The sequence below is a fragment of the Lithobates pipiens genome, unplaced genomic scaffold (genome assembly GCF_037356315.1).
Source record: "Lithobates pipiens isolate NorthernLeopardFrog02 unplaced genomic scaffold, aLitPip1_a1.2 Scaffold_19, whole genome shotgun sequence".
NCBI lineage: Eukaryota > Metazoa > Chordata > Amphibia > Anura > Ranidae > Lithobates > Lithobates pipiens.
In genome coordinates this window covers 357,208,342-357,496,699 of record NW_027507764.1, presented here as the reverse complement: position 1 = coordinate 357,496,699, position 288,358 = coordinate 357,208,342, and the positions used below count along the sequence as shown (strand labels likewise).

At 43.7% G+C, this 288,358-nt stretch overlaps 3 protein-coding genes and 1 pseudogene across 4 annotated transcripts; 2 read left to right on the top strand and 2 right to left on the bottom strand.

Annotated features, from left to right (window-relative positions):
* Positions 1-71,289: 71,289 nt before the first annotated feature.
* On the top strand, positions 71,290-171,171 carry RANBP9 (RAN binding protein 9). Of its 2 annotated transcripts, none has more exons than XM_077492219.1 (14): positions 71,290-71,535; positions 122,087-122,198; positions 132,377-132,429; positions 137,210-137,377; positions 140,735-140,757; positions 143,775-143,950; positions 146,941-147,053; positions 152,926-153,034; positions 153,208-153,299; positions 155,898-156,045; positions 160,545-160,666; positions 163,472-163,620; positions 164,988-165,099; positions 169,899-171,171. In XM_077492219.1, the coding sequence occupies exons 1-14, from the start codon at positions 71,388-71,390 to the stop codon at positions 170,027-170,029; spliced, it is 1,656 nt and encodes a 551-aa protein (XP_077348345.1). In that variant the 5' UTR covers positions 71,290-71,387; the 3' UTR covers positions 170,030-171,171. The 2 variants fall into 2 exon arrangements, with proteins under 2 accessions (XP_077348345.1, XP_077348344.1); XM_077492218.1 differs by having other exon boundaries at positions 71,292-71,535; positions 163,469-163,620.
* An 11,191-nt stretch (positions 171,172-182,362) lies between these two features.
* Positions 182,363-218,003, bottom strand: NOL7 (nucleolar protein 7). The gene is made up of 8 exons (XM_077492217.1): positions 217,832-218,003; positions 212,981-213,041; positions 209,403-209,461; positions 207,368-207,408; positions 200,951-201,002; positions 198,377-198,498; positions 185,234-185,311; positions 182,363-184,790 (listed from the first exon to the last, which is right to left on the bottom strand). The coding sequence occupies exons 1-8, from the start codon at positions 217,942-217,944 to the stop codon at positions 184,726-184,728; spliced, it is 591 nt and encodes a 196-aa protein (XP_077348343.1). The 5' UTR covers positions 217,945-218,003; the 3' UTR covers positions 182,363-184,725.
* Positions 193,906-194,021, bottom strand: LOC143998520 (5S ribosomal RNA; annotated as a pseudogene).
* Positions 218,004-234,875: 16,872 nt separating the features above from the next.
* Positions 234,876-286,549, top strand: SIRT5 (sirtuin 5). Its single transcript, XM_077492216.1, has 9 exons — positions 234,876-234,982; positions 247,050-247,176; positions 249,773-249,906; positions 265,473-265,698; positions 266,483-266,570; positions 267,724-267,777; positions 267,910-268,033; positions 268,267-268,382; positions 284,423-286,549. The coding sequence occupies exons 2-9, from the start codon at positions 247,068-247,070 to the stop codon at positions 284,496-284,498; spliced, it is 927 nt and encodes a 308-aa protein (XP_077348342.1). The 5' UTR covers positions 234,876-234,982; positions 247,050-247,067; the 3' UTR covers positions 284,499-286,549.
* The last annotated feature ends 1,809 nt before the right edge of the window (positions 286,550-288,358 follow it).

The following is a 288,358-nucleotide window of genomic DNA, read 5'->3' as shown; positions in this document are numbered from 1 at the left end:
GAGCTAGAGGGGACATCCCCCCTCCCGCCGCTCTTACCGGGGCTCTCATTCCATCGGGAGCCCCGATCAAACATCCGCCACATCTGGCGGCTAGGGACAGACTGGAATGAAGCCATAAGCGGCTTCATTCCAGCCTCCTAATTGTAAACATGGAAGCGACGTCATGACGTCACTTTCCATTTACTCGGCTGCAAATGGCGCCGGTTTTAAATGAATATATAGTATTCAGAATCGCCAAAAATGGCGATCTGAATACTTTGAAGTGCAAAGGAGGGATCGGGGGTCTTTTAGACCCCCGATCCCTCCATAAAGATTAACTGTCACAACCTATTGCTGTCACAAGGGATATTTACATTCCTTGTGACCAGTGGCGGAACTACCACCATAGCGACCCGTGCGGTCGCTATGGGGCCCGCAGCTGAGAAGGGCCCGGTGAGCGGGCGGCGGGTGAGCCGCCGAGCTGCCTATCCGCTCAGCTCTCGTACAGTCACACTGACTGTACGAGCGGGCGGAGGCAGCGGCGGCGGCGGCGGGGGGGGGCGTGGCGGGGAAGCTGCCAGCGGGGAGGCTTGGTGGGTGGCCAATCAGCGAGTGGCGGGGCAGAGAGATGACATCTTCTCTCACCGCCCAGCGCCCGCCCTGCGAACTGCCAGCTCCACCCTCACTCACTGTGCTGGCAGCAGAGAGATTACATCATCTCTCTGCTGCCTGAATCTCTCTGCCAGCTCCACCCTCACTCACTGTGCTGGCAGCAGAGAGATTACATCATCTCTCTGCTGCCTGAATCTCTCTGCCAGCTCCACCCTCACTCACTGTGCTGGCAGCAGAGAGATTACATCATCTCTCTGCTGCCTGAATCTCTCTGCTGCCTGACTCAGACGTGACAATCCCATTCCCCACCTTAAAAGGAAAGTGACAATCCACAACTTGTGGTAGGTGATGTGGCAAGTGGACAATCTGCAATGGGTGGCAGGTGACGTGGCAAGTGGACAATCTGCAACTTGTGGCAGGTGACGTGGCAAATGGACAATCCGCAACAGGTGGCAGGTGACGTGGCAAGTGAACAATACGCAATGGGTGGCAGGTGACGTGGCAAGTGAACAATACGCAATGGGTGGCAGGTGACGTGGCAAGTGGACAATCCGCAACTTGTGGCAGGTGACGTGGCAAGTGGACAATACGCAATGGGTGGCAGGTGACGTGGCAAGTGGACAATCCACAATGGGTGGCAGGTGATGTGGCAAGTAGACAATCCGCAACTTGTGGCAGGTGACGTGGCAAGTGGACAATCCGCAATGTGTGGCAGGTGACGTGGCAAATGGACAATCCACAATGGGTGGCAGGTGACGTGGCAAGTGGACAATCCACAACGTGTGGCAGGTGACGTGGCAAACAGACAATCCGCAACGGGTGGCAGGTGACGTGGCAAGTGGACAATTTGCAATGTGTGGCAGGTGACGTGGCAAGTGGACAATCTGCACCTGGTGGCAGGTGACACACTCGGGGCTTCCACTGATTCTGCATTATGGTGAGTTGAACTATAACAATGTAATAATAGAAATAATGTGTTTCAATCATCCTTACACCATAACACAAATGGTGCCGTGACAATTGAAGCGCCAACATCAGCCATTGCCCCAATAAATTGCCCCCCCAAAAAAGTATTTTTTATCAGTGCCCCTCCCGAGACTAGACTCTGGATCCGCCCCTGGGTGAGGGGGGGGGGGGGGGGGGCCCATACAACATTTTGCTATGGGGCCCTGTGATTTCTAGTTACGCCCCTGCTTGTGACAGCAAAAAAAGTGATCAAATTTTTATTTATTTTTTTAAAAACAATTTATTAATTTTAAAATAAATAAGGATTTTTTTTTTAAAGAGCCCCCGTCGCCCACGAGCTCGCGTAGCAAAGAAAACGCATACGGAAGTCACGCCCGCATATGTAAACGGTGTTCAAATCACACATGTGAGGTATCGCCACGATCGTCGGAGTGAGAGCAATAATTCTAGCATGAAAATTCCTCTGTAACTCTAACCTGGTAACCGTAAAAAAATTAAAGCGTCGCCTATGGAGATTTTTAGGTACCGTTGTTTGTCGTCATTCCACGAGTGCGTGTAATTATAAAGCGTGACATGTTTGGTATCTATTTACTCAGCGTAACATCATCTTTCACATTATACAAAAAAATTGGGCTAACTTTACTGTTTCATTTTTCGTGTCCCTTTTCCCAAAAAGTTGCGTTTAAAACCCTGCTGCACAAATACCATGTGACATAAAATATTGCAACAATCACCATTTTATTCTCTAGGGTCTCTGCTAAAAATATATATATATATATATATATATATATATATATATATATATATATATATATATATATATGTATGTATAATGTTTGGGGGTTCCAAGTAATTTTCTAGCAAAAAAACTGATTTTAACTTGTAAACACCAAATGTCAAAAATAGGCTTAGTCATGAAAGGGTTAATAACTGTATATAATCATATACATTATACATATAATTTTAATGGGAGATAGTTGTTAAAATGAATAGTCTGACGACAATGTCTCGTTAAGCAGGGCTAAACTGATCTGATAAAATATTGGGTTATTTCAGGAAAACTGTAAGAATTAAAGTGTTATCAAATGGTGGGCATTTAAGTTATGGTTTTAGACTTAGTTAATCTGTACAAAACCTATTAAGCTCCCACTTCAGACACTGGGTTCTTTCATGCTTTCAGTGTTGACTCTGTGTATTTTTCTTCAAACAATTCAAGCCCTAGGAGTGAACAATCATCCCTCTGAGCCCTGGAGCCGGTGCTTTGTGTGTTTCTCTGCCAGCTCACTTCCAGTCAGGATATACAATGCTGAGCATGAGGAGCCGGCTCATGACTGCCTTTTAAATCACACTATTTATCCCCACCCCCCAAAAAAAAAAAAATCAAGAAAAACTTGTCTTTTACTCATCACACAAGTCAGCCATATAAAGGGCAATATGTATTGCTTAATACTGACATTTCAGTTTTTGGTAGATCCTAAAGCATTAAATCAGCCGACAATTTCTCATATCTATTGAGGACTCCAATACTGATGTAGCACTTACCCCCAAAGGAGCAGCTGAAATTTTCTGGGCTTTCCTTATTACCTCCACCAGCTCGTAACTCATTGTCCTTGTCTAGGGGTTCCCAGGGTTGATGACCCAGTAACTGTAGAGACCGACACCTGAATTCCTTTTTAGGATTTTATTTGCATAAAACAGTTTAACAAACTCAGTCTCTTAGTTGGGAATAGAGGGCATAAGGATAAAGTTTAGCTCAGGTGCTTGGAACTGCTGACTTCAATGAAAGTCTCTCTGTACATATAATCCAGGGAATAGCCACTCACAACTCGATTCTTTAACTGTTGGATAAATCCTTGGTCTTGGATCTAGCAGCCAACAAATAATTCTAGCTTTGCAAAGTCTCTCACACAGACTTGGTTGAAAAACTTAGTTGTAACCGGAAGGGTAAAGGTAGGAACTTTTCTTACTGTGCCAGAATCTTTCAGTAGTCAGGCAATATCGTAAGAAATTGTGGATTCAATCAATGTCCATGGTAGCTCAGCTTCCAAGCTCTTACCGAGCAGCCAGCCTCGTGTGTGGCTCTCTTACTGAAGAGTCCTCCCCTGGTTGCATGTAGAGTTGCTGGGCCTCTCCAAACCCGAGACAGCACTGGAACACCTTAGAATCTGCCTTCCAGTTACTGTGCCTCGAACTAGCCAGTTCTGAGGCTCAGAAACGGATGGCTCCGCACCCCAGGCCATGAGGGCCTCTGGGGGCTGGTCAGGAGGACCAGGACCACGGAGTCAGCAACAACTTCTGGACCAGAACCCAGAACCACGTGACTTCAACACCTTAAGTACCCTCTCCCGGAATACACAGCAAGACAAACGCGCCCACTGATTGGCTCAGAGAAGAGATTGGTACCCAATGCGTCCAACCAGACTGCATTCTAAGGCCTCTCACAGGTGCAAACCCCACTTATGACTAGGCAGAACCTCAATACAGCCCAGCCAAACTGATGCCAAAGTATAATTTAGAACAATTAACCCCAAAATTCATCAGGAGTGCTGGCGCTACACTGAGATCTCTGCACACCTGCTGTGCACTCTATAAGAGGGCATCATTCTTCACCAGTCCTCCCCTGGTTGCATGTAGAGTTGCTGGGCCTCTCCAAACCTGAGACGGCACTGTAACACCTTAGAATCAGCCTTCCAGTTACTGGGCCTTGAACTAGCCAGTTCTGAGGCTCAGAAATGGATGGCTCTGCACCCCAGGCCATGAGGGCCTCTGGGGGCTGGTCAGAAGGACCAGGACCACGGAGTCAGCAACAACTTCTGGACCAGAACCCAGAACCACGTGACTTCAACACCTTAAGTACCCTCTCCCGGAATACACAGTGAGACAAACTCGCCCACTGATTGACTCCGAGAAGAGATTGGTACCCAATGCGTCCAACCAGACTGCGTTCTAAGGCCTCTCACAGGTGCAAACCCCACTTATGACCAGGCAGAACCTCAATACAGCCCAGCCAAACTGATGCCAAAGTATAATTTAGAACAATTAACCCCAAAATTCATCAGGAGTGCTGGCGCTACACTGAGATCTCTGCACACCTGCTGTGCCCCCTATAAGAGGGCATCATTCTTCACCAGTCCTCCCCTGGTTGCATGTAGAGTTGCTGGGCCTCTGCAAACCTGAGACGGCACTGTAACACCTTAGAATCAGCCTTCCAGTTACTGTGCCTTGTCCGAGGCTTAGAAACGGATGGCTCTGCACTCCAGGCCATGAGGGCCTCTGGGGGCTGGTCAGGAGGACCAGGACCACGGAGTCAGCAACAACTTCTGGACCAGAACCCAGAACCACTGTTTAACTGTTGGATAAATCCTTGACCTTGGATCTAGCAGCCAACAAATAATTCTAGCTTTGCAAAGTCTCTCACACGGACTTGGTTGGAACTTTTCTTACTGTGCCAGAATCTTTCAGCAGTCCGGCCCACTATAAGAGGGCATCATTCTTCCCCCCACCCCCCATTGAATTTTGTAAAGTACATTTCAGGGCTGCCATTGCTTCCCTATTGTTAAAAATACTAGTTACCTGGCTGTTAGGCTGGTACACTGACTTCAATTAGTCACCGACTTAAAATAACTATGTAGATCAATAAAGTAATCCAAAGTAAAGTCTGAAGTCCTTATTTGCATAACTGGATCAGTTAATCAAAGTATTAGTCAGCATGACAGCTAAGCACCTAGCATTTATTGAAGACAGCAATGGCAGCCAACATTTTTCTCTGATAGTAGGCTTTCTTAAAAATATGTGTAAACCCAATCATTATGTGTTTAAAAGCTTAGTCCACATTACAAAAAAATATAAATAAATGCACATATTTTTGCAGGGAAAAATTTGAATTTTTTTTTTTGCACAGGAGCCTGTAAAGTAGTTGGCCTGCAATCAGTTGATCTGGGGTGCAATTATAGACTCCTGCAGACACTTCCTCCAACTCTCTGTCCGTACCCAGGTAGGGGCTTTCAGATCAAGAGATGGAGGAAGTGGTAATGGACTATGAGTGCTGTGATTACTCTTGTTATATTGGGAATTACAAGTCCATCTTCGGCAGTGGTAGATGAGACATTGTTCGTTCATTCACAGATCTCTCTCTTTCTGTCTCCCAGTTGTACCTCTGGTGTTGGCACCCTGGCACATGAGAATCTGAAGCAGCCAACAAGTGGCTATTTCAACACACATTATGCAGGCATGACCATCTGCTGTCACCATCCGGAAATCTTCTCTGAAAAATGTCATTCAGGCATTTCTAGAACATCTACATGTTCTGGAAGGGGATGGTGAGAGAAGAAGAGAGGGCAGGAGAAAAAAAAGAGAGCCAGTGTAGAAGAGATGGTGAAAGAAGAGAGGTTGAGAGAAGAGAGGGCCAATATAAATAAGGGGGCCAAAGAAGAAGAGAGATGAGAAAAGAAGGGAGGGTGGGTGAAGAACAGAAATCCAGAGAAAAAGAGAGGGTGGAAAAAAAAAGAGGGTGAGAGAAGAGACAGCCAGAGAAGAAGAGAGAGTGAGTCAAGAAGAGAGGACAAGAGATGAAGAGAGGGTCAAAAAAGAAGGCCAGAGAAGAAGAGGGGGTGAGAGAAAAAGACTGTGTGAGAAGAAGAGAGGATGTGTTTGAAGAAGAGAGCAAGGGAAGAAGAGGGGGTAAGATAAAAAACGAGGGTGAAGGAAAAAGAGAGGGTGGGAGAAGAAGAGAGGGCAAGAGAAGAAGAGACGGTGAGAGAAGAGAGTGCTAGAGAAGAAAATAGACCCAGAGAAGATGAGAAGGTGAGAGAAGAAGAGAGGACAGGCGAAGAAGAGATTGTGAGTGAAGAAGAGCGGGCTGGAGAAAAAGAAAGTGTGAAAGAAGAACAGTGTGTGAGACAAGAAGAGAGGATAAAAGAAAAAGCGCAAATCAAAAAGAGAGAGCCAGAGAAAAAGGAAGGGTGAAAAAAGAAGACAGGGTGAGAGAAGAAGAGAGGGCCAGAGAAGAAGAGAGGGTGGATGAAAAAGAGAGTACTAGATAAAAAGAGAGGATGGGTGAAAGAAAAAGATAGTAACAGAGAAAAAGAGATGGTGAAAGAAGAAGAGAGGGTGAGAGAAAAAGGAAGGGTGAAAGAAGAAGAGAGAGTATGAGAAAAAGAGGGCAAGAGAAGAAAAGACGGTGAGTGAAAAAGAGAGGGCCAGAGAAAAGGAGAGGTGGCCATTGGAAAATAACTGGTCATTGGAGGACCGGTGGCCAGTGCAGGACAGGTGGCCATTGTAGAACAGGTGGTCATTGCAGGAGAGGTGGCCATTGCAGAATGGGTGGTCAGTGAAAGATAGGTGGCCATTGAAGAACAGGTGGACATTGCAGAACAGGTGGCCATTGCAGGACAGGTGAACACTGAAGGACAGGTGGCCAATGAAGGACAGGTGAACACTGCAGGACAGGTGGTCATTGCAGAACAGGTGGCCAATGAAGGATAGGTGGCCATTGCAGAACAGGTGGCCAGTGCAGGACAAGTTGCCATTGAAGGACAGATGCCCATTGCAGACAGGGTGGGTGAAGAAGAGAGTACAAGAGAAAAGGAGAGGGTGAGAGAAGAAGATGGTGACAGAGAAAAAGAGAGAGTAAAAGAAGAAGAGGTGGCCATTGAAAAACAGGTGATCCTTGAAGAGCAGGTGGGCATTGCAGAACAGGTGGTCACTGAAGGACAGGTGGCCATGGCAGAAAAGATGGCCATTGCAGAACAGGTGCCCAAATGAACAGCTGGCCATTGAAGACCAGGTGGTTATTGAGGGACAGGTGGCCTTTGCCGAACAGGTGGTCAATAAAGAACAGATGGCTGATGAAGAACCGTGGCCATGGCAGAACAGGTGGTTATTGACGGACAGGTGGCCATTGCAGAAGAGGAAAAGGACAGAGAAATAAGAAGGGTGAAAGAAGAAGAGAGGGCAAGAGAAGAATAGAGGGTGAGTGAAGAAGAGAGGGCAAGAAAAAAAAGAAGGGTGAATGAAGAAAAGAGGGTAAGAGGAAAAGGAAGGGTAAAAGAATAAGAGAGGGCAAGAGAAATAGGGAGGGTAAGTGAAGAAGAGAGTGCAAGAGAGGAAAAGAGGGCCAGAGGAGAAGAGGGTGAGTGAAGAAGAGAGAACCAGAGAAGAAGAGAGGGTGAGTGTAGAAGATACAGCCAAAGAAAATCAGAGGGTGAATGAAGAAGCGAGGGCCAGAGAAAAAGGAAATGTGAAGGAAAAAGTGCGAGAGAAGAAGAGAGAGCAAGAGAAGAAGAGAGGGTGAGTGAAGAAGAGAGGGCAAGAGAAAAAGGAAAGGTGAAAGAAGAAGAGAGTGTGAGAGAAGAGAGGACTAGAGTTGAAGAGAGGGTGTGTGAAGAAGAAAGGGACAAAGAAAAGCAGAGGGTGAATGAAGCAGTGAGGGCCAGAGAGGAAGGAAGGGTGAAAGAAGAAGAGAGTGTGAGGAAATAAGAGAAGGCAAGAGAAGAAGAGAGGGCCAGTGAAGAAGAGAGTGTGATCGAAGAAGATAGGGTAAGAGAAGAAAAGAGAGTGAGTAAAGAAGAGAGGACAAGAAAAGAAAAGAGGGCTAAAAAAGAAGAGAGGGTGAGTGAAGAAGAGAGGACCAGGGAAAAGGGAAAGGTGAAAGAAGAAGAGAGCGACAAGAGAAGAAAATAAGTCCAGTAAAGAAGAGAGGATGAGAGAAAAACAGAGGGTGAAAGAAGAAGAGAGGGTGAGAGAAAAGAGTACAAGAGAAGAAATAAGAGCCAGAGAAAGGGAGCAGGTGGAAGAAGAAGAGAGGGTGAGAGAAGATAGGGACATAAAAAAGAGAGGGTGAAAGAAGAAGAGAGTGTGAGAGGAAAAAGAAGGGTGAAAGAAGAAGAGAGTGTATGAAAAGAAGAGAGGGCAAGAGAAGAAGAGACGATGAGTGAAAAAGAGAGGGCCAGAGAAAAGAACAGGTGGCTATTGAAGAAAAGGTGACCACTGAAGGACATGTGACCATTGCAGGACGGTTGTTCATTGAAGGATATGTGGCCATTGCAGAACAGGTAGCCATTGAAGGACAGATTGACATTACAGAACAAGTGGCCATCGAAGTACAGGTGGCCATTGAAGAACAGGTGGCCAGTGCAGGACAGGTGGCCTTTGCAGGACAGGTCGCCATTGCAGAACAGGTTGCCATTGAAGGACAGGTAGCCATTGCAGAAAAGGTGGCCATTGTAGGACATGTAGCGATTGCAGAACAGGTGGCCATTACAGGTTAGGTGGTCATTGCAGGAAGTGTGGCAATTGCGGTGGCCATTAAAAGACAGATGACCACTGCAGAACAGGTGGCTATTGAAGAACAGGTGCCCATTGCAGGACAGGTGGCCATTGCAGGACAGGTGGCCATTGAAGGACAGGTTGCCATTGCAGGACAGGTGGCCATTGCAAAACAGGGGGCCACTGAAGGACAGATGGCCATTGCAGAACAGGTGGCCTTTGAAGGACAGGTGGGCATTGCAGGACAGGTGGCCATTGAAAAACAAGTGGACATTGCGGGACTGGTGGCCATTGCAGAACAGGTGGCCATTGAAGGACAGGTAGCCATTGCAGGACAGGTGACCATTGCAGAACAGGAGGCCACTGAAGGACAGGTAGCCATTACAGGACAGATGGACATTGCAGAAAAGCTGGCCATTGCAGAACAGGTGGCCATTGAAGGACAGGTGGGCATTGCAGGACAGGTGGCCATTGAAAAACAAGTGGACATTGCGGGACTGGTGGCCATTGCAGAACAGGTGGCCATTGAAGGACAGGTAGCCATTGCAGGACAGGTGACCATTGCAGAACAGGAGGCCACTGAAGGACAGGTAGCCATTACAGGACAGATGGACATTGCAGGACAGATGGCCATTTCAGAACATGTGGCCTTTGAAGGACAAGGGGACATTGAAGAACAGCTTGCCATTGCAGAACAGGTGGCCATTTAAGGACAGGTGGGCGTTGCAGAACAGGTTACCATTGAAGGACAGATGACCATTGAAAAACAGGTGGAAATTGCGGGACTGGTGGCCATTGCAGAACAGGTGGCCATTGTAGAACAGGTGATAACTGCAGAATGGGTGGCCATTATATTACAAGTGGCCATTGCAGAACAGGTAGCCATTGAAGGATAGGTGGCCATTGAAGAACAGGTGGCCATTGCGGAACAGGTGGCCAGTGCAGGACAGGTGGCCATTGCAGAAAAGGTTGTCATTGAAGGACAGGTGGCCATATCAGAACAGGTGGCACTGCAGGACAGGTGGCTATTGAAGAACAGGTAGCCATTTCAGAACAGGTGGCCATTGAAGGACAGGTTGCCATTGAAGGACTGGTGGCCATTGAAGAACAGATATCATATCCATCTATATCTACACACAGGATACATTATCACACAGTATCCCCACATTCCAATACTTAACATGGCGTCTAGATCTATGATTATTTCTGCTGTACATTTTGATGACCTTGTATTGGGCTTTATCCATCATTTTGGAATAGGGACATTTTTTTTTTGCCTTGCACTTTGTACCTCTGCCTCTAAGATTTTTTACTTTAAAAATTATAATTAAAAGAAAAAAAGAAAGCAAGTATCTTGATGCTTATTTACAAAATAATAGTTGGAAACCCCCATATGCAGATCCTGTTTTGCAAGCTATACATTCTACAAGAGAGAGTAAGGTATACTACAACCAGTAGAACACTTAAAGACAGATATTGATTACATGATTTTTTACAGAATTGTTTTTGGTCCCTCCATTTTCTGATTTTCACTCTTGCCCTTGGTAAAGTATATATAGATTCTGGCTTACAATTATTGACAATATCCAAACCTCCTGAAAGAGGTAGCAACAAAATGTATAGGAGGGAGAGGAGGAGGGGGAAGAGTAGAACTTCCTCTTTTGGGTGAAGTTCTGCTTTAACCTCCCTGCCGGTATGATTAGTTCTGGTTTTAGGTGCTGAAAGCGGTACAATTATTTTGCATGGAAATTTGGCATTTTATATTGTAGTCCTGTAATTCTTAGGAATAACTCTCTTAAATCTGTTCAAACCAGAATCTAGCAGACATCCCGGGTATGATAACGTTTATAATATAATAAATAATAATAAAAATGATTCAATAATATAATCAAATCCAAAAACACAGAAATTTGCTCATTTGCAGAATGGTTGCTGTCATTAGATTTAGTGTTTGATGACGAATTTCCCCACAAATCACTATCGCTCAATTCGGCAAGTGATTGTAATTTATTATCGCTGTTTTCTAGTTGGTCTAAAATCACTTTTGACATAAAGGGACACTTTTTGGTTGCTATGGGCCATCTCCAAATTCCAGGCAGAAAAAAACAGTATTTATAATATAAAAGTGCATGCAGGGCACTGGACAGACCACTAGGGACAAAGGGGATGTGTAATTTTTTTTATATAGTACTGTAATCTGTAAGATTACAGTACTGTGTGTGTTTTGTGTGTTTTTACTTTTTTGAATTTGGCGCCGATCTCCACTCCCGTGCGCCATAACGTCGCAGGGAACGGAGCTCGGCGGCACTCGGGCACTGTGAGCGGAGGACAGCTCGATCACACAGCGGGGAGGACATCGCTGGATCCAGGGGACAAGGTAAGTAACCTCTCCCTGTATCCAGCGATGCGATCCCGAGTCTGGCTTAGGGTTACCGCTCGTGGAACTAAAATCCCAACCCGAGCCAGACTCAGGATCACCGCTAGGGAGGTTAAGGTAAGTGAAAAAAAGTATTTATGAGGGAGGGTAAATTTAATCCCAAAGTTGGGCTTTAATTAACAAACATTTAATCCTTGCAGTAGGGGGTTCTACTGCAAGAGTATTTTTTTATTTAAACCTGGAGTTCAGAGATTGCTCAGTCTGACCAATGGCTGAATCACAAAAAGCATAATCTAGGCAAGTTAGCTGCTCACAGACAAATACAACTAGAATCAGAATTTTTTTTTTAAAATGTGGGAATTCACAGGCATAGAAAACAGACACAAGAGTGTTATATGAGAGGAGAGAACAGAATTGGGACTTTAAATGAAGCACACATCAGTAAGAGAATAAGTCAAGTGACTGCAATGAATATTTATTTTGTATAGTCCATGATAAGTCATACAAACATTTTGGGCATCAACCTCTAAAATGCTCTGGGCATACAGCCTCCATACAATGAGTCATGGACTAATATTTCACAATAATTTACAATCCAAAAAGCATTCTCATAAAACACAGAAAAAAAAAAAAAAAAAAAAAACAGTATGCATGTATATACATTATTTTACTGTGGTTGAACCCAAAATGGCCAAGATAACCATGGTAACTGAATAATAAATAAATAAATTAAAAATGCCTGAATAGTAATTAATGAAGAGGTTGATGCCCAAAATGTTTGTATGACTTATCATGGACTATACAAAATAAATATTCATTGCAGTCACTTGACTTATTCTCTTACTGATGTGTGCTTCATTTAAAGTCCCAATTCTGTTCTCTCCTCTCATATAACATTGATAGGGATGGAGGCAGGCATTCCTTTAGTGCCAGCCTCATTTAAAGTCCCAAAAATCCTCCTTCTATTTTTTATCAAATACCCGGGATGGAAGCACACATCAGTAGTTTGCACATTATTTTTACTAGTATGTATGGGCTGTTGTTATAAATGGTCCTATTGTTACTATTTATTTAGTTTTAACTAGGCAAATGCGTCCCGCTTGGACTGCATCCGCGGGCCCTTGGCGGTGACTCGGGTCTCGCAGACCTGTCCGTCATTGCCGGCCTCTATGTGCGGAGGTATGCTTTGTGGATTTCCTCCCCTCTCCCCGCCTGTTGGTCACGTGGAGGGGCGGATACTTGGTCTCCTTTCATGGACGTCATGCTATATGTGCCGGGCACTAGGCGTCCTCATGGCGCGCTGGTGCCGTCGGATTGCCATCCCTTAGCGAACACACTGGGGAGATGGACCGGCGCTAATCGCCAGACGGCTGAGCCGCCCAGGTGAAGGCGGTCCTACTCTCCGGCAGTGTGGTCGCCAGCGTGGCGCCCGTGTCTGGAACCAGGATGGTTCTCCATTGTGGGCACTTCACAGGTTGGGCTATACACCTTTCCTTCCCCTTCCCAGCACATTCACATATAATTTTCACACAAACTTCCCTTACCCTATCACATTAGGTTCCCCCTAAGCTCTCACTCCCCATTCTGTTTTCCCCCCTTCTTTTCTTTTGTTATGGTGGTCTTTGTTCTTTGTTAGTTTGATAGTTTTATCACGGTTTTCCTTTTTGCCCCTTTGTCACTTCACCACATTTATTTCCAACACATATATCTTACACACAACACATATACAGATCCATATGTGGTCTGTTTCTCATAGATCTTTCACATAGATATCTTCATTCATTCCACAGACCCTGCACCCTCTACCCACCCTGGGAGTGCCCATTTTGATGGTTACCTGTTCTGCAGGCTGCCTCGGTGCTTGGCAGCTATGCACTGCGGCTCTTTCTGCGGACCCTGATGCCGTTTTACTGGCCCGCTGATGCAGACGTGAGTTGGACGCCTAGCCTTCAAATTAATTATAATTATTAAATGATTTTGCTAATTTTTACCTAATTTATATATTAAATATATTTTTTTCTTTTCATACATTTTGTAGAATTATGCCATGATGTATGCTCCTGATGAGCGGTTGGAATACCGCGAAACGCGTAGAGCTTTTAGTCATTATGATCTACCCCAATCATGGAAAATCAAGATTCATATGATCTTTTTTGATTAATTAATTACTATTCAGGCATTTTTAATTTATTTATTTATTATTCAGTTACCATGGTTATCTTGGCCATTTTGGGTTCAACCACAGTAAAATAATGTATATACATGCATACCGTTTTTTTTTTTTTTTTTTTCTGTGTTTTATGAGAATGCTTTTTGGATTGTAAATTATTGTGAAATATTAGTCCATGACTCATTGTATGGAGGCTGTATGCCCAGAGCATTTTAGAGGTTGATGCCCAAAATGTTTGTATGACTTATCATGGACTATACAAAATAAATATTCATTGCAGTCACTTGACCTATTCTCTTACTGATGTGTGCTTCATTTAAAGTCCCAATTCTGTTCTCTCCTCTCATATAACATTGATAGGGATGGAGGCAGGCATTCCTTTAGTGCCAGCCTCATTTAAAGTCCCAAAAATCCTCCTTCTATTTTTTATCAAATACCCGGGATGGAAGCACACATCAGTAGTTTGCACATTATTTTTACTAGTATGTATGGGCTGTTGTTATAAATGGTCCTATTGTTACTATTTATTTAGTTTTAACTAGGCAAATGCGTCCCGCTTGGACTGCATCCGCGGGCCCTTGGCGGTGACTCGGGTCTCGCAGACCTGTCCGTCATTGCCGGCCTCTATGTGCGGAGGTATGCTTTGTGGATTTCCTCCCCTCTCCCCGCCTGTTGGTCACGTGGAGGGGCGGATACTTGGTCTCCTTTCATGGACGTCATGCTATATGTGCCGGGCACTAGGCGTCCTCATGGCGCGCTGGTGCCGTCGGATTGCCATCCCTTAGCGAACACACTGGGGAGATGGACCGGCGCTAATCGCCAGACGGCTGAGCCGCCCAGGTGAAGGCGGTCCTACTCTCCGGCAGTGTGGTCGCCAGCGTGGCGCCCGTGTCTGGAACCAGGATGGTTCTCCATTGTGGGCACTTCACAGGTTGGGCTATACACCTTTCCTTCCCCTTCCCAGCACATTCACATATAATTTTCACACAAACTTCCCTTACCCTATCACATTAGGTTCCCCCTAAGCTCTCACTCCCCATTCTGTTTTCCCCCCTTCTTTTCTTTTGTTATGGTGGTCTTTGTTCTTTGTTAGTTTGATAGTTTTATCACGGTTTTCCTTTTTGCCCCTTTGTCACTTCACCACATTTATTTCCAACACATATATCTTACACACAACACATATACAGATCCATATGTGGTCTGTTTCTCATAGATCTTTCACATAGATATCTTCATTCATTCCATAGACCCTGCACCCTCTACCCACCCTGGGAGTGCCCATTTTGATGGTTACCTGTTCTGCAGGCTGCCTCGGTGCTTGGCAGCTATGCACTGCGGCTCTTTCTGCGGACCCTGATGCCGTTTTACTGGCCCGCTGATGCAGACGTGAGTTGGACGCCTAGCCTTCAAATTAATTATAATTATTAAATAATTTTGCTAATTTTTACCTAATTTATATATTAAATATATTTTTTTCTTTTCATACATTTTGTAGAATTATGCCATGATGTATGCTCCTGATGAGCGGTTGGAATACCGCGAAACGCGTAGAGCTTTTAGTCATTATGATCTACCCCAATCATGGAAAATCAAGATTCATATGATCTTTTTTGATTCATTAATTACTATTCAGGCATTTTTAATTTATTTATTTATTATTCAGTTACCATGGTTATCTTGGCCATTTTGGGTTCAACCACAGTAAAATAATGTATATACATGCATACTGTTTTTTTTTTTTTTTTTTTCTGTGTTTTATGAGAATGCTTTTTGGATTGTAAATTATTGTGAAATATTAGTCCATGACTCATTGTATGGAGGCTGTATGCCCAGAGCATTTTAGAGGTTGATGCCCAAAATGTTTGTATGACTTATCATGGACTATACAAAATAAATATTCATTGCAGTCACTTGACTTATTCTCTTACTGATGTGTGCTTCATTTAAAGTCCCAATTCTGTTCTCTCCTCTCATATAACATTGATAGGGATGGAGGCAGGCATTCCTTTAGTGCCAGCCTCATTTAAAGTCCCAAAAATCCTCCTTCTATTTTTTATCAAATACCCGGGATGGAAGCACACATCAGTAGTTTGCACATTATTTTTACTAGTATGTATGGGCTGTTGTTATAAATGGTCCTATTGTTACTATTTATTTAGTTTTAACTAGGCAAATGCGTCCCGCTTGGACTGCATCCGCGGGCCCTTGGCGGTGACTCGGGTCTCGCAGACCTGTCCGTCATTGCCGGCCTCTATGTGCGGAGGTATGCTTTGTGGATTTCCTCCCCTCTCCCCGCCTGTTGGTCACGTGGAGGGGCGGATACTTGGTCTCCTTTCATGGACGTCATGCTATATGTGCCGGGCACTAGGCGTCCTCATGGCGCGCTGGTGCCGTCGGATTGCCATCCCTTAGCGAACACACTGGGGAGATGGACCGGCGCTAATCGCCAGACGGCTGAGCCGCCCAGGTGAAGGCGGTCCTACTCTCCGGCAGTGTGGTCGCCAGCGTGGCGCCCGTGTCTGGAACCAGGATGGTTCTCCATTGTGGGCACTTCACAGGTTGGGCTATACACCTTTCCTTCCCCTTCCCAGCACATTCACATATAATTTTCACACAAACTTCCCTTACCCTATCACATTAGGTTCCCCCTAAGCTCTCACTCCCCATTCTGTTTTCCCCCCTTCTTTTCTTTTGTTATGGTGGTCTTTGTTCTTTGTTAGTTTGATAGTTTTATCACGGTTTTCCTTTTTGCCCCTTTGTCACTTCACCACATTTATTTCCAACACATACACTACCGTTCAAAAGTTTGGGGTCACATTGAAATGTCCTTATTTTTGAAGGAAAATCACTGTACTTTTCAATGAAGCTAACTTTAAACTAGTCCTAACTTTAAACAAATATACTCTATACATTGCTAATGTGGTAAATGACTATTCTAACTGCAAATGTCTAGTTTTTGGTGCAATATCTACATAGGTGTATAGAGGCCCATTTCCAGCAACTATCACTCCAGTGTTCTAATGGTACAATGTGTTTGCTCATTGGCTCAGAAGGCTAATTGATGATTAGCAAACCCTTGTGCAATCATGTTCACACATCTAAAAACAGTCTAGCTCCTTCCAGAAGCTACAAAACTGACCTTCCTGTGAGCAGATTGAGTTTCTGGAGCATCACATTTGTGGGGTCAATTAAACGCTCAAAATGGCCAGAAAAAGAGAACTTTCATCTGAAACTCGACAGTCTATTCTTGTTCTTAGAAATGAAGGCTATTCCATGCGAGAAATTGCAAAGAAATTGAAGATTTCCTACAACGGTGTGTACTACTCCCTTCAGAGGACAGCACAAACAGGCTCTAACCAGAGTAGAAAAAGAAGTGGGAGGCCGCGTTGCACAACTAAGTAAGAAGACAAGCACATTAGAGTCTCTAGTTTGAGAAACAGATGCCTCACAGGTCCCCAACTGGCATCTTCATTAAATAGTACCCGCAAAACACCAGTGTCAACATCTACAGTGAAGAGGCGGCTGTGGGATTTTGGGCTTCAGGGCAGAGTGGCAAAGAAAAAGCCATATCTGAGACTGGCCAATAAAAGAAAAAGATTAAGATGGGCAAAATAACACAGACATTGGACAGAGGAAGACTGGAAAAAAGTGTTGTGGACGGATGAATCCAAGTTTGAGGTGTTTGGATCACAAAGAAGAACGTTTGTGAGACGCAGAGCAAATGAAAAGATGCTGGAAGAATGCCTGACGCCATCTGTTAAGCATGGTGGAGGTAATGTGATGGTCTGGGGTTGCTTTGGTGCTGGTAAGGTGGGAGCTTTGTACAGGGTAAAAGGGATTCTGAATAAGGAAGGCTATCACTCCATTTTGCAACGCCATGCCATACCCAGTGGACAGCGCTTGATTGGAGCCAATTTCATCCTACAACAGGACAATGACCCTAAACACACCTCCAAATTGTGCAAGAACTATTTACAGCAGAAGCAGGCAGCTGGTATTCTATCGGTAATGGAGTGGCCAGCACAGTCACCAGTAGTGATGGACGAACGTTTCGCCCGGCGGTCGTTTCGCGGCGAATTTCCGACATTCGCGGTCCGCACGTTCGAACGCCTTTTTCCGTCGTTCGCCGCGGCGGACTTACGTGTTTAATGTATACAAGAACTTTAACCTTTGGTGACACGTTTATCATGTGATACAGGACAGCCAATTGAGACATGACAGCACATGGACACTTGGACATTCCCCCTAACCTATAAATACACCCGATCCGGTGGCCATTTTACATTCTTTCTTCTGTTACGATAGGGACAGGTTCCTGTGTGGAGTAGGGAGAGATAAACCACTAGCTATTTGGTACACAAAAGTTCTTTTCAGGACTGGTATAGGTGTTAGGTGTTGATAGGTTTGCTGTGCTGCTGATTCTTGCAGCAGCCTGAGTGTCTTTTGTTAGTTTAGAGAAAGGGAAAGGACGGTGTATGCTACAGGGACAGCCAGATTAGTCTTTCATCATCATCATCATCATCATCATCATTAGCTGTTACTATCAAGGTCCACAAAAGAGCTGTTCCAGTAACCACTAATCGTTCTCTTTTTTTGCCAATTTGTATAGGGACAGGAAGGAAGCAGTGTTGTCAGGCAGTGAGGGTAATTTTAAAGACTTGCTGTTATTATTAGTTCCACAAAGGTTCTTTTCAGGACTGGTATCAGTGGTACAGTAATAGGCTTGTACATGTATAATATTCTTTCTTCCAAATATAGAAAGGATATTATACTTGACTGCTGCCCTTCTGCTGCAGTCTGCTAAACATTCACAACTCACTTGTTCCACAAAAGTTCTTATAAGGACTGGTAACTTGGTATAGGGTGCTACGGTACATAGGCTTGAGTGCGGTACAGTCTGCTGTTCTGTAAGGACCGCTATCGGTCCACAATAGATAGGGTTGACGTGCACCACTGCTGACCGCTGCCCTATACTGCAGCAGTCCTTCAGCGGTATAGGGACTGACGTACAGTCTGCTAAACACTAATACACAACCTGCTTGGTCCACAAAAGTTCTTATAAGGACTGGTAACTTGGTATAGGGTGCTACGGTACATAGGCTTGAGTGCGGTACAGTCTGCTGTTCTGTAAGGACCGCTATAGGTCCACAATAGATAGGGTTGACGTGCACCACTGCTGACCGCTCACCTATACTGCAGCAGTCCTTCAGCGGTATAGGGACTGACGTACAGTCTGCTAATCACTAACACACAACCTGCTTGTTCCACAAAAGTTCTTATAAGGACTGGTAACTTGGTATAGGGTGCTACGGTACATAGGCTTGAGTGCGGTACAGTCTGCTGTTCTGTAAGGACCGCTATCGGTCCACAATAGATAGGGTTGACGTGCACCACTGCTGACCGCTGCCCTATACTGCAGCAGTCCTTCAGCGGTATAGGGACTGACGTACAGTCTGCTAAACACTAATACACAACCTGCTTGGTCCACAAAAGTTCTTATAAGGACTGGTAACTTGGTATAGGGTGCTACGGTACATAGGCTTGAGTGCGGTACAGTCTGCTGTTCTGTAAGGACCGCTATCGGTCCACAATAGATAGGGTTGACGTGCACCACTGCTGACTGCTGCCCTATACTGCAGCAGTCCTTCAGCGGTATAGGGACTGACGTACAGTCTGCTAAACACTAATACACAACCTGCTTGGTCCACAAAAGTTCTTATAAGGACTGGTAACTTGGTATAGGGTGCTACGGTACATAGGCTTGAGTGCGGTACAGTCTGCTGTTCTGTAAGGACCGCTATCGGTCCACAATAGATAGGGTTGACGTGCACCACTGCTGACTGCTGCCCTATACTGCAGCAGTCCTTCATCGGTATAGGGACTAAGAGTTTTGTCACAGGGTCATTTAAAAAATGACAGGCAGAGGAAGAGGCAGGCCCTTCCGCAGGGGTGGTAGGGGTAGGGCAGGAGCAACAGGCTTGAGCCAAAGTGGGAAGTTGCAGAAGGTGCGTTCAATTACTTTAAAGGATGCACCAGACTTGGTTGAGTGGCTCGCTCAGCCTTACTCTTCTGCACCCTCCTCATCCTCTCGATCTGCACCCTCTTCTTCACTCTCTGCTATGTGCACCCCCAAAGACACTACCACCAACAACACGACCACCACCACCACCACCACATACCTTCCGCTTGAGTCACTGGAATTATTTTCCGATCCATATCAAGAGGACATTTCTGATGCGCAGCCACTCTTGGTATTGGATCAGGAAGAGGAGGTAGCAACAAGCGCTACTCAGCAGTCTGACGACAGTACCCAGATCAGCCCAAGGAGGAGGTTGGTCCCCGGTGTTGCTGCCTACTCCGAGATCTCTACTTATAGCGGTGGGGAAGGTGACGTTGATGATGACGTGTCTAGTGATGTCACGTGGGTGCCCACAAGAGAGGAAGAGGAGGGGAGTTCAGAGGGAGATATGGACCAGCAGATAGGGAGGAGAAGCAGGAATAACTTACATTGCACAGGAGGGACAAAGCAGACTGCAAATGTATCAGGAGCGAGTCATCGACCATGTACGGTCACATCTGGCGCTCCCAGGACACCGGCACATGGCTCCGCAGTGTGGGCTTTTTTTAACGTGTCCGCTGCTGACAATAGCGTTGCCATCTGCAATCTTTGCAGTCAACGCGTTAGTCGCGGTAAGCCCAATACTCACCTAGGGACGACCGCCTTAAGAAGGCACATGAGCAGCCATCACCGAGCCCAGTGGGAGCAACGGAACACACAAAGCCACACTGCAGGCTCTCACCGTCCAGCCTCGTCTTCTACTTCTCCTTCTCCTCTCTCCTCACAATTGTCCTCCACTCCACCTTCCATCACGCCAAGCTCACATTTTTCTGCAAAAAGGCAGGCTTCCGTGGGCCTAATGTTTGAGCGTAAAAAAATGATGACGCCGGATAACCCTCTTGCCCAACGGTTGGCGGCTGGCTTGTCAGAACTCATAGCCCGCCAACTACTGCCATATAAACTGGTGGACTCGGAGGCCTTTCGCAAATTTGTGGCCATTGGAACACCACAATGGAAGGTCCCAGGAAGGAAGTATTTCTCAGAGAAGGGCATCCCAGAGCTATATGGCCATGTTCAGCGGCAAGTGAATGTATCTCTGGCACACAGTGTCGGTGCCAAGATACATCTGACCACAGACACGTGGTCTAGCAAACACGGGCAGGGAAGGTATATCAGTTTTACTGCCCACTGGGTGAACCTTCTGACGGCCGTCAAGCATGTAACCCGTGGCACCCGTGTAGATTTGGTTTTACCGCCACGGATTGCATGCAGGCCTGACTCTTCTTCTCCTCCTCCTACTCCATCCTCCTCCCTCTCCTCCTCAGCTGCCTCCTCCTTTTCCGCTGCTAGCGTCTCTTCCGCTGCACCGCCCAAGCTCCCCAGAACCTATTCCACATGCCAGGTGAGACGTTGCCATGCCGTGCTGCGTCTGTTGTGCCTGGAAGCAAAGAGCCACACTGGCCCGGCACTCCTTTCAGCTTTGCGTTCACAGGCAGATGAGTGGCTAACACCGCTCAATTTGACAGTTGGTAAAGTGGTGTGTGACAACGGTGCCAATCTGCTTAGCGCATTGAAACAGGGCAAAATCACGCACGTGCCGTGCATGGCACACGTCTTAAACTTGGTCGTGCAGCGATTCCTTGTCAAATACCCTGGGGTCCAGGACATCTTGCGGCAGGCAAGGAAAATCTCGGCCCATTTCAGAAGATCTTACACGGCCATGGCTCGCCTTGCTGACATTCAGCGGCGACACCATCTGCCGGTCAGACGTCTTATTTGCGATTGCCCGACGCGATGGAACTCAACCTTCTATATGCTTGATAGGCTGCTCCAGCAGAAACGTGCAGTTAACGTCTACCTGTATGAACTCTGCGAAAGAAACGGTTCTGGGGAGCTGGGTTTTTTTTCACCGCGCCAGTGGCTGCTCATGCGCGACACATGCAGACTTCTGCGGCCATTTGAGGAGATCACCAAACTGGTCAGTCGCAGCCATGGCGCCATCAGTGACATGGTACCTTATGCCTTCTTTCTGGAGCGTGCATTGCGTCGTGTCATTGATCAGGCTGTGGAGGAGCAGGAGCGGGAAGATGAGGAAGTCGCAATGCTGGATGAATTCCCAGGGGGGGCTACTCTATCTGAGACAAGTCAACAACAGGAGTCTGATGAGGAGTCAGAGGAGGATGGTGCCGGGGCGGATGAGCAGGAGCAAGAAGAGCATGCTTTAAACCTTTCTGGGATCCCTGTTGTGCGAGGATGGGGAGAGGAGAATGAAGAGGACGACATTATCCTGGATGATGAGCAGGAGCCAGGCCACCACACCGCTTCCACTTTAGTGCAAATGGGGGCCTTCATGCTCCAGTGTTTTAATAGGGACCCCCGTATAAAAAGCATGAGGGTCAAGGACCAGTACTGGGTGGCAACGTACTTAGACCCCCGGTACAAACACAAAATGGCGGAAATGTTACCGCCGTCGCAGAGGGCTGTCAGAATGCAGCACTTCCAGGCCTTGCTTCGAGAAATGCTGCATTCTGCTTTTGCGTGCGCTGGCAGAGGAGCAATTCCCACTCCCAGAGAAGGATTTGCGGGTACCAATCCAACAGCGCCTGCAAGAAGAGGCCGGTTTGAAGATGTGTTGGTGACTTCGGATATGAGGTCATTCTTTCAGCCGACCCATCGACAGGTGTCATCCGGATCCAGCATCAGGGAACGCCTAGACCGTCAGGTGTCCGACTACATTGGGTTAACGGCCGATGTGGACGCTCTGAGGAGTGATGAACCCCTAGACTACTGGGTGGGCAGGCTTGACCTCTGGCCAGAGCTTGCCCAATTTGCAATCGAACTGTTGGCTTGCCCCTCATCCAGTGTCCTGTCCGAAAGGACGTTCAGCGCAGCAGGGGGGATTGTGACCGATAAGCGTACTCGCCTAGCTCACGACAGTGTTAACTACCTCACATTTCTAAAAATGAATGAGGCATGGATCTCGGAGGAATTCAACACATGTGACCAGTAGACCATGTATATGTCTATAAACTATTTTTTTAATCAAGCACACAGACCTTCTTAATTCATTTGGCTCACTTCCTTGACCCAAAAAAGCACACCGTACTATATGCCCCTACCCTCCTCTTTGAAGAGGTTGAGCGGTGTCATATTTCTACTGGGGCTGCTTATGATATCCCTGTGCTGTGCTGACTTCCTCCTGGGGGTTCTTATTATGAAGGGATCACACTATCCCTGTGCTGTGCTGACTTCCTCCTGGGGGTTCTTATTATGAGGGGATCACACCATCCCTGTGCTGTGCTGACTTCCTCCTGGGGCTGCTTACGGTGCTGCTGTCAGTGCTGTATGTCACGGTGCTGCTGTCAGCGCTGTATGTCACGGTGCTGCTGTCAGCGCTGTATGTCACGGTGCTGCTGTCAGCGCTGTATGTCACGGTGCTGCTGTCAGCGCTGTATGTCACGGTGCTGCTGTCAGCGCTGTATGTCACGGTGCTGCTGTCAGCGCTGTATGTCACGGTGCTGCTGTCAGCGCTGTATGTCACGGTGCTGCTGTCAGCGCTGTATGTCACGGTGCTGCTGTCAGCGCTGTATGTCACGGTGCTGCTGTCAGTGCTCTGTATTACGGTGCTGCTGTCAGATGCCTCTATCACGGTGCATGTGTCATTCCGGTATGTCACGCTGCTGGTGATCATCTCCTGCACCCTCTTCTTTGCCTACCCTGGTCCCTGACCTTCCCTCTCCTCCATTGCCTTCATTAGCTCCATAGTCCTGAATTGTTAGAACAATTTCCCAAATAAAATAAAAATGCTTGTAGTTATCGATCCCAAATTCACCTCATACATGTATTATGTCATTGTCCAGATGGTGGGACTACGTTTTACCCCCTAATAATTACCACGTGGCCGCAAATTCGACATGAAGGTTTGCAAAGTTCGCCTCCCATTGAAGTCAATGGGGCCCGCGGCGAACGTTCGGTTTCGCGAACGTTTGAGTCCGTTCGCATTTCGCTTTCGCGAAACGTCCCGTCGGAAGTTCGTCCATCACTAGTCACCAGATCTGAACCCCATTGAGCTGTTGTGGGAGCAGCTTGACCGTATGGTACGCCAGAAGTGCCCATCCAACCAATCCAACTTGTGGGAGCTGCTTCTAGAAGCGTGGGGTGCAATTTCTCCAGCTTACCTCAATAAATTAACAGCTAGAATGCCAAAGGTGTGCAATGCTGTAATTGCTGCAAAAGGAGGATTCTTTGACGAAAGCAAAGTTTGATGTAAAAACAATGTTATTTTAAATACAAATCATTATTTCTAACCTTGTCAATGTCTTGACTCTATTTTCTATTCATTTCACAACGTATGGTGGTGAATAAGTGTGACTTTTCATGGAAAACACAAAATTGTTTGGGTGACCCCAAACTTTTGAATGGTAGTGTATATCTTACACACAACACATATACAGATCCATATGTGGTCTGTTTCTCATAGATCTTTCACATAGATATCTTCATTCATTCCACAGACCCTGCACCCTCTACCCACCCTGGGAGTGCCCATTTTGATGGTTACCTGTTCTGCAGGCTGCCTCGGTGCTTGGCAGCTATGCACTGCGGCTCTTTCTGCGGACCCTGATGCCGTTTTACTGGCCCGCTGATGCAGACGTGAGTTGGACGCCTAGCCTTCAAATTAATTATAATTATTAAATTATTTTGCTAATTTTTACCTAATTTATATATTAAATATATTTTTTTCTTTTCATACATTTTGTAGAATTATGCCATGGTGTATGCTCCTGATGAGCGGTTGGAATACCGCGAAACGCGTAGAGCTTTTAGTCATTATGATCTACCCCAATCATGGAAAATCAAGATTCATATGATCTTTTTTGATTCATTAATTACTATTCAGGCATTTTTAATTTATTTATTTATTATTCAGTTACCATGGTTATCTTGGCCATTTTGGGTTCAACCACAGTAAAATAATGTATATACATGCATACTGTTTTTTTTTTTTTTTTTTTTTTTTTTCTGTGTTTTATGAGAATGCTTTTTGGATTGTAAATTATTGTGAAATATTAGTCCATGACTCATTGTATGGAGGCTGTATGCCCAGAGCATTTTAGAGGTTGATGCCCAAAATGTTTGTATGACTTATCATGGACTATACAAAATAAATATTCATTGCGGTCACTTGACTTATTCTCTTACTGATGTGTGCTTCATTTAAAGTCCCAATTCTGTTCTCTCCTCTCATATAACATTGATAGGGATGGAGGCAGGCATTCCTTTAGTGCCAGCCTCATTTAAAGTCCCAAAAATCCTCCTTCTATTTTTTATCAAATACCCGGGATGGAAGCACACATCAGTAGTTTGCACATTATTTTTACTAGTATGTATGGGCTGTTGTTATAAATGGTCCTATTGTTACTATTTATTTAGTTTTAACTAGGCAAATGCGTCCCGCTTGGACTGCATCCGCGGGCCCTTGGCGGTGACTCGGGTCTCGCAGACCTGTCCGTCATTGCCGGCCTCTATGTGCGGAGGTATGCTTTGTGGATTTCCTCCCCTCTCCCCGCCTGTTGGTCACGTGGAGGGGCGGATACTTGGTCTCCTTTCATGGACGTCATGCTATATGTGCCGGGCACTAGGCGTCCTCATGGCGCGCTGGTGCCGTCGGATTGCCATCCCTTAGCGAACACACTGGGGAGATGGACCGGCGCTAATCGCCAGACGGCTGAGCCGCCCAGGTGAAGGCGGTCCTACTCTCCGGCAGTGTGGTCGCCAGCGTGGCGCCCGTGTCTGGAACCAGGATGGTTCTCCATTGTGGGCACTTCACAGGTTGGGCTATACACCTTTCCTTCCCCTTCCCAGCACATTCACATATAATTTTCACACAAACTTCCCTTACCCTATCACATTAGGTTCCCCTAAGCTCTCACTCCCCATTCTGTTTTCCCCCCTTCTTTTCTTTTGTTATGGTGGTCTTTGTTCTTTGTTAGTTTGATAGTTTTATCACGGTTTTCCTTTTTGCCCCTTTGTCACTTCACCACATTTATTTCCAACACATATATCTTACACACAACACATATACAGATCCATATGTGGTCTGTTTCTCATAGATCTTTCACATAGATATCTTCATTCATTCCACAGACCCTGCACCCTCTACCCACCCTGGGAGTGCCCATTTTGATGGTTACCTGTTCTGCAGGCTGCCTCGGTGCTTGGCAGCTATGCACTGCGGCTCTTTCTGCGGACCCTGATGCCGTTTTACTGGCCCGCTGATGCAGACGTGAGTTGGACGCCTAGCCTTCAAATTAATTATAATTATTAAATTATTTTGCTAATTTTTACCTAATTTATATATTAAATATATTTTTTTCTTTTCATACATTTTGTAGAATTATGCCATGATGTATGCTCCTGATGAGCGGTTGGAATACCGCGAAACGCGTAGAGCTTTTAGTCATTATGATCTACCCCAATCATGGAAAATCAAGATTCACATGATCTTTTTTGATTCATTAATTACTATTCAGGCATTTTTAATTTATTTATTTATTATTCAGTTACCATGGTTATCTTGGCCATTTTGGGTTCAACCACAGTAAAATAATGTATATACATGCATACTGTTTTTTTTTTTTTCTGTGTTTTATGAGAATGCTTTTTGGATTGTAAATTATTGTGAAATATTAGTCCATGACTCATTGTATGGAGGCTGTATGCCCAGAGCATTTTAGAGGTTGATGCCCAAAATGTTTGTATGACTTATCATGGACTATACAAAATAAATATTCATTGCAGTCACTTGACTTATTCTCTTACTGATGTGTGCTTCATTTAAAGTCCCAATTCTGTTCTCTCCTTTCATATAACATTGATAGGGATGGAGGCAGGCATTCCTTTAGTGCCAGCCTCATTTAAAGTCCCAAAAATCCTCCTTCTATTTTTTATCAGACACAAGAGTGTGTTTTATGGTCTAGGACAATTTACTTCATAATACAAATTCAAGTGGTTAAAACAAATTTACAAAACCATGTATTCTTTGCAAAGACCCAGGAACATGGAAAGAAAGACTTGCAAATGAGTTTTACCGGATTTTAAAACTAAAGCCTAGTACACACGGGCCGGGGTTCAATGGAAACTGTCTGACATTTGGCCCGTGTGTACTGGAGTCGATCTGACAGAAGCCGGGCGTTAGGTCGGCTATTGTCGAAGAGGCATGACTGAAAAAGGACTGCTGATCGACTCCCAATCAGCGTTTTCAGCCAACGGCCGAGAGCGCTGACTGGAGTGTTCTGGCGGGGGAGCCATTCCCCTGTCAGAACACAATAGAATAGCATTGATCGCTGTACTAACATCAGATAGTAAGTACAGTGGCTCCTCCTGAGCTGGCAGTTTTTTTCTGTTCAGCCGTGCTGGGTTGAACAAAAATATAACTACTGGTGTGTACTATACTTTAGAATTCAAATCAAGTGAGCCCATAGAATGGGCAAGTTCTGTGGTCTTCGGCCGGCCATACACAGTTCGAATCTCTGCCATTTCAGCAAGCTGAGTTTGGAATCGTTAATGGGCAGGCTAAATGTGCCAAGTTGTTCGATCGATAAACTTGGGTACAACCAGCCTGCCAGATTCTCTTGTGATTATCGCTAGCAGCTGCTCCACAGCTTCCCCTGTCCACCCACTGGGAGAAGACAATGGCCCAGCAAGAGAGATTCCCACATCAACACTGTCTGTGTTGATGGGGGAATCGAGTGAACTCCTGCAACCCGTGGCCAGTCTTTGTTGTAAATCCACACACATAGGATCTACAGATTTCCCAGAACCTCAGAGGCCTAAATGTGGCTGTAGGGTGGAACATTTTCAAATGCCAACACTGGAAGACATATACAGTATACAGCTGGCTAATGCTTATTACTTTGGTGTCTGGATGCCCGGGTAGGGTAATCATAAATAAAGCTAGATAAAGATATTTACATAAAAACAAAATTTTATAATGTAATGTTGTAGCAAGGAAGGCACTGCCTTTCTCAAGTTTTTTGGCATTTGATTTGCACATTTTTTTCTGAAATTAAGCAGATAAAACATGTAACAACTCAAAGAGGTTAACTTTAGGAGTACGTTTACAAAGGTGCAGGTCGGGAATGTGTGCATAATCGCACGTGTTGCTGACCTGCAGGCAAAATGGGCTGCTCTTTAGCAGACGTGCAGGGTTTGGCAATATTTTTGTCCCCTACCTGCCCTGACCCTTTGCTTTGCTCCAGCCTCCAGCTCCACTGTCTGGACCTTCGCATAGAACATAGAAAAGTGAAGGCAGAAAAAGACTGATTAGTCCATCAAGTCTGCTCATTTTTTTCTCCGTTAAATTTATTGTCTTTTTATAGATCTAGGTTTGTCCTAAGCACGTTTAAAGCACATTGTACCTTTCTGCCCCAGACCTATTTCCTGGTACCTTCTTGTCTCCAAGTCCCTGTTCTTGAGTAGAGTGGACCTGGGGGTTGCAACCTGGAGTCAGCATGTAGCAAAACCCATATGCACCAAGAGGAGCTCTGATGAGGACAGGATGGCCCTTAGACTATGTGCCCTAGGCGATCCTATATGCCCTTACTCTGCGAGCTGATCCTACTCCCCAATCTGTCTTTCCATGTAGTGCCCTGCTTTGCTGTGAGCTGCCTTTCAGCCTACACTTCTTGGGTAAACCCACATCTCTTGTTGGTTTACCCTTTCCTCCCGTGTAGCTAGAGGGTTTACATTGACGCAGACACCTCCTTGATACCACCTATTTTGGTGGGTTTTGGGTACACAGTCTCTTGCTGGTTAAAACTCAGTGTCCCTTCAGGTGAAGTCATTACCCATTGGTATATTCTATATTTGAATTTCTGTGTCCCTCGATGCATGATAAAAGAAAACAAGAATTTTTCTACCGAAAAAAATGTTTCTTGTAGTCCATTAAGAAACAAGGGTCCCTCCGTTTTCTGATTTTCACTCTTGCCCTTGTTAAAGTATATATAGATTCTGGCTTACAATTATTGACAATATCCAAACCTCCTGAAAGAGGTAGCATAACTCAAACGCATTAGAATTCTTGTGTCCTTCAATGGAATACAAGAAAAATTATTTGGAGCAAGTGCAAAAATTATACTTTTTTTCTAGACACATGAAATTCTTAAGACATTTTTAAAACTCTTGTTCTTAATTTGCTTTAACAGAATCTTAAAGGTTGATCTTACATTAAAACAGAGTGCACATATCCCCCTTCCCCGGACCTAACCCAACCAACACCTTCTCTGTTAGATGCATACTTACCTTGATCCAACAGCCATGGCTCTGCAGACACATCCTGCAGTGCAAGTCTTCACTGTCCTGTCTACACCTGCTGACTCTCCTCTTTAGGGGTCTTAGTTTATTGCAGTTACTGGAGTCACCTTTGCTATATTTGTATATTGTAATCATATCCCTTCCTAAGCTTCTCTTCTCCAGAGTGAATAACTGTGATCTATTAAATCAATCCTCATAGCTGAGCTTCTCTATCCACCATCTCTATCTACAAGCACCCAAACCCAAAGTGCATTTGCATGTGTATTTTAGTATACAAGTGCGTAAATTTACATTTCTCAATATATCTAGGGATGGGTCGAACGACCACTTTTCCGGTTTGCACCAGAACTTTTGAACATCGCAAAAGTTCGGAACCAAATAAATAACCCCATTGAAGTCTACGGGATCCGAAAAATTAAAAGTGCCCATTTTGAAGGCTTATATGCAAGTAATTGGGCATACAATGGTTATGAGGGTCTGGGTACTGCCCTGGGGGACATGTATCAATGAATTTTTTTTTTGTAAAAAACTTTATTTTTAAATGAGCAGTGATTTATTGATGCTTAAAGTGAAAGCATAAAAATTAAAACTTCCTTTCAATATAGAGCCTGGGGGGTTCTCCTTATTCCACCTGTAAAGTGGCACATTTGTACCATATATAGAAGCTGCTGCCGCAATAATTGCATTTATAAAGCCAACAAAAATGATATTTTCCCTACAAGTTTTCTTTATTATTTTGTAAGCAATGGCTTTGGTAGTCAGTCTGGGGAGGCCACAATTTAGTGCACTGGGAACAAGATTAGAGTTTTTTTGGATAAATTCTGGTGTCTTTTCCATAGACTTTGGATAGAAGTAACAGGTGTGGAAAAATTGGTCTTTGGTTGTCAGTGGCACCTTCACACTGTAACCCTATAGAGGAGGTACTCTTGATGAAAGCAAGAATTGGCCTTGCTGTCAAAAATTGAAATGATATGCACCTGACAAACAGGTGTGGAAAAATTGGTCTTTGGTTGTTGGTGGCCCCTTCACACCGTAACCCTAATGAGGTACTCTTGATGAAAGTAAGAATTGTCCTTGTTGGCAAACATTGCAATGCTATGCACCTGACAAACAGGTGTGGAAAAATTGGTCTTTGGGTGTTAATTGTGCCCATGAAACCTAGACCAAAAAAAATCTTCCAGATGAAATCAACACTCACAACACTAGGCAGCCTAGAAGGCCTTCAGAGATTTCACATGCCAAAAACACTTAATCAGCGAAATCTGCATCAGGGGCTTAATAGCTGCTGGTAATCCGGGACTGATTCATTTTGATAAATGTCAGGCGGTCCACAGAGTCTGTGGACGCATGCGTTCTATTATCAGTAACAAAACCTCCAGCAGCACTGAATGCACGTTCGGAAAGCACGCTGGATGCAAGGCAGCCCAGCAGCCCAAATGCATTGAGCCATCGACTGGAAAGCTCCCCATCTCTGTTTTTGCCCGTAGATAATCATCCACCATGTGATGCAAACGCTGCAGATGGGATGTGGAAGCTGACAGCCCCGGAGCGGCGAAATGCATCACTTATATGGCCGCCTTCTCCATCGCCCCTCTCTTGACCAACAGGAGCCTCAAAACTACAGTTTCCATGACACTGTAACCTACCAGAGTTGGCCCCGAGACAGTCATTTATCAATACTCTCTGGACCCATTCATGTATCTAGTTTACTATCCATGCAAATACAATTTAATTAATTCCAACAGACCTTATCAAACACTACAATTGAGCCCTTGATTCCAGTCTCTACAGTATATCATACAAAAAAACTGATTGAACAGCATTGGCCCCAAGACAGAATGTTGGGGCACACCACTCACAACTTTAGACAATTCAGAAAATGGGTTGTTTATCAAAACTCTCTGGACCCAACAGACCTTATCAAAATCTATATTAACTACATCCAGTGGACTTCCACCATCTAATTTCTCATTTACTTACTCATAGAACAATAATTGTTTGACAAGAACAGTCTTTTATAAATTCTACCTTTTTACAAAGCAATACCCTAAGGAAGTGGATTGTCCCTGTTATGGACCTAGCCATTTACTATCTTAACAAGGCTCTTACTGACCCTGTTAAAAATATCCCTGGTGGATAAAAAGCTAGACCATGCGACCATGTCCCTTTGGCAGACCCTAGCCATATGGTCCAAAGTCATGTGCAGGGATTGAGGATCTATCCCAACAGATCTTTCTGTCCTCCAGCAGCTGGAGCTTATGCCTGTGCCCTTACTCTACTATGTTTATGGGCTAGAAGATTTCTTAAACCGAATATTCCCAGTAAAAATGCTGAGCTCAAACGTTGGTCTGCAGAGCATCAGTGCAATAAACACCTCTTGTGTATGCCCTTTGATGGAGAATGCTACTTTAGCAAATCTCTGGACAACTTCATTAGGGAGGTCACTGGGAATAGTTTTGCCCCAGAAAAAGAAAGCAAAACCTCCATCGGGAAACCTTCTACTTAGGAGGTTATGAAACGTTCCATTAGTTGCTTTTAGGCCTTCATATCCAGGATAAGGGCATCCCCCAAGAATTATTATGATTATTGTTGTTGTTATTTAAAGGAATTGTGTTGCTTTTTAAGCTTTATTAAAAAAAGTACCTTGTTGAACTGTATCTTATTTAACTTATGTTTTTTTTGTTTATGCCTAGTCTGTACTGTTAATCACTTTTTATGCTAAAATGTGTTACTACCATTGTTAATCCACTTTATGTGTGCTTAGTTACCAACCATGTTGGGCAGCAAAAGATTAGGTTTGCCTTTACTACCTGGTTTGGTGCATGTTTTTTTTTTTGATAGAGCACTACTATTGGGTACTAAGTATTACTTTCAGTGATTTTCTGTGATATTGTATGTCTGTACACTCAACTTGATATGTCAGAGGTGCTGAGGTTCTTTAGAAGGTTCAGGCAGAGGTTCAGGCAGAGAACAGGGGACCCATTCTATGCAGAGGCTCCTACAGGGGTAGCATTCCATTAACAAAATCTTGACTGTCAACAGAAGCTGGCCATTCATCCGACTTCTTTCGAAGGGGCATGACCGAAAAAGGTTTGCCGATTGGCTCTCAATAGCTGAGAGCGCTGACCAAAAGTGTTTATTGAAATCAGTCAGGTGTTTGATAATCTCCCTGACTTGAGACCGATAGTTGGCTAGCTTTTTACAGGACCAAAAACGTGGAGAATAGTTCTCCTCCTTGCAGCGCCTGTACATGTTCGTAGCTTTGGGGTAGAGTTTACTCAACTTAACAGTACAGACTAGGCATAAACAAACAAAACATAATTTAAATAAGATACAGTTCAACAAGGAGATTTTTTGAATAAAGCTTAAAAAGCAACATAATTCCTTTAAATAACAACAACAATAATAATAATAATAATTATGGGGGGATGCCCTTAACCTAGATATGAAGGCCTAAAAGCAACTAATGGAACATTTCATAACCTACCAAGTAGAAGGTTTCCCGATAGAGGTTTTGCTTTCTTTTGCTGGTGCAAAACGGAGCGACAGCACTGAAAGCTGAAAAATGGCTTGGGCAGGAAGGAGGTGTAAGTGCCTGGTGGGCAAGTGGTTAAACAGGCCCATGCCACCCATCATTCAGCCCATGTGTACTAGGTTATAGGGGTACTTACTGCACAACTCTGACCTTTTTTAGGAAACAATATAAAAACTCTATATGTTGGTCCATCTGTTGAATGCATTTCGGGCCTCTATACTGATACTTTGGAAGCAGGAGACCTCCCCTTTGCTCTCCTTGTGGTTTACTCAATGAAAAGCATCATTACCTCGATTCAGGGCATGGAGGAGAAGCCGTAGGTGGTTCTATTGGACCCTGTTTACCTGCTCAAAGGAATATGAGTTGATCATGCACTCGGTGAGTGAAATTTCCCTTTTCATCTCCCCCTCTCCCTTCCCTATTTGCCCCTCCCCTCCTACTTTTTTTTTTCCTGTTTCCCCTTTTTCATCCCTTTTTCTTGCCTGTCTCCCTTTCTCTTTCTTTTGTCAATATGGTTTTATCTGTTTGGTACCATGTTGAAAGTTTGTTTTTTGTGTTCTATTTTTATAGAAAAATTCAGATGGGATGCATATTTTGTTTAGCTCTTTATCCATGTTGTGTTCCTGAAGGCAGTTTTTACATTCTATGGAAAGATTCTTGTTCTGTTTATTTTGCCATATTGTGTTTGGAATGGCTTACGTTGAATACTGTAACCACATTTGTAGCATTCCTAGCTGTATGTAAAATTGTTAAGTAAAGAGTGTCAAAAAAAGAATAATGCATTATATTATGCCTTTTATTTTCTCTATACATTTCTGTTGATTTTTACAATGTTCTTTAGAAAAATGAGAGATTTAACTTACTGTAGTGAACACTAAGTGACATTGTACAGGTTAATCTATTGTTTTATAATATTACTTGATTGTTCAGGCTGTGGCTTAAAGGAATCCAGCCTCTGAGGCCTAGAAACAAAACTTAAAGTGTTACTAAACCCAGGACCCTGCATTCACTATACCTGGTCTTCCACAGTACACAGAACATGGAAATGCAATTATTTTAGTAAATATAAACTGCTAAATAACTTTTCTCATCAGCAGCATATAGCAGTCTTGTGACTTCTTTCAGTGTCTGGTTAAAGCTTGTAGGAGTTGTTTTCTTTTTATTCTGACACCTGGAGATGCTGGATACTGGCTTTTGGTATGATATATTCATAATGATAAGCTATTGCCAAGTTGAGAAGTAGTTCTCAAACTGGTGTTTTTCCTCGCGATATGCATGTTAAAATTACAAACTTCATGCTAATCCACAATGTATTAGCAAGGAGTCTGTGGTTTGCCCATAGCAGTGAACAAGAGTCCTAATTTTATTCTATACGTGTAAAAAGAAAAAAACCAAGTGAAAATCTACATAGATGTTATAGAAAACACTGAGACTGGGACCCTGTATGATATACAAACCTTTTTTGTGCATTTGTATATGATCATAAATGTCTTCATACATCTCATGTATGGCATTAGTGTTCAACTTTTCTAAAATTGCAGCACTTCAATTATCAACTCCACTACCATGTAGAGCAAGTGAGATGTAACCTCTACCCAAAAGTCATGTAAGAGGTCAGGATATGCTTTTTGGGAGAACTTGTGTATGTTGTGAGTCTGGGCTGTGCCAGGCCAGTCCAATCTGTCAGCCTTTTATGGCAGAATGGCAGAATTTAAACAGGATCACATCATCAAGAAGTTTCAAAATCAGCCAGGTCATCTGTATCAACAAAACACAATGGAAACGTGCCGAGTCGTTCTTCTACTCATTTTGTGGTTCTTGCTGGAGCTGCTGTTCCTGGTGTTGCGTATTTGCTTCTTTATGGATTTCACTACTACCACACTTTGGCAACAATCTCAAAGCCTGTGGCCTTCTCTGCAACATCCCAAATCCCACAGGAGTGCAAAGGCTTCCCTTCTGTGAGACAGTTTGAGGGGCATTTCTGCATGTTGCCTGGCTGTCAGGTTTTAATTTCTGTCTGTGTCCCTTTTGGGGAGATTCACCCCCTCTATTTGTACTGTGTACGAGAGTGAAAGTGAAAGAAAATTTCTAATTTGGGTTGTCACTAGAGCAGGAATGGAGAGGAAATCTTAAAATGTGGATACTAGTTCTGGTCTTTTTCTCCTCACTTCTTCCCACTTTATATTTTTGCTATGGGACAGTAAAGCAAGGAAAATTTCCCCAATGGGACATAGATAGCAAAAAAAAAAATCTGACAGGGGATATAAGGGATGATAAAGGACTATATACAAGATTTTAGTAAGGAGAACAGTATCATTAGCAGTAATCAGCAAAGAATCATTCTTGCCAAACCAATCTATTAACCTTCTCTAAGGAGGTGAGTTGCCATCTAGATATAGTAAGGCCCGTAGATATGATGTATCTGGATTTTACAAAAGCATTTGACACAGTTCCCCATTAATGTTAATGTACAAAATAAGGTCCGTTGGCGTTGACCATAGGGTGAGTACATGGATTGAAAACTGTCTGCAAGGGCAAATTCAGAAGGTGGTGATAAATGGGGAGTACTCGGAATTGTCAGAGGTGGGTAGTGAGGTCCCCCAGGGTTCTGTGCTGGGACCAATCCTATTTATTTTATTCATAAACTACCTGGAGGTTGGGGTAAACAGTTCAATCTCTGTATTTGTGGACAATACTAAGCTAAACAAGGCAATAACTTCTCCGCAGGATGTAGAAACCTTGCAAAAAGATCTGAACAAATGGGGTGGGCAACTATATGGCAAATGAGGTTTAATGTAGAAAAATGTAAAATAATGCATTTGGGTGGCAAAAATATGAATGCAATCTATACACTGGGGGGAGAACCTCTGGGGGAATCTAGGAGGGAAAGGGACCTGGAGGTCCTAGAAGATGATAGGCTCAGCAATGGCATGCAATGCCAAGCTGCTGCTAACAACGCAAACAGAATATTGGCATGCATTAAAAAGGGGATAAACTGCAGAGATAAAACGATTCTCCAGCTCTACAAGACTCTGGTCTGGCCGCACCTAGAGTACGCTGTCCAGTTCTGGGCACCAGTCCTCAGGAAGTATGTACTGGAAATGGAGCAAGTAGAAAGAAGGGCAACTAAGCTAATAAAGCGTCGGATGATATTAGTTATGAGGAAAGGTTGTGAGCACTGAACTTATTCTCTCTCAAGAAGAGACACTTGAGATGGGATATGATTTCAATTTATAAATACCATACTGGTGACCCCACAATAGGGATAAAACTTTTTCAAGGAAGGGAGTTTAACAAGACACGTGGCCACTCATTAAAATAATAAGAAAGGAGATTTAACCTTAAACTACGTAGAGGGTTCTTTACTGTAAGAGCGGCAAGAATGTGTAATTCCCTTCCACATGCGGTGGTCTCAGCAGGGAGAATGGATAGTTTCAAAAAACTATTAGATATTTTGTTCTATGTGCAACAGCCTCTGATCACCCTTCCAAATCTCCTGTCCGAGTTTTCGGCCTACGGAGCGGTGTCAAATTTTAAAATCAATATGTCCAAATCGGAAATGTTAAACATCTCTGTCCCCGCCAAACAGGTATCTCACCTGAAGAAGAACTACCCCTTTACCTGGCAGTTGAGCTCCATGAAATATTTGGGCATTCAACTTACGCCCTCACTATCGTCCCTTTTCCGCGCTAACTTTCTGCCTCTGCTCAACACACTTAGGTCAGACATCCAAAAGTGGTCCCAGCTCCGACATTCTTGGCTAGGTAGAATTGGTCTGGTTAAGATGAACTTGCTGCCCAGGGTGCTCTTTATGCTTCAGATGGTCCCGTTTGGGATACCGGTGGGGTTTTTTACAACTTTGACATCTCTGGTATACCGGTACATATGGAATAGGAGAAAACCCAGGCTGAATAGATCTCTCCTCATCCGCCCTAAGTGTAGCGGGGGTTTAGCTGTACCGGACTTTAAGCTTTATTACAGGGCCGTTGTGCTGACTAGACTCTCTGACCTGAAGTATTGCAAGGGCTCAAAACTCTGGGTAAACTTAGAAACGGACCTTTGTGGCGCTGAACCTTCCACACTGATGTGGATCCCGAGGAAGTTCCGGACCCTTTTGCCTACCACGTCACCGCTTACACACTCCTCCTTGATGGTGTGGGACTCTATCTGTAAGATGAATGGCTGGTTGTATAACTCCCCCCTAATGCCCTTGGTGGGTCACAATTTTTTCCCGCCGGGTAACATGGACCCTCAGATCCACCCGTGGCGGCTGGGCACTAACACATGTCTACATCAGTTCACCGGCCCATTCGGGGTGTTGCCGCTTTCTTCCATCTTGGGTGACTCCTCCATATCCTACATGGATCGATGGAAACATCATCAACTACTGAACTTTGTTCGCATGCTCCCAAAGCCCCTGCGCACCTTGGCGGAGCTTACTCCGGTGGAAACCGCATTCGCTGACTCTGACCCGATTGAGAGGCCGGTCTCGTACTTTTATCAGGCATTGCTGTCCCTCACCTCTACGGGTACTCCCTCCTTCCTACGGTACTGGGAAAGGGAACTACATACGGCTCTGTCTCCGTCCCAGCAGTCACAAATCCTAACCCTGGCTCATACCTCCTCTGGATCCTCTAAGACGTCAGAAATGGCGTATAAACTTTTGACCAGATGGCACTACACACCGGTTGTTTTACATAGGTTTTCTCCTCAGTCCTCCCCACTTTGTTGGCGGGAGTGCGGGGAGGTAGCCACTCATGCTCATATTTGGTGGTACTGCCCGAGGATCCGACCTTTCTGGCTAGCGATTTTCTACACGATCAAAGAAATCCAGGGGTGGGAGGTACCTAATGACCCGTGGTATGTTTTGTTCCATTGCACGGGGAAGCCGACGGGCCCCTATAAGAGGTCGATTACGCCACACCTCTTAAACGCTGCCAAAACCCTCATTCCTCAGTTTTGGAAGATGAAGACGATCCCCACGCTCCGGCGTTGGTTACTTAACGTGGATACCACATATTACATGGAGGACATGACCCTCTCCCTCCGGGGTAAATCTGAGTTGGCAACGAAGATCTGGGCCTGTTGGGTTGCCTTTAAATATTCCTCTAGTTATGCAGCCATAATGTCTCAACCAGTGTGATGTGATCATAATTTTTGTTTTGACTATATCTACTGTACTTTTGCAATTGATTGTCTGAGGGTGGTCTGCCCCCCCCCCCCATCCCCTCCTCCCCCCCCCCTTCTTTCTCTTTTTCTCTCTCTTCCTGTTTATTTTCCCTTTCCTTTACTTCCCCTCTATTTCTGTCCACTATATTCCCTCTTTTATAATAGAAGAGATGGGTGTATTTGTCTATGCCATGGTAACTGACGATATACTGTTGCTGCCCTTGATGTTGGTTTATGTATTGATCGTTATGCTTTGTACACGCTTCTCTTCTTTAATAAACTTTAATTAAAAAAAAAAAAAATATTAGATAACCACCTGAACGACTGCAACATACAGGGATATACAATGTAATACTGACATATAATCACACATGTTGGACTTGATGGACTTGTGTCTTTTTTCAACCTCACCTACTATGTAACTATGTAACCCTCTCTTACGCTATCTACAATTAAATAAAAAAAAGTTTTGTCTTTAGTTTTACTTTAAATTTGTCTTCTTGTAATGTTTGTCAGGTTACCATAAAGTATGAGTGAGTTGAGTGAGATATCTCCTGCATTTTGGATTATTTGAAGTACCGTATTTTTCGGACGATAAGGCGCACCGGATTATAAGGCGCACTAGCAACGACCGGCTAATATAATGGATATTTCCATATATAAGGCGCATCGGACTATAAGGCGCACTGGATTATAAGGCGCATTTAATGAAACACAACTCGGATGCGGTACTGTAAGTCAAATTTTATTCAACTCTTTAGCAATAACCATAAAATGGTCTATAACAATAACTCTTAACACTGTTCAATTAAATACAAAACCAGACAATTATTTTTTCACTTTATTCTTCTCCCGCAAATCCATCAAATTCTTCATCTTCAGTGTCTGAGTTTAACAATTGGGCGATTTCGGCATCAAGCACGCCCGTATCCCTCTCATCATTCTCATCAGTATCCGAGTCAGGCTCGTTGCTGTCATCGGTACCGGTACTTAGCTGTTCAGTGATAATTCCGGACTTCTTGAAAGCTCGGATTACACTGGTGACTGATACCTTCGCCCAGGCATCCACGATCCACTGGCAGATAGTGGCGTAACTCGCCCGGCGTTGCCTCCCTGTGTTGGTGAATGTGTGTTCGCCTTCTGTCATCCAATGCTCCCACGCAGCTCGCAGTTTAACTTTAAACGACCTGTTGACACCTATATCTAGTGGCTGCAGTTCTTTGGTTAATCCACCTGGAATGATGGCAAGCACCGAATTAGTTTTCTTCACTTGGGCTTTGACAGTATCTGTCAGATGGGCGCGCATGGAGTCACAGACCAATAGGGATGGAGATTCGTGGAAAAAGCCGCCCGGTCTCTTGACGTAAACCTCTCTCAGCCACTCACTCATCTTCTCCTCGTCCATCCAGCCCTTCGGGTTAGCCTTGATGATGATGCCAACCGGAAACTTTTCTTTTGGCAGAGTCTTCCTCTTGAAAATTACCATGGGTGGTAGTTTCTGGCCATTAGCCTGGCAACCGAGAACTACAGTGAAGGATGACTTTTCGTTTCCTGTAGTGCGTATAGATACCGTACTGGTCCCTGTTCTCTCGACAGTACGGTTTACAGGGATATCAAAGGTAAGGGGGACCTCGTCCATGTTGGTGATGTGCTCTGGTCGGATTTTCTGTTCATTGATCTTGTTCTTGCAGTAGGTATGGAAAATGGCCAGCTTTTCTTCGTAATCCTTTGGCAGTTGCTGTGACATAGTGGTTCTTGTGCGGATAGAGAGATTCCGCCTTTTCATGAAACGGAAGCACCAAGAGGGACCTCCTCGAAAGTCGTTGATCTCCATGTCGCGTGCGATCGCTGTTGCTTTGAGTCGAATAGAGACAGTAGAGACGCTTCTACCTGCGGTTCTCTGTTCAATAACCCACTGTTCAATTTTGTCCTCCAACCGTGGCCATCTTGCTTTGTTTCCTCGGAAACTCAGTTTGGTCTTCTTTACCTGGCGCAGGGCATCTTCTTGCTTCCTCCACTTTCGTACCATTGATTCATTAATGTTGAATTCTCTCGCAGCTACTCTATTTCCATGCTCTACTGCATGACTGATAGCCTTCAGTTTGAAATCCGCTTCGTAAGCATGTCTCTTAACAGGAGCCATTTTTGGGGCAGCGGGTATACCGTAGAAAATGAACGAATGAATGCGCACACCTCCTGACTAAGATGGCCGTAATGCTCACGAAGCTGCACTGCTTGGATTGGGCATTACGGCCATCTTAGTCAGGAGGTGTGCGCATTCATTCGTTCATTTTCTACGGTATACCCGCTGCCCCAACAACCTGAGAGAGGTTTACGGTACGTCAGTTTACGGTAAGAGACCGGGTGGCTTTTTCCACGAAGGTCATATATAAGGCGCACCGGATTATAAGGCGCACGGTCGATTTTATGAGAAAATTTAGGCTTTTACGTGCGCCTTATAGTCCGAAAAATACGGTACTTCTGTATTAAAGTGGATACCTGTTTCCAGTTAAGCGCTCAAGAACATGAGCATCTTTGTAGAATAAAGCAACTAGCCCCAAACCTGCAGAAAATGCTGATTCTGTCTGGTGAGGAGATCATGGAAATGGATTCGGTGAAGTTCTCAAGCAGAAGTACGTTTTTCGGTGGATTCAAAACTTTTGCTTGCACTTTGTAAAAAAAAAGACACTGTAAAGTCAACTGCATTGATTAGGACAATGGGTAGAGGGCCACCTAGATCATACTGCTTACTTACTGTACATCAGGTAAAATTACATATGTTTCCCTCAACTGTAGAGCTTTTGCAGGCAAGCTTTTATTGTCTTTAATTTCTGAAGGAATTTACTAAAGCTACTTCTGAGGGCATTTTATTTATTATAAGTATATATATAGCACCATCAATTTATGCAGCGATTTACATATATATATTGTACATTCACTTTTGCCCATGCCCTCAAGGTGCTTACAATCTACTGTAAGGTCCCTAAAGCCTAGTACACACTGCTAGTTTTTTTTTTTTCCGTTCAACCCATCAGGCTGAATGGAAAAAAACTGACAGCTCAGGTCGGAGCTGCTGTACTAAAAATCTCATTTTAGTACAGCTATCTCCCCTGCTGTTCTATTGTGTTCTGACAGGGGGACAGCCCCCCTGCCATTGGCTGAGAGCACTGACCAGGAGTCAGTGGGCAGACCTTTTTTGGTCATGCCCCTTCAAAAGAAGTCAGCCAAACAGCTGCCTGTGATTAGCGCAGCGCCGTGCCGACTTTCTGGCGGGCTCTGCATGTGGAGTGTGCGAACACGCCGGAGCTCTTCCTTACTTTGGAGTGTGGGAGGAAACCAGACTACCCAGAGAAAACACATGCAGACACATGGAGAACATGCAAACTCCAGGCAGGTAGTGTCGTGGTTGGGGTGTGAACTGGAGACCCTAGTGCTGCTAGGCGGAAGTGCTAACCACTTAACCACTGTGCAATTGCTCTTTTACTCACATTGACTTGTATTGTGAAGAAAAGCAGATCCAAACAAAAGCCCATATACACAAAACTATTTAGAAAAAAAATTAAAGCGGAGCTCCACCCAAAAGGGGAAGTTTCGCTTTAAGCACTCCTCCTCCCCTCTTATGCCACATTTGGCATGTCATTTTTTTTAGGGGGGGGGGGGGCAGGTACCTAGTTTTGACAGGTACCCACTCCCACTTCTGCTTGGCCCGCCTGGGCAATCCAAGCGGAAGTTTCCCTCTCCCCCTCCCTCCCTGCAATCTTCTGGGACACATCACAGGTCCCAGAAGATTGCCTGACCATTGAGGAGGCGCAGTGCGCCCCTGGCTTGTAATGCTGGCACAAAGGAGAGAGAGGGAACTGAGGGTTCGGTTGGCCACATTGCTGGATCCTGGGACAGGTGAGTATACAGTGGTGTGAAAAAGTGTTTGCCCCCTTCCTCATTTCCTGTTCCTTTGCATGTTTGTCACACTTAAGTGTTTCGGAACATCAAACCAATTTAAACAATAGTCAAGGACAACACAAGTAAACACAAAAGGCAATTTGTAAATGAAGGTGTTTATTATTAAAGGTGAAAAAAAATCTAAACCATCATGGCCCTGTGTGAAAAAGTGATTGCCCCCCTTGTTAAAACATACTATAACTGTGGTTGTCCACACCTGAGTTCAATTTCTCTAGCCACACCCAGGCCTGATTATTGCCACACCTGTTCACAATCAAGGCATCACTTAAATAGGAGCTGCTTGACACAGTAAGGTCCACCAGAAGATCCTTAAAAGCTACACATCATGCCGAGACCCAAAGAAATTCAGGAACAATTGAGAAAGAAAGTAATTGAGATCTATCAGTCTGGAAAGGGTTATAAAGCCATTTCCAAAGCTTTGGGAATCCAGCGAACCACAGTGAGAGCCATTATCCACAAATGGCGAAGACATGGAACAGTGGTGAACCTTCCCAGGAGTGGCCGGCCGCCCAAAATTACCCCAAGAGCGCAGCGACGACTCATCCAAGAGGTCACAAAAGACCCCACAACAACGTCCAAGGAACTGCAGGCCTCACTTGCCTCAGTTAAGGTCAGCGTTCATGCCTCCACCATCAGGAAAAGACTGGGCAAAAATGGCCTGCATGGCAGAGTTCCAAGGAGAAAACCACTGCTGAGCAAAAAGAACATCAAAGCTCGTCTCAATTTCTCCACAACACATCTTGATGATCCCCAAGACTTTTGGGACAACATTCTGTGGACCGATGAGACAAAAGTGGAACTCTTTGGAAGGTGTGTGTCCAAGTATATCTGGAGTAGAAGGAATACTGCATTTCATAAAAAGAACATTATACCTACAGTAAAATATGGTGGTGGTAGTGTGATGGTCTGGGGCTGTTTTGCTGCTTCAGGACCTGGAAGACTTGCCGTGATAAAAGGAACTATGAATTCTGCTGTCTACCAAGAGATCCTGAAGGAGAATGTCCGACCATCTGTTCGTGTACTCAAGCTGAAACGAACTTGGGTTCTGCAGCAGGACAATGATCCTAAACACACCAGCAAGTCCACCACCGAATGGCTGAAGAGAAACAAAATGAAGACTTTGGAGTGGCCTAGCCAAAGTCCTGACCTGAATCCTATTGAGATGTTGTGGTATGACCTTAAAAAGGCCGTTCATGCTCGAAAACCCTCTAATGTAACTGAATTAGGACAATTCTGCAAAGATGAGTGGGCCAAAATTCCTCCAGGACGCTGTAAAAGCCTCATTGCACGTTATCGCAAACGCTTGGTTGCAGTTGTTGCTGCTAAGGGTGGCCCAACCAGTTATTAGGTTTAGGGGGCAATCACTTTTTCACACAGGGCCATGATGGTTTGGATTTTTTTTCACCTTTAACCACTTGACCACTGGGCACTTAAACACCCTTAATAACCAGACCAATTTTCAGCTTTCGGTGCTCTCGCATTTTGAATGACAATTACTCAGTCATGCAACACTGGACCTATATGAAATTTTTGTCCTTTTTTTCACACAAATAGAGCTTTCTTTTGGTGGTATTTAATCACCGCTGGGTTTTTTTTTTTTTGTGCTATAAAAGAAAAAATACCGAAAATTCTGTAAAAAAACGAATTTTTCTTTGTTTCTGTTAGAAAATTTAGCAGATTAGAATTTTTTTCTTCATAAATTTTGGCCAAAATTTATACTACTACATATCTTTGGTAAAAATAAGTACAAATTGGTGGATATTATTTGGTCTTTGTGAAAGTTATAGAGTCCACAAGCTATGGTGCCAATATCTGAAAATTGATCACACCTGAAGGACTGACGGCCTATTTCAATTCTTGAGACCCTAACATGCCAGAAAAGTACAAATACCCCCCAAATGACCCCTTTTTGGAAAGAAGACATTCCAATGTATTTAGTAAGAGGCATGATGAGTTTTTTGAAGTTGTCATTTTTTCCCACAATTCTTTGCAAAATCAAGATTCTTTTTACTTTTTTTTTTTTTTTCACAAAATTGTCATATTATCAGGTTATTTCTCACACACAGCATATGCATACCACAAATTACACCCCAAAACACATTCTGCTATTACTCCCGAGTATGGTGATACCACATGTGTGAGACTTTTACACAGCGTGGCCACATACAGAGGCCCAACATGCAGGGAGCGCCATCAGGCGTTCTGGAGCACCCAGGACAATTCTGACATTTCTCTCCTACATGTAAAAATCATCATTTATTTGCTAGAAAATTACATAGAACTCCAAAACATTATATATGTTTTTTTAGCAAACACCCTGGAGAATACAATGGTGGTCTTTGCAACTTTTTATCTCGCACGGTATTTGCGCAGTAATTTTTCGAATGCTTTTTTTTGGAAAAAAAACTGTTTTGTGCTTAAAAAAAAAAAAAACACAGTAAAGTTAGCCCAATTTTTGCATAATGTGAAAGATGAAGTTACGCTGAGTAAATAGATACCTAATATGTCACTCTTCAAAATTGCACACGCTCGTGGAATGGCGGCAAACGTCGCTACTTAAAAATCCCCATAGGCGACGATTTACATTTTTTTTACTGGTTATATGTTTTGAGTTACAGAGGAGGTCTAGGGCTAGAATTATTTCTCTCGCTCTAACGTTCGCAGCGATACCTCACATGTGTGGTTTGAACACCGTTTTCATATGTGGGCGGGACTTACGCATGCGTTCGCTTCTGCATGCGAGCACATGGGGACAGGGGCGCTTTAAAAAAAACATTTTTTTTTTATTGTTCATTTTACTTTATTTATTTTAGTTTGACATTTTTTTCCCCAAAAATAATTTTTTTGATCACTTTTATTCCTATTACAAGGAATGTAAACATCCCTTGTAATAGGAATATGGCATGACAGGTCCTCTTTACAGTGAGATGTGGGGTCAATAAGACCCACATCTCACCTCTAAGCTGGGAAGCCTGAAAAAAAAAAAGATTCTGGCTTTGATCGTATTAGCGATTCGGTAGAAGCACCGGAGGGCGGAGGGCGGCGGGAGATGTCTATGGCTGGGTATTGCAGGGTATCACCGACTATGGCTGGGTATCTCAGAGCATGGTGTTGCAGAGTACTGCGTTGCAGAGCATTGCAGGGTATTGGCGGGTGTTGCAGAGCATTGCAGAGTGTTGCAGGGTATTGGCGGGTGTTGCAGAGCATTGCAGAGTGTTGCAGGGTATCGGCGGGGGTTGCAGAGCATTGCAGAGTGTTGCAGGGTATCGGCGGGGGTTGCAGAGCATTGCAGAGTGTTGCAGGGTATCGGCGGGGGTTGCAGAGCATTGCAGAGTGTTGCAGGGTATTGGCGGGTGTTGCAGAGTGTTGCAGGGTATTGCAGAGCGTTGCGGAGTGTTGCAGGGCATTGCGGAGTGTTGCAGGGCATTGCAGAGTGTTGCAGGGCATTGCAGAGTGTTGCAGGGCATTGCGGAGTGTTGCAGGGCATTGCGGAGTGTTGCAGGGCATTGCGGAGTGTTGCAGGGCATTGCGGAGTGTTGCAGGGCATTGCAGAGTGTTGCAGGGCAATGCAGAGTGTTGCAGGGCAATGCAGAGTGTTGCAGGGCATTGCAGAGTATTTGCAGGGAATTGCAGAGTAATGCAGAGTATTTGCAGGGAATTGCAGAGTAATGCAGAGTATTTGCAGGGAATTGCAGAGTAATGCAGAGTATTTGCAGGGAATTGCAGAGTAATGCAGAGTATTTGCAGGGAATTGCAGAGTAATGCAGAGTATTTGCAGGGAATTGCAGAGTAATGCAGAGTATTTGCAGGGATTTGAGGGGTTAATTTTCGGTGAGCAGCGATGTGGGCACTGCAGATGCAGCCCACATCGCTGCTGACACCGATCTCTTCCCCCTCCGCTGTACCGATCGGTACAGAGAGGGGGAGGGAGGAACCGGCGTCATAACATGACGCCGGCTTGTTTACAAGTGATCACTCCGTCATTTGACGGAGCGATCACGTGGTAAACGGCCGCGATGAGCGGCCGTTTACCGTGATTCGTGATGCGCCGGGTCCACTGGACCCAGCGGTCACGGATGCTCTCGTGTGCGCGCCCCAGGGGGGCGCGCGAGAGCAGAATTCTAGGAGGCCGTTAATTAACGGCCTCTTAGAGTTAAACAACCGCCCTGATGCCGTTAATCGGCAATGGGCGGTTGTTAAGTGGTTAATAATAAACACCTTCATTTACAAATTGCATTTTGTGTTTACTTGTGTTGTCCTTGACTATTGTTTAAATTGGTTTGATGTTCCGAAACACTTAAGTGTGACAAACATGCAAAGGAACAGGAAATGAGGAAGGGGGCAAACACTTTTTCACACCACTGTATGTTTATTAAAAGTCAGCAGCTACACTTTTTGTAGCTGCTGATATTTAATAAACACAACAATGACTGGAATTCCTCTTTAAGTACTGTATGTGCCTCTTTTATGCATATACAGTGGGTATAGAAAAGAATCACCACACAGTAGTTGAAGGAGAAAAAGGTGAATGTCCTTGCATGGCCTAGTCAGAGCCCAGACTTAAACCCCATTGAAAATCTGTAGAATGACTTGAAGACTGCAGTCCACAAACGGTCACCATCAAATTTAACTGAACTTAAGCAGTTCTGAAAAGAAGAGTGGACAAATATTGCAAAGTCTTGATGTACAAAGTTAGTAGAGACATATTCCAAAAGACTAAAGGCTGTAGTTAAAGCAAAATGTGGTCCAAAAAAATACTGACACAAAGGGGTGATCCTTTTTCCAACTCAGTGATTCTGTTTTATTTATTCATTTTTTCTGACATGTTGATATTATATCTTTCACTTGGATGTTATAAGTTGTATAATAGGCTGCAAAGCAACAAAATTGTATTATTTTAAATGGAGTGGCTGTGGCCCTTTTCTATACCCACTGTAGATGCCCTTCAAGAAGACTCTATTTCTTTCATAAAGATTTCCTGTCCCAAAATTTTTTAAGATTTAGCCCTGCTCTGCATTTGTCTGGTTCATTCACCAAGTTAGTCTACTTAGGACATAATAATTGATTTGGATAAAAGAAGGCATTGGTTAAGGCTGGGTTCACACTAGTGCAAATTGGAATCGGGTTTCCCTACATGCAGTTTGCATAGCACCGGTTCATAGGGATGAGCCGAACACCCCCCGGTTCGGTTCGCACCAGAACTTTCGAATGGACCCCAAATTCGTACGAACTTTAGAACCCCATTGAAGTCTATGGGACTCGAACGTTCGAAATTAAAAGTGCTAATTTTAACGGCTAATATGCAAGATACTATCCTAAAAAGGGTTTGGGGACCTGACTCCTGCCTCAGGGGACATGGGTCAATGCAAAAAAAAGTTTTAAAAACGGCCGTTTTGGCAGGGGAGCACTGATTTTAATGACGATTAAAGTGAAAAAAAAAAGTGAAATATTCCTTTAAATATGGTGCCTGGGGGGTGTCTTTAGTATGCCTGTGAAGTGCCACGTGTTTCCCGTGTTTAGAACAGTCCCTGCGCAAAATGACATTAAACAGAAATAACACCATTTAAAACTTCTTGCGGTTTTAATGTTATATCTGGTTCCTGCAATATGGATGAAAATCATTGAGAAAAATGGCATGGGTAGCCCTCCCTGCCCATTACCAGCCTATTTGGGTCTTGTACGCATATTAAGGGGAACCCTGTACCCATATTAAAAAAAGGAAATGCGTGTGGCCCCCAGGCCCTATATACTCAGAACAGCAGTATACAGGCGGTGCAAACAAGACAGGGACTGTGTAGGTTTGTTGTGTTAAGTTGAATCTGTTTGTAATTTTCAACTGGTACATTTTTAAAGTGTAGCTCCAGTCAAAAAAACAATTTTTAAGCTTTTTGGAAAACATAGGGAAGGGTTATCACCCCTGTATAATTTGTTTTGTCGTCCATCTTTTTTCATCTCACTTGCTGTTGTCTCCTTCCATTTGCAAGTAGGAGATGTTTGTAAGTTGGATGTTTGAAAGTAGGGGCCTGCCCTATATGCTCTTCAGAAATGGCGGAACAAGGTGTTGGTTTTGCCACAACATTGTAAGCCCTCAAAGTGACTCTTGGTGGGCGCTGGAGCGCCCTGCTGTGAATGATTATATCAAGAATTGTAATTACATGCCATTGTTGAACAGTGGTAGAAAAATTGACCTTTGGTGGTTGTGGTGCTGGTGCCACAACACTATAAGTCCTCACCGTTACTCTGGGTGGGCACAGGAAGGGGCCCTCCTGTGAAATATTATATCAAGAATTGTAATTACATGTCCCTGTTAAACAGGGGCAGAAAAATTTGGCCTTAGGCACTGGTGCTGGTGCCACCACACTGCAACCTCTCCCATATACTCTAGTTTTATTGCAGGAATTAGCCCTGCTGCAAAGCATTGCATCAAAAATTGTAATTAAACGCCCCTGTTAAACAGGGGCAGAAAAATTGGGCCTTAGGCACTGGTGCTGGTGCCACCACACTGCAACCTCTCCCATATACTCTAGTTTTATTGCAGGAATTAGCCCTGCTGCAAAGCATTGCATCAAAAATTGTACTTAAACGCCCCTGTTAAACAGGGGCAGAAAAATTGGGCCTTAGGCACTGGTGCTGGTGCCACCACACTACAACCTCTGCCATATACTCTTGTTTTATTGCAGGAATTAGCCCTGCTGCAAAGCATTGCATCAAAAATTGTAATTAAACGCCCCTGTTAAACAGGGGCAGAAAAATTGGGCCTTAGGCACTGGTGCTGGTGCCACCACACTGCAACCTCTCCCATATACTCTTGTTTGATTGCAGGAATTAGCCCTGCTGCAAAGCATTGCATCAAAAATTGTACTTAAACGCCCCTGTTAAACAGGGGCAGAAAAATTGGGCTGATGGCATCAACCAGAACCAGAAATGTTCTTCCAACATATCAGCGGAGGAGGAAGAGGATAGACAATCAACATAACAGGAGAGTCACTCAGCATCAGCATAGGCAGTCTTGAAGGGATGTGATATTTCAAAAAAAATTATTCTGTTACATCAGCTTCAGGTGCTTGGTAGCTGTGGGTGATCCAAGACTGATTCATCTTGATGAAGGTCAGTCAATCAACTGATTCCATGGACAGGCGCACCCTGTGATCGGTAACAAAGCCACCAGCAGCACTGAAGGTGCGTTCCGAAAGAACGCTGGATGCAGGACAGGCCAGTAGCTCAATTGCATACTGTGCAAGCTCTGGCCAGTGATCCATCCTCAAGACCCAGTAAGCCAGAGGATTTTCGGTGGGAAAGGTGTCCAAGTCTGACCTTGCCACTAGGTATTCCTGCACCATGTAAATCAGACGCTGGCGATGGGTGCTGGAACCCATCATACCTTGGGGCTGCGGACTAAAAAATTGTCTGAAAGCATCAGTCAGACGGCCACCTTCTCCACCGCTCCTTCTGATCGATGCCTCAGCAACACGTTGTCCAGGACCAGGAGTTTGTAACCTCCCAGTCTCTGGGAACGCGTTGCACAGACCTTTCTGCAAGGCCTCCCGGAGATGTCTCATCCTCTGCTCCCTCTGCGATGGCAAGATAAGGTCGGCAACCTTACCCTTGTACCGTGGATCAAGGAGAGTGGCCAGCCAGTAATGGTCCCTCTCCTTGATCCGAAGAATACGGGGATCCTTCCACAGGCTTTGCAGGATCAGGGAGGCCATGCAGCGTAGGTTAGCTGAGGCATTCGGTCCGGAGTCCTCTGGGTCACTAAGGACAACATGATCCGCAGCTACCTCCTCCCAGCCACGTACAAGTCCACGTGTTTCTTGGGACTGTAAATCATCCCTACAAGACTGCTGCTGCTGCTGCTGCTGATGCTGAGTGCCAGCCTCCACCTCCATGCTGACACAATCATCCTCCTCCTCCTCTTCCTCCTCCTCATCCTCTTCCTGTGTGATGGGTGGCACAGCAGGAACACTGTCTGGATAAAGGGGGCCTTGAGAGGCAAGGAAGTCCTCCTCTTCCTGCCTCTGTTCTGCCTCAAGTGCCCTGTCCATTATTCCACGCAGCGTATGCTCCAAGAGGTGGACAAGAGGTACAGTGTCACTGATGCATGCACTGTCACTGCTCACCATCCTTGTGGCCTCCTCAAACGGTGACAGGACAGTGCATGCATCCCTGATCATGCCCCACTGGCGTGGTGAGAAAAAACCGAGCTCCCCTGACCCTGTCCTGGTGCCGTAGTCGCACAGGTACTCATTGATGGCCCTCTGCTGCGTGTGCAGCCGCTGCAGCATGGCCAACGTTGAGTTCCACCTGGTGGGCATGTCACATATAAGGCGGCTCTTGGGCAGGTTCAACTCCTTTTGGAGCTCAGCCAGCCGAGCACAGGCATTAAATGATCGGCGGAAATGCACACAGACTTTCCTGGCCTGCTTCAGGACATCCTGTAAGCCGGGGTACCTGCCCAAGAACCGCTGCACCACCAGGTTAAGGACGTGAGCTACACAGGGCACATGGGTCAGTTGTCCCTGTCGAAGGGCGGAGAGGAGGTTGGTGCCATTGTCGCAAACCACCATTCCTGGCTTAAGCTGGCGTGGCGTCAACCACCTCTCGGCCTGCCCCTGCAGAGCTGACAAAACATCCGCCCCAGTGTGGCTCCTGTCCCCCAAACAAACCAGCGCAAGCACGGCATGGCATCGTTTTGCCTGCGTACTTGCGTAGCCCCTGGAACGCCTACTGAGCACCGCTGGTTCTGAGGACAGAGCACTGGAAGAGGCCATGGAGGAAGAAGAAGATGAGGGGGTGGAGGAGAGAGGTGTGTCACAACCAATAGTAGCATTTTGGAGGCGTGGTGGCGGAACAACCTCCAACACTACTGCACCTTGTCCTGCATCCTTCCCAGCTGCCAGAAGAGTGACCCAATGGGCCGTGAAAGACAGGTAACGTCCCTGTCCATGCCTGCTGGACCATGAGTCAGCGGTAATATGCACCTTACCGCTGACCGCCCTGTCCAACGAGGCAAGGACATTGCCTTCCACATGCCGGTAGAGAGCCGGAATCGCCTTCCGTGAGAAAAAGTGGCGTTTGGGGACCTGCCACTGAGGAACCGCACATTGTACAAACTCACGGAAGGGGGCCGAGTCTACCAACTGAAAAGGCAGCAGTTGAAGTGCTAGCAATTTAGCCAAGCTAGCATTCAACCGCTGGGCATGTGGATGGCTGGGAGTGAACTTCTTTCGCCGGTCCAGCAGCTGGGGCAGGGACATTTGCCTGCTATAATCGGACGTGGGTTTACCGCTAGCAGAGTTCCCGGAAGCACTTGGCTGTGACACACCTAATTCTACACCTTCATTCCTCTCAGAGCAGGTTTCAGAGAGGACTGAAGGTCTAGTGGGGTTGGAGATGCCAGCTGATGAGGAGCAAGGAGAGGTCCGCTTTGTTCTTTGGTGTGGGTCTTTGAGGTACGCTTGCCAACGAGCTGCATGGCAGGTCAACATATGTCTGGTCAAGCATGTGGTGCCCAAGCGGCTGATGTTTTGGCCACGCGAGATACGCTTGAGACATATGTTGCAAATAGCAGCGGTGCGATCTGATGCACTCGTCTCAAAAAAGGCCTACACCAAAGAACTTTTAGAATAACGCGCAGAGGCAGCGCCCTGCACAGCCGGAGCTCTGCGGTGTGATTCAGCCGGTGTGCTGCCCCTAAGCTGGCCCCCGGAGGGCATCCTGCCTCGTTGGACATGTGCCTCCTCCTCCTCCTCCTCTCTCCTTCCAGGCACCCACGTGGAGTCAGTGCCCTCATCATCCCCTCCCTCTTCATCGCTGTAGAAAACCTGGCAGTATGCTGCAGCTTGTGGAACATGACTGCCAGATTGTGTCCTTCTTGAGCATCCCCTCTCTCTGTGCTCACGCTACTGCCTTCCTCTAGCTGAGTGTCATCATCAGAGCCCACAAAACACTGGGCATCCTCCTGGAGCATGTACCCAACACTGTGCTCAAAGAGTTCAGGAGACTCCTCAGGAGGACGTGGTGGGTCTAGGGAAGGAGTCACTGATGATGACATTGAGAGGAGGGAAGACGATGCGTTGGCAGCTGCTTTGCTAGTACCCTGAGACTGGGTGAGAGAGGATGAGGAGGATGAAGAGGGCTTGGTCATCCACTCTACCAAGTCGTTGGCATGTTGCGGTTCAACATGTCCAGCTGCCGAAAAGAAGGACAAGCGTGTCCCATGGCCACGTGCTGATGACAATGCACCGCGTCCACGACCAGCACTGTTGTCTCTAGACACAGAGCCTGCTTGCCCTCTTTTATCGGCTCGCGCCTGTCTGCCTCTCAATGCTGGCCTTCCAGACATGGTAATGGCCTGAAGGGAGTTGGGTAAAACAGCAGTGTAATGGAGTCACACAACACCCACTAAGCCCTGCAGATGGCTCTATTAGAGAACAGCAATAAACGGTAGATACAGGTGTATATTGTGCTGGAGTCACACAACACCCACTAACTCCTGCAGATGCCTTTATTATAGAACACCAGAGATAAAGGGGTATACTGTAATTGAGTCACACAGCACCCACTAAGCCCTGCAGATGGCTCTATTAGAGAACAGCAATAAAGGGTAGATACAGGTGTATATTGTGCTGGAGGCACAAAAAACCCACTAACTCCTGCAGATGCCTTTTTTATAGAACACCAGAGATAAAGGGGTATATACAGATGTATACTGTGCTGTGCTGGAGGCACACACAACTTCCAATAACTCCTGCAGATGGCAAGTGGGCTCAAATAGAGAAGAGCTATGTAGGTGGATATAGCGGTGTGTACTGGGTACAGAGCACGCAGACAGCACGCACAAGCTCCTAACACTACTGACTGCAAGCTCTATTATAAAAGATAGATCACTAGCTATATAGGTGAGGTGAATATAGCGGTGTATACTGCGGTCAGGGCACACAGACAACAACCACTACACAACAGCAAGATCGAAAATCAGCCAAAAACTATCGGTGTGTACTGTGTTGAAGGTACACAGAACACCCACTAACTGCTTCAGACGCCAACACACTACACTAGGCCGCCGCGCTGGCGGCCTTATATAGTGTGGGGCGTGTACTACACAGCCTGAGCTATGATTGGCCACAGGCATCCTGCCTGTGGCCAATCATGGCTCTCCTCGCTGCTGGCGCTGTGATTGGCCAAGCATGCGGGGTCACAGTGCATGCTTGGCCAATCATGAGCCAGCAATGCACTGCGATGACGCAGTGCATTGTGGGGCGTGAGCGCCACACGAATTTGGCGCGAACGGCCCATAACGTTCGGAATTCGCCGAACGGGCGAACAGCCGATGTTCGAGTCGAACGTATGTTCGACTCGAACACGAAGCTCATCCCTATTCACACATCTCCGGAGCGGCTCCAGCATGAATTGAACAGGAGCCCTGTACGTCTTTTGGTCTGTTTCAGGTCCGAATCCAGCCCCAAATTCGGGCTGAAATCGGACCTGAAACAGTGAATGGAGATGTGTGAATCCAGCCTAAAAGTTGGTCTTTACGCAATGAATGGCCACTATAAATTCCTTGTGTTGGCTTTGAGTTATCTACATCTACATGCATGGGCGTCCGCAGAACTTTTTCCAAGGGGGGGCATCATTTCAAGGCCACTCATGCTCCGCCCCTTTTCGACAATCTCATGAAAATCTTTACACTGGTAATACATATGTGTTATATAACAGATAATTCATCTTCACTTTGTATTGGAAGTTACTCTGACTGTGTTCCATGCCCATATAGCCTAGAGAATGTACATCTTTTTACATTGCAATACATCTGTTGTGGCCATATTTTGATCTCATACTGTCACTGCATAGACTGTTTTCATCAAGATAAAAATATGGCAACAACAGATGTATTGCAATGTAAAAAGATGTACATTCTCTAGGCTATATGGGCATGGTACGCAGCCACCTGAGTAACCTTGCGGACACCCATGCTTTCAAAAACCAGCCCTGGAAAAAATTTCATACCAGCCTCACAGCATTATTATACCAGCCCAGCAGCATAACGTCATTATTTTCTTGTTCATGAAAGGGAAAAACCATACATTTTAAAGCACATTTGATGAAGAGAGTATTAGATATAGATATGAAATCACATAGGGCTTTTTATATATATATATATATATATTCAAATTCCAGTTAATAGTGGTAAGTGATCAATCATCAAGGGGGACCCCAGAAATATAAGGAATATAAGGAGGAAACCCTTTATATCAGTGCCCCTTACATTATCGTATTCACTCCCCCCTTACATCAGTGACCCCCGACTGGCCTGACGGTGCTTTCACTGACCTCCTCTCACGTGCACTTTTGCAGGGCTCAGTCAGTCGGCTCCAGCTTGGAGGTTTTATCCTATAGTCTCCTATCCACAGTCCACACAAGTCTGACTTCTCCCATGACCCCCATCCCGGCGGTGCTCCCACTTTTGACTCCTCTCCAGACTCCCTAAGAGACTTCAGACATGCTACAGGAGATGGACAGAGACTGCAGACTTGATGCAAGAGCTCAATGCAGCCTCACCAGTGCCCATCAAATTCAGCCTCACTGTGCCCACCAATGCAGCCTCACTGTGCCCACCAAATGCAGCCTCACTGTGCCCATCAAATGCAGCCTCACTGTGCCCATCAAATGCAGCCTCGCTGTGCCCATCAAATGCAGCCTCGCTGTGCCCATCAAATGCAGCCTCACTGTGCCCACCAAATGCAACCTCACTGTGCCCACCAAATGCAGCCTCACTGTGCCCTTCAAATGCAGCCTCACTGTGTCCATCAAATGCAGCCTCACTGTGTCCATCAAATGCAGCCTCACTGTGTCCATCAAATGCAGCTTTACTGTGCCGTGAATGCAGTCTCACTGTGCACATCATTGCAGCCCCTCCTGTGCCCCATGTCCCAGTCTGCAGTCCCTGTCTGTGGGAAGGTGTGTTGTTTATGCTCGGTACAGTACCTTGCATGCCAGCAGGATATCCATGACGGCCAGCAGCAGGCAGGGTCTGTTCTCGTTTTGGATGGGGACGGTGCTCCTTCCAGAGGATTTGTCTGCTGTGAGATGGAGTGGTCCCTGGCCACCTGCACCTTCAGCCGTCCTCATTTTCTGGCCCCAGTCAGCCTGCCCTCTGGTCCTGGGGAAGTGGAGAGCACTGAGTGGGAGTTGGAGAGAAGGGGGAGCAAAGAGTAGTGGCGGGGTTGGAGAACACATGGGTGGGGGCAAAGAGTGAGGGGGAGTGGAGATCACAGGGGTGGGGAGCGGAGAGTGCTTGGGGGGAACTTGAGAGCACTGGGGGGGGGCAACAAGAACAGGGGTAGAGAGCACGGTAGGCTAAGAGCACTGGGGGGGCTAAGAGTGTGGGGTGGTGAAGAGCACTGGGGGGGGGGCACAAAGAGCAGGGGTGGAAAGCACGGGGGACTGGAGAGCACTATGGGGGGTGGAGAGCACATGGGTGGGCGCAAAATGCAGGGGGAGAGGAGAGTACAGGGGTGGGGAGTGGAGGGTGCTAAGGGGGAGCCAAAAAGAACAGGGGTGGAGAGCACGGAGGGTAGAAAGCACTGGGGGGGGGGGGGCTGGAGAGCACCAGGGGGGCAGATAGAACAGGGGTGGGGAGTAAGGAGGGCTGGAGAGCACTGGGGTGGGGGCTAGAGAGTGATGGGGAGAGCTGAAGAGCACTGGGGGGGGAGAACAGGGGGGGAGCATTGGGGGGAGGGGAGAGCACTGAGGGGAGAGCACTGGAGGGGAAAGAACAGGGGGAGAGAGGAGAGCACTGGGGGAGAGCACTGGGGGGAGTCAAAATATCAGATTTAACCACTTGCCTACTGGGCACTTGCCTACTGGGCACTTAAACACCCCTCCTGCCCAGACCAATTTTCAGCTTTCGGTGCTCTCACACTTTGAATGACAATTACTCAGTCATGCAACACTGTACCCAAATGAAATTGTTGTCCTTTTTTCCCACAAACAGAGCTTTCTTTTGGTGGTATTTGATCACCTGTGTTTTTTATTTTTTGCGCTATAAATGAAAAAAGACCGAAAATTTTGAAAAAAAACGCATTTTTCTTTGTTTCTGTGATAAAAAATTTCAAATTATTAATTTTTTTTCATAAATGTTGGCCACAATTTATACTGCTACATATCTTTGGTAAAAATAACCCAAATGAGTGGATATTATTTGGTCTTTTTGAAAGTTAGAGAATCCACAAGCTGTGGTGCGAATCACACAAAATTGAGCACATCTGATGTACTGGTGGTCTATCTCATTTCTTGTGACCCGAACAAGCCAGGAAAGTAAAAATACCCCCCCAAATGACCCCTTTTTTGAAAGTAGACATTCCAAGGTATTTAGTAAGAGGCATGGTGAGCTTTTTGATGTTGTCATTTTTTCCCATAATTCTTTGCAAAATGAAGATTTTTTATTTTATTTTAATTTTTTCCACAAAATTGTCATTGTAATAGGTTATTTCTCTCACGTGGCATGTGTATACCACAAATAATGCCCCAAAATAAATTTTGCTACTCCTCCTGAGTATTACGATACCACATGTGTGGGACTTTTCCACAGCCTGACCACATAGAGAGGCCCAACATGCAGGGAGCACCGTCACGTGTTCTAGGAGCATAAATTACACATCTAACTTGTTGACTACCTATTACACTTTTGAAGGCCCTGGAGCACCAGGACAATGACACGTGACACCAATGTGGCACTGATGACAGATGGCACTGATACGTGGCACTGATACATGGCACTGATGCCAGATGCCACTAATACGTGACACTGATGACACGTGACACTGACAGATGGCACTAATATGTGGCACTGATGACAGATGGCACTTATACATGGCACTGATGACACGTGGCACTAATACGTGGCACTGATGACAGATGGCACTAATATGTGGCACTGATGACACGTGACACTAATGACAGATGGCACTGATATCTGGCATTGATGACACGTGACACTGATAACAGATGGCACGTGACACTGACAGGTGGCACTGATGACAGATGGCACTGATATGTGGCACTGATGACAGATGGCACTAATATGTGGCAATGATGACACATGACACTGATATGGCACTAATGACAGATGGCACTATGTGGCACTGATGACACGTGGCACTGATGACAGATGGAACTATGTGGCACTGATGGCACTGTGGCACTGATGACATGTGGCACTGATATGTGGCACTGATGACAGGTGGCACTGATGACAGATGGCACTTATACGTGGCACTGGGGACAGGTGGCACTGGGGACAGATGGCACTGATGACAGATGGCACCGATGACAGGTGGCAGTGGGGGCAGATGGCACTGACAGGTGGCAGTGGGGGCAGATGAGAGTGGGGGCAGTGGGGACAGGTGGCAGTGGGGACAGATGGGCACTTTATTTTCCTTTATTTATTTATTTTTATTTTTACACTAACCGCTGTGAGATCTCACAGCGGTTCATCTCTCCTTCCTCACACGCTGTCTGTGTGAGGAGGGAGAGCGGCGATGAGAGATGATCTCATATGTTTACATATGAGATCATCTCTCATTGGGCACGCCGATCGCGCTGTAAACGGCCGGTGTGATTGGCCGTTTACAGCGATCTGTGACTGGCTGTGTCCAGCACAGAAGTAAACAGGAGGACGTCCAGGGACGGCCTCCCGGCAGTTAGCGTCCGCTCTGTAGCTGTCTTTCGGCTATAGGGCGGGCGCGAAGTGGTTAAAGTCCAACATACTTATCCTTAGCTGTATCAACCCTGTACAAAATTTCTGTATGGACCCAACAAAAGTAACAGAAACTCTGCACTGCTCAATGAAAGATCTGGTTGAAAGAGGCAATGTTCAAAGGTCAATATATATACAGTCCTAGGCAGTATAAAAATGTGCAGTTTCTTTGTATAAAACAATAAAAGTGTATCAATAAGAACAATAAAAGTATATCAAACACTCAAATGATTCTTCATAGAACAGTGATAGGAAATATATCCATATGGTGTGCAAATGCAGTGAAATAAAACAGTGCTCAAAAGAAGGTGCACTACAATTGCAATAAATCCTGAAGGAATAGCTAAAATCCTAAACTATATAAAAGCATACAAAAAAGTTTCCCGCATATAGGTATATGCTGCAAATGCAAAAGATAAGTAGTGTCCATATAAAGTGCAAGGTAGGTAGGGAATGACCTGCTGAAGTCATGTGACAGTGATGAACACGTGCGGGAACACGAGGCACCGGAAGTGACATGGGCGAGCTCGCAGCTCGTTTGTATTATATGCCTGTTTGATACTTCTTATTGTGAGTACCTTGATTTTGCTTTTACTGTTTTGTCAATAAACATTTGGAAATACTACACTATCGTGCATCCCTCTTTACATCCCCCCATGCCCCATTGCAAAGTTCATTGGATGCGGACACACCAGGGACAATAGGGGGACTCTGATTCCAGACTAGAGACACACACCAGTGGAGCCAGATACGCCATACTGGGAGGCTGCCAAGAAACACATTGAGATATACCCACATGCTGTTACCTTACAGCAGTAAGGTAAGGGCACAGTAAGGGCACATCTATACATTACTCTGTGCAGGAACCAGGAAGTCACCTATCATCAGAACTTTATGCCAGAGGATTGTCACCAACACCAGCACTTTGTCATTTTATGCTGACACTACTAATATACAGCCACTTACCTACCTTGCACTTTATATGGGCACTACTTATCTTTTTTGCCTTCACCTATAAGAACATTTGCAGCATATACCTATATGGAGGAAACTTTTATTTATGCTTTTATATGCTGTTTAGGATTTTACCTATTCATTCAGGATTTATTGCAATTGCAGTGCACCTTCTTTTGAGCACTGTTTTTTTCACTGTATTTTCACAACATATGGATATATTTCCTATCACTGTTCTATGAAGAATCATATGCACACATTTGGTAGCACAGGAATATCATTGCATTATAGAAACTTTGCACTGATTGAAGTCTTAAGCTGCTTTCACTCTGAAAGTGCTGGCTGTTAGTGGTAAAGCACCACTCGTTTTAGCGGAACTTTACCGCTGTTCAAGCGGCACTTTTGCTACGCTTTTTTGGCCACTAACGGGGCACTTTTAACACCAAAAAAGGATTTAAAAACGCCCGGGTTGCGGTGCTTCCGAGTTGCTTTTCAGGCTTTCCATCCATTTCAATAGGCAGAGAGTTTCGGGAGCGCTGTATACATCCAATTCGCATAGCAGGAAATTGTGCAGGAGATTGTGACCAGCTCTCTATGTAGCCAGTTTACATATCTCTGCAGCGGCTCCGGTGCAAATTGCACAGGAGTCCTGTGTATCTTTTGGTCCATTTTAGGTTTGAATTCAGCCCAAAATTCGGGTGGTAATTGGACCTGAAATGGTGAAGGTATGCGCATCAGACTCCTGCTGTGAGCCGGAGTGTGCTGCGGTAACGGTGTGAGCCCAGCCCCGAGTGTGAATGGATGCTTTTTGTTGGCTGTTACATGGGCTCATATTGCCTTAGGCCGCGTACACACGGGCGGATTGTCTGCCCAACTAAGTTCGTCAGACAATCCGACAGACAGTCCGTTCAACTTTTGAATGAACGGACTTGACCACACACGATGAACAGACAGTCCGCTGAAAACTTGCGTGATGACGTGTACAGCACGTACGACGGGACTAGAAAAACGACGTCCAATACACTGCAATGCAACCTTCGGCCGTGTAAATCCTTTCTGAGCATGCGCCATACTTAGTCCGTCCAACTTGCCTACACATGAGCGGACTGTCCGCTGAAACCAAGTTTGGACGGACAAAACCAAGTTTGGACGGACAAAATTACGGAAATTCCGAAAGACAAAGTCCGTCAGACTGTCCGCTGAGTGTACGTGGCCTAAGTGTGAAGGTTTCGATTAATGGAATAAGGACAAGGAAATGCAACTACACATCTAGGGTTCCAATTTATCTTGGGGCTAAGATAAGCATGACACACACATGAATACCTTGGTGTAATACTAAAGCTGGCCAAAAATGGTTTGAATGCAGAACCGGCCAAAATTTGAACCATGTTAAGCCGGCTGAATGTACCCAAGTTGATCAATCGATCAACTTGGGTACAACCAGTCTGCCATATTTTAGATGCGATTATTGCAAGCAGCTGTTATAGCCGCTAGCAACAAGCACTGTCTTATCCCAGTGGGGGATGCTTCCCCCGCCGTGATAAGAAAATGGCTCAACAGGAGGGATTCCCCTGTTAACACTGACTGTGGTCGCAGGAAATAAATTTGCTCTATCTACTGCCTGCCTTAGCAACTTATGTAACAACCTCATGCAATAAAATTATGATCTCCTAGTCCCACCAAAAAACATAAAGAATACGTTACATAAAAACTGTCCCTATGTTTCTTTTAGGAAGGGAGCCTGCAAGGTGCCAAAATGTCGGTTTCTTATTACTTATGTGGTGCTATCTTCACAATAAGGTCTTGCTTACACCAGTAAAATCTCTACCACCTCTACCAGTCCATCTCTGAAAATTGATCAGTGATAGACTGCTTTTCAAAAGGAGGTGGACTAGTGGTTTCCAGGCATTCAAGGCAATACTGTTGCCTTTTGAATGCTATTTTTTGACTGTTTATGTATGTAGGGATCACTGGTTGTTAAGGACACTGGCGGCTGCCCGCTCCTTGACCATCAGTCACATCCAAGTTACACCTTTCCAAAGTAGCATCAAAGTTTCGACAAGTGTGAATGGAGCCTCACTGATGCAAATTTGATGCTACTTTGATGCTACTTGAGTGTCATCAAAGTGGCATCAGAGTTGCACTACATGAACAGAACTACTTTCCTATTAGCCAAAAAAACAAACAAACAGCAAAACGCAGAGCAAAACGCACTGGAAAAACTGATCAACCGCAACCTACATAGACGTGAGCCTAACCTTAGTGTTTTGTACCTCAATGCATTATATTCTCTAAGGTAAAAAACTCCCAACTAGTTGTCCCCCCCCCATCCCTAAACACTTACTTGCCACCTCTCACGATCCAGTGCTGTCCAGCTGCAGCCCAGCTCTCCTCTCTTCCAGGTCCCAAAGGCTGCTGCTGCTGTCAGTCAAACTCCTGTAAGGAGTAAAAGGGAGTATGGCTTACCGGTGCTGTTTGTGTCTATTGGGCACACAGCCTAGATCAGGAGCGCACCCTCAAGGGTGCCCTGTTAGCACTGGACTTGCTGAGAGGGCACCCAGAGGTAAGGAGAAGTGGACAGTGCCAGCTGAGGACAGCCAAAGAGGAAGTAAGGGACCACTCTGTGCAATATTGATACACAAAGCAAGTAGTTGGGCAGCATAGTGGTGTTAGCACTTTCACCTAGCAGCATAAAGGGTTGCTGGTTCAAATCCCAACCATGACACCATCTGCTTGGAGTTTGCATGTTCTCCCTGTGCCTGTGTGGGTTTCCTTCAGGTACTCTGGTTTCCTCCCACACTCTAAAGACATGCTGGTAGGTTAATTGGATTCTGTCTAAATTGGCCCTAGAATGTGTGTTAGGGACCTTAGGTTGTAAGCTCCTTGAGGGTAGGAACTGATGTGAATGTACAATGTATATGTAAAACACTGCGTAAATTGATGGCGCTATATAAGTAGCTGAAATAAATAATAAGTATAAAGTAACATCTTTTTTATTTTAACTTAAAAAAAAGCCTTTAATATCACTTAAATATAAATTGTTGGTTCACCATGCTATATCTAGGGTCTGGATACTACCAAGTTCCAATGGCCCCTGAAGATCAGAAGAAGATAACCTTTATGTGTTCTTTGCGCTTCTATCAGTTTACTCACATGCCACAAGGCATTGGAGGTGCACCTGCAACCTTCCAAGGGTTAATGGAAAGAGTTTTGGGTGATCTAGTACCCAGGGAATGTCTTGTTTACCTCAATGACACTACTGTGTTTGGGGTTACACTACAAGAACATGAAGAATGACTTACATTGTCTAAAAAAAACAGTGACTGTCAGCAGACAAGTCTAACTTCGGCAGGTCATTAGTCACCTATGTGGGTTACATGGTCTCTGCTGAAGGAGTAGAAAACAAAAGCTGCTGAAGGAGTGGCTGCTGAATCAGCCAAAGTTGAAGTGGTGGTAAACTGGCTATAGAATATTGTAGAGTTACGTTCTTTTCTTGGATTTTGTGAATATTACCACAGATTTGTAGAAAGCTATTCAAAAGTGGGCAAAGCTCTTTATCATCTGTTAAAGACTGATGTGTGCAATCAAGGAAATCAGAATAGGTCTTTCAAAAGTCCTTTTGAGGACCACTGGATTTTTGCATGTGAATAGACTTTCACTCAATTGAAGAAGAAGCTGACAGAAGCACCAGTCTTAGCATATGCTGATGCCCAGAAACCATCTATGCTCCATATGGATGTGGCTTTGAAGGATTGGGTGGAGTATTGCACCAAGTCTATCCAGCTGAGCTATGTCCAATAATCTTAATCAGCTGAAGCCTCACTCCTAGTGAGCATGACTACCCAGTCCACGAGTTGGAGTTCCTGGCTCTTAAATGGGCCATTGTTGCTAAGTTACATGATTAACTGTATGGAGGTATGTTTGAAGTAAAAATAGATAATTCTCTGACGTACGTCCTAACCACATAGAAACTAAATGCCACAGAGCATTGCTGGCTGGATGGCTGCCTTATCAAACAATCAATTTACATTGAAGTCCAAACCTGGCCCAAAGAACACTGGAGCTGATGCTCAATCTAGACATTCAGGATTGGTCTTTGTTACCAAAAAGAGTGAATGGGAAAAATCCCTGGTTCCAGCATTGGAGCTCTGTGCTCTATGGCTGCAATAGATGAAAATCAAGTGGCCTTTTATGAAATTTATTTGATACACTCCAAAGGAGGTGGGCCAGAAATTGTGCCAGACATGTTTGACTATCCTGCAGCATTGGTGTCATTTGAGATCTGCTTCATATCTCCAACAGCAGATGGTCGGGAGTCAAAAGGTTGCCCCCCTAATTGGACCTCTGTTTAGAGCCATTAATGCCAAGGGGTTTTGAGGAAGGCCCATTGAGTGTAGTCAGTTCAAAGACAGACAAAGGACTGCTCTATCATGTGGTGTTGTATCATGACCACCCTGGGGGACGACAAATAGTTCTACCATATTTTTTAAAAATAATGTTTTTCAGAAGTCTGCATGATCACCATGGCCACCTGGGACCTGAAAAACCAAGATGAGAGATACCATGATTATTCTATGTAGACACTGCCTCAGATGTTAACAGAGGAAAGCCCTGCCAGTTCGAGCTGCTTCAATGGGGCACTTACATAAGCCCTATGGACGTAATCTGTTTAGATTTTCTCTGCATTGACAATGATTCAAGAGGAATTTTAAATGTACTGGTGGCGACCGATCACTTTACCTAATATGCCCAAGCTTTTCCTACCAAGGATCAAAAGGCAGTTACATTCGCAAGAGTGCTTTGGGAGAAGTATTTTATCCATTAAGGCCTATTCCACAGGTTAGACTCAGATCAGGACAAAGATTTTGAGAGCGACCCAATTTAGGAGTTTCTTCAGCTGCCGAAAACTCACAAGGTTGAACCACCCGTTATCACACTGAAGGTGATGCTGTCCTTGAGAGATTCAACAGGACCTTGCTTGATATGCTAGGTAACCTACATGCTGATGATAACCATACCTGGAGCAGCAGGGTTGAGGCCATGGTCTATGCTTTTAACAGCAACAGGCATGAGAATATATTATTCTCCCCATATTTGTTGATGTTCTGGAGGGAGCCTAGATTGCCCATTGACCTTCTTTTAGGAGTTTCCACCAATGGTATTAGTTATTAAAGTCATTAACAAACTGTGGCTCAATTAAAACTGCTTACCATTTAGCTGAAGAAAACACAGCTTAAAATAAATGAAGGGAACAAAACAAGGTTTCATCTCAAGAGAGATCAGAAACCAGGTAATAGAGTCTTGCTACGGAACTTGGAAGCATCTGGAAAGCATAAACTTGCTGACAGATGGTAGAAAGAGTTTTTACACTGGTGACTGAATTGGCTGGTATCCCAGTATACAAGATAAAGGTTCCAGAAGGTAGAATTAAAGCCTTGCATGGTAATCATTTGCTGTCCATTCCTCAAGTCAGTCATGAAGATTTCTCAGATGACACTAGGTAACTCACCCCAGCTTCAGTCAGACCTCTAATCTGATATATCGAAAACCCATGAGAGTGATTGGACTGTAGCTCCTGGGGTCTCTAGCCCAACAGCACTCTCTCCTTCAACCCCAAACCCTAAATCTCCAGAGTTTGTGCCTCAATTAGTGAGCATGTCTAGTCATGGACTCAGTCCTTCTACACAGCCAGTGCCATCCCTTCCCATGACTCATAGTCCAATTTCAGTGCCTGAAAACACAGGACTTCCTCAGAGGGATGTGTGGAGAGGGGAGAGAGTCAGACATCCTCCACCCGTTTTTGAATTATGATAATTTGGGGAACCCCAGGTTTATCACACACTTGTATCATGCTTGGCTAGGAGCAGTCTCCAGTTTAGTCAACATGTTGCCTGTTTCTGCTTCACCTGGCATGTATCGCTATTAACCTGTTGTTTTTTCTCAGCAAGCCATTGTAATGAGGATAGGACAACATTTTGTGTGTATGTTTACTTTGCAGACTGTATTGCCTTTGGTGGGATGGAAAGGTTTACCAGGGGATTGTATAGGAAACTGCTGCCTTATACTGTCTGTATTTGTAAATGCCTGTGCTGCTGATACTGTAAATTGTGTATGCACTTCCTGTCTCTGAATTGTTGGGTTGAAAACCCCAGAAGGAGGAATGGGAGAGAGAGAAAATGTCTGAGACCACATGTCCTGCCTATCGAAAAGCTGCTTTTAAAACAAGACCAGAATAGAGATTAATAGACAAGTGCCACTATGTTTAATAGTTTACTATTGCCCATAGCTTCTGGGTGTATACTGTATATATGTATGTCCTAAAAGTGCAGCGCTAAATAAAATTGCCATGTGTAAAACACCATATATGACATAGTGCAAAACTTTTGAAGTGAACAGAAAATCCAATCAAAATATTATTCAATCCAAAATTGTCCTTATGCAAAAGTGAAAAATATAATATGTTCATAAAGTGCAAAGTTCATAAATTGGTCACTAAAGTGCTCCTTTGATATGTAACTACACTGATTTTAAAATAAAACGATTGAGACCATACTACACCATGAGTTTGTGTGTGTGCAATTCTGAAACACAAAAACTCACGCATGCTCAGATTCAACTACGCGATGGAAGCTATTGGCTACTGGCTATTGAACTTCCTTTTTCTAGTCCCGTCGTATGTGTTGTACGTCACCGCGTTCTTGATGGTCGGAATTTGGTGTGACTGTGTGTATGCAAGACAGCTTAAGTGAAATCACATCAGAATTTATTCGGGGAAACCATCAGAGCTTTTTCCGACCAAAATTCCGATCGTGTGTACACTAATAGTATGAAATAGTAGTTCAGTAGTTCCTCAGCACCTCAAGTGATATATTTAATTTCTTGCAAAATCCCCAAACTTCACATGTGATAAAGCCATGCAATATATAGTCTGGAACCATTCACTGTCCTTTCCCAAGTAAAGCATGCATGAAAGGTGATATTCACACTCGTAAATGTAATTACAACCGGTAACTTTTAACACCTGTGCACACATCTTTTTATCAAATTGTATCAAAGAACTGCTCAGAGCAACAAATTAATGAAACAAACACAATGTTTATATAGTAATACAATACAGTGGTGGCTGGTGCTCAATATATTTTTTTTGGGGGGGGGGGGGGCAGCAAAGGATCTGCTTCCTGACTGGCCAGGAGGAGAATCAGGAAGACAATAGTGGATATTTATTCGCTATTGTCACACAACTGGGGGGGGGGGGGGCTCAGGGCGCAGTGCTCTCTGCCCCGAGCCCACCCTTTTATTAATCCAATTAGGCTCTAATCATGTGCTTAAAAAAAAAAAATTGCAATCCATGCGTTTGGCACCCTGCATGTAGATTAGGGTCGGGCGCACGAATTAGGGGGGGCAGCGCCCCTACGCCCCTTATTGATGGGACGCCACTGATACAATACATTGAAACATTTTACCTGGGTCTCCACCCTATTCTCCATTCACTGATCTATCTGTCTCCTTGATCTCCTTGTTATCTTACATGCACCATACCAGATAATTAGGTCTGTGATACAGAGAGTGCGTGCATAGTGGTCACCTTGCTGTTACTAGTAGGTAGTAGGTGAACCTGTTTATTGCAATAGAGTTTATATGCAGCTCCTGTTATTTTAGTTTACCCTGTCCCTTCAGACCTGGTATTCTATAGCTACCTTTAGCTCAAGGCTCAATAATCAGCACAATTCCATCAGGACTCTTGTTGGGCCCTTTTCTTTTCCAATTCCTGTTGTGCATTTGATGTATGTACTATTATTAATCTTTTCTTCTATAAAGCTTGTATTATTTCCATACTGGTGTGTATATATATATATATATATATATATATATATATATATATATATATATATATACCGTATTTTTGGCGAGCGTCGGGCAAGATCTCCCCGCTGAGCCTGTGGAGTGTGGAGAGGGGAGAGAGTCAGACATCCTTCACCCATAGTACAGATGCGGTGGCCGCTTGGGCTGCTCTATCTTCTGTCAGATGGATGTGATGACGTCAGGTAAAGCTGCATTTATGACACTGGTAAAAGGCTGTATTTAAGGCACTGGTAAAAGGCTCAATTTATGGCATTGATAAAAAGATGCATTTTTGGCACTGGTAAAAAGATGAATTTATGGCACTGGTAAAAAGATGAATTTATGGCACTGGTAAGACTGCATTTATGGCACTGGTAAGGCTGCATTTCTTTGGCACAGGTCAGGCTGCATTTATGGCACTGGTAAGGCTGCATTTCTTTGGCACAGGTCAGGCTGCATTTCATGGGCACTGGTAAATATTTTAATACACCATTTGGTTCAGAATATTTTTTTTTCTTGTTTTCCTCCTCTAAAACCTAGGTGCGTCTTATGGTCAGGTGCGTGAGTGAAAAATACGGTACTTATTTTTAGTATTTTTTGCTGTTTGTAGTAGATCCTCTGCTCCCAATTACTTTAATTAGATTACTGGTTAATTTCCCAGGAAGGAATTTCCCCTCTGTCCTGGGTGGAGGCACTGCCAACTTTATCATCAAACCCACTCTTCCACTTAGCTAAGGTTCTGCTTCTACAGGTTTAGCACAATATCCTGTTTGGGGAGGGCCATTTGTCATACCCCCATCAAAATGAGGGCTGAATGGGGACTGTGCATGTAACCACAGTGCCGTTTGGTTTGCGGATGTGGAGTGGTTCCATTGAATTAGGTGAGTTTGACAGGTGGTGCCACCTTGTTAAATTTGCCATGGTAGCAAAGCAAAGCATTATGGCCACAGCATGTTTATAACCCGCTCTGGCTGCATGTTATGTTTTAGGTTGGCTCAACTGTCTTTTTATACTGCCTCCTTTCCACCTATGTAAATGAGGTCTATATATGTGAAACCCCTTTTTTCTAAGTGATGGTGACCTCGTCATTTTGGCATGGCACTATCTGTAGCAATTTCTTAGAGCACCTCCTGATTGTTCAATGGTGAAGTACTGTGAGGAGTGCACCTAATGGCATCAAAGCAAAAAAAAAAAAAGCAAATCACAAATAAAAACTATGTAGTCATTTATTGATATTCCAGCTAAGGCCAGGCACTTCTTCTTGGGATAAAGGCTGGATAAAGGCAATCACTTCTTTCCGTTGAGCTGTAGGATTTTGATTTTTTTTTTCAACAGAACTTCCCAGCAGCGCTTTTTAACCCTCCCGTGATGTCAATCTGACCTCCTAATCTTGCCAAAAAAACATCAGGAACATAAATAAAGCATGGCAATCAATCATAAAAGAATACTGGTGCGCAACGTGTCTTTTTAGGCCTCATGCACACTGCAGCTGTCAAACACCTGTTTTTCTGCCCCTAAACCCCTTTATGTTAGCCTATGTGTTCATGCACAACATAGGAAATTACAAGCATTTACAGGCAGGGGCATTTTGGGGTAGAAATCTGAAAGCACCAAAATCATGTTCAGGAGAGAAGCGTTTGGACAGAAAAAATGTCTACTACCAAACTCTAGGGGCATTTAGTGTTTGAATGCTCATTTATTTCAATGGCTAGAATAAATAACTGTTCTGAACATGTCTAAACACGCCAAAGATTAAAACTTTTCACTTTTAACACTGTTTTTCTCCTGCCAGGAGAAAAGCGTTCAGAAGAGCGTAATGTGCACGAGGCCTTATAGTTGATATGTGTGGGTCATGTTCTAGTTGACTGGCAATGTTGCCTTGTGGAAGGGAGCCTGTGAGGTGCAGAAATGTCGGTCCATTGTCTCCGTTAAAGGGACCACAGCCCAAATATTGGGGAAATATACCCATACTTTTGCGCTTAAGTTTCTTTACACTTTTGTATTTTCTGTTTTCTGAGTGTAGCTGTGAGTATTGATTTTTGGAGCACTAAGCACAGTTTTTATTTTATTCTTTTTAGTTTCTGGAAAATGCAAATGTGGCACGTCTAGGGAGAAGCGCCGTTACGCACATATAAGCAGGTTGAATCGATCAGTGGGTGCTGTGCCGGCTGAGAGGGTTGGGGTTAATTTTTTATGCGCTTTCCTGATCTTTTTGGCAGGATTCCAGTCTGGGTCTAGCCGGTTTGCCCTATGTGATATAAATTGGGACAGTGGTCCGGGTCTGGGGAGTCCTCCAAAGGAGTCCAGGGGCCATCAGAGGTTCCACAGGAGACACTTAATGAGCACCGTTCAGCCTTGAGTGTGAGTCTCGCAGTGGATATATACAGACAAAGAGACCTGTAGGAGTAGGAGAGAGTCACCTGCCATGGCACGCAACAGAGACTTATAATTTGGGGTTCGCCCTGAAGACACCAGCACTGAGCTATGCCTCCGAAGGACCTACACTGGCATGAAAGCCTGTAAAGGACTATGGACACTGGAAAGAACTTTTGCAGATATGCTCGGGCAGCACATCAGCCAGTAGTTATAGTTAGGAGTAGGGAATTATCATGTCTTGTCTGTTAGACTGTAAAATATCTACTATTGCACGTTTATTAAAGTGTAAGTCCACCCTAAAACTAAAATCCCTGTATCTACAGACATCCACAATCTAACACTAACTTATCTAGCCCGTAAAGAAGAAATCAGCATACATCCTTTTTTTGAAGTCGATACGATCTCCAGCAGTGGAAGCTCTGCAGAGGACAAAGCCGACAACAGCTGTGAAATGAATGGGAAGTAACGTCACCCATAGACTTACTATGGGGCTTCCGTTGTCAGCTGGGTCCTCTGCACATGCGCCCACAGCGAAGCTGAAGCTGACAGCTCAGCACGAGTTTCGGGTCCGATTGGCTTAAAAAAAAAAAAGGTATGTATACTGATTTTTTTTTACAGGGTTAGATAGGTTACTATTAGATAGTGGCTATCTGAAGATGCAGGGATTTTAGTGTTGGACTTCTACTTTAACCACTTCAATACTGGGCACTTATACACCTTCCTGCCCAGACCAATTTTGAGCTTTCAGCTATCCTACAGGGCGGGTATGGCTGGGGCTGTTGCTGTCCTCCAGGCGGGTATTGCTGGTGACTGCTGCTGTCCTCCATGGTGGGTATGGCTGGTGACTGCTGCTGTCCTCCAGGGCAGGTATGGCTGGTGGCTGCTGGCTATCCCCCAGGGCAGGTATGGCTGGTGGCTGCAGCTGGCTGTCCCCCAGGGTGGGTATTGCTGACAGCTGCTGCTGTATGTCCCCCCAGGGTGGATATGGCTGGTGGCTGCTGCTGTCCCCTAGGCAGGTATGGCTGGTGGCTGCTGCTGTCCTCCAGGGCAGGTATGGCTGGTGGCTGCTGCTGTCCTCCAGGGCAGGTATGGCTGGTGGCTGCTGGCTATCCCCCAGGGCAGGTATTGCTGACGGCTGCTGCTGGCTGTCCCCCCAGGGCGGATAAGGCTGGTGGCTGCTGCTGTCTTCCAGGCAGGTATGGCTGGTGGCTGCTGCTGTCCTCCAGGGTGAGTATGGCTGGTGGCTGCTGGCTATCCCCTAGGGGAGGTATGGCTGCTGGCTGTCCCCCAGGGTAGGTATGGCTGGTGGCTGCTGGCTGTCCCCCAAGGTGGGTATGGCTGGTGGCCGGTACTGCTGGCTGTCCCCCAGGGCGGGTATGGCTGGCAGGTACTTCTGGCTGTCCCCCAGGGCAGGTATAGCTGGCGGCAGGTACTGCTGGCTGTCCCCCAGGGCAGGTATGGCTGGCGGCAGGTACTGCTGGCAGCTGTCCCCTAGGGCAGATATGGCTGGCAGCAGGTACTGCTAGCTGTCCCCCAGGCATGACGGGCAGGTACTGCTGACTGTCCCCCCAGGGTGGGTATGGCTGACAGCAGGTACTGCTGGCTGTCCCCCAGAGCGAGTATCGCTGTTGGCACAGGTGGAGTGCATTTGGTATCACGTCGCCTGTGACAGGAGCCGGCGCTATACCAGAAGCATCGGCTCTGCTCTCTACTGCAGCCAAATGCTCTACTGCCGGCTCCATTCTTTGCTCTGGGATAACGGGATGGGAACCCGGGATCTGGGCTTGCCCACCTGCCATCCCAGAGCAGGAGGAAGCAGTTGTCACCCCTGGTGTAAAGTGACCATGTACAAAGTGCCTAATGAAGCCCAGAAGAACCCGCGCAGGGTATGCCTCTCATGTGACCTTTGCTTGGCGCCCAACAAGGAGGGAAACATGCAGGATGTGACTGGCAACCACCCCCTTACACATGTGGAGATAAACCAGTCGATACTGAAACCATCAACGTTTACCCACGGCTTTCGCTTGTACCAGAGACTGTACACGTCATTTGTGGCTCCCCGGGCGTCGGGGCTTTTACACCTCAGCACACAGGAAGTGGCAAGCGTCTGTGTACATGAGGCCTTATCTTGTCACCTTTGTTTGGCGCCCAACAAGGATGGAAACATGCAGGATGTGACTGGCAACCACCCCCTTACATATGTGGGGGTAAACCAGTCGATGCTAAAACCATCAACGTTTACCCGCGGCTTTTGCTTGTACCGGTGACTGTACGCGTCATTTGTGGCTCCCCGGGCTCCGGGGATTTTTTACGCCTCAGCATGCAGGAAGTGGCAAGCGTCCGTGTACATGAGGCCTTATCTTGTGACCTTTGCCTGGCGCCCAACAAGGAGGGAAATATGCAGGATGTGACTGGCAACCACCCCTTACACGTGTGGGGGTAAACCAGTCAATGCTGAAACCATCAACGTTTACCCGTGGCTTTCGCTTGTACCGGTGACTGTACGCGTCATTTGTGGCTCCCCGGGCGCCGGGGATTTTACGCCTCAGCACGCAGGAAGTGGCAAGCGTCAGTACACATGAGGCCTTATATTGGGGGTGGGGGGAGATGACAGGTTTTCCAACCTGTCTGATAGATATTTCCCCCTAAGTGAAGGATGGTTTGGGTGGGGGGTACCTTAGAGTACCTCATGGCACCCAAACATCAAAAAACCTTGGCTTAAAGTACACAAATGCAATCTCTGTCATCCTTTATTAATAATCCAACTAAGGCCAGGCGTTTCTAGTCAGGATAAAGGCAGAGGAGTGACTTTTTGTAGCATTTTTCTATTTATGACACATTGAAGAGTTCAGTGACAGTGGCCCCCCTAAGTGAGCAGTGTGTGTCCCATAGCTGGGCCGGGGGGCCCGTGTATGTGAGTGTGTGTGTGTCACACAGAGTGGAGTGCTGTGCTGAGGTGGCTCCTCCCGCTTCCTGTGCTGTGTGTTATGTGTGCTCCGCTCGGCCCCCGTGTGCTGCTTGTGTCTTCTTGTTGTGTTGTTGTGTCTCATGTCGTCTCCTCCTCTGCTCACCCCTCAACATGGGGGATCGCCGGGTCACTTCCTCCCCCGGGACCCGCCACCCCGAGCCTGGAGTCCCCGAGACAAGTGCAGCTACCTGGGCCTGTCCCACGGCAACCTGCGCGTCCACTACAAAGGTCAGCACCGACACCGGGGGGGGCGGATGGGAACGGGGGTGATGGGGATCTTGGGGTACGGGGGGGGGGGTTGTGTGTAGATTGGTATACAGGGAGGATTACGTCTCCTTATAAACACATCGCCTGTCAGCTGTACACAACAATGGGCTGACCGAGGCTCCTCTCTACATACAGCAGACGTGTTGTTACATGATCGTGTCTCCGGGCCATCGGTGGGGGATGGGGTATGTGATCAGGAGCTGACAGCCCAACTCCTGTCCCTGATCACAGCACCCCCACTCCTAGACCTGGGCCCCAATCTCATCATCATCACATCTGACTTCATCAGGACGACCATTGTTTTTATTTCATGTCATGGGGCCCCCCTGATCTCATCACATAGCGATGGGGGTGTTGTTTTTGTAGGAGATGACAGCCCACAACTGTTACCCTCCATCACATCACCCCCACTTTTAGATCTGGGGCCTTGCTCAGGATCGCACTGATCACCCGATTATCCGATTCATCGTATAGCTCAATGTTTATTTTATGATTATTAGTTGTTCAGGGCATCCTGATCTCAGATAGCAGTGGGGGATGGGATGGGGCTGTGTTATTTAGGAGGTGACAACCCAGCTCCTGCCCTGATCACATCACCCCTCTAATCTAGATCTGGGGCCTTGCTCAGGAGTATTTACATCGCCAGATTATCAGATCCAGGCTTTATTTTATAGCTCAATGTTTTATATGTTGTGGCTCAGGACATCCTGATCTCACATAGCAGTGGGGGATGGGTGCTGTGTTTATTAGGAGGTGACAACCCAACTCCTGCCCTGATCACCCCCCCCCCCCCCAATCTAGACCTGGGGCCTTGCTCAGAGTATTTACATCACACTGATCATCAGATCCAGGCTTCATTTTTATAGCTTAATGTTTTATTATATGATTATTTGTTGTGGCTCAAGACATTCGGATTTCAGATAGAAGTGGGGGATGGGGGGTTAGGAGGTATCAACCTCTAGCATTGATCAGCTTTCTAAGGCCTTGAAAAGAAATGTTTACACACCGATCATCAGATTGTCTGTCTGATTCAGGCTTAATTCTACAGTTTTACGATTATCCTAATCTCAGATGGGGGGGGGGGGGGGGGTTAAGAGGTGTCACCCCACTTCTGCACTGATCAGACCCCCATTACTGGGGGCCTTGAAAAAGGATTGTTTACATCACACTGATCATCAAATGATCTGATTCAGGCTTCATTTTACTGTATGATTATCCTAATCTCAGATGGGGGGGGGGCTGTTTTTGAGAGGTGACACCCCACTTCTGCACCGATGGGATCACCCCCATTACTGGGGGCCTTGAAAAGGAATGTTTACATCACACTGATCATCAAATTATTTGATTCAGGCTTCATTTATACAATTTTACTGTATGATTATCCTAATCTCAAATGAGGGGGGACTGTTTTTGGGAGGGGTCACCCCACTTCTGCACTGATCAGCCCACCCCTGTTTCTGAGGCCCTGGATGCAGAGGAATATTTAGATTCCCACCTAAGCATTGTGCTTATCAGCTGATCCCTTGCAGGTTTCATTATACCGTTTTTTAATCATTTTATTTATTGCCATTTGATTATTATTATTATATTTTGTGGCCCTGAACATCCTGATTCCCCCCTCAGAAGACAGCCAGGATGGTGGTGCTGAGCTCTGCCATTTCCAGACCCGGGTTATATGGTGAATATTTACTTTCCTACCTGACCCCTGTGATCATCAGCTTATGTTTCAGGCCTTGTCGCACAGGTCATTGTTTTATTTTTTTATGGCCTGTGATCCCATCAGATTGCGGGGGGGGGTTTCTAGGAGCCGACAGCCCAACTCATGCAGTACTAAAGTCACCCCTCATTTCTACACCTGGGCCTTGGGGTGACTATTTACATTCCTACACGATCATCGGGTGCTGTGTTTCAGGCTTCACCATACAGTTCAGTATCTTATTATTTTTATTTTTTGTTGAGCCCTATGGACATCCTGATCCTATCATATAGCAGTGGCAGATGGGGCTGTTTTTAGAAGCTGACAGCCTCTTTGCAGCACAGGGCTCACCCCCCCCCCCCCCCCCCATTTCTAGACCTGAGTCTTGGGGTGACTATTTACATTCCTACTTAAACACTGTGCTTGGCTTATCTGTTTCAGGCTCCCCAAGAACCTCTATTGTTTTTATTCAATGGCATTTAAAAGAAATTGTGGCTCTGGACACCCTGATCTCATCAGATGGCAGTGGGGGATGGGGGACTATTTTAAGGAGCTGACAGCCCACAACTCCTGCGGTGATCATCCAACCCGTATTTCTAGACCTGGGCCTTGGGGTGAATATTTACATTCCTAACAGTACCTTTGATCATCAGCTCATCTGTTTTCAGCCGTCATCCTACAGTCCTTTTTTTTTTTTTTTTTTCTCCTCCATGTCATATTTCAGTAGCATTAAGCCATACAATAGGATTGCATCACAGAGAGAGAGTCATTTATGGATGACAAATCCTCTGCTGATTTGTTTTTTGGGTTGTGTGGCTGGGTAGATAAATAGAAATTAGTGGACAGTTGAAGGCCTCATTCATCCTGGCAGTTCTATACAGAGACAAACGACACAAAACATAATTGTTATTGTGCGGTCATAGGGGTACTGCAACTTTCCAGAGCCTGCACTGAAATTTCAGCAAGAACGGCTTGCTGTCGTCATTTTTCTGTCACATGAACTTGCAGCGTGTTACTGCAGTTGTAACCGTGGTAGGAAAATGTTTTGATTCAGCGATGGTGACCATCATAGCGTCGAAATTGCAGCAAGAAGCGCCTTTTGATTATTGTGCTCGTCAGTACGTGGGTTAGCGCGTTCGGCCATCGGAAAGCTTTGAAAGAAAAAAATATTATTTTGCGTAAATAAATTCTGATTCTTTTAGCACGGATTGTAAGCTGTATACATTTATTTGTACTCAGGTTGTCCTATGAATGTATGTTGCTGGATAGTCCATCAGCATTCCCTTGAAATAATTGAAGCGTATATAGTGATGCCAGCACTGGATGTTGTGTTAGGGCAGTGAACCAGAATTCTGGGGTCGTGGCCCCCATTTGGGGTCGTGATGGCTCTTCTGGAGGGTAGATAATAGGCCCCATGTATAAAAAGGGAACAATAGTTGTTGGTTAAATCACATATATTATCCCCTTTTTCCTTCTCCCGTACTACGCTGGGAACATAATTGGGAGAATCCGGTTGCTTTTGGTTACTATTCATTCTTCAGGCACTTCCTTGCCTATGGTCCTCAGACATATCACTAAAATGTATTACAAATTAGAGTAAAAAATATTCAGATCTTTGCAGTTCTGCGTTTCTAAGAAAGTATGTGCTGCTTCTCAATGCTGCAGTTTGCTTTTCAGTCTACGTAATGAGCCGCGGTTAGCAGCCTGCTACAAGGTGATTTAATGGCGTTCATTTAATAGCACATAAAAACAGCTATTTCAATTTCGAAGGTTAGCAGTCTATAGGTTTCTTCTGAAATTACACATATGTACATTGGACCTTTTCAAGGGTCAGATCTGTACCCAGTCCTGATGACTTTGTGGGATCAGTTGACAAACAGAATGTCTTTGTTTTTTTATCTCCCCTCACAAATTTGTGTCGATGCGTTTTAAGATGCCGTCATTGGGCAACTTTTTTTTTTTTTTTTTTCTCTCTAAACTAAAAGTGTATGTGGGGGTTTTCTTTCTAAGAATCATTTGCCGAATCTCTAAAGATCAGGTTGCCCAAGCCAGTCCTACCAATTTTAAGTTAAAGGAGACGTACAACCAAAGCTCCGTTCCAGGAGAATGCTTGTAATCCAAAGTACTCCTATATCAAAGCGAGTTTCCCCATAGAAGTCAATGGAAACGAAGATAATTCATTCCGCATTGACTTCTATTGCATGCAATACCGCATGTGGCCAGGCGGGGGGGGGGGGGGGGGCACCGGAAAGCCTCAGTGACAGCTCGGCTGATTTCGGGAACCGAGTATTTCCGAGTGATTCTCCGGCACCTCTGGCCAAATGCGGTAATCAACTTAAAGTGGTTGTATACCCACATTTTTAACTTTTACCTACAGGAAAGCCTATAATAAGGCTTACCTGTAGGTAAAAAAAATATCTCCTAAACCTGTACGGTTTAGGAGATATTCCCCTCGGTATGCGCTGCTGACTGCAGCGGCGCATGCGCACAAGGGGTTTCTCGCCGTCAAAATCCGTCAGCGGCCGAGCGGCCGGACTGAAATCTCCCGCGCGCATGCGCGGGAGTGACGATATCGCGGCTCCGGCCACTCACAGCGCCGGAGCCGCGATACCCGGAAGAAACGCAGAGGGAGCATGTCAGCTCCCTCGGCGTGGATCGGGCCAGATGTCGGGGCCTCGTTCTAAGGTAAGTATTTCATAATGAGCTAGTATGCGGTGCATACTAGCTCATTATGCCTTTTGCTTTGCAGGTTTAAAAAAAAAAAAAAAAAAAAAATGTGCGGGTTTACTACCGCTTTAAATCCTGCACTTTTTGCGAGACAACACTCGCAAAGCGAGTCAGGATTAAAAAAAAAAAAAGAAAAAAAAGTTGCTCGTCTTTCAAAACGCTCGTTAACCATGGTTCCACTGTACTTCTCCTCTGGATCGGAGGAGTGCAGTTTATTCTACATGCCTGTAACCCATTTTCAGCTGACAGCGGGCTAAAGCCCACTGTTGGCTGACGCCACAGAGCCAGTCCAGGCTAGGAAAAGATTGCGACAATATGGTCGGGATCTGCCTGGACCAGCATCTGGCTCGGCCTCAGTGAGCTGCTGAGAGCCTGCGCTGCTTCTCCGACCCTACCACAGCGCACACATGAGGGCGCAGAGAGCCGGTGACTAACAGTCCTCAGCTCTCTGCTCACTGAGAACAGAGCGATCAGCAGTGTTTGATCGCTCGGTTCTCAGTCCTGGCGCTGGCTGGGAATAAATGGGACCGATGCTGTATCCACCTAAAGTAGGTATGATTAAAAAAATATAAAATAAAGGGTTCGAATCTCAGCCGCTTCAACAGGAGCTGACAGATTCAAACGATTTATTGGCAGGCTGAATGTACCCAAGTTGATCGCTCTATCAACTTGGGTACAACCAGCCTGATGGGTTTTATATGCGATTATTGCAAGCAGCTGTTATAGCTGCTAGCAATAATCTCGGTCTTCTCCTGGCCGGGATGGCTTCCCCCACATTCCTGTGGCAGAACACAATGGCTTTGTGGGAGGGATTCCCCTGTCAACACTGTCTGTTGTGATAGGGGAATTAAGCAAATGTCTTTCCTGCAACCTCGGGTTGCAGGAAAGAAACATGCACTGTCTATGGCTGGCCTTAGGCAGCCCAGTCTTAAAGCTGAAGTAAACCACCTATCCTTTACAGCCAAGGAAGCGGCCATCTTAGCCTCAGTTTGGTCTGCTATTGCCATTGCGCTACACATGTCATCAGTTATGACACAAGCCATTTGGTGGCTTCACATTTCAGTTTACAAGCAACTGTGACAATTATCATTCATGGAATGCCTTGAATGTAACTGTTTTTTGAGCAACTGTTAAATCGGTGGGTTTTGTTCTGTTTTAACATGTAGAGCTTTGTTAGGGTTGCATTCAGAGTAATCAAGTAAAGCAACAAAAAAACACTGTACGATTTACTGTTTAGAACTGGCTAGCACACCCTTTTCAGATACAAGATCATTTTGGACGTACAAGCAAAGTTACGAACCGAGAACTCTAATACCCTGTACACGGTTTGAAATTCCGATGGAAAAAGTCAGATGGGATTATGTTGTCGGAAAATCCGATAGAGCCCACACACAATCGGACTTTTCTGTCGGATTTTCCGACGCACAAAGTTTGAGAGCAGGATCTAAAATTTTCCGAAAACAAAATCTGATTGCATAAATTCCGATCATGTGTAGACAATTCTGACGGACAAAGTGCCACGCATACTCAGAATAAACTAAGACGATTGCTATTGGCTACTGGCCCGTTTTTTAGTCCCGACGTACGTGTTTGACGTCACCTCGTTCCGAACGGTCGGGTTTTCCGACAACTTTGTGCGACCATGTGTATGCAACACAAGTTTTGGAAAAAATCAGACGGAGTTTGTGGTCGGAATGTCCGACCATGTGTACAGGGCATAAGGCCCCTTTTACACAAGTGGACCGATTGGGTCCGCCTGTCAGTTTTTCAGGCGGACTCAATCATACCCTTAATTTTCCTTTTTATGGAGTGGTGGGTGTCAATGGATGTGTGTCTGTTCACACTCACCAACATCCAATCCGATCTGCTAAAAACAGATTCCCTTCCATCTAGCGGATCGAATGGCAGTTGGATGTAAACAGACAGGCAGTCTGTTTACATCCAACTGACTATAGAGGAGAGGGGACAGAGCAGACACAGACCAGCCATCAACAGACAGATCCCCCGCTGAGCAAGCGGGCTCCTAGTGGAGCCTGCCTCATGTGGCCTTACATATGCAATGAGTGTACCATCAGAAATTAGGGGTCGACCGATTATCGCGTGGCCGATATTCACTTTTTTAAAGAATCGGTAGCTGTCACAAACTTACCGATATTGGTCTCCCTCTGGGGCCATCTTTTTGGGGCCCACTATGTCATCGAACCGGTTAGAAGAAGCCTGGACTCAGAACGTTTTGCACCGCAGGCACAGTGCGCGGAGGCATGGCACACGCACACAAAATCATTACGTATGCTGTGCCCCTTTGCGCACTGGACCTGCAAACGTTCTGACTGTCGTGGCTTCTTCCACCTGGATAGGTCAAAGGATGCTGTCACCTCCCTCTCGTCAGACAGTGCACACCACAGAACAGTTGGACCACGGAGAATGCGCCAGCGAGCCAGACGGCCCTGAAAAAAAAGGTTTACTCAGATATAGCACAAAAGGAAGTGTGAGGTCTCTAACATCAATGTTTTGGGGGAGTACCCCCTTCTCCAGGAGAGGACTAGGTCTCAAGTGTCCACCTTCTGCTATATATGGACATTCTTTTTTATTAAGGTACTTTATTTGTGCTACAAAGCAGCACCTCTGCATTTCCCACCTAGGCCAGACTCTCTCCCCTCCCCATGTGTGTACAGGGATAGGGACAATTGTACACACTCACTCAGGTTGAACTGGATGGACTGGTGTCTTTATTCAACCTTACTAACTATGTAATTGTGTGTGTGCGCACAGATGTTCTGCAGGGCTTATAGCGGGTTCCATCCAAAAGTGGAACTTCCTCTTATTTGTCTCCTCCTTTTGACAGGTACCCTGTCCCCATTTCTGGGAGACTGGGCCATGGCAAATGATATCAGCAGATCGGCGCCCTCCTCCTTCCCCGCTGCCGGGCCGGTAGGAGAGCGCATACTCCGTTGGGACCCGGCGTGAAGCCGTAATGGAAACATCAGCAGCAGTGCCGATTATCGCTGGACTCCAGGACAGCTAAGACCCCTTTCACACCACACCGCTGATGGCGTCGGCGGTAAAATGCCGCTATTTTTAGCGGCGTTTTACCTCCGGATTTGCGGCGCATTTCGGCCGCTAGCAGGGAGCTTTTACCCCCCGCTAGCGGCCGCGAAAGGGTTAAAACCGCCGGCAATACGCCGCAATAGCGGCGTTTTGCCGGCGGCATTACAACGCTGCCCCATTGATTTCAATGGGGAGCAGCGGTGGAGGAGCGGTAAACACACCGCTCCTTCACCGCTCCAAAGAAGCCGCTGGCAGGACTTTTTTCTGACGTCCTGCCAGCGCACCGCTGTAGTGTTAAAGGCCCTCAGGGCTTTCACACTGCACACAATGGTGCAGCTTCTTTAGGGCGGATTGCAGGCGCTATTTCTAACGCTATAACGCCTGCAAAACGCCCTGGTGTGAAAGGGGTCTAAGTGTCTGATTATTAAAAGTCAGCAGCTGCAGTATGTGTAGCTGCTGGCTTTCAATTTTTGCAAGGGTGGGCAGACCTCCTCTTTAAGTTTCAAGAGAGCCCTGCACATGCATTGGTGTTCCTGGCCGTCTGTGCACTGTGGGGTTTCCCATGAATGCGCAAAGACTGCTACCAGGAAAGTCTGAAACCTTCCTTGCCTTTGTGTGGAAAATCGCTGTATGAGCAGATGCGGTCAGACCCGGTCAGAGCCCATGGGCACATCTGCGAATGTGCATGATGGTGGCGACCATGGTAACAGCATCTGCGTGAAGTCAGATCCAGGCAGTGTTCAGTTATCCTGACAGCCCCCCTCCCCAATCAATACAGACAGTGTTGAGAGGGGAATCCCTCCCGCAAAGCTATTGTGTTCTCCCGATGGGGGAAGCCGTCCCCGCTTGGAGAACACAGTAATTGTTTGCGGCTATAATAACCGCTAGCAATAATCGCATGTAAAGTCCTGATGGTTGCACTCAAGTCGATCGATCAACTTGGGTACATTCAGCCTGCCCATATATGAATCGAACTTCAGCCGGTTTAGCAGGATTTCTAACCATCTATGTCTGGCTATAGGCTGGTTTTATCGATCTGAATCAAGTGGCACAGTATATGTATGGCTTCACTGGGGTTTGGCTTTACATACTCCTATTGGTGTTATCATTTTTCAATAAAAATGGGACTTCAAAGTCTGCCTGCGAAAAGCATGCTGGGAGAATGATGTCATCTAATTCTGCTGCGGACAGAAGGATACATATCTCCCCTCCCCCCATGGTTATTTGCTGTAACTTTGTGACAAGTCACAGAGTGAGAGATAGCAGCAGGAGGCGAGCAGGTTTACCATATGTACACACAGACATGAAGGCCTGGAAATAGAATTGGCCTCTAGAAACGAAAGCTGGCCTGGAGGAATCCTCTAAAATTCTAACAATGGGTGGCCCTGCCATCTTGACAAAAATCGAATACCCTTTTGTCGAAGAGGCTGGGCAGAAAATGATCAACCAAACAGCTCCTGTGTCCAATCTGCAGGCGCTGATTATATACTCTGAGAGACGGTGTTCATGGCTATCAGATTGTACAATGCCAGCAAGGGAGACTTGTCCATCTGTGCTATTAACCACTTCAGCTCCGGAGCATTTGGCTGGCCAAAGACCAGAGCACTTTTTTGCGATTCGGCACTGCGTCGATTTAACTGACAATTGCGCAGTCATGCGAACTGGCTCCCAAACAAAATTGACGTTCGTCTTCCCCCCCCACAAATAGAGCTTTCTTTTGGTGGCATTTGATCACGCTATAAACAAAAAAAGAGCGACAATTTTGGAAAAAAAAGCTATATTATTTAACTTTTTGCTATAAATATCCCCCAAAAATAAAAAAATTCCCTCAGTTTAGGCCGATACATATTTTTAGTAGAAAAAATCACAATAAGCGTCTATTGATTGTTTTGCGCAAAAGTTATCACATCTACAAAATAGGGGATAGTTTTATGGCATTTTTATTCTTCTTTTTTTTTATTTTTTACTAGTGATGGCGGCAATCTGCGATTTTTTTTTTTTTTTTTTTTATCGTGACTGCGAAATTATGGTGGACAGATCGGACAATTTTGACACATTTTTGGGACCATTGGCATTTATACAGCGATCAGTGCTATTAAAATTGCATTGATTACTGTGTAAATGTGACTGGCAGTGTATGGGGTTAACACTAGGTGGCACTGTAGGGGTTAAGTGTGTCCTAGGGAGTGATTCTAACTGGGGGAGGGGGGGGCTGTGTGTGACACATGGTTATCATACTCCTGATCACAGGGAGCGCTGATCAGTAACACTTTCACTAGGCAGAATGGGGAGATGCTTGTTTACATTAGCATCTCCCCGTACTTCCTCTCTGTGAGATGATCACGGTTATGCCTGCGGACATCGAGGGACCCGCGATCCGACTCGTGGAGCTCACGGCCTGCTATTCAAGCCCCGCGAGATCATATAGTATAATGTGATTTCGTGCAGCAGAGCCAACCTGCTGCAGTAAAACTGAGGTGGCTGGCCCGCAAGCTGTTAAGCTAGGTACTCACAGGCAATTCTTTGTGTGTGTTTTTTTTTTTTTTTCTTTCGTTCAACCAGCGGGTTGAACAGAAAATGACAGATCCCCCGCATCAACACAAACGATGTTGTTTCTGGGATCTCTCCTGCTGAGACATTGTATTCTGAGGTCTAAAATAATCTGCCCTTCAACACACCCACAACCCGATCCGCAATAGTGAGGCAGAATCTTTCTCCCTTGGCACTTAGGAGATCGTCATTTAATGCCCCCCGGCGATCTGCGCATACACAGTGTTGATGTCACACCAGCTGATCAACGAATCAGCTGGAGTGACGTTGCGAACTGCGCATGCGCAAACCCAGGAGAGGCATTTTTCAAATGGAGGGCATTTCTAGATAGAACGCCAGCTCCGGGTGTACCGGGCTTTAGCGTGGATGGCAGAATCTGTTTGGATTTCTTTCCTTCTGCTCACAGGCTGTTGGAGTACGACAAGCGGTAAATTAATTCTCCCTGGAGAAGAGTCCCTTGAGAGGAGATCTGATCACGATATTCGAATAGCTCAACGGTAATGCCAACGTAAGTACAAAACTTTTCAGTCCCAGGGAGTGTAAGAGGACACGGGGCCACACGATGAGGCTGGAAGAGAAGCAGTTTAACCTAAAGCTGCACAGGGGGTTTTCCCTGTGGGGGCGATGAGGATGTTGAACTCTCTTCCACAATCGGTGGTGTTAGCAGGAAGTATGGATAGTTTTAAAAGACTCTTGGATGTGCATCTTAGCGAAAGCAATATACAAGGATACAAGGGAATTCCCCCCTCCTGACACCTCTCTGGGCTCTTCCTTGTGATCGGAGAGCCAGGTATCTTATCTAGGGGTGCCACTGTGTTATCATAGATCTAGCCGAGGACCAGAATGTCCCATGGTCTAGGACAGTGATGGCGAACCTTGGCACCCCAGATGTTTTGGAACTACATTTCCCATGATTTCTCCACTACAGTGCTAGAGCATCATGGCAAATGTAGTTCCAAAACATCTGGGGTGCCAAGGTTCGCCATCACTGGTCTAGGAGGATGGAAATGATGTAACAACATCTGTCCTAACCAGAAGTGATGTCAACACTGCCTCTCCCCCCCCTTATTTATTTTTTTGCTGATCTCATGTTTTTTAGGGTAAAGGAGAGATCTGACCCCAGATATCTCCATAAAGAGGACCTGTAATACCTTATTTCTATCACAAGTGTTTACATTTCTTGTGATAGGAATAAAAGTGCTAGAAAAAAATAAATGGGGAGTGTAACAAATCTTTAAATTTTTATAAATTATTTTTTTTTATTTGTTAATGCGTCCCTGCCCCCCCCCCCCCCCATGCTCGTGCGCAAAAGCGAACTCATATGTAAACAGTGTTCACAGCACACGTATGAGGCATAGCCGTGAACGTTAAGTGACATCAATAATTTGAGCGCTAGTTATTTCCTTTGTAACTCTGAACTGGTAATCTGTAAGAATGTTTAAAGCGTCACTTATGCAGATTTTTAAGTATCGTAGTTTGCCACCGTTCCACAAGCATGCACAATTTTAACCACTTCAGCCCAGGAAGATTTTGCCCCCTTCTGGCTAGAGCACTTTTTGGAGTTTGGCACTGCGTTGCTTTAACTGACAATTGCGCGGTCATGCAATGCTGTACCCAAACAAAATCTGTGTTCCCCCCCCCCCCCCCCCCCCCATGAATAGAGCTTTCTTTTGGTGGTATTTGATCACCTCTGCGGTTTTTATTTTTTGCGCTATAAACAAAAAGAGTGACAATTTTGAAAAACAAAACAAAAAACAATATTTTTTACTTTTTGTTACATATCCCCCCATGTAAAAAAAATAAAATTCTTTGTCAGTTTAGGCCAATATGTATTCCTCTACATATTTTTGGTAAAAAAAAAAAATGCAATAAGCGTATATTGATTGTAGATGCTATAACTTTTGCGCAAACCAAACTATGGGAAAGATTTATGCAGTTGTTTTTTATTTATTTTAATATTTTTAATAGTAATAGAGGTGAACTGTGGAGACTTTTGACACTTTTTTTGGGACCATTGATATTTATAGAGCGATCAGTGCTATAAATATGCACTGATTACGGTATAAATGTCTCTGGCAGAGAAGGGGTTAACTGTGTTCCCTTACTGTGTTCTAACTGTGGGGATGGGACTAACTAGGAGAGATGACAGATCGCGCCCGCCGGCCACGTGCATCGGGTCCTTTGGCACTCGCATGCCCTTTGGTGGATCTCCTGGGCAAAGCCGTATATATTTTTTCGTTCAGGAGAGCCATTCTGTCGCAGTATATCTGCGTGAGTCGGTTGTGAACCAGTTAAAGAGTAACATGTTGGGTATCTACTTGGCGTAACATCATCATTTATATTGTACCAGAAAGTCATGTTCTATATTGATTCTTTGCATTTAAATTCATTAAAGTCATTATTTTTTTATTTTTTTTTGCAAAAAAAATTAAATATTGCAACGACCACCACTTTATTCTCTAGGGCTTCTGCTAAAAAAAATTGGGGGTTCTAAGTAAATAATTTTTTTTCTTTTCTAGAGGTCACAGAATAAGCCTGTTCTGTATGCTGCAACGCATTGCAACAGGATACATTGAGGTGTGTTGCACTACATAAAGATGACATGCTTTTTCTGTAGTGCACCTAAACCACCTCAACGCAGCCTTAGCCCCGGTTCACACTGGTGCGATGTGGGGAAATGCACAAGATTCGCTGTGTTTCCCTGCATCGCATAGCATTGACGCTGTGTGACCGCAATGCAGTGCAATCTGTTGTGGGTGTCAATGTTAGATTAATGACACCCTAAGAGAGATCGCAGGTATGGCTCAAATCGCACCGCACACCATCCCAGGTGATGTGTACAGAAATGCGGTGCTATGCGGTGCTATGGCCCTAAGACAGCCCATAGATTAGTCCATTTTTTTGTTTTTCCGTTCCACCAGCAAGTTGAATAAAAGAAAAAAGCTAACTCTATTCCCTCATCCACACACTCTGTGGAGGAATCCTCCCCACTGAGCCTTTCTATTTTGACAGTGGAAAGGATTCCTCGCTGTCCAAATACACTAATCAGTGCTGCCAGCTATAGCCTGCACTGCTGATCAAGTGGGGAAAATCGGACAGGGCGGTGATACAGGAGTTCTGTACAACTTACCTGCCCACACGTAGATGAAAATTCAATCCATGTATGGCCGGCTTAAAGCTGATTTCCATGTTTCCAGTCACTTAAAATGGTTAGTTTGGGCCAAGCTGGTCCAAATGAAGTATTTCCTTCGCTAAGTGTTGCACTGGCTCTAAGCCAGGGGTCTCAAACTGGTGGCCCTCCAGCTGTTGCAAAACTACAAGTCCTATCATGCTTCTGCCTGTGGGAGTCTTGCCTGTAACTGTCAGCCTTGCAATGCCTCACAGGACTTTCGCAACAGCTGGAGGGCCACCGGTTTGAAACCCCTGCAGCACTGTATGTAGCTTTAGCTACATGCAGTACACAGTGCTGGGTTCTGACTGTGAGACAATGCAAAGTCTGTCTGAGAGGCACTCAGCCATTCATAGGCAGCTTTGCATTCTGTGAATGAATATGAAACTTCCTCTGATTGTCGAAGGGGCGGGCTGATGACGTCACACTGAGGTGACTCATTCACAGAATACAAAGATGCCCCTCAGACTATTTCTGCATTGTTCTGGGTGTGCGACAGGAAGTCTCTGTTTCACAGCTGGAACCCAGCACTGTGTAGCTGAAGCTACATACAGCTTATACAGTGCTTGAAGCCAGTGTATCACTTGGTGAAGGAAATCGTTTGTTTGGACCAGCTTAGCCCAAACAAACTATTTAACCACTTTCAGACCGGACCATTTTGCTGGTAAATGACCAGAGGTCTTTTTACACTTTGGCACTGCGCTGCTTTAACTGGTAATTGCGCGGTCATGCAATGTTGTACCCAAACAAAATTTGCGTCCTTTTCTTCCCACAAATAGAGCTTTCTTTTGATGGTATTTGATTGCCTCTGCGATTTTTATTTTTTGCGATATAAACGTAAAAAGACCGCAAATTTTGAAAAAAAATGATATTTTCTACTTTTTGTTATTAGAAAAATCCAATAAACTCAATTTTAGTCATACATTTAGGCCAAAATGTATTCAGCCACATGTCTTTGGTAAAAAAAAAGTCAATAATTGTATATTTATTGGTTTGCGCAAAAGTTGTCACATCTACAAACTAAGGTACGTTTTCTGGAATTTACGCAGCTTTTAGTTTACGACTGTCTATCTCATTTCTTGAGGTGCTAAAATGACAGGGCAGTACAAAACCCCCCCAAATGACCCCATTTTGGAAAGTAGACCCCCTAAGGAAATTGATAAGAGGCATGTTGAGCCCATTGAATATTTTATTTTTTTGCCTCAAGCGATTGAATAATGACAAAAAAAAAATTTTTTTTTTTTTTTTACACAAAGTTGTCACTAAATGATATATTGCTCACACATGCTATGGGCGTATGTGAAATGACACCCCAAAATAAATTCTGCTGCTTCTCCTGAGTACGGGGATACCACATATGTGGGACTTTTTGGGAGCCTAGCCGCGTACAGGGCCCCGAAAACCAAGCACCGCCTTCAGGCTTTCTAAGGGCGTAAATTTTTGATTTCACGCCTCACTACCTATTACAGTTTTGAAGGCCATAAAATGCCAAGATGGCACAAAACCCCCACAAATGACCCCATTTTAGAAAGTAGACACCCCAAGCTATTTGCTGAGAGGCATGTTGAGTCCATGGAATATTTTATATTTTGCCACAAGTTGCGGGAAAATTACAAACTTTTTTTTTTTTTTTTTTTTTTTCACAAAGTTGTCACTAAATGATATATTGCTCATGCATGCCATGGGCATATGTGAAATGACACCCCAAAATAAATTCTGCTGCTTCTCCTGAGTACGGGGATACCACATATGTGGGACTTTTTGGGAGCCTAGCCGCGTACGGGGCCCCGAAAACCAAGCACCGCCTTCAGGCTTTCTAAGGGCGTAATTTTTTGAGTTCACTTCTCACTACCTATTACAGTTTTGAAGGCCATAAAATGCCAAGATGGCACAAAACCCCCACAAATGACCCCATTTTAGAAAGTAGACACCCCAAGCTATTTGCTGAGAGGCATGTTGAGTCCATGGAATATTTTATATTTTGCCACAAGTTGCGGGAAAATTACAAACTTTTTTTTTTTTTCACAAAGTTGTCACTAAATGATATATTGCTCACGCATGCCATGGGCATATGTGAAATGACACCCCAAAATAAATTCTGCTGCTTCTCCTGAGTACGGGGATACCACATATGTGGGACTTTTTGGGAGCCTAGCCGCGTACGGGGCCCCAAAAACCAAGCACCGCCTTCAGGCTTTCTAAGGGCGTTACAGTTTTGAAGGCCATAAAATGCCAAGATGGCACAAACCCCCCCCCCCAAATGACCCCATTTTAGAAAGTAGACACCCCTAAATTTAGGGGTACACTAGTGAGACTAGGTAATAAATGGCGGGTGCCCTGAAACTATAAAAAAATAACTAACCAACCAGCGTCACCTGTAACAGTTATATGGTGATCACTGGTGAAAGGGTTAACTAGGGGGCAATCAGGGGGCTTTATGCGGTAGTATATGGGGGTCCCTGGCGCTATAAAAAGCTGCGGCGAACCTAAATACCTACCTGCCTAACTAGCGTCACCTGTGACACTAATACAGCGATCAGAAAAACGATCGCTTATTAGGCTGGGTTCACACTGGAGCGATGCGGGAACGCCACGAATGCGCGGCGGGTTCCCGCATCGCATGCCTCCCGGCGGCAGTTCACACTGCCCTATGCGAACTGCTGGGAGTGTCAGTGAAATGTTAATGACACCCCCAGATCAGTTCGCATATCGCAGTGCGATCTGCAAACTTGGATCGCATGGTGTGAACACCCATGCGATCCGATTCTGCTGCGGACCAAAAAAAGGGTCCCGTGCGAGTTTGCGGCGGGTGCGGCGGGTGCGACACGAATTCAGCCATACTATCTGTATAGCTGAACTCGAATCGCACAGAGATCGGATGTGATTTGCACTGCAGTGCGGTGCGAATCACATCCGTTCTCATAAACCGCTGCAATGTGAACCCAGCCTTAGTGACACTGGCGACGGGGGGTGATCACGGGGTTAAACCTTTATTGGGGGGGTTAGGGGGGTACCTTAGAACTAAAGGGGGCTAACCCTAACTGCCCTAACAGTTATTAGTCACAAATGACACCTGCCGGGTGATCAGGGGGTTAAACCTTTATTAGGTAATAAATGGCGGGTGCCCTGAAACTATAAAAAAATAACTAACCAACCAGCGTCACCTGTAACAGTTATATGGTGATCACTGGTGAAAGGGTTAACTAGGGGGCAATCAGGGGGCTTTATGCGGTAGTATATGGGGGTCCCTAGCGCTATAAAAAGCTGCGGCGAACCTAAATACCTACCTGCCTAACTAGCGTCACCTGTGACACTAATACGGCGATCAGAAAAATGATCGCTTATTAGGCTGGGTTCACACTGGAGCGATGCGGAAACGCCGCGAATCCGCGGCGGGTTCCCGCATCGCATGCCTCCCGGCGGCAGTTCACACTGCCCTATGCGAACTGCTGGGAGTGTCAGTGAAATGTTACTGACACCCCCAGATCAGTTCGCATATCGCAGTGCGATCTGCAAACTCGGATCGCATGGTGTGAACACCCATGCGATCCGATTCTGCTGCGGGCCAAAAAAAGGGTCCCGTGCGAATTTGCGGCGGGTGCGGCGGGTGTGGCGGGTGCGGCGGGTGCGGCGAATGGCTGAACTCGAATCGCACAGAGATCGGATGTGATTTGCACTGCAGTGCGGTGCGAATCACATTCGTTCTCATAAACCGCTGCAATGTGAACCCAGCCTTAGTGACACTGGCGACGGGGGGTGATCACGGGGTTAAACCTTTATTGGGGGGGTTAGGGGGGTACATTAGAACTAAAGGGGGCTAACCCTAACTGCCCTAACAGTTATTACAGTCACAAATGACACCAATGCAAAAAAAAAAAAAAAAAAAAAAAAAATGACATTGGTGTCACTGTGACTGGGGGGCAGGGGTAATTGGGGGGGTGATCGGGGGGTAAAGGGGGGGTGTGAGTGTGCCTGGCATGTTCTACTGTGTGTGGGATGTGTTGGTGCAACTCACTGATCCGCTCTCCTCCGTGTCGGAACGAAAAATACCGACACGGAGGAGAGAATACATCACTTCCTCTCCTGTGTTTACATTACAGGAGAGGAAGTGATGTCACCGGGGATTTCCATTCGTCGGGAGCGATCGCGAGGGGGTGGCCATGAATGAATGGCCGTCCCCTCGTCCGGGATCGCTCCCGAACGAAAACCGACCGCCGCAGGCACCGGGCGGGGGCCCGATCGGGCCCCCGACCCGCGGGAGGCAAAGCACGTACATGTACGTGCTTATGCCTGCCCGTGCCATTCTGATGACGTACATCGGCGTGAGGCGGTCGGCAAGTGGTTAAAGTGACAGGGAACATAGACATCAGCTTTAAGCCTATTTAGCAGAGATTAACTGACCAGTGGTTCAAAATTTGGTTAAAAGACTGGCATTTAAAGGGATTATGATTCTACATTTTTTTTTTTAAGTAAAAATAAGCAGTTGGGTTTTTTATGTATTTTCCGTTAGATGATCTTCCAACAAGGATCAAGGATTGGGTTTCTAAAGCTGGGTACACATGGATTGAAAATTGGCCTGCTCGGCAAGTACCAACCAAATTCCAATATGTGTTGCCTTCCATTTAGACAGAAACTGTTCGTTTTTTTTTTTTTTTTTTTTTTTTTTTTTTTCACTCGGCCTGTTGGTTGAAGGAAAAAAAAAAAACTGTGTACCCAGCTTTAGGGTTACCTCTAGAAGTAAAAAGTGCTTCTGATGTTTCAAATTCTCAAAAACACTTGCATTTTTGGCGAATCTTTGTTACTTGATCGATCCTTCCCTATTGTCAATACAAAGTGAGGAGAAAGTTGCTAACTATGTCTGCACCAGACCGGTGGACAAGACTCTTCAGAAACTGTAGTGGGTCCTTTTTCTTAAGCTCATCCATGACCAAGACATATGAACATCACAGATGTCTGTAGGACATTACTTGAAGTTAGTTTGCTTGGTTCAGTGTGTGAATATTAGTGAGTGAATCTTGTAAGTTGTTGCTTTTATAAATAAGATGAAGGTTATTGACTGAAGAAATCTGGTGGTGCCATATTGTTTTTGCAGTGGGTGAAGTACTGCTGGAGAGCATGATAAAGTGGGTTCATTTTTAATTGTATACACCAATCCTCACAGTCTGAAGACCTGGTTAAATATATACCGAGCCCCACAGTCTGAAGACCTGGTTATATATATATATATATATATATATATATATATATATATATATATATATATATATATATATATATATATATATATATATATATATATACACTGATCCCCACAGTCTGAAGACCTGGTTAGTATTTTATTTCCTCATTGTTATTTTGGTAAGTGGGAACAGCTTTTAAAGTGGTAAACAACTAAACGTTTAGTTGAATTGTTAGGCTATGTTCCTGATTTCTCTGTAAACCTCTTGAGTTGACCATGAATAACCTACTCCTCAGCAGTTCAGCAAAAAGTCACACTCTGGATCAGTCTGAAATGACTAATGGCCCGTACACATGATCCGAAAATCATGCGAAAAAAAAAACGCTTTCAACATGATTGTATGGTAATCGGATCGTTAGTACAGAACTTTCAAATCATCCGATTTTATTATTCAACTGGACAAGCACGAAAATTTTGTTAACTATTAGGAAATTGAACTTGGCTGTAAAAGGCTGAGGAAGATGTGTGTTTTTTTTATTTTATTTATTTTTTTTTTTACTTTTTTTTTAATTTTTTTTTTTTAAAGTGGTTCTAAAGGCTCAAGGGGTTTATTTTTATTTTTTTATTTTTTTACCTTTAAAGCGGTTGTATAGTCCTTCTTTTTCTTTTTATTTTTTTACTTTTACCTACAGGTAAGCCTATAATAAGGCTTACCTGTAGGTAAAAAAAAAATTCTCAACCTGTATGGTTTAGGAGATATTCCCCCTGACAGCGGCACTTGCATGCAGGGGATTCTCGGCTGAAAGCCTGGCAGACGCCGAACCCTGGCAGAAAGAAATCTCCCTTGCGCATGGCGCTGTGAGTGGCTGGAGCCACAATACCCGGAAGACACACCGAGGGAACATGCCGGCTCCCTCAGCGTGGATCGGGTGAGATGTCGGGGTCTCGTTCTAAGGTAAGTATTTCATAATGAGCTACTATGCGGTGAATACTAGGTCATTATGCTTTTTGCCTTACAGGTCTGGAAAAAAAAATGTCAGCAGGTTTACTACCGCTTTAATACATTCTGTGCATGAAGGAAAAAAAACTGTGTGCAGCTAATTTCAATTGTATGATGAGGAAAATTGAAGAAGGATGGAAGAAAATGTTCTAATGATAATTGATTTTCATTGGCCAAAACTTGTACTTTTTGTAATGTGCATCACAAAATTGAATGTAAAGCTCAAAACATTGGCAATTTAAACAAAAATTGTCATGGTTTTCAAAGGAAATTTGTGAAGTCCATAATGATGCCATCTAATGCCCTGACATTTCAATTTTTCTGGAATTACATATGTATGTTCGAGCGCAATTCTACTGGTGCACGGGTAGCTTAAAGCCCAACTCCAGGATAAAATGAACTCCTCTCTCTGTTCACTAGGTTAAAAAAAACTGGTCATCCAGTACCGGATCTTCTTTGTATTTACTTCCTGGATTGGTCTTTCTTCTGGGTGTCCACATCATTGTCTGCATGACATAGACTCCCTTTGTCTGGCCAGTCTTCTCTGGATCCATAAGCCTACTGACATTGCAGTGAGGGGAATGAAGGGGGACCAGACAGCAAAAGTTAGTGTTACTAAACCCATAAAGGTAAAATCAGTCTGTATATGCAGTAAAGCATGCTTGTTATACTCTCTGTGGAACCTAAGGGGTTAATCATCTGCATTGTGTATAAAGACTGATGCTGTCTTCTCTGATCCTCCTTTTTTCCACAGTCCCCAATCCATCTCCTGATAGAACAGAGCCTGGGGGGCACTCTGCACATGCTCAGTTTTGTGTCTATTGCTAGAGAGTTTTATTTCTTTGGGAGGGTGCATGTGATCAGCACAGGGCCAATCTGCACTGTCCAGACAAAATCAGGGGTCCTGCAGTCTAAGACAGTCAGAGGAGAATGAAAATTCCTTCTACAAGCTTTAACCAGTGCCGGACACTGATAAAACTCGTAAGACTGCTATATACTGCTGATGAGAAAAGGTATTTAGCAGTTTATATTTACTAAAATAATTGCATTTCTGCTCTCTGTGTACTGTGGGAGATGAGATCTAGTGAATGCAGGGTCCTGTGTTTAATAAAACTTTAATGTGCAGTGATGGATTACTGGTCCCCGCAGGTGGGGACATTGTCAGCTAGGGATCTGGATGGGTGGGATGCAGGTGAGTTTAACTGGCTTCACCGGGTAGGAAATGGGTCAGACAGGAATGGGTGGAAAAAATAGATTTTGTTTAGAGCGTTAGGACTCCTTTTGTAAACTGTACTGCATAAAGCAGAACTGAGGTTTCCTGTAATACATGCCGTTTAAAATAGAACTAAAGGCAAATCTGTTTTTTTTTTTTTTTTTTTTTTTTTTGTTACATTTGGATAGCATAAGGGAAGGGTATAGATAGTTTTTTTTTATTTTATTTTTTTCATTTTTTATTTTTTTATTTTTTTTTTTTACCTTCACTTCCTGTCCCTAAGCCAAAAGAGGAAGTTGGAGGAAATCCCTAAGTAAGGAACTCTATGGTCGTCACCGGAACTAATGTTCCCACTGGAAGATTTTCCGTTTACTACTGTTCTGGTGTCGTAACAAAATTGGGGATTATTTTTTGTTTACTTTCACTCTTGATGATAAAGGTAAAAATGACAAATGGGATGAGTTTCCCTAAGGGGACAGCAAGAAAAAACAGACAGAGGTTCCAATCTCTCTCTGTGTCCAAAACGTAAAAAAAAAAAAAAAGGGGGTCTATTAAGTTATACTTTCATCTCTGTGTTACTTCTTATGTGAAGTAGAGCGATTTTAATAAGCGAATAAAATAGTCATTGTCAGCACTAAAAGGTGCAAAACGGCAGCCTAGAAATCAAGGATCCCGAGTTATTTTTCAAATCCTCCCTTCTTTTTTTTTTTTTTTATTAGTAAGGATTTCACTGCTAATTCTATTGTTACTCAGGAAGGTTTTACCTTTTTTTCCTGTTTTTAGTGAATGTGTACCACCAGGACAGGAAGTAATGGAAATAAGTGACAAGGGCAAAAACAATAACCTTTATTATTTTTTTTTCCAGCAGTGTGGATGAAAATAGTTTTTTCCAGTAGGGACACAGACCGTAGTAATGACGTTACAGAATTGGTATTATTTCCTCGTTCTAGTCAACACCTAAAAAAAATAGCTTTGGTTGGAGTTGGGCTTGAACCATTGGCATCACTACTGGTCTGTAGCAGTGGCAATTGACCATCTTGCTGTTAAAGTGGATGTAGACCCGATTTGAGCTGGGCACATATATCTGTAGTGTTTTCCTATCTCTCTTCAAAGCACTAAGTCCTGTGGCTTTCTCCTGCTCCCTTCTTCTGTTAGCCTTACAACTTCTGACAAGTTCTCTGACACAGGAGATAAAACCAGGTTGAATTTTGTGTCGGGGCGGGTGCTATAAATTAGCAGAGAGTAGAGCTGCACAATTAATCATCCAGAATCGTTATCGCGATCTTGACTTCTAGGCAAAGAATTCCTTCTGCTCTTCTGAAGCCACAGTGTCAAAAGAAAGGAAGAGAAAAACTGGGCAGTCTGATAAGAATCAAAACATTCTTTATCCGTTGCACTTAAAGGGGTTGTAAAGGTTTGCGTTTTTTCACCTTAATGCATTCTATACATTAAGGTGAAAAAACATCCGACAATACCACCCCCGTTTTACTTACCTGAGCCCGTTCACCTGCTGCGCTCGCCCCCGATATCCTCTTCGCCACTCAGCCTAGCCATTGATTGATTAGAGTGGATGGATTGAAATCAGCGCAGCCATTGGCTCACGCTGCTGTCAATCACATCCAATGACACGGTGCACCAGGTGGCAGGACCAAGTGATACAGTGAGCGGCTATAGCCACCGGTCGTATCACAGAAGCACGCCCGCAAAAACTAACCACCATGTGAGAGAGCTCGCATGAAGGTGGTTAGTTCTTACGGGGAGGAGCAGAGACAGCCGCGAGGGACCCCAGAAGACCAGGTTTGGGGCCACTCTGTGTAAAATGGGCTGCACAGTGGAGGAAAGTATAACATGTTTGTTATTTAAAAAAAAAAAAAAGTTTTAAGTATGAACATTGTAACAATTGTTCAATGGAATAAACTTTGTGTAAGTGAAAAAAGTTTAATCATTTAAACACTAAACCTTTTTCTGACATTCGTTGGTTTCAAGTTAAAATCATTTTTTTTTTTTTGCTAGAAAATTACTTGACACCCTAGAGAATAAAATGGTGGTTGTTGCAATATTTTATGTCGCACTGTATTTGCGCAGCCATTTTTCTTTTTTTGAACAAATTATTTTAATTAATGAAAAAAACAAAACAAAAACAAAAAACTAACCACTAAAGTTAGCCCCCCTTTTTTTCTTCTTTTTTTTTTTTTGTGAAAGATTTTATGTTGTGAGAATCACGATCTTTTTATTCTAAACAAAAAAAACTGTTATTCTCATTTTGGCCAGAATCTTGCAGATCTAGCAGAGACTCACTTTCAGAGCTGTCCTGCTCTACTCACAGGACAGCTCTGAAAGTCTCTGCCTATCTGGAGCGGGGTGTGTGCCTTTCCGCCATTGGCTGTCTCCCAGTGTAATCCAAGACTTCTCTCACCGTGCAGAATGAGGAAGCGAAAATTCTAACATGATTTGCACTTTTTAAACAATATATAAAGCTGAAGACAGCAGATATACATGTAAAATTTATGTAGAGAGATTTGTTTCATCTCTGTGTATCATCTTAGGCTGTTCACATCACTGGGTATATGCAAGGGTTTACATCCACTTTAAGGGTTAAAAATCTCTCAGGAGGGCCACATAGATCACAGGAACTGTGACCAGCTAACCCTTCTGGTGAATGCCACAATAGTAGAATGACAGTTTGGGTCTGGTTGTTATAAATTATTGTACGAGTCTGTTTTTGTTCTACAGCAGAGTACATTGTCTTGTTGAGGATATTCTATTTTTTTTTTTTTTTTATAGCCTTTCTGTTCCTCTAATTGTATTTAGCTCTGTTGTGGGTGATAATATTACTATGTTATTTTTTTTTTTATTATTTTTTTTTTTTTTGTGAGTTGAAAACAAAACCAGCAAGCATCATATTTAAAGCGGTATTACGCCTAAAAGCAAACCTTTATTTTATTGCAGCTTACCAATTCTTAGATGTGATGGCTGTATTACCGTATATACTCGAGTATAAGCCGAGATTTTCAGCCTCTTTTTTGAGGCTGAAAGTGCCCCCTCGGCTTATACTTGAGTCACCGCTGTCTGACTGCTCGATCAGCGTATCGAGCAGACAGACGGCGGACATTAAAATTCAAAAGCCGCGCCTCCTTCTCCGCCTCCGCCTGTGATAGGCGGAACACTGAATTTCCCAGCAGTCAGTGTTCCGCCTATCACGGACATCCGCTCATTCTCATACTACGGACGAGTATGAGAGGATGTCCCTGATAGGCGGAACACAGGCTGCTGGGAAATTGAGTGTTCCGCCTATCACAGGCGGAGGCGCGGCTTTTGAATTGTAGAATGGCCGCCGAGAAGAGCGGCGATCCTGGAGCGGCGATCCATCGGCACGACACGGGACGGAGGAGGCACGGGACGGAGGAGGCTCGGGACGACGGCGGCTCGGGACGGAGGCTTGGGACACAGGTAGGCTGGACACACACACAAGGCTGCACGGACACACACACACACACACACACACACACACACACACACACACACACACACACACACACACGGATGGATACACACACACACACACACACACACACACAGGGATGGATGGATGGATGAATACACACACACACACACACACACATACACACACACACACACAGGGATGGATGGACGGACACACACACAGGGATGGATGGATGGATGGATGGATGGATGGACACACACACAGGGATGGATGGACGGACACACACACAGGGATGGACGGACACACAGGGATGGACAGCCATGTCTCACCCTCGGCTTATACACGAGTCAATAAGTTTTCCAGTTTTTTGGGGGTAAATTGGGGGCCTCGGCTTATATTCGGGTCGGCCTATACTCGAGTATATACGGTAGTTAACTTTTTTAGGCTTTCTTCTATTTTTTATTTTTTTGCTCTGGGGATCCAGCTGTCTGTATATTATTATTATTATTATTATTATTATTATTATTATTATTATTATTATTTTTATTTATTTTTTTCTCAACAAAAAAGCTCTCTTGCAGTTATATAAATGAGACAGACCATTTAATACTGGCAGTGGTGGTTAAAATCGGCTTTTATTTAATAAAATTTTTTTTATTTTTTTTAAAAGGGGAACAAAAACAACCTTGCTGTAACTGATTTATAAAGTGTGAGCTGGAGGGCAGATTCAATGTTAGTGTTTTTTAAATCTGCTAGTACTTCTAATCACCCCTCTCCTCCCTCACCCCAGACTGACCGTGCTGCTGTCCAAATCAGCTCCCTGTGCTTCTTCATCCAGAGTGGTGTCTGTATAACATAGGAGGTGTGTTACTGGCCCGATTAATAAGGTGAAAACAGAGGGGAAAAGCTTAAAAAAAGAAGGCTAATACAGCCAGTACACCTAATGATTGTAACGCTGCGATTTATTACTTTTTGGGTTTATTTTCGCTTTTATAAAAAGATAATTTATTATTTCACATTTGTTGGATGGTTCCTTCTGCCGGCCCCTGTTTTTTAATACAGGACAGTGATGTAGGGCAACAGAATGTAGCATAGCTTAAAGGAGAAGTAGGGCCAAAGCTCTTTTGGCCCTTTTTCTCCTGTGGGCCACAGGCCTGCACTTAGTTCTGTTCTCTTGTGCCCCAGATCCAGCCGACGGCGGGCTAAAGTCAGCTGTTGGATGACATCACTCAGCCAGTCCAGGCTCTGGAGAGATCCTGACTTTTAAAAGGATAGTTCACCTTTACAAAAAAACTGCCTATGCAGGTAATAGAGCTGCACAATTAATCCTTAAAAAAATCGTGATCTCGATTCAACTCCCCCTGATCTCTATTACAGAGTTTGACGATTCTTTCATATAACAAGTCTCTCCACTTATCTGCTCACTCAGCTGTCGACAGAAAACAGGGCAGTCTGCCAAGTTTTTAAAATGAAACATTGTAACTAACTCTTCCTTCTTAGATCAAAAGGAAACTTCTGTGTGTAAAGAAAAAAATCCAGGCAGTCTGTTTTTAAACCATGTGTAAATGCAGGAAGTTCAACCACTTAAAGTTTAAATCTTTTTCTGACGCTTGTTTCTTAAGTTATTATTAATATTTTTTGCTCGAAAATTACTTGGAACCCCCAAACATATGTTTTAGCAGAGACCCTAGGGAATAAAATGCCAATTGCTGCAATATTTTATGTCACACTGTATTTGCCCAGCACTCTTTCAAACGCAATTTTTTGGAAAAAAATAAAACTTCAATCAATAAAAAAAAAAAAAAAAAAAAACAGTAAAGTTAGCCCATATTTTTGATGTTACGCTGAGAGAATTGTGATCAATCTTCTAAGCAAAAAAATCATGATTCTCATTTTAGACAGAATCGTGCAGCTCTAGCAGATAAGGGATGTTTGTAGATTAAAGAGGGAGTCCGCCGTTTTTTTTTTTTTTTTTTTTAAAAGCCAGCAGCTACAAATACTGCAGCTGCTGACTTTTAAAATAATGACACTTACCCGCCCAGCGTGCCCGCGATGTCGGCACCCGAAGCCGATCTCTCGATCGTCTCTCGGGTGCTGCCGCCGCCATCTTGGGTATGGGAATAAGGAAGTGGAGCCTTTCGGCTTCATTTCCCGGTTTCCTACTGCGCATGCGCGAGTCGCGCTGCGCAATAAGGATGGTCCCTGCTGTCTGGGATCCATGTGTTTCCCAGCAGACAGCGGGGGACCTTCGGAAAGGGGCGTAGATTCTGCGGAAAGGGGCGTAGCTTCTGCAGATATCTATGCCGGAAGTGGGTGCAGATACCTGTACTGTACAGGTACCTGCACCCCCCTCCCCCCTGAAAGGTGCCAATTGTGGCGCCGGAGGGGGGGAGGGTTCCAATGAGCGGAAGCTCCACTTAAGGGTGGACCTCCGCTTTAAAGCAGCTCCGACTAAAGATGAATTATATCCTTGCTATAGGTGTAGGTCATTTACATACCTTATGAAGCCCGAATGGAATACTCCCAGGACATTGCTAAGTGAGGCTTAGTAATCACTGCTCACCTCCACCATCTCAGAAGTGAGCTTTTTCTTTCCCCTGATGCAGTAGCACTGAGCTCTGCATTTGAGAGCTCACTCCTGTGTTGGTGGAGGATGACTAGGCCTCACTTGGCAACGGTCTAAGAGTACCTAGCAACGTCCTGGAAGTATTCCAGTCAGGTTTCATATGGTATGTAAATGACCTACACCTATAGCAAGGGCTTTATTCAGCTTTAGTCAGAGCTGTATGGTTTTGTTTTTATCTAATAGATGCCCCTTATCCGCATAGGCAGTTTTGTGGTAAAGGTGAACTAACCCTTTCATGTCGGCATCCACTCCGATGCCTGAGCAGCAGCTGCCTCCACCTCTCAGCAAGCCACTCCTGCCCCCTCCACAGCCTGGGGAGGGCTGGAGTGGCAGAGCAGATAGTCAGGGACTGACAGTCACTAGCTATCTGTTCTCTATACCGAGAACTGAGAGATCAGCGGTCTTTGATCACTCAGTTCTCCGTCTAAGTGGTGGTGGGGGACAGGTGCAGCATTGGACACCTAGATGAGTATGACAGTTTGCTTTTTTTATATTCCCGCACTTCTCTTTTAACCACCTCAGCCCCTGAAGGTTTTACCCCCTTAATGACTAGGACATTTTTTACAATACTGCGTTACTTTAACTGACAATTGCAGAGTCGTGAATAACAGAATAAAAAAAACTGCGCTAGCGCAATGAAAGAGCTTCTGCTTTAACGTGCTAATCAAATAACAACATAATGTATCAAATATTTGTGCTTTGACGTACTAATCAGATAACGCCATAACAACAATTAAAATGAAATGTGCTGAACGATGTATGAACTTTCTGAACAATATAATATATAAAGTGCTAAATGCTTCAAGATGTTTTCAGAATTGCTGAAAAAGAAGGATCCTCAGGGTGGTGGTCTCCTCGGTAACCTCACTTACCAGAGTTGCTCGACCCTCAGCTTTTTAGACCAGGGGTCAGATAGAGCTTTAAATCATTAGGTAGAGGTAATATATGGTGGCTACATCCATACGGTTTTTAGAATAATCCAGAGGAAAAATACTGAGATGACAAAAGAAGAGAGAAAACATCCATGTGAAGTACTGCTAGAGTGTATACAAACTGCGTTTGTTATCATGAGTCATTCACGAGACGTTTGCACAACACAGGCATCAGCGTGTTTCCGGGTCCGCACGTGCGGTGTGCGTTCCACGGCAACTGGAAGCAGCGTCACTGGTTCTCAATACCGAAAATACGTTGACGTGGATGGGCATCATCAAAGGCATGCAGGAACACAAGATCTCCATCTTCTTCCCTGTCAGAATGGCGATCTGCCTTGTTTAAATAGGCAGATCGCCATTCTGCCCCTCAGGAGGACGATCACGGATGGCCAGGGGATATCGGGTCTGCCGAACCCGCTGATTGCCATCCCCTGTGTCCAATCAGCACACGATCGCATCTCTGGTGGTGCACGTTCCCCCCCCCCCCCCCCCCCCCCCGTGTCGTTTCATTGCACAAAATACAATACGTCGTTTTGCGCAATAGAGCTGACCTGCCACAGTAAAAGTGCAGTAGGTGGTCAGAAAGTGGTTTAGGTGGGCGACGCACCCTGAATTTTTTGTTTTTTTGGGGGGGGGGGGGGGGGGACACTAATGCAGTATAACCATGAGAAACAAGCATTTGGTTCGCAGGTGTGGCATAGCCTCATTGACTGAGTCTGACAAGTGGCACAGGTTGGCAGAACAAGTGTATAGTCCCCTCCAATTGAATTGCAGACTTCATCTGACTAGTCGCAAAATTATTGTGTTGAAGTATTGTAGAGTTCATGTTGGCGGTGGGAAAACTGCGGCTCAACTGCCTATTTTTGCTGCCCTCCCGGGTGCCTTAACTATGCAATAGAGTAAAGTTTGGAGTCTCCCTCTCTCCAGACAAGTAAGGTTTTTATTACTTTTTTGTTTTTTTTTAGAGGCTAATGTATCTTTAGTTTTATTATAATAAGCGTGCAACTGGGTCGTTTAAATGCCATTTTTATTTTGCCCTTCTTTATGAAGGTAAAATAGATTGTAGCACATTTGCTCCATAAGGTTATTTTATGTCCACCTATGTGAACATGCTTGAAGAAATTGGTAATTTTTAGTGTACATTCAGGAAAAGCTGAAGAATCTTTGTTCATAACTATAACACTGCTGCGTTTGCATTTTCTTAGGTTCTGTCTGGCCTAAGGGCTTAAACAGAAGAAAGTGACAGTCTGCCACGCCATATTTGAAATATTCCTTGACCAGATAAAAGCATTCCGGCTGGAAGAGGCAGATGAAGTGGAGGCTTACAATAGTGTTCATGCTTCTATCTATATGATATCTTTTTGTTAACGATCCTGAAAAAAACAGTAGCTAAATACACGATTTTCTAGTAGAGTTCAGTATAAAACAGTTTCATGCACAAGAAGGGCCACATTTTCTTGGTGGGGCTTAGAGCGGAAAAATTGCATTAAAGGGGTTGTAAACACTCGGTCTTTTACCTTAATGCATTCTGTGCAATAAGGTGAAAAACCTGTAATTCAGCAGCCCCCCTTTTACTTACCTGAACCCAGTCTTTCCAGTGACGGGGGTAAGTGCACCATCTCCAACCGGTGTCTCAGGTCCTGAGTGGATAGGTTGATAGCAGTGCAGCCATTGGCTCCCGCTGTTGTCAATCAAATCCAATGACATGGAGACGGGGCCAAGTCCTGCTGTCTCTGTCAATGGACTCCGCAGCAGGACACGGGAGCGCACCTGCATGAGTGCCCCAAGGGAGATCGCTTCTCCAACGGGGCACTTGAAAATAGGAGGAGCCAGCGGTGCCACTGAGGGACCTCAGAAGAGGAGGATCCACTCTGTGCAAAACCAAATGCACTGAGGAGGTAAGTATGACTTTTGAGGTGGTCCCCCCCCCCCCCACAAGGAACCTTTACATATCCTTTAATTTCAACCCCAAATAAATAATGGGGTTGATTTACTAAAACTGGAGAGTGTAAAATCTGGTGCAGCTCTGCATAGTAACCATTCGGCTTCCAGGTTTTATTTTTATTTTTTGTCAAAGCTTAATTGAACAAGCTGAAGTTAGAAACTGGCTGCCATGCACAGCTGCACCAGATTTTGCACTCTCCAGCTTAAAGGATAAGTCCACCCTAACACCAAAATCTCGAAATCTACAGACATTCACGATCTAACACTAACCTATCTGTCTCTGTAAAGAAGAAATCAGTATACATACTTTTTTTTTTTTTTTTTTTTTTTTTTTTTTTAAGCCGATCCGGTCTGGTCTCCGGTGGTGGAAGCTCTGCAGAGGACACAGCCTACAGCAGCTGTGAAATTACTGTCACTCATAGACTTACTATGGGGCTTCCGTTGTCGGATGTGTCCTCTGCACCCGCCTCCACAGTGAAGCCCCAGCTGACCGCTAAGCGTGGGTTCGGGTCGGATCGGCTTCAAAAAATGTACTGTATACTGATTTCTTCTTCACAGGGCTAGATACAGTAGGTTACTGTTAGATCGTGGATGTCTGTAGATGTAGAGATTTTTAAGGTCAACTTATCTCTTTAAATAAATCTCTTTTCAATAAATCAACGCCAATGTGTTACTGTAGCATGCTAGCAGCTATGGGGAACACTTAGCATGCCCCCCACCATGCTTTCCCTTTACTGTATGGCCATTGCACAGAAATATTTGAGAACACAAATGGCGTTCATTTACTAGAATAGACACTAAACTGACCTCGATGTGACTTTCCCTTGAAATTTCTGTGCAGATTGTGACGGGAAGTGAGGGGAGGTTCTAACCCTTCCCTACAATAGACAGAAAAAAATACTTTTGGCCAATAAAATTAAAGTCTAGCTAAAATAATTTTTTTTAAACTGCTGTTTTCTTCTAATCTTCACACCTATACATGCATCAAATAGCTTTTCAATGTGCTTGCATTAAGCCCATTTATGTTAGAAAAAAAAAAAAAAAAACATACTTGCGCTATTTTTGCCCAGTACAGCGCACCATAACGTCGGTATTTTAGATGGATTAGGACTGAACCACAATTTTATGTTTATGGGTGGTTGAATGTAAACAGATCATCGTCCTCTGTTTACATCCATGTCTTGCTTAAAAAAAAAAAAAAAAAAAAAAAAATAAGGCTGTGTCCTTTTCCATTTAGACAGATCTTAATGGATGTCGTCAGTTTACATCCTTTCTGTGATTGGTTTCTGAAACAACTAAATAAGGATGAAAAATGGATGTAAACTGAACTGAAGTGTTAAATGATCTGAACGGAACTGAAGATGGATGTGAAAAGTGATGTAAACTGATGTAACCTGAATCCGTATTCATCAGTTTTTTTTTTTGTTTTTCCTTGGCACAAAACGTGACTGAACTGAGGGCATCCGTGTGAAAGGGCCCTACATATGCATTTGTGTGCCATTTAGAATAAATCAATATATAATATACTAGTCATTTAGATGCATGCATGGTAATGCACAAAGGCATGTGTGTTGTGAAGCTACCATACAATCCCCCCAAAAAAAGAGATTATTTGTGCTCTTAACATTGTATTTTACAGGTTCTGAACCCCAAGGCCCACTCTTGAGAGGTCTGCTTTTTAAAATAATTGTATTACAAGTTTGAAATAATAGTAAAAAAATAAAACTGATCAGGTTAAAGGATATCTAAAGGTTTGTTGTTTTGTTGTTTAAAAAAAAAAAAAAAACATGCATGTCATACTTGCCTCCTCAGTGTAGTTGGTTTTGCACAGAGTAGCCCCAGTCCTCCTTTTCTGGGGTTCCTCAGTGGCGCTCCTGGCTCCTCCTCTTCTTGAGTGCCTCATTGGAGAAGAGCTATCCCTTGGGGCACTCGTGCGGGCGCACTACCGTGACACTTCTACACAGTTAGGGTATACTGGTACACAGTAAGTTCACCTTTCATAACATGTTACACCTACAGTATATTCCGGGTGTAACATATTACAGAGGGACTAATGTGAATGCATAATGCATGTGTAATATGTTGCGTAACTTGTCGGCGATATAGAAGTACCAAAAAAAAATAATAATAATTTAAAAAAAAAATTTTTTTTTAGTCCCTGTACAGCATCCCTCTGTCCCCCATTTTGACAGCGAGCGGGGGATCTTCTCCCCGCCACTCACTGTAACATTCTAAGCAAAACGCGGCCGAGTGGGGTTCTCACGCCCAGCTGCGTCATTTATTCACAGTGTTCTGTGAATAAATGAATTACAACTACCGACAGCCTCGATGAACTACCAGGGTGCTGTTGAGTCTTCCTTTCAGTGTGTAACTGCCTGCTCATGTTGGGGGTATGGGCAGACAACTACAGACAGTCTTCAGGACCATGGCATTACACCTGCAATCTACTGATCGCTGGTGCAATGCTTTTAAAGGGTCTTAAAAAAAAAAAAAAAATGCATATATTTTTTTTTTTTTTACCTGCAAAAAAAATTTGCATTTTTATTTTTTTTGTATAGGTGAACTTCTCCTTTTTTGAAGTACATGTTAGAATGAACTTTAGATAAGGCCACACATGCTTGCTGAATTGTATATACCTTTTAGACAAGCCTGTGGTAGAGGTTACTTAATCTTTAAAGAAGAAGTGTCATGAGTCATGAAATCTTCATTAATGTGGAAATACTCATTTCTGATTGTGTAAGGAAACGCTCTGTTTCTTTCCCATTCATGCCTGTCGGCTCCTCCACTGTTAAGTCTGATTTAATGGTGTTGGGCAGAGCTCTTTGTCCCGCCCCCTCTGCTGCGGACGCACTGTGACTTAAACAGAGTAGTTCCTTACAGGGCAGATTTGCTGCATTTGACACTTTACATGTAAAGGAGTCCCCATCTGAAAAGTCCTGCAACCTCTACGTCTGTCTTTTATTACCTGTAGGACAATGCAAATGAATCCGGTTAGTAGATGGAAATAAATGCTGGCACGTTCCCTCCTGGGACATAACTGTACAGTTGTTGAGCAACTTGCTTCCGCCTCCATCTGCTGTGAGATCACTTGTAGATACAGGTGCTCTGACATGTCCTCTCTCTCTGCTTGCATTGTGACAACTAATTAAACATTTGCCTACTATAGGCCAGCGTGGTCAGATAGTGGGGGTGGGGAAGGGTGCTCTTGATCATACTACCCTGTTTCCCCCAAAATAAGACCTAGTGTGATTGTCGGTGCTGGCTGCAATATAAGCCCTACCCCCCAAATAAGCCCTAGTTAAAGTCCTGGTAGGTCTTATTTTCAGGGAAACAGGGTAGGGCTTATATTGCAGCCATCACCGACAATCACGCTAGGTCTTATTTTCGGGGGAAACAGGGTAGCTCTGAATCCTCTGCACCCATCAAAACCGGATGAAGTGCTACATGAACTTTATCCCCTGGGTACAGAATGATCAAAATATATGGCGAGCCGACCTCTTAAATCTTTTGTTATGAATTAACCACTGATACCCCCTGATCATGTCTAAGAGCCAGTTTACACCAGAGAGCACGTACCTGTGCAGTTCAGTGCAATACGATTTTCAGCCCGTTTATTTAAATGGGCTGAAATCTCACTGGATCACACCAAAAGTAGTGCATGTATTCCTTTAACAACACACTGTAACTGGATTGCATGGTACTGCGGAACCATGAAATCTGGTTCGGGCAAACGCACTGCATTTGCCATCTACGTTTGGGGTGTCATTAGGTTTATATTGACCCCCACATCAGATTGCACACCCAGTGCATTCTGAATGTGGTTTGGGAGACGGGCACGAAATGCGAGTTTTGCGTTCTGCTTTCTGGTGTGAACGGGCCCTAAATGTTTTCCAAGCAATGGTTAAATAAATATCATCTTAAAAAAACGTTTACGTGCGAAAATCTGTTTTTGCTATATTATTTTGCTAAAATTCCTAATGAATTGTATTTTACATTTTTTATAATGAATTTATTTTAAGAAGATTACCCCTGGAATCAAACAGAAGTACCCACTAGTGTATGGCATCGCCAGACTTTCCACAAAGATAATATGGCATATTTTCATGTATACAAAATGTTAGCAGTGACTGATACCCGATATGCTTTATACAGTATGTGGGCTGATTTGGTTAAATGTGTGGTCTGCTCTTCTATGTTTTGAATGATCCTGTATTGCATGTTAAAGCGGAGGTCTGCCCACCGCTACAAAAATTAAAAGCCAGCAACTACACATACTGCATCTGACTTTTAATAATCGGACACTTGCCTGTCCTGGAGTCCAGCCATGTCGGCACCGCAGCTGATGTTTCCATCAGCTGTTGAGTGCATGCCGCCTCCATTGTGAGTAGGGTAACCCGGCAGTGAAGCCTTATGGCTAATATCTGAGGAACTGTCATGATCGGCTCTCGAAAGCTCTGTACTAACGATCCGTTTTATCGTACGATTGCGTCAAATGCAGGGTTTTTTTCATATGATTTTCGAATCGTGAATACGGGCCATTTGAAGAAAACTTTTATGCCCTGTACACACTGTCGGAACGGAAAATGTGCGATCGGACTGTTGTCGGAAATTCCGATTGTGTGTGGGCTCCATCTGACTTTTTTCATTGGAATTTCCGACACACGAAGTTTGATATCTGTGTCTAACATTTTCCGACAACAAAATCCGATCGTTTAAATTCCAATTGTGTGTAGACAATCCCGACGCACAAAGTGCCAGGCATGCTCTGAATAAATTACATGACGAAAGCTATTGGCTACTGGCTTCTTTATAGTCACCTCGTTCTGAACAATCGGATTTTCTGACAACTTTGTGCGGCCGTGTGTATGCAAGACAAGTTTGGGCCAGAATCTGTTGGAAAAAATGTGACTGATTTTGTCCTCGGAATGTCCGACTGTGTGTACAGGGCATTAGAGTCTGCAAAAGTGTCCATACACATTAGGACTTTAGGAGTGCTCCGCGGTCACGGCCTTAGGAAAGGCCGCGGCTTCGGCCTAGCTCCGAAGCGGCGGCCATCTTTCTACATTCTGGCCGTTTTACAATGTGATCGCTCCGTCAAATGATGGAGTGATAGCTTGTAAACAAACCGGCGCCATGTCATGACGCCGGTTCCTCTCTTCCCCTCTCTGTACTGATCTGTACAGTGGAGGGGGAGAGATTGGATGGATGCAGCGCTGTGGGCTGCATCTTTAGTGCCCACAGCGCTGCTCTTTGACAGCCTACTCTGCCAATACCCAGCCAATGCTCAGCCGTACCCAGCCATGCTCAGCCAATATTACAGTGGGGGTGATTGTGGATATTACAGTAGGGACTATATGGTGGAGGAATTTTCACAAGTTTTTGGAAATTCAATTATTTGCTGATCCGAAAAATTATCCGATCCATGACTCTGGTCCAAGGACCGATCCGATCCGTGAGTTTTTTGATCCGTTGCACCCCTAGTTAGGAGGCATATTTTGAGTTTAACTTTTAGAGGCAAAAAAAAAAAATCCTTCTGGTTCATGTTTCTGATTGGAGCTTGGAGGCAGAAAAACATAAAACTCTCCTAAACTTTATGCAAAAAATGCTCTATATGAGCGTTTTTTTTACTTCAAAGAGAACAGACGTTTTTTTTAAAGGGCAGTGTGCATTGAGCCTTATAATTACTGTGCCTGCAAACAGTTAAGAACTTTAAAACTTCATAAACAATGAGGTTGGTATCTTCAGACTTTATTGTTTAGGTTTTAACACTGGCAACAATTCGGTAACTCCTGATCCTTGGTCAAGTCACGATAACCTCTTATGTCACATAATGTGCCACAAAGCTTCACCTACTGTTCAAGCGGCATTTTCCCTATTAGCAGTTTGTAGTTTTATGCACAGACCGGAGGTGGAGGGATTGTCAAGCTACTGTGGAAAAAAAATAAAATGACTTGCGTCAGGGCTACAGTTTGAATTTATTTGTGTGAACTGTGAAGTTAAGTCATGGATTGTGGAAACGAATTAGTGTCGGGTGATTGTATATAGTGTATACCACATTTACCACTGACTAATGTTGAGTTGCAATGCAAGGAGGTCGGCTAAAAGTAGTTGAATCTGTATGTGCGTTTATAATCGAAATTAGTCAATTAATCAAAAAAATCAATTAATCGAACACGAAAATTTTAATCAGTAACAGCCTATATATATATATATATATATATATATATATATATAATCTATCATATCTCGAGAGATATGATTCTGCCCCTTTTTCGGGTTACGAGCACACCCCTCCTTTTGATTGACACAGCAGATTACTGTTATTGGTAACTCGGTATCATGTGATGGCTATGGTTGGTCATTGCAATCGCATGATAAGTGTAAACAACCTGTCACAAGTGATTTTCACTCGATCGAGTGACTTTCCGATCATGAACACCTTGCTTACTGATTGTGATTGGCCCACAGCAGTCACATGGTACCGGACTACCTGTACCGTGTGATTTAGCTATAGCAGATCAAAACCATAAGCAAACTGTTCTTGAATGGGTACCTATGATAAAGACTACAGAAGGACATTTCAACACGTCTTACTCTGGCGCTGTCACTATTAGGAAACTCGCATAGAAATATTATTTTTACAGAAAGAGTAGTGCTTGGAAAAGACTTCCAGCAGAAGTAGTGTGTCAGTCAACAGTAAGGGAATTTAAACGCTTGGGACAAACCTTGATCTAAACTGAGACAAAAAGATATAATAAAAAAAAAAGTCAGACTTGATCGACCACTTGGTCTCTTTCTGCCATCACGTCTATATTTCTATATTTCTATGCTACTGGTCAGAATGTTTGTTTTTATTTGGCCAGGTATTTAATTTTAAAAAAAGGAGCAACCGGGAGTAAATCCCCCAAGCAAATCTGTTGAGTTCGGAGTACAAACGCATTGCCAAACTTTGGTAGGATCTCAAAATGCAGAACAATGTGAGGAAAAGTATAAATGACTTTGTGTTATTTAAACAATGGCAGGGAATGGCGTGGAAGTTGCTGCTTAACTCTAGCTGGAAATATATAGGCAAAGGCAGCTAGGCCAGTTGCTTGTGATACCATCCTAAACCTACCTACCCATCCTACCTTCTAACAGACTTGTCTTTTTCCTGTCACCCAAATAAGGGGAAAATCTCTCCAATGGAACAATCTATCCTATTACACTGTGTGTACGGTGACTGGCACACTGGATAAATGCCAGTCACTGCAAAGGCACGTGGGAAACAATTGTTTTCTGCTATGCCCTGATACTGTGGTCAGTTTACAGGCCTCCGTCATCCGCTGTCTCTACTCCCCCTCTCCCTCCTCTCTCTGCTAGTGTCAGTGCCCCTCCCGACCTGCCGCTAAAATGACTGTGTACTTAATATATCCCCCTCTGTTCCATGATGTTATGTGCCCCCATGCATGTTCTACATTACAAATATGTGTCTATATAGTACCTTATTTCAGAGGGGTGCTCATGTGACCGCCCGCCGCTCTCCTCTCCTCCTCCCAGCTGACATCAGTGATGGATTCTCAGCCTCTCCCACTGTACTTCTCAGATTGGGAGAGGAGTGCGGCGGACAGTCACATGAGCGGTACTCTAAAATGAGGTATACAGATACATATTTTTCATGCAGAACATACTAGGGGTCAGCTAATATCGTTTTTTCAGGGCTGATATCGATTTTTCGGCCACCTTTAAAGCCGATAATCGGTGCCGATATTCTGTACATCGCTGTCGCCTGCCACCTACCGAGCTGGTAAACTTCCACATGCTGGCGGGCAGTGAGAGATGACGTAACTATCTCTCTGCTCACCCACGGCTGCCCTGTTGTAGGGGAGGAACAGAGGTGATGTGAGGTGGGAAGAGAGAGAGATGATGTCATCTCTTGGCTGCCCGCCGCACCGTTGAAAGAGATTGGCAGAGACAGCAGTGATCGTCGTCCAGGGACAGGGGAGGAGGTCTGACCCGCATCAATAAGTTACTGACCGATACCAATTATTTGTAAAATGTGAATATCGGCCCCCAATAATCAGTCGGCCCCTAGAATATACACTGGGGCACATAGCATCATGGAACAGAGGGGAATCTATTAAGTACACAAAGTGGCTTTACAATCACTTTAATGCTGTTTTGCACCTTTTTTATTGTTCTGAAATATATATAAAAGACACATCCTAATACAAAACCTCAGTAACTGTCGTTGTGTTTTAAATGCAAGCAGTGTAAGTACCTGAATTTGACCTGGTGTCAGACTCTTGCAGTCCCTGTAAAGCAGAGCTCAGACTGGTAGAGGGAAGAGCACCAGGAGCCAAAAAGTCTTTTTAAAGCTTGTCAATGCTTTTTTTTTTTTTTTTTTTTTTTTTTTTTTTAAGCTTTTCTGACAGAAGAGCCTTGGGCAGTTAAAGCAAAGGGCTAGGTATTTCACAGATAACACCAAAGGAACGTTCTGTGCGTTTTTTTAGTTGTTTATTCTGCATATTCATTGTTTCGCATTATGGCCCCTTTCACACTGGGGCGGTGCGGGAGCTGGCGGTAAATCTGCGCTTTACCGTCCTCTTAGCGGCTGTCTGCGGGCGGTTTTAACCCCCGCTAGCGGCCGAAAAAGGGTTAAAACCGCGCTGCCCCATTGATTTCAATGGGTAGGAGCGGTGAATACACCACTCCAAAGATGCGGCTAGCAGGACTCCGGCTTTCAAACTGGAGTGAAAAGGGCCGGTTTTTTTCAGGCGCTATTTTTAGCGCTGTAGCGCCTGAAAACCGCCCCCTTGTGAAAGGGGCCTATCCGAGCCAAGGCAGCACATTTAAATACTCCTATCCTTTACAGCCAAGGAATCTGCTTCTGTTTGATCTGCAACTGCCATGATACTGCACATGTATGTGATCAGTTATATCACCAGCCATTTGTTTGTTTGACAGCTTGGTCAAGGACACAAGCAAATGTGACAGTTGGCAATCCCAGCATTCCAGGAATGTAACTTTTTTTAAACCGTTAACGGAGAAGTATAGCCACAGCTTGTTTGCACTCCTGTGATCCACAGAAGTATAGCCAGATTGTTTGTTTGTTTTTCAGATTGTTTTGCTCTCGTGTGATCTGTTTTCAGTGGGCTAAAGTCACAGAGCTGGTCCAGGCTCGGTAAAGATTGCGACCATATGGTGGGGATCCACCCACATGCCTGGATTGGTACCTGGCTCGGCCTCTCAGTAAGCTGCTGAGAACCTGAGCCGGCCACTCCTGCCACCTCCACAGCTCTCCAGTGAGCGCGGGGGGGGGGGGGGGTGTGTCAGCAGTTGGATCTCTGCTCAGGGAGCCCTGAGAAACGAGCAATTGGCAGTGTTTGTTCGCTCGGTCCTCAGTCATAGAGCCGGCGGGGGACAGATGCAGCATTGGACTGATGTGGCATCCACCTAGATAAATCCCTTACTTCTCTTTTAAATCTATGGGTTTAGTTCCGCTTCATGATTTACTGCTGTTCAGGGGGGGCTCTGAGCTTCAGCAGAATATCAGCCTACAGCAAGAAACCAAAACAATGCTGGAGGCAATTTACAGCGCACACTCATTTTGGTAGAATAATTATTAAAGGGATTGTAAAGTCAGAAGTTTTTTTTTTTTTATCTTAATGCATTAAGATAAAAAAACAAAAACAAAAAAAAACCTTCTGTGTGCAGCAACCCCCCTAATATTTACTTGAGGTCCTCCTCTCCAGCATTGTCCAGGAGTGTCTCAGCCGTTTTGAGATTCTCCCTCCTGACTGACTGAGACACAGCAGCGGTAACATTGGCTCCCGCTGCTGTCAGAGTCAGCTAGCCAATCAGGGGAGAGAGGGGGTGTGGTCAGGGCTCCGTGTCTGAATGCACACAGGGAGCTGTGACTTGGCACTCAATAGGAGGGAGGGGCCAGGATCACAGGAAAGGGACCCGAGAAGAGGAGGATCTGAGCTGCTCTGTACAAATCCACTGCAACAGAGCAGCTAAGTATAACATCTTTTTTATTTTTATAGGGGGAGGAAAAAAAAGTGGCAGCCCTGCCTGTCACCATTACAAAACGTAGCAAACTATTTAAAAATCAGCTGAGCTGGCTGGAAATTTTTCAGACAGCTGTGGGCGGAATACAATAGCTGGAAGTGCAGACTCCTCTGTGTACATGGTGGAGAAAAAAAAAAAAAATATTATATATATATATATATATATATATATATATATATATATATATATATATATATATATATATATATATAAATAAATTAAAAATATAATTTTTTTTTTTTTCCCCTCCATCATGTACACAGAGGAGTCTGCACTTCCAGCTATTGTATTCAGTATTGTGATATGTGTGTGTGTGTACACACACACACACATATACATACATACATACATACATCTATAGATCATTCAGCCAGTGGGATGAATGAGGAAAATGTAAGTGCGCACTAACCTTTGTAGGAACCTCCTAGGTCTGCAGCAACATGGTCACCATCTTGTTTGCAGCTCATTTTCCTGCACTGCTGCTCTCATCTATCTTTGTTCTTTCAGTTGCTAACGCAAGCAGCACATTGTTTGTTTTTATTCATTGAATCCATAACCTATAAAAGTGTTTGTGTTTTTTTTTTATTTATTTATTTTTTAATTATTATTTTTTTTTTTATTATTATTGATTCAAAAAAATATATAACGTGTCTGTGTTGTATTAGCTAGCACAGCTAGTTTGTTATTCTCACTGTAGCAGTGACTGGAAGCAGACGCTGCCAGCGTAGAATGTTATACTTTGTACAGATTGGCAGTGCTATTTTTAGTCGGCTTATACAAAATGGTTTCCTGAGTACAGTATGTTCAATACATCTGTAGAAGGTGTGGTGGCCGAATCCTTTTCCCCACACGGTGTGTTTCTGTTACTATGCTGTGAGCCGTTGCATGCTCCTGACTGAAGCAAAGGCATTGTCACGACATGCCAACGTGAAGACGAGCAAAACAATGTGCGCTGACGTTATGCACTTTTTTTCAATCGCTTTTCTCCTGTTGTGAATACAAGTAGTTTTGTGCTTTAAATGTTACTGCTGAAGCTGCTACAAGCTTGATTTATTGACTGCCTGCATCATAACTATGTAAATTTTGATGTAAATATGCGATTACACACAAATTTACTTAAATTCTGGGAATACGTTTACACATAGTAAGTAGCGTTATGTGCTTTCCTTCTTTTTTTTTTTTTTTTTTTTTTTTTAAACATAAACCGCAAAATCCTTTTCTCTGTGTTCATTGAAGGGCACAGCTGACATCTTGACCATTGGTTGTAGCGCCACTTGCAGGAGTAGGAAACTAAGCACAATAAACAAAAGCTCAACCCACTAGACTCGCAGGGATCACCAAACTATGGCCCTCCAGCTGTTGCCGAACTACATGTCCCATGAGGCATTGCAAAACTCTGACTTTCACAGACATGACTAGGCATGATGGGAATTGTAGTTCCTGAACAACTGGAGGGCCGTAGTTTGAAGACCCCTGGGGGAAGCTTGGTTAATTACAGAATTGCTCTGAACATACAGCGCTAGTAACAGACATAATTGTATGGGTGGGTAGTATCCTTTAACCACTTCAGCCCCTTCATGACCAGGCCATTTTTTGCTGTTTAGCAGAGGTGATCAAATACCACAAAAAAAAAAAAAAAAAAAAAAAGTTCTATTTGTGGGAAGAAAGGAACATTCATTTTATTTGGGTAAAATGTCGCACGACCGCGCAATTGTCTTTTTTATTTATTTTTTATAACTTATCATACTTGTTTCCACTGTGCAGCTTTCTTTGCACAGAGTGGCCCCCGATCCTCAATTTCTGGGTTCCCTCGGCGGCTCCTCCCCACATCAGATAACCCCCTAAGGAGAAGTGCTCTCCTGAGAGGGTCACCTTGCAGGGGCGCTCCTGAGTCCAGTATTTGCACCCATAGACACAAATGCGGCAACCCACCACCCCACCCCCCGCATCCGGCACCTTGCGGGGGTGCTCCTGAGTCCAGTATTTGCGCCCATAGACACGAATGCCGGACATGGGGCCCCCCCTCCAGTCTTTGGATTTGATTGACAGCAGCGGGAGCCAATGGCTGCGCTGCTATCCATTTATCCAATCTAGTGCCAAGAACCCTGGAGAGATGCTCAGCGTGTCCTCGCCATTGGAAATTCCAGGGCTCGAGAAAGTTAAATTGGGGGGGTTGAGGGGCCGGTGACTGACTGAAGTTTTTTCACCTTAATGCATAGGATGCATTAAGGTGAAAAACATGATGGTTTACAACCCCTTTAACTGCTTCCTGACCCCTTCACGCAGATATAGTGCGGCAGAAGGGCATGTACAGGCAGAACCAAGTACCTGTACATTGCCCTTTAAAAAGTGGACCGCCGCAAGCTCAGTAAGTCCGACCACGGGACCAGCGGACTCAATGTCCACGGGGATACCCGAGATCGTCTCACGGAGAGGAAGAATGGGGAGATGCTGATGTAAACAAGCATTTCCCCATTCTGCCTAGTGACACTGATCACCGCTCCCTGTAATCGCCAGCGGTGATCAGTGTCGTGTCACACACAGCCCCTCCCCCCACAGTTAGAATCACTCCCTAGGACACACTTAACCCCTACAGCGCCACCTAGTGGTTAGCCCTTTCACTGCCAGTCACATTTACACAGTAATCAATGCATTTTTAACTGCACTGATCGCTGTATAAATTGCAGTCCTGATAAAAATCGATGATCGCCACCATTACTAGTAAAGAAAAAATTATTAATAAAAATACCATAAAACTATCCCCTATTTTGTAAACGCTATAACTTATGCGCAAACCAATCAGATGCTTATTGCAATATATATATTTTTTTTTTTTACCTAAAATATGTAGAATATGAATCGGCCTAAACTGAGGGGGAAAAAAGTTATATATTTTTAGGGGGATATTTATTATAGCAAAAAGTAAAAAAAAAAAAAAACTTTTTTTTTTTTTTTTTTTCTAAAATTGTCACATTTTTTTTCTATTATAGCGCAAAAAATAAAAACCGCAGAGGTGATCGAATACCACCAAAAGAAAGCTGTATTTGTGGGGAAAAAAGGATGTCAATTTTGTTTGTGAGTCACGTTGCACGACCGCGCAATTGTCAGTTAAAACGACGGAGTGCCGGATCGCAAAAAGTGCTCTGGTCTTTGGCCAGCCAAATGGTCCGGGGCTTAAGTGGTTGAAGTAATGCAGGGCCATATCGTAAAAAATAGCCTGGGGATGGGGGGGGGATATAAATCTTCCGAAGGTCAAGTAGTTAGAATGCACAATACTGGCAAACTTTTTTTATTTTATATTTAATTTGAATGCCTTTTATTACCTCCAGCTTCTCTGGGATCAGATCCTGTTCCTTCCTGCACAGAGCCCTTAAAGTGAAGTGTAACCGTTTTTTATTTCTTTTTTTTAATTTTTTTTATTTTAATAACAAACGTACTTATCTGCTCATCAATGCATTGGTTTTGCTCAGAGTGGCCCTGATCCTCCTCTTCTGGGGTCCCCTGCCAGCACTTCAGGCTCTTCCTGCTTTCAGGGTACCCCCATAGCAAGCTTTTTGCAATGGGGCTACTCATGTGGGCTCTATCTGTAGCCGCACTGTGTACTTCTGTTGATGTAGTGTGGCTTGACCCCAGCCCCCTTCTCCCTCAGTCTGTAAAAAAACCTTGAACTGCTTTGTCTGCCAGCTCAACATATAAACAGGGGACACCAAGGCCCAATCCACTGAAAAAGAACATGGGTCTTTTGACAGATTTCACCTTGCTGTCCATAAGGCAGGGATCTTCAAACTACGGCCCTCCAGCTGTTGCAGAATTACAAGTCCCATGAGGCATTGTAAACCTCTGACATTCACAGACATAACTAGGCATGATGGGACAACTGGAAGGCCCTAGTTTGAGCACCTCTGCCATAGGGTCTTTTGAAGGCAGAAGGTTTCATCTGATAGATTTCACTATAGCCTTGTTCAGTCTGGTCATTGGTGGGTCTACATCAGGATGGATGGGCACTAATGCTTCAGGCTGGGTTCACACCTATGTGAATTGGAATGAGGATTTCTCCACATCCAATTCGCATAGCGGGAGAATGTGATCGGCTTTCCATGGAGCCGGTTCACATATCTCTTGGGCGGCTGCAGAGCGCACTGTGTGTCTTTGGCTCAGTTTCAGGGCCAAAGATTCTGCCATGATTCGTCGCTGAAACGGAGAACGGGGGCGCACAGCATTCCTGTGCGATTCGCAGCCGGTTCCAGTGTGAACCAAGCCTCCAGCAAATCCTTCCTTCAAAAGATAATGAAGGGAGAAGCACTTTGGTAGGACGCATGGTGGTCAGGAATTCTGATTCTTTGTAAGTGAAGTTATTAAAAATTAGAATAAGGAAAAACCATATTTGAGCCCCCATCCCATTCCCCACCCTTTTCCTTCTTCTTTTAGGAGTTTCATGTACAGGTTTTATTAATTCCTTATCCTGTGTAAGGTTCGAGGTGGAAGCATTCTCAATGAGACCGTGCAGAATTTGTGCCAAGATGTTTTACAACGGTGTTACTCGGGATGGAGGAGACTGCTTTATGCATTAGAGCCTGTTCCAGCCGGTGTTTCGTCAGGTTTGGCGACCTCTCAGAATTTGTAACGGAAGTGACCTTCCGTCGCCGCCATCTTGCTACACCCCGCACTCGTCCACAGTAAGGATACAGTGAGAAGATGACAAATGGACATCTTATTACACCCACCAAAGTCTGGCATTTCACACTTATTTTAACCACTAAACTGGACTTTTTAAATCCATCTGACTGCTTCGATGTTGAATTGTAAAAGCAGCGGCAGGTTTGCTGATCTGACAGAACACCACTGCTTTTACAATTCAGCATCAACAGTCTTACACATTATCAGATTTTCTGCTGATTTTTGTCTTCAGATTTACCAAAACCATGAAGTGCAAGGGCCTGCCTGATTGCATAAAAATTTAAACTCCTAAGGTTTGATGACCTCATATTTATATGGTTTTGGTAAATCTGAAGAAAAGAATCTTCAGAAAATCTGATGGTGTGTATGGGGCTTTATGGATTTCCAAATACTGTATTTCACTATATAAGCTCAGTTTTTTTTTTTTCTCATTTTATTGAAGCCTGAGCACTTTTCTAGAATATTTTAGCGCTCATTCTGGCAGCTGCCACAGACACAGCTTTTGTTTCCTCTGCACTTGGGAGCACTCGGGGACTACAGGCACTACTTGTGGACAGCGCAGAACTCCTCAGGGTGGTGAGTCCAGTGGGAAAGAGCCCCCAGAAATCCAGGCAATTGCAACCGGGTCACCTGCGGACTGCGCAGTGCCCATGGACACCCTGACGGCGGTCCTCAATTCGTTCGTTGCCAAGATGGAGGCGGTGCGTGGGAAGAAAGGTGCTTTAAAGAGGCCCACCCATCCTCTGGGGAGAGCTCTGACGCAGACTCGGGTCCTGCTGAGGCTGGTGACCCCTGCTCTGTCTTGTCAGATGATGCTGACCAAGACCGCTCGGACCTCTGCTGATGTACCGGTCCCTTTTGGGTCTCGCAAGCCAGCACATTCACCTAAGGTGTTCCCGTATCTGACTTATTTTGACAAGTTCATTTACAAGGAACGGGGTCGCCCGCAACTGACCTTTTCGGTCCCCAAATACATGGCGGTGCGTTACCCTTTTGAGGTGAGCCTTCTCAAAAAATGGTCGGCTCCTCTGGTCGTGGACCCCCCACTATCCAGGTTAAATAAAGTAACCACGATCCCGGTTGAGGGGACTCCTGCATTCAAGGATCCCGTGAACAGGAAGGCCGAGGCAGTGGCTCGTTCCTTGTTTACAGTTGTGGAGTCAGCCGTGCGACCAGTACTGGCATCCGCACTTCTGTCGCAGACACTTACTGGGTGGGCAAAACTTTTGCACCACAAATTGGGAGAGCAACACAGGCTTCCCCTGTTTGCGTGGTACTAGCAGACCAACTAGTACAAGGCCTTAAGTATGTCTGTGACGCGGCCCTGGATACTCTCCCTCTGCTATCCAGGGCTTCAGTGTCAGCAGTGGTGCTGAGGCGCCTGATTTGGCTAAAATGCTGGTCTGCTGACCAGGCATCGAAAAAAAGCCCTGACAGATCTTCCCTTCCTTGGCGACCGGCTCTTTGGAGCCTCATTAGATGACATTATAAAAAAATGCCACTGGTGGTAAGAGTACTAAGGAGCCATGCTGTAGGCAAGGGCTCTCTTTTTCCCCTCACAAACGGCTCTTTCGTCCGCCCGGAGCTTCGACAAAACATCCCCAGCCCGACAGGAATGGGGATGGCCACAAGTGTAAGGACCATTCTTCCCACTGACCATCACACTATTGTATCATGAGTTGTAGATTTTTTATTTTTAGCAGGGGTTCCCCGAGACTGGAGAACTTTTTCAAGGGTTCCTCTGTGTTTGAAAAGGTTGAGAAAGGCTGCCCTATATGGACATTTCCCTGTTGTGTTTGTGTTGCTTTTAATACTCTCAGGCCTTGGCCTTAGTAGCTAAGTATTTTATCCTTGGAATGCAATCGCTATTATTATTATTATTATTATTATTATTATTATTATTTTTTTTTTTATTTATTTTTTTTTTTATCATGTGCATGCTAAATTGGCAATAGTCGTGGAGATGTGGTGTTTTTCCCTTTCTCTTAGTCTGTCACCTGGGAATAAAAATCTCGTTTGCCAGACCATTATGGGTGGGACCCCATTTCATTTTTTGCTTCCTTTGCAAAACCTCTTGTGTACTAAAAGAAAATATATTTCATTTTTATGAAGTTTATAATAGAGTTTTTTTTTTTTTTTTTTTTTTTTTTTTTTTTTTGCGTGGTTTGGTCATATGATCCTAATTTAATCACATTTAAAATCTGGCACGCTAGCCTGGAAAAAATGAGCAAAAAAAAAAAACTAACAAAATATGAGTATAAGTTTGCAGATAAGATAGGGTTTTAGCGCAATACGTTTTTATTTTTTATTTTTTTTTTATTTCTTTTTGTGATCATCTACAATACATCAAAGAAATAAGTTATTTTGTAGGAAAGGAGGAAGTTGTTATGCAGCTGGAAATATAAAACCATGTCTGAAGATGTTTCACAGTACTTTAGGCCTGGTTAAAAAGACCCAATGGGAAGGCAGGGAAATGCGTGATTGTATGCACTGACTCATGCATAGAATGACACACTGCCAACTTCTGTTCCTTCTTCTACATGGTAAGCCGACACTGTGTAATTCCATTGGAGTCTGGAATCACAAGGTGAAAAGTTCCAGCTGGGTTTGACTGTTGAGCAATCGTGAAATGGGAGTGACTTTTTTTTTTTTTTTTTTTTTTTCTCTTCCTTTTTTTTATTTTTTTATTATTTTTTATTTTATATACAGTGGTATTGCCAACCCACTGAAACTCGTGTAATCTGATTCTGGGAGTTCCTTGCTACATGGAAATTTTTTATTTTTATTTTTGGCAGAATTTCAAGACAAATAAATAATAAAATACACAGATCACTAACTTCAGTCTTAACCTTAACCTGTTTAACTTGAGTCTCAGGGAACTTTCTGATAATAAAAATAGGAGAAGGCTTGGCTCACAGTCTCCAGTCTACAGTAAAACCTTGGTTTGAGAGTAACTTGGTTTGAGAGCGTTTTGCAAGACAAGCTAATTTTTTAATACATTTTGACTTGATATTCAAGTAGCGTCATCCACAAATGGAAGCCTCCACAAGGGGATAGGAAACAAAATCCCACAGGAGCTACAGAGTATAAAAGAAAAGAGAGACGCCTCTAAGTGTAGCAATATGGTTACATTTTTAATGAAGGTACAACATTTAGCAACATAATGTTACACTTAAAGGCGTTTCTCTTCTCTTTTAGGCCCCATGTACACTGCTGCTGGTAAACGGACGTTCAGAGGCCGTTGGCTGCTTTTTTTCAGCTGCCCCTGAACTCATCCAATGTTATCTTATGTGTACATGTACACAGGTTCGTTTAATGTCGTTTTTAGGCAGTTGCGCTTTTACAGGCTTTTCTTTGAAGGCAAAAAATGAGTTCAGATGCAAAACGCGGTACGAGCGTTTTGCCGCAATTTCATTTGAGTGTTTTTACAGGTGCCTTATTTTTAACATGACAAAACTTAAAAATGATAGCAAATGATGAAAAAAACACTAAAAAATAATATAAAACGTGTAATTGCTTGCTATGCTTCATAGACCATTTATATACCCCTAATGAGCATGATCCAATCCAATGCACTACTAGCATTGCTGTTAGCCAAAATATAATTGAAATTTCACCTATATGTTGTTAGATTTCAACCAGATGACCCCACCATTGTGCTTCACTCCCCACTTGATCAAACGTAGTTGCAAGTAATTTAGGAGTTAGGGTTAGTATTTCCTATTAGGGGGTTAGGGTTAGGGGGTTATGGTTAGGGTTTTCCCCTTGAACAAGTTTAGGGTTATGGTAAGGGTTAGGGTTTACCCCTTGAAGATCAAGTTTAGGGTTATGGTAAGTGCTATGGTTTCCCATTAGGGTTAGGGGGTTATAGTTGGGGTTAGGATTTTCCTCTTGAGGAACAAGTTTAGGGTTATGGTAAGTGTTTGGTTTCCCATTAGGGTTTCCCATTAGGGTTAGGGGGTTATGGTTAGGGTTTTCCCCTTAAAGAACAAGTTAGGGTTAGGGTTTCCCATTAGGGTTAGGGGTTTCCCCTTGAAGAACAAGTTAGGGTTTCCCATTAGGGTTAGGGGGTTATAGTTAGGGTTTTCCCCTTGAACAAGCTTGGGTTAGGGTTTTCCATTGGGGTTAGGGGTTCACGGTTAGGGTTTTCCCTTTTGAAGAACAAGTTGGGGGTTAGGATTAATTAAAAATATTAAAATAAATTGCAATTAAAATTTGCATAAAAAAGACCAAATAAATTAATTAAAAAAATGAAATTACACAAACAGCTTTAAAAAAAAAAATGTAATCAATTGCAGTTTAAAAATTAAATATATTAAAACAATTGCAATTAAATGTTGCATAAAAAAGACAAAATAAATAAAATGAAATAAACAGCCTATAATAAAAAATAAACAAAAAAAAATACTAATCAATTGCAATTTAAATATATAAAAAAAGTGATTTTTTTTTTTTTTTCCCCTCACATATGCGCATTATGGGATCCATAGTAAAAGCACTGAAATTGAGGTAGATCCAAGTACACTGCTGCTCTCTCAGCTGCTGCTATGCACTCTATTCTCACAGAATGGCTGAAATAGTCAAATAATACCGTTTTTTTGGGCTTTGGGAGGGTCCTATGATGTTATCTTAAATAAACGCTCCTAGTCGCAAACTTGGCATGCAAACGCGGCAAAACAGGCGTTTTTTAAACGCGGGTTTGAAGCTGTCAAAAAATCTGTTGAGGGGGGGGTTGCCTCAGCGTTCCATGTACAGTAAGCCTTATACTCTGTCGCTCTTGTGGGATTTTGTTTCTAATCCCCTTGTGGAGGCTTCCATTTGTGGATGGACACTTTATGGTTGCACAACCTGATCACAGTGCTATAATCTTTTTATATGGACTATAAACTGAAAGGCCTGTGAATAAATGACTGGAATGAATAATTTGAGTTTCCATTATTTCTTATGGGGAAATTCAAGTGCTTTGGAATGCAAGCATGTTTCTGGAACAAATTATGCTCGCAATCCAAGGTTTTACTGTAAGTCATCCCAAAAGTGTTCGGGTTGAGGTCAGGACTCTGTGCAGGCCAATAAAGTTCCTCCACCCCAAACTTGCTCATCCATATCTTTTAAGGATCTTGCTTTGTGCACTGGTCTAAATCATTTGGTGGAAGGGGGATTATGGTGTGGGGTTGTTTTTCAGTTGGGCTTGGCCCCTTAGTTCCAGTGAAGGGAGCTCTTAAGGCGTCAGCATACCAAGATATTTTGAACAATTTTGGGGATGGCCCCTTCCTGTTCCAACATGACACTGCAGCAGTGCACAAAGCAAGGTCCATCAAGGCATGGGTGAGCGCATTTGGGGTAGAGGAACTAGACTGGCCTGCACAGAGTCCTGACCCCACAAATGCTCTTCAGGAAGAATAGTTAAACATTCCCATAGACACACTCCTAAACCTTGTGGGCAGCCTTCCCAGAAGATTTGAGGCTCTTATAGCTGCAAAGGGTGGGTCAACTTAATATTAAACCCTACAGACTAAGATGCCTCTAAAGTTCATTCTAGATTGTAAGCTCTAACGAGAAGGGCCATCTGATTCCTCCTGTATTGAATTGTAACAATACTTTCTGCCCTCACGTTGTAAAGCGCTATGCAAACTGTTCTCGCTGTATAAATCCTGTATAATAATAATGTGCGTGTAGAGGCATGTGTCCCAATACTTTTGGAAATATAGTGCATTAACATTAACGTGAATACTCCTTACATTTGTGGAACGACTCCCCCCACTTTCCTTACAGATAGCTAAAAAGATTATTGTTCCAGTGTTACTTATCTGAGAGGTATTAATTGCTCAAGGAACCCCTAGCATCCTCTGGAGGAACCCTTGGCCTCCGTAGAACCCTAGTTACCTGAATGCTGTATGTGTATGTATGTATGTATATATATATATATATTAGTCTCGTTAGGAGACCGTTATACCAGGGTCAAGGCTGCAGGCATGATCCTGGTATCAACATTTTCTGTCAGCGATTTTTCTTTCTTGTAAAAGCGATCCAATTGGCTCTACAGCTGCTCGATCACTTTTTTTATATGAAGTGGAGGAATATATATTATAATTGAAATGTTTATTCTATGTTGTGGGATATGTCTAGACTTTATTAGTTCGGACTTGTAACATTTCTGTTAGATCCATTTTAAACAGCCACTTTAAGGAATGGATGAAAGCCTTATATTTAATATTTAACCCCTTTTAAAACTTTTTTTTTTTTTTTTTTTTTACAGGACATGGCAAAACATCAAGAGATGCCGCTTCGGTGCGGGCAACACACCCTATCCCAGCTGCATGTGGGATATACTATTTTGAGGTGAAAATTATAAGTAAAGGAAGAGATGGGTATGTATTTATTTTTTATTTTACTGGTTGTATTCTAACAACTCTGTTCATACAAAAATGTTATAGTAGTATTTTATACAATATTTAAAATAAAAACTTGGCTGCAGATGCAGTGTTTAAAGTGAAACCATACTTGCCTTCACTCTAGCGCTGCAGTGTCCTGGAGCACCCTGATGGCCGCAGTCATATTTGGCTGGGGCACTTCCGGGTGCCAATCTCCAGCTGTAATTGTCTAGACCAGTGATGGCGAACCTTGGCACCCCAGATGTTTTGGAACTACATTTCCCATGATGCTCCACTATAATGCAGAGTGCATGAGCATCATGGGAAATGTAGTTCCAAAACATCTGGGGTGCCAAGGTTCACCATCACTGCAGGAGTTCAGTCGTCCCGGCATTGCCAAAACTGTGCACTGAGCTGGGCATGAAAATGCTACACTAAGAGAGGGGGGTTTCTCTTTTACCTTGCCCTTTGAGTGAGTTCTACTATGAGAATTTTAAAGGCGCGGGAGCGCCAATATTGATGGTCCAGTCTGAGATGTTCCCCTAACATTTAAATCAGTGGATGATGCAAATGGATAATCGAACATCTAATGCTGGTTTTGACTGCCTGTAATAGGGATTAAAAAGTTCTGGTGAGTGAGCTGCGTGCTTATATGTTGAAGAGGCGACACAAACTGTCACTTTTGGTGTAGAACTACTGCGGTGTTCCTTGGATTCACTTTGGACTTTAAAAAAGTACACTATAAGGATGAGCTCAGGCGTGTTCGCAACTCCACGTGCCCGTGCCCGCCAGGAAGCTGACCATCCGCAGCGCTAATCACAGGTAGTGACACATTTCCCGATCTGTGCAGCCGCAGATCGGGAAATATCTCACTGCCTGTGAATAGCGCTGCGGAGTGTCAGCTTCCTGGCAGATGTGGGCACATGGACATGCAAACACGCTTGAGCTCATCCTTGTCTATTATATATTGATTGTGTTTGATTGCTTTAAAAACATTCACTGGAGTATGAGCACTTTATGAGTCTGTTTTGTAAATTTTTGGAAGTGAGAGCGCAAATACTAATGGTATTCAGTGGTTTACATGCTTTCAGGCTATTTATTAGCCTTATAAGGAGCTACTCTCTATACTACTTGTAAGTTTTTGTAATTTTGTTTTGTTCATCTTATTTTATTATGACTTTTTTTTTCATTGACACATTGCACTTTTGTAGGATTATACAATCTCTGACATTGCTTATAAATCAGTGAGGGATCCTCCATCAACAAAAGACCCTCCCCAGGGTAAATGGGTCTGTCTGTAAACAGCGTTGGCAAGATCCTCATTTGTGGAATCCAATGCCACTTCTACAACTGTAGCAGCAATATTCAGCTGAGGAAATAGCCACCAGTGTACACACTGTATACCAGTTGTGCTGCATAATAATACAAATGTAGATTGGGAAAAGGCAACCTACCCTGTGATAACAGAAGTTGGAATGTTGCAAGTGCAAATCTAGGTGGGTTAGGATGCCAAATACTGTAAATTTCAAGATTAAAGAGTCCAACTCCTGGAATACACATATTAGGGATTTAAATTGGCTAGAATTTATAAGAATTTCAGTAAAAATGCCTTTTAAAAACCTTCCTAGCAGGTTAAGAGGATGTTTTGGGCAGTGAGCGTTTTTTTTTATTTTTATTTTTTTATTTCAAGGTCAACATGAGAGGGGTTTGTTGTCCAAAAACGTTGATATAGGCAGTCGGACTTCCACATCCAAATATCTAAATTTTATCAGTAAGTTTTAATGAGAAATTCTTGGGTAGATTCAGGTCCATGGAAGGGTCTGCAATTCAGTTTGAGACCAGGTGAGATGCCAGACCCATAGTGGCAGTCCACAAGTTTTTCTTTTGACAAGTATACTTAGAGCGGTATCCAGCTTTCAAATAAAAGGTTCTAGCAAGACCCCCTGATAAACTGCTATGGTGTTGTATTGTTGAGCAATGGGACTTGGTGGTTTTGCGTTCAAAAATCCATTAGTGTCCACAGTGACATGCTGATTATTCGAAAGTACATCCAAGTGACGAGGGCTCTAAAAAGTGGAAAATCTCTTAAAGGGTATCTATTGCCAAAATGTAAAAACATTCTTTTATTTCCACATTGTAATTTATTTATTTATTTTTAAATCTGATATATTTTGACTTTTGTGTTTTACTGCTCTTATTTAAAAAAAAAAAAAAAAAACATATACACAACCCATATCCATATCGGTCTAATTGTAGTGGACAATAAGAATAATACCAACACAAACAATATGTAGTTTGTATTACAACAAAGGTGTAAAAAAACTAATATGTAATATAAGATGTTTTAAACACACACGATTAAGACCATCAAGCCATAAATTCAAAAGAAAAGGGTGAGATATTCTGGGCACGGGCGAAGACACTAACATCCCTTTTTTGTACACTTTCTGGTGCAATGAAATTGTAATCATACCTAAGGCTCAACTTCCTCTGATCGATATCTCAAGAGATCAGTATTTAACAGCTCTACCACACATAAGAAAAACATGGCATTAGAGGATGGTACATCAGAACAGCTTATGCTGTGCTCCTTCAGGCTATTGCAATAGTCTTTTTAAAATAAGAGATGTGGGGCCAAGCCTGGGACTGCTAACCCAAAGTAAAGCCATTGACGCCTGTAGTGGCTTTCATTCCCTGCCAAATTTTATCAAATGGTATACCTGTAGGAAAATCCAGACCATGTGACAAATTCCTCATCTCCAGCAGGGATGTTAGTGGATAATTGCCATAAACAGATAGTAACAAGCCCTGTATAGGATCTGATGTAGACATTTCAGTCCATCCTAAGAAATGCTGGCTAAAGGCCCGTACACACGGTCGGACTTTTTGACAACAAACATGCAAATTAGCTGTTTTGGAGCAACATCCGACTGTGTACGCTCCATTGGACAAACTTTTTCTGTTTTCATCGGACTTTTGTTGGCTGTGCGAACGGACAGACTTTCTGGCAACAAAAGTCCGATGGAGCAAAGTCCGACCGTGTGTATGCAAAAGCATCGGACCTTTGTACAAGGTACAAACACGCATGCTCAGAACCAATGCAAAAGATCAGACTACAATACAGAAGTTGACCAAAGGTGGCGCTGGAGTCATTGAACGTCCTCTTTTGAAGTGGCGTCAGTACGTTGTGACGTCACTACGTTCGTGTTTGTTGTCAAAAAGTCCGATTGTGTGTATGCAATACAAACTTGTGGACCACGCCCTTTGTACAAAAGTCCACGGGAAAGTTTGTACAAAGTCCGATCGTGTGTATGGGGCTTAAGAAGTCATTTTTAAACACGGGGAATGGCCAGCCCTCCTGCATCCTTGGCTAACATTAAGGTGGTCAGTTTAATATGGGAATGTTTTTTTCTGCCAGATGACCTCTCAAAACACAGAATCTACCTTCCTCAACCAGGGTGATGTAATCCAGATGGAGGAATTGTGGGAGTATCTAGAGCAGGGGGGCTCAAATCATCTGCAAATCACATGGAAGCTTGCACCAGCCCTGGCATTTATCTGTAAATTTAGCTAGCAGAGGTTTAAATGGCAAGTTTACCTTTACAGAAAAATCTGTAAGGTGAACTTGCACAGGTCGTCTCCGGTTCTAAGCCACGGTATATCCGCACCAGGAGTCCGGTGCTTGGAAATTGGTCAGCGCCGACCAATCAGCAGCCACATAGTCTGTCCTGTCAGCTAAGAAGATGCCGTGTGGATGCAAAGAGGATTTCTAAGCCCCAGACTCCTGGTGTGGATATGCCGGGGCTTAGAACCAGAGATTGCAGAGGTCCAGGTCAGTGGGACTGGGGGGGTTGGGGAGATGGCGAGGGGGGGGGGGTGGAACCTGTGTAAGTTCACCTTACAGATTTTTCTGTAAAGGTGAACTTACACTTTAAGGTTAAGAGTGATATAGTTCCTCATGTTTAGATACCTCCACTCTTAGATATTTGAAAGTATGCACAATTCGAATTTAGGAAGCTATATTTATTTGGCAAGGGAACTTGCAAATCGTCCAATGGTAATAGTATTGATTTATCAGTTAACCAATTAATTTAATTTGAAATCCTGAAAATGACCCAAATCTTGACATGAGTCTCATAAGTGTTATGAGAGGTGTCCCTAAGAAAGAGAAGAGCATCATCCACATATAGGGCTATTTTGTCCTCTCTAATGCCTCTACGGAAACCAATAGTGTCCTGTGTTTATCAGATGGTGAGGGCCAGGAGCTCTATAGCTAAATCAAATAGGAGTGGTGAAAGAGGACAGCACTGCCTAGTTCCTCTAAAACAATGCGCATTTATAAGATGAGGTATTATTGATTTTTAGCCTCACTACAGGTGTACCATATAACAAACGTAGCCATGCTAAGTACCTAGGGCCAATACCAAAGACTGAGAGCACCGTCCATAAGTACTCCCATTATTTTAGTTCTTTCTAGCTTTAGGGCCAATTCACACTATATGTGGTAACAGATGTTTTACTGCATGGTTAAATGTCTGTCTGTCATCACAGGGACACAGAGGAAACAATTGTTTCCTCTGTGGTGTCCCATTCACACTGCAACACATCCTATCGCTGCTCACCGGCCTGAATCGCACTTCAGTGTCAGACAGCACAATGTAACGCAACGCACGGCCCAACATTGCAGTGAATGAAGTGTGCATTTTGTACACTTCCAGAAAATATTGTACAAAAAAAAAAAAAAAAGAGGCGGTGTGGTGTGCTGAATCGTGTACCACAATGCCCCCTAGCCAGCTGCCAACACAGAGTGGCCAGAGTACTGAATTATTCCGGCTGCTCTGTGAATTAGCCGTTAATCTAAACAATCTTGAAGTTTGTAAACTTACTTTATGCAGATCCCCATAAATTTACTTCCTTGGATTCTGTGACACACATTTACTTTGCCCTGTTAGTAGGCACTGCTGTGTCACACACTTCACAGTGTATACCATGGGTTATGTAGTCCTTAGAAATTTAATGTAAACTGCAGAGGAGAAGCTGCAAAGCATGCAGGGAATCCAGGAAGTTTGAGAAAAGAGGCGACCTACAGACACGCAGAACTCACAATATGAAAGGAGAAGTTTCAAGTAAGCTAATATTGGATTGCTAAAAATAAGTTTGCTTTGCTATTACAATGCTGATGTTCTAAAATGAAAGTGCATATTGTGTCCATAAATCTCCTTTTTAATATGCAAATCTGTTTTTTAATAAACTCCTATAAATCATTGCTTTGTGGTTTTAAAAAAAAAAAAAGTAAAACCAATGTTTAAAAATATCATAAATATGGTTACTCTTCTTCATGGAGAGGTTCCAGGAAATAAATAGGAATAAACTGTACGTTATCACTAGATGGACAGAACTGCACTGTCAACCTGATAATATGTCCCTGCTGCATTTCTCTAGATGACTGTGCACTACAGATGACAACTTTTTAGATTCTATCTGGAATTTAGGCACCAAGCACTAGCTTTAGGTTTAACTTTATGAAAAATAAATTCTATTCGCCCAAATTCCTCATTTATTTCTGAGTGTTTGGGTGTGACATATTTGTGGGAAGCTTCTTTTTACTCCAAGACTTTCTTCTCCTTTGACTCTTGGGGAGGATTTTGCATGTAGGCTTATAATGATCTTCCATTCCGCAATGCTGGGATAGAAGAGGGAGGGTGTAAATGCAGCTAAATATCCTCCGCATGGGGCAAATGGGGGGGGGGAAAGAGGCTGGTAATGAGCTTTCTCAGGAGCATTAAATGCTTAGACAGGGTAGTACTGCCTTCACATGAGCTTGGATGGTCCATTAGTAAATATGTAAGCTGCCACCATTTTAGGTTCAAGTGTTTGTTACCCCAGCATTTCAACTTCTTGATATGTGCCTGCTGTACCATTTACTTGTAGGAGAAAATATCCTATTCTCTTTGTATGTTTCCTTTATGTGAAATTTCTGGTGTTCCTGCCAGTCCCTCTGCCTTCCTGTTAAAAAAAAAAAAAAAAAAAAAAAAAATATATAAAAAATGATCACACTGGGTAGGAGAGCACACCATGGTCAGTTCTCTAGCTATGCTGAGAATTCGGGCTGCTCTCCTCCAATGATCAGATTTGTCTTGACACCCACTGTTCACCCCTTTTTAAAATGTTTTTGCCAAAACCATTCACCTTGAATGCATCTAAAATACCCACTTATTAAATATGCCACAGCATTAAAGGTTTTAGTGTATGTAGAATGGGCGCATTGATAGTTAAACAAGTACTTAGATTACAGTGAATTGTATGTGTAAAATGGCTTTGGTATGTTGACTTTGTCACTGATACCAAATAGCAACATGATTGTATTAATAGTACATACAATAGAGACCTTTATTTTTCTTTAGGGACAGAGGCTTTAGCATATGCAATTTTACTTTACTTTGGCATACCTTGCATGTAGAGGGTGAATAACAGGTCACAAAAACTAGCGTTTGTACATATGTTGTCTTGGCATTGTCCTTACAAGTGTACTGGCTTTGATATATGGGCTGAGCAGCACTGGCAGTTAAAGTGGAGTCCCTTTTTGTCAAGCCTTGACAAACCTCATTGTTTCACCTTTTATACAGTTTTTCATGTATACTACACTTAAACAGTGGCTCTCTCTCTCTCTCACCCCTTCTCTTTTTTTGGGATGCGTTTGTAATTGGGGGTTGCCACCTTTTATCTCTTTTAAACCCGAACACGTATTAATTACACAGGTTCTATGGCTGATTTAAGGTGGTAATTAAACTCACTTGGTGGTAATTAAACTCGCTTGTCTGCATTAAGTTGGCCTCAGAACCTGTGGTAATTCATATGTGTTTGGGTTTAAAGGGATGAGAGGGCAACCCAAGTTGCAATGCAGGTGCGTTGGGCGTCATTCAGAATGGATGGCACTGCAGTCCACCAATGCACATAACATGCATTCAACAATACAGCGTTAGGTATCTGGCCTTACTGATTTTTAGCAAATCGAGTTGATTTACTAGAACTGGTGAGTGCACAATGTGGCGCAGCTCTGCATAGTAACCAATCTACTTCCAGGTTTTATTGACCAGCTGAAGTTAGAAGCTAATTGGCCATCATGCGCAGCTACACCAGATTTTACCCTCTCCAGTTTTAGAAAAACTACCCCATTGTGTCTTTATGCCCTTGGTGGTAACAGTCTGTAGGCTTTAGGAGGTCAGGGATTTAATTTGTTTAGGAAGGAGGGTTTGACTTGAGCATTGTGGTCTACAAGAAACCAAATTTGAAGGTTATTAGGACTCTGCAAAAACAGATTGAGATGGTAACAGCAGCAAAAACAGTCTAAAGACAAGCGAACCTAACACACATGATATAATAGAAGTCTATGGCTCAGTGCAGCTAACCTGCAGGAAAGCCACAGGTGCAGTGCACGTACAGATCAGTATGAAAGGAGCCTGATAACCCTTCTTTTTTAAGTGCTAATATGTTCGTTGCAAAAGTGCAGTATACACTGATCTTTTCCTCTTCCAGCTTCTGATGGCATTGCTCTCCATGCTGCTAGAACGATCCAAGGTGAAGTGCACTTGGTATCATTCTGCCTGAGACAGGAGCCATCGCTACAGAGGAAGCACTGTCTTATGTGGTTTCATGCTCCCTCCGCCAGCGTTGGCTCCATGAACTCTGGGATGGTGGGTCGGCAACAAACACAAAAACCATTTGCATGCACTTCTCTGGTTTAAGGTCATGGGCCACATCAGAGGGCTCCAAGGGCCAAAAGCTTACCCGAGACCCCTAAATACTCACCTGAGGCATGAGAGCAGAGGCTGTCTTGGCTCTCTCTCTCCTCATTGGTTCAGACACAGCTGGCTCCTGCTGCTATCAATCGCAGCCAACAGGGAGGGGCTGGAGTTGAGCAGCACTCTGTCTTAAAAACACATAGAGCGAGTATGCATGAGTGCCCCCATAGCAAGCAAATTACTATGGGGGCACTATAGGGGCACTGGGTAGGGGGAGCGGCTACGAGCACTGGTACTGGCAAGGGACCCAACAAGAGGAGGAAAAACCCGCACAGGGCAGGTAAGTATAACATGTTAAATAATAACTGTGCCTTTACAATCACTTTAACCACTTGGCGGCCACCCTATAGCAGTTTTACTGCTACATGGCGACCTCTGTGTACAAAATTTATATGTGTATATATGTGTGTGTGTGTGTATGTGTGTGTATATATATATATATATATATATATATATATATATATATATATATATATATATATATATATATATATATATATATATATATATATATATATATATATATATATATATATATATATAATGTATTTGTGTGTATGTATATGAATACATACACGTGATCCTACACTTCCAGGTAGTGGGCGAGAGTGTGCGCCGCCAGCTGCTTGCTAATCACAGCGGGGGCTGAGGCGGTCTGTCTATGGTAAACAAGGCAAGTTGCTGTTCTGTCAGGAGGGAAGGCATGGATACTGTGTCTCTGAAAAGCAGGGACATGGATCAATGTCTTCCCCTAGTACAAGCACATCCCCCACAGTAAAAAAAAAAAAAACCATCTAGGCACACATTTAACCCTTTGATCGCCCCTGATGTCTAACCTCTTCCCGGTCAGTGTCATTAGTACTGTGATCATGCATATTTTTTATTACTGATCACTGTATTAGTTTCCCCAAAAAAGTGTCAGATTTTCCGCCGCAATATCTCAGTCCCGCTATAAGTTGCTGATTGCTGCCATTAGTAGTGTATGTATATGTATGTATATATATATATGTGTGTGTGTGTGTGTGTGTGTGTGTGTGTGTGTATGTATGTATATATATATATATATATATATATATATATATATATATATATATATATATATATATATATATATATATATATATATATATATATATATATATATATATATATATATATATATATATATATATAAAAAATGATCCCATAGTTTGTAGATGATATAACTTTTGTGCAAACCAAGCAATATATGCTCATTGGGATTTTTTTTTTAACCAAACCTGTAGAAGAATACATATTGGCCTAATTTAATAAAGAAATTAGATTTTTTTTTTTATTGTGTTTTTTTTATTGGGCATGTTTTATAGCAGAAAGTAAAAATTATATATTTATAGCACAACAAATAAAAAAAACGCTACAGTGATCAAATGCAACCAAAAGAAAGTTCAATTTGTGGGGGAAAAAGGGACATAAATTTTATTTGGCTACAGTGTTGCACGACCACGCAATTGTCACGTAAAATAATGCAGTGCCATGTCGCAAAAAATGGCCTAGTAAGGGAGGGGGTAAATCTTCCGGAGGTTAAGTGGTTAAACAACGGGCATTCTTTTGAGGACCATGAGTTGTACATTTTGGACAGAGATAAAGACAAATGGTCCACAAGAGGCCACCTATGTCAAACTGGAACAACCATCCCTGAATGGAGTTGAGGGGCTTCAGCACCATGTGTCTACCACATATAGTGCAAATTTAACATCTCTACCTTGGCAGTTTGACAATGATTCACACTTTAGGCCAGATAAAATGAGGAATTAACACCTATGGTAACTTTCTGACACCAAGGATGGAATTATGTATTTAGAACAACGTGGTTCCACACCTCCCATCATGTTTTTGGTAAATCAACATCAACATCTTCCATGGTGATTGGGATTAGGTTATCCGTGATACCCGTGTGAATAAAAATGATAGGTATTTTCCTGACACTCACTTGCAGTGAAGAATTGGCTTGGAGAGGCAATGAAACATCATCCATTCTTTACAGAACAAGTCCAGTTGGATGTGACTAACCACTACTTGTCGGGGACAAAAGTCCTGTGCTCAAGTTAAAGCGCTGTTGTCATATAAATTAGTAAAATAATACAATTAAAATAAAAAATATGAGGAAGTCTTTTTTAATTGTTACTTTTAATGTTTTTTTTATACCATCGTAAATCTTTTGTATGACCTGTGATCTGCTTTTTTACATGGTTTTGTCATTGTGTTTATTTTTTACAACGCTTACTAATACACATTTTGAAAAGGCCATTTTTTTGTCTCTAGATTTGCAATAACAATGTACAGACCTGTACGCTGCAAAAGAAACTCTTTGACCCTCTTTGTTTTTGTCCCCAGATATATGGGCATCGGGCTGTCCACACAGGGTGTAAATCTGAATAGATTACCAGGTACGTTCAACAAATTGCGTTGTTGTGTGATCTTCCCATTTTATAACTTGTTGCACCATTGCTTTTATACCTTGTCGTGTTCTGGAGCTAGAGCATGAATGATGGTTTTTAAAATATTAATGTGAACTTCAGGGAACCTGGTACTAAATTACAGTTTGTTTCGCGTAAGTGGACATGATTCAGTATATGAATGAATACAAGTTTTTATCCATACCCCAAAAATGTGTTCTAGTAACCTTATTCTTCTGGACAAGGCAAGGAATTGCAGAATGAGAAACAAAAGAAAGAGTGTAGTGTGCTAGAAATATAAAATACCGTATATACTCGAGTATAAGCCGAGATTTTCAGCCTCTTTTTTGAGGCTGAAAGTGCCCCCCTCGGCTTATACTCGAGTCATCGCTGTCTGCCCGCTCGATCAGCGTGTCGAGCAGACAGACAGCGGCCATTCTATTCAAAAGCCGCGCCTCCGGCTCCGCCTTCGCCTGTGATAGGCGGAACACTGAATTTCCCAGCAGCCTGTGTTCCGCCTATCACGGACGTCGTATCATCCTCGTACTACGGACGAGGATGATACGACGTCTGTGATAGGCGGAACACAGGCTGCTGGGAAATTCAGTGTTCCGCCTATCACAGGCGAAGGCGGCGGCGCAGCTTTTGAACTTTACAATGGCCGCCGACGAAGAGGGCACGGGACGGCACGGCACGGGACGGGACGGGACGGGGGCAAGGCAAGGCACGACACGGGACGGATGCAAGGAGGCAAGGCACGGCACGGGACGGAGGCAAGGAGGCAAGGCACGGGACGGAGGCTCGGGACAAAGGTAGGCTGGACACACACACACACACACACACACACACACACACACACACACACACACACACACACACACACACACACACACACACACACACACACACACACGGATGGAGACACACACAGGGATGGATGGATGGATGGATGGAGACACACACACACAGGGATGGATGGATGGATGGATGGATGGAGACACACACACACAGGGATGGATGGATGGATGGATGGAGACACACACACACAGGGATGGATGGATGGATGGACACACACACACACAGGGATGGATGGACGGACACACAGGGATGGACGGACACACAGGGATGGACGGACACACACACAGGGATGGACAGGCATGTCTCACCCTCGGCTTATACACGAGTCAATAAGTTTGCCAGTTTTTTTGGGGGTAAATTGGGGGCCTCGGCTTATATTCGGGTCGGCCTATACTCGAGTATATACGGTAATATGCCAATGTTTGATAAAAGCACTTGTGAACTAGTTATCCCTGATTTTTCATACCCTGTCTAAGTTTGAGGCATGATATTTCTGGCCTTTTCGCCTTTTGAGTTGTCAATAAGCAAATTGTTTAATGTCTCTTTAAAGTTCAGCTATGAGACCTGCAACATATCGCAGCCAATGCTGCAATGTTGTTTTAGGTTGTTGAGCAGTTCATACATTTTTTTTTTTTTTTCATTCAACCAATGAGTTGGGGGAAAAAAAAAAAGATTGAATTTCTCCATTCATACATTTGAGGTGGAAGGTGGAATCCCTCCCGCTGTGGTATTGTATTCTGACAGCAGGGATTAGAGTACAATGATCGATGTCGCTGGCTATAGCCGGTGGCACTGATTGTTGTATACAACCAGCTTGCCCATGCATGGATTGAAATTTAGCCATTCCCTGCTGAACTGGGCAAATTTCCATCTATATATGGCAGGCTTGAACTTGAATAACTTTCACACTGCTACCTGGTCCAGCGTGATTAACCAAGTGGTTGTAGCTATTTGTAGTATGCTGTGTGTCTGATGAGAAAATATACAGAGTAGGGGGAATTGACAAAAAGATGTGCAAGCGCAACTCTTCTAAATTTTATATCCTGGAGCAAATGTTGCTCCTATGTAACAACAATAGGGGCGCAAGCTTCTTTTGTTAGGAGCAATCTGTTCTGTTTTCTGTGACAGGCACAGCACAGAGAACAGAGATCTAGGGCTGCATGCTTCATCTCTGTGCCATCCCAGCCCTGTGCTCAGCTTAGAACAGAGGGAGGAGGAGGGTGTTAACCTTGTGTAGGCTCTGCTTGTGCTGTGTCATCAATGCACGAGCAGAGAGGGGATATGGGGTGTCTGCTGACCTGATGGGAATCTGCAGCCTTAAACTGGCCATACACCTATAGATTATCTGCAGATTTTCTATGGTTAGATGGATAAAAGTGCAACAGATTTTTCCATGTTCGCTAAACTGTGTGGACTTCCATCTAACCATAGAAAATCTGCAGATAATCTATAGGTGTATGGCCAGCTTTATTAATAAGTTGCAGACCCTGCGCAAGTCTCTATTTCACTCTAATAGAGCCTGGTGCAGGTGCATTGATGGACCTAAAACAGGTCTATCTGCTCAGTTAATGTGTAATTTCTGACAATTTCCTGCAACATGTGCAGGAAGCTGAATCTGTGTATATAGAAAAATATATTTATACATGTATAAATTGCAGTTGTTGAACATGGCGAAAGTAGTACATTGCTGCTCCTTGTAATTGTCTACAACAGTGGTCATCAACCCTGTCCTCAGCACCCACTAACAGGCCAGGTTTGCAAGATAACTGAAATGCATCACAGGTGATATAAATTGCTGCTCAGTGATTGCAGTATTCTAGTCTGCATCTCTCCAAGGGAATACATAAAACCTGGTCTGTTAGTGGGCCCCGAGGACAGGAGTGGATGACCACTGGTCTATGACATTGCCTGTTAGCAGAACGATAAATGTGAGCTCAATGACATATTGGCATTTAATGCTAAAAACAAATACACACTTTTAGCCCATATCCAGTATAGATAAAGAGAAACTAATAACCATGTATAGATAAGATATGTGCTGTGTTGCCTGGATATCTGTGGAGCAATAAGAAATTACATGAACATTTCAACCAGTAACCCATTTTTACTGAAATCTGTGTGTGAAGAATTACAATTTCACTTAAAGAAGAATTTCTGGAGGGTGCAACATCGGGCTCACATCTGCATAGAAACCCCCCTAATACTTACCTGAGCCCCATCTTGATCCAGAGATGTTACACAAGAGCCTCGGCTGCCCAGGACTCCTGTCTGAATGGACACAGGGAGATGTGGCTCATCTCTGGTGCCCCCATAGCAAGTTGCTTGCTGTGGGGGGCACTCAACAGGAGGGAGGGGCCAGGAGAGCCAAAGGGAGACCCGAGCAGAGGAGGATCTGGGCTGCTCTGTGCAAAACCACTACACAGAGCAGGTAAGTATAACATGTTTGTTATTTTTAACAAAAAAAAGAGACTTTAGTATCACTTTAATTGAACAAGTTGAGGTTAGAAGCCGATTTGATTTCTATGCAGAAGCGAGCCTGATTTTATATTCTCCAGCGTTGGTAATCAAACCCCATAGTTACATTGGTCCAGCTTGGACCAATTTAACTATTCATATATACTATACCTGTGGGATTGCTCTAGAAGCTGAAAATCTCTGTAGTAGGACACAGGTCTTCGTCCACGGGGGGCACAGGCGTCATTTGGAGATCACTTTGGGTTTCGCTCAATGAATACAAAGTGTTCTCTTGTTTGACAAGGTGGAGAGGCAGGGTGGTGACATCATGCGCTCTATCTCGTCCAATCAGAGAATGCTGTGCATTCTTTGAGCAAATGCAAAACATTCTCTGAATTGCACCCATGCCCATATTTAATCATTTTCAAAAATTCATTACCAGACCTCAGATGCAGTTTTTAGACTATATATGCTGCCATTATTGACCACAATTACAGCTTTTATGGTGCTGGTAACCTGCCAGAACCACTATGGTGCTTTCTTCTATAGCATTGAATGCTATGAACTGGGTACAAAGAGAGTAATTCATTCCTCTCTGTAGAACAAAACTTTGTGTGCGCTATAGTGAGCCCCAATCTAACATTATTCAGGATTTGGAAGTATCAGGGCTGGCTCAGAGGTGGATTTCTCCACTGTTTTAAAAATAAGCTATGCACTAACCCATGTCCTCAACTGGCTCAAGTACTCCTTATCGGACTTTTTAATATTGTCTGCTAATTCCACGAGATGTTTGAATTTGGGAGTATTTCTCTCTATTCACCCATAGATCTAAGCCCTTGTACACACGGTCGGACATTCTGACAACTAAATCTGTTGGATTTTGTCCGAAACTGTTGCATACACACGGTCGGACAAAGTTGTCGGAAAATCCGTTTGTACATAACGTGATGATGTTATTTCGTTACGACAGGACTACGTTCAGGCTAGTAGCCAATAGCTTTGGTTTAGGAATTTGATCTGAGCATGCGTGGCACTTTGTCCGTCGGAGTAGGCTACACATGATCAGAGTATGTCCGATCGGAGCATTTTGTCAGAAAATTTTACAGACAAGTTGGAAAACTTGGTCCGTCGGATACTCCGATGGAAACAGTCCGATGGAGACCACACACCGTCGGATTATCCGACAAAACGGTCCGATAGGACACATTCCGTCGGAATCTCCGACCGTGTGTACAAGGGCTAATGTCTTTGCGACCTTAAGTTTTTATGTGATCGTCTCAGTTTTTATACACTGCCTAATTGAGCTGGATGGATTGTTGACATAATCCTAAATGATAGTGCTGTATATTTAATGAGAATTGTAAATCCAGTCTAAATAGATACAGTATGTACTTTTAGTGTTTTGTAACTCATTTACTTCTGCTCTTCTTTTTTCCCTTTCCGTCATGATAACCAAAAGGTTGGGATAAACATTCTTATGGATATCATGGAGATGATGGACATTCATTCTGTTCCTCTGGAACTGGTCAGCCATACGGCCCAACATTCACTACAGGCGATGTTATTGGATGCTGTGTGAACCTCATAGACAACACGTGTTTCTACACTAAAAACGGACACAGCCTAGGTAATGTACCAAAATGATATTGTTTTCTCTGCCCAAATTTTTTTTTTATTTGCGAATCAAAAAAAAAATTAAAAAAAAAAAAAGGTTGAACTCTGGAACCCGTCACACAAAATAATGGGCATAGAGCAAAGGACTCGCCATCACTATTTGTTGTCTCCTTGCAACTAAGTCCTCATTGTTGACCTCCCATGCCTTGTTCTGCATTACGTCCCTGTGTGGCAGTGGCCTATTTGGTTGAGGCAGGACTTTGTTGCCTCCTGTCAAAGTCTCTAGAAAGCAGAATGGTGATCAGCACAGTAATGATGGCAAATCTTGCTCCAAATCTGCTTAGTAGTCGGAAGCACCAGTGCCTTCATTTCATATTGCAGATAAACAAGTTCAGTAAAACTGTCTTTTGCTCATGTAGGGCAAAGCAACATGTTCTCTTAACCCTTTGAGTACCAAGGGACGTATTTGTCCCATGTGTTAATTGCCCGTATCATCTGATTTTAGAACGTAAAACATTTTGTTTTTTTTGGTTTGAGTCAAAATATTAGTTCTTATCAACAAATGGATCTAGTTTTTTGCCAGTTATTTTATGAAATGGCTTAGTTACAGCAACTGAAGTGTACGAACTTACGAAACTGTATAAAAATAGCTTTTTTTTTCCCTCATAAAAAGTAACCCATTGGATCATAATTCCTCCCTCAAAAATGACACCAGTGTGGAAAAGGTTTTATTTATTTATTCAAATACATTCTTAAAGGGCAAAAAATATAATTATTTTTATATTGATGATGGTAATCTTCTGGTCCTCAAAGGGTTTAAAGTGGTACTTAAAGCAGAACTTCAGTAATTTTTTCATCTTTCCATCTATTAAGTCTTCTGCCCTTGTTTTTTTTCACTTTGGATAGTAAAACATTTTTTTCTGCCAGTAAATACCTTATACAGCCCACTTCCTGTTTCTTGTTTGGTCATTAGCCTAGGCTTATGTTATCATGCACAGCTCTCTCTCTTGTAAGAGTTTGGGGGGTGGGGGGGTGGTGAGTCATAAGAGGGCCAATTAGAGCTGCAGAGCTGGGGGTGTGCCTCTGTGTATCTGTGTAAATCCAGGAAGTGAACAGGCACCAGCTTCAGCTGCCCACAGTTAAAATGGATGCAGCCAGACTTGGTGGAGGGAGATTTCTGCAGCATATTTGGCAAGTGCAGAATCTCAGTATATAGAAAATAATATGCAAAGTGTTTTTATTACAAATTATGTGAGCAGACTGCAGTTCCTCTTTAACTCCCCTTCAGCGTTGCCCCACTGTGATCTGCAGTTTAAATGCCATACAATAGGTCCCATGGTCCTCTTCAGCTGGCTGCCTCTTCTGGATTTACTTCCTCTTTGATTCCCTGCAAAGGTAAAGAATAATGGGCTATTATGCATCGCATAGTAGCCCATTATGTGTCACTTACCTGACACAGGAGCCAGCGATGTCACCACTGTCCCCTCTTCCACGGAGCGTCCATCTTCTTTCCGGGTATCATGGCTCCGACGCTGTGATTGGCCGGAGTCGCAATGACGTCACTCCGGCACATGCGCATGGGAGCCGCCACTAATGGCATATCGTCGTTGGCAGCGGCATGCTCAGTGCGCCTGAGCTCCACTGTCTATGGCACTTGTGCCGTAGACACTGGTGCCTGTCTTTTTGCAAATAGAGATATTTCTTGCACCTACAGGTAAGCCTTAATATAGGCTTACCTGTAGGTTAAAGTGGTCTGTAAGTGTTTACAACCACTTTTAAAGTGGTTGTAAACTCCATTCATGAAATTTGACCTATAGCATACAGTTGTGCTCAAAAGTTTGGCATACTTTGGCAGAAATTGTGAAATTTTGGCATCAATATTGAAAATATGACTGAGCATGTCAAAAAAACTGTATTTATTATTTGAAGGATAGCAATCACATGCAGCCATTTTATTATTGCATTATTTTTTAATCCTTTTTCAAATCATAATAACAGAAATTATCTAAATGGCCCAGATAAAGTTTACATACCCTGGAATGTTTGGCCTTCGTACAGACACAGAAGGTGGCACACACAGATTAAAATGTAAATTATAGGTTCATTTCCCACGTTTGTGGCTTTTTAAATCACAGTTTAGTGTCTGTATATACAGTAAATAGTCAATGGGTTTGTTAGCTCTCACATGGATGCACTGAGCCATAAGGAGGTAGAAAAGAACAGTCAAAAGACCTGCGTAACAAGGTAGTGAAACTTTACAAAGATGGGAAAAGGATATAAAAAGATATCAAAAGCCTTGAATATGGCAGTCAGTACTGTTTTTAATCCTTTATTAAGAAGTGGAAAATTAGGGGGTATATATATATATATATATATATATATATATATATATATATATATATATATATATATATATATATATATATATATATATATATATATATATATATATATATATATATATATATATATATATATATATATATATATATATATATATATATATATATACTTTTTTTTTTTTTTTTTTTTTTTTTTTTTATAACCTAACCCTGCTTTAAACCTCTCCACAACTTTTATCCCTAACCTGTCTGGTGTGGTTCTTGGCCTTTTTATGATGTCACTAAGGTTCTCTAACAAACCACTGAGGGCTTCACAGGACAGCTATATTTATACTGAGAATAAATGACACACAAGTGGACTCTATTTACTAATGAGGTGACTTATGAAGGCAATTGGTTTCACTAGATTTTAGTTAGGGGTATCAGAGTAAATGGGGTCTGAATACAAATGCACGCCACACTTTTCATATATTTTATTTATTTGTAAAAAAAAATTGAAAACCATTTATCATTTCCCTTCCTCTTAACAATCGTGCTACTTTGTGTTGGTCTATCACATAAAATCCCAGTAAAATACATTTATGTTTTTGGTTGTAAGATGGAAAAAATGTGGAAAATTTCAGGGGGTATAAATACTTTCAATGTACATAGAGGATTGTGTTTAAAGGTTGCTGTCCTTGAAATGAGCAGCTATATTTGTGTGTTCTGCTAGCTCTGCAGTTGTGCATTCTTAAAATGTAACACTGTGTGTATTCATTAAAATCCTTCCACTTTGAAATATGTGCACTGCTCATTGGTTCAATTAGTGGGTGTTTCGAAGAGGGCGGTTTTAATCAAGTCACAGAGGATCTGCTGTGAGGCCTACTGCAAAGCATACAGATTATTTGGATGGCAAAACAAATCTATATATACATGTTTGTAATGCTACATCATTTTTCTTACCACTAAACATTTCTTCTCCAGTTTATTATAAAAATGTTACTTACAAATGTAAAAGTAAAACCCATTATTTTTTTATGTTTCAACAGGTATCGCCTTTACAGACCTCCCAGTGAGTTACCCTTTAAAATTCAAGTCCGTTTTTTTTTTTTTTTTCTTTGAGGCACAGTGCGTCAAATATCATGCTGTCTCTATTGCCCAAGAGCCTCCAAGCAGATTTACTCATAACCTGGTAAACGGAAATAGGAATCTAGGATACAAGGCTGCAAGACAATAATAATAGATCTTGTTAATGGCGATATGTAAAGTTGGCCACACATGTTTCTGATTGAAACGTAGAAACATAAGCGTGATGGCAGGAAAAAGGGCAAGTGGTCCATAGAGTTCTGCCCAATTTTTTATTTTTTTTTGCGATATATAAATGGATATATACAATAATAAAAAAAAAAAAATATATATATATATATATATATATATATATATATATATATATATATATATATATATATATATATATATATATATATATATATATATATATATAATAAAATATATATTTTTTATCTGTCCGAGTATAGATCTGAGAAAACGGCAAAAAATATATAAATAATTGGGCAAGCTCAGTGCACCACTTTATCTTTTTTCTGCCATCACTGTGGCCAACTTTTACGTATTTTTGCCTTTTAACGATCTCTGTTTGCATTGTCTTGCAGCCTACTATCCCAGTTTCCTATTGCCATTTGCCAAGTTATGAATGTACAAATTCATGTATACATTTTCTTTAGTTCTACAAACAACTTTGTAGTACAAGAGCCTGCCTGATTGAACAAAAATTGAAAGATTTGTTTTGGGAAGCCCTCATATTACAAGGATTTGGTAAATATGAGATTGAAAATTCAGATTGTAAGATGTATGGCCAGCTTTAGGCCTTGTTCAAACACGCTCAAAATACTGGCACTGAACAAATACACCTATAGAGGTAATGCCTGCTGTTCGCTGCCTTTGATGTGCTTTTTAATGGGCATTTGGGAAAAGCACTATATGTGTTTGCTAAAAAACGCACCCCGGTCACCTATTTTTATTTATTTTAGTGAACAAGGCCCAACATGTCAAACGCACCACAAACGCATGACAGTGCATTACCATAGACCTGAATGGAAGGAGTTGAGATGTTTCAGCTCCTTCCATACTCAACATGTAGCTTCATATTTGAAGTGCAGCGACACAAACTCTTCACATTTTGATGAAGTGAACAGCTCTGTGTGCTTTCCATATCAATTGCAGACTGCTTTAACGGGCATTTGAGGAGTGATTAAAAATATGCCAAAAACGCCTGCTTTTAATGCTGATGTGAACAGGGCCTTGGGCACAGTTTTAGTACAATGAGATATGGGCTTCAAGAGTTAGGCCACAACCATTCCTAAAAAGCGATCACAGAATTTACTCTATAAGTAGTATATTTAATTGGTTTCAGTTGGCAGGCATGCGTTTCATATTTCTGCCTTGCTGTGACATTGTTTAGCTCTGCAGAAAACGCCCCACGTTAGTCTCAGGATGAAGACCTGAAAGCTTATGGTTAGCTGTCAAGAGCATTATTGGCTTTTTATATAGCCAATAATGCTCTTGACAGCTAACCATAAGCTTTCAGGTCTTCATCCTGAGACTAACGTGGGGCGTTTTCTGCAGAAGGATTTGCAGTATATTACTGGTAGCCTTATTAAATTGAGACCCTTATATTGCTTTTCTTTTGGGGCTCTGTTATTACAAGTCTGCCAACGATTTCCATTTTTTTGTAAACCTTTATCGTACATTTGCATTGAAGATTGGTAAGGTAAAGCTTTTGGCGTGGTCTACTGTGGGGGTTGACAACCTGATTGGCCACAAAAAAAAAAAAAACATCGCCTGGCCGTGCCCAAAAAAAGCAATATCGGAATGAGGTCTGTAGCTGCAGGCATCATCCCAGTATAGCACTTTAAACCTGCAACAGAAATTTACATTAGCCAGTCTTAAAGTGGTTAAATTAGAATTCCAGCTTTAACCTAACGTTGTCCTAAAAATGCCTGAAAACCCCCCCAAAACCTATACTGACTAACCTATTTTCAGACCACTCCAATCTGGTCATATTATCTCACCTTTGTAAGCCAGTGGTGTATGTAGGGGAGAGGAGGGAGCACCAACAAAAGCTGGGACATGGGAGCCTATGGGTGACATCCTCGCTTCAGGTTTTAGCCATTGTCAAGCGCTCTCTTCTGGCTGATACAGGGAAGATCGCATTACCGGGGCAGGCAGGAAATGGCTAAGTAATATAGATTTTTTTTTTTTTTTTTCTTCTTGATATCCTTTTTATTAGGGCCTTGCTAGTTTATTTCTTTAAAGATGAAAAAGGGGATAAACACAGGTCGCTGCACCCTGGTGATCTTTGATCTCTTCCGTGTTGCTCAGGTAGACCTCCACCTCTGAAAGGTTGCCTACCCCTGGTCTACTGGCAGCGCAGGGTTATCACTGATAATTCACAAATGGTGCCTGGTAAAGCGTTCTCTACACAGTTTTGAAAGGGGATATGTCACTTGTCTAGAAGCAGTTGACTTGGCTCAAGTTTGTGACTTGATCCTATGTTGTTTATTTCAGGAAATCCCTGTGAATTTCCCATATGCTGAAGACCGGTCTTAAAATAGACGTTGTAGACCAGGCTGTCAATTGAGAGTTGGGTCAATCATTTCTTGGCTCATAACCTTTATCCAAACTGATGAATGCCATTTCAGATTACATATTTTCTCAATGAGGGATAGGTTTATCATGATGTTCTAATTGATACATAGAAACCTTGTTTTATAAGTTTTATAACTAAACTCCAACTTTATTCAATATGTATAAATGGATGTTAAATTTACATATACTTCTGAGTACTTTCTAAGCTTGAGATTTCCAATCACGGTAGCAAGCCAGTAGTAGTGTAAAGATAAATGTTAAAAAAAAAATGGGACTGTCGGTGTAAATATTTATAGGGCTTTGCTATTATAGGATCAGGTTGTAGTTTGGCTGAACTTTACTCTTCCCTTCCTTTTTAGCTATATCATGCTTTCATAACTGTTACACACTAAGAACTGACTATTAATTTATTTTTTAAAGCCGAACCTGTATCCAACCGTTGGACTTCAAACACCTGGTGAAGTGGTTGATGCAAATTTTGGCCAGAGTCCCTTTGTGTTTGATATCGAAGACTATATTCGGGAGTGGAGAGCCAAAATTCAGGCACAGATCGAAAGGTTTCCAGTTGGTGGAGACTGGCAATCTGTAATTCAAAAGTGAGTACTTTTTGTGTGACAAATTCAGCCTGCAGGAGATGCAAAAAATGATAGCCCTCTGGTGACTGGATGTCTAAGCACCTGAAAAATAAATGATTGTTACCATACAGTGTAATGGGTCACCAAGGAAGAAAGAAAGTTCACTCTTCTTTACCACATGCTTCTTAATACACTTCTGCTGCCTTATGGAAAAACGATTGGGTAATAGAGGATTTGTTGCCCATTAAAGCCAATTGACCATTCCCTGTGCAAATTAAAAAAAATATTAACCACTTAAGGACTAGCTTCTTTTTGAGATGTTGGTGTTTACAAGTTTAAAACAGTTTTGTTTGCTAGAAATTTACTTAGAACCCCAAAACATTATATATATATATTTTTTTCTAACACCCAAGAGAATAAAATGGCGGTCATTGAAATACTTTTTTTCACACCATATTTGTGCAGCGGTCTTACAAGTGCACTTTTTTTTTGGATGGAAAAAAAATAAGACAACAGTAAAGTTAGCTCAATTTTTTTTAATATCGTGAAGGATACTGTTACTCCAAGTAAATTGATACCCAACATGTCACACTTCAAAATTTTCGCCCACTAGTGGAATGGTGTCAAACTTTTACATTTAAAAATCTCCATAGGCGACGGTTGCATGTTTTTAGTTACAGAGGAGTTCTAGGGCTAGGATTATTGCTCTCGCTCTAACGATTGCGGCAATACCTCACATGTGTGGTTTGACCACCGTTTTCATATGCGGACGCTACTCACGTATGCGTTCGCTTCTGCACGCGAGCTCGTTGGGACAGGGCGCCTTTAAAAAAAAAAAAACTTGATTTTTATTAAATTTTTTTTTTTAGTTTTTAAAAAAAATAATAATAATTTGGGTCACTTTTTTTTATTCCTATTACAAGGAATGTAAACATCCCTTGTAATAGAAAATAGCATGACAGGTCCTCTTAACCACTTCAATACAGGGCACTTTCACCCCCTTCCTTCCCAGCCCAATTTTCAGCTTTCCTCGCTCTCGCGCTTTCAGTGACAATTGCGCGGTCATGCTACACTGTACCCAAATGAAATTGTTATCATTTTGTTCGCACAAATAGAGCTTTATTTTGGTGTTTTTTATTCACGACTCCGTTTTTTTTTTTTTGCGATATAAGCGCAAAAAAAGCGGAAATTTGGGAAAAAAACAATATTTTCTTTTTTCTATTTGAAAAGAAATCCAATAAAATCAAATTTTGTCATAAATTTAAGCCAAAATGTATTCTGCTACATGTTTTTGGTAAAAAAAATTCCGTTAAGTGTATAATAATTGGTTTGTGTGATCACGGACATATGTACGCAAATGATCATGTACATATGTGTGCAGGTGATCACGTACATATGTGTGCAGATAATCATTGGGACATGTGATTTTAGTGGGACATATGTGGGGGACATGTTTTTATTATTAGGGACATGTGTTTTTATTATTTGGGGACATGTATGTTTTGGGGACATGTGGGGACTGTGTTTTCACTGTGTGGTGTGTTGTGTGTTTACACTACACTGATGATCAGTGAGTAAAAAGCTGTGAAAAGCAGCCCATACTCACTGATCATCAGCCGGCTGCAGCGTTCTGCTCTCCTCTTCTCAGCGGTGACTTCCGTGTGAGGAGAGGAGAGCCGATTGCCTAGCAACCGGCTGTTTGTTTACATCACATGACGGCCGTGATTGGACACGGCCGTCATGTGATCAGGAGGGCCAATCACAGAGCCCTCCTGTCGATCTGAGATGTGCCGTGTCCGGGTGACACGAGCACATCGGGATCGCGCCGCTGCGCGGGCGCGCGCGCGCGCGATCCCGCTGCTCCTGAATGACGTTCCTGAACGTCCTATCAGGAGCAGGCGGCTCCCACCCGGCCGTATATATACATTGGCCGGGTGGGAAGTGGTTAAATATGAGATCTGGGGTCAAAGTTCTCCAATCTCATATTTGGACTAAAATGCAATAAAAAAATTAAAATAAAGTTGTAATTTGAACAAATGACGTTGAAAATATGGCCCTTTTAAGACGTATGGGCGGAGGTGACGTTATGACGTCGCTTCCGCCCTGCTATGGTATGGAGACGGGTGGGGACCATCTTCCCCTCACTCATCTCCATACCCAGTCACAACAAGGACCAGGACGGCTCCGGTAAGCGGCGGAGGGTGCAGGTGAGTGGCGGGAGGGGGTCCCCTTTCCGCCTCCGATAACGGTGATCTCGCGGGCCACCATTATCGTAAACAGGACTGCCTTCTGAAGAGATGAATACCTCGGCTGTGGCAGCAGCTGCTGCCGTTACTGAGATATTCATCTTCATAGTGCCGAGGTCTATGTACAGGAGCCGGCCAGCAAGTGGTTAAATTCTACAAAGATGCACTGCATTTTATTCATATCTGTTTAAATACATATATGGCATAATTAACTATTCAGATGGTCAACATCTCTGTGCTTTCTTCTTTACTTATACTGAATGCTTAGGAATATTTATGGCTTTGTGTGCTTGGAACTATGCTAGCTGGCTAAGTTGGCATGTATCCATGCTTGGCTATTGAGACATCATTAATTCAGTCCTGCCGTTCGACCCGTGATTGCAAGTTTATAGTACTAATTTATAACTACATTCAGTGATGCCTTAAATGAGAATATAACCGGGTAGCTATAGATTTTATAAAACGACTAACAGCTGTGTAGTGTACTTTTACCCTACAGCTCAGTAATCCATTATTATCATTTAGAAAATACAAGTGTTCTTAGTTGTGATTTACAATCCCACTTGGTATTCTGCAGATAGTTGGAGACCACAGAGACCAAGCATGTCTAATGCAAGGTGTACCATGATTCAATGATTTGATTCTAAATGTGACTAAGGAACTAATTGAAACTGAGCTGTTTTTTTTTTTTTTTTTTTCTTTTCCACTGTCCTCCTGACTCATTCTGTTTTAAAGCTCCCTTACACCTCTTCCTTTTTATTTTAGGATGGTTTCTTCATATCTTGTGCATCATGGCTATTGCTCTACAGCTGAAGCCTTTGCCAAGTCCACTGACCAGACTGTTCAGGAAGAGCTGGCCTCCATCAAGAATCGGCAAAGTAATGTATTTTTCCAAATTTGATCATGTCGCTCATTGCATAGTTAGTCTGGTTGGAAAAAAAAAAAGGCACAAGTCCATCAAATTCAACCAATAAAAAAAAGAGGGGGGGGGGGGGTTATGCAATCCTATATACACAATCCAATACCTGTAGTTGATCCAGAGGAAGGCAAAACAGCAAAACATTTTCCAGTTTGCTTCAGCAGGAGAAAAAATTCCTTCCTGATCCCCCAAGAGACAATCTGATATTTCCTGGATCAACTTTACCTATAAATGTTATTATCCAGTTATATTCTGTACATTTAGGAAAGATTCCAGGCCTTTTTTAAAGCCATCTACTGAGCCTGAACCACCTCTGGAGGGAGTCTATTCCACATTTTTACAGCTTTGTTCTTTGAACATTCACCTATGGCGGTGATGGCGAACCTTGGCACCCCAGATGTTTTGGAACTAAATTTCCCATGATGCTCAAGCACTCTGCAGTGTAGCTGAGCATCATGGGAAATGTAGTTCCAAAACATCTGGGGTGCCAAGGTTCGCCATCACTGACCTATGGTATCAAAGTGCTGTTCAGACCCGTGGTCACCTGTAGCTAACATCATTGCTCGTTCTCAAGATACTTAAAGCGGGGCTCCAGTCTCCTAAGCAGTTTTATGATAAAACCACCCCCATTATTCTTAGTACGCACACTCTCTAGTTTGGAGATTGTTATAATTGTCCTCATAGTTTTTATTTATAAATCTGTAATCTCTTATTTGATCTCTGAAGCAGGCAGGGGCTATTGAGGATGTGGGCATCTGAAGCCCCACTCCTGTGTATTTCTGGGATTCGGTGCAGCTGGATACCCAGCATGCGCCGCCCGATCTCGCACCTACGCAATAATGACACTGCGTGACGCACATTGATTACGCGCTTTGTTGATTGGATGCAAAAGCAATGATGGTCACAGCGGAAGCTCCCGCCCTGTTCTGGCAAGATTTCACTATTGGGCTGCCCGAAGACTCCTGGGATAGATGACGCTGATATCCCGGGAGTCCAAGGGAATCGCCTAATTATGTATTCACCTAGGTAACTGGGGATCGGTAATGCATTTTGCATTAAAATAAGGGATTAATAAAAAAAATGATCTCCATTTACTGTACTACCGTACTTTGGATGTGCATTATAATCAGAGGAAGTTTAAAAAAAAAGGGTGAAATTCCACTTTAACAGTGTTCAAATGTTAATGGGTGCATAGGGCTACCAACAGTCATTTCATAATTATTATTTTCTATTCTAGCTTGTCTTCATTGTGCTATATGCCAAGGGTTCCTAACCTCTGTCTGTCTCTCTGATAAACTTGATATTGTTTTATGGTGGCTTTACAGCAGAAATTGTATTATTTATCCAACTGACAACCTGTTGCATGTTCTTCTTCCCACAAAAAGAAGCAAAAAGATTTCAATATATATCCTCGCTACGCCATCCTTTTTGCTCTGCAGGGAGTCTTGATGATAGATTTTTAGGCATCAGGAAACCTTTGGTAAAAATTATTACGTTTCCCATTGAGACAAAGGAAGAAGTTTTTTCCGGAGTAACTGATTTTAGGTCCACATTGAGTTAAAATGGAGAGGGCTGAGAGAGTTCCGAAGGTAACGGAAGAGGAACGTAGGGGAGGAAAGAGAGAGAGGGAAGGGAAAGGGTAAAGAGTTTATGTACTTGTATAAATCATTTGTTTGATTGCCTGGGCTTTTGCCGTATGTTGAAGCAAGGTGCTAGATCAGCCTTTCTCAACCTTTTCAACTCGGAGGAACCCTTGAAATTGTTCTCTGGTCTGGGGGGAACCCCTGCTAAAAATTTGAAATCTACAATTCATGATACATTAGTGTGATGGTCAGTGGGGAGAATGGTCCTTACACTTGTGGTCATTGGGAAGAATTACCTGTCGGGGGGAACTTATCTGAGAGGCAGAAATTGCCCAATGCTAAAGGGAACCCAAGTGTTCCACGGAACCTTGGTTGAGAATCACTGTGCTAGATGGTAAGATCTGGTCCAAAGAGAAGAGAGAGTATGTCTCTCAGGTCAATGGCATTTGAAAGCTATAGCTATCACAGAACATTATCCAAGGAAATAAATCATGTAAATCTCAAGTAGTTGGGCTGTCAACTCCTCCATCCACATTAATATGTTCAGCTCATCTACCCGTTCTTTCATAGTTGGTGGGGATGTTGAGATCCAGTGTCTATGGAATCGCTGCTCTGGCAGCGAAAAGGAAGAAGCAGAGAAGGCCCTTAATCTTAGCTAGGGACTCTGGAATTATGGATAGAAGACCTATCTGTGGAGTCTTAAGGGCTTATGTTTGAGGTTATTTTTGGGTAGATATCAGACGGTGTCCCAAAAGTGTGGTAGTTGTCGGCAATCCCGCCAGACATGGAGCATGGCTCCAGGGGAAGATAGACATTGCCAGCAATGTCTGGGACAGTTGGAAAAATTCTGTGCAGTAGGTGTGGGCAACGGCACCATATAGTTAAAGCAGTATTCAATCCAAAATTCTTAGATGTGTTGGCTGCATTCGTTTTCCTTTTTAGGCTTGCTTTCTTCTATTTCATTTTGTAGTTCTTCAAAAGAACATGCTCTCCGGCAAATGTATTGGTTACAGGGATGAGACAAACCCTTTAACACTGGCAGGGGTGCTTACAGTGATGAGCTATTATTTATTTATGTAAAACCTTTGTCCCTAAAGGGCAAAAACTGTTTGCTGTAATTGCTTATAAAGTATTAGCTTAAGTTTGGCTTAAATTTTTACTGTATTGAAATCTGCTTGTCCATCTAACATTCTCCTCCCCCCAAACTGACAATGCTGCAGTCCAAAGGTACCCCCTGTGCGCCTTCATCCAGAGTTGAGGCACTCTATTACAGGGGGAAAAAAGTATTACTGAAAATCGAAAAAGCCTAAAAAAAAATAATGCAACCACCACATCTAATGAATGGTAAGCTGTGTAATATACAGTAAAACCTTGGATTGTGAGCATATTTTGTTTCGGAAACATTCTAAGTATGCAGGCATCCGGGGTAAAGCTGTCCACAAAGACCTTCTTCCGCACCACCGGCTCTCACCGCTGTCAGTATATGGCATAGTATCTGCAAACGTGCCCCGGAAGACTACCCTGCAGTAGAGTTATCTGAAAGCGTGGAGGGGATGAAGTTGGTGGCGGTGTGGAGGATGTCTCTGTGGACAGCTTAACCTCGGATGCCTGCGTAATTAGAAGTGCCTGTTTTAATCATCAACCATGTGAGTTGATAAATGTTGTACCTTCATTAAATATAACCATATTGATGCACTTAAAGGTGCCTCTCTTCTTTTATACTCCGTTGTGACATGACGCTACTTGTATATCAAGACATCGCTTGTATATCAAGTCAAAATTAATTAAAACATTTTGCTTGTCTTGCAAAATGCTCTCAAACCAAGGTTTTACTGTATTTGGTTTTAAGGCCTTTTGCACACAGGAGTAAAGAAAAAACACTTTTTACTGATCTGGATGCATTGTTGTCTAGGGAACCAAACGCACAGCTGCGTAAAGATGAGTAATGGAGTGATGAGTACAGAGCAGTAAAACAGAGACTGTTACATTTGAGTGCACTAATTTACACACATACGCATGTTTCCACGTGTGTGTATATACACGTATATCGCAATACTGGAAATGAAGAAGAATTTTACTCTCGTACGCCTTTTATGTGCCTTTTATGTGCCTTTTATGTGCCTTTTACACGCGTTTACGCGAAATCTATATGAAGCATTCTTTTTACTCTGGTTCTTGTCAACAAAATCTTGAGTATAAAGATTAGCAAATTCTTATGCCGTGTGCAACTGGCCTAATACAGCTTTAAAACTTTGAAGTTGTATTGTTGGACAGTGCTGGCAATAGACATCTTGTGCATTTAATAGGCAGAAGTGGGTGCAAAATACCTGTATTATACAGGTATCTGCTTCCCACTGAAAGGTGCCAAATGTGACATGGGAGGAGGAGAGAAAAAGCGGAGGTTCCATTTTTGTGTGAACCTCCACTTTAAGGCCTCATGGACACTGGATATAATAAATAGGCCAGTAGCATTTCGGCGTTAAAAACACAAGTTTTGTCTCTATATTTATTTATTTTTGTATTTTGCCGCATTTGGTGTTTTTTTCAGTGTTGGCGTGTTTTTACAGCTGAAAAACTTCTCTTCAGACCCACTAGTTCTGGGTTTTTTTCCAACCAGAAAACGCCCCTCCTAAAAACCGCTGATAACAGCCTATGTGTGCATGGACACATAGAATAACATACTGGGGGTTTATTGGCTTCAGAAAAAAACACCTGATGTAAAACACCTGAAACGGACTAAAAGACTCAGTGTTTTTCTGAAAAACACATCGGACCTGCTGCGGAGATATGCTGTTGCAGGCACCCCGCACCCAATCCGCAATGGTGTGAACCCAGCTTTAAGCTTGCTTTCCTCTTTAAAGAGCACCTGTAGGTTGGTAATAGGCATTGTAAGCTCCACGAGCAGGGCCCTCCTATTCCTTCTGTATTGTAAGTGTACTGCCCCCCTTTTTTATTGTAAAGCACTGCGTAAACGGTTGACAGTATATAAATCCTGTATAATAATAATGGTGTGAAAGTGGAGAATAATGGAGGTAGATGCCCTTGGTTATACTAGTGTTGAAAGTTTTAGTGCAATTTTAAAGGCTTTCCGTTAAAGCTGGTCTTACACTTTGAAATGTGAATGTGCTATCTCTATTCAGTCTCCTTTGAATATAGTCAAGTATGCTGTCATACTGCGTAATTTCTGGTAAACCTAACAAAAAGTTTAAGATTAAACTATGTATGGCTAGCATAAAGACTAATGCCCTCTACACACAGTCGGAAATTCAGACGGAAAAGGTCCGATCGGATTATATTGTCGGAAAATCAGATTGTATGTGGGCTCTATCAGACTTTTTCTGTTGGAAATTCTGACGGAAAAAATTTGAGATCTAAAATTTTCAGAGAAAAAAAATCAGATTGGACTTTTCCCGATCGTTTGTAGAGAATTCCGACCGACAAAGTGCCACGCATGCTCAGATCAAATTAGGAGACCAAAGCTATTGGCTACTAGCCTCTACGTAGTCCCATCATATGCAATGAACGCCACCTCGTTCCCGAACGATCGGATTTTCCGACAACTTTGTCCGACCGCGTGTATGCAACACCAGTTTCGGACAAAATCCGTTGGGAAAAAATCCGACGGATTTTGGGGTTGGAATGTCCGACCGTGTGTACAAGGCATTACTGTTGTGCTGTGCGATTACATGCTGTTAAACTCCCAGTGGAATTACTAGCTTATAAAGCTGATCAAGAGATGGGTGTTGCAGGATATATTTTTTTCATTCAGTCGACTTTACTAGGACGCCAAACTGCTATATATTATTTCCTCTTTACTTCAACTATATGCATGCAGCACCACTTTATACCCTGTTTTCCCCAAAATAAGACCTAGTCTGATTGTCGGTGATGGCTGCAATATAAGCCCTACCCTGTTTCCCCCCGAAAATAAGCCCTACTCTGAAAATAAGACCTACGAGGACTTTATCTAGGGCTTATTTGGGGGGTAGGGCTTATATTGCAGCCATCACCGACAATCACGTTAGGTCTTATTTTCTGGGAAACGGGATAGTAAGGACCAGACAGTTCCTTTGTTCGCAGGTTGCCGCTTAATATTGATAACACTGATATTGCTCGCTTACTACTAATCTTTTGTGCAGTTCATTCTTTCTCCATGCCAAAAGGAGCAAAGCTTCAAGACGTCTGTTAAATATTTCATAGAGTAGTTTTATACCAAGGGAGTAAGCATTTTATTTATTTGCCCTCCAGGGATCCAGAAGCTGGTACTAGCAGGAAGAATGGGTGAAGCTATTGAAACCACACAACAATTATACCCCAACCTACTAGAGAGAAATCCTAATCTTTTTTTCACCCTAAAGTAAGTATCCAGTCTTTTTATATTTACGATCTCTTAAATCTATTGACAACTACACTTGCCTGCACTTCATGTACAATAGATCTTCATTTCAATATATTTTTAAAATGGGGAAAATGCCTTTTGACAAAAGTATAATCTGTATTCATGTATTTTTTTTTTTTTTTTACCTACAGAGTAAGGCAATTCATAGAAATGGTGAACGGGACTGACAGTGAGGTGAGATGTCTGGGAGGTCGCAGTCCCAAATCACAAGACAGTTACTCAGGTAGATGAGCGTTTTATGGAACTGTACATTAAACAATAATTATGTACATTGTTATCCTGTACAGTATGTTGTTTGTGTTTAATGTTTTAGAAGCTTGACATGCATTGTGAGGACCCCCGTGCCCAAGGATTAAAGTGGAACTTTACCCTCCCTACCACCACCCCCACTCCTTTTTGTTTTGTTTTTGCTTAACTCCCATTTACCTGGTTTCAGGTCCTGTACATTTAAGTTACTCACCTGCCCAGCGGATCCAGCATTGTCCTGCTGAGATCCGCTTCTTCTATGAACTCCCCTCAGTCATCGGTCAGCTACCAGCTCCTCCGGCTTCAGCGATGGAATGGTGCCTGGCCCCGTCCCCTCCTCCTTTCCCAATGAAGGACTATGCCTCTTGGGATACGAGATGGGGGAGGGGGGTGCCAGACCAAAAAAATAAATAAAGGCCAAAAAAAAAGCCTGATTTCTGCAGCGGCGGAGAGGAAGGGTGGACAGGAGGCATCATGCCCTGGGGAGTGAAGTTCTGCATTAACCACTTCAGCCCCAGAAGGATTTACCCCCCTTAATGACCAGGCCATTTTTTGCGATACTGCACTGCATCACCTTAACTGACAATTGCGCGGCCTTTCTGGCTCTCTGTGGAGCAATCGCAGCCACACACATCGGCTCTGGGGTTGCACCATGGTTGCCTGCTATTGCTCTTAAAGCGGCCGACCTACAGCAATTTGCGCAGCCGTGCCAACCTGCCGCAGTATAATGATGGCAGGTCGGCAAGCGGCTAAACCTGATACACAGGATGAGAATATTGGGAGAATAATCGTCTGTTTTTTTCCCTCATATGAAAGATGAAGAGGTTACTAAGGTTGCAAAAATTCACATAGGACAGAATACAATTTCAGAAGTGATGTATTATTTAGTTTCCGAGCATGTGTTGTCTTGGTCTTCTGATTTTTTTGATTTTTTTTTGATTTTTTTTTTTTTTTCAACCAAATACTGTACTAATTAAACAAAAATTGCTCCTTCTGTTATTGTACAAGAGAAATTTTTCTTGTTTGTCCCTTCGGATAATTTCACATGAACTGTTGTGATCGTCTGACGATCAGATTATCGTACAGTCACTTTGAGAGCGGTTTTTTTTGCATCCAATTTTCTGATCGTGTGTACTAAGCTTTGATAATACATTTTTCTGTTTCAACGCCTAACATGGCAAATGCTGTATAACTAAACCTAATATCTTTAAAAAAAGGCAAAGCCAAATGCTTGCACATGCCTCTAGCATTAAAGCTGAACTCCTGTCAGATATAATATAAAAGTATACCATTTAGAATGGCTGTAAATTGCTTCTAATTGAATATATTTTTAAGTGCAGCTATTTTAAGTATGAGTCTGCCAGGTTTTTGACTGGAAGAAGATGGAGGAGCATCACTGGGAACTAATCGGGCTCCACTGTATTGCATTGTGCTGTTAATCTAGTCTTGGAGCCTTCTGACTGGAGGAGAGGGCAGAATGAACAGAATAAGGACCTTAGCGGGGTGCTGATATATCATTATTGTTCTCTTAGCAGGCTGGGAGTGGGTTGATGACCAACCTGTAATACCTAACTGCAAAGGAGAAAAGTAAGACAAGGGACCTGGCTAAACTGTCTTGTAGGTCTGCCTGAATAGCCTAGTTGTCTGAATAAAAGTACACATCTTTGGCAGTTGGGGTAGATCACACATCTCTCTGAATACAAAGCTTCCTCTGGCTGAGTGGGAGGGGCGGGCTGATGATGTCATGCTCTAAGACTCGTCCCATCAGAGGAAGCTTTGTATTCGTTCACAGATTACAAAGCTGCCTATGATCGGCTGAGCGCTGCTTAGCCTGACTCCATTTTGTTCTGGGTGCGAGACGGAAGTGTCTGTTTCACAGCCGGAAACCCAGCACTGTGTACTATATGTAGCTGAAGTTGCATGCAGTACATACAGTGCTTAGAGACACTGCAGCATTTTGGACCAACTATTTAAAGTGATATGAAACTTGGTCAGCTTTAAATGATGCAATTTTGTGGGATTCAACTTGGGTATTGGGTACAGACACCCACATTCCGTTATGCATTCCTTTTGGATAGGACTACATCACTGTTGCTGTGAAAAAAAAAAAATAACATTGGGGGGGATGTCAAGCAGACATTGGGGTTGATTACTAAAGGCATATCCACTGTGCACTACAAGTAGACTCGCTGTAGATCTGAGGGGAAGCTCTGCTGATTTCTATCATCCAATCATGTGCAAAAATGCTGTTATTTATTTTCCTTGCATATCCCCCTCAGATCTACAGCGACTTTACTTCCAAGTGCACATGTAGTGCAAAGTGGATTTGACTTTAGTAAATAAATCACAATGTGTGCTATCACACTTTATCTGTAAAATGCAAAAGCTTATCAACATACATTTTAACATTGTACACTATTTTTATATGTTGTATACCAGCACATCTTCCTTTATTTTGTTTCAATAACCTATTTAAAAATATGCATGTAATATTTGTGTATAACCAATCTTTTGTATATAATTATGTATTTGATGGTTTTCTTACAGCAATTGTCTTTTACTTTTGTCTTCTTAGGATCAGATAGCAACTGCAGTAATGGCGTTATATCCAACAAAGCTCACCAGTCCCACAGTCGTAGTAAACACCAGCCTTCCAGCCTTAATGTAACAGAGCTTAACAGTATAAACATGACAATGTCACAGCAAATCAACAGCTATCCTAGGTAAGGAGTCCCCACTGTGAATGAATGGTCTGCTTGATGACACAAATTTTCTGACAACTGTCAGGTTGAGTTTGTGCTGCTCCTGCAAAGCAGCCTGTTGTGTGACTCGCTGCACACTGCCGCATTCCTGCTGACTTGCCAGAATATCAGCTTGCAAGGCATACATTTCATTCATGCTTCCGTGCAGTCCCCGTAATGCATTATATGGGAAAGGCTGTTGAAGAGCACTTTGAAATATAAAGGGCACAGGCAAAGACTGAGTTGACATCACCTGTGTTAAATAGGTCTGATTTTTAGTTAACCCCCTTCTGCCACATTTTTTTTTTTTTTTTTTTTCCATGCTCATTTTCCTCCAGGTTTGTTTAACCACTTCAGCCCCTTCCTGACCAGAGCACTTTTTGCGATACGGCACTGCATCCCTTTAACTGACAATTGCGCAGTCGTGCGATGTTGCACCCAAACAAAATTTATGTCCTTTTTTTCCCCCCACAAATAGAGCTTTCCTTTGGTGGTATTTGATCGCCTCTGCGGTTTTTATTTTTTGCTCTATAAACAAGAGTGACAATTTTGGAAAAGAAAAAAGCTATGATAAATATCCCCCAAAAAATATATAAAAAACTTAAATGTCTTCCTCATTTTAGGTCCATATGTATTCTTCTACATATTTTTGTTAAAAATTGCAATAATCGTATATTGATTGGTTTGAGCAAAATTTATAGTGTCTACAAAATGGGGGATCGATTTTTTTTTTTTTTTTTTTTTTCTAGCATTTTTTATTATTTATTGTATTTTTTTTAGTAATGACGGCGATCTGCGATTTTTATCATGACCAGGACATTGCGTCAGACACTTTTGAACACTATTTTGGGACCATTGACATTTATACAGAGATCAGTGCTATAAAAATGCACTGATTAATGCGTAAATTACACTGACAGGGAAGGGGTTAAACATTAGGGGACGGTCAAGGGGTTAACTGTGTTCCCTCACTGTGTTCTAACTGTGGGGGAATGGGCTCATTAGAACATGACAGAGATCATTGCTCCTGATCACTGGGAGCAGTAGAACCCTGTTATGTTGTTAGGCAGAGCAGGGAAATGCCTTGTTTACATAGGCACCTCCCTGTTCTGCCTCTCATGCCCACAATCGCGGGCCACTGGCGGACATCGAGTCCACAGGACCCGCGTGCATGCTCACGACCGCCCACTAGCTCGCGATTTGAAAGGGACGTACAGGTACACCCATTTACGCAGCCGTGCCATTGTGCCGACGTACATTGCCGTGCGCTGGTCAGCAAGCGGTTAATAGGTAGATGTATAACTGCACATGTAAATGAAAGAAACATTTTGACTTTTTTTAGGCTTTCCTACACATCAATTTTATTATGGTAACAAGAGGCTCCCTATCGAACTCTTTCTTAAAACCCTGAAGTTTAACACATTTTTTTTCCTGCAGCTTTAGTCTCATTGCTTGCTTCCCATGTTGTGCGGCTTCTGGATCCTGTAGAAATCTTCACTGAAGGGATGCAGGTCCTCTTCCTGGCTCTGAACTTCTGTCACTGCAGTGGTTGATAGTTTTAGGTCTTCAGGCAGTACAGCAGTACAGATGAACAGCAACAGCACGTCGGACCTGCACCTCTCCATTTGGTAAAGTTTTTCATTGATTCCTGTAACATGATCTGAGAGGGAAGGGTATGATAAGTCACAAGATCCTCCCCCCATTCACAAATCCTCTTACCTGCAGTGTAATCCATGAAACAACTTTTCTCAATGGATGAGAGAGCAGGAGTGGCTGTGGTTCCCTGCCGGATCATCTTTTGTTCATTTCGGCCTGGAGACCCAAAGCGTTTATCCCCCCCCCCCCCCCCCCCCCCCCCTCCTCCCCCCCCCCTCCTCCACAGCACCAGAAATTCAGATCCAGGAAGAGGAAGGACATCCCTTCAGTGAAGATTTCTACAGAATCCAGCAGCCTCCACAATGGAGGACATGCTTCATTACAGCTAAAAAAATGCAACTAAGGCTGTTGGAAAAAAAAATGGCTGAATTTCAGCTTTCAAATATTCTTGCCCTAGGCTTCAGCCTTTTTTTTTTTTCCCCCTTTAAAAATGAAAGCTACAGATTTATTTGAAAGTGTAACGAAAACTGCAATTCAAATTTTATATTAATCCCTATTCTTCCCTAGGCACTATGTTGTCTCCCTCCCCCTTTCCTCAATCTTCCCATTCCCATCTTTGGTACACTCTAGTTTTACTCCGCTGTCCCTTCACTAGCAAATCTATGTTCTGCTCATTTAATGGTGTACTATATACAACTTCTGTATCTCTGTTGAACCAGTATACGATGATGTCCCTCACACTGTGTAATGATGCTTACTTGCTGATCTATGTACCTTGTTACAATTTATACATCATTGTCTGGACCAGTTTATTACCACAATTCAATAAACATATTTCTGATAAAAAAGACTGATTGTGGCAAATAAAACACAGTAAGTGATTCCTTCAAGAGACCTGATATCTTGACTTTTAATCAATAATGCACTTGCAGCCTATGCTAATGGTAGAATAGGCTAAAAGCAAAAGAGCTGTTCAGTGCGCTATTAATTAGTTGTGCATATATTGAATTGTGGCAATCGCGATGCCTTCTATTCCCAGAATAGTCACACTTTCCCAAGGCGTCTTTCAGGACAGCACCTGATAGTGACTCGTCCCACTGGACCACAGGCAACGCTACTTCATCCAGATCTTTAAAGGAAGGCACCTCCGTACCCCACCTCAGTTTTTGTGTTTCCTCCGGCCCGAAGGGGAACATCTTTTGGAGGGGAGCCAGCATCTCTTAGGTGCTCTGAGGGTCTCCTAATTTTTTTTCCTCCTTTTTTTTTTTTTTTAGAGACCTTCAGCCCTCCCGTCTTGCCAGGGCTTTGGCAGCAGTAGGTTCGGGCTCCTCTTATCCTCTAGGTCAGTGATGGCGAACCTTGGCACCCCAGATGTTTTGGAACTACATTTGCCATGATGCTCAGCTACACTGCAGAATGCATGAGCTTCATGGGAAATGTAGTTCCAAAACATCTGGGGTGCCAAGGTTCGCCGTCACTGCCCTAGGTGATCGGGGAGAGCTGCAGAAGATCTGGTGACCCCGGATCTTCAGGGGGTAAACTCCCTCCTTTTATTAGGGCTTTAGCTGTTTTCAGTGTGTCTATTGGACTTGAGGCATAATAGTATATTATATAACAATATGTATTCAAAGAACCAAGGTGTATTTATATTTCAAAACAATACTAATTAGGGCAGCGGTCGCCAACCAGTGATCCATGAGAAAATTTTGGTGGTCCCCAGGGGTTCTGCTGCATGTATAGAGAGTTGGAGCATTGTGTGTGTATAAGCCGTGTAATATTCATGTTGGTGGTCCGTGGGATTCAAAATTGTGAGGTCCAAAAGGTTGGCGACCACTGACTTAGAGGTTACTGTTGTAAAATTACAGACATTTGGGGTATGTCAGATAATCTGGCACACAGCAGGCTATACTTGTTATTTTTTTAAGTTTTGTTTTAAAGTGTGGAAGGATTGGAACCCCCTGTCAAGTTTTTTTTTACTGCTGTCTAGGGTTGAAGAGCCTTCCCAGTGCTTCCTGCCCTACTGGGGCACCTTCACTCAGGTAGTCAGTTTTTCAGGTGGACCTGATCAGAAGCTCAATGTGAGTTTCACGTGACATCCACATCCATTTAAATTCACATGCATGCATTTACATTCCACTTGCCTTATGCTGTCCGGGTATAGAAAAAATTATCGGAGAAGATCTGTTCCCTTTTCAGTCTTTCCTACCTAAATGTGACAGATGAAAAATAGTCCGATGTAATCAGAAGCAAGTCCATCCATAGTTCTAACGTGTCCAGAAAGCTGCATTTTTTAATGGAGCTAGACACTAAATGGGCACGGAGTCACAAAAGCAACTGTTCCATTTTGCTCTCATTCAGCAGGGGATCTGTTCACATTTCCCTAGCTGAAGAGACTGGGCGACCCACAATGATTTAATCAGACAGGAGGTGAGGGACTAGGAACACGCACAACCATACAAATACTTAAGTAGGATAAAGAAGGTTTTGGAAGCGCTTGTCCAATTATTTTTGCAGTTAACATTAACAATCTGATAGAGATTCTGTTCCTTCCCCATTTTATCCAAAACTAAAAACAATGACTAAGCACAGAAGTAGTGGCAAATTTAGCAATAATTGTACCAGAGCATTTACCTTACGGTGTGGTCTTATGAGAAGGGTGGTTTTATCTGCTGCTATAAATATTTTCAGGTTATCAATAAGACACATGCCTAATATAATAAAATAAATCAGGTGATCGTTAATCGGTATTATGTATTTAGTATCATGATGAGGACTGTGTCAGCAATTTTTTTTTTTTTCTTTGCCCTTTGTGTCTCTGTAAAATAATGTTTGCACCTTCTTGCTATGCGTTTTGCTAATGTAAGGTATGCTTTGTTTTCTTACAGCAGTGATGTAGAAATGGAGACTGATCACTACTCCAATGGGTTTGCTGCAGCCTCATCTAATGGATTTCTTAATGGCAGCACAAAGCATGACAGTGAAGTGGAAGAATGTGACACAGAAATGGGTTTGCCGTGATATTCATTGCATTTATCATTAGTTACTTAGGATTAGCCTAATGGGGATTTCCCATTGAACTGGCAATCCAGTATTGCATGCGACCTCTTTATTTAGTAACGCAGAGATGTCTTCTGCCACTCCAGGTTCCTACTGGGGCTTGGAACTCTAATTAACATCTGTATTGCAGTGTAGTTATAAAATTATTATTTTGCTCCATCAATGTATTACCTGAGTAGGGACAGAGTACAGTACTTATGCTAGATAAGATGATTGTTTATTTAGTAGGGAAGGAACTGATCTAAAAATAAAAAAGTAAAAAAAATAAAAAAATTTATTAGAAGGTTTCCCATGATGTTTTGTGGCAAAAAAAAATTGACACTAAGGTGTATTGGCTCTATTCCAACTACATATTCTAGCTATTTCATGGTACTTTCTCGCACTCTGTACATAGCACACCTCTGAACCCCTCAAGAAATCCACAAAAGGGATAGGTTGAATAGAGCCAACACCAACCAATCTCCTCCATCTTGGTAAATCTGTTGTCAGATTGCCAGTTTACAGTCTATAGGGGATGTAGAGGGGACAACGCACATATCACTTTTAAAGCCTGTTCAAACAATATAGGGCATAAAGTTAAGTGTAGAGAGGATAATGATAGTGTCACTTTGGAGCCATGTTTAAAACAGACCTTGCACTTCAAGCATGTATTCCTTTATTCAATGCGCCCCTGCCACCCCCCATGACTCTTAAACAATGCAAAAAAGTAACTGGGAGGTGGGGGTAGAAAATAAGCTCACCTTCTTCTAATTTCTCGGATGCTGACTTCATCTTTCTGTGTACAAGATCCCAGGAAATGCTGAGTAGCCTGAATCTTGTGATAAGACACTGCAGCACAGTATTTTTATTTTTTTTTGCAAGATTTAGGCTACTCCATGTTCTCTGAGATCTGGCTGACCTCACCCTCGCCTAGGTACTGCAGGGGGTAACTAGAGTGAAAGGTAAATGTATTAAAAGAGAAGTGTGGGCTTATTAAAAAAAAAAAAACGCATACATATACTCCCTTAGATGTACCCCGCTGGCTCTACACTGAGAATTGAGTGATCAAAAACCACTGATCACACAGTTCTCAAGGTTCAGTAACCCGAGAGCCAGTAACTGTAAGTCACCAGCTCTTTTCTCTGCCCCTCCAGCTCTCACTGCAACGCTTGAGAGGCTGATCCAGCTGCCGGTCCGACATCTGGGCAGATCCTTACATTGTCAGGCTCCCTTCAGAGCCTGTACCGGTTCTGTGACGTCAGCAGATAGCAGGCTTTAGCCCATTGTCAACTGAATTTGGGACACAGAGTGCAGCCCTAAGTGCTCTACTGTGATCCCCAGGAGAAGTATGACCAAAAAAGCTTTGGCCATACATCTCCTTTAACTTTTTTCCTCAACTGAGTTTATTTTATTGCACTTTTATCCAGCCTTTTGGCAAAGAGCCCCACGTTTCGGCATGCAGTATATCGTGGGTGAGTTGGAAAGAAAGTCACAGTGGGTTTCAGCATGTTGGGCCGATGTCAGACCACCTGTTCTGAGTGATAGGTCAGCTAGTGTATGTATTTCATGCAATGAATAGCAGAAGAATATAGCCTAAAACAAGAAAAAGTTAGTGGTACCCAAAGGGAAATTCTAATTCCCCCTCCCTCAAGAGCATTTTCCATGTTTTGGGAATTCACTTGGTCAAATATGTCAAACACAAGGCAGCAGGCTGAGTATGGCCAGCCAGGCCTTGTCATGATCTCCCTGTAAGTCAATGCAGAGCCGCCTACACAGGGAACTACTAGAGCCAGGCCAGGTAGGAAGGAGTAGAGATGCAAGGAAGCTTGGTTGAGGTTGCATAGTGCACCCCTAAACCCTGCACTTTGTACACAGTGCACCCCTGAACTCTGTACGTATCGTACTGCGGAACTCTGTAACTAATGCACTCCTGAACACTGCACCCTGTACATGGCTCACTCCAAAATCCTGCACTCTGTACATAGCACACCCCTGAACCCCGCACTCTGTACATAGCACACCCCTGAACCCCGCCCTCTGTACATAGCACACCCCTGAACCCCCGCACTCTGTGCGCGGCACAGCCCTGAACCCCCGCACTCTGTGCGCGGCACAGCCCTGAACCCCCGCACTCTGTGCACGGCACAGCCCTGAACCCCCGCACTCTGTGCACGGCACAGCCCTGAACCCCCGCACTCTGTGCACGGCACAGCCCTGAACCCCCGCACTCTGTGCACGGCACAGCCCTGAACCCCCGCACTCTATGCACGGCACAGCCCTGAACCCCCGCACTCTGTGCACGGCACACCCTAGATACAACCGGCCCATTGAAGACAGCAATACTGCTGATGTGGCCCATGATGAAATTGAGTTTGACACCCCTGCACTAGGTGGACTCTTGACTCTCAATTACAATATATAGCAAAGTGCAGTGCAGAAAGCTGAAACCGGCTTTTGCTGTCACCCAAACTCTGGTCCTACTGTGACATCTCCATGCTGGGTCATGAACAAAGTGGAGAGATGAGACCCACAGAATTTCCATTTTAAGCTTTTATCTTCCATCATTCCCTGAACTGAATACCTGAAATCTGATCTGACGCCTGATATGGGGAACACACGCATTTGACATGCATTTTAGAATTCTTGGTTTGGTTACCATACAAATGCACTATCCTTAGTATTTTAAGAAAGTGGTAGGTTTTGGAAAGGATCTTGTTGTCATGTATGACTTCATTATTGAATAGTGTAACTGGCAAACTCCCTTTTCTTACAGAAGTAGATTCAACTCAGGTCAGACGACAGCTGTGCGGGGGGAGCCAGGCTGCTGTCGAGAGAATGATCTGTTTTGGAAGAGAGCTACAAGCTATGAGTGAGCAACTAAGACGAGAACGAGGAAAAAATGCCACCAACAAAAACATGTTAAAGGTATGTTTAAGCTGCAATGTCGTGTCATAATTTTGTCCTTGTGTATGAGAGCTGAAAGCAGTCACCATGTTTGACTCACCCACATCCTTCAGCTACCCATAGAGAGAGGCTCTCACAATGTATGGAGGTATGCAGTATGTGATGTAAGCACCTGCCATCTGACAAATTAATTGTCTGCCTATGCTGACCTTCTGAAAATGTTCGATCCCTGGCTGCCTCTGTCTTAAAAACTTTGAGTTTCTGACCTGGAAAAAATAATTTAACTTGAGAGTTCGGAGTAAAGTCAAAACTCCAACTTTGCATACTTGTTCTGGAAGAGTCTGGGGATCACTTGACAGCCAGGGAACTAGTATTTTCAGATGGAGACCAGCAGATAGCAGACCTTGTGCTTGTTTCATGACTGTTTCTCTTGAGCATCAACCTGGGAAAATACTTTATTTGGGGGCTTCTGGGATGCACTGGGCTGCTATTTACTCAAACAAGGGGTCTGTTCAGACACCATAAAGTGATATGGTCTCTATAAAGATAAATTCACTATTTTATGTATTTTCTTTTGTGTGGCTGTGGCATAACATCTCTCGTTTTGTTTTGTCTCCTATGGGAGTATTTTGTCCATTAGAGTAGGTGCTTCTGATAACAGCTAGGAAGGAGACGGATGCTGCATAACGACAGCATTTCTCAGCTTTGAGCACTTTTCCCAGATAAGCAATAGCAAGAGGAATGTATAAAATATGTGCTTCCAATATGTCCATGATATTTTTATTTAGAAGTGTGTGTTCAGAATTTTTACTCATCATACGTCTTTCTTTGGGGGGCTTCTGGGATGCACTGGAATGCTATTTACTCAAACAAGAGCTATGTTCATGCACCATTAAGTATTATGGACCTGTGGTCTATTTATAGTGGAATCCACTATTATATGAATTTTCTTTTGTCTGGTTCAGGCTGTGACTCAGTTACTATACCACACTGTAGAATACAAAACTTAAACTTATTAATTTTTTTTTTTAGTCTTCTATGGGACAAAGTACATGTAGAATTTTTTTGTCTGAGGCGAGGTGTTTCTGATAACAGCTAGGAAAGAGACGGAGTAGCATTTTGTCTGAGACTAGGCATTTCTGATAACAGCTAGGAAGGAGACAGATTCTGGTTTTTTTCTGAGACTAGGTGTTTCTGATAACAGCTAGGAAAGAGACGGATGCTGCATAACGACAGCTTGTCTGCGCTCTGAGTACGTTCCCCAGATAAGGAATGTATAAAATTTGTGTTTCCAATGTCCATGATATTTTTATGTAGAAGTGTGTGTTCAGTATTTTTACTTCTTATGCTAATGTATTTTTTTTTTATGAATTTAATTTATTTTACAGGATGCATTTAGTTTATTGGCTTATTCTGATCCCTGGAATAGCCCAGTTGGCTACCAGCTTGATCCCATACAGAGAGAGCATGTGTGCTCTTCTCTCAACAGTGCAATATTAGGTAAGAACGGTCATTCTTTGGTGTAAAGACTAATGTTCTTTGCTTAGTCCTACAATTAGTACTATTATTTATTGAGGTGGTCTTATAAAACCTTAGTTCAAATCATTTGCAGACCTACATCTGAATTGTCTGATGATTAGACGTTGTTCAGTGGCTGCTCTCATTACTCCATCTTATTTGTCTGTCTGCATTTCACCGATGCATATATTTTATACACAAGGCCTTGTTTTATACAGATAATCCTGGCTGCAGTTACTATAGAAACAGTCTGGGAATTCTGCCAAATTCAATGCTACACATTTCACTGTGTATTTGTGTGTGATTTGAGCAGTGAGGGGGTTGTCTGGCTAAACGCACAGGCAGTCATTCTTCTTTCCTTTACAGCAGTCACAATTATACTCTTCTAAAGCACTATGTTTAATTTAACAAAGATTTTTTATTTTTTTTCCCAAAAAATTCCTGACATGATTAACCATGTATTCTTTATCACCATTCAGGTGGTAAGAATATGCAGACAATAGAGCCGTTCAGATAAATTGTATTTAATGTTAAAAACAAAACAAAAAAACAAACAAAAACGTATTTCATAGATAGAACTTGATCATTGCGTTCTTCATTACAACTACCTAAGTTTATATAAATAAAGATCAATAGATCTAGGAATATAGGCATCTGAAATAGTATGCAAATTTCAACTTTTGTTGTTAAAGTGGTTGTAAACCTCACACATGAAAAATGAACAAAGCCTATCCCTCTGTAGTGCATACTTGTCTCAATACAGAGCACTAAGGGGGTTGTTTACTAAAGGAAAATCCACTTTGCACTGCACGTGCACTTGGAAGTAAAGTCGCTGTAGATCCGAGGGGGACATGCAAGGAAAATAAAAAACGGCATTTTAGCTTGCACATGATTGGATGATAAAATCAGCAGAGCTTCCCCTCATTTCAGATCTACCCCTTAGATTTAGAGAGAATGCACTTCCAGGTGCACTTGCAGTGCAAAGTGGATTTACCTTTCGTAAATAACCCCCAACGTATCATTTCTGTCCACTGCTTCATTCGTCTACTATAAGAATGAGCCACTTCTGACAAGTTTTCCTGACACCAAGAGAAAAATGGTGACCGGGGAAGGACCTCAAGCTAATTGTCAGCCTTCAACTATGTTACTGTCTGAAAGGGATGAGTCCCCTCCCTCCAATCAGCTCTCTGAGCTCCCCTCACGAATGTAACTTCAGCTCTCCACCCCCTGCTTTTAAGAGCTGAGAAATCCTGTGTAAATTATGCACTCTGAATGGATGCAGGAGAAAAAACTGCTGTAGATAAACAGGTACAACTTATGTAGGGGGATTTGTTTCATAACTGGGTATATGTAAGGGTTTACAACCACTTTAAGGCTGATCCTTCTGATGAAATTCCTAGTTGGCAGTTGTGCTGAACCTCTGGCTTCAGTTACTGAAAAAAGAACACGTATGCATTATATTGTAGCTTACAGGTCCCTAGATGTGGTGTCTGCAACCTATTTTCTTTTTTTTTTTGAGGTTGGGTACATCTTCTGCAAGTACGAATAAAAATACCTGTAGATTTTTCCAGAAATTGTCTCTGAACCACAGAACACCTCCCCCTACGTTGTGAAGATGAGAGGGAGATGTTTTTGAGTCCCAATGAAGAATGAGTTGACTGGGGTGACAACACTGTTCCTCCATTGATACTGTAGAGTGAGTGAGTGTTGTCATCCAAGGATTGTAAGTGTTACTGACAAGATCACCAGGTGAAAATAAAGCATAAATAAAGAAAATATAACCACTGCATCTTAGGACTGGTAGCTGCAGTGTAACGTGTGGTCTTAGGTTTAGATATTCTCTAAAGCAGGGATATGCAATTAGCGGACCTCCAGCTATTGCAGAACTACAAGTCTCATGAGGCATAGCAAGACTGACAGCCACAAGCATGACACCCAGAGGCAGAGGCATGATGGGACTTGTAGTTTTGCAACAGCTGGAGGTTCGCTAATTGTATATTCCTGCTCTAAAGTGTCCATATCTTTTAAAAGTGTATCTAATCCCCAAACCAAATTTTTTTATATATTGAAGCTTTTTAGTCCAAGCTTTTTTGCTTTTTTCACCTGGTACTCCTGCAAATACCACACTTCCTGTCTTTGGGTTGCTTACAGTGAAGGCTTGTCACGCCTTCGCTGTATCTATGGAGGGTGTCATGGTTGTCATCCTAGACTGCTCTCCTGATATGGACTGCTAGTAAAGAAGATTTACTCTTACACTTTTTTACAAGGACACTGCATTTCTGACAAGATCACCAGGCTGTATTTTCAGAAACAAACTTAAAGCAACCACCACATCAACTGACTGTCAGCTGCAACTGATTGCATGCTTGATCTCGGCTTTAGTACCAAGCAGTACAGAAATACAATTCATAACAGCACTACTATAAATTGCAGCCGCTCTCCCCTTATTTTCTGTGGTGGTAGGGGCTTAGCAGCCTGACAGCCACCTTGTGTAAATAAACACCAGGTGCTGTAAGCTGTTAGAAACGGAGTATGTATGAGTTCCTCCACAGTACATGCAGGTACTGAGGTCAGTGAGGACTTGTTTTTAGCTTTCCCTAAGACTATGTAATTAATTTATTGTTCATAGTCTGGTCACAAGTTCACTTCAGGACAGTATAGTATGATCCATTCCTTCTAGTTGTGGACTAGGAGTTTCTATTGTTTTAAAAACTGGAACACAGTGTTAGGCCTGTTTCACAGGGACTCAGCTTGTTTAACCACTTCGCATCCAGGCCAATTCTGACATTTTTCTCCTACATGTAAAATTCATAATTTTTTTTGCTAGAAAATTACATAGAACCCCCAAACATTATATATGGTTTTTTTTTAGCAAAGACCCTAGAGAATACAATGCCGGTCGTTTTTATCTCGCACGGTATTTGCGCAGCAATTTTTCGAAGACGTTTTTTTCAGAAAAAAAAAGTTTAATGCTTTAAAAAAAAAAAAAACAGTAAAGTTAGCCCAATTTTTTTGCATAATATGAAAGAGGAAGATACACCGAGTAAATAGATACCCAACATGTCATGCTTCAAAATTGCACGCACTTCTGGAACGGGGCCAAACATTGGTATTTAAAGATCCCCATAGGCGACGCTTTAATTTTTTTTTACTGATTACATGTTTTGGGTTACAGGGCTAGAATTATTGCTCTCACTCTCGCTCTAAGGTTCGCGGCGATACCTCAAATGTGTGGTTTGAACACCGTTTTCATATGTGGGCGGGACTTACGTATGCGTTCGCTTCTGCGTACGAGCTCACGGGACAGGGGCGCTTTAAAAAAAAAAAAAATTTTATTGTTAATTTTATTTTTATTTTTTTAGTTTGACACTTTAAAAAATAAAATTTGATTACTTTTATTCCTATTACAAGGAATGTAAACACCCGTGTCCACCCCCAATGCAGCCTCGCCCGTGTCCACCCCCAATGCAGCCTCGCCGTGTTCATCGTGCTGCCTACCTGTGTCCATCATGCAGAGGAGAAGAGCATTGCTGGCCGGATAAGAGCGACAAGGGACATTACTGGAACAGCTTTGCTTTCAATTGCTGTGTGTTCCTGCTGCACGGCATCCCGTAAGCCCCGCCCCCTGGCCAGGGAACTTTGATAGACAGATCTCCCGTCCAACCCGGGGCCAATGATGTGTATCAAATTCCCCGGGGGCAGGGCTGTGTGTGACAGCGAGTGCGGGGAACACTCGGCTATTGAAATGAGAACCACTAGTGATGTCCCTTGTGCTCTGATCATCCAGCCGGCTCTCTCCTCTCTCTTCTCCTCTGCGAGCGCTGGGAAAAGGACTCCAATACAACCCGCTGGCTGGCAGTGCTCGTCCCCCCTTTCGCTCCCAAGCAGCCCTTCCTCGCAAAATGCGAGCAGGCGAGTGTAATTTTTGAGGGCTGCTTTAGGGTCTTTACTAAACAAAAAATATATATATTTAATGTTTGGGGGTTCTGAGTAATAAAAAAAAAAAAGAAATGATGATTTATACATGTAAGAGGGAAATGCCAGAATTGGCCTGGATGCAAAGTGGTTAAAGGCTTAGGCCGCGTACACACGGGCGGATTGTCTGCCCAACTAAGTTCGTCAGACAATCCGACAGACAGTCCGTTCAAAATTTGAATGAACGGACTTGACCACACACGATGAGCAGACAGTCCGCTGAAAGCGTGCGTGATGACGTGTACAGCACGTACGACGGGACTAGAAAAACGACGTCCTATACACTGCAATGCAACCTTCGGCCGTGTAAATCCTTTCTGAGCATGCGCCATACTTAGTCCGTCCAACTTGCCTACACACGAGCGGACTGTCCGCTGAAACCAAGTTTGGACGGACAAAACCAAGTTTGAACGGACAAAATTACGGAAATTCCGTAAGACTTTGTTCGTCAGACAGTCCGCTGAAAAAGTCCGCTGAAGCCCACACACGAGCGGATTGTCCGCTGAAACACGGTTCAGCGGACTAAGTTGGACAGACAATCCGCCCGTGTGTACGCGGCCTTAGAGAAAGCTGCTCGAAGCTTGCTGAACGTTTCATAAAAGCTTGCTGTCCACACTACTCTTATACAAGCTGAAGCCCGTGTGACACTGACGTTATAGTTAAAACATGCATTTTCTTTTTCTTAGACCTACTCATTTTATAATAGAACCCTGTCAGACTCCCGTTTTTACCAAAGAGGTGAATTTGTTTTGTCATAATGGTATTTCTATGTTCCTAACAATATTTTGTGTGTTTTAATCCCATAGATATACACAACCTGCCAAAGCAGCCACCCCTCTCCCTGGCTCTGGAACAAGCTGCTCAGTGTTTAGAGATGATGGCTCACTCAGGCATAGGTTCCTGTGCATTTGCCAGGGTGGCTGATTACTTACATTAGCTATGCATTAGAAGAAGTCAATGTAAACACAGACTATATATGCAGTATGGGAATACTGTAAGACACATAGACCAGCTCTAGTTACTTGGAACTTTTTATTTTGTTTTCAGTTATACCATTTGTAACAAGCACGACTCTACCATTGACTTTAAATAGCTATTTTTTTTATTACTATAATTTGTTTCACTTTTAAGAGGAAGTTGATATGTTAATTCTGGTGTGATATACCAGCAATAATTTGATTTGACTTGTATTAATCTATAATATTCTCTTCCAATACGTGAGGTACAGTGAAGAACAAAAAATAAATAAATAAAAATTCAAAGACTCACAGGGTTGTGCTAAAGGACAAGCGAAAGGCTTGCAGCTTGGTCCTGTGTTTTTTTTTTTTTTTTTTTTTCTTTTTTAATTTTGTTTGGGTGCGTAACAGACACTTCTGTGCTGCAAAAGGATAAGTGTTTACAATCTGCATCCAGGCTTTTTATTTGCACAGTCCATTCATTGCCTCCAGGTCTTCACTCACCAAACTGTTATGTATCTGTTGTGAGCCTGCACGCACTGTGATTGAGAAACAGAACTGCCAGTGTACCAGTTGTGTATGTTCACTTGGCATGTCTAAAGTGTGGACATCAATCATATACGCTTCTGGTCTATCTACTAACCTGTAAAGGGCATCATCAGATGTAGGACATCTTGTGTGGATTGCAGAATATCCCCCCAACTCTTGTTGTAAGACTTGAAATAACCTGTAATTTCTTTTCCTTCTATCTGCATCTTGACTTTGTAGTCCCAGGATGGGTTGCTGTGGCCAGCTTCAGCCTTTGTTCTCGCTATGGGCTGTGTCATTGTTTTTTCCTGTTGTGTGATAAATTCTTTATTGTAACATGTCAGCACAACGTGTGATGTGAAGACTTCTGCTCAACTCATCCCATAACAGGACTGCTTCTTCTACACTATATTAGAGATTGGTGTGTCTTTAATCATTTATTTATAGAAAAGAACCAAATATTTAGTCTATTTCTAGGTATCTTAATTTCACCTTTGTACACTTTAATTTTTAAGTGCTAAAATATTGAATAAAAATGTAACTGTACTTAAATTAATCTGCCAATAAAAATTTCAAAATTTGGAAACTGAAATAAGACTTAACATTTTTTTTTGAATGTGTCTTGGCTCAGGTGGAACTCTGTGTGCCAACCTAAGCAAAGGGTGGCCTGGTGCTTCTTACTGGAATCAAGGGTTGAATTTTAAGGGAAGGTTTAAGGAGTTTTAAGTCAGACCCGTCATAGGCCTGAGTCTAGGGCTACACCAGCACAGAAGAAAAATGGCTTTGCTACGGAGAAAGTTCACCACTTGTTGGCATTCATCTAATTTGCAGCACACTGAAACAAATATGATTTGTAATGAGATAATTGTTAACAATCCATTAAACCTCAGGCTGTGTCTGTCTGCTTTGCATAAGCAGAGCGGACAGAGACAAGCCATCCACCTGCTCAGTGGGGATCAGTGTACAGATTCTAAAGAGGTTCTTCAGTCTGTTTGAAAAAAATAAAATAAAGTCAGCAGCTACAAATACTGAAGCCGCTTCCTTTTAATAAAGGACGTCCAGGCGCTGTCCTCACCCAGAATGGTTGTTCACTGGTGTTCAGGTTCCCGCCGCTGCCATGTTTACTGTGCAAAGCCAGCTGTGAGTTTCTGCAGTTTCAAAGCCAGCTCCCCACTGCGCATCCGTGTGCCGCACTGCACTGTGTGAATGGTCCCACAACCTCCTGGGACCTGCGAAATGTCCCGGGAGGTTGTGGGGAGGGAGAGGGATGAACTTCTAGTGGGATTGCCTAAGCAATTCCAGCGGAAGTGAGAAATGGGTATCTTCCATTTTTTTTTTTTCCAGTTTTGACAGAGTGGGGACTGAGGACTTCAAGCGGAACTTCCCTTTTTAGGGTGAAGTTCCAGTTTAAATCATTCTGTAGCTAAGAGATGTAATTGCACATGTAGTCCTATCCATATAACAGCTGCTGCTGTACATAGGGTTTAGAACATTTGGCCATAACACAGCTGTTGTCCTCTTTCCACTTCTATTTGTTTTAAAAAGGGAATTTGTCATGATAGAATCTCATAAAAGCTGCCATTCTGAAAATGCTGCCACTCTGGCTTTCATATTTTGAGTCATTGACCTGGAAATAGTATTCAAATCAGAAAATTCAGAAGCCCTTTTTTTTTATGTTTTTTTCGATACGTTTATTAAGTTTTGCACATAGAAACAGCAGTACAGAACATCAATATTGATATACATTCAATCATGCTGGCAATGAGTGGGAGTACAGAAGGGTCTTCTTGCCAAAAGAGAACAGTAGGATGCACAATGTGCATCAGCAGAGGTAGAACCACTTATCATCATACAATATAGATCTAAAGAACTAGAATGACCATGGGGTATGGCAAGTATTCTAATATATTCCACACATCAAAGCCCCATCTTAAATGGTAACTAAGGCATCCATGATTCTGTTACAGCCCTACATATGAAAAGGTACATGGTTATCTACAAATCCCAGGACCATTAAGAGAAGGGGGGGGGGGCTCGCCTGGGAGAGAGGAGATCGGAAGAAAAGGAGTAAAAAAGGGGGTTTTCAAATTGTGAAGTCTCGAGTGTTAACTCACACAGCCCATATCTTATTAAATGTTTTGGGACAGTTATGACTTAGATATGTACGTTTGTATAACAGGGGTACATTATTAATCAGGGTGTGCCATTGAGCTATCGAAGGGGGGGGTCTGACATCTTCCACTTGACAAGGTGGCTTTCCTAGCATAGTAGAAAGCAAAAAACAATCTTGTATGATGTGTAGTAGCAAGTGTGTTACAGATGCCCATTAGAAACATGAGTGGATCCATACATAGGTATTGTCAACCCACACAGTCCCAACCGCAGATACCGCTATCCTCCAGAAATCCTGTAGATGAGGACAGGACCTAACCATGTCAATAAACGTACCTACCGAAGTCCAACATTTGGGACAGGTAGGATCAGCATTAGCTTATATGGATGAGAACCTTTGAGGAGAGTAATAAGCTCTATGAATACATTTTCAGTTAGATCCACTTATCCCTAGCCAATATAAGAGGAAAATATTGCTGGATACCCTCCTCCCAATCCCCGTCAGTTAGATTGGGCAAATACCCATGGCAAGTATCTAAGCGGGTGACATTGGAACTATTGCGCTGAGCAATACAATGGGAGATTAGCAGTTTAACTAGCTTCTCGGTAAACAAAAGTGACTCCACTGGGTGGAGTAGCCTCCCTAGAGGAAATGTAAATTGGGCCTGAGCAGCATGCCTTAGTTGAAGATATCTGAAAAACATTTTGTTGGGCAACTTAAAGCAGAGTTACATCCTAAATTGAAACTTCTGCTCATCGGAACCCCCTCCGGTGTCACATTTGGGGGGAGGGGGGTGCAGATACCTGTCTAAGACAGGTATTTGCACCCACTTCCACGCATAGACTCCCGCTGGAGTCTATGCCTCTTCCTATCCCGGCCCGCTGTCTGCTGGGGGACACACGGGTCCCAGAGACAGTGCGGACCATTCCCATTGCGCTGGGTCAATAAATAACCACCTGCGATAATTCCTTGCAGTCTTAACCCTGTATTGTGATCACACAACAGGATCCAGTATTAATTGAAACTGACAATTTGGGGTTACCCCATACAGGTGTGTGTGGAGACCAGTTTTCAGAGGCCTGAAGTTGCATCCACAACTTCAAGGTAGTCTTCATGGGCACAGTAACATTGCGGTTAGAGCGTGGACTTCGGAAGATCAAATTGCTCCACTCGGAGGAGCCAAGTAAAGCTGCCTCCAGGTGTACCGCTGGGTTGTCTTCCATCTGTGAAAACCACGAATGCACTGTCACCAGGACTGCAGCCCGGTAATATTTCTGGAAGCAAGGAAGGGCTAGGCCCCCTCATCCCATGAAGGAGACAACTGGAGAGTAGTTTTAGCAATACAGGGGACACTGCCTGTTCAAATGAGAAGTTTGTCTAGTTTAACAAAAAATGGTTTTAGGGATTGGGACTGGGGTTTTCCCTAAATATATATAAGAATTTCAGTAAAAAGGGCCCCAGTATCCATCAGGAAAGCAGACAAATCCCCCTGGACCACTATCTTCAAGTATTTGAAGTAGGATACCCATTGCAATGGGGACTACTGGGTCTAAGGCTGGATTCACACCTATGCATTTTTGGTGCATTTTGCAGATTTGTACTACAGTCCATTTAAGATGGGTTTCAATAGAAAACATTCTGTTGTGCAAATCTGCAAAATGCACTAAAAATGCATAGGTGTGAAACAAGCCTAAGAGGACTCTACCCAAGCCTGGGGAAAACATGACCGACTTGTCCCAGTTCATCCTGATGCCAGAGAAGGAGCCAAAGTTGTCAATCATTTCCAGAGCTGCCGGCAGTGAGGCGGAAACATCAGAGATAGAGCACAGTGTCAGCTGCATAGAGTGATATCCTCTCCCCCAGGGGCCCTCTAAAGCCCCTTACACACTATCAGATTGTCTGCTGATTTTTTCCATCAGATTTACCAAAACCATATAATATGAGGTCAAACCTTAGGGGTTTCAATGTGTATGCAATCAGGCAGGCCCTTGTACTACATGGTTTTGGTAAACCTGAAGGAAAAAATCAGCAGACAATCTGATAGTGTGTGGGGCTTAAGAATACCTCAGGGATTGGTGTATTTTATGGCCAGAGAAAGTGGGCATCCATACCCAAGGACAAGCTAAATTCAGGGGATAAAATGTCTCCTGTACAGATACTAGCCACAGGGGAAGAATACAACAGTTGGGACCAGGATATACAGTACATTTACAACAACAGCCAAACTTCCTCAGGTCCTCGCAAAGATAAATCCACTCCACCAAGTCAAATGCTTTCTCCATATCCTGGGAGGCCACCAAACCTGGAGAGTCCACGAACAAAGTCGAACCCACAATAGTGAACCTACAGAAGTTGGTTTGTACCCTTGCCAGGCATGAACTCTGATTGATTGCTGTGAATAAAGGATAGAATGACCTTATTGAGGCAAGTAGCCATAATTTTGGCAAAGATTTTTGCGTCCACGTCCAGCAATGATGTAGGATGGGCAGAAGTCTGAGTACCTACCTGGCTTGGGACAGAAGTTGGGAGAATCTCCCCCTCCACTAATGTTGCATTATATTTAGGGGCCAGAGCTTTAATACCTGTTTTATAGAACTCAGATGGTATAGGCCGTTCATTCCAGTTTTCCCAGACTGCATAGACTAGATGGCCTGTTGCACTTTGTCCAGGGTAAGGCTCTGTTCAACAGTCAGAGTGGGGAATTTTACTTCTGCCAGAAATCCTAATTTGCACACTTGTTCTGCCCCAGTAATTTAAACTATTGCATGCCAGAAAATTGGCACAAAAGCTGGCCAACCAACACTCATGAAAGCTCAGCAAAGGCAGCCTCCGTGTGTTTCTTATAATAGATTCAATATAAAGGAAAACTTCACTTTTAGTTAAGTTGTTCTTTATGTATTATCCCAACCCCTGAGTGCAGCTCACATGGTTAAATATCTACCTTCCTCCCTGAACTAGTAATTGTTCTGTGTGGTCCTACCTGACAGAACACAGCCTTTGCAAAAAAAAAAAAAAAAAAACACATCCTATGTGGGTCAGCGATTGCACTTCCAAGTGCACTTGCAGTGCAAAGTGAATTTTCCTTTTCTCAATAACCCCCATAGTATATCATTTAGGGGAGGGTACTGTGAATTCAAGAAAATGATTTTAGTCACTACAAAATCCAGTTTTTCTTTATCGTTCCTTCAAGGGACACTGCTTCAGGTTATAAAACACCAACAATAACTCACCAAATTAATGTAGAAATAGTGAAACACTAAACAAGAGAACACTGCTTTAGATATTCTAGAATAACAACGAATCTGACTGTCGGAAGGGAGCTGTGGCATTAAAGTAAACCATAACAGCCCTCACAAAATGCAGGCACTGGAAATAGATTACCTTGAGATAGGCCTGGGCCAGGCACAAATGTGTCTTAATTTAGGTGAAAGGCTGAGACCACCTTGGGTAGAATAGAAAGTTTGTGGTTACAAAATGACCTTGTTCTTGTATTAGATCAGATGAGGATCTTTAAAAAATAAGGCTGCCAATTCCAACATCTTCCAAGCCAACATAATAGCCACTTTTCTGAAAACCAAGTCCAAAGGAATTTTCCTAAGTGATTCAAAGGGGAGGCTTTGTAACACCAAAACCAGATTAAAATTCCATGGTTGATGAGTTCTGACAAGATGAGCAATGCAATTCCCTAGAAGAAGATGGACAGAATACATGACAAATGAACTTTAAGAAATGTGCAGACTGCTGACCCTTGATTGTACTAAGGGGCAGGCATTGATCAACTCCCCCCCCCAAAAAAAATGCCCTACCACAAAACGGCAAAGGTGAATATCTCTGGATTCACACCAACACATCACTCCTCACACCCCCATGGTAAGTCTTTCATAAAGTATACATGCTCCTTTAGCGTAGACAGAATACTGTGGGGCAAAAAAGTATTTAGTCAGCCACCAATTGTGCAAGTTCTCCCACTTAAAAAGATGAGAGGCCTGTAATTGTCATCATAGGTATACCTCAACTATGAGAGACAAAATGTGGAAACAAATTCAAACAATCACATTGTCTGATTTTTGAAAGAATTTATTTGCAAATTATGGTGGAAAATAAGTATTTGGTCACCTACAAACAAGCAAGATTTCTGGCTCTCACAGACCTGCATCTTCTTTAAGAGGCTCCTCTGCCCTCCACTCATTACCTGTATTAATGGCACCTGTTTGAACTTGTTATCAGTGTAAAAGACATCTGTCCACAACCTCAAAACAGTCACACTCCAAACTCCACTAAGGTGAAGACCAAAGAGCTGTCGAAGGACACCAGGAACAAAATTGTGCTGCACCAGGCTGGGAAGACTGAATCTGCAATAGGCAAGCAGCTTGGTGTGAAGAAATCAACTATGGGAGCAATAATTAGAAAATGGAAGACATACACGACCACTGATAATCTCCCTCAATCTGGGGTTCCATGCAAAATCTCACCCGTGGGGTCAAAATGAAGTGAGCAAAAATCCAGAACCACACATGGGGGGGGGGAGACCTAGTGAATGACCTGCAAAGAGCCGAGACCAACGTAACAAAGGCTACCATCAGTAACACACTGCACCACCAGGGACTCAGATCCCGCAGTGCTAGACGTGGCCCCCTGCTTAAGCCAGTACATGTCCAGGCCCGTCTGAGGTTTGCTAGAGAGAAATTGGATGATCCAAAAGAGGATTGGGAGAATGTCATATGAAACCAAAGTAGAGCTGTTTGGTAGAAATACAATTTGTCGTGTTTGAAGGAAAGAGAATACCGAGTTGCAACCAAAGAACACCATACCTACTGTGAAGCATGGGGGTGGCAACATCATGCTTTGGGGCTGTTTCTCTGCAAAGGGAACAGGACAACTGATCCGTGTACATGAAAGAATGAATGGGGACATGTATTGTGAGATTTTGAGTGCAGACCTCCCATCAGCAAGGACAGTGAAGATGAAACGTGGTTGGGTCTTTCAGCATGACAATGATCCAAAACACACCACCCAGGCAACGAAAGAGTGGCTTTGTAAATAGCATTTCAAGGTCCTGGAGTGGCCTAGCCAGTCTCCAGCTCTCAACCCCATAGAAAACCTTTGGAGGGAGTTGAAAGTCTGTGTTGCCCAGCAACAAGCCCCAAAACATCACTGCTCTAGAGGAGATCTGCATGGAGGAATGGGCCAACATACCAGCAACAGTGTGTGACAACCTTGTGAAGGCTTACAGAAAATGTTTGACCTCTGTCATTGCCAACAAAGGATATACAACAAAGTATTGAGATGAACTTTTGATATTGACGAAATACTTATTTTTCAAAAATCAGACAATGTGATTGTCTGGATTTGTTTCCACATTTTGTCTCTCCTAGTTGAGGTATACCTATAATGATACAGGCCTCTCATCTTTTTAAGTGGGAGAACTTGCACAATTGGTGGTTGACTAAATCCTCTCTTTGCCCCACTGTATGTCAGATACCACTGCATCGTCAAACCTTGGCTTTGACAGCCATGTTAATAAGGCCACTGGAGAAGCAGGATGCAACATTGGCCCTTAGCAAAGTGAGCTGGCTGGTTTGGTAGAGGCTATGAAGCACTGGCAAAGCCAAACAAGATCAGTGTACCCCACATTCCCAGGCTGGCACAGGGCAATAAAAACATCCGGGGTCCCCTTTGCCTCAATACTGTGAAGCAGTTTGGACAGCAGCATCAAATGTGGAAAGGTATAGATTAGAGCATACACAAATTTGTTTAAAAACCTGATGTGCAATATAAACAATTGCAAGAACCACCATTTTAATCTCCAGGGTACCCATTTCAAAACATATATAATGTTTAGGTTTTAAGTAATTTTCTAGCAAAAATGATGCCGATTTCTGCATGTAGGTGAAGAATGTCAGAACTGGCATGGGGGTAAGGTGGTAGACAGCTCATGTGGAATAACACTTTTTGGCTCAGTTAGCAAAGCCTCAAAGATTTTTTTTTTTTTTTTATTGTAAAGTTGCCAGGTCATAAATGGGGCTCTAACTTCCATTAGGCAGAGCTAGGTGTAAACAGTTTAGCAGGCAATTAAAAGAGAAGTGTGAAATTTCAAAATAAGAAACACATACTTACATAGAGAGAGGCAGCATTGCTCCATGCTTTAGCCCGCTGTCAGCTGAATCTGGGTCACAGGAGTGTGGAACTAAGTGCACTCCTGCAACCCACAGAAGTATGGTCAAAAGAGCTTTGGCCATACTTATACTTCCTTAATAAAAAGAGTAAGGAGATCTCAAGATTTAGAAGTGAACAATCAAAGCTCAAACATGATTAGGTGATATGATAGAGAAGGCCAATTAGTCACATTAACTGCTGTGAGAGTTCTACTCTCTATCAACTCAAGACTTAAAGCGGTTCCAAAGCGCGGATGTTAAAAAAAAAAAAAAAAAAAAAAAAAAAACCCACAAAGGCAAATGGAAAAATGTGCTAGTATGCATCGCATGCTAACACATTATGAAATACTCACCTTGGAAGTTGCGTGTTTAGGAGATATTATATTTTACCTACAGTTCTTACCTGTAGGTAAAAATGACCAAGCAGGATTTACAACCGAATTAACTGAAGTATGGTCAAAGCTTTTTGGCCACACTTTTCCTCTGGGTCACGGGAGTTGACTTATTTCAATGGACTGGGGTGCCCTTCACAATGAATGGCACCATAATGCATCACACACACAAGAGGCATTAAACGAGTGTGAATGGGCCCTTAAAGTATTACACTCAGCTGCTGCTGGAGGGTGTACACATCTACCGAAGTCAGCTGATGGCCTCCCATGGTTCCAATACCATTTCTATGCTGATGACGCCCAAATCTATCTCTCTCTCCCACTCAAGATCACCCCATCAGTTTCCTCAACTATCACTGATTTACTAACAGACATATCAGACTTAATATCACATCACTTCCTCAAACTTCTATCTATCCAAAACTGAGCTCATATTTCCTCCCCCACATGCCCCTTCCCCTAAATTCTCTGTCAAGATCAACGGCACAACTGTCAATTTGTCCCCACATGACAGGGTGCTAGGGGTAACCCTGGACTCTGAACTGTGCTTTCAGGCCCACATCTAGTCCCTGTCCAAATCCTGCTGCATCAACCTCTCTCCGAAATATGCCCCTTTCTAACCAACGACACCACAAAGATTCGAATTCACTCCCTGGTTGTCTCTCGCATCGACTACTGCAACTCCCTCATTGGATTACCTTTAGATAGGCTATACACCCTCAGTCCGGCATGATTGCTGCTGCCAGGCTCATCCACCTTACCAACCGTTCAGTACCCCTCTCTACCAATCCCTCCATTGGCTTCTGCTCACCCAACAAATAAAATGTAAAAAACTAACTTACAAAGACATTCACAACTCAGCCCCCATCTACATCTCTAACCCGGTCTCAAAATATCCAAGCTGCTCTCTTCAATACTCCCAAAACCTCCTAGTCTCTAGTTCCCTTGTCACCTCCCCCCATGCTTTCTTCCGGGACTTCTACCAAGCATCTCCCATCCTTTAGAACTTCCTATCCCCGTCTGTCTGAATGTCTCCTAATCTATCCAGCTTTAAACGATCCCTGAAAAGCCTTCTCTTTAAACAAGCCGATCATGCTTCTAATACATTTTTTTTACATTCTCCATCAGCTCATCCCCCAGAGTTTTGTGTTAAAATACTAAAGCGCTGCTATGTGAATAAATTGAACAGTGTTAAATCCAAATGGAACAGCTGCACCATTAAAAATGATCTTAAAACATTAGATATGGATTCCTCTTGTACCAAATTGTAATGTAACTGTAATGTCTGCCCTCATGTTGTAAAGCGCTGTGTAAACTGTTGGCGCTGTATAATAATAATTGAAAACAATGGTGCGCTTATTCCAACAAAAAACATGCATAATTGCACAAAAGCCCCATAAATAGGATAAACCAATCTATACATGTAAAAGTCCTTCAACAGGTTAATAGTGACTTCTTAAAGGGTCTATGCAGAGCTCCTCCAACACAAAAAAATGGATAAATGCCACTGCTTCCACCACCAGGTGCAATGCCCGCTCACCATAAGAGGTGACCCCACTGGGTCAAATCGTGCTTTCAAGATATAAAATCTTTAGTGCTGACAGGAGCATTCTGTTAGAGGGAAAAATTCAGAATGTCCTCTAATATCTAGAGGACCGCTGTTCTCTGGTGTGACTCAGAGCGGAAAAAATAAACTTTCATTGCGCAAAGTTGTATATGAATGTGGGTTTATTGCATATGATAGTATTCCACTCACATAATTTATACACACATATAGATTGATGTATCCCTTTATGGGGCTTTTGTGCAATTATATTTATGGTTGGAATAACTGCATCATTGTTTTATTCATCCCCCACTGTTATTAACTTTTGTATCACTTGACCCTGTTAGATTGTAAGCTCTAATGAGCAGGTCCTTTCAATTCCTCTTGAACAAAATTGTACTTTAATGTCTGCCTTCATATTGTAAAGCACTTCACAAACCGATGGCGCTATATAAAACCTGTATAATAATAAATACGTTTACAGGATGTGTACAGTGCAGGGACAGAAATCAAAGAGGCAACTATTTAAAAAACAAACAAAAAAACACAGAACCCGTTTTACTTGTAGTGCGCTACAAAAAATGACCACTCATTTGTAGGGGCTTAATTTTAACTTAAACAATTTAGTTCCCATTTGTAACACTATAAAATGTAGAAAGTGTGAGGTGGCATATACTTATGTGAAGCACTGTACCTAAAATTTGGCTAAACAACCTTTGTACGTGTAATTTTAGAAGGTAAAAAGAACTGCAAACTTCTTTTTGAGAAGAGGAGTTTCTGGGGGAACAAATTATGTACGTTGTTTACTACATTTGTTAGAAGTTATTGTATATAGTTATACATTTTATTTCCTTTTCTTGTACATTGCCATCAGGTTCAGATAGAAACATATTGCTGCAACTTCATTTGTTCTATTAGGGCACCCAACACAGTTCAATCTGTTTACACCAAATCTGGATCACAGCCCAAACAAAATCCTTTGCCTGTAGATTGAGCGAGGGAAAAAAAAATGAAGTAAATCAGCTGCCTTCAGCACTCCATCTGCTATATGGTGCTTAACTACTTATCTCTAACATCTTCTGAGGTCAATGGCTAGGCTATTTCTATTCTGAGGCAGCAATAAACCCTTCAGTGTGCAGCACTTTCACTGCAGCAAATTAACTCCCAACATGCTGATGTTCATTCCCAAAATTAGAATCAGCAGAGGGAGAAATGTGTACTATGTAAAACTCTCCTGTTTAACTACAGAGTGGATGTGGGCCAAATAAGCAAATATATTTTTGTGCATCTGTATAGATGAAGTGTGCTTGTGTGATATGTGTACATTCTGAGATGCATATTCTTTTAATCTCAACTAATTTGAATAAACATGAATGTTCATTCATGCTAGCCCTGAATGAGCTGCATTAAAATATAGGTCAGGAGGATGTGTGACGCAGAGTTTGGGACCACATCAATGTCTATGAATCATGCCATCCCCATTCAAGAAAAGATTCCATTCAGACAGCTATAGTTGCTACGCCATCTGCAGAATTCTCCATGTACATAACCTTTACCAACCTGTCAAACATCTCACTAAATTAAGACAAAAACATTTTTTTATTAAAGAAGAAAATAAAAATTGTATATTTACTTGTGTACAGCTGTACATAATAAAACTGGTTTCACAGAAATCCAAAACATAATAAAAACAATCCACAATCCGTAGAACAGTATTATTTTGAGTTTCTGATCCCCAACAGTGCATATTTTCCCATCTACCATAAAGTCAAAATCTACATTTAAAGCTGAACATCATATTTCCAATATTTCTGTAACTGCTGATCCCTCTTGCCATATTATTGCATTTATTTCTAATGAAACCCATGCAAATACCTGAAAACAGTCCAAAAAGCAAGGCTCCAAAGGGCCAGTAGCAAAGGACTTCTCATAGTAATCCAGCTGCATTTATACTGGGTTACTGGTCTCTTTCTGCACAAAATAAGCCCCAGAGACAACTGCTACAGTTCTGGTGACATGACTAATTTTGCAGAATCATGCAGGGACTCCAGTTCTATCACTACCCATATACCTGGGCTCAGGTACCTCTCTTCAGTTTTGATTTACTAAAGCACTTCAGCCATAAACTGCATAGCAGTTGCTACAGTTATACTGCTTAACATCTGAAGCTTAAAGTGTAAATTTCAGCTCCCAGCTACCTTTTTTCTGAACTCTCAGGCAAGCTTTATAAATTCAGCACTTTGAACGGATAGAGAAGAGGAGGCTGCAGATAAGCATGTACAACTTATATAGAAGGATTTGTTTACTTTGTATCACCTGAGGCCAGTCACTTCACTGGGTATATGTAAGGGTTTACAACCACTTTAAGAAGCGACAAAAGGAAGCTCACCTGCTATCATCCATAAACACAGGCTCAATTTCTTTACTCCAATGTCCATTTAGCGGAGACACACACACAAAACTGGTTGTCTGAAGCTAGCAGTTTTATGCATTTTGCCAATAGCAGCAATAAAACCTTTCATGAAGCAGGGCCCTCCAGTAGGATAAGTGATGACGTGAAAACTAGAATTCTGCATAATCTGACATTTTAAAAGAGGTGCAGGGTAAATAAAAACATTAATACTCACCAATGTGGATGCAGCATCGACCCGATTGCTGCAGTTGTCCCTCTCCTGCTCAAAGACTGAACTGGGTGATCATGTGACTGATCATCACTCGCTTTTCCTACTTCACCGAGCAGAGCGCAGTGACTGTCAGTCATCAGCTCTCTGCTCTTCCCCCTCCAGGGCTTACTGGAGGGGCTGGGCTGTGGAGGAGGTGGGTGCAGCTGGCTCCTAGTGGTGCACTGAGAGGCTGAGCCAAGCTGCCAGTCAGGCATCTGGATGGATCCTGACTTTATTGTCTGGATCCCTGCAGAGACTGGAACAGCTATGCAACATCAGCCGCCAGCGGGCTTTAGCCTGCTGTCAGCTGAATCCCAGTCACAGGAGTGCAGAACTAAGTACAATACTGTGACACAGAAAAGAAGTATGACTAAGAGCTTTGGCCCTGCTTCTTTACAGGAAAAGTTCACCTTTTGGGAAAAAAAATAAATAAAAAGCACAGTTTTTTTTTCAGAAAAAAAAAAGCCAATTTATTATTTTTTCCCTAAGGAGCTTGGAAAGCATTGCACCTGCAATCAGTGGATTAGGGGTGTAATACCAGACTCCTGTTGACAAGCCACGCAGCCATCTGCCCATACCTTCATACTGCCTGACTGTTAATGGACTACAAGGCTACTCATCAGGGACCTGGCAGTCCATTTAGAACTACAAGCTGCCAGCCGCAATGGCCGACGGTAGTTGTAGTACGTGCATTCACGGGAAACTGAATGAATGATGCGGCCGTGTGGATGGAGCCCAGCACAGCTGCATTATTTTCAAATAGTGACAGCGAGTGTGGGGCGAAGATCCTCTGCTCACTGTCACAGGAAGGGACGAGAGGGGGGGGGGGAAAGGCTGCAGCTGCTGGAACATGTTACATGTTCCACCCCAAATATGGGAGGAACATGTGACATGTTCCAAAGGTGAACTTATCCTTAAGACATTTGAATGCTGGAAAAATGTACAGAATTTTTGTAAGAAGCAGAACTGTTTAGTTACACTTAGCCTACTGCATGGTTATGACTTTTTCAAAATGTGATTAGACAAAAATGGTGTTGCTTTCCTTTATGTGGTGTCTGATCTGTTTATTTCCCATCTGGTCATAGCTCCAGTTACAAGGAGCTATTCCCCTGGCTGCCAACCCATACACAAAATTATTAAGTGTTAGAACATAAAGGTTTAAAAAAAAAAAAAACAATGGCTTTGCACATGCCCAGAAACAGTAAATCATTATAGATTTTCAGTGAAGGACAGGAAAACATGCACTGTGCAACATTTACAGAGTCTTGTTTATGCCAATTTCAGAGTTTCTTTCTATTCCTCCACTGAAGGTTGAACTTTGTTGCTTTCTGTTTCTCCTTTTCTCCTGTTAATAAAAATAAATAGCGATCAAAAGTTTTTCCCAACAACAGTCTACACAAAGAAAAAAAAAAAAAAGTGGAGGAAGAAGATGGAGAAGAACAACACCACCGAAGGAAGACCAGAAAAAAGAAGAAGATGGAAGAAGAAGCGGAAAGAAGAAGAAATTAATAAAAGGACTTGTCAAAAACCACCTCTTGTGTTTTTTTAACCTTTTTGACACTTTTTTTGTGAAATGGTAGGGGTACCCCACTACCTATTCACACGGGTGGGGTGGGGGGGGGAATAAGAGTTTGGTATGGATTTTTTACGCCATTTTTTTTTTTTGGCACAGGGTTCCCCTTATCCATACCAGACCTAAAGGGCCTGGTATGGAATTTAGGCCCCCCCCCCCCCCCCAAATATTTTTTTTAATTTTTCAATATAATAGTGTTGAATATTATTACATACCCCAGGAGTTGTCCATAAACTTAACCGCTGGCATTTTGATTGCTCCCGTTTTTCTTGAAATGGAAAGGAATTCATTTGCTGCAAAAAACATAAAAGTGCAAATATGTAAGGTGTTATGCATATTATCACCTGCTGAAGGAGATAACCATCCTACTGTGTAGCTTAATCGCTTCACACTGACTTAACACAATCATACGGCCTTACTGGACTGAGCTTTTTTTCAGTGGGGTCGCATTTCTCCCTTTGTGCTGAGAGCGTGCCGCCCCATACTATGGATTAGGACCCGGAACTCCCGATTCCGGGTCACCTGATCACTGCGATAGCCTCTGATTGGCCATCACAGCGATCAGCTACTGTGAATCCCGTCCCCACGCATTTCTCTGCGAAGTAGAGAGATGCATCGTATCTCTCTCTCCTTGGAGAGAAAAAATAAAAAATAAAGAAAAGGGGGGGGGGGGGGAGGTTGTGTGCAAAAAAAAAAATAAAAAAAAAAAAGGCTAGATCAAGGTTTGATCTAGGCCAGTGTGGGGGTTTGGTTCAAAAAAGGACACAGGTTATACAATCTGTCCTTTCGGTGCCGATTCCAGTCACAGTAAGCGGTATGTTTGCTCGGACTGGTGGAGGAGTTGGCACCTCGAAGGGCGCAGAGGACTCTGATTTCTCTGGCGCTGTTTTATGCACGTAAAGCTATCCTGTTGTGTTGGAAGAAACCCGAACCTCCTACGCTTTCTTATTGGAAAGGTTTAATTAATAATGCTTTGCCGTTATACAAAGCCACCTATCTTAGCAGAGGGTGCCCTAACAAATTTGAGAGAGTGTGGCGGTGCTGGCTTGATGCCGCAGATACTGTGCATTAATCGCTAGGCGAGGGGTTTTTTCCTTGAGGTTAGGGTGAGGGGCGGGGCAGGGAGGTGCTTCCCCTTGGATTGGTTATATCCCCATTTCAAGTAGTTCACTATTCAGTTACAGTACAGGCTATGTGTTTCTTAAATGAGTGGTACTGTCGGTGTTTATCCACTACAATACAGGGCACTTTCACCCCCTTCCTTCCCAGCCCAATTTTCAGCTTTCAGCGCTCTATCGCTTTCAGTGACAATTGCGCGGTCGTGCTACACTGTACCCAAATGAAATTGTTATCATTTTGTTCGCACAAATAGAGCTTTATTTTGGTGTTATTTATTCATGACTCCGTTTTTTTTTTTTTGCGATATAAGCGCAAAAATAGCGGAAATTTGGAAAAAAAACAATATTTTCTTTTTTCTATTTGAAAAGAAATCCAATAAAATCAAATGTTCAGGGATCCCAGGCATATTTTCAACAGCTTACAGAATTGGAAAACATTTGTCACAAGGGGAAGCCAGTCCATCATAGCCTTTTCGACAATCTACACTTTACAGATTCGACTGGTGGAAGGTTTTGTCCCTATATTCCTTTCCAGGTGGGAATCGGAGGTTTGGGGGAAGTTTTTGGGACCGTTTGGTATGTTTGTATGTTATTAATGTATTGAAAACTTTCAATAAAAATAAATTTATAAAAAAAAAAAAAAAAAAAGTCAGGGTCGGCATTCTTTTAGACAGGAATTCTTTTTCTTTTATTAGTATCAGTGTGTTTTAGGTAGGATTAAAAAAAATAGAAGCAAAAATGTGCACTATTGTTTTTGATCTGTACTATGAGTACAAATAACTAACATATCTGGTATAGCTGCAATAATCAGAATTTAATTTGGGTTGTTCTTTGGTAGGTTATAGTAGTAGCAGGAAATATACAGCTGCATTTTAAAAAATATTCATTACCATCAAATGAAAGCCCAATTTGTCCTGAAAAAAACAGGTATAAGCCACTGGGATGTGCAAAATAGTTGTGATGATATATACAGTTTTACTAACGTGTCAAAGTTGCAAAATTGTGCTTAGGCATTAAGATTTACAGACACAAGCCCATCAAGTCCAACCTATGTGTGATTATATGCCAGTATTACATTATATATTGCAGTCGTTCAGGTGCTTATCTAATAGTTTTTTTGATATTATCGATGCCCCCCCACTGAGACCACCGCCTGTGGAAGGGAATTCCACAACCTTGAAACTCTTTACAGTAAAGAACCCTCTACTTAGTTTAAGGTTAAACCTCTTTTCTTCTAATTTTAATGAGTGGCCACATGTCTTATTAAACTCCCTTCCGCGAAAAAGTTTTATCCCTATTGTGGGGGTCACCAGTATGGTATTTGTAAATTTAAATCATATCCCCTCCCGAGCATCTGTTCTCCAGAAATAATACGTTTAGTGCTTGCAACCTTTCTTCATATCTAATGTCCTCCAGACCCTTTATTAGCTTTGTTGCCCTTATTTCTACTCGCTCCATTTCCAGCACATCCTTCCTGAGGACTGGTGCCCAGAACTGGACAGCATACTCCAGGTGCTGCCGGACCAGAGTCTTGTAGAGCAGGAGAATTATCGCTTTATCTCTGGAATTAATCCCTTTTTAATGCATGCCAATATTCTGTGTGTGCTTTGTTAGCAGCAGCTTGGCATCGCATACCATTGCTGAGCCTATCATCTACTAGGACCCCCAGGTCCTTTTCCATCCTAGATTCCCCCAGAGGCTCTCCCACCAGTGTATAAATTGCATTTATATTTTTGCCACCCAAATGCATTATTTTACTACATTCTACACTTCTTTTACCTTTAGGAGCAAAGGGGTTAAAAAAAAAAAAAAAAAAAAAAAAAAAGGGTGTGACCAGAAAAAATTGGAGCTGCCAATACTGACTTCCCCGCTTTACTACTTTTCACCTGGACATTTGACCTAGATGCTTTCGTAACAGAAGTCACATGTCAACGATTTCCATATTTCTATATGGCAAGCTAATGACCAGTGAAACTAGCCTAATCTGAGCTTGTATAATTCTAGCTAAAGTGTGCTATTTCAGGGATTCTTCCTGCCAGAATGGAATATCTGCCTAGCAAATCACAGAGCTGTAAACCCCATTTTTTATTATAATTGTATTTTAAAGCGGGATTCCACCCTAAAGTGGAACCTCCGCTGATCGGAACCCCCCCCCCCCTCCGGTGTCACAATTGACACCTTTCAGGGGGGAGGGGGGTGGAGATACCTGTCAAAGACAGGTATTTTCACCCACTTCCGGGCATAGACTCCCACGGGAGTCTACGCCATTTCCTGCCCTGCCGCGCTGTCTGCTGGGACACACACGGGTCCCAGTGACAGCGCGGAGATTTCCTATTGCGCGCCGCAGCTCGCGCATGCGCAGTAGGAAACCGGGAAGTGAAGCCGATTCGCTTTACTTCCTGATTCCCTCACCTCGAATGGCGGCGGCAGCAGCCGAGGCCCGAGCGGTCGATCGGCCTCGGCTGCCGGCATCGCTGGAACCCGGGACAGGTGAGTGTCCATTTATTAAAAGTCAGCAGCTGTAGTATTTATAGCTGCTGGCTTTTAATTTTTTTTTGGGCGGAATCCCTCTTTAAGTATATTGTATTTAATAATTGAAAATTTTAAATGCTTTACTGGGTAAAAGCCAATGCAATGAATGCAAGTAAACCGAACACAGTTTTGCCTTTACTTTTACCCTCTGCCTGTCCTCAAACTTATGATATGATCATTCTTAAGAAGAAGATTTCAGATTTAGCTGCTCGTTATGTGGAAAAATTATATATTAAAACAAATCACATTGTTGTGTACTATATACGGGCAGCATACTAAAGTCAAGAAGTGAAATGCAGACACACAAATAGGTGACATGTTTAGGTATTTAAATGAATAAGTTCACCTTCTGTAACATGTTATATGTTCCAGTAGCTGCAGTCTCTCCCCCTCTCCACCCCTCCTCATGACAACGAGCAGAGGATCTTCCCCGCAAACCCGCTGTCACGATTAGAAAGTAATGTGGCTGTGCTGGGAGCCGGACACACAGGTGCGTCATTCATTCACAGTTTTCGTGTGTTTACAAACAGGTGACATTTTTAGGTATTTAAAGGCTAAGTTCACCTTTTTGGAACATGTTACATGTTCCAGTAGCTGCAGCCTCTCCCCCCTGTCCGTGACAGCGAGAGGAAAATCTTCTCCCCATGCCAGCTGTCAACATTTGAAATGCAGTCGTGCTGTGCTTTATCCACACGACTGACACTGCATGCACAAAATGCAACTACTGTGAGCTATTGCAGCTAGCTGCTTGTATTTCTGAATGGACTGTGAGACTGTCGCTGATGAGTGGCCTTTTAGTTAATTAGAAGCAGTTTACAAGCTGCAGGGCTTGTTAAACAGTCAGTAATATGAAGATATGGGCTGAAAGCTGCAGAGATTGTCTGTAGGAGTCTGGCATTACACCCCTGATTCACTGATTACTGATGCAATGCTATCCAGGCTTCTTAGGGAAAAATGAACACACGTTTTTTGCAAAAATATGTGAATTTATTATTTTTTCCCCAAAAGGTAAACTTATCCTTTAAAAATCATGGCCCTGGAGGTACACACAGGACCAAACAGCCAACTGTCCTATGTGCACCCAGGCTTTGGCACATTCTACCACCTGATCTGGGATTGTCCTAAGATGCAGGGCTTTTGGGCACAAGTAGTCCAATTCCTGCATGACACTATGGGATCCCCTATCACATTAAACCCCAAATCGTGCCTACTAGGCATATACCCAGAACCAGACAATAAATTCATCAAGATATTCCTAAATGAAACGTTATTCTCCGTTAGAAAAACCATAGCAAAACAGCGGGTGAGGCATACCCCACCTGAGTTTAAAATGTGGCTAATGGAAGTAAATAATGGTTTAAAATACAAAAAACAAATCTACATAGAGATTGTCCTTCCAAATATGGTAACATTTGGGATAAGTGCTTACAAGCCCCAGAGGCTATGTAATGAAGCCCCCTCCATATATATACAAATTGTTGAGCTCCTAATATCACTCTCATTGGAGTGGAAACCGTTAGGATGAATTTTTGCTGTACCATGTGTGCTATGTTTACATATTTTCTGCTGTATTACCCTGCCATGTAAACTCCCTATTTCTAATTGCAATCTCCTCCCTACATGGGATCTTCTTCCATGCCGTAATTATTGTAACCCTCACTGACATTTACTGTGATAATGTTCTTACTGTATATTTTATTGAATGTACCAATAAAAGCCAGTTGAATTGAAAAAATATATAAATAAAAAAATCATGGTCTTGGTTTTCACAGCTTACCTGTAAAATCCCTTTCTTTTGAAGTACATCATGGGGCACAGAGGTCCCGACCCTCTTTCTAGTATACACGTATATTGCTTTGCTACAAAACCGAGATGCTCCCGCTATGGGAGGGGTTATATAGGGAGGCAGCTTCCTGTTTAGGGTGCGCCAGTGTCCAGCACCTGAAGGTAGACTATAACCCACATAGTAATTACTATGGTGCTCTGTGTCCCATGATGTGCTTTAATCGTACATCACAGGACACAGAGGCATAGTAATTACTATGTGGGATGTCCCAGAGCAAATGCCAACTGAGGGAAGGGAGACATAACAAAAAGTAGGGCACCATGAGATCAGAGGACTTATACTGCAGCCTGCAGTACACTGCGCCCAAAGGCGACATGTCTTTTTACATCCACCTGATAGAATCTAGTAAATGTATAGATTGAAGACCAAGTTGCGGCCTTGCAGATTTGAGCCATGGAGGCTTAGTGATGCACTGTCCACGAAGCACTAACAGCCCTAGAGGAGTGCGTTTTGATTTGAGAGGGTAGAACCTACCTCTTTAAATCATAAGCTAAATGGTTGAGCTTATGATTTTAGAATAGTAGATTTCCATGCTGCCTGTCCTCTTTTAGGGCCTTCAGGCAATACGACCAAAACATCAGTTTTCCGAATCTGAGCAGTTGTCTTTAAGTAGACTGCTCTCTCCACATCAAGAGAATGTAGTGATCTTTCTTCCATAGAACAGGGTTCTGGAAAAAACGTAGATAGAATAATATCCTGTTTTAGATCAAATCTGATACTACCTTTGGTAAAAAGTTAGGATGAGGACACCATACTACCTTATCCTTGTGAACAATAATATGGCTCTTTACAAGAAAAAGCAGCCAATTCTGATACCCTTCTTGCAGCTGATAGTTTCCTTGTCAAAAAAGGACCAAGGGAATAGGTTTTGCAATGCCGCCAAAAACTAAATTCAAGTCCCAAGGGTTCAGGGGTGACCTAATCGGAGATTAAGCTGTGTTACCCCCTGAATAAAAAAGTTACAAACCAAAGAAAGCGAAGCAAGTGGTCATTGAAATAATACCGATAAGGCTGAGACCCGTCCTTAGAAAGCACTCAAGGCCAGCTTTATTTCCCCTGATGAAGTCACGTGACCGTGACGAACACGCGTCGGGACGCTACCGGAAGTGACGCAATCGAGCTCGAGGCTCGTTAATACCTTGCAAAATAGCACTATATGTTTGTGAGTATTTTATTCAGTATTTAAATAAATTCAAACTTTGTTCAAACCTACTTCACTATGGGGCTCCCCTCTTCCTTATCTGCTTAACCCTCACATAAATCTACCGCTGAGGCAATCCAACAACCCCCCCCCCCATGCTGAGTATCGCTGAGCGTCTATTTGAGGAGATCAACACAGCGCAATAGGCAGGAGACTTCAGGTCTTTGGGGCCACAAGAATAGGACCTCGAGGGATAAGGATTACCAGGAACCCTGAGGATACATATGTCAAACGCTGTTACCTTACAGCTGTAAGGTAAGGGGACATCCATACCCTGAGCACACAGGACAACGTGGGATATAGTTACCATCACCAGCACAATCACCGATCGCATTGTTATCTTATAGTGCACAAAAAATCGAATACCAGCACCATATGCGTTTCTGTTGCATGCGATTTTGGATATAATCGCCACCAGCTGTTGCACATCTTGAATGGACACTAACCTGATATATGTGATTGTGCAACCCCTTTAACTATATTTATTGGTTGATATAGTTTTAAATCACTGTGCACATTCACTGCGATTTTATTTTATTTTTATTTTTTTAAGAGATTTTATCTCTTTGGGTTTTTTTACACGTTTTATCCTTTGTTTTATGTCGCACGTTTATATAAGTTAACCGCACCCACACGATCCAGCATATGGTATAAAGACATTTATACGCATTTATCTACAATAATTCTTGGCACTGGCACTGGATGCGATTTCTTAGTCACTATTAAGTTCTTTTTACATAATCCTGTTTTTTAGTGACTTTTTGTATGTATATTGGTTTTTATTTTATGGTGTAGTAGACAGTTTTATAGTTTTATTCAACGTTAAGCACTGACACTGTTTATGCGATTTTCTGCTAACCGCATCAAGAATCACTATTTTATTTTGTTGATTATTTATGTATTATGATATTCACATTGTGACGTAGAGGACACTTACACAGATTTATTCACATTTTAGCATCATTTTTTATGTCACTTTGCCAATTCTGGCCTCCTATATATCACCCTTTCTAGTCTGGGTGACAGCACACCTATTTTTTTAATTACTTTGATACGGACATAATCTATTACATTTTTAAGTTAATATCTACCTATCCAGTATTGCGCAACACTACTTTCCATATATTTTTTCATCCTGTAAAAGGGGTTCAAGTACCCCATTTTCAGTGTATGCAGCGGTACAATAATTAGATTGTCGTTCCCTTTCCTGATTAGGCGCAGGAATAACCCCCTAACACTTATTCAGCTTTATTTCTCACCCCATCTGCAGAAATTCAAGGATCCTACCTTTGACCTACTTCCTGGGATGCAACCCCTGTTTCACACCAGGAGATATACGCTTCCCAGACTCCATTATACAATTATGGAGGCCAGCTCCCTTTCATTAATCAAGATAGAAACCACAGACCCTGACAGCCAACATTTCTTCAGAGTGTGGGTCTCAATAGCCACACCGCTAAATTTAGTGTTTGTAAAGTAGGATGGAATACCGGACCATGGGTCCCCCTACTGTCATCTTTACGATCTCTGCATACCAAGATTTCCTGGGCCCCCCTGGAGGCCACAAGAATCACAGACTTCCCTTCCTGCTTGATCCTGCGAAGACGTTGTGGACGCAGGCAGAATAGGAGAGAATGCATAAACCGATTCCACAGGAATAGCAAAGGCATCTGTTCCGCATGTTACCGGATCCTTTGTTTTGACACAAAGTTGTTGATTTTTTTTGTTGAACCTGGATGTAAACAGATCTATGTCTGGGATTCCCCATCTTTGACATATTGACAAGAAGATATCGGGGTGAAGGAACCATTTTCCCAGGAACAAATGCTGGCGACTCAAGTAGTCCGCCTGACAATTTTCTATTCCTAGAATGAAGGCTGGCGATAGGCAAAGTACATTGTTTTCTGCCCAAGATAGGTGAATCATATCCCTTTCTCTGGGCTGCAAAACTTCTTGTGCCCCCTTGGTGATTAATATAGGCCATTGCTGTGGCATAGTCAGATTGAACCCTGGCAGGACAATACCGTAAACTTAACATTCAGGCCCTCAGAACTAAGTGCTCTGCCAGAATTTCTAGAATAATGGGCAAGGTCATTCCTGATCTGGGCCACTTCCATGGTAACTGAAGGAAGAATTTTCCCCTTTGCAGGTTTTTGGATATTAACCATAAACTGAGGCTCTGGCGTACCCAGCCTACAGTACATGTTATTTCCAGGTGGTCCATCCGGGTACTAACCAGGCCCGACCCTGCTTAGCCTCCAAGATCAGACGAGATTGGGTGCTTTCAGGGTGATGTGGCCATAGGCTTTGGAGTCAGACACATTGGGAATCTAGAGCTTGAACCCTTTGTTTCAAGCCGATAGGATGTTTTTGCAGCAGTCTCAAATGAAACTGAGCATAAGGAACGGCCTTGAATGAAGCCACCATCTTTCCCAAAGACCTCATGCAAAGCTGAATAAAAGAATTGATCTTGCGTCAACCACCTAAATCCATTCCTTTATGGTGCTGGCCTCTGCCTGGGGCAAGAATACCCTTTTCTGGGTGTACCTATGATCAGACCCAAGTATCTTAGCCCTTTTCATAGTTTTAAAGAAGATTTCTCCTAGGCTGAGAAACTGACCTAGATATTTCAGGTAGTTTAATGTGGTGACCACACTTTGGTCTAAGCGGGCTACCGACTGGACTATCAAGAACAGATTGTCCCGGCAAACCATAATCGTTATGCCTTGGGCCCTTAATCTGGCTAGAAGAGGGGCCAAAACCTTTGTAAAACACTCAAGGTGCAGTAGCTAGACCTGAAAGCAGAGCTACACACTAAAAATGAAGATTTTCCACCTTGAAAAAGTAGATATTACTAGTGAGCGAGGAAATTGGCATATAGAGGTATGCATCTTTGACGTCGATTGATGCCAGAAGTTCTCCTTGTAAGATGGAGATAACTGATTGGATTGACTCCATGCAAAAAGAGTGGTTATATTCACAAATTGAATTTAGATTTTTGAGATCCAGAATGTCCATTTGGATTTAACCAAACACCAACCTCTGCTCTTAAATGTGGACCACCATGATTACTTTTTGCCAAAAGATGGTCCAATGCTTGAGAGAAATACTTTTTTTCTCTGGATCCTTAGGAATGTTTGATCTGAGAAAAGGAGGAGATGGGAACTCTTGGAACTATTAAGGATGTTCCCCATTTGTCTTGACACTCCTTCCTGCTATATCCTTGAGAACTGCAGAAGAATTCCCCCTATTCAGCGTGCGGGGCGCCTCCATATATGGAGACTTCAGTATCTTGTAGGTTTCCTCCCCCAAGACCTCTTTTGTCCCTGGGGTTAACCCTGAGGATTACCTTTTGAACCTGACTGCGGAAGCCATCGTGGCTGCCTGGAGGCTGATGCCCCTGGCACAGAATAAGGAGCTTTAAAAACGAAAATACATTTACTCCTTTTCTTAAATGGCAAAATGGGAACCACTAAAATTTCTTTGGCTGTATTTTCCAAAACATCCCCAAATAGCTCTTTCACTGCAAAAGGAAGACTAGCCAGGAGGTTCTGCATGGTGCTTAGCGAAGGGTGCAAGGCCTGAAGGATAGACTCTCCCAAATCAACTATTGCAACCATAAAGCTGCCAGATCCTGGGCCAGGATAACCTTGAACACCTGTTTAAACTGGTCTCTCAACGATTAAACAATTACTGTCAGCGCAAGCTGAGACACTCAATCTGCCAGAGAAAAAAAGTGTTTATTTTTTTTTTGTTTTGTTTTTTAATAGGAATTCCAACTTTTCATCCTTTGGATCTCTAAGCATTTGAGCATTGTCTGCCAGACAAGCCAAACTCTTATTCAGAGAGGATATAACAGCGTTAATTACTGGTATACCCTACATAGTGAATTTCCTCCACCATAGGATAAAACGTGGAAACTTTTTAGGAGGGACAATAATGCTTATCTGGGTCAAACTCTCGGATACAAAAAAGCTTTTCCAACAATGACAATGGCTTTAGCGAACCCAAACACTCAGTTAAGGGTACAAAAATGTGAAGCGATCATTCAGCAAGAAATTGTACCATCAATCTTAAGATTGAAACAGCTGATTCTCCTGAATTTGACACCTCAGAAGAGGAGTAATCAGCCTCACTGCAGTCCCCTGAGGGAATTAGTCTTCTCCTGCCCCTAGTTCCTGAGTTTAAGGGTCCTGGGCAATGGAAGAGAACCTGTCACATTTTGACCCATACTGAGATGCAATTAAAGTCGCTAAACTTTTTTATTTTTTCTCTTTTTTTTTAAACCTATCATGGCTAAGGAAAAAAGATTGTTTAATTGGTAAAATAAACAGGGGCTGCAGTGTTGAAAACAGTTGCAAACATTTCATGGCCCCAACACTCATTCTGACCAGCCACCCCCTCTCAGGGGAGGGTGCCATTTGTAGAAATGAGTAGGCTTTCCAGAACGGAGACCCTTTTAGCTTTTTGGGGGTGTTTCAAACACCCAAAACCTAAACCACCGTATAGGTTTAGGAGATATTTCTTGGACCTACAGGTAAGCCTTAATCTAGGCTTACCTGTAGGTCAAAGTGGTTTGTAAGGGTTTACAACCACTTTAATGCTCAGCCTGATGCAAATAGTAAATGTGTCAAATAGGAAATGCCTGTGTCACCAAAACCTCTTTCATGCTCCTCTTTGCTCTTATGTCCGACAATATTGCAGCCAGTACAAATGGAATTTTTAGTTTTTTCTTTAAAACACACTCCCGTCTTGGGGGATGCCCACACCACGCTAAGCCCCGCCCCACCTCCTTTCTCTTTCAAAAGAAGAGTTTTCCCACGCAAGCACAGGCCTCCGATCCAACGGGATCAGCTTTTCAGTGAAGGAGGGATGGCGTGGAGGAGACCTGGAGCCACCGCAGAGTAGGGGCGGTGAAAGAAAACGGCATTGCTGATCATTTTCAGTTCTCCCTTATACTCAGCCTCATGAAGAGGCGGAGAGTTAAGCCCAGGTGGAGAAAGCAAAACTTCCCAAACTAACCGGAGGTTTGCCTACTAGCCCTCAGGAAAAAAAAAATCTGCTGCTTCTGTGGCACAGCGTGACTCTGAACAAAGCATGAGAAGGTACGTGCCCCATAAAGCCCCCAGTGGGGACACTTAGGCATGACAACATTTACTTTAAAGGAGACATATCCTAAGAAAATTAAAAAATTCCTTAGAAAACTCCACTTACCTTTCCCGCCGCAGGGTTTTCTGTGGTAAAACCAACAGACCCAATCTTCACCCTTCACAGTGGGTTCCGTTAACAAACCTACAGGAACCAGGGACCCTCGGGGAACCCACAATCCTGGACCTGTAATAGCACCCCGTCAGTAAAACTTTATGGCCTTAATACCAAAAGTACTGGATCCCGGGGTCCAGCTCTCAAAAAAAGAGAAGTGTTTACAAGCAAAGACCTTGTTTCTTCGGACACGAGGCCTGGGTACCATTCAATTTGGCCTAAAAGACACTTTGAATGGATCTGGCTGCATAACTAGCCCCAGCAAGTGGAGCTCAGCACGCCACATCTTTACTCGTGATCAACACCTTAGACAATGGTGAAAAACAGACGTTCCCGGTATGGGAGGGGTTATATAAGGAGGCAACTTCCTGTTTAGGGTGTGCCAGTGTCCAGCACCTGAAGATGGACTATAACCCCCACATAGTAATTACTATGGCTCTGTGTCCCGTGATGTACGTTTAAAGAAATCTAGCTGGCCAGTGTGTAGTGTTCTCAAAAGGGACTTTAAAGAGGAAGTAAAACCTAATGGGTTTACTTCCCCTTTGATTCCTTGCAAAGGTAAAGCATAATGGACTACTATGCATCGCATAGTAGTCCATTATGTGTCACTTACCTGACACAGGAGCCAGCGAAGTCACCGCTGTCCCCTGTAGTCCGGAGCGTCCATCTTCTCGGTGGGTCTTGCTGCTCCGCCGCTGTGATTCACCGGAGCCGACACTCGCGGCATATCGCCGCGATCTACGGCTTACCCAGTGCGCCTGCGCGTCGCTGTCTACGGCGCATGTGCCGTAGACAGCGGTGGCTGTCTTCAGGTAAATATCTCCTAAACCGTATAGGTTTAGGAGATATTTCTTGGACCTACAGGTATGCCTTAATCTAGGCTTACCTGTAGGTCAAAGTGGTTTGTAAGGGTTTACAACCACTTTAAACATGATGTCACCTTTTCCAGCACTATTTGCATAATTTATCATTTGGGTGATTGATCTAGTCAATTAATCAAACTGCTACTGAGAGAGTCAAAAACAACTAAGGAGGACACTGTAAGGTTAATTTATCTTTTTATTTTAGTAGACTAACATTCTTTCAACCTTCCCAATTCTAAATAATACATGCATGTGCACTGAGGTAACAATTACGCAATGGAGCTCTCTGCAATCACAGCACAGGCAGTGTGCTGTGAACGCGCAGTGAAATGTGCAATCGCTAGCGACATCCAGAGCTGACATCTATATCTTGTTACCAATGCATTTTTAAAAGATTTTGAAAGTACTAACAAGAAATACATCATAAAAAGCTTTAATATATGGGAAAGTAAAAATGCTGGGTTTATCACAACTTTAAATAAAAGTCATCACAGACAGACATAAAAAAGGATTCACCGCAATCGCACAATACAGACCTGTTGTCCTGTTTTTGTTTTTTTCATACAATGTGCTCTGGATGAACTGTTTTGCTTTTTGCTGCTGTAAATCTATTGCATTTTGATCGTTCAGGTGCACAACCTTATAGTTGTTTTGGAGACTGTGATAAGAGAAATATGCACGTAAGATTGGAAAACATTAATTTCTATCAAGCGGTTTCATGTGCCTTACATGGAAAAAAACAAAACTGTAATCTTTCAAATACATGTTGTAAGTTTAGTTAGTTCATACCAAGTTTTACAAGACTGAGATTATTCACAGAAGCCAGATGCCAACTTTTTTTTTTTTTTTTTTTTTTTTTATTATAGTTACAGGACCAAAGTTCTGCTTAGCTAAATTCATCCACACGGGGAACGAGTTCACCCCTCTGACCTCTTTATAATCACATTTCCATCCACAGCTCCTTCCCCAGGCATAGTCACCATTATAGGAAATGGTGACATCACCAGAGCTTCATTATAACAAGTAGAGGTCGACCGATATGGGTTTTTCTCTGGCCGATGCCGATATTTAGAAATCATGGCGGCCGATGGCCGATATATGATGCCGATTTTTTTTGGGCCGATATGTTAGGCCGATTTTTTTTATTTCATTTTATTTATTTTTTATCCCCCTTCATCTCATAAAACCGACAGACAGACACCTTTCCCACTGGGGCGTTTTTTTTTTGTTTTTTTTTTTAAGGTGCTTTTGGGCTAAAAATAGCACCTGTAAAATGCCTGCAAAACAGCTCCCCTGCAGTCTGTGAGAAAGACAGAGTGCTTTCACACTGAGGCGATGCGCTGGCAGGATGTTAAAAAAAAAAAAAAGAAGTCCTGCAAGCAGCACGTTTGGAGTGGTGTATACCCCTCCCCCACCACTCTTGCCTATTGATATTAATGGGCACCACTGCCAAAGCGCAAGCAATGCGATTTGTTAGCGGTGCTTCACGGGCACATTTAACCTCTTCTTCGGCCGCTAGCTGGGTTATATGTGCGCTACTAGCAGCCGAATAGCACCGCTAAAATGATGGTAAAGCGCTGCTAAAACTAGCAGCATTTTACCATCAACGCCTTCCTGCTCCAGTGTGAAAGCAGCCTATAAAATAAAAACAGGTAGTCAAAACTTTTGGGTGAAAAAAAAAAAAAAAATGGGCTAACTTTACTGTTTTAGGTATTTTTTTTTTTGTTTTTTAAATCATTTAGTGTATTTTTTTCCCCCCAAAAAAATGCATTTGAAAGACATCTGCGCAAATGCCGTGTGACATAAAATGTTGCAACAACCGCTATTTTATTCCCTAGGATCTCTGCTAAAAAAATATATATAATTTTTGGGGGTCTAAGTGATTTTCTGGCAGAAAATACAGGACTTTTACTTGTAAGCAACAAGTGTCAGAAAAGATTTAGTCTTTAAATGGTTAAACTGAGAACTTCTACACACCAGATGAGTTCATTCATTCAAGTGTAAACATTGTATCTTTTTGCTCTTTTCTTGGCAGACTGCCCAGAGAGGAGACAAGTGCTTCTATGAAGACTCAGGCAACTTATACTGACTTCTATGACACCCCTTTCACACCAGGGCATTTTGCAGGCGCTATAGCGTTAGAAAGCGCCTGCAATCCGCCCTAAAGAAGCTGCACCATTGTTTGTAGTGTGAAAGCCCAGAGGGCTTTCACACTACAGCGGTGCGCTGGCAGGATGTCAGAAAAAAGTCCTGCCAGCAGCTTCTTTGGAGCGGTGAAGGAGCGGTGTGTTTAACGCTCCTCCACCGCTGCTCCCCATTGAAATCAATGGGGCAGCGCTGTAATGCCGCCGGCAAAACGCCGCTATTGCGGCGTATTGCCGGCGGTTTTAACCCTTTCGTGGCCGCTAGCGGGGGGAGTAAAAGCGTCCCGCTAGCGGCCGAAATGCGCCGCAAATCCGGTGGTAAAACGCCGCTAAAAATAGCGGCGTTTTACCGCCGGCGCAAAGGGCGGTGTGGTGTGAAAGGGGTCTGACAGGAGTCATTTCCAAGTCGAGCTGTTCTAAATTGGCCTTTTTATCAGCTCAATCGGCCGATGCCGATTAATTAAACTGCAAATATCGGCTGATATATCGGTCGACCTCTAATAACAAGGCTCCCGAACCTAGAGATTGGCCGCTAGGAAAGTTATATACCGTGTGGGCGGGTCTAGGCAACATGATTATCAAACCAGGGCAATTGTTCCAAAGTGTTTCCATTGTGCAGCTTCAAATTGCGTAAACAGATATGTACCAAAGTAAATAAACCTTTCAGGGCACTTGTTTGTCTGCAGGATATGGCTTTGAACAGCAATCATTCACAGACCAGAAATAGGGCAAGGTAAAGCCGCAAATTGGGCTACAATTTTCCGGGTACACACAAAAGTAATTTGAAAACATGTAACTTTATTTTTAATTGCAAAAAAAAAAAAAAAAATATATATATATATATATATATATATATTTTTTTTTTTTTTTTTTTTGCTTGAAATTCAATTGGTCCAGATTAAAATAAACAAAAAAATGTCCCCATCTGAAAGGTAGTTTTTAGTACTGCAAAAGAAAATCTAGTACCTTTTTCTAGGACGTAACTTCTTAGCATGTTTATTTTTGCCACGCTCCTTCTCTGTTGAAAGAAATACAGATTAGATCTTAAATGATGGGAGCACAACATACAGCCCACAGGGGGATTAGCTCTTTGTTTTTGGCTTGATGTACCGAAATGCTCAAATTTCTCTTTTACCTCTCTGATTAAATGTGCAGGAGCAATTATCCAAACAGACAGGTTGGTTACCCAGATGCTTCTTGGCACTTCCGTACCAAATGAAGTGTTCTATAAAGCAATAAACACATGTACAGCTGGAAAACATCCCTGCCTATTAAGTGAACATGAACAATAGAGAAAAAGTTTAAGCGGCTTTGCGTAGACACGTTTATACACGTTAAGGCCCATTGGGCATTTTTTTGGGGAGCATAAGTCTCCTCTCCTAAACACCCTGGGTTTTATTTTCTGCCGCTAAACGCCTATGGGGGAGGAGGAGGATTCTAAAAGCAGCATTTTTAAAAACGCCCTGTGCGCATGAGACCATAATGGTAGTTATAACAATTATTCACACCTACAGGCTACTACCATGCAGTGTTGTCACTGAAAATGAAGAGCTGCTGTATCTTTCAAAATGCCCACAGTCCTGGCTAGAAAGTAGACTTTTGACTGATGAAAAATGGTTAAAAAACAAAAAAAAATATTTTTTGTACTCACCGTAAAATCCTTTTCTCTGTAATTCAGCAACTGACACAGCTTCTTCTCTTTAGACCATTGGGTTGTTATGCCACCTTCAGGAGAAGACTAGGCATTACATGTTAAAATGTGATAATAAAACTAGAACTTTCTAGTTCCGCCCAAGGGGCGGTCCCTTAAGTAACAACCCCTCAGCATTGTACTGCAGCCTCAGTAAGTCAACAAGCAGTATAATGTAAAGAAAAATATGAGGGGCGGGTGCTGTGTCAGTCGGTGAATTACAGAGAAAAGGATTTTATGGCGAGTACAAAAAAAATCCTATTTTCTCTTATATTCACCGACTGACACAGCTTTTTCTCTTTAGACCATTGGGACGTCCCCAAGCAGTAACAAAACGAGGGGTGGGAAAAACAGCATAAAACTTCATCCACCGTGTGTGGAAAAACCACCACAAAAAAAAAAAAAAAAAAAAAAAAAAAAAAAAAAAAGAACAGGGTGCTCCTCAACGGAGAAGCACTATCCTCAAACCGCACCAAACACTGCGGTAACTAATGCAACAGTGCATTAAAAAGGTACTGTGTTTTTATCCAAAAAAAAAAAGGGGGAAAAAAAAAAAAAAGGAATAAATTCCATATGCAATTGCAACTATACAGCCGTCTGCAAAACATTGCGGCCAAAAACAGGCACTCGATGCACTGATATCTACCTTGTAGAACTTTGTAAACCTGTGGACAGATGACCAGGTCGCCGCTTTACACACTTGAGAGACAGATGATTGATGTCAGAAGGTCCAAGACATTCCGAATGCCCTCGTGGAGTGGGCCTTGACCGGAAAGGGGGGCACCTGCCCGTTCAAGGTGTAGGCTTGTACTACAATCTGTCTGATCCACCTGGAAATGGTGGCAGACAAGACCGCCATGCCTTTCTGTGGACCAGCCACCGAAACAGCGAGTCTGACTTCCGGAAGGGAACCGTGGCAGACAAAAACCCCTTTCAGAGCCCAAACTACATCCAGAGCATGAGGGGCCACCTCCTTAGGATGTGTCAGCTTAGGACACAGAGATGGTAACACAATGTCCTCATTGATGTGAAACGCCAAGATTACCTTCGCCATGAAAGACGGTTGCGGACGCAACACCACCTTATCCTTGTGGATAACCAGATAGGGCGACTTGCAGGACAAGGCCGCCAGTTCCAAAACCCTCCTGGCTGATGTAATGGCCACTAGAAAGAACACTTTCTGGGAAAGAGTCAACAGGGGAAACTGATATTTTCAAATGGTGGTTTCTGAAGCGCCAATAATACCAGGTTCAGATCCCATGGGGGTAACTGTGGATGCACCCCTTGAGCAAGAGTACTCACTATAGAGTGAGACGCCAGAAGTCGCTGAAAAAAGGACAGCTAAAGCTGATATTTGTCCTTTTAATGGTGCTTAACGCCAATCTCTGGTCCACCCCTTGCAGAAGAAACAGCAGGATCCTGGATATAGAAAATAAGCGCGGATTCCATCCTTTCTCCTCACACATGGAGATGCAGGCCTTCCAGCTACAAAGATATATCTTCAGAGCAGAAGATTTCCGTGCTCTCAACATAGTTGGGATCACAGAGTCCGACAGACCTTGGTTCCTCAAACACCTGGCTCTCAATAGCCATGCCGTTAAAGCCAGCGATGGTAAAGCAGAATGGAGAATCGGACCTTGAGACAGAAGGTCCTCTCGCAACGGCAGTCGACAGGAAGCGTCTGCCACCAGGTGCACTAGGTCTGCATACAAAGGACGCTGAGGCCAATCTGGGGCAACCAGTATTACTGGGATCCCCTCGGCTTCCACTCTGCGAAGTAGACGTGGTAACAGTTTTAGTGGAGGAAAGGCATAGATCAGCTGTTACTGATCCCACGGAGCCACCAGCGCATCTGCCCAAGGATCTCTTGTCCTGGACACGAATCTTGGCACCTTCCGATTGAGACGTTAAGCCAGAGATCCACGTCTGGTGTGCCCCATCGCAGGCACAGTAGCCTGAACACCTCCGGATTCAATACCCATTCTCCTGGGTCCAGCATCCGACGACTTAGTCCGCCTGCCAGTTCTCCACATCCGGGATGTAAATGGTGGACAGGACCGGTACATGTCGCTATGCCCACCGAAGTACGTGAGCGACCTCCTGTGCGGCGGCCGAGCTTCTTGTTCCTTCTTGGTGATTGACATATGCCACAGCAGTGGCGCTGTCTGACTGGATCCTGATCGGACGCCCTTGCAGTCTCATTGACCATGTGAAGAGGCATAGCCTGATCGCTCTCTGTTCGAGCAGATTGATCGGCAACTTGGATTCCTCTGTCGACCAGAGGGCCAGAGTCGACTGAACTCCCAACACTCCACCCCAGCCGAATAGGCTGGCGTCCACTGCAATCACCGTCCATTTCAGAGGTCGGAAAAACTTCCCGTACTGAAGCACCCGGTACCTCAGCCACCACATCAGGGAACTCCCAACTGGCTCACCTGGATCTGCTGATCCAGGAAAAACAGAGATCTGTGCCACTTTGTCAAGATCTCCTTCTGCAGGACTCTGGTGTGGAACTGGGCATATGGTACTGCCTCGGAGGCCACCATGAGTCCCAGGACTCGCATGCAGAAGAGCAGCCATGACCACTTGCGGTTCTCTGAAGGAGGAAGAAGCTCTTAGGGAGGAGATCGTCTAGGTAACCCACTATGGCGATCCCGCGTTGCCGTAGCAACGACAACACAGGAACCAATACACTGGTAAAGACTCAGGGGGGCCGATACCAAACCAAAAAGGTAGAGCCACAAACTGGTAGTGGGCTTCCCCGACTGCAAATCGCAGAAATTTTTGATGCCGGAGGCATATGGGTATGTGCAGGTATGCATCCTGGATGTCCAAGGACGCCAGGGAGTTCCCTTGATGGAATGCAGCGACAACTGAGAGAACTGATTCCATTCTGAACCTCTGCACTTTCGAAGTGATTGAGGGCTTTTAGATCCAAGATTGGATGTATCCCTTTCCTTCTTGGGAACTGCAAACAGGTTTGAGTAGAACCCCTGGAAACGTTCCAATTCCGGAACAGGTACAATCGCCCCGCGATTCGGCAGGTCCCCTACTGCCCCCGGCGAGCTGGGAGAATGGGTATGCTGGAGGGGAAGAATCTGTTTTGCGGCCAAGAAAGGAAATCTATCTTGTAGCCGTAGGAAATCAGATTGCTGACCCATTGTTCGGACAGTCGAGAGGACCACCGGGCTGCAAACTCCCGAAGGCGACCCCCCACCCGAGTCATGGGTGGGGGCAAACCTTCATACGGTAGCACTTTTGTTCGCAGGCTTGCGGTTCCAGGGACGTTTCTGTCCTTCCGTGGTCGTCCTGGCGGCTGGGGATGTTTAACCGAAGCTCCGGGGAGACGAAAAAGTGAGTGGAAAAAGAGGGCCCTTGCCTACGGCGTGGCTCCTTAACCTTCCTGGCCTGTGGGAGTAGAGTACTCTTAACACCTGTGGCATTCTTAATAATGTCATCCAAAGAAGCTCCAAAGAGCCGGTTGCCAAGGAAGGGAAGATCAGTCAGGGCTTTTTTGGATGCCTAGTCAGCAGACCAGCATTTCAACCAAACCAGGCCCCTCAGCACCACTGTTGACACTGAAGCCCTGGATAACAGGGGGAGGGTATCCAGGGCCACGTCACAAACGTACTTAAAGCCATGCACTAGTTGGTCTGCTAGTTCCACGCAGACAGAAGAAGCCTGCTGTTCTCCCAATTCACGGTGCAACAAGTGCGGATGCCAGTACTGGTCACATGGTTGGCCCCACAACCGTAAACAAGGAACAAGCCACTGCCTCGGCCTTCCTGTCCGTGGAATCCTTAAATGCAGGAGTCCCCTCTACCGAGATCATGGTTACTTTGTTTAACCTGGATACTGGGGGGTCCATGACCGGAGGAGCCAACCACTTTTTGAGAAGGCTTTTTAGCACCTTGCGCCCACACACCGCCTCCATCTTGGCAAGGAACTAATTGAGAACTGCCGACAAGGCATCCAAGGGCACTGCACATTCCGTAGGCAAACCGATTGCAACTGCCTGGACTTCAGGGGAAGAAACACCAGTTTCTGAAGCCATGCTGACCCTACCCTGTCTGCCACCCGAAGGGGACTTAGGACAGTGACAGTCCCACCCTCCTTACTGCTGCTGGCTGAGGGGCTCTTTCCCGCAGGACTCACCACCCTGAAGGGTTCTGCTATCCAGCCTGTGGTCTCTGTTGGTTCCCAAGTGCAGAGGGATCCGCTCTGCGTCAGTGGAAGCTGCTGCTAATGGCGCTGAAACCGATCTGCAATGTGCTCAGACTCAAAGGAAATGGCCGCCCATCGTCCAGTATAAGGACATAAAACACTGGGAAAATGGCCTCCAGAGCACAGGGACACATGCTGCCACTAGAGAAGGTTGAAAAACGTGTTCAGGCTTCAAGAAAATGGCGTCCGACGTCCAGTAGAAGGACAATTCACAGGGAAAATGACCGCCGAAGCACAGGAGAGCATGCTTTCCCTTGCCCACACCTAAGATGGCCACTGATGCTGAAACCATGAGGGACAGAGCTGAACAAATGGTGGTGATCAGCGCTGCAAGGGACACGGGCACAGCCTCACAGGCACCTCCAGGGACATGAGAAACAGGACTCAGGACACAGCCCCCCCACAGGTGAGAACCCCCCCCCCCCGGAGAGAGCCCCTGTACAGACACACACACACACACACACACACACACAACGCTCAGCAGCCACATGCAGCATCCCCCACAGAGGGGGAGCTAGGGACTGGGAGAGAAGAGAGGGAGGTGAGGGACCCCCGAATTGACCTCCCAGGGAATGCCCAGCTGCTCAGCCCCACTGAAGAGCTGGGAGACATTCCATTACAGATCCACTCTCTGATCAGTAAAGGGTGGCTGCTGGCCTTGGCACACTGTGACGCAGACATCAGTAGCCCGGTCATATGTGCGCCCCGGAGCACAAATGCTCACGACCACCTCTGGAGCTGAGGTTTCATTGTGGCTGACCCAGCGCGGAGCTCTGGTCTGCACACGCTCGATGGCCAGGCTGGGGAGACTACAAGGATAAGGGTATCCAGCCTGTCACCCAGCTGGCTGGTGATAGTAGATCACAGGATCTATCATCTTGCAGAAAAAAAAAGCACGGACCGATGGGTCCATCAGGGTTCCTAGGTCCTTCTTCCCTAGGCAAAATAAAACTGAGGTTGCAGTAGCATGCTGAAGGGTTGTTACCCAAGGGACCGCCCTTTGGGCGGAACTAGAAAGTTCTCGTTTTATTATCACATGTTAACATGTAATGCCTAGTCTTCTCCTGAAGGAGGCATAACAACCCAATGGTCTAAAGAGAAGAAGCTGTGTCAGTTAGTGAATAAGAGAAATATATTTTGGGGATACTTGCAACTTTTGAAACTCATTGAAATTGATACACACCATGCTTGTTTATAAATCCTTGCTTTCACATTTACTTTAAATGACTTTTGTTTATGTTCAGAGCTCAGGATGCTGTGCTAGCGAGCCAACATTTTATAAAAACTGTATTTCTACCCTGTTTGCTACCCATTGAGAAAGCCCAGATAGTAATTAAATGTCTGGTAAGGGGGGGCATCCTACGTTATACAAGTATATATTGATAAACAATTTAACAAATATTCCAAGCACAATGTAAATCTGGCTTTATATCATATTAAGATGATAAAGTCAACTAATAAAATCTTACCTTTTCCCTTTGTCTCATCAGTAGATTCGGAGGGTCCATCTCTATGAAAAGAAATCAACCACAGTTTAATAGGTACTGGTACACCAGACAGAGAAGGGGGTCAAATATCAAAACTTTAGATTAAAAAAAAAAAATCAAAAAGATAAAACAAGCTATTGTTCTGCATATTGTATTGACTAGTATTACTGGATACAAAATCAATCACTTACATTGTGTATTAAACAGTATAGGTGTGTCTCTTCTGCAATAAAAGGATGCCTGCATGCTCATTTAAAAAAACTAGAATTCAGTTTTTAAACATGTATTTTTTATTGATTATATGTCAAACACCATAATGGTACACATATAAAAATTTATATAAATGTTATCAGAAGACCACAACTTCATCCTTCGTTTATGACAAACTTAATCTGAACCTATGTTCACTATAAATGAGCTAACCAAAGACTATGAGCACCTGCAATGTAGACTACCAATGAGCTCCCCACCTCTCTCCTGCCATGTGGGCCATCATACATACTTCAGGTACAGTGCAGCGCTTCACAAACTAGTGTCAATGTCTATTTTTCGGTAGGATGTCTATAGTACAGTGTGCAAGTGAAAATACATGTGAAGAGGGAGCCTAGGTTGCCTTGATCCTTTTACCTGTTTTTGTGATTGAAAATTGCTATGTGTACAGCCAGCATAGAATTTATGCAGATAAGGACCCTAAAATAACAGGATAAACAATTGGTCCAAGGTATCCACACATTGTAAAAATGAACATATATAGAGGCTTCAGCATACCAAGGAACGATGCAAGGGACTACATTCAAACAAAATGTAACAGCAGCATGTCTAGACACAGGATCACTGGCCTACTTTAAAAACAATATTCTTTACCAGTGAACCTTCATTATGCAAGGAAGAAAATTTGATGAACTATTTTAGTCATCCTACAATAATCAACATATCAGGACTGTGCAGGGTCTATATTTTTCAATGCAGAACGACTATATTCTTTTGAGAAACCATCCCAGAAAGGCTTTCCCTTCTCTGCGTACATTGTATCAATAGGAGACCACAGGTATATGAACACAGAAAATCCCAGCCTAGAAACTACGTACTCTAAAACCAGTCAACAAAAGGGACTTGAAAAATAAATATGTGGGTCCCTTGCCTACCAACTAAATGTGCATGAACACAACTTAAAAAGTGTTACCAAAGCCACAACAGTAAAATCAGTCTTTATATGTAGTAAAGCATGTTTGTTATACTGTGGTACCTAAGGGGTTAATCCTCCACATTGAGTAAAAAGGCTGTTTGATCGTTTGATCCTGTCTTCCCTGATCCTCTCCTCCTTCCACTGTTATAATACAGAGCTAGGGGACATGCTACACATGCTCAGTTTGGTGTGTATTGCTAGAGTTTTTTTTTTTCTTGGGAGGGTGCATGTGATCAGCACTGTCCAGATAGAAAGTCAGGCGTCCTGCATCCTGATAGGACAGTCAGTGCAGAATGAAAACTCCTCCTACAAGTATGCTAAAACAAAGATCATCTATGTCAATGTGAATGAAAGTGTACACGAAATGGATGGAAATGTACATTAATTTTCCCTGCATTTTATCGCAAGTCAGTGTGAATTCAGACTGTAGCTGGTGGCAGGCCTTTATTTTCCACTATCCCAGCCCAGGTCTACCACTGTTCTAACTCATTCTGCTGAAAGAGTATTGTAAGCTACGTTCCCAAACGACAGAAAGGGAATTGAAAACCTAAGGCTGAGGGAAGAGCCTGGTCCCCTATCTTCGGTTGTGTGTAAATCCAAGGTCACTGAAACACATTGCCTTTTTCAGGTGAGTAAGGTACCACTGTACACCGAAAATCAGGTAAAAATAAGAAAAGGTGGAGCTTATGATGTAGCAGATCCTTTTCTGTCTAAGAAAGTGCAAAAAAAAACTAAGCTTTAGTGGAAGAAGAATTCTCTCAAGTTGATTCCTAAAAGATGACCAAGGAAAAAAAATCAACCTGTGTAAAATAGGTTATGAAGAAAACTTACGGCTTCTCTGGAAGTGCAGTGACTGTTTGAAGGATGTCATCTGAAAGCAGCTTTTTTTTCTAAAATAGAAGGTAAAATGGTTTATTTGGAAATTCAAGCACAAAACAAATTATTACTGAAAATATAAATTATGAAAACAAAAAGGAACCAAGCAATATTTTAGATGTAGGTTGTTTCCATGTGAAATATTTTGTATGTCTTGATGCTTCTTATTCTACTGGAGAAAAAGCTTTACTTTGTACACAACATGACAAGCCCATTAGGGTTTAGTTACATTGGAAAGTAGAATTACTTGCTGCTAGGTATAACTACTTTTTGGCAACCAAATCTGAAATCAATGTTCTACTAAGAAGAATATTACCACAAAGACGCTAAATCATTTGAGGCATATTCAAAAACAGTCTTCATGCAAAACACATTACATGTAGAAATTCCATCGTTTCACTTTTATGTGCTACAGTTTAGTGTGAAAGGGAAATTGTGTAGTCTCATTCACACCTACACATTTTACCACACTTACTGCATGCATACAGAACAGGGTGAATCTAGACTTGGTATCAAATGATACAAATCACACATGTAGCCCAGTCCTTGGGAAGTAGCAGCCTACTGACATGAAAAGATACTGCTCATGAATACCTAACAGATGTGAAATATCCTCATCAAAAGAGAAGTATGGTCGAAGCTTTTTTGGTGGTCTTCTGTGAAACAGAATCAGCCAACAGCGGGCTAAAGTCCACTGACTGAAGTCAATACAGAGCTTGCCCAAGCTCTGGAAGGATCCCAATATCAGGATCTACAAAAAAAAAAAAAGTATTTGATCCCCTGCCGATTTAGCACGTTTGCCTACTGACAAAGAAATTATCAATCTATAATTTTAATAGTTTATTTTAACAGTGGGAGAGTGAACTGGCTAAAAGAAGGAGGTTCTCACCCAAGATTTAAAAGTACATGGCCCTGTCCATCGTCCCTTTGATGCAGTGAAGTTGCCCTGTCCCCTTAGCAGAAAAACACACCCAAAGCATGATGTTTCCACCTCCATGTTTGACGGTAGGGGTGGAGTTCTTGGGGTCATAGGCAGCATTCCTCCTTCTCCAAACATGGCGAGTTGAGTTGATGCCAAAGAGCTCTATTTTGGTCTTATCTGACCACAATACTTTCATTCAGTTCTCTGAATCATTCAAATATTAATTAGTAAATTTCAGATGGGCCTGTACATGTGCTTTCTTGAGCAGGGGGACCTTGTGGGCACTGCAGGATTTCAGTCCTTCAAGGTGTAGTGTTACTGATTGTTTTCTTGGAGACTATGGTCCAAACTTCCTTGAAATCATTGAGAAGATTCTCCCGTGTAGCTCTTTCAGAGAGCCTAATAGCTCATTGTCTGTATAGAAGACACATGGGAGCCAGAAATCTTGCCTATTGATAGGGGATCAAATACTTATTTCTAGGTGTGCACCGAATAGAATTTTGGTGCCGAAACCACAAATGAGTTTTAAAAAAAATATTTAGATTTTTATATATAAAATTGTATTATAGTCGACTTTTTAATTAATATCAATTTAAAATTAATATGAATTTAATGTTAGCCATTATTGGCACCTTTAGTGCAAGAAAGCCCTACAGGCGCAACATGATGCAGTCTGCAGTCTCTAACCATCTCTTGCATCATGTCCTCTGTCTCTAACCATCTCTTGCATCATGTCCTCTGTCTCTAACCATCTCTTAAACACACTGCTAATAGTATTAGAAAAATTTCCCATTTGGTGCACCTCTAGCAGACATGAAACAGGAGATGGTCAGAGACATGATACATTCGATCAATGCAGCCTCACCAGCGCCCACCAGATGCAGTCTGCCTATTTTTGTTGTCATTCTGTCTCTCACTGTTAAAATAAACCTGCCATTAAACTATAGACTGATTATTTTCAGTGGGCAAATGTACAAAATCAGCAGGGGATCAAATACTTTTTCCCTCACTGTACCTAGATGCCTGATCGGCAACTGGCTCAGCCTCTCAACTCGCAGCTAGGAGTGAGCCAGCCAGCCACTACCACCCTCTTTAGAACAGATCGAGAACTGACTGATCAGCAGTCATGCGATTACTCAGTTCTTGGGCTTAGAGCCTGTGGGGAAAGTCAGATGATGCAGCAGGAAGGCTGGTATAGATGCCCCCCCCCCCCCCATTCCCAAACTTCTCCTTAAGGCTAGGTTCACATATATGAGGGTCCAGTTTTGGTGCAGTGTGCGTTGTGGTTTAGGTGCAAATTTGACACTGAAATCAGGTCAAAACACATCCATTTAGCATATTTAGCATATATGTGAACCATTCACATTGATGCGATTTAGCATGCAATTCAGCAGCAATTGCCGGTAATGGCAGCGTCCAAATCGGTGTGATGCCGCACAGATTCCCAAAAGTAGTTTTGGTACTACTTTTGGCGATTTTGGGGTGCGATTTCCATCGACGACCCGCACAGATGTCTCTGAAGTCCCCCCGAAGTCAGGACTTATATGCGAGAATGAAATTGTGCGAGTTCAGATTTCATTCATTCCCGCAGTCAGTGTAAACCAGGGCTAATGCTATTGTTTTTTGCAAAAATACTCAAATGCTCAATGTCTTTTTTGTCAGATACATTATTTTAAATTTCTAAAGTTTGTACAAAGAAAAGATAAACCATGTACAAATAAATATATGGTATTATTTCAGCTTTACAGAATACATAAATCTGCTAACATCTGGACGAGATTATTTCAGAATACCCAGTACACCTTATAAGCGCTCACCACAGCCGATCTTAGTGTGGATGTGTTCATGTGAAAGCATCAGTCAATGCCACACCTCCTGAGGCTTTCACATGAACACATTGACACTAGGATTAGCGGCGTTTTCATGCTTATATGTTCATTGATCACTGGATTATTTTCTCTTAAACTGGCATCCCTACTATTCTGAGTGCCAATGGGGCCTTGCACTTCAAACTGGAGTGGCACCAAATACTAATGCCCTTATCCAGTACACCTTAGCATTTATGAGCAGAAAACAATAAATGGGAAGGAATAAAGAGGAATTAAGGGAGAGGATGGAGGGAGAGGGGATGGGGTCGTGAATAAAAAAAAAAGCAAAAGAACTTGGTAAACTATAATATAAGCACCGCCATGCACTGTTTGAAAGAAGACTGTCTTAACCTCTTCAATTGCAGACAGAATGAGATCAAAAAGAGATTGAAAAAGCCCAAGTCTATCAGAAAATGAAAATCCCTATATTATGACAATCCTACAATGATGGTAAGCCTGAAGTTTCTGTACCAGAAGATAGCAATCTGTCTCTAATCAAGTCCACAGGTGCAACACTTGGAGTATACAGCAATGTCATGGTTTTTGAACGGTCACTCAACATCTATGGTGTAAATGAAGTATAAGGCAGGTTTTGTGGTTTTTTACATTTCTAATAGAAATTGATGTTTAAATATAGGGGCGTAATGAGGAATCATGTAATTCAGAGATTTTCTGTATGCAACATTTTACTTGATAATGCAACACCATTACATTGTATGACTGGATAATATCTTAGATTATACCTTTTGCTCACTGAAAAGCTCCTGTTTGCGTTTCCTCTTCTCTTTTAAGAGGGTCTTCTCTCTGGTAAAGAAAAGTCATATTTAGATCTGCCAAAAGCTTTATCATCAAGTTTGTTTTAGTGATCATAGACGTTTTTAAAACTTTTAAGCAAAATCATAAGAATGAATATATGACTGCCATAGCCAACATGAGACTTTATTCGATTTTATAATGAATTAGATAAACAGTGCTGTACACAGGATCAGCGCACTTGTAGTAGAGCTACAAGCTCTGTTGGCACAGTGACAGGACTTAATGGTTTATTCATTTACAGATCTCTGAATGAATTATGCGGTTGTGCAAGCGAAGTCCCACACTACCGTGACGATTTTAAAAAAGTGACATGCAGCTATGAGGGAGAGGAACTCCCGCCTGCTGGCAAGAGGGGATCGGGTGATGAGGGCTAGGGTGCCTAGCACATGTTCTACCCTAAACACAGGTGTAACATTGCTAAATTAGGAGTGTTTACACAATGTTTACTGTGCTTCAGCTATGAATAAACACAGAAGTGATCAATACCGATCACTAATCATGTTCAGTCAAGACAGAAAAGATGCAGAGCAGGGGTGGTCAGTGAACATGTCTCTCATATTTACCGGCACCCCACCTCTCCCCCTACACTCCAGATAATAGCTTGTAATTAGCAGCATCTGCTAGATAGTTCTGCCACAAATTTATGGTCACTGAAGAGACCATGCCCCCCCCCCCCCCGCAGTATAACTGCCTGCCCATATTGGAGATACAGGCAGACAGCTACACAGAGTCTGCAGGACCATGGCATTACACCCACTATCTGCTGATCATAGTTGCAACGCTTTACAGCTCCCTAAAAAAACAAAACAAAAAAAAACGAATTTTTTACCTGCAAAAAAATTTACACCCATTTTTTGTAAAAGTGAATTGATCCTTTAAAGGGAGAGCTTTTTAAGCTGGGCTCCTAAGGCTCACAGGAGTGCAATTCATTTTGCACTCCTAAGACCCGTTTTCAGTCGAGGCAGCGCATCATCCCGGCTTCCCAAGTCTGGATCCACTAGCTGCCTCGATTGATGGCAGTCTCAGCGATCTGCCAAGATGGCCTCTTCCCTCCCTAGCTCATCGCTCCAATGAGCACGGAGAAGCAGACTAGGAGCGCTGCTGACTAACAGCATCACTCTGCTCGGGGAGGAGTAAGAACCGAGCCACTGGCCATGTTCGGTGTCTCGGTTCTCAGTGCAGAGATGCCGGGGGACAGCTGCATAATCAGACTGATGCTCCATCCGAGCTAAGTATAAGCAAAATAAAAAGACCCATACTTCTCTTTTAAAGTGCAACTAAGCAGCTCAAGCAAACAATTTTATTCTGTCCCTCCCCCTTACACAAATATTAACTGCTTTTCAAATTTTACGTATAGATTGCTTTTGTGCTAAAGAACTGCACTACCAGGTTTCCGGTCTAAGCTGGGCCCTAGCGACTGATGGGATTGCTACATTACAGCGATCCCAGGAGGTAGTGGATTACTAAGCATACTAAGGCACATGTGCTGCGGATTTCCATGCATTTACACAAATGCCGCATTTGTGCGCATGCAGAGAAATCCACCACCCCTGACAGATACATTGCCAGTCTCCTCCAGCTCCCAAACGCCTGGAAGAGACCAGTGGCACATCTACGCATGGGAAGGTTTTTCAAAAATGATGGCGTGGAAAAGGGGTTGGGGGAGGCAATTCAAAGGGGAAAATGCAGTTTATGTAAGGTATACTCAGCTGGCCAGCTAAAAACAGTTCAGTTCGCTATATGTTGGTGGCATTGGAAAGGTAAATACTGCTGTACAGAAAACACACTCTTATCCCACTAAACAATGTTGTATTAATGCATTGCAGAGTTACAGGCAGGGGAACAAGAGGAAGCTGATCTTTTTCTCTTTCTAGACATCCTCTTCTGCTCCAGCATGTAAAATGACAGCGCAAAGCCTGCCGTCAGAGAGCTGCTCTTCAATTCAGCCTCAGAATTTGCAGACAAAGAACTTAAGTTGTGTGTAGGAGAGTGGCTTCAGATAACAGCCTTAGTGCTGTTTGTTGGCATATGCTGAGGCTGGGTTCAAGAGCACTTCTCTGAAGTAGTCTCAGTGCTGTCATCTGCTGCAACCTAACCGAGAGCATCCAGAAACTTTTTTTTTCCTTTTTTTTTTTTTTCACAAAACTGCCCCAATCTTCTTATTTTTCCACGATTTTGTTCACTAATTCTGGACAGTGATTTGTTGACAGTATAGGAGCAAGAGTGTGTTCAAATAATAATAATAAAAAATACATATTTATCTGGTGACATGGGGGGTTATTTACTAAAGGAAAATCCACTTTGCACTGAAAGTGCACTTGGAAGTAAAGTCACTGTAGATCCGAGGGGGACATGCGAGGAAAATAAAAAAAACAGCATTTTAGCTCGCACATGATTGGATGATAAAATCAGCAGAGCTTAGATTTAGAGCAACTGCACTTCCAAGTCCACTTTCTAAAATATTGGGGAGGTGAAGATGTATTTCAGGAGTGCCGTTTATGAACCGCACTTCAGAAAATACACACAGGCTGCCAGTGTGCCTGTGACCCGAGCCGTCACTAGCACTGATCACAACGATGATGCAGACAAGAGTAGCTCTGTGCCTTGTGATCTCTCTGAACTAATCACAGGTGTAAACCGTAGTGGTTACAGACATTCACAATGGAGGAAGCTCCCCTTCCTTACCCATTTGCCAAACGTCTCATGTATAAGTACCTAAGCTCTTTTATCCTGGATCACATATCTACAGCATGATTTTGGCACTTCCAGGTAGGCGGTGCATGCACATGCCGCTGTGGCTGTGCTGTGATTAGACATAGCACACGATGCTCAGCGGGTGCCAGCCAATAGATGTCTGTTGGCATACGCTGATCGGCGAGGAGACACAGAACAGAGCTCTGTCTATGTAAACAAGGCAGAGCTCTGTTCTGACAGCAGGGATGTGGTGGATTTTATTTCCCTGCAAAGCAAGGAATAAAATCCATCACATCCCTTATTAAAAACAGCACAAAGTAAACACAATAACACTGGTTATGCACACATTTAACCCTTTGATCACCCCTTGACGTTTAACCCCTTCCCAGCCAGTGTCATTAGTACCGTGACAGTGTATATTTTTTAGCACTCATCATTGTATTAATATCATTGGTTCCCACAAAGCATCATTTAGTGTCCGATTGTCTGCCGCAATATCGCAATCCTGTTAGAAGTTGCTAAATGCCACCACTACTAGTATAAAAATATAAATAAAAATGCGTAGGCGCTATAACTTTTGTGCAAACCATTAAATATACGCTTTTTGGGATTTATCAAAAATATGTAGCAGAATACATATTAGCCTAAATTGTTGAAGAAATTTGATATTTTTAAAAAAATTGTATTGGATGCGTTTTAAAGCAGAAAGTAAAAAAAAAAAAAAAAAAAAAATGTTTTACAATATTGTCGGTCTTTTTGTTTATAGCGCAAAAAAAACACAGGAGGTGATCAAATACCACCAAAAAAAGCTCTATTTGTGGTAAAAAAAAAAAAAAAGACATCAATTTCATTTAGGTACAGCGTCTCACAACTGCCCAATTGTTAGTTAACTGCTAGCCGACCCGCCGATGCAATTATACTGTCGCAGGTTGGCACAAATCCCGGTTCTCTCAGGGGAGAGGAGACCGATAGTGTGTTCCTACTGAGTAGGAACATCGATCTGTCTACTCCCACAGTCAGTCCCACCCACCCCTACAGTTAGAACACACTGAGGGAACACAGTTAACCCCTTGATCGCCCCCTAGTGTCAACTTCTTGCCTACCAATAACATTTATACAGTAATCAGTGGCTATTTTTAGCTATGATCGCTGTATAGATGTCAGTGGCCCCAAAATAGTGTCAAATCTGAGCGCCGCAATGCCACAGTCCTGAAAAAAAAAAAAATGTTTTTGTTTATAGAGCAAAAACTAAAAACCACAGAGGTGATCAAATACTACCAAAAGGAATCTCTATTTGTGGGGAAAAAAAAAGTACATCGATTTTGTTTGGGTACAACATTGCACGACCGCGCAATTGTCAGTTAAAGCGTCGCAGTGGCATATCGCTAAAAAATGGCCTGGTCAGGAAAGGGGTAAATCCTTCCGGGGCTGAAGCGGTTAAAGCGGGGTTCCACCCTAAAGTGGAACCTCCGCTGATCGGATCCCTCCCCCCCTCCGGTGTCACAATTGGCACTTTTCAGGGGGGAGGGGGGTGGAGATACCTGTCAAAGACAGGTATTTACACCCACTTCCGGGCATAGACTCCTGTGGGAGTCTAAACCATTTCCTGTCCTGCCGCGCTGTCTGCTGGGACACACACGGGTCTCAGAGACAGCGCGGAGATTTCCTATTGCGCTGCGCGACTCGCGCATGCGCAGTAGGGAAAGGGAAGTGAAGCCGATTCGCTTCACTTCCTGATTCCCTCACCTAGAATGGTGGCGGCAGCAGCCGAGGGCCGAGCGGTCGATCGGCCTCGGCATCGCTGGAACCCGGGACAGGTGAGTGTCCATTTATTAAAAGTCAGCAGCTGTAGTATTTATAGCTGCTGGCTTTTAATATTTTATTTTTTTTGTGGAATCCCTCTTTAAAGTAACACAGCGCTGCATCCTTTTTATAGGTTGGGGGGATAATACAGAGTCTATAGTGAATGCACTGCCTCCAGCCTTGTGCTGCAGTTACACGGCACATTCTGCAGACTGGGAGATGCAGCCACAGAACAAAATAGTACAAGACGGAGAGATGCGTCCTTCTGGCCGCTCAATCACCTGCCGGCCACCTCCCTCCTCGTGCGGGCGTTCTGCTCCGCCTGGCTTCTAGCATTCTGGAAAGTGACCTCCTCCGGCGCCTCATCGTTTTCACTATCCAGCTCCGGAGTCATGCTGCTGCCACACAACACACAGTTCAGCTGAGCGCAGGAAGCGGAAGAGCGCCGGGAGTAGAGCACACTACCTGCTGGAATAGCCCGAATAGCGACCTCTTGTGGCCGGCTGACCGAAACCCTTGATCGAAACACTAGAGCTCCGGAAGTGAGGCGCACCGCCTACTGGAATGTCACCCGCTGCCCTGTATGACCGAGACAAGCGCTAAGGCGCATTGCACGCTTCAATTACATCTATCTCCCACAGCGACATCTGCTGCCTAGGCTGACTGTAACATCTAAGTAGAATGTTGTATGAGGGTTGCCGTGGCTGATAGTCTCTTCCACTGGTGGTGTTATCTGACTAAACTTATACCTCTCAACTTTCTCTGACTAAACCCATATTCCCCAACTTTCACTGACCAAACTCATACCCCCAAACCTTTTCTGACCAAACCAATATTTCCCATCCTTTTTTGTTTTAATTCCATACCCTCAAAGCTCCTCTGACCAAACCTATATTTCCCAACTTTTACTGTCCAAATCCACACTCCGGGGCAGACTGACTATTGGGCCACTCGGGTTGCCAGCCTCAGTAAAACCAGGGACAGAATGTAAAAATGTGTGTTTTTTTTTACATCTGTCTCTGAAATATCCCTTACAGACATCCTTTTGTTCTAAAAATCCAGAGATTATAGCTGCCCCACCTCTCCAGTACCTTCTCAGCCAATAGAAAAATGTCTGTGTATACTGTGTGTGTGTATACTGTGTGGCCCCATAATCTCTGATTGCCTGGGGGCCCCATAATCTCCTATTGCCCGGGGGCCCCATGAGTTGTCAGTCTGCCCCTGCCCACAACCCCCAAACCATCTCTAACAAAACCCATATTTCCTAACTTTCCCTGACTAAACCCATCCCCCCAAGCTATCTCTGAGAAAACCCAAATTTCCCAACTTTCCGTGACTAAACCCATACCCCCAAACCTTCTCTGACCAAACCCATATATTTCCCAAATTTTCATGACCAAACCCATACTTCCCAACTTTCTCTGCCCCAACCCAAAGCTCCCATCTTTCTCTGACCAAATCCATACCTCCCAACGTTCCCTGATCAAACCCATATTTCCCAACTTTCCCTGACCAAACCCCTACCTCCCAACGTTCTCTGTCTAAATCCATACCTCCAAACTTACGCTGACTAAACCCACACCCCCCAACCTTCCCTAGCCAAAGTCATATTTCCCATCTTTTTCTGACCAAACCTATAACCCTAACCTTCTCTGACCAAACCCACATTTCCCTGACCAAACCCATACCCCCAAACCTTCATTACTCAAACCCATATTTCTTAATTTTCCCTGACCAAAGCCATACCTCCCAGCTTTCTCTGACCTAACCCATACCTGCCTACTCTACTTTCTCTGACCAAACCCATACCCCCAAACCATCTCTGACCAAACCCAAATTTCCCAACTTTCCCTGACTAAACCCATACCCCCCAACCTTAGCTCCCAGTTTTCTCTGACCAACCCCATACCTCCCATCTTTTGCTGATTAAACCCATAGCAACCTTCTCTGACCAAATCCATACCTCACAACTTTCCCTGATCAAACCCATATTTAAAAACTTTCCATGGCCAAACGTCTACCTCCTAACATTCTCTGACTAAATCCATACATCTGAACTTTCACTGAGTAAACCCACACTCCACAACCTTCTCTGACCAAACCCATATCTCCCAACTTTCCCTGAAAAAACCCATACCCCCAAATCTTCTCTGACCAAACTCATATCCCCAAAACTTCTATACTCTAACCCACATTTCTTAATTTTCCCTGACCCAACCCATACCTCAGAGCTCTCTCTGTCCTAAACCTGCTTACACTACTTTCTCTGACCAAACCCATACTCCTAAACCATCTCTGAGCAAACCCAAATTTCTAATTTTTCCCTGACCAAACCCATACTTCCCAACTTTTCCTGACTAAACCCATACCCCCAATCTCTGGCCAAACTCATATTTCCCAACTTTCCTTGACCAAACCCATACCTCCCAACTTTCTCCGACCCAACCCATAGCTCCCAGCTTTCTCTGACCAACCCCATACCTCCCACCTTTTGCTGATTAAACCCATAGCAACCTTCTCTGACCAAATCCATACCTCAAAACTTTCCCTGACCAAACCCATATTTACAAACTTTCCATGGCCAAATGTCTACCTCCCAGCGTTCTCTGACTAAATCCATACCGCCAAACTTTCACTGAGTAAACCCACACTCCCCAACCTTCTCTGACCAAACCCATATCTCCCAACCTTCCCTGAAGAAACCCATACCCCTAAATCTTCTCTGGCCAAACTCACACCCCCAAACCTTCTCTGGTTAAACCCATAGTTCCCAATTTCCCTGATCAAACCCATACCCCCCCAAACCTTCCCTGACCAAACCCATACCCCAAAACCTTCCCTGACCAAGCCCATATTTCCCAACCTTTACTGTCCAAGCCCATACCCCCAAAACTTTTTAGACCAAACCCATACCCTAAAATCTTCACTTACCAAATCCATATTTCTCAACATTCATTGACCAAACCCATACTCCCAAAACATCTCAGACCAAACACATACCCTCAAATCTTCTCTGACCAAACCCATATTTCTCAACATTCATTGATCAAACCCATACCTCCAAAACTTCTCAGACCAAACCCATAACCCCAAACCTTCCCCGGCCAAACCCATGTTTCCCAACTTTCCCTGACCAAACCCATACCCTCAAAGCTTCTCTGGCCAAACCCCTACCTCCCAACTTTCCCTGACCAAATCTATACCCCCCCAAAACTTCTCTGACCAAACTCATACCTCCGAACTTTCACTTACTAAAACCCTTCCCCCCTCAGCCTTCCTTCTCTGACCAAACCTATACCCCCAAACCATCTCTGACCAAACCCAAATTTCCCAACTTTCCCTGACTAAACCCATACCCCCCAACCTTAGCTCCCAGTTTTCTCTGACCAACCCCATACCTCCCATCTTTTGCTGATTAAACCCATAGCAACCTTCTCTGACCAAATCCATACCTCACAACTTTCCCTGATCAAACCCATATTTAAAAACTTTCCATGGCCAAACGTCTACCTCCTAACATTCTCTGACTAAATCCATACATCTGAACTTTCACTGAGTAAACCCACACTCCACAACCTTCTCTGACCAAACCCATATCTCCCAACTTTCCCTGAAAAAACCCATACCCCCAAATCTTCTCTGACCAAACTCATATCCCCAAAACTTCTATACTCTAACCCACATTTCTTAATTTTCCCTGACCCAACCCATACCTCAGAGCTCTCTCTGTCCTAAACCTGCTTACACTACTTTCTCTGACCAAACCCATACTCCTAAACCATCTCTGAGCAAACCCAAATTTCTAATTTTTCCCTGACCAAACCCATACTTCCCAACTTTTCCTGACTAAACCCATACCCCCAATCTCTGGCCAAACTCATATTTCCCAACTTTCCTTGACCAAACCCATACCTCCCAACTTTCTCCGACCCAACCCATAGCTCCCAGCTTTCTCTGACCAACCCCATACCTCCCACCTTTTGCTGATTAAACCCATAGCAACCTTCTCTGACCAAATCCATACCTCAAAACTTTCCCTGACCAAACCCATATTTACAAACTTTCCATGGCCAAATGTCTACCTCCCAGCGTTCTCTGACTAAATCCATACCGCCAAACTTTCACTGAGTAAACCCACACTCCCCAACCTTCTCTGACCAAACCCATATCTCCCAACCTTCCCTGAAGAAACCCATACCCCTAAATCTTCTCTGGCCAAACTCACACCCCCAAACCTTCTCTGGTTAAACCCATAGTTCCCAATTTCCCTGATCAAACCCATACCCCCCCAAACCTTCCCTGACCAAACCCATACCCCAAAACCTTCCCTGACCAAGCCCATATTTCCCAACCTTTACTGTCCAAGCCCATACCCCCAAAACTTTTTAGACCAAACCCATACCCTAAAATCTTCACTTACCAAATCCATATTTCTCAACATTCATTGACCAAACCCATACTCCCAAAACATCTCAGACCAAACACATACCCTCAAATCTTCTCTGACCAAACCCATATTTCTCAACATTCATTGATCAAACCCATACCTCCAAAACTTCTCAGACCAAACCCATAACCCCAAACCTTCCCCGGCCAAACCCATGTTTCCCAACTTTCCCTGACCAAACCCATACCCTCAAAGCTTCTCTGGCCAAACCCCTACCTCCCAACTTTCCCTGACCAAATCTATACCCCCCCAAAACTTCTCTGACCAAACTCATACCGCCGAACTTTCACTTACTAAAACCCTTCCCCCCTCAGCCTTCCTTCTCTGACCAAACCTATACCTGCCAAAATTCCCTAACCAAACCCATACTTCCCAACTTTACCTAACCAAACCCATACTTCCCAACTTTCCCTGACCAAACCCATAACCCCAAAACTTCACTGACCAAACCCATACCTCCGAACTTTCACTTACTTACCCCCTCCCCCGCCCCCCAGCCTTCTATGACCAACCCCATACTTCCCAACTTTCTCTGAAAAAACCTATACCCTCAAATCTTCTCTGACCAAACCCATATTTCTGAACTTTCATTGACCAATCCCATACCTACAAACCTTCTCTGATCAAACCCATATTTCCCAATTTTTACTGTCCAGGCCCGTAGCTCCAAAGCCCCTCTGACCAAACCCATACCTCCCAACTTTCCCTGACCAAACCCATACTTCCTAACTTTTCTTGACTAAACTCGTACCCCCAAACCTTCATTAACCACACCCATACCCCCAAACCCTCTCTGACCAAACCCATACCCCCAAAAATTCTCACACCAAACCCATACCCCTAAACTTCTCTGTTTAGGGGTAATAAACTGTCTCACCCTGCTCTGCACATGCTCAGTTGCTTTCCATTTTTAGGCACTGTGCAGAATTTGTAGAGGCCGATTGGCTGACAGTCTAGAAATGTAAGCGGGAGTAAACCCATCGATTTAACAGTTTCACGAAACATAAAATAAATAAAAGCTTGCATAGCGTAAAAACTCTTTAAATTTATTTAGCATAAAAAGACAAATGGACACTTACAGAAGTGAGAAAAAATGTCAGCATAAAATGCGACGCGGCCAGCCTCGCTGTGGCAATAGCTGAGTTCAGAGCTACTGCCACAGGGGTGAGAAAGCACATAGGAGGGGGGTTGAATTGTTTTTTTTTGCTTGGGGTCCCCCCTTAAAAGTTATCGCAGACACTAATGGTTTGACATGACACTTTTTTGTGGGGGGGACCCCACGCCATTTTTTGTGTCCAGGGCCCTTCTTGACATTCATCCAAGAATATCCCATGTGTTTTTTGTGTGGGAGTCCCTCATTAACATTTGTCAGGCCCTCATCTAGGATAAGGATGCAGGATAGATGAAGGGAATCCCTACCTGTTTGTTTGGAAACAAAAGTAAGCAGCTAAAACTGTCAGTTGCCGGAAATTTAAGTTTCTTTGTAACTGTCAATGTTGCTGTAGTAGCACTTCACAGGAAGGGTCGGGGCACCCCCAGGCATGTTATTTAAATAAATGTTGCATTTTTAACTACTTCAGCTCCAGGGAAGTACAGGTAAGTTTAATTAGTTATACTAGGATGATGCACGCAGATGTAGCTATCATCCCAGTACCATTTTTTAGAACCTGCAGTCGACTCTCTGGTAAAAGCAATCCTAGTGACTAACTAGCTGCTGGATTGCTTTTACAAGCAGTTGAAGGAGTCATCCATCCACAGCTCTACTGGGATCTCCTGTCCCACCAGGAGTCCTTATCGACCAGCTGGCGCTTCCACCGGCTGATCATAGAGCCCAGCAAAGACTGGTTTGGCTTTGTTTTGCTCTATGATATAGTAACCCAGAAACGATGATGTCACATCACTTGCGGGTTACTCAGATGTAAATGGCACCATTTAAAAAGAAAAATTAAAGCAACAGTGTAAAAATAAAAATAAATAAATAAATAATATTAAACAAAACAAAAGTGCCCCATTTCCCCGTGCTTGCGCACAAAGGTGAACGCACATGTCGGTCCCGCGGGCACACAAACAGCGATCGTCCAACACGTGAGATATCACCACGAACATCAGATCATAGGCAGTAATTCTAATACCAGTGCGTACATCTAAAATAGTAACCTGTAAAGGCTTTTAAAGCGTCACCTATGGAAAAGTAAAATGTATGTTGTTTGTCGTGTTTGCCCGGACGTGCGTCATTTTAAAGCGTGCTTGGTATCTATTTAGTTGGTGAAACATCATTTTTATATATTTTACCAAAAATTGGGTTATGCACTTTGTTTTTTTGCCATTTACATTCCAAAAAGTGTTTTTTTCCCATAAATATTGCGTTTGAATAACCGCTGATCAAATGTGACATAAAATGTGACATAAAAAAATTGCAAAACTGACCAATTCATTGCATTTTAACTGTACTGTTTGCCCTAACATAGTAAAGTGCTGCAGAAAACTGTTAGCACTATATAAATCCTGTATAATAATAAATTATTCTTTAGGGCCCCTGCTTAAAAGAATATATAATGTTTGGGGTTCTAAGAAATTTTCTAGCAAAACATATGGATTGTTAGTTACATGTAAACAAAAAGTGCTGGAAAAGGCCTGGTCTTCAAGTGGTTAATGTTGCCCCTAAAGCATTATTAAATAGCTGCTCCCTGACAAATTATTTTTTTTGTATTTTTTGTCTTGCTTTGGTATATGTTCCCTAGGGCAGTGCTCAGACTCCAGTGCCATTTGTTTGACAATTCCTCGCCTTCTAGCTTAGAAAATAGCCAATACTGTTAACATTTGGCTCCCACTGACTTCGGCGAACATACCTCTAACCAAACCCAGGTACACTTGGCTCATCGCTACTCATTACTAAATGTAGCAGAGACATACATCCCAACTTTTTGAGATGAGAACGAGGGACACCTATTAGCAATAGTATGTAGGCATAGGGTACACCCCCTGCCACTCACCCTTAAAGGAGAAATATACAAAAAAAAAAAAAAAAAGATTAGGTAAACCCACAAGTGTTTTTTTTTGCCACTACTATTTATTTTATACTGGCTTTTGACATTTACAGATGCACCAATTTAGAAATTGGATAAAAGGTTTAGCACTGGGACACACTTTTTGAAAGATACATAGTGCATTTTACATACAACTATATAAATCAGACCAAAATGAGGGACAAATGAGGAGGAAAGACGAACAGAGGGACATTGTTCCAAATCAGGGACAGTCCCTCAAAATCAGGGACAGTTGGGAGCTATGCATCCCTTCCTTCCTATCAGTAGGACGATCTACCTTGTTTACATAGTTAGATCGCAGTTCTGTGTCGCTGCTTGACGATCGGCGGGTGTTTGCAGACATCGAGTACCTGGATTGGCTTCCGCTGTGTGTAATCACAGCAGAAGCGAGCTGCCAGCGTCAGGCATGCGCGCGTGCTTAAACGGAAGTGTCGGATCATGTATATATACATACCTCCCAACTTTTTGAGATGGGAATGGGTGACACCTATTAGCAAAAGTATGTAGGCATAGGACACACCCCCTGCCACGCCCCCTTCAAGAAGAATTGAACACAAAAAAAAGGATTGGTTAAACCCACAAGTACTTTTTTTTTTCTTACCACTACTATCCCTTTATATTGGCTTTTGAACTTTATAAATGTAGCAATTTGGCAAAAGGTTTAGCACTGGGAAACACTTTATTAAAAAGAAGATAAAAAGTGCATTTTATATACAACTATATAGATCAGACCAAAATGAGGAGGAAAGAGGAACAGAGGGACATTGTTCCAAATCGGAGACAGTCCATCGAAATCAGGGACAGTTGGGAGTTATGCAGAGACCATTTCTGCCTCTTGTCAGTTAGCAATTTCTTGCTGTTTTTTGGGCAATTGTTGATTTTTCAGGTGACAAATTGCTGGCTATGTGGCTCGCTAGGTAGTGAAGCATTAAAATCTCCACCTTCCAAAATCAAGTGACTAAAGGTAGCGCCCGCATTTCTATCCTCATATGATCACATTAAGGCTTAAATGGCTAAGTGTTTAGCTAAGTGATAGGATTAAGCCTGAGTGTTAAAGGTTATTTTTAAACTTGATCCTCCAGGCAAACAGCTGTATACACAGATAAATATGTATCTACATCCAAGAACAAATGAATTCACATTTTGCAGTTTACCAATCCTTAATTTAACCCTCATACACACTGGCCGAAAGTCCTGCGGTTCAATAGAAAAAAAACAACAACAACAAAAAAAAAATAGCAGTAAATCATTTTTTTTATTCCAGATTTTATTTTCATTATTTTACCCTGGCAATCCCAAATCCCACGTGTAAAGAGGGATCTACTAAGAGCCCTTTCACACTGAAAGCGTCCGGGTGTCGGCGGTAAAGCAACACTATTTTTAGCGGCACTTTACCGTCGTTTTAGCGCCGCTATTCGCCCGTTAGCGGGGCAGTTTTAACCCCGCTAGCGACTGAAAAAGGGTTAAAAGCGCCCGCAAAACGCAGCTGCAGCAGCGCTGCCCATTGATATCAATGGGCAGGGGCACTTTAGGAGCGGTGTATTCACTGCTCTTACAGTGCTGCAAAGAAGCTGCTTGCAGGACTTTCTGTGACGCCCCGCCAGCGTAGCGCCCTAGTGTGAAAGCCCTTGGACTTTCACACTGGGATTGCAGCTGAGGTCGGTTCTCGCCCTATGGGTATGCCTAGGTATGTGATATGATGTTTGGCTATGGTGAATGGGGACTGATGTGTCCATTTATGGGACATTCTGGGATTCAGGGGCAATATTTCATTCTTGTTAAAATTAACTCAAAAACCTGAGCAGCTTTGAAAAGTGGCAAAGATGCCCTGTAACTTAGCAAAGTCGGAGGTGGGGTCAGTGGTGAACAACAGGATATCGTCCGCAAATAGAGCGGATCACAGCGTGTGCCGACCTATCGGTAGACCACTGATCCCATCCCGCGAATTAAGCAATCTAGATAGAGGTTCAATCGCTAGATTAAATAATAGCGGCAACAGTGGGCACCCCTGCCTGGTACCTTTGGACAAAGGTATTGAATCTGATATGAAGTCAGGGGTGACCAGTCGAGCTGTGGGGGACGAGTACATCTGTTCTATAAATTGCATAAACGGGCCTTGAAAACCAAACTGCTCCAGTACTCTGAACAACCAAGTTAGACTCACATTATCAAAAGCTTTTTCCGCGTCTAGTGAAATTATTGCTACGTCTTGCGTGGGGTGGTTTTTGGCATAGTGTAGGGCCAATAGGACTTTACGAATATTAAGGGTAGCTGAGCGTCCAGACACAAAACCTGATTGGGCCGGGTGGAGTAGCGAGGGGAGAAATTTGGCTAGTCTAGCGGCAATTATTTTGGATAAAATTTTTTAGTCCACATTAATGAGAGGAATTGGGCGATATGATCCAGGCATAGTGGGATCTTTACCTTTTTTTGAAATAAGTTTTATGTAGGCATGTGAACCTGTGGGCAAATAAGGCCTTCTTGGGATTTTAGTGCAGCAGAATCAAAGAGCACAGTAATTTAGGAACTTATTTGATTTGTGGCAGGATTTACAAGTCGGATTAATGAAAAAAAAAAATCCAACTTCTGTACAACCCCGCTGCCCAAAATTTGTCTGCTCCTTGCTGAAACGGCCAAATTTCTATCTATCCATGTATGGCCTGCTTAACCACTTCCCTACCACTGTATTGTCATATGATGCCCGCAGGAACCCTTCGTCCCTCTGGGCGGGAGTCATGTGACGTCCTGAGATTCCCTGCATTGCCGGCGGCGCGTGTGTGCGCTGCATCACTTGGGACCCCATGCGCGTGCCTGGTGGCCGCAATGTCCGCCGGGCACTCGTGATTGCTTGTCGCAGAGCAGGGACGTGGATCTGTGTATGTAAACACACATCCTGTCAGGTGAGAGGAGACTGATCCGCGTGTTACCATTACAGAGGAACACCGATCGGTCTCCTCCCCTTGTGAGTCCCCTCCCCCTACAGTTAGAACCAATCCCCAAGACACACAGTTAACCCTTTGATCAACCCCTAGTGTTAACTCCTTCCCTGGCAGTCACATTTATACAGTAATCAATGCATTTTATAGCACTGATCGCTGTATAAATGTCACTGGTCCCAAAATAGTGTCAAAAGTGTCCAATATGTCCGCTGCAATATCGTAGTCACGATAAAAATCGCAGATTGCCACCATTACTAGTAAAAAAAAAATGCCATAAGTCTGTCCCCTATATTGGAGACGCTATAACTTTTGCGCAATCCAATCAATATACGCTTACTGCATTTTTTTTTTTACCAAAAATATGTAGAAGAATACATATCGGCCTAAACTGAGGAAAAAAATAGTTAAAAAAAAAAAAAATTGGGATGTTTATTATAGCATAAGTAATAAATATTGTGTTTTTTTTTTCAAAATTGTCGCTCTTTTTTTGTTTATAGCGCAAAAAATTAAAACCGTAGAGGTGATCAAATACCAACAAAATAAAGCTATATTTGTGGGGGGAAAAAAAATGATCAAAATTTATTTGCTTTGTGTGTTGGAAATTCCGACGGAAAAAGTCGATGAAGCCCACACACGATCAGATTTTCCGACAACACGATCCAATCGCACATTTTCCGTCGGAAAGTCCGACCGTGTGTACAGTGCATAAGTCTTTTAGAACATTACTGCTATTGCTCAATCGCTGTAGTATATTTCCCTTACAAATAGTTCCCAACTATCCCTGATTTCGAGGGACTGTCCCTGATTTGGAGCAATATTCCTCTGTCCCTCATTCCTCCTCATTTGTCCCTCATTTTGCTCTGATCCATATAGATGTATATAAAATGCACTTTTTATCTATCAAAAGGTGTTTCCCAGAGCTAAACCTTTCATTGCCCACATTGCAACATCATCAGTTCACTGGGATCTGGGAATAGGAAGACGACAAGTCCTATCTACTATGACTAGAGGGACTCACAGATCACAGGAGCCTGTGTATTGTACCACTGATGCACTGAACATGGTTCCAATGCCCTGATGCCTTCAATGCAAAAATATTATAAAAACATAATTAATGTGGGTGAATTTATTAAAGTTTTGCAAAAAGTGGTATTTAACCCAAAAAGTACAATTTTGCTGCTTACCAACTATTAGATGTGGTGGCTGCATCCGTTTTCATTGATGACTATAGAAGAAAGAAAGACTTAAAAAAGAAAACAAATGCAGCCATCACATCTGAGAATCGGTAAACTACAATATATCAAATGCTTTTGGATTTATGTGTATGATATTTTGATTCCATGGTGAACTGGTTTATTTTGTAAGACCTAATGTACACAAATATTTACCAGCTCCTGTTTCCTGAGGCATAAACCCCCGACACATTCCCGCAACTTCTGCATCTGTGGTTACCCTTGTATGTGTGATTCTCCCCAGATCTGCACATGCACCATATGCGCATGTGCAGGTACATGGCGTTGCGGAAGCTATTAATGTTTACCCTTAGCACAACTGCGTACAGCCATTTATTTATTTCAGGTACTTAACTCACAATTTATGTTGCTTTACATTAATATATATCTATATTGTACATTCTCATCAGTCCCTGCCCCCAAGGAGCTTACAATTTAAGGTCCTTAACTCACATACATACAGTCCCAATTCTCCTGGGACATTCATTGTCCTGTTTTTATGTTGTCACGGGAAATTGGCATTTGTCCCGACCCCCAGAGAATCACCAGAGCAGCTGCTAGAGGTCCAGGGCCGGCACTGGTGATAATCTCCATTTTACAAAAGACCAGCTTCGTTGAGCCTGTGACCTGTTGTGGTAAAGGCCATGGGGCGGGGGGTTGGTGGCAGTTCCATTTCTTTCGCAGCCACCTGGGCTCCGCCTCTTGTTTCTTCCCCTCCGCAAGTCGGGCTCAGCCTCCACAAGAGCTGGTCTTCTGTAATGGTTGCGGAGATCAAATCATGCATTATCCAATGAGAGGCAGAGCCAAGGGACTCTGCTGGGGGCACCTGATGTAAGAAGGGACTCTGCTGGGAATGCCTGATGTAAGGAGGGACTCTACTGGGGGCACCTGATGTAAGGTGGGACTCTACTGGGGGCACCTGATGTAAGGAGGGACTCTGCTGGGAATGCCTGATGTAAGGAGGGACTCTGCTGGGAATGCCTGATGTAAGGAAGGACTCTACTGGGAATGCCTGATGTAAGGTGGGACTCTGCTGGGGACACCCGATGGCATCTGGTGGCAGGTGATAGTCGCAAGTGACACAGTCAGGGCTCCCACTGATTCTGCAATATGGTGAGTTAAACTATTTAATTTTATATTACAATGTAATAATAGAAATAATGCCACTTCACTCATCCTAACACCATATCATCCATGATTCTTTGATGATTGAAGTGCTAACACCTGGTGTTTGGAGTATCTTTATCTGCTTCTATTGAAATGCACCACAACCGCATCTTAAATGCACCTACTGCGATTACACTGCATTTACGATGCAGTTGCAAAAGAATCAAAAGTGATAATTTTCCCATGTTAGCCTTGTAAAATAAAATAAAAAAACACCATATGCACTTTTTTGGCAAGGTATATTAAAATTGCACAATGAACGCCTATTATTACTGTAATGTTACTAAGCGCCGCAAATGCAGACCCTGCATTCACAAAATCTGGTCTCCCACAGTACACAGAACATGGAAATGCAATTATTTTAGTAAATATAAACTGATAAATACCTTTTCTCATCAGAAGTATATAGCAGTCTTGTGACTTCTATCAGTGTCTGATTAAAGCTTGTAGGAGGAGTTTTCATATCCTATCAGGATGCAGGACCCCTGACCCTCTATCTGGACAGTGTTGATTGGCCCTGTGCTGATCAAATGCACCCTTCCAAGAAAAAAAATAAAACCTCTCTAGCAATACACACAAAACTGAGCATGTGCAGCCTGTCTCCTGGCTCTGTATTATCAGGAAATATATTGGGGACAGTGGAAGAAGGGGAGGATCTGTGCATGCAGGATAACACAGCCTTTTTGCACAATGCAGAAATTAACCCCTTAGGTACCACAGTGAGTATAGCAAGCATGTTTTAAAGCATTTACAGACTGATTTTACCAACACGCTTAAAGCGTTAATGCGAGTTGTTAGTTGAGTTTGTGTCACATTAAACGTGCTTTAAAGGCGAGTTACAAATGCCCCCAAACGCCCTATGCGCTTTTGACATGAGTCTGATGAGAGGTAAATATGCAATCCGGATGCCTAAGTTTATTCTTGGCTTCTGTAAACAAGGCCTAACTCCCTGCAAACTCCCTGCAAACACATACCAGTGAGCTTATGGTGCGTTACCATAGACTTGAATATGCTGAGATGCTTGAATCCTTCCAAACTCCACATGAAGCTTCATGTTTGAACGCAACGCAAACTCTTCCTGTTTTGATAATGTGAACGGCACTGTGTGCTGTCTAGAGATGAGCCGAACAACCCCCCAGTTCGGTTTGCACCAGAACCTTCGAACGGACCAAAAATTCATGCCTGTGGCCAATTATGGCTCTCCTCGCTGCCAGCGCTGTGATTGGCCAAGCATGCGGGGTCACAGTGCATGCTTGGCCAATCATGAGCCAGCAATGCACTGCGATGGCGTAGTGCATTGTGGGCCCTTCTTGCCACGCAAATTTGGTGCGAACCGTCCACAAAGTTCTGAATTCGCCGAACAGATGAACGGCCAATGTTCGAGTCGAACACCGAGCTCATCCCTAGTGCTGTCCATAGTATTCACAGTTAAAACACACCACAAATTTCTGCTTTTAATGCCCGTGTGAACAGGGCCTAACACCTCCTTTCTCACTTTTGGAGGTTTTTTTGAGCAGAGGGGGAAAGTGGGTACCTAGTTTTAGCAGGTACCCATTCCCACTTTGCTACCCCCCCCCCCCCCCCCACACCACCCACAACCTCCTGGGACACGTCACAGGCCCCAGAAGGCCGCGGGTTCATTCACAATGTGCAGCATGACTTGTGCATGCGCAATGGGAAGCCAGCTGTGAAGTCGTAAGGAGTCACAGCTGGCTGTCCATAGTAAACACCCCAACACCAGGGACCCGAAGACCAGTGAAGGACAGTAGTTCACAACATAGAAATGAAGTTTGGATGCGTTCCAGATGCTTTTCTGCATGCACGTTTTTTTACGTGTCTTTGATGTGTTCCAGTGCGTTTTTGCTGCATTTTCGATGCAGTCCAGTGCATTTTTTCCCCCTCTTTTTTCCGAATCTTAAGGGCCAGTTCACACCACATGCAGCCCAGTGTATTTTTTCCCCCTGTTCTTTCTTAACCTTGAGGACCGGTTCACACCACAAAAACGCACTCCGATCCGTTCCGAGTTGCGGTTCCGCATGCGCAGTTTTAATGCTTAATTTTAATTTCTGATGCGTTCTGGTGCGTTTTTGGTGCATTTTTTATGCGTTCCAGTGCGCTTTTGATGTGTTTTACTGCGTTCCAGTGTAGGAAAAATGCAGCATGTTCTACTCTTTTTTCTGGAACTGAAAAGCCCTGGAACTGACTGCACTGGTGTGAACTGTGCCATTGAAAACCATATAACCTACTTTCTATGCATTTTTGATGCAGAACAAAAACGCACTGGACTGCATGTGGTGTGAACTGGCCCTAAATAAGGACATGTGCATTTATGCTGCGTTTAGGTGTGTTCCAGTGCATTTTTGATGTGTTTTACAGCGTTCCAGTAAAGTCCAGTGCAGGAAAAATGCAGCATGTTCTTTTTTTTTTTCTGGAACTGCAAGCACTGGTGTGAACTATGCCATTGCAAATCATATAACCTACTTTCCACGTGTTTTTGATGCAGAAAAAAAACGCACTGGACTGCATGTGGTGTGAATTGGCCTTTGGAGCCCTTTCACACTGAAAGCGCCTGGGCGTCGGCGGTAATTTTAGCGGCACTTTACCATCATTTTAGCGGCACTATTTGGCCACTAGCAGGGCAGTTTTAACTCCCGCTAGCTACTGAAAAAAGATTAAAACCACCCACAAAACTCCACTGCAGTAGCGCTTTGCCGGCGGTTCAACTGCACTGCCCATTGATTTCAATGGGCATAGGCACTTTAGGAGCGTTGTATTCACTGCTCCTACATCGCTGCAAAGAAGCTGCTTGCAGGACTTTTTGTAACGCCCTGCCAGCGCAGCGCCCCAGTGTAAAAGCACTCGGGCTTTCACACTGGGATTGCAGCTGAGGCTTTTTACAGGCGCTATTTCTAGCGCTAAAGCACCTGATAAACGCCTCCAGTGTGAAAGGGGTCCTTTTTTTATTTGTTAAGGGCCAGTTCACATCACATGCAGTCCTGTGCGTTTTTCAATGCGTTCATCAAAAACACATGGATAGTGGGGTTATACGATTTCCAATGCCATAGCTCATACCAGTGCGTTCCAGAAAAAAAGTAGAACATGTTGAAACGCACCTGAACGCACCTAACTGCACCAAAAACGCACTGAAACACACATGTCCTTATTTAAGGTTAAGAAAAAAAGACAGTAAAAAAATGCACTGGAACGGATCGAAAACAAATGTGCAGAAACGCATCCGGACTGCGTTTCTATGGTGTGAACGGGCCCTAAGACTAAAGAACTGCTTAATAATAGTGGGAGGGGCAAGAATTGTCCCCGCCCACTATGTATGGGGCGCTGGTAGAAGGGAATTAATTAATTAATTAATTTACAGTTAAATGTTGTTAGAGTACTTACCTTTGATTGGTCCAAGGGCTTAGTAACGGTTGCCACAAGCGGAGACCCTATAAAAGAGAAAAAAGTGCGTCAGTAGCCGCAGTATAACGGACAAAGAAGATCAGAACACATCCTGCCCTCCCTTCCCATGTCGCTGGCCTATTATGAGGTTGTGTGTCCATTATTGCCTTTTTGGTAAACTTGGGACTTTTATTGATTGTTTATTTGGCTTGAGCTTTTAATAGCTAAGCTTTGCTGATGTTATTGATATGTAAAAGCGGGAGTGCGCGTTTTTTTTTTTTTTTTTTAAAAGCCAGCAGCTACAAATACTGCAGCTGCTGACTTTTAAAATAGTGACACTTACCTGTCCAGCGCGCCCGCGATGTCGGCACCCAAAGCCGATCTCTCGATCGTCTCTCTGGTGCTGCCGCCGCCATCTTGGGTATGGGAATCAGGAAGTGGAGCCTTTCGGCTTCATTTCCCGATTCCCTACTGCGCATGCGCGAGTCGCGCTGCGCAATGAGGATGGACCCGCTGCCTCTGGGATCTGTGTGTTTCCCAGCAGGCAGCGGGGGACTTTCGGAAAGGGGCGTAATCTACGCCCCTTTCCGCAGAGAGCTATCCAGGAAGTGGGTGCAGATACCTGTACTGTACAGGTACCTGCACCCCCCTCCCCCCTGAAAGGTGCCAATTGTGGCGCCGGAGGGGGGGAGGATTCCAATGAGCGGAAGGTCCACTTTAGGGTGGACCTCCTCTTTAAATATGTTATTTTGCTTTTATAGTTCGAAATTTAAATGGCTTTATACAATATTAATAAAACCTATAATAAAGGCTGTGGCCATTATACTCCCCAAAGATATGTGTGTATTCGTATTTTAATGACATTTTAATCTATATATAAGGGTTATATACAATTCTACCTAGGGTACCGTTAACACACCAGGATGTCAAGGTGTTAATGGGCCCTTCCAATTTTTTCAGCCCATTTTGTTTTATCACTTTTTCATGTAGACACAAAGTGCAAAGTTTTTAATGCCAATGCAGTTTAGCACTTGTGACCTGAGCCCAGCCACACACAGAACACAGCAGTAGGTTATAAGAACTGTGCTCAGTCCCTGTAGAAGAGGTGTACTTCTGGCAGCGGCCGATAGGAGGTGCTGTAGGCTACGTGTGGCTGCTGTCACACTTGTTTATTGGAGTAGTTGCAGGCCTGGCTGCTCGGCAGGTAACAGGAAAGATCTGTGATGTTGGGGAGAACTGTACAAGGGAGGGGGGGCTGTATGGGAGGGTCGTTCTACCGGATAGAGGAAGGTGGGGGGGACGCTGCTTACAGGCGAGATGAGAAGTTAGGTGGTTTCCTGTACTACAGATCGGCCTTGTAGATTATTATGCTGGCCATGTGCAAGTCTGTGTGTGTGTGTACACATTGATTTCAGGTGTGCGATCTGCAGATCAAGGTTATTAGAGGTGACTGTGCCCTTATCCCCTGTATGGGGCATATATACAGGTGCTGCCAGTCCTGATCCCAGTGACCTCAGCATGCCATGTGTGCCCTTGTACTGGAAGCATGCTGATTGCTGCCTAGCTGGGCTCACACAGCAAACTACATATTTAGGGCTCATTCACACCATATGTACTGGGCAGCATGGATCAGACCAGTCCAAACGTATACACAAGGCTCTTTGCCTTAGATTTGTGCACACCAATGTGCTTTGTTAGACCACTTGCACACAGACGTAGTCATTTACTGAAGTTTATACTGTGAGTCTTATCAACAGGAAGGTCCGCAAATGTATACCTGCGTGTGCCCATACATGTATACCAGCTTATGCCCATACATGCGTATAACCATAAATTACTGTACCCAAATGTCACATTTTCTGTATTTTATCTTGCGGCTCTCTATTACTGTTCTTACATAGATGTGTGTGTTGTTCTATGGACAACAATGGACTCAGATCAGTAAAAAAATGTAATACATTATTTTATTATTTTTTTTACTCGCATATGCGGGAAAAAAAGCAGATGCGTTTTTACAAAACACAGTACAGTAAAACCTTGGATTGCGAGTATAATTCATTCTGGAAACATGCTTGTAATCCAAAGCACTTGTATATCAAAGCAAATTTCCCCATAAGAAATAATGGAAACTCAAATTATTAATTCCACAACCATTTATTCAGTTTATAGTCCATATGAAAAAGATTATAGCAATGTGATAGGTTGTGTAACCATAAAATGTCCATCCACAAATAGAAACCACCACAAGGGGATTAGAAGCAAAATCCAGAAGGAGCTACAGAGTATAAAAGAGAAGAGAGGTGCCTCTAAGTCAGGGGTCTCAAACTGGTGGCCCTCCAGCTGTTGCAGAACTACAAGTCCCATCATGCCTCAGCCGGTGGGAGCCATGCTTGTAACAGTCAGCTTTGCAATGCCTCATGGGACTTTTAGTTCCGCAATAGCTGGGGGGCTGCCAGTTTGAGACCCCTGCTCTAAGTGTAGCAATATGGTTACATTTAATGAAAGTACAACATTTAGCAACTCACATGGTTGATGATTACAAAAGGCACATCTAAGTATGCAGGCATCCGGGGTAAAGCTGTCCACATAGACCATCCTCTGCTCCTATGGCTCTCACCGCTGTCATTCAGCAATCGTGACTGGGAAGACTACCCTGCAGTAGAGCAGGGTAGTACTTCGATGTGCCTGTTTTAATCGTCAACCATGTGAGTTGCTAAATGTTGCACCGTCATTAAATGTAACCATATTGCTACACTTAGAGGCGCCTCTCTTCTCTTTTATGCACTGTTATTACATGACGCAACTTGTAAATCAAGACATCGCTTGTATATCAAGTCAAAATGTATTTAAACATTTTACACTCAAATCAATGTTTTACTGTATTATGCAATGTGCTACACTGCATCACCGTGTGCTGTGGTTCATAGATTTGAATTAAGGCGTCTGTGAAATAAGCTGCAATCCTGATGATTGCAGCTCATCTCAGATCATTTGTTTATGAAAAAGAGATGATCAGGGGAGAACACACAGAATCTGTCATTGACAGAAACAGAAATTCACAGTTTTATGAAGGTGTAACCTCAGCACCTCACTGGCGATCTGTGTGAGAATCCCCCCTCCCCATATTTTCCATCCCAGAGATGACGAATCAGAGAGAGAATCGTCAGAGAACTGAAGAGGAAGACTAGAGGGCTAGAAGACTAGAGAGTAAAAAAAAAAAAGCTCCCCCGCCTATCTTTTCATTTGACAACACGGAAGAAATGACACTTTGCTACAATGTAAAGTAGTGAGTGTACAGCTTGTATAACAGTGTACATTTGCTGTCCCCTCAAAATAACTAGACACACAGCCATTAATGTGTAAACTGCTGGCATCAAAAGAAAGTACACCCCTAAGTGAAATTGGGCAAAATTAGCCATTTTCCATTCCCGGTGTCATGTGAATCGTTAGTGTTACAAGATCTCAGGTGTGAATGGGGAGCAGGTGTGTTAAATTTGGTGTTATCACTCTCACTCTCTCATACTGGTCACTGGATGTTCAACATGGCACCTCATGGCAAAGAACTCTCTGAAGGTCTGAAAAAAAAAGACTTGTTCCTCTACATGGAGATGGCAACCTGCGGCCGCTAAATCTCTCCCCCCCCCCCCCCCCGTTAGTGCCTGTGATTAACCACTTGACCACTGGGCACTTAAAACACCCTTAATAACCAGACCAATTTTCAGCTTTCGGTGCTCTCACATTTTGAATGACAATTACTCAGTCATGCAACACTGGACCTATATGAAATTTTTGTCCTTTTTTTCACACAAATGGAGCTTTCTTTTGGTGGTATTTAATCACCGTTGGGTTTTTTATTTTTTGTGCTATAAAAGAAAAAATACAGAAAATTCTGTAAAAAAATGAATTTTTCTTCATTTCTGTTATAAAATTTAGCAGATTAGTCATTTTTTCTTCATAAATTTTGGCCAAAATTTATACCACTACATATCTTTGGTAAAAATAAGTACAAATTGGTGGATATTATTTGGTCTTTGTGAAAGTTATAGAGTCCACAAGCTATGGTGCCAATATCTGAAATTTGATCACACCTGAAGTACTGACGGCCTATTTCAAATCTTGAGACCCTAACATGCCAGAAAAGTACAAATACCCCCCCAAATGACCCCTTTTTTGGAAAGAAGACATTCCAAGGTATTTAGTAAGAGGCATGATGAGTTTTTTGAAGTTGTCATTTTTTCCCACAATTCTTTGCAAAATCAAGATTTTTTTTACTTTTTTTTTTTTTTTTCACAAAATTGTCATATTATCAGGTTATTTCTCACACAGCATATGCATACCACAAATTACACCCCAAAACACATTCTGCTATTACTCCCGTGTACGGCGATACCACATGTGTGAGACTTTTACACAGCGCGGCCACATACAGAGGCCCAACATGCAGGGAGCGCCATCAGGTGTTCTGGAGCACCCAGGACAGTTCTGACATTTCTCTCCTACATGTAAAAATCATCATTTATTTGCTAGAAAATTACATCGAATCCCAAAACATTATATATGTTTTTTTAGCAAACACCCTGGAGAATACAATGGTGGTCGTTGCAACTTTTTATCTCGCACGGTATTTGCGCAGCAATTTTTCGAATGCTTTTTTTTGGAAAAAAAAAACTGTTTTGTGCTTAAAAAAAAAAAAAAAAAAAAACACAGTAAAGTTAGCCCAATTTTTGCATAATGTGAAAGATGAAGTTATGCCGAGTAAATCGATACCTAACATGTCACTCTTCAAAATTGCACAGGCTCGTGGAATGGCGCCAAACGTCGCTACTTAAAAATCCCCATAGGCGACGATTTAATTTTTTTTTTTACTGGTTATATGTTTTGAGTTACAGAGGAGGTCTAGGGCTAGAATTATTGCGCTCGCTCCAACGTACGCAGCGATACCTCACATGTGTGGTTTGAACACCGTTTTCATATGTGGGCGGGACTTACGTATGCGTTTGCTTCTGCATGCGAGCACATGGGGACAGGGGCGCTTTAAAAAAAATATATATATATTTATTGTTCATTTTACTTTATTTTAGTTTGACATTTTTTTCCCCAAAAATAAATTTTTTGATCACTTTTATTCCTATTACAAGGAATGTAAACATCCCTTGTAATAGGAATATGGCATGACAGGTCCTCTTTACAGTGAGATGTGGGGTCAATAAGACCCCGCATCTCACCTCTAAGCTGGGAAGCCTGAAAAAAAAAAAAAAAAGATTCTGGATTTGATAGTATTGGCGAGTCGGTAGAAGCACCGGAGGGCGGCGGGAGGGGGGGGGGGGGTGTCTATGGCTGGGTATTGCAGGGTATCACCGACTATGGCTGGGTATGGCTGGGTATATCAGAGTATGGCTGGGTATCTCAGAGAGAGTATGGCGTTGCAGAGTATTGCGTTGCAGAGTGTTGCACGGTATTGGCGGGTGTTGCAGAGCATTGCAGAGTGTTGCACGGTATTGGCGGGCGTTGCAGAGCGTTGCAGAGTGTTGCAGGGTAATGCAAAGGGTATTGCAGGGTATTAGCAGGGAATTGAGGGGTTAATTTTCGGTGAGCAGCGATGTGGGCACTGCAGATGCAGCCCACATCGCTGCTGACACCGATCTCTTCCCCCTCCGCTGTTCCGATCGGTACAGAGAGGGGGAGGGAGGAACCGGCGTCATAACATGACGCTGGTTTGTTTACAAGTGATCACTCCGTCATTTACCGTGATCCGTGATGCGCCGGGTCCTGTGGACCCGGCGGTCACGGATGCTCTCGTGTGCGCGCCCCAGGGGGCGCGCGAGAGCGGAATTCTGGGAGGACGTCATATGACGGCCTCCCACAGTTAAGAAACCGCCCTGAAGCCGTCATTCGGCTATAGGGCGGTTATTAAGTGGTTAATTCACGGGAAACCAGCCCGCGGACAAGTGACTGGATGTTTGTCACACTGTTATCTGAAAAGGTGTCTGTTATATGATAAAATTGCAGCTATATTACCTCATTAAGAGCGCCACTCAGATTACTCGCTGCCTGTCTCCTCCCCCCGCCTCCCCTCCTGACTGGCGTCATTCTCTGGCCCACCCGCTGAATTGGCAGATGAGGAGAATAGAGGTGGCGTGTAATCTGACCGAGTGGCGCTCTTAATGAGGTAATATAGCTGCAGTTTTATCATATAACAGACACTTTTGCAGAGAACAGTGACTAATAGGAGGAATATTCAGGGCCATCTTTGGTATTGTTTAGACCCTGTCCACAGCCACCACTGTACCCACCACCCCCCAGTCTGCAGCCACCACTGTACCCACCACCCCCCAGTCTGCAGCCACCACTGTACCCACCACCCCCCAGTCTACAGCCACAACTGTACCCACCACTCCCCAGTCTACAGCCACCACTGTACCCACCACTCCCCAGTCTACAGCCACCACTGTACCCACCACTCCCCAGTCTACAGCCACCACTGTACCCACCACCCCCCAGTCTACAGCCACCACTGTACCCACCACCCCCCAGTCTACAGCCACCACTGTACCCACCACCCCCCAGTCTGCAGCCACCACTGTACCCCCCCTAGTCCACAGCCACCTCTCTATCCCCCCCAGTCCACATCCACCTCTCTATTCCCCCCCCCCCCCCAGTCCACATCCACCTCTGTGTATCCCACTGTTAACAGTGTGATAAAACTGCAGCTTTATATTACCTGATTAAGAGCACCACTCAGTCAGATTACACGCCGACTCTATTCTCCTCGTCTGCCAATTCAGCGAGTGGGCCAGAGAATGACGTCAGTCAGGAGGGGAGGCGGGGGGAGGAGACAGGCGGCGAGTAATCTGAGTGGCGCTCTTAATGAGGTAATATAGCTGTAGTTTTATCATATAACAGACACCTTTGCAGATAACAGTGTGGAAAACATCTAATCACTTGTCTGCGGGCTGGTTGCCTGTGAATTAATCACGGGCACTAACGGGGGTGAGATTTAGCGGCTGCGGGTTGCCATCTCCTGGCCTAGGCCATCTTCATGTAGAGGAACAAGTCTTTTTTTTCAGATCTTCAGAGCTCTTTGTCATGAGGCGCTATATTGAACATCCAGCGACCAGTATGAGAGAGTGATAGCGATAACGCCAAATTTAACACACCTGCTCCCCAGTCACACCTGAGGTCTTGTAACGCTAACAAGTCACATGACACCAGGAAGGAAAAATGGCTAATTTGGCCCAATTTCACTTAGGAATGTACTCACTTTTGTTGCTAGCAGTTTAGACATTAATGGTTGTGTGTTGAATTATTTTGAGGGGACAGCAAATTTACACTGTTATACAAGCTGTACACTCACTACTTTACATTGTAGCAAAGTGTAATTTCTTCAGTGTTGTCACAAAAGATATAATAAAATATTTTACAAAAAATGTGCAGGGTGTACTCACTTTTGTGAGATACTGTATGTATATTAATAATATATTTAAAAAAAATCCAACATTGAGGGTTGGACCCCTCTTAAAAGCTGGTGTGACAGAAAATGCAGGAGTAAAATTTGGAAAAAAGCTCGTATGGCAAGGAGAAAATGCATGAGCACAATTTGGAAACTGAAAAGTATCTCCATTCACTACAATTTTGTATTGGAATCACACCTGAACCTATGAACAAAATCTCACTGGACCGGGCTTTGAAATCGCACTGCAAACCAGCCCACACAAATGTGAAGGTATCAGTTGTAGTATGGAAGCATTTGCACGAGTACAAGTACTCGTGCAAATGCATTGTATCGGCACCGGTATTAGCGCAATGCTAACCCAAGTCAAGTATGAAAAGTCCTCCATGTCCTGCAAGGACTCCAAGAAAAGTATTTTGCAGGCAAAAAATTCAAATTTTCTGTTTTAAAATGAGTGTTCTAGATCCAAACAGCAACACCTATAGCCTAGATTCATTTGTTTTTGCACTGTTCACATGGAACAAATGTACATGTACTTTCACTTGAGCGAATAGCTATGCAAATTCTTTATAAATCAGCCTCATAGTGATTGGATTTAGATCTACATTAACAGAGAGGTATGGGGTTTGGGGTTTTTGCAGAATCGTACGTGCCTAGTTTGGATGTAGCCTGGATCCGATGCTGCATCTGTCCCATGCCGATTCTAAAGCCTCGTACACGTGATTGGATTTTCGTCAGGGAATTGTGTGATGACAGACTGTTTGCCTAAAATCTGACCGTTGGTACGCTCCTTCAGACAGTTGTTGTCCAACTTTCTGTCAACAAATGTTGGATGGCAGGCTAGTACATTTTCGGCGGACAACAGTCTGTTGTCAGATTTTCCTATCGTGTGTACAGAAGTCCGCCACACAAAAGTCCAAAGTATAAACACGCATGCTCGGAATCGATGCTCACCAAACACGACATTAGCAGAAGGTGCCCAAAGGGAGCTGAAATTCAACGTAGTGCATCACTACGTTTGTGTTTGTTGGCTGACAATTGTGTGCCGTTAGTATGCAAGACAAGTTCACGGCACACGCCCTTCGGACAAAAGTCTGACGCTCTGTTGGCCAACAATCCGATCGTGTGTACGAGGCTTTGCACTGAGCTGAGAGAACCGAGCAATTGGTGGTGTTAGATTGCTCAATTCTCACAGCTTAGTGTTGTCATCCTATTAGAATTAAATTAAATTTACTGACACGACACCCAAAATTTACTGGCATTCCCAAAATTTAGTGCAAATGTCAGTATTTAGGCTACAAACAAGTACAATATGCAGTTAGCAATGTGATTTAAAGAGGAAGTAAACCCTGATGAAACCCGTGATGACGTCACTCCTGCGCATGCGCACGGGAGCCGACACACGCGCCATCTTCGTCATTGACGATGCCGCGCTCAGTGCGCCTGCGCGCCGCTGCGGTGCCTGTCTTCGGGCAAATATCTCCTAAACCGTATAGGTTTAGGAGATATTTCTTAGACCTACGGGTAAGCCTTAATCTAGGCTTACCTGTAGGTCAAAGTGGTTTGTAAGGGTTTACAACCACTTTAAGATGGATATTAAGAAACTTATTTCTTATTTTAGTTTTGATATAGTAAGTAGCTCAAGGACAAGACTCGGGAGGGCAAGAAATTAGAATGGGCAGGCACACACACATAAAATTGACTCTCACAGTGACACAGCAGCACAGGTGATGATGACTGCTCACCAATACAACACGTTCCCTCCTGAGTCACAGTGACAGTCTCTTGCCACGCCAGGTAGACCCTTTCGTTTACTCCAGTCCGAAGAGCACTGACAGCCCCCCTCTGGGCTTTTCTTGCTCCCGCCCACACACAAGGCTCTGGCCTCTCCGCTCGACATCCTTTGCACCATGACATCACACGACATGCTCAGGCACCGTCTCTTCCAGACCCGCACCCCACAGGTACCACCCAAATACACTGTAGCAGGCACTCGAATGGTCTCGGTTGACTCTGGACCAGAGCGAGCGCCAGAGCCAACTTTTTGTGTTACCGGCAGGAGAAAAATGCCCATTTTATTTATTTTTTACTGGCTGAAGGTAAAAATACTGATGGTTGGCAACACTGCTCACAGCTCCGTGAGCAGAGAGCTGGTGACTGTCAGTCAGCAGCTTTCTGCTCTGCCCCAAACGCCCCCCCCCCCCCCCCCCTTCGTTCACTGGAGCGCTGGGTTGTATAGGGAGCGGCCGGCTCAGGGTTTTAGCAGCCTGCTAAGAGGCTGAGCCGGGGGGCCTGTTCAGGCATTTGGGCGGCTCCCGACCCCAGTGTTGCGATCTTGCCCGAGCCTGGACCGGCTCTGTGACGTCAGCAAATGAACTACACTCCTCCAAGCAAGCTTTGGCTGTATGTCTCCTTTTAATTGTTTTTGGGGGTACGACATTTTGTATTTGTAGTCTTTTGATGACAAATCATTTTAGGAATTTGTCCATACTGTATCTGCTTTAAGGGTCCATGCACGCTGGCCTAAAATAAACACTTCTAGAGGAGTTTAGTGTTTTACCTGTAGAAGCAACTAATGGTATCCTATGTGTCCATGCACATGAGGTAATTTAGAGGCAGAAAAAAAAAAAACCTTCTGTTTTTGCATTTTTAACCACTTACGGGCCGCCGCATGCCAATGTACATCCTAACTTTGAAGAGGAATATTGTGGTTATGGCAGCAGCTAGCTGCTATAACCCGGTATCCTCTTCTTCGGCCGGCGGTCCGCTTTCGATAAGAGTGGTCTCTGCAGTGGATTCACCGCAAGATCACTTATTAGCGGCGGCGGGTGAGGGCCCCTTCCACCGCGCTCCGGTGCCCTCCACCACTTCCCGGAGCCGTTGGCAGTGGCAGAGGCGATGGGATCCTTTCTCCTCTGTGGTATGGAGCTTCCATACCATTGCAGGGTAGAAGCGATGTCAAAACATCACTTCTGCCCATAGCTGTTAAAGGGCCATTATTTTTTATTTTTTTTAATGACCAATTTTTTTTTCATTTTATTAATTTTTTTTTATTGCATTTTAGTGTAAATATAAGATCTGAAGTCTTTTTGACCCCAGATCTCATATTTAAGAGGTCCTGTCATTTTTTTTTTTCTATTGCAAGGGATGTTTACATTCCTTATAATAGAAATAAAAGTGACACAATTTTTAATTTTTTTATTTTAAAAGAACAGTGTAACATTAAAAGTTAAAAAAAAATGTAAAATCCCACTGAGCTCGCATGCAGAAGCGAACGAATACGTGAGTAACGCCCGCATATGAAAATGGTGTTCAAACCACACATGCGAGGTATTGCTGCGATCAGTAGAGCGAGAGCAATAATTCTAGCCCTAGACCTCCTCTGTATCTCAAAACATGCAACCAGTACAGTTTTTTTTTTCAACGTCGCCTATTGAGAATTTTAAGGGTAAAAGTTTGTCGCCATTCCACGAGCAGGTGCAATTTTGAAGTGTGACATGTTGGCTATCACTTTAGTCGGCGTAACATTATCTTTCACAATATAGAATAAAACTGGGCTAACTTTTACTGTTTTTATTTTTTATTTTATTTACTGTTTATTTTATTTTTTTATTCAAAGTGTGCTTGTAAGATGCGAATACAGTGTGACAAAGTATTACAACGACCGCCATTTTATTCTCTAGGGTGTTAGGAAAAAAAAAAGTATAATGTTTGTTGGTTCTAAGTTATTTTCTAGCAAAAGAAACAGTTTTTAACTTGTAAACAACAAATCTCAGAAAGAGGCCCGGTCCTTAACCACTTCGCGCCAGATGGACGTCCTTGACTTTCCGGGGGGATATCTGAATGATGCCTGCAGCTACAGACATTCAAATATCGGCTTCTTCAGCTGGCGATTCCCTGCACCATAAGAACGATCATAGCGGCTGTTCCGCCGATTGATCGTTCTTACGGGCGGTCGGGAGGGGATGTCCCTTCCGCCGCCCTCCAGTGCTTCTACCGACTCACCGCTTCCATCGGTAAATCAGACACCGGATTCGCCGCCCCCCCGGATGTTGATCATAGAGATTTCCGGTGGACCAAATGGTTCCCGGAGTCTCTATGATCGTTCGGAGGCCGGGCGCGATGTTATGATGCCACGCCCGGCCTCTGCATTCAAAAAAAGGTGCCACCTCGGCTGGGAAGCCGTGATCGTTTTTTTTATTTTAGGCTTCCCAGGCTAGAGGTGAGATGTGGGGTTTTATTGACTGCAGATCTCACTGTAAATAGGTCCGATCATGCCATATACCTGTTATTATAAGAGATGTTTACATTCCTTGAAATAGGAATAAAAGTAATCAAATTTTTTTTTTTTTTAAAGTGTCAAACTAAAAAAAATAAAAGTAAAATTAACAATAAAAAAAAAAAAAAAAAAAATTGTAGTGCCAATGTCCCCGTGAGCTCGTATGCAGAAGCGAACGCATATGTAAGTCCGGCCCACATAAGAAAACGGTGTTCGCGGCGATACCTCCTGTGTGGTTTGAACATTAGAGCGAGAGCAATAATTCTAGCCCTAGACCTCCTCTGTAACTCAAAACATGTAACCAGTAAAAACTTTTAAAGCGTCACCTATGGGGATTTTTAAATACCAAAGTTTGGTGCCATTCCACGAGCGTAACATGTTGGGTATCTATTTACTTGGCGTATCTTCATCTTTCACATAAAAAATTGGGCTAATTACTGGTTTTTATTTATTTTTATTTTTTAAAGCACGAAACTGTTTTTTTTTTTTTTTTTTTTGAAAAAAACGTGTTTCGAAAAATTGCTGCACAAATGCCATGTGAGATTGTATTCTCTAGGGTCTTTGCTAAAAAAAAAACTTATATAATGTTTGGGGGTTCTTTGTAATTTTGTAGCAAAAAAAATTATGAATTTTACATGTAGGAGAGAAATGTCAGAATTGGCCTGGGTGTGAAGTGGTTAAGAGTGGTTTTCTGGCAGAAAAAGGTGTTTTTTTTGTTTTGTTTTTTTGTTTTGTTTTTTTAAGCCTGGACCCAAAGATGTGTGCATGGACCCTAAGAAACGGTTTTTGATTCTTCAAAACATGTTTGCTTACTATATCAAAGTATTCTACAAAACCTATAATTATATGGTGTGCATGTGTATTGTAAGCAAGAACTGAGATTTGTCTTTTTTTTTTCTCTTCTTCATTTGTTACTCTGCTGCTTTGAAAACAATCTGTATCAACTGGAATTGGCTATTGCTACATCTTTTTACACTCCTTTCCCCCAGACAGATGTCAAAAACTACACGGAGTGATGTATGTATGTAAGCCAAGTTGCTCTGGAGGAAGCTGGGCAGTTGTAGGAGGGGGTGGGGGTATATTGTCAGCAAATTTTGGATGCCATGCTCTCTGCTCACGTAGCACTTTTAGAGTCTGATGCCTAGAACTGCACGTCTCTCCTGTATGTTGGCTTTGACTCAGGCTGTGTACTTAGGACTTCCTCCCCTACTCTGCAAGGCAAAGCCATACACTGCTCTGCTGTCTAATGGTAAGATGCTCAACGCTGCAACCTGTCCATTCACATCCTGGTCTCCCTTCCATTTATGAATTTACTACACAGGTGAATAAATAGGATTAGCAACTCTGAAACTTCATAATTAGGGCTAAATATATTTTTAATAACCTTGTGAAATCGTATTGCTCAGAAAACTTTATAGTTTAATGGTACTTGTTTTTTTTTTTTTTTTTTTTTTTTATATATGTGCTGCAACACCTACACTTTGATAGAACAGTTACCATTTTTTCTATTTGATAATCCTATTTCCATGTTTTGTCTTCTAGGTAGCCTAATTAGTCCTAATGCTTTTTCTTCCATTTCACACTCGGAGGCTGGTAACCCAGGTTTACTTTGGATTGAAGCCAGGAAGACAGAAGGGCATTGTTGTTGATATGGCACGACCAAGCTCTAGTAAGTATCGCTGTGTTGGTAGAAATGGTCTGTACATCTGCTATAAGATGACATTTCCATCCAACCTGTTTTAAAGCTTTTCTTTAAAAGAAAAAAAACAGACATTTTATGTTTTACTATGGCTTGAATTTTGCATGATGCTTACAAATGATAAGGCAACATATATCAAAACTCCATTATTTTTTTATAAAGAATTGAATGGTCCAAAATTCAACCCCTGAGTTGCTCTGCAAGCCTCAGCCTGCTCGACTGAGCCGGGTGCAAACTTCTAGCCTGAACAGCAACTGCAACCTATCAGATGTGGTCATTGTTCAGGTATTTTCTCTCTGTCTCTCACGAGCTGAATGGACAGACTTCAAGTTGTATGTGCCCAGCCATAACTACAGTTTAAAATGTTTGATCATTTCATTAAGTAGACATTGCTCCTATATTGTTCTGCCTGCTTTATCTCACTTTATTTGCCTTGGTAGCATATATCCATAAAAGAAGTATGGCGCCTTTTTTTTTTTTTTTTTTTTTTTTTTTTTTTTTTTTTTTTTATTGTAGAATCATACTTACCTAGGTGGATGCAGCATGCTTCGATAACCTGTAGGACAGTGATTCTCAACCAGGAACCCTAGGGTTCCTTCAGCATTGAGCAATTTCTGCCTCTCAGAGAAGTTCCCAATGACACCATTGATCTTTTTAGTTATCTGTAAGGAGATAACTCTTCCCAATGACCACAATTGTAAGGACCATTCTTCCCACTGACCATCACACATCACATATTGTATCATGAGTTGTAGACGTCTAATTTTTTTGCAGGGGTTCCCCAAGACTGGAGAACTATTTCAAGGGTTCCTCTGTGTTGAAAAGGTTGAGAGAGGCTGCTGTTGGATTTAAGTATAAAAAAAAAAAATGTTTTTGGAACTTTCGATCAGTTTTATAAAAGTTAATGGGGTCAAATCAACAATTGTTTTTAACCATAGTTGAAGAGAAATGTAAAGTTTTTCTTGATCAAACAAAATTCTAACTATGAATGTGGTTTTGTATTGTAATGTACTTGTGCAAAATTCCCAAAATTGAATGTAGAATTCAAAGCATTGACATATGGCAATTGGGCAAAAATTTTCACGGTTTTCATGCGAAATTTGTCAATCCATAATGGTACTTAATAATTATGGAATGCTCTGCCATAGCTATAAACTTTTCAGTAATCTCCGTTGTCAGAATACAATAGAGCAGTGGTTGCCAACCTTTCGGCCTTTCGGACCTCAGTTAGCAATTGTATATGAAATCAGTTTTAGTGTTGGCCTACAAGGCCCAAAAACAACAATACAATACAGATATGTAAGAAACAAAAGTCTGATACATAATCCTCTGATACATAAGGGAGAAACCTTTGAGTATATCATTGCCAGCCTAGCGGGGACATAGTACCACCTGGTAAGCACTATCATGAATTTGACATGCCTTATATGCACAATGCTCAGGCTCTCTGCCCCCCTCCCCCTGGATCACACTGCTGCCTTATTCACACAATGCTCTGGCTCTCTGCCTCCTCCCACCCCTCCCTCCCTTTACTGTGTGTGTGGATGTGTATCTTACATTAACACCGGTCTAGTTCAACCATGCTCAACCTGGGTTCCTCTGGAAGCTGCTATGGGTTCCTTGAGCTGTGGCAAATTAGACATGCCTGCAAAGTTCTGGGGCCAACGACACACGGCAGAGTCAGCGGCATGAAAGCATCTGGAAAGTTGTCATTCTGACCATAACTGTAAAGGGGGTATTCTTCCTACTGGCCACCAAAGTAAGGTTCACGTTTCCCTATGAATTGGTTTTAGAAGGGGTTGCCCTTGACTTAAAAGTCATTTCAAGGGTTCCTCAGGGGTAAAAAGGTTAAAAAAAAGGCTGTTCTAGTGCATTACCATTGTCCTATGTAAAGGTTAATCCTTTCGTTTTAATTTAGCATGGTTGCCAGCAAGCTAAGTCACACATTGGCTTCTTTAATCTCGCAAGGATTACTGTTCTAAGTTACCCTCTCCAGAATTCCCAGCTCTGCCCAACGGCTGTGGACAATACAAAGCCAAGTAATGGTGTCACACGCCCCCTGTGAATTTTCTATAATGTAGAATAAATAACTGGGAAGCCCAGCTGTAGGATAGTGACACTTTGTGTCTCCTTGTAGCAGTTTATGATTGAGTCTCCTCCTACAGGACTATAAACTGCTGTAGTCTCCAAGAGGTAGAAAAAGCTGGGAGATTATGTATAACAAAGGCATGAGGGTTATTTACAAAAGGCAAATCCACTTTGCATTGCAAGTGCACTTGGAAGTGCAGTCGCTCCAAATCTAAGGGGTAGATCTGAAATGAGGGGAAGCTCTGCTGATTTTATCATCCAATCATGTGCAAGCTAAAATGCTGTTTTTTTTTTTTTTTTTTATCTTCCTTGCATGTCCCCCTCGGATCTACAGCGACTTTACTTCCAAGTGCACTTGCAGTGCAAAGTGGATTTTCCTTTAGTAATTAACCCTCATGGGGTTCTTTACACACTAAATAGTAGTAACATTAATACTGCATTGTTTTTTTAACCTTGCATCATTTCTTATATGTAATAGATCTGGCTGAATTTCGAGAAGTATTTGCTAAGGCAAAACATATAGCAGTTATTACAGGAGCTGGAGTTAGTGCAGAGAGTGGAGTTCCTACTTTCAGAGGTTCTGGAGGATTCTGGAGGAAATGGCAAGCTCAGGTAAGCATTAGAATCATCTGGGTAGCATTTCATTTGTTATATTTATGGAATCCCTATCGGAGGGATAGATCTGGTAAAGGCATAAACTGTAAATCCGTTCTGATCTGTAAGCTTGTTTATAAGGATAGATCATATAAGCTGATGTGTTGTAAACCAGTTGTAGAAGTAAAGGAACCCAAACTATGTGCTAGAAGCAGAGATGATGAGGTTACCCATTGCATCATTGCAACCAATTGCATGTTTTATCAGTTTAATAAAAAAAATTAAAAAAAAATCTTATTGTGGCTCATCCTACCTCTCTGCTTTTCATCGATCTGCATTTACCAGGTTATAAACGATACAGTGCTAAAATGTATTTTAATGTTTTTAGTTTGAATAAAGCTTTACCACTTCAATGCAGGGCACTTTCACCTTCTTCTTGCCCAGGCCAATTTTCAGCTTTCAGCACTGTCGCATTTTAATTGACAATTGGACAATCATGCAACACTGTACACAAATGAATTTTTTTTTCCCCACACAAATAGAGCTTTCTTTTGGTAGTATGTAACCACGACTGGGGTTTTTATTTTTTTGCTAAAAAATGCTTTTTTCCTCGTTTTCAGTTATTCAATTTTGCAATTAAATCCTCTTTCTTCAAAAATTTAGGCCAAAATTTATTCTGCTTCATTTTTTTGGGTGAAAATAACCAAAATCAGTGTATATTATTTAGTCTGTAAGAAAGTTATACAGTCCATAAACTATAGTATATACAGTATATCTGAAAATCAATCAATCCTGATGTTCTGACGGCCTATCTCATTTCTTGAAGCCCAAAGAGGCCAGGACAGTACAAATACCCCCAAGTTACCCTTTTTTGGAAAGTAGACAGTTCAAGGTATTTAGTAAGAGACCTGGTGGGGTTTTATTTTTAATTTTTTACATACTGTCAGCAGTGCAGTACAGCGTTATCCTATAAGGAGTGTTGTGGAGATCAGGGACACTAACTGGTGACAGTATGTAAAAACCCATTACATTTATTTTTTTATATATTATTATTTTCTCTTATCTTCACCGACCGACACAGCTCCTCTCTGTACAAAGTGGGTTTGTTAGCCTGCCACTAGGAGAAACTAGGAAAAATTGTAATACAATACACAGAATTGTCAGTTCCGCTTAGGGGGGCGGAGCCCGTGCTAACAACCCTCCCTGCTGCCACAGCAGCTTCAGTTTTAATTTGCCTAGTGAAGGAGAATGGCGTAGGAACCCTGCGGGCCCTTCGGTCCATTTTTTTTGATGCAGGACTTTTGCGCAAGATGAATGATCCTGTGATCTTCTATCAACTGCCGGCTGGGTGACAGGCTGGTTAAGTTATCCTTGTAGTCTCCCCAGTCCGGCCATCGAGCGTGTGCAGGTCGCAGCTACGGCTCGGCAGGCCACGACATGCCTCAGCTCCAGAGGTGGTCGGTGAGCTTCAATGCTCTGTTGTATACGTATGACCGGGCTACTGATGTCTGGATCACAGTATACCATGGCCATCAGCCACCCTGTAACTGCGCAGGAGTGGGTCTGTAATGGAATGTCTCCCAGCTCTCCAGGACTGGTAAGTACAGCTCTCCCTGCTTCGGTGGGGTTGAGCAGCTGGGCATTCCCTGGGAGGCCGATTCGGGGGCCACCTCACCTCCCTCTCTTCTCTCCCATGTCCCTATCCCCCTGCTCCCCCCCCCCCCCCCCCCGGGGGGGGCGGCTGCATGTATCTGCTGAGCCGTGTGTGTACAGGGGTTCGCTGGGTCTCTCGCCTACATGAGGTCTGTGCGGCTAGCGATGGTCCTGGTTCCGGTGTGGGGGGTCCCAAGAGGTGCCTGTAGGGGTATTTTGCTGTGGCCAGCATTCTGTGCAGTGAGTTTCATTCTTCACTGCATGGCGCTGTCCAGCGGCCACTTTGGCTGAGGGCAGAGCAGGTTCGGCCATTTTCTGTAGTTTTTTTCCTATTCAGATCATTGGTGACCATTTTCTTGAGGCCTGAGCACTTTTTTTTTTTTTTTTTTCACCGCAGCTCTCTAGTGACAGCATGCCATGTGCTATCACACGCTGTTTTTTGTGGGTCCTGTGTATACAGGAAGCCGAACGCCCATTGCCTGGATGCTGGAGCAAGCTCTGCAGATCATTTCAGCGCTCATATCTACTGCTGCGGCTGACGCAGCCTCTTCACTCTGCACTTGGGTAACCTCCTGGGGGACTACAGGCACGGCTAGTAACCGACACAGAACGCCTCAGGGTGGTGAGTCTGGTGCTAGGAGCCCCCCCAGCCAGCGGCAGCAGGAGGGGTGGGACCTTCACTGTCTTAAGTCCCCTTTCGGGTGGCAGACAGGGTAGGGTCAGCATGGCTTCAGAAACTGGTGTTTCTTCCCCCAAAATACAGGCTATTGCAACCGGGTCACCTGCGGATGGCGCTGTGCCCATGGACACCCTGACGGCGGTCCTTAATTAATTTGTTGCTAATTTTGGAGGCGGTGCGTGGTAGGAAAGGTGCCATAAAAAGGCCCCTGCCCCCCCCCGTCCATCCATCCGTCCGTCCTCTGGGGAGAGCTCTGATGCAGTCTCGGACCCTGCTGCGGCTGGTGACCCTTGCTCTGACGAAGCTGACCAGGACCATTCGGACAGCGAGGTTGATTCCCCGTCCGGGTCCGACAAAGCGCTTGTTGGAGCACTTATTACAGCTGTGCGTGATACCCTGAAGATCCAGGAGCCAGCGGATCCCTCTGCTGAGGTGTCCGCCCCTTTGGGTCCCGCAAGCCGGCCGCAAAGGACCTTTTCGGTCCCCAAAAACATGGCGGTACGTTACCCCTTCGAGGAAAGCCTTCTCAAAAAATGGTCGGCTCCTCCAGTCGTAGACCCCCCGCAGTATCCAGGTTGAATAAAGTAACCTCGATTCGGTAGAAGGGACTCCTGCATTCAAGGATCCCACAGACAGGAAGGCCGAGGCAGTGGCTTGTTCCTTGTTTACAGTTGTGGGGTCTGCCATACGACCAGTACTGGCATCCACACTAGTGTCGCAGACCTTGACTGAGCGGGCAAAACTTTTGCACCGCGAGTTGAGGGAGCAGAAGGCTTCTCCTGTCTGCGTGGAATTGGCCGACCAACTAGTGCATGGCCTCAAGTACATTTGTGACGTGTCCCTGGATACTATTCCTTTGTTATCCAGGGCTTCAGTGTCCGCTATGGTGCTGCGGCGCCTGATTTGATTAAAGTGCTGGTCTGCTGACCAAGCATCTAAGAAAGCCCTGACTGATCTCCCCTTCCTTGGCGACCGGCTCTTTGGAGCCTCCTTGGATGACATTATTAAAAATGCCACCGGGGGTAAAAGTACCCTACTCCCACAAGCCAGGGCCCTCGTTTTCCGCTCACAAATGTGTTTTCGTCCAACTGGGGCTTCGGCGAAGCGTCCCCAGCCCGACAGGACGGCCATAGAAGGACAAAAGCGTCCCTGGCATCGCAAGTCTGCGACAAAAAATGCTACCGCATGAAGGTTTGCCCCCACCCCTGTCTCGGGTGGGGGGTTGTCTTCGGGAGTTTGCAGCCAGGTGGTCTTCCCGACTGTCCGACTGATGGGTTTGCGATCTGATTTCCTCGGGCTACAAGATAGAGTTCCTCTCTTGGCCACAGACAAGGTTCTTCCCCCTCCAGCATACCCGTAACCCCGGTTTCTCAGGCGGCCCTCTTGGGGGCAGTAAGGGACTTGCTGAGTCGCAGGGTGGTGGTACCAGTTCCGGATTCGGGATGCTTCCAGGGGTTCTATTCTAATCTGTTTGGGCGTACCCCTTCCTTTTTGGGAACTACAATTTTGGACCTAAAAACCCTCAATCACTTTGTAAAAGTGCAGAGGTTCAGGATGGAATCGGTTCGCTCGGTAGTTGCTGCAATCCATCAGGGGGACTACCCGGCATCTTTGGACATCCAGGATGCGTACCTGCACATTCCCATATGTCTGCAGCATCAAAAGTTTCTGCGATTTGCAGTTGGGGAAGCCCACTATCAGTTTGTGGCTCTCCCATTTGGCCTGGCATCAACCCCCCCCCCCCGAGTCTTTACCAAGGTATTGGCTCCAGTTTTGGCATTGCTGCGACAACGTGGGATCGCGATCGTAGGATATCGAGACGATCTCCTCCTGAGAGCATCTTCCACCTCAGAATTAGAGGAGGATATTGCGATCACCTTGCAGACCTTGCAAGAATTTGGGTGGCTTTTGAACCTAACGAAGTCGGTGATTGTACCGACCCAGCGTCTGGAGTACCTCGGCTTGCTGTTGGACTCCAAGGAAGCGAGAGTCTTTCTCCCTTCAGACAAAGTGCAGACTCTCAGGTCAGCAGTGAAACTGCTGAGGAACCGCGAACGGTCGTCGCTTCGCTTTTGCATGCGAGTCCCGGGACTGATGGTGGCCACCTTCGAGGCGGTGCCGTATGCCCAGTTCCACACCAGAATCTTGCAGAAAGAGAGATTCTGTCAAAATGGGACAAATCTCCATTGTCCCTGGATCGTTCGATTCAGGTGAGCCAGTCAGACTCCCTGATATGGTGGCTGAGATCCCCAGTGATTCAGTTGGGAAAGTCTTTCCTACCTCTACGATGGATGGTGATTACGACGGACGCCAGCCTATCCGGCTGGGGTGGAGTGATGGGGATTCAGTCGGCTCAGGGTCTCTGGTCGGCTAAAGAATCCAGGTTGCCGATCAATCTGCTTGAATTGAGGGCGATCAGGCGGTGCCTCTCCACATGGTCCATGAGACTAACAGGATGTCTGATCAGGATCCAGTCAGAATACGCCACTTCAGTGGCATATGTCAATCACCAAGGGGGGACAAGAAGCTCAGCTGCGGCTCGGGAGGTTGCTCACATACTTCGGTGGGCAGAGCGACATGTACCGGCCCTGTCGGCCATTTACATTCCCGGAGTGGAGAACTGGCAGTCGGACTACTGGAGTCGCCAGATTCTGAACCCAGGGGAATGGGAGTTGCATCCAGAGGTGTTCAGGTTACTGTGCCTGAAGTGGGGCACACCAGACGTGGATCTTCTGGCCTCCTGTCTGAATTGGAAGGTGCCAAGATTAGTGTCCAGGACAAGAGATCTGTGGGCAGACGCGCTGGTGGCTCCGTGGAGTCAGTACCAGCTGATATATGCCTTTCCTCCGTTTAAAACTGTTACCACGTCTGCTTCAGAGTGGAAGCCGAAGGGATCCCAGTGCTACTAGTTGCTCCAGATTGGCCTCAGCGTCCCTGGTATGCGGATCTGGTGTGCCTGGTGGCGGACGCTCCCTGGCGATTGCCGTTGCGAGAAGACCTTTTGTCTCGAGGTCCAATTCTCCATCCTGCTTTACCATCACTGGCTTTAACGGCGTGGCAATTGAGCGCCAGGTGTTGGGGAGCCGGGGTCTGTCTGACTTGGTGATCTCGACCATGTTTGAAAGCACGGAAATCTTCCTCAAGGAAGATCTATCATCGTGTCTGGAAGACCTACATCTCCATGTGTGAGGAGAGGGGTTGGCCCCCGTGCTCCTTTTCCATATCCAGGATCCTGCTTTTTCTGCAGCAAGGGGCTAGACCAGAAGTTAGCTTTAAGCACCATTAAGGGGCAAATTTCGGCTTTGGTTGACCTTTTTCAGCGGCCCCTGGCGTCTCATTCATTGGTGAGTACCTTTTGTTCAGGGGGTTCGTCATGTGGTCCCTCCGGTGCGCCCACCATTGCCCCCGTGGGATTTGAACCTGGTTTTGTCGGCGCTTCAGAAACCGCCTTTTGAAAATATCTGGGAGATTCACCTGTTGACTCTTTCTCAGAGTAGTTTTTCTTGTGGCCATCACATCGGCCAGGAGGGTTTCGGAGCTGGCGGCCTTGTCTTGCAAGTCGCCATATCTGGTTATCCACAAGGATAAGGTGGTGTTGCGTCCGCAACAGTCTTTTCTACCAAAGGTTGTATCGGCCTTTCATATCAACGAGGACATTGTGTTAGCATCCCTGTGTCCTAAGCCGAAGCACCCTAAGGAGGTGGCCCTTCACGCTTTGGACATGGTTCTGGTTCTGAAGGTGTATTTTTGTCTGTCACTGCTCCCTTTCGCAAGTCAGACTCGGTGTTTGTCTCGGTGGCTGGTCCAAAGAAAGACATGGCTGTTTCGTCGTCCACCATTTCTAGGTGGATCAGACAGATTGTATTACAAGCCTATGCTTTGAAGGGGCAGGTGCCCCCTTTCCAGTCGCGGCCCACTCCACAAGGGCAATTGGCACATCTTGGTCCTTCCGACACCAAGCGTCTGTCGCTCAGGTGTGTAAGGCGGCGACCTGGTCATCTGTCCACGCGTTTACCAAGTTTTACAAGGTAGATGCAGTGCATCGGCTGATGCATGTTTTGGCCGCAAAGTCTTGCAGGCGGCCGTGTAGTTGCCTTGCAATTTGCAAATAGTCCTTTTTTCAGTTTTTTTTCGGTAAAAACACAGTACTGTTATGCTAAGTGCACTGTTGCATTACTTACGCAGTTTGATGCGTTTTTTTGGGTAGTTACTCCGGTTAAGGGTACCCTGATTTTGTGGTGGGTTTTTTCCATACACTGTTGTTTTTGTGGGTAAAGTTTCACTAGTTCCTACTTGCCATGATGGATGAAGTTTTTATACTGTTTTTTTCCCACCCCTCGTTTTTGGCACTGCTTGGGGATGTCCCACTTTGTACAGAGAGGAGCTGTGTCGGTCGGTGAATATAAGAGAAAATAGGATTTTTTTTGTACTCACCGTAAAATCCTTTTATCTGTAATTCACCGACCGACACAGCACTCACCCCTCCTTTTCTCTAGGTTATACTGCTTGTTGACGTACTGAAGCTGCTGTGGCAGCAGGGAGGGTTGTTAGCACAGGGTCCGCCCTGTGACAATTCTGTGTATTGTTACAATTTTGCCTAGTTTCTTCTAGTGGCAGGCTAACAAACCTACTTTGTACAGAGAGGAGCTGTGTCGGTCTGTGAATTACAGAGAAAAGGATTTTACGGTGAGTACAAAAAAATCCTATTTTTTTTTTTTTTTACACACTGTGACCAGTGCAATCAATACAGTGTTACCATAGTAACACTGTACTTGTCTGGGGATGTGATCAGGATTTTTTTTTTTTTTTTTTTTTTTTTTTTTTTTTTTTTACCATTTTGATTTGTTTTATACCAATAAATTTCACTGGTATAAGCAACTGTTTTTTTACTGAATGAAACTGATTCATTCAGTGTCATTTGTTGTGATTTAGCTGTAATTGGCCACAGCTAATAACAACATGTTATGTTATAGATGGGCTGTGATTTGCCCTGACTGTACCATGTGATCACTGTGACCAGTCACAGCTAGCAACACAATTGTACACCATGAGTGGCATGAAAGGAAGCCATCCATTGTTTACAATTGTCATGTGATTTGCTGTGCGATCACATGGTCCTGGCAGCGGGCCAGTACACTGATCAGTCATTGTCTGATGGACATAGACAGTGACGGATTGCTCCATAGCGTGGCGTCTGCTACGTCCCAGGTTTGTAAATTTCTGCTTCTAAAGAAGAAATAAAAGTAACTCACTGGAACATTTAAGCCTCATACACACTTTATTTTTATTTTCGTTCAACCCAGTGGGCTGAATAAAAAAATAAAAACTGAGGCGCTTGAGGGGAGTTGTTGAACTAACGATGCAATGTTAGTACAGTGATCTCCCCGCTGAGCTATTGTGTTCTTAAAGGAGGGGGGGTTCTGACAGGGGGGCTGCACCCCGTGGATAATGTTTTTTCAGCATGCCTTTTTGACAGAAGTCAGCCAGGCTGATGTACACATAGGCTGAATAGTGGCCTGTTTCTGTTGAACCTGCTGATATTTGGTCCGTGTGTACCAGGCTTTAGCGTGCATTCATACCTGCGAATGCACCCGCACTCCGATTGGATGTGAGAACCCCAATGGGGGCTGCCAGCGAAAAGCTGTGGGAAGCAGGCCCTTTGATAGCAATAATAGGCTGCTAGCTTCCAAAGCAAATCACTGCCACTTGCATGTAATCTCTTATGCAGTGATCAAATGCGAGTGATCAGCTTTAGATGCAGATTAGCTGCGTCCAGGACTGATCGTTTGCATTATGATTGTATGCAAGTTTTCAAGGTGGCTGCCTCCTGCAGCTAATCGTGAGAACCCCCCCCTGCTGGGGTTCACATCTAATTGGAGTGCGGGTGCATTTGCAGGTAAGAATGCATCCTTTAACATATGTCCAACAGTTAAGACACATAGGGTTTGGTTTACTATAACTGAAGAGTGCAAAATCTGGTGCAACTCTGCAAAGAATCCAATTGGGTTCCAGGTTTTGTTGTCAAAGCTTAATCGAACAAGGTACAGTTAGAAGCTGATTGGCTACCATGCACAGCTGCACCAGATTTTGCACTCTCCAGTTGTAGTAATTCAAACCCACAGTGTGAATTGTTTGGGTTTTAAGTGGTGGAAACCTTTTTTGGAATGAAGTCAGAAAAGATGATGAAATGGTTGAGCTGCCTGCCCAATGACATACAGAAATAATATAAACAGTGGAAGAGGGATGTCCAGTGTACTGAGGATATCGCAGCAAGAATTGCATTTTTAACTAGGTGGACGCTTTTTAGTTTCAGGATAGAATTTGTATAAACGCATTTAAAAATGCACGAGGGTAGTTCAAAATCTGGTGCAGCTCTGCATACAAACGAATCCACTTCCAGCGTTTTTTTGTCGAAGCTTAATTGAACAAGCTGAAGTCAGAAGCTGATTTGCTACAGCTGCACCAGGTTTTGCGCACTCCAGTTTTAGCAAATCAATTCATAGGGGTTTATTTACTACAGGCAAATCAACTTTGCAGTATGGCCCCTTTTACACTGGGGCGGGAGCGGCATTGGCGGTAAAACAGCAATATTTTTAGCGGCAGTATTCGCCCGCTAGCGGGGTGGTTTTACCCCCCCTGCTAGAAGCTTATAAAGGGTTAAAACCACCGCAAAGCGCTACTGCAGCAGCTACAACTCTAGCCGCACTGCCCCATTAATTTCAATGGGCAGGAGCGGTGTATACACCGCTCCTTCGCCGCTCCAAAGAGGCTGCTAGCAGGACTTTTTTTTTACCCTTCTGCCAGCGCACCGATCCAGTGTGAAAGCCCTCGGGACTTTCACACTGGAGACACAGCAGCGGTTCTTTCAGGGTGCTTTGCAGGCGCTATTTTTAGCACTGTAGCACCTGCAAATAGCCCCAGTGTGAAAGGGGTCTACAAGTGCCCTTGGAAGTGCAGTCGCTGTAGATCTGAGGGGGACATGCAAAGAAAAATAGGATTTTTATAACAGCTTACCTGTATAATCCTTTTCTTTTGAGGTACATCACGGGACACAGAGACTCAGTAATTACTGATGGGTTATAGGGTATCACTAGGTGATTGGACACTGGCACACCCTAGACAGAAAGTTCAATCCCCCATACAACCCCTCCCCCTACTGGAGGTACCTCAGTTTTGTAGCAAAGCAATATAAGTGTATTAGAAGAGGGGAGGGACCTCTGTGTCCGGTGATGTACCTCAAAAGAAAATAATTTTACAGGTAAGCTGTTCTAAAAATCATATTTTTTCTCGTACATCACGGGACACAGAGACTCAGTAATTACTGATGGGATGTCCCAGAGCAATGCTATCTGAGGGGAGGGGAGCCACACAACATAGGGTGTAATCAGATCTGAGGACCCTGTACCGCTGCCTGCAGCACACTACACCCAAAGGCGATATCCTCATGCCTTCTCACATCCACCTGATAAAATTTGGTGAATGTATGAACTGATGACCAGGTTGCGGCCTTGCAGATTAGAGCGATGGAGGCCTGGTGATGCACTGCCCACGAAGCACTAATAGCTCTCGTGGAGTGCGCCTCGATCTGAAAAGGCGGAACTTTCTGCTTCAAACCATAAGCTTGAACAATTACTTGTCGAATCCACTTAGCAATGGTAGATTTCGACGCTGCCTGTCCTCTATTAGGACCTTCCGGAAATACAAACAAAACGTCAGTTTTGTGACCCTGAGCAGTCTCTTCCAGATAGGCTTTGACTGCTCTCACTACATCCAAAGAATGTAGTGACCTTTCTTCCGTAGAACACGGATCTGGAAAAAAGGAAGGCAGAACAATGTCTTGGTTTAGAAGAAAACCTGAAACCACCTTCGGTATAAGTTAGGATGAGGGCGCAATACCACTCTATCCTTGTGCATGGTTAAATGCAGCTCTTTACAGGAAAGAGCTGCTAATTCTGATACTCTTCTAGCTGAAGAAATGGCTACCAGAAAATAACTTTCTTGTCAACAGGACCAAGGGAATTTGACGTATCGGTTCAAAAGGCTGTTTCCGTAAGACTGAGAACCAAATTCAAGTCCCAGGGGTTTAGGGGCGCCTTAACCGGAGGATTAAGACTCGTTACCCCCTGTAAAAAGCTTCAGACAAAAGAATGCGAACCAAGTGGACATCAAAACAATACTGAGAAGGCTGATACCTGGCCCCTGATGGTACTCAAGGCCAGCCCCATTTGCAAAAAGTCAAGGATTCTACCTATGACATATGTACTGGGATGCCAACCCTGGATTGACACCAGGAGGCAGACTCTATGATATATCATTCTGTAAGCTGGCTTCCTTGCATTAACTAAGGTAGAAATCACAGGGCCTGAAGCCCACTGCTCTTTAAAACGCAGGTTTCAATAGCCAAACCAACAAATTTAGCATTTGTAAGGCAGGGTGGAACACTGGACCTTGGGATAACAGGTCTGGACGTGACGGTAGGGTCCACGGGGAACCTACTGCCATCTTTACTATTTCTGCATACCAAGCTCTTCTGGGCCACCAGAAGTACTGACTTCTTTTCCTGCCCGATCCTGCGAAGAAGTCATGGCAGTAGCAGAATAGGAGGGAATGCATAAATCGGTGAGCGCTGATGCCATGGAGTCACCAACGCATCTGTCCCGGATGCAAGAGGATCCCTTGTTCTTGGTACAAAGTTGTTGATCTTGTTGTTGAACCTGAACGCAAAGAGATCTACATCCGGAATCCCCCATCTTTGGCATATGGCCAAGAAGATGCCTGGTGAAGAGACCATTCCCTTGGGACTAACTGCCGGTGACTTAAGTAGTCCACCTGCTAGTTCTCTACCCCCGGAATGAAGATTGCCAATATGCACGGCACATGCTTTCCTGCCCAGATTAAGATCTGGTTCACTTCTCCCTGAGCTGCACGACTCCTGGTGCCTCCTTGGTAATTGATATAAGCCACTGCTGTGGTATTATCGGACTGGATCCTGACAGGGAAACCCTGGAACCTGAGTGTCCAGTCCTTTCGGACTAGATACGCCGCACAGATCTCCAGAATGTTGATGGGTAAGGACCTCTCGGTCTTGGACCATCTCCCTTGAACAGTCGACTGTTCCAGAACTGCTCCCCATCCCGAAAGACTGGCATCTGTTGTTGCCACTCTCCAGGTAACTGGTAAAAGGGATTTTCCTTTTTGCAGATTTTCGGGTATCGGCCACCAGCTGAGGCTCTGATGCACTGCAGGAGACAGATGTATCAGAAAATCTAACGCCTGAACCTTCTTGTTCCAGGCAGACAGGATACTGTTTTGCAGCAGTCTCTAATGAAAACTGAGCATAGGGAACTTCTTGGAATGAAGCCACCATCTTCCCCAGCAGCCTCATACAAAGGCGAATAGAAGGACCCTTCTTTGCCCTGACTACCTGAATCAGTTCCTTTACGGCACTTATCTTTGCCTGGGGTAAAAATACCCTCTTCTGGGCTGTATTTATGACCAGACCTAAATACTCTAGTCTTCTAAAGCCCCATACACACTATCAGATTTTCAGCAGATTTTTTTCCTTCAGATTTACCAAAACCATGTAGTAAAAGAGCCTGCCTGATTGCATACAAATTGAAACTCCTAAGGTTTGACCTCATATTATAAGGTTTTGGTAAATCTGAAGGAAAAGAATCAGCAGAAAATCTGATAGTGTGTATGGGGCTTTACTGGCTTTAAAGAAAACTTCTCTAAGTTGAGGACCCAACCTAGGTACTTCAGGTAGTTGACTGTGGTGACCAAGTTTTGGTCCAAGCGGGCTCCCAACCGGTCTATCAAGAGCAGGTCGTCTAGGTATGCTATTACTGTTATACCTTGGGCCCTTAATCTGGCCAGAGGAGGGGCCAAGATTTTTGTAAACACCCGAGGTGTAGTAGCTATCCTGAAAGGCAGAGCTACAAACTGAAAGTGGCGTTTTTCTACTTCGAAAAGCAGGTACTTTTGATGAGCAGGGAAAATGGGGGTACATGCAGGTATGCATCCTTGATGTCTTGACGCCAGAAGTTCTCCTCCTTGTAGGATGGAGACTACCGATCGGATTGATTCCATGCAAAAGGACCGTACTTTTAGGAATTGGTTTAGATCCTTGAGATCTAGAATGGGCCTGACATCTCCATTAGGCTTTGCTACCGTGAAAAGGTTTGAATAAAACCCCAATCCCTGCTCTTGCGTGGGAACTACCACGATAACTTTTTGCGACAATAGTCGCTCCAATGCTAGAAAGAGAGATTTCTTTTTCTCTTGGTCTCTGGGAACATTTGATCAGAGGAAACGAGGAGAGGGGGATTCTCGGAACTCTAGTTTGTAACCTAGTTATTGTAGAGAGCCCCCATATGTCCTGAAAATCCTCCTGGCAGAGCCTGAGAACTGTGGCAGTCTCCCCCACCCGAGCGAGCGGGGAGCCCCTTCATAAAGAGGCTTTAGCGTTTTGTAGACTTCCTCCCCCAGGACTTTTGTTCCTGGGGTTGACTCCGAGTCTTAGTTCTTGAGCCTGATGGAGGAGGCCATCGTGACTGCCTGGAGGCTGAAGCTCCTGGCACTGGGGAAAGAGCACATTAACTCATTTTAACCGGCAAGAGGGTGCCTTTCCCACTAGAGAGCTTTTGGATAATTGTCCAAATCCTCTCTGAACAGCCTTGCACCACGAAAGGGTGATTCGACTGACCAATCTTTCAACCGTTCTATTCTATGCATATGCACCAACCCAAGCGTTAAGTGAGAGGTCTGGAGGATAGAATCTTATAGCATTAACAGCAAAACACAAAGCCGCTGGTAGGTTGACCAACCCCTGGGCTTGCTGTTCAGGTAAAACCTTGAGGACCTGTTTAACATGGTCTCTCAAGTACTGACAAACTCAGATTGCTGCTCCTACAGGTTGAACCTGCCAAGGAGAAAAAAATAGTTTAACAGGAATTCCAATTTTTTTATCAGTTGGATCCCTAAGCATCTGAGCGTTGTCAACAGGACAAGTCAGACTTTTATTGATATGGCGGCATCAATAGCTGGTATACCCCACATCTTAATACATTTTTCCTCCATAGGATAACGTTTTGAAAACTTTTTAGGAGGAAAAAGATGTTTTATCTGGGTGATCCCACTCAGAATAATAAGCTTTTCCAGTAAACTATGAACAGGAAAGGCATGTGCAGTTTCAGGAGGCTTCAGTGAACCCAAACAAGAGGAGGGTTCTTTAACTGACTCAGATACAGACAACTTAAATGTGGAGCGGACCAATCCAGCAAGAATTTGCACCAACACCTTCTCATCCTGAGAAGCTGAAGAGGGCCCTTCTCCACTTGATTCCTCAAAAGAGAAACCATCAGTCTCACCCTGATCCTCTCATTTTTCCCAGAGTTCCTCTGTTTAAGTGTCCTGGGTGGCAGAGGGGGACCTAGTGCGTTTTCTTCCACTGGAAATGCGATTAAGTCCACTAATCTTTCCTCTAGCCCATTTATGGTTGAGGAAAAAACCTCCTGCGTAATGCATACAGGGGCTGAAGTGCCAGAAGCGGATGCAGACCCTGACCCCGATGGCTCACCCCGGCCAGCTTCCCCAGGCTCCTTCGGGGGGGGGGGGGGGAAGGTGCTGCAGGGGGGGGGTCCTCAGAGCCTGAGGGAGATCCCTTTGGAGCCCCTGTTTTTCGGGGTGTATGTACCTCTTCTGCCGATAGTGCCAAGCAGCAAAGGTAGAGGTACCACAAAAAAAGCACTGACTGCTGGGCAATGTAGTTCAGCAACTGCCAATGCTAACAAGACTCAGCCTGGTGCCTAAGTAAATGCTGCCAGGGAATGCCTGTCCCAGACTCGCATGCGCCTGTCGGCTCTCTGTCCCTCCATAGGCTGTGTGCACCTGCAAAAGAGTGCATTTTATAGCCTGTGTAGCCAGTGATGTGGGCGTCTAACCACGCCAACATTGCGTTAACGCTCTGCCCCCCCTCCTCCGCTCGCCCCTTCTGCCCCCTCTCGTCTTTTCAAAAAAGACAGCTTTCCCGCACGATCCGAGGCTCTGATCCTCGGAACCTGCATGGAGGGGAGGCTGGGGTGGAGGAGAGAGCAGGGCCGGTGGATGGGAAGCCGCTGTAATGGCGGTGTGGTATACTACCGCTTCTCTGTGTCTAACATAAGCTGTGGGGGGAGAATCCCTGCAGGAGAAAACCCCCCCCCTTCCCACATCCTACCTGGAGCATGGCTTGGAGGAACGTACAGCATGGGCACTCAGACAGAACAGGCATGAAAGGTATGTGCTCTTGACAGCCCCCTGGTTGCGACTTTAGGCATATCATACATTTACTTAAAGGACAAACCTATTAGAACTAGAAAAATTCTTAAGGAGTCTCCTTTACCTTATCCAGCTGCAGGGCTCGGTGTAACAGACCCAATCTTCACCTCTCACGGTGGACTCCCTTTTAGAGAAAAAAACCTTCAGAGACTGGGGCCCCCTTTTGTATAGGGGGATATGCTTTTCTGGGCCTGTAAAGCACCCCGCCAGGGCTATGGCTGAAAAAAACAAATACTGGATCCTGGGCTCCTGCTCTCTAAAAAGAGAAGCGTTACAGGTAAAACCTTGTTTCTTCGGACACGAGGCCCGGGTAACCATCCAATTCGGCCTGGAAAAGACACTTTGAATGGACCCGGTTGCATGGCTTGCCCCAGTGTAGGATATTCCAGTGGAGCTCAGCACATCACATTTTTACTTGTGACCAACACCTAAGACACTGGCGGAAAAACGGAGGTACCTCCGGTAGGGGGAGGGGTTATATGAGGGATTGAACTTCCTGTCTAGGGTGTGCCAGTAATTACTGATGGGTTATAGGGTATCACTAGGTGATTGGACACTGAGTCTCTGTGTCCTGTGATGTACGAGAAAGAAATAAAAAACAGCATTTTTTTTTCCTTATACATGATTGGATGATAAAATCAGCAGAGCTTCCCCTCATTTCAGATCTTCCACTCAGATCTAAAGCGACTGCACTTCTAAGTGCACTTGTAGTGCAAAGTTGACTTGCCTTTAGTAAATCAACCCTGTAGTGTCCCCTTTAATTTCTGTTGTTACTTCCAAGGTACAGTTATAAGTAAAGTTAAAGTGTAAATATCTACATTTTTACAGAGCTAGTGTTTTTTAAACTCTATCTCCACAAAATATCTCAGTACAGATGGACACATGTTGCCGAAATGTATGTAATATTAAAGCTGCTTCCATTATTTCATCCTAGCACTTGGCTACACCAGAGGCCTTTGCCAGGAATCCTTCTCGTGTTTGGGAATTTTATCATTACCGAAGAGAAGTCATGCTGACAAAAAGTCCAAACCCAGCACATCTAGCCATTGCAGAGTGTGAATCTCGGCTCAGCAAGCAAGGGAGGAAGATGGTGGTGATAACACAGAATGTTGATGAACTGCATCGCAGGGCTGGGACACGCAATCTCTTTGAAATACATGGTAGGCTGGAGACAACGTTTTGTGATTGTCCCTCAATAGCCAGATAGGCACTACTCAAAAATGTATTTTATGAATTTCTCTATAGTAAGCCCCCATTTATACTTGAATGCCAGCATTTTAATGCAATTTTCAAGCTTTTTTTGTGTGCTTTTTGAAGCGATTTTCTTGCGTTTTTTATTTTAGCCAATGGAAAGCAGTATCATCTGTGTTACCGTATGCCACCCTTGTTCTGGTATCTGCTACCTGTTTTTTTCTGTGTGGTTTCTTGTACTGTCATAGCTCTTGGGTTATGCCGATTTCTTTTCAGGCCTTCTGCTGCTTGCCATGGCTCTTGTATTGGGCATCACTGAGGTTGTAGAGGTTCTTGTGGACCCCCCACTTCCAGCATGGACACTCCGAAGTATCACATTTTGTTCACGGGCATGAGCCTTGCTAGGAGATGGAGATCAGGCGCAGAATGTGTGAAAAAATTTGCTCGAAGTCTATGGAGCCAGAAATGTGCAATTCTTTTGGAGAAAAGCTCACGTATTTTTCATGTGACAACTGGCAGCACAATACACAGGTGTAAATGGGTACCACTGGATATTATAGGAATCTTTATGTTGAGTGTTGTCGTGCTTCAGGAAACGTGCAACAAGTTACTTTACTGTGAATGGGGGATAATATTGTTTTGTTTTTTATTATTTTACTTCGACTAAAATAGGATAGGTCCTTTTAAGTAATGCTTGTAATAAAGCATATAGCTTAGAAGTGTATTTATTATCTGTATTTCGTTTTAAATTAGGTAGCTTATTTAGGACCCGTTGTAACACTTGTGGCAGTTTGAAGGAAAATTACAAGAGCCCTATATGTCCTGCTCTTGAAGGAAAAGGGTAAGATTTTCACATGAACTTTGTTTGCATCTATTTTCTCAGGTTGGGTTTGAGCTAGGCCCTAACGTGCGCAAGCCCCTCTCTTGAGCTAGTAGATTGTATTGGGTCATTTGGTACATTCTAAAGCCTAACCATTCTAAAATGTTTTGAGTACTATTGTTACATGTACATGTTCAAATTTTTAATGTAGAAGTATCGTCAAATCTTTTTTGGCCATATTTCTCTTGTGGGTCACAGAAGTGGACTTATATTTGCTGTCCTGTGATCCAGAGTCACCTTCTAAAAGGCTATTGCCTGCTATCAGCTGATGTTGGAGAGCCATCCTTCTGGAAAGATCCTTGCCATATTGTTGGGATCCACTCGGCTGCCTGATTGACAGCTGGCTTCCGCTCTTACCACGTGGCTGAGAACTGAAGCCAAGTGTGACTGCCCCCTCTCCTGCCCAGTGCTCCAGTGAGCGCTGGAGGGGCAAAGCAGAGAGCGGTGACTGTCAGTCACTGCTCTCTGGAGCAGACATGCAAATTGAGCGATCAGCAATTATGTGATAGCTCAGTTCTCTGTCTTGGGGCCAATGTAGGACAGCTGCAATATCACACCGATGCTACAAGATAGTCGAGTATGAAGAGTTCTTTTTTTTTTTTTTTTATGTGCCCCATACATGTATTTTAACATTATGACTCAAAGCTCCTAACTGCTCTATATTCTATGTGGCTCATTTTGCGCACCTAGTTTACCTGCGTGCTAGGTTCCAATAGATCCTGGCATTCTCATCTTCTACATGCCTCTGAATCTAATTTTAGTACAGCTATAATGTTACTTAGAACAGAAAATTATTGTCTGGGGCATGCAACCCAGATGTGATCAGTAGACGTCTAATGCAGGCTGATGTACTGTGATTTGAGAGTGTTGGTTCTGAATGAAGTGTCTGTTTTAATTAATCATAGGGTAAGCCTGAGACTTGATGACACCCCACAGTGTAGACGTAATCAAGTAATAGATCTACCATAGGCAAAGTTCTCAGAAGGCCTGAAGGATTTTTAACTATGATGCATTTGTTTTGAACAGAGTTGCTGATAGTTGTGTATTTTGCTTCCTTCAAATATTGTCTTATGTAATGGGATATAACATGGTCTTGTTTCTTTATTTTTGTTAGTGCTCCTGAACCTGACGTGACTGATGCTGCTATTCCAGTAGATGACTTACCAAGGTGAAGATAGATTTTTATTTTAATTGTTTTCAGTTTTATAAAAAATAAATATATGCTGATTTCCATGGATCCAGGGGAAGAAGTAAAAAAAAGTTCTTGAAGTAAACAGTGATGTCTTGTGTCTGCTTCCAGGTGTGAAGAAAATGGCTGCCGAGGTCTCCTCCGACCTAATGTTGTATGGTTTGGTGAGACTCTGGATTCCACTCTTCTTGGAGAAGTGGAGAAAGAGTTGGAAACATGTGATTTGTGTTTGGTGGTAAGTGGTATTGGGGATAAAAAAACTAAGGTTTTTATCCACCTCAGAGCCAAGATGTGCTCGACACATCCTAGATATTTCTTAGTGTTTTGTGTCAAATTCAAAAAAAAATCCATCTTCTCTTATTTTTATTTTTTATTTTTTTTATACTAGATATTGCGTGTTTTTTTTTTTCCATATTATGCAGTGATCCTATTTGTTATAGTCATACTCTCGCATGGTTTCCCTTGCAGGTTGGAACTTCATCAGTTGTCTATCCTGCTGCCGTGTTTGCACCACAAGTGGCTGCTCGAGGAGTGCCTGTTGCTGAGTTCAACATGGAAAGTACACCTGCAACTACGGGCTTTACGTAAGAAGCGTCTTGAGTTAAACTTTTTGTTGTGTTCTTGCTAGATCAATATAAAGGACAGTAATTTTTACAAATTAAAGGTAAACTTACTTTAGATTCTTCAAATTTCCTTGTTTAGCCTTTATATGACATGGCATGTTGCTGCGCCTTTTATAATTAGTCCGAAGAAGAATTACCGTATTTATTGGCGTATAACACGCACCCTAATTTTAAGAGGGAAGTTTCAGGAAAAAATAAAGTTTTGCGTTGTGTGTGTCTCTCTTAGCTCCCTGCCCCCCCCCCGTCAGGCAGCGTAATTTATTGCTCTCCCCCCTGGGCAGACTCGAGAGTTAGATGACTGTGACAGTTAGACTGTGGCTTCTGTGTGCAGTGCAGCAGAAGGATGTTTGCCGGAGGTCTGCAATGCAGGGTCTGAGTGTCCCGGGACTCCCAGGTCCCCTGGGCTGTCTCTGATGGTGTCTGTTCGCCTGAGATTGCACCCCCCAGGGCGCTATGCAGTATGTACCATGGCGTTTTTAATCTATATCTGCATATTACACTCACTCGCTATTTTCATTCTGTTTTCAGGGTGAAAATGTGCGTGTTATACGCTAATAAATACGGTACTTGCAGTCACTGTGAACAATTATTAGGCCATGGTTTAATTCACAAGGCTAAAACACCAGAATGGGTTTCTTCTCTTAAAACAGGTGACGGCTCTTTCAGTTGAGTCCAGTCAAATTTAAAACTACAGGTGCATCTCAAAAATTAGAATATCATCAAAAAGTTTATTTCAGTAATTAAATTTATAAAGTGAAACTTCTATATTATATAGATTAATTACACACATGGTGATATATTTCAAGCATTTCTTTCCTTTTAATTTTGATGATTGTGGCTTACAGCTAGTAAAAACCCCAAATTCAGTATCTCAGAAAATTAGAATTACTCTTATATTCACCGACAGACACAGCTCCTCTCTTAGCCATTGGGTTGTTATGACCTGTTACTAGGAGATACTAGGCATTAGTTGTAATACGACACTCAGAACTCTTTTTTTTTTTTAAACTTTATATCTTTATTATTTTCTATTTCAATTCAAAAACATCTCATACAGCCTTTCAATATAAAAAATACAGTAATCACCCAATTCCTGTTTACATATCCCTCATCCATCCTTCCCTTCTTACAATCATCACCTTCCACACTCATACACTCCCATTCATCATAGTTCCTTCTTGTTAAGAGACACCTTCATTTATCATTTTTACATACCATTTCTTCCATATCTTATCAAATTTTTTAATACCCCCTTGTCTCATATATGCCACTCTCTCTTTAAGGATAACCCTGTTCATATTTTGCACCCACTCTCCACTCGTGGGGGGAATGGCCGATTGCCACTTCTGAGCTATAAGTTTTCTAGCCTGGAAGAGACACCTTACTTTGGCTAAGCTACTATCCTTAGGGACATTACTCCCCCTAGTCCAACCCAATACACAACCCATTGGTTCCATTTCCACTACCATCTCAAAAACCCTACTAACTATCGTCACAACCTCTCTCCAATACCGGTATAGCTTGGGACATCTCCAAAACATATGGATCATGTCTCCTTCTGTCCTTCCACACCTAGGACATGCTGCATCACTCCTTCTACCAAATTGAGCCAATCTTTTAGGAGTATAATACGCTCTGTATAATAAGAGTAGGTGTGAGAACTTTTGAGATGGGGAAATGGACACCCATGGTGCCACCTCAAGAATCCTCTCCCATTGGTCTTCGGAGATATCCCCCACATCAGACTCCCATTTTTTCCTATTTTTTTGACCCTGTGTTTTTTCCTGAGATTTCTTACACAACTCCATGTACACTTTAGAAATTAAACCTTTCCCTGATTTTGCTCGCAGTATATCTTCTATAACGGGTATCTCACTCCATACCATTGCTGTCTCCTGGAACTGTTTATTCAAGGCATGCCTAATCTGCAAATATCTAAAAAAGGATCTTTTCGGGATTAGAAACTGATTCCTTAGCTCTTGGAATTGTTTCATTCTGCCATCTAGATAAATCTGATGGACAAAGTGTATACCCCTTTTTTCCCATTCCCTTACTTGTCCTATTTTTGAAACTTCTTCCAACTTTTTATTTGCCCATAGAGGGGAATATTCCGTAAATCCCCCATAACCCAGTATTCTTTTGGTTGTTTCCCACACCTTAATCATTAGTCCCAAGGTAGGGATATCCCGTGTAAGTGCCCCTGCCTCTAATGCTACCACTACTGGCCTTCCGAGGAATTGTTCGAGAGGGGATCCCCTCTTCAACCCCCCTCTCCCCAACCCCTCTCCTGCCAGATGTTGTAGCTGTGCTGCTATAAAATAATTAAACGGGTGTGGGAGCGCAACTCCCCCTTCATTACTTGAAAGTTGTAAAGTCTTTAACCCAATACGTGCACGTCCCCCCTTCCACATCAATTCTCTAAATATAGTATCTATCTTGTGGAACCAGTCTTTATATATCCATATTGGAGAATTATGTAATACATAAAGGAGTTGCGGCAAAAGAATCATTTTAATAAGGTTGCATCGACCCGCTACTGAGAGTGGTAATTTCTTCCATATCTTAATTTTTTGTTTGAATTTAAATAGCAATGGAACCAGGTTGTCTATCATATAGTGCTTAGGGTCTTTAGAAATACATATACCCAGGTATTTCATTTTACTCACTATCTGGATATGAGCTGCTTCACATGGTAAAGGGCTGTCAAGTGGGTCTATAGGCAATATACAGGATTTGTCCCAGTTTATTTTTAGGCCCGCAAGATGACCAAAGTTGGTAATTCTATGCATCACCTCCCCAATTGAGTGGTAAACATCTCCGAGAAACAGTAGATCATCTGCAAATAATGCTACCTTTTCTTCTTCCTTTCCTCTCCTAAAACCTTTTATCCTGCTGTTTGACCTCAGGGATATAGCCAAAGGTTCAATTGCCATGGCAAACAAAAGAGGAGACAGGGGACACCCCTGCCTCGTACCTCTCTTCAAACTGATCCCAGTCGAGCTTTCGTTGTTGACTCTAATCCTTGCTTCCGGGCAACTATATAACATTTTAACCCATTTTATAAATACCGGGCCCACCCTGTATTCACTCAAGACTCTCCACAGGTAACTCCACTCCAGTGAATCAAAGGCTTTAGCCGCGTCCAATGACAGGACAGCTCTCTGGCCAACTCCATCCACTGGTAACTGGAGGTTCAAAAAGACCCGTCTTATATTTGTGCTTGTGGATCTCCCAGGGATAAATCCTGACTGATCAGGGTGGATAATTTTCCCTATCACTCCGTTCAATCTCTTTGCCAAGACCTTAGCTAGGATCTTTACATCGAGATTCAACAGAGAGATAGGTCTATATGATGAGGGGTTGAGAGGGTCCTTGTTTTCCTTTGGCAACACTATTATATTTGATTCCCTCATTGAGAGAGGAAGTTCTCCTGCTTCTATCGCCCAGTTAAAAACATTTAGGAGCTCTGGGATTAATACCTCACCAAAGTGACGATAGACCTCCACCGGAAGACCATCTGGGCCTGGGGCTTTCTGACCTGTCATTTCCTGCACTATACACCGAATCTCTTCGATTGTTATAGGACAATCTAACATATCACCATCTTCTTTCGAAAGATGTGGGATAGCCAACGGGCTAAAGAATGTATCCATTTCCTCCCTCATCTCGGCCTGATTAGATTGGTATAGGTCCTCATAGTACGCTCTAAATCTCTCCAAAATATCTAATTTATTAGTAGATATCCTGCCGTCTGCCATACTGATCCTGGGAACCATGGACGGAGCAGAGTTTGTTTTCACCAGGTATGCTAGCATCCGACCTATCCTTTCTCCTTCCCCAAATACCAATTGTTTCTTAAATAGGAGTTTATTTTCGGCCTTCTCCAACATTATATAACGATATTCCTGCTGCGCTTTCATCCATTTTCCCTGATTATCTAGTGTTGAGTTTTTGATGTACTGAATTTCTGAATTTACCACACTCCTTGAGGCATTCTCTTCCCTTTCCCCAGACTGTTTCTTGATTTTAGACATCTGTTGTATTAAAAGGCCTCGGAGGTAGGCTTTCAATGTGTCCCATACCATCCCTGTTTGGGCCGAACCTGAGTTGAAATTTATAAATTCTTTAAGTGAGCTCAGTACTTCCTTTGGATCCCTCATTAACTCCAACCAGGTAGGGCTAAATCTCCATCCTTTTTGCTGACTTCTCTCTCCTACGTCCACGCAGCTCTTTATTGCTGAGTGGTCCGATAAACTTCTTGGCATATACCTTATTTTTTTTATTAGTGCTACCGCCTCGTCGTTCCCCATAATCATATCTATCCTTGACAGGGTTGAATATGTGGTGGAGAGACACGAGAAGGTACGAGATATTGGATTCTGGAGTCTCCAAAGGTCCTTCAGACCCATTTCTCCCAAAAATTGTGATAGGGGACTCTCGCTTCGACCCCTATGCTGAGCCCTCCCGATAGGAAATCTATCCAGTAGATTGTCCATAACCATATTGAAATCACCCATTAGTATCAGTGGGACTTCCGGTTTATCCAACACAAATTCAACCAGGTCATATAAGACATCCATAGTGGATGGTGGTGGTATATAAACGTTGGCCAGAATCAAAGTCTTTCCCTCTAAAATACCGTGTAAAAAAATATACCTTCCTTGTTCATCTATCTTCACCTGTAGACAGTTAAATGACACCCCTCTTTTAATAAAAATACTAACTCCCCTAGAGAAGGAGGTATGGCACGAATGGTATTGGATATGATATTCCCTCCAGCCTAGCTGGGTAGTGATGGTTTTGGTAAAATGTGTCTCCTGGAGAAAAAGAAGCATTGCTCCATGAGACAGTGCTGATAACTTAACTGCCATCCTCTTCTTCAGATCCCCCATCCCTCTAACGTTCCAGGAGTAAAAGATAAGACCTCTCCCCTCTAATACAGTGCGTTCACTCATTATTAACTAAAGTGATAACTAAAGTGACAGTGCCTAAGAGTTAATATGTGTAACTCATCTTTAATATTCCCTTTGATATAATAGGCTTTCAACCATTGATTTCCTCTAAGTGTATATCCTCGTGACCCTCCTCTACTACTCTCTCTTATATAATATCTTTTTGCCCTTTGTTTTTTTATAAATAAATGTGCTCTATATAGTGCTCTAGTTACAAAAACAATCCTCATCCATACTTCTCCCACCTGCCACTCAAGCTTTGACCACCATGTACTACTTTCACCACACCCATACCATACACCTTCCTCCCACTCTTCTCCCATTGCCTCTTTAGGCATCACCTGGGGCCTTTTTTTGTGACCTTCCCACACACACCTTATCTGTGGATCACTCCACATGCTTTACTTAAACCTTACTACCCACCCACCCCCCATCCCGCCCCTCCCCTCCAAAATCACCGAACAAAAATATTACCCCATGCAGCTTAATCAATATTCAAGGTCGTGAGGGCTCCGCCAACCCCCCTAGTCAGGGGGGGGGCATGCGTAACCCTCCCCTCCCTCAAATCCCCCTCAGATCCCCCTCCCCCCCTCCTCCCCAAACAAAACAATCTAAACAAAAATGGGATTACATCTAAGGCATAAAGGGGAGGGGGGAGAAGAAAAAGGAAACCCCCCCCCCCCCCCCAGGGAACAAAAAAAAAAAAAAAAAAAAAAAAAAAAAAAAGGGGGGGACCAAAAAAAAATGGGAAGGGGGAAAAATCCATCACTACTAAAGTCTTCGGGGGTGCGACTCCAACCACTCCTCCACACCTCCAGGGTTATCAAAAATTATAGTCCCTTCGGGGGTATTTATCCGTAGTCTTGCTGGGTAAAGTAATGCATATACCATGTCCATTTGGCGGAGCTTCCTTTTAACTTCCCCAAATTTGGCCCTCCTTCTTTGAAGGTCTGGTGAATAATCCGGGAAGATCGACACACGCGAGCCATTATATACGATCTTACCCTTTTCCCTGGCTTTCCGGGTGATCGTCTCTTTATCCTTAAAAAATAGTAGCTTAGCCAGAAGCGGTCTTGGAGGGGCACCCATCTGTGGGGGTCTTGAGGGGACTCTATGTGCCCTCTCAATAGAGAACATTGAAGAAAAAACGTCCTGACCAAACATATCCCTAAGCCATTTCTCCAGAAAGGCTATAGAGTCTGAACCTTCACAATTTTCTGGCAGGCCTACTATCCGAATATTCTTCCTCCTCATCCTGTTTTCCATTTCATCTAATTTGTTGTCCTGTTTCATTAACTGATCTTGCATTGACCTGATTTCCTTGATCAGGGGGGCCAAATCATCTTCAACCCGTCCCAGCCGCTCCTCAAGTACTGTGGTCCTATCCTGGATCTTTTGAATATCCTGTCTAGTATGCACTAATTCCTCTCGAATAGAAATAAGTTGGGTGCTCATTCCTCCCAGGGATTCTCTACAGAGGTTGACTGCCATCAAAACCTCCCTTAATGTTGGCTCTGGTTCTGGGTCAAGTCCTCCCTGCAGACCTCCTTCCAATGGGCCAATTGCCCCTTCCATACTCCCCTCCTTAGGTTGGCCCTCTGTATCCACACCTCCCTCCTTTTCCTCCAAGGCGATTTGAGACTGACTTAGCCCTTGACTTTTCCTGGTGCCTTTAATACCAGATAACCTGTTAGTTTGGGGTTGCTGTCCCTGTTGTGGACCCTTGGGAGAAGTCTGACTAGACCCCTGGCCCGGATTATGGGCATACTTTTCTAATTTTGCGGCTGCAGCTGCTTGACTGGCTTTAGTCGCACGATGTGACGGCATGATGATTTTATTTGCTCCACAGAAATATCCTCAGAGAATATATATATATATATATACATATATATATATGTTTAATTTCTCTCTCACCCTTGGGCAAGATAGTAATAAGGAGTCCTGGAGATAGAAAAGCACACACAACACTGAGTTGCGCTTCTAGAGATTCCCCCCAAAAAAAAAAAAAAAAAAAAAAAAAAAAAGAAAGGGGGGGGGGGAGGGGGGAATCAACACAGTTCCAGCTCCAACCTCCCAAACTGCTCGGTATAGGTTACCACTTCAAAGCTGGTTAAAGTCCCTTTAAAGTGGGACTTTTTGTTTCCCCAGACTCTAATAAACAGGGCGTTCTCGATTTGCGGCTTTGAGAGCGTTTTTATACAGGGGAGATTTACACAGAAGGAGTTAATAACAGGCTTCTCCCATCAGGGGGCAAATGAAAGAAATGGAGCATCACAAATGGGCATGTACTACACCATTTTACACTCTGTGCTGCAAGCTCTGAACTATGTCAAAACCTCAGTATCTCCTGTTCCAGGTTTTAAATTTAAATATGTAGCCAAGCACTTTAAGGCAAAGATAGAAAGTCTCTTCCAAAGGTAAATTAAAAAAAAAGGTTTCATTACTTCCTTTCCTTTTGCAATTCTCAGTCTTCTCCTCAGTGGAAAGTTCTTTTCAGGGTTAAGACAATAAGGGAACAGGCAGGAAGTTTTGCAGGAGGGTTTACACACAGGAATTGATTATAAAGACTAATGCATCTTCCTTCTCCTGTATACCATATCTTAATCACTTAACAGTTCAGGTTCATCACACCACATGGCAATATTTTTTCTCACCAGTTTCTTGCACTTATCTGCATGGTGTCTCCTGCATATCATTCCCCTGCTGTACGTAGCTGATCCGAGATCTCCACCTCCCCTCGTTCTCAAGGGTTAACTCCAGTGTTGCAGCAGCAGTCAGAGAGGAAACCTATCCCCTTCCATCAAAGACTTGCACGGAGCGCCCTCGCTACAGCAAAGCGTGGGGGTGGACAGCGAGAGATATCCTTTCATCCGGTCGGCTAAATGCCGGTCACCTCATCCATCATCCACTGCAGGGAGGTTTCGACGGGACGGTGAGAAAAAAACACCGCTCGTTGCGGTACACTACCAGCGTGGAGGGGAGAGCGAGGCGGAACGTCCGCTCACTCACACATGCACACCTTCCTCCTTCTCCATCTGGTCACGCCCCGCAGCACACTCAGAACTCTTAGTTCCGCCCAGGGGGTGGTCCCTTGGGCAACAACCCTCCAGCCTGTCATGCAGCCATCAGTTTTATTTTGCCTAGTGAAGGAGAAGGACCTAGGAACCCTGTGGGCCCATCGGTCCGTGCTTTTTTTCTGCAGAAGCCGGACTTTTTGCGCAAGATTGATCCTGTGATCTACTATCAACAGCTGGCTGGGTGACAGACTGGATACGCTTATCCTTGTAGTCTCCCCAGTCCGGCCATCGAGCGTGTGCAGGCCGCACCTACGCGCTAAGCAGGCCATGACGAAACCTCCGCCCCGAGGTGGTCGGTGAGCTTTTATGCTCCGGGGCATACATATGACTGGGCTACTGATGTCTGCGTCACAGTATGCTGGGCCAGCAGCCACCCTGTACTGATCAGTGAGTGGGTCTGTGATGGAATGTCTCCCAGCTCTTCAGGACTGGTAAGTACAGTTCTCCCTGCCTCAGCGGGGCTGAGCAGCTGGGCATTCCCTGGGAGGTCAACTCGGGGGTCCCTCACCTCCCTCTCTTCTCTCCCCGTCCCTATCTTTCCTCCCTCTCCCTGTGGGGGATGCTGCATGTGGCTGCTGAGCGGTGTGTGTGTGTGTGTGTGTTATGCAGGGTCTCTCTGGGGGGGGGGGGGTGCGCTGGCTAGCTGTGTCCTGGGTCCTGTTTTCATGCCCCTGGAAGGTGTCTGTGAGGCCATGCTGATGTCCTGCGCAGCGGTGTGCTCACCGCCATTGATTTCTCCCTGTAACTAATGGAGCTGGTTTCAGCGGCCATTTTAGGTGTGGGCAAGGCAGCATGCTTTCCTGGGCTTCAGCGGCCATTTTCCTGGTGATTTCCTATTCAGAACACCAGCGGACATTTTCTTGTAGCCTGAACGCGTTTTTTGTGTGTTCTCTAGCGCAGTGCTCGACAAAACCAGGTCGCATTGGCGACTAGAATCAGCGACCTTGCGCCTGGGGCAGCATAGCTGGGGGTATCCCGTCTCCGTGGACCCCCCCCGTGCGATCGCGTCGGGCCGCGCCGCAGGCGGCCGGTAATTGAGCCCCCGGCTTTGAGGCCTTCTGTGATCCTATGGTTCCTTCTGGAATCTGGCGCCCTCTTGTGGTGGCCGTTGGAATTACAACCAACAATGCTAATGGGCCAGTCTTTCTCCATCCCTTTACTTAGAACCCCTAAACAAAACAAAAAAAAAAAAATATATATATTATATATATATTTTTTTTTTATTATTTATTCTAACACCCTAGAGAGTAAAATGGTGGTCGTTGCAATACTGTCTGTCACACCATATTTGCACAGCGGACTTACAAGCGCACTTTTTTTGGGGAAAAATTTTTTATTTAATAAAAAAAAAAGACAACAGTAAAGTTAGCCCAATTTATTTATTTTTTATATTGTGAAAGATAATGTTACGCCGAGTAAATCGATACCCAACATGTCACGCTTCAAAATTGCGCCCGCTCATGGAATGGCGACAAACTTTTACCCTTTAAAATCTCCATAGGCGACGTTTAAAAAATTCTTCAGGTTGCACGTTTTGAGTTACAGAGGAGGTCTGGGGCTAGAATTATTGCTCTTACTCTACCGATCGCAGCGATACCTCACATGTGTGGTTTGAACACCGCTTCATATATGCGTTCGCTTCTGCACGCAAGCTTGGCAAGACAGGGCGCATTTAAAACAATTTTTTTTTCTTATTTTAACTTTTATTTTTATTTTTTTCACTGTTCTTTTAAAAAAAAAAAAAGTGTGTCACTTTTATTCCTATTACAAGGAATGTAAAAATCCCTTGTAATAGAAAAAAGCATGACAGGTCCTCTTTTATATATGAGATCTGGGGTCAGAGAGACCTCACATCTCATATTTACACTAAAATGCAATTTAAAAATGTCCCTCTAAGAGCTATGGGCAATGACTTGGAGACAGGTGGGGGGGCGGCTATCTTCCCCTCACTCGTCTCCATGTCAGGCCAGGGACAGGGACAGGTCCAGATCGCCGTCACGGACCTGGCTCCTAACTTTTTTAGCTGGCTCCTAGATTCCAAGCAAATTTGTCAACCCCTGCTCTAGCGGCAGCATGTGCTCCTGTGCCCTTACAGCCATTTCCCCTGTGTTTTATGTCCTTGTGCTGGACGCTGGGTGGCTACTTTCTTGAAGCCTGAGCACACTTCAGACGGTTTTTAGCGCCATTTGCAGCTGTTTCCACCGACACAACACTGTTTCCTCTGCACCTGGGAGCCAACAGGGACTTACAGGCACTACCTGCTGAATAGCGCAGAACTCCTCAGGGTGGTGAGTCCAGCGGGAAAGAGCCCCCCAGCCAGTGGCTGTAAGGAGGGTGGGACTGTCACTGTCCTAAGTCCCCTTCGGGTGGCAGACAGGGTAGGGTCAGCATGGCTTCAGAAACTGGAGTTTCTCCCCCTGAAATCCAGGCAATTGCAACCGGGTCGCCTGCAGACTGCGCAGTGCCTATGGTCACCCTGACGGCAGTCCTCAATTCGTTCATTGCCAAGATGGAGGTGACACATGGGAAAAAGGGTGCAAAAAAGCAGCCCCTGCCCCCCCCCCGTTCTTTGGGGAGAGCTCTGACGCAGACTTGTGTCCTGCTGAGGCTGGTGACCCGTGCTCTGTCTTGTCAGATGACGCTGACCAGGACCATTCGGACAGAGAATGAGTCCCCGTCTGGGTCCGTGTGCGACAAAGCGCTTGTTGGAGCACTTATCACAGCTGTGCGTGATACCCTGAAGATTCAGGAGCCAGTAGATCCCTCTGCTGATGTAACTGTCCTCTTTGGTCCTGCAAGCCAGCACATTCACCTAAGGTGTTCCCGTATCTGACTTATTTTGACAAGTTCATTTACAAGGAATGAGGTCGCCTGCAATGGACCTTTTCAGGCCCTAAATCCATGGCGGTGCGTTACCCTTTTGAGGAAAGCCTTCTCAACAAGTATCCAGGTTAAATAAAGTAACCACGATCCCGGTAGACTCCTGCATTTAAGGATCCCACGGACAGGAAGGCCGAGGCAGTGGCTCGTTCCTTGTTTACGGTTGTGGGGTCAGCCGTGCGACCAGTACTGGCGTCCGCACTTGTGGCGTAGAAACTGAGTGGGCAAAACTGTTGCACCGCAAATTTCAAGAGCAGGCTTCTCCTGTCTGCGTGGAACTAGCAGACCAACTAGTGCAAGGCCTTAAGTACGTTTGTGATGCGGCCCTGGATACTCTTCCTCTGTTATCCAGGGCTTCAGTGTCAGCAGTGGTGCTGAGGTGCCTGATTTGGTTAAAATGCTGGTCTGCTGACCAGGCATTCAAAAAAGCCCTGACTGATCTTCCCTTCCTTGGAGGCCGGCTCTTTGGAGCCTCTTTGGCTAACATTATAAAAAATGCCACTGGTGGTAAGCGTACCCTACTCCCACAGGCCTGGAAGGCTATGGAGCCACGCCGTAGGCAAGGGCCCTCTTCTTTTTTTTTTTTTTTTTTTTTCGCTCACAAACGGCTTTTTCGTCCGCCCGGAGCTTTGGTTAAATGGTGGTCCCCAGCCCGACAGGACAACCACTGAAGGACAAAAACGTCCCTGGAACCACAAGCCTGCAAACAAAAGTGCTACCGCATGAAGGTTTGCCCCCACCCATGTCTCGGGTGGGAGGTCGCCTTCAGGAGTTTGCAGCCCGGTGGTCCTCTCGACTATCCGACCAATGGGTCTGCGATCTGATTTCCTCCGGCTACAAGATGGTTTCTCTCTTGGCCGCCAAACAGTGGCCGCCAAACGGATTCTTCCCCTCCAGCATACCCATATCCCCGGCTCGCCGGGAAGCCCTCTTGGGGGGCAGTAAGGGACCTGCTGAGTCGCGGGGTGGTTGTACCGGTTCCGGAATCGGAACGTTTCCAGAGATTCTACTCAAATCTGTTCGGACGTACACCTTCCTTCCAGGGAACTACAATCTTAGACCTAACAGCCCTCAATCACTTTGTGAAAGTGCAAAGGTTCAGAATGGAATCAGTTTGCTCAGTAGTCACTGCATTCCAAGGGGACTCCCTGGCGTCTTTAGACATCCAGGATGCGTACCTGCACATACCAATATGCCTTCGGCATCAAAAGTTTGTGTGATTTGCAGTCAGAAGCCCACTACCAGTTTGTTGCTCTCTTTTGGTCTAGCATCAGCCCCCCGAGTCTTTACCAAGTTTTGGCGTTGCTGCGGCAACGTGGGATTGCGATCTTGGGATACCTAGACGATCTCCTCCTGAGGGCATCTTCCGCCTTAGAATTAGAGGCGGATGTGGCGATCACCATGCAGACCCTGCAAGAATTTGTGTGGCCGTTGAACCTAAAGAAGTTGGTGATTGTACCGACCCAGCGTCTGGAGTACTTAGGCTTGCTGCTGGACTCCAGGGAACCAAGAGTTTTTCTCCCTTCAGACAAATTGCAAACTACCAGATCCGCGGTAAAACTGCTGATGAACCACAAGTGGTCATCGATCCGCTTCTGCATGCGAGTACTGGGGCTCATGGTAGCCTCCTTCGAGGCAGTACCATTTGCCCAGTTCCACACCAGAGTCCTGCAGAAGGAGATTTTGACAAAATGGGACAAATCTCAGTTGTCCCTAGATCGACAGATCCAGGTGAGCCAGTCAGTCAGAGATTCGCTGATCTGGTGGCTGAGGTCCCCGGTGATTCAGTACGGGAAGTCGTTCCTACCTCCTGAAGTGGACAGTGATCACAACGGACGCCAGCCTATCCGGCTGGGGGGAGTAATGGGGGTTCAGTCGGCTCAGGGCCTCTGGTCGGTGGAAGAATCCAAGTTGCCGATCAATCTGCTCGAGCTAAGAGCGATCAGGCTGTGCCTCTCCACATGGTCGATGAGACTTCAGGGGCGTCCGATCAGACAATGCCATGGCTGTGGCATACGTCAATCACCAATTTTAACCCACTTTATTATAATTTCTTGTGTAGGAGATTCCTGGACTTATTCCACAGCGTCATTGCTAAATGCACTTCTGTATATTTGTTAATATCCCTATTTGTTTTTGTTTTATAATTGGAGATTTATAGCACTGCACTTTTTTTATGTTATTATTGGTACATGATTGTCTGTTAGATTGTAGTGCTGGCTGCTACCTTGCAAGACTTTTGCACTATTTCACATTTATTTTAAGTATAAATTATATATATTTTATGTATAAAAAAACTACAAATTAAAATGATGCCAAAGTTTACCCAAAAAGTCCCACAGCAGCTTTTTCTTGTTTTGAATAGCATATGGTAGGGTTAAAACCTGTTGCAGGTTGTTATTTCTCTGTGTCATTGGTGAAATTTCTCATTACTTCACTACCTGAACTGTTCCCAGGTCAGGGAGAAAATTGAAAATATGACAGATATTTTGGTGCTACAGGGTGTTAGGACAGGAAGTAAGGGGCTATCGCTATGATAGGGACACAAATCGCAGAAAAAAACCTGACAAAGTATACATTCATATCATTCCATGCCCTCAGGGAGCTTACAGTCTAAGGTCTCTAACTTGCATACATACATGGGACCAATTTAGACTGGAGACCATTAATCTACCAGCATGTCTTTGGAGCATGGGAGAAAACCAGAGTACCCAGAGGAAACCCACGCAGGCACAGGGAGAACATGGAAACCCTGTGCAGGTAGTGCCATGTTTGGGATTCAAACTAACAACCTTTAGTTCCCTAGACTGACTTCAAAAAGACATGCTGGTAGGTTTGTAGTATGTCATATGCCTGGTTTGTGAGTTAGGGCCCTTAGATTGTAAGCTCCTTGAGGGCAGGGACTAATGTGAATGTAATAAAAAAAATAAAATAAAAAATATATATAATATATATATTAGATTGTGTACAGTATCTCAAAAGTGAGTACACCCCTCACATTTTTGTAAATATTTTATTATATCTTTTCATGTGACAACACTGATGAAATTACACTTTGCTACAATGTAAAGTCGTGAGTGTACAGTTTGTATAACTGTACATTTTCTGTTCTCTCTAAATAACTCAACACACAGCCATTAATGTCTAAACTGCTGGCAACAAAAGTGAGTACACCCCTAAATGAAAATGTCCAAATTGGGCCCAGTTAGCCATTTTCCTTCCCCCTGTGCCATGTGACTCATTTGTGTTACAAGGTCTCAGGTGTGAATGGGGAGCAGTTGTGTTAAATTTGGTGTTATTGTTCACTCTCTCATACTGGTCACTGGTAGTTCAAAATGGCACCTCATGACAAAGAACTCTAAGGATCTGAAAAAAATAATTGTTGCTCTACATAAAGATGACATAGGCCAGTGATGGCAAACCTTGGCACCCCAGATGTTTTGGAACTACATTTCCCATGATGCTCAGCTACACTGCAGAGCACATGGGCATCATGGGAAATGTAGTTCCAAAACATCTGGGGTGTCAAGGTTCGCCATCACTGGCCTAGGCTATAAGAAGATTGCCAAGACCATGAAACTGAGCTGCAGCATGGTGGCCAAGACCATACAGCGGTTTAACAGGACAGGTTCCACTCACAACAGGCCTCGCCATGGTGGTCAACCAAAGAAGTTGAGTGCACATACTGTGTCATATCCAGAGGTTGTCTTTGAGAAATAGACATATGAATGCTGCCAGCATAGCTATAGAGGTTGAAGGAGTGGTGGGTCAGTCTGTCGGTGCTCAGACCATACGCCTCATCAAATTGGTCTGCATGGCTGTCATCCCAGAAGGAAGCCTCTTCTAAAGATGATGGACAAGAAATCCTGCAAACAGTTTGCTGAAGACAAGCAGACTAAGGACATGGGGATTACTGGAACCATGTCCTGTGGTATGATGATACCAAGATAAATGTATTTGGTTCAGATGGTGTCAAGTGTGTGTGTCAAGTGTGTGTGTCAAGTGTGTGTGTCAAGTGTGTGTGTGTGTGTGTGTGTGTGTGTGGCGGCAACAACCAGGTGAGGAGTACAGACGTATCTTGCCTATAGTCAAGCATGGTGGTGGGAAAATACAGTTCATTGAGGGAACCTTGAATGCCAACATGTACTGTGACATACTGAAGCAAAGCATGGTCACTTCCCTTCAGAGACTGGGCTCCAACATAACGACTCCAAAAACACCTCCAAGACGACCACTGCCTTGCTAAAAAAAAAAAGCTTAGGGTGAAGGTGATGGACTAGCCAAACACGTCTCCAGACCTAAACACTATTGAGCATCTGTGGGGCATTCTCATATGGAAGGTGGAGGAGCGCAAGGTCTCTAACATCTACCAGCTCTGTGATGTCGCCATAGAGGCGTGAAAGAGGACTCCAGTGGCAACCTGTGAAGCTCTGGTGAACTCCATGCCCAAGGGGGTTAAGGCAGTGCTGGAAAATAATGGTGGCCATACAAAATATTGACACTTTGGGTCCAAATTGGACAATTTCACTTTTGTTGCCAGTGGTTTAGACATTAATGGCTGTTTGAGTTATTTTGAGGGGACATCAAATTTACACTGCTATACCAGCTGTACACTCACTACTTTACATTGTAGCAAAGTGTCATTTCATCAGTGTTGTCGCATTAAAAGGTATAATAAAATATTTTTAAAAAAATGTAAGGGGTGTACTCGCTTTTGTGAGATACTGTGTGTGTGTGTGTGTGTGTGTGTGTATATATATATATATAATGTGTGTGTGTGTGTGTGTGTGTGTGTGTGTGTATAATAAATATATATATATATATATATAATGTGTGTGTGTGTGTGTGTGTGTGTGTACATATATAATATAATGTCACTATACAAGTACCTGTCATAGTGCTGCTAGGTGGAGGTGCTAACTTAGTCACTGGGCTGCCCGTGAATCTGTAACATATTTAAAAACTGGTAAACTGGGGGATACTCAGTTTTTTTACTAAATGTCTTCAATTCCCAATAAATACATCCTGTTAACTTTCTTGCTTTTTTTTTTTTTTTTTTTTTTTTTTTTTTTTTTTTTTTTTTTTTCTGTAGGTTTCATTTTCAGGGGCCTTGTGGAACAACATTGCCTCCAGCACTTGCTCGCCATGAAACTGAGCTTATCTCTTGAATTTAACTTGCACAAGCAACGAATGGACTGTTTTGGTGTATGAGCAAAAAGGGGAGGATTGGTTCAACAGAATGGCCGAATTTTCTAGGAACCGGACCTTTTTACCACTTTTTCGGTTCTCTTGATGTCCTCAGAACATCGTTCACTTGCACTATGAACATATTGCACCAGATACAAATTTGCCAGGATTCATCTTTAACCAGAACAAATCACCAAAAAATTATTTTACCAAAAATTATTTTACCAAAAATTATGGGCAATTCAAACTGAAAATATAACAGAAAAAAAATACATAAGCAGTGAAAACGGTCGAAACTGCTGATTGTCAAAACATACAGCAGATCCAACAATAGAACTCGCCCTTTTTTCTTTGCCTAACTTCTCCCAAGTCTCATTGAGGCCGTAGGAGGGGTTGGGCCTCTAGATCTGCTAATCACGTTGGCATGCGATTTTCACTTAATGTAACCTCTGCATATGCATTTTTACATAATATGAAAAGTTTGAATGGTTTAGGTTCATGATGTTTACTCTAATCCTTCTCAGAAATAATTTTCCAGTTTGTATAGAGCCACTCTGACACAGCTCAGTCTCAGTTCAGTCTGTTTCTTTATCAATAGTGTTCCCATAATAATCAGTAAGGGATAACTAAACTTTTGTATATTTATCCTTTTAAGTGATCCCCAAAGGTCTTTTACTCTGTCTACTATCCTGCAAGATACACAGGGGTTGATATGCAAAATCTGGTGCAGCTCTGCATAGAATCCAATCGGCTTCCAACTTTGGCTTGTTCAATTAAGCTTTCACAATGAAACCTGGAAGCTGATTGGTTTCTATGCAGAGCCGCACCAGATTTTGCACTCTTCAGTTTTAGTAAATCAACCCCACTGTTGGGCCCACAGAGAACCACAAATGTACCACTGAATACTCTCTCTAGCTGGCCTCTCGCTTCTTCTGTGTATGTGTAGAAAAATGTAATTGATTACTGTGCAGAAGCCATCATTTTTTCATCCCAGTGGTAGACTGCCTCCTCATAGGAATAAATAGGGATTTCTAATGCAGAAATGTGGGATCAGCAATAGAAATTGTAGAGGCACCTGTGTGGCTTTATGTTGGCCTTACAGCATGGATCTCTTAGTAAGAAGGAATGGGAGATATATTAATATTAATTATTATATGAATATATTACGCCTTAACCTGCAAATACTAACCTGCTGGAAGATTATATCTGATTGCTATAGGTTACTGCACACCACTAATTTTGTCTCATGTTAAATTGAATTCTTTGCTAGCTCCAATTGTTCTTGTACAATAAAAATTTGCAATGGGTTTTCTAGATGAATGTAAAAATGGTACTCTTTGGTGTTAGCAAGGTTCTGTGAAAAAAAAAAAAAAAACTCCATTGTTTTATCTAGCAGAACAGTTAACTTTAAACTGAAAACCTGTTTAGGGCTCATGTTTTACATCTATACCGTGGACAAAATAATCTAGGCCAAAAATTGACATGCACACTACTTGTATGTTACAGGTTTCTTGCAAACCTCTCGGGGACATCCTTAACTTTGGTTTAAGTGCCATTGTTAGGATATGTTGATTTGCACATACCGACCACTTTATATACAGGCATACCCCACTTTTAAGTACACAATGGGGTTTATTTACTAAAGCTGGAAAGCGCAAAATCAGGCTCGCTTCTGCATAGAAACCAATGAGCTTCTAACCTCCGCTTGTTCAATTAAGCTTTGGTAATAAAACCTGAAAGCTCATTGGTTTCTATGCAGAAGTGAGCCTGATTTTGCACTTTCCAGCTTTAGAAAATAAACCCCATTGTGTACTTAAAAGTGGGGTATGCCTGTAAACACACACTTGACATTGCTGCTAAATTATCACTTTCGCAGCACTAGTTTTTTTCGTCCTAAAATGTCAGCATCAGGGACATCAGTTAGATTTCAAATGTGTTTGTGTAGATCAATTGCAAATGTGTGGTTTTGTGTTTTTTAGGTTTGTTGCAAAAATCATTTGTAAAGTTAATAAACTTGGAAAAATGCAGATTTCATGCTTCTCAGTTACTGTATATTTGAACTATAGGAAAAGTGTTTTTTCTCTTATTAACCACTTGCCAACCACCTTATGTAGGAGTACAGCAGCAAAGCGGCTCCCCTGCGCTGTATCACGTGCTAGATATTCTATATTGTCAAAAGTATTGGGATGCCTGCTTTTACACGCACATGAACTTTAATGTCATCCCAGTCTTAGTCTGTAGGATTCAGTATTGAGGTGGCCCACCCTTTTGCAGTTATAACAGCTTCAACTCTTCTGGAAAAGCGGTCCACAAGGTTTAGGAGTGTGTTTATGGGAATGTTTGACTATTTTTCCAAAAGTTCATTTTTGAGGTCAGGCACTGATGTTGGACAAGAAGCCTTAGCTTGCAGTCTCCGCTCTAATTCATCCCAAAGGTGTCTTTATTGGCTTAAAGTCTGGATTCTGGTGTGCAGACATGTTGGAAGGGGACATCCCCAAACTGTTCCTACAAAGTTGGGAGCATGAAATTGTCCAAAATGTCTTGGTATGCGGACGCCTTAAGAGTTCCATTCACTGGAACTAAGGGGCCAAGCCCAACCCCTGACCATATTCCCCCCCTCCACCAATTTATTTGGACCAGTGCAGAAAGCACAGTCCATAAAGACATGGATGAGGAAGACTGGAATACCATTAAAGTTCATGTGTCACAATACTTTTGACAATATAGTCCATGTGATACAGCACTTACAGTTTTAGTCACAGCACAAACTGATCAGCAGGTTCCGGCCAATGACAGGACAGAGCGCTGTAAATGTAAACAATACAGAGCTCTGTCCTGTCATCGAGGATGTGCCAGTTTTTGTTTCCCTACAAGCCAGGTAATAAAAAAAAACATCTCATCCCTTAGTAAAAACAGCACACAGTGAATGCACAAAGCGCTATTAAGCACACATTTAACCCTTTGATCACCCTAGCTGTTAACCCCTTCCCGGCTAGTGTCATTAGTCATTAGCCACCGCCTGTAAAAGAGCTATAAGAAGGCGCGGTGGCCCGGCAGAAGAACCGAAGAGGGGGACAAGACCCCCGAAGTCGGGAGAAGAGGCCGGCGGCGAGGAAGAAAGCTGGACTCCTCCGCTAGCAAAAGAGCTACAAGAAGATAGCGGAGGAGTCCGGCGAGAAGACCCCCGAAGACGGAAGACCCCCGGAGCTGTGCAATAAAGTATTTTATCTGGTGTGTGTTTTTTTTTTTTTTGTACTTTTATTTTACAGGTGAATGGGTAGGGATACATTGTACCCCATACTCATTCACATAGGGTGGGGGGCCGGTATCCGGGGGCTCCCGGATTCCGATAAGCCCCCCGCCCCCAGACCCCGACAACCAACGGCCAGGGTTGTCGGGAAGAGGCCCTTGTCCTCATCAACATGGGGACAAGGTGCTTTGGGGTGGGGGGGCCGCGCGGCCCCCCCTTCCCCAAGGCACCCCCCCCATGTTGAGGGCACGCGGCCTGGTACGGCTCAGGGGGGGGCGCTCGCCCCCCCCCCCCTTTCCTGGCCGGCCGGGTAGCGTGCTCGGACAAGGGTCTGTTGTGGACTTGGGGGGGGACCCCCACGCCGATTTTTTTTTTTTGGCGTTGGGGGTTCCCCTTTAAGTCCATACCAGGCGGCGGGGCCAGCGACGTCTCCTTCGCGGGCCCCGCCTACCTGGATACCCGCTCGAAATGAGCGGACTTTTCTCCGGGCGGGAAAAGTCCGCTCATTTCAAAAGTACGGCGGACTGGCATACACACGGGCGGATTGTCCGCCGAAATGCGAGTACGAGGGACAGTATTTCGAAAAATCCA

Bases quoted from the DNA above. Each gene is read 5' to 3' on its own strand.
- NOL7 (XM_077492217.1), bottom strand. From the start codon at position 217,944: ATGACTCCGGAGCTGGATAGTGAAAACGATGAGGCGCCGGAGGAGGTC. The intron at 209,462-212,980 runs GTATAATCTAAG...CTTCTATTTTAG, and splicing joins AGCTTTTCAGTGAGCAAAAG to AAAAAAAAGCTGCTTTCAGA. The intron at 198,499-200,950 runs GTACTAGATTTT...CTCTTATCACAG, and splicing joins AAGTTACGTCCTAGAAAAAG to TCTCCAAAACAACTATAAGG.
- SIRT5 (XM_077492216.1), top strand. From the start codon at position 247,068: ATGCTTTTTCTTCCATTTCACACTCGGAGGCTGGTAACCCAGGTTTAC. The intron at 265,699-266,482 runs GTAGGCTGGAGA...GTTTTAAATTAG, and splicing joins CAATCTCTTTGAAATACATG to GTAGCTTATTTAGGACCCGT. The intron at 266,571-267,723 runs GTAAGATTTTCA...TATTTTTGTTAG, and splicing joins CCTGCTCTTGAAGGAAAAGG to TGCTCCTGAACCTGACGTGA.
- RANBP9 (XM_077492218.1), top strand. From the start codon at position 71,388: ATGTCGTCTCCTCCTCTGCTCACCCCTCAACATGGGGGATCGCCGGGT. The intron at 143,951-146,940 runs GTGAGTACTTTT...TTTTTATTTTAG, and splicing joins TGGCAATCTGTAATTCAAAA to GATGGTTTCTTCATATCTTG. The intron at 153,035-153,207 runs GTAAGTATCCAG...TTTTACCTACAG, and splicing joins AATCTTTTTTTCACCCTAAA to AGTAAGGCAATTCATAGAAA.